At 40.1% G+C, this 268,425-nt stretch overlaps 2 protein-coding genes, 1 long non-coding RNA gene and 3 pseudogenes across 15 annotated transcripts; 3 read left to right on the forward strand and 3 right to left on the reverse strand.

Annotated features, from left to right (window-relative positions):
* Window positions 1-5,869: 5,869 nt before the first annotated feature.
* On the forward strand, window positions 5,870-138,084 carry KCNT2 (potassium sodium-activated channel subfamily T member 2). 7 transcript variants are annotated; one of them, XM_057429290.1, is made up of 31 exons: window positions 5,870-6,031; window positions 38,062-38,141; window positions 45,183-45,282; window positions 48,239-48,295; window positions 49,126-49,174; window positions 51,302-51,361; window positions 55,587-55,661; window positions 56,160-56,243; window positions 56,822-56,916; window positions 78,746-78,926; window positions 81,084-81,248; window positions 82,834-82,970; window positions 87,451-87,514; window positions 94,561-94,669; window positions 100,920-101,028; window positions 103,317-103,373; window positions 104,422-104,571; window positions 105,690-105,919; window positions 106,353-106,569; window positions 110,952-111,057; window positions 111,715-111,887; window positions 113,869-113,940; window positions 116,401-116,535; window positions 121,611-121,722; window positions 124,545-124,646; window positions 126,061-126,144; window positions 127,508-127,636; window positions 130,377-130,397; window positions 133,959-134,259; window positions 134,559-134,643; window positions 137,125-138,084. In XM_057429290.1, the coding sequence occupies exons 1-31, from the start codon at window positions 5,937-5,939 to the stop codon at window positions 137,234-137,236; spliced, it is 3,546 nt and encodes a 1,181-aa protein (XP_057285273.1). In that variant the 5' UTR covers window positions 5,870-5,936; the 3' UTR covers window positions 137,237-138,084. The 7 variants fall into 7 exon arrangements, with proteins under 7 accessions (XP_057285273.1, XP_057285275.1, XP_057285274.1 ...); XM_057429292.1 differs by lacking the exon at window positions 137,125-138,084 and adding an exon at window positions 135,851-136,208; XM_057429291.1 differs by lacking the exon at window positions 130,377-130,397.
* Window positions 66,290-71,946, reverse strand: LOC130609880 (uncharacterized). The gene is made up of 3 exons (XR_008974905.1): window positions 71,868-71,946; window positions 66,696-66,770; window positions 66,290-66,468 (listed from the first exon to the last, which is right to left on the reverse strand). It is a non-coding gene; the product is annotated as an uncharacterized LOC130609880 (long non-coding RNA).
* Window positions 138,085-164,149: 26,065 nt separating the features above from the next.
* On the forward strand, window positions 164,150-164,268 carry LOC130609893 (5S ribosomal RNA; annotated as a pseudogene).
* Window positions 164,269-174,531: 10,263 nt separating this feature from the next.
* LOC130609884 (G-protein coupled receptor 35-like) lies at window positions 174,532-175,473 on the reverse strand (annotated as a pseudogene).
* Window positions 175,474-181,739: 6,266 nt separating this feature from the next.
* LOC130609832 (G-protein coupled receptor 35-like) lies at window positions 181,740-182,748 on the reverse strand (annotated as a pseudogene).
* A 31,928-nt stretch (window positions 182,749-214,676) lies between these two features.
* LRRC8D (leucine rich repeat containing 8 VRAC subunit D) lies at window positions 214,677-262,406 on the forward strand. Of its 7 annotated transcripts, none has more exons than XM_057429299.1 (3): window positions 214,677-214,909; window positions 226,051-226,183; window positions 259,468-262,406. In XM_057429299.1, the coding sequence occupies exon 3, from the start codon at window positions 259,470-259,472 to the stop codon at window positions 262,038-262,040; it is 2,571 nt and encodes an 856-aa protein (XP_057285282.1). In that variant the 5' UTR covers window positions 214,677-214,909; window positions 226,051-226,183; window positions 259,468-259,469; the 3' UTR covers window positions 262,041-262,406. The 7 variants fall into 7 exon arrangements, 6 of the variants coding, with proteins under 6 accessions (XP_057285282.1, XP_057285283.1, XP_057285286.1 ...); XM_057429300.1 differs by having other exon boundaries at window positions 214,677-214,904; XM_057429301.1 differs by lacking the exon at window positions 214,677-214,909 and adding an exon at window positions 220,431-220,449.
* The last annotated feature ends 6,019 nt before the right edge of the window (window positions 262,407-268,425 follow it).

Below are 268,425 nucleotides of genomic sequence, written 5' to 3' on the forward strand. Positions count from 1 at the left end.
AGCCAAGTGGAGATATACTGAAAGGCAATTCAGAAGTTATCACCATTTCCTACCAGCTTGTTCTCCTCTGCTGCAGTGTTGCTATACCTCTTCTTCCTACAGTTTCTTTCCACATCACCACTGGTCCGAGGACTGTGGTGCACCATGACCTTGGGTAGCCCAGAAGTGGATGCTGTTCCTTTTTGGATCTATGCTACGATGGTTTAGCATATAAGAACAAAGATCAGGTCATATCGTATGCCCTGTGTCTGAAAGAGCCTTATAAGGATCATGCTTGCACTATAGAGTCATGCTCATGAGGCCATGGAAAACATGCCCTCTCCCTACCAAGATTTCAGTTTCATTAGATACAATACAAAAAAAAGCCCCCAAAATAACAAAAACCACCTCCATTTATGTCTTTATTTATTTATTTTTAATCCATTCAGAGAAATCATGAAATTGGAAATTCCTCACGTTTCTCCTTCTGCCTTAGCTTTGTAGCTTACAAGTGACCTTAAACCTCTGTTCTCACTTTGGGCTATTTCAGTCTGTTACTGTTTCTGAATCACTATCAAACCTTTCATGTCAGTGGAACAGTCTGCTGCTGCACAGCCATTTAAAAAATAGGCACCAAGTGGACAGATAAGAGGACTCCAAGGATATTTTTTCCCCTGAAGTTTAAGTAATTCCAAACATTGCAGCGCTGTACTCTGGAAGGTTTATCAGACAGTGAAATGAAGGGACATATAATGAAAATGCAAAATACGCAATAAAAAGTAAATAGGAGCATTAAAGACTTAAAGGTGTGTAAGAAGAGGAAGATTTGTTTAGAAATAAATGCTTCTTTTGAAAATAAAAATATGCATAGCCTTCTGGAGCTTGTGCTGCTGCTTGGAGAATATCGTGATTAACAAGTTTGTAAGAGTTTCATTATATATTAGTAGTATTCCTCCAGCAGCTGTGCTTTCTTAAAGGACAATTAAGATTATCATCAATTCTTCCTGTTACTAGTCCAGCAGACAACCTCAGAAAGAGGTGACATAAGGGTTTCTTTCTGCAGAAACACTGCAGGAACTTACTGGACAATGTAATTATTATTTATACTACAGTAGTACGCAGGTGCCACCCCCCAGACTGTACTGTAGGATTCAGAATGAACCAAAAATGGGACTCATCCCTAACAGCCAAGAATCTAGTAAGCTGCAACAAATGTAAACTAACAAATAAAGAGACAAACACGATACGCTCACGTTGACCTAACTCACTAGCAAGTTCTTTTTGAGAAAAGGATGTGAAAGAGTGGCATTACAGTGGCAATTCCTTTGCAGCGTGGGAGAAGTAAGAAAATGATGATGCTTTCAAATCATAATGTGTGGGAACATAGAGATTAGGGAAAGATGCAAGACAGAAATAATCATGTCAATAGGAAATGACACAGAAGAATAAGGCAAAGTCCAGGCAATCCTTGGAACTGAAATGAGTAGTCGATCTTTGATCTAGCAGATAGGGTGTTATGGTCACAAAAATGAGGAAAATACAAAAGGCTGCCCTTATTCAAGCAGGAACTGACACACAAAATGATGGGTCTAAGAAATGTACATTAGATTATATGAAATAAATGTGCAAGAACTAGATGTTATAGATGCAGCGATTTTAAATTACAATCTCAAAGTACTGTGAGCCCTATACATGTTGTACTGTTCAGTTCAGCAACATCCCTTTGCTCTCTATCAACCTCAAGAAGCACAAGTATTGTGCAAATGTTAAATGTAAAGCTATATGATTTAAAGCTAATTTTGCTCTCTTGCAACTCAATAGGAACCCACTTAGGCATCCTGGTGTGAGCTATATCCATTACTAAGTATTAGTATACAGTGGTGATATATATGCTTTTTAGACATACATTTTAAAAAGTCAAAATTGCAGTCAATGAGTTTAAATGCTTAAGTCCATTAAGGTAGCCTCTAGATAACCATTTCATACTGGTGCAGTTTATAGTCATATAATCCACATCACTAAATAACAGTTCTGTATCATGGTAGGCAAAGAGGAAGAGTCCTCAAAATACATTTGTATTGATCCTTGACATCCCTTCCAGCATGGTATTCTATGATTCTATAACCTCTGACCAGTTTTTGCTATTGGTTTCATTTAGTCTCTCAGATACATTCAGATTGCAGAATGCTGTGACTCTCAGTCCAGCACACCTAACTTTAGTCCTATAAGACATTTATGTCCTAGAGTTTGGATGCGAGATTGCTTTTGGAGTTGATGGTCTGAAAGCCAGGCAAAGAAAAAAAAAAAAGAAAAAGAAAAAGAAAAGAAGAAGAAAAAAACTCCACTAATAGATTTCTTAAAAAATAAACACTGTTGTTTTCTAATTGAGGACTATACCTTTTTCAATGTTGAGAATCTATTTTCTGAGGGAAACAATATCCATCGTCATGGACTCCTCATTTCAGAGTTTCCTCTAGACACATTTTAACAGATGTCTTTTTGCAGACTCCACCTTTGCAGATTCTTTTGGAAGTGAAACTGAAGCTAATGTGAATCAAATATTGTTTAAGTACAGTTTACTGTTCTAAAGCCCAAATCATTTTATTAACTGTGAATACGGAGTCCCTCAATATCCTACTTGGCTGGCAAATGCTAACACTAAAGAATGTCCCAGTGAATGTTGATAATTAAACTTTTTAATAATAAAGACAACCTTTTTTGGGAAAGTATAAAAAACTAACACAATAATCTGATTTACTTTATTACATTAGAATGCATAATTCAGATTTAGATAGACGGGCAGAACCTATGACCATAGAATTAGCTAGGTTGGAAAAGATTGTTAAGATCATCAGGTCCCCCAGGACTGCCAAGTCCACCATTAAATCATGTTACTAAGGGCCTCATCTGTACAGTTCTTGAACACTTCAGGAATGAGGACTCCAGCACTGCCCTGGGCAGCCTGTTCCAATGCCCGACAACCCTTTTGGTGAAGAAACTTTTCCTAATATCCAATCTAAAGTTCCCCTGGCACACCTTGAGGCCGTTACCTCTTTGTCCTATCACTTGTTACTTAGGAGAAGAGACCAGCCACCCCCTCAGCTGGTTGTAAAGTCTTGAATTAAGAACAGCATTAATAATCTATGTACACCACCATACACACTGCAACTATGCAGAAAGTCCAGAATCCATCTGCATTGTGCCGGACTGTTTTACCTATACATCACCAAAACCAAGTAATCTAAAAAGGAAACCTAAATATTTTCTTTTTCTTTCTGTAACTCAATATGATCCAAGCTTTATATCCAGTAATTAGCAGCAAACTCAGTAACACAGATAGTAAAAACACAGCTAGTTTTATACTTCAAGGAGTTTGTATTACTTAGGAGCGTAAAATTAAGCCTTTGTACAAATTGCATTACTACAGTCTCAGTTACAAGTTTGCTTTTCATTAGCTCTGCTCAACTATTCACCAGGTTGCTAGTTTGCATGTCAACTATTACTATTCTGAAATGCATTTCCATGGTAGAAAAAGCTCAAGTACGAAAACAAATGTTAAATTGCTCAGTGAATACGGAAAAGTTAATGAGGCTGTTGTTAGAAGGTACAACAGAAACACCATTAATTTCCCAACTGACCTACGGTTCATAGGCTTCAGAAAAGGACTATGGTTAGCCTAACCACTTTACTTTTATAACAAACCATTATAATATACAGGCTCCATCCCCCCTCAAGTTTGGCAAGATGAAAAGATACCCAGGTAGAGAGAGGAAACAATGTTTTCTTAGAAGAAATGGCCTGCTCAGCAGAAGAAGCAGCTGAGAGAAAAAAAACATAATACGGCTGAACATAAATATTCTAAAGAAGAAAAATCCTGGATTTTTATTTTTCCTTTCTTTTTAATTAGGCTTTTAGAGAGCTCTGACCTCAGAACACAGCATGGCAAAACTGGCAAGAATGTGACAGTAGGGTAATGCACTATTTTATCTATTTCCCATATCAGCCAAAGCAAAGAGTGAGCTACCTTTGAACTCTTGCTACATATGTGCATCTGTTTTCCTTCATCTAACAACCCTTTCTGAGAAGCGCATTGTAAATGCTGAATGCACCAAGCTGTGAAAAAGGGTAAGCATCATACCCCAGTGATCCCAGCACTTCACAGGACCTGGGATACAATACTGCAACTTGCTTAAGAAACAGCAATGAGAACCTATGCTTAAGAACTCTGTGCTAAAGAAGCAAGGAAAGATGCACTGTAACAACAGCAGAGATAATCCGTGTCCTGAATTGGACTACCTGTTGGTTATTTTGAGAAGTCTTTCCATCATAGCATGAAGCTCAGAGCTGGATTCTCAGCAGGGCACATTATTATATGATACACTCAAGCTGCTACTGTATGTGCCATATCAGCTTATAACCAGCTTACTTTCTACACAGAAATCCAACTAAATGTAAACCAGAAAGTTCACTCTTCAATATACAGTATGAATGCACGCACCTAATTACATATGTGGTATTTAAACCACATTTAGGAAATAACTTCTTATTTATCACTTAGCCCCTGGTCCACCAGAATCTAAATTTGATTCTAAACGAACTGTACCAGTGTTAAGCCTGTGCCTGACTTAATTTAGGAAAGGAATGCTACAACTGAATGGTTTAAGATGAAGACCTCATCTAGGGAGGCAAATGAAAGGCTGCCAAAATGTACTAATATTTAGGTTTACCAAAACTGGGGCATTAGATGCTAAGTGTGACAGTTAGTGTATGGTACAGTGGGCCTTTAAGAGCAAATCCAAACCACATTATTCACTATTTCAAGTTGGCGACAGTGGATTCCAGCAAACCATCAATCAGTAATACGTCCTTCATCAGTCACACAAGAAACTCAAATACTTCCTAGAGCGCCTCCTACTTTGCGGCATTGCCTACACATTTCAAGCACGGTAACAAGTCAAGTCCCCTGCATGTTTACAGGACACGTGTCACCGCTCCCGATATGTGCAGCAAACCCCTAGGTAATGGAAAGTGGAAACTGACCAATGACTTACCACGTTTGTACTTGTGACTTCTGAAGAGCTGGCACAAAACAGGGTCAGGCATATGTCACTAACGAGGTACGCCTGACTGATGACCTACCATCAGTACAATGTGTGTTGCACAGAGGCCACCTATAGCCCCTCGAGGTAAAACACCTCGCTTGTCAAACGCTGGAGCCTACATAAGAGTACTTCTGAGGACGTCGGGGGCGATACAAGAGGAGGCTGCTGGCTGCGGGAGGTAGCTTGTGGGGGAACCCCATGAGCGCCCACGGAAGAAAGGCTGGAGCCTGCAGAGCGCCTGCCCTGCCACGGTGAGCCGGGGAACCCGCGGTCTGCCGACACCCTGCAAAGCCGCCTCGACGGGACCCGCACCCAGCTGGCGAGGCTGGGCAGGACCCGCGGTGTCCTCCGGGCGCTCCCGGCACGTACCCGCGGCCGCCCCCAGCCTCACACCCGCCCCGACCAGCAAGGAGCCCCCCTACGCTGCTGCGCTCGTGAGGGGCTTCCATTGGCCGGCAGGCAGAGGTTCCCGCGCCGTCACTGGAGTATGCAAATGCCCGCCCACCCCATTGGCTCCCCCGCCCGCGGCGGCGCCAAACAACATTTGCATGGCTGCGGACAGCTCTTTTGTTGTCAACCGCGGCGGGCGGTGCGCGCGCGCTCGGGGCGGTGGGCGGGCGCGCGCGCGCGCCGCCGAGGCCGCCGCCCGCCGGCACCTGCTTTCCCTCGAGGCGGGTCGCGCGGGGCTCACCTCCCGTCCCCCCCGCCACGCGTAACTTTGAACGCGGGGGGACCGTTAAGCGCGAGCTGGCCCCGCAAGTCCCCTCAGACGCCGGCAGCTCCCCCCGGCTTCCCCTTCATCCCGCCGCTCTCCGGCGGGAGGCGGTGGGGCTGAGCGCCCCTCCTCCGGGCAGGATGGTGGACCTGGACAGCGAGGTGCCCCCGCTCCCGCCCCGGTACCGCTTTCGGGACTTGCTGCTGGGCGACCAGGGCTGGCAGAGCGACGATAGGTGAGTGTGTGCGCCGTCCGGCCGCGGGGGTAAGCCCGGGGGTGCCCGTCTGAGAGGGGTGGCTCGGCGGAGCGCGGCCCTGCTGCCGGTGGGTCAGCGCCCTGGGACGGCACGCACCGCCCGGCGGAGGCCAGCCCCGGTGGAAAACTTTCCCGGGAAAGGGATGCCAGGGCCGGCGGGGGGGCTGCGCTGCCCCGCCCCGCCGCCGCCCACCGAGGCGCTGGGCATCCCGTTGCCTTCGGGGCACCGCCGCCTCTGCAGAAGCACCTTTCTCTATACCCTGCGACAGCGGTAGGAGGAACAGTAGGACAGGTGCGGTACTGTTTCCCGATGCTAACGTGCACTGAGGGGAAGCCCCACGCAAAATACGCTTTTGCCGCTCGTCGGAAAGCCAGCTGCCGAGGGCTCTGGATGTTTTCCTGACCCGGTGTGCATTCTCCTTTACATGCAGTTTCTTTTCGTGTGAGGACCCTAGCCTGTGATGTAACTACCATTAGTTTATTCCTTTATGAATTATTTCAAGGACTGTCAGCATCTTTAATTACAAACAGATAGGAAAAGGTATTTGTCTCAAGTCAAGTAATGTTTCTAAAAGAGGAAAGAAAGCCCAAACAAAACCTTATATCAAAATAAACAAACGAACCAGGAATGCATGTTTAATTCAGAAAAGCTAAATGAATAGTATTCATGAGCACAGACATGATCACGCCGCTCTAACCATTCAGTTTGGTGTGTCTGTAGATTATTGCACGATCCCATCTTGCAAAATTATGTGTGAGATCCACTGTGTAGCAGTAATTTATTATGGTCAAATGACAGGTAAGCAAAATTGTCTGGTACTGTATGAGGGTGTATTGGATTGATTTTAATTCAGTGTCTTTACATTGTCAGAACGAGTCTTCAGCTCAGCAGTCAGAAACTTTGTTTTTAAAGCTGGACTACATAGTTTAGATTTTAGCTCCTTTCCTAAAGAAAGACGGATTCTCGGTGATGGTGCAATCACAAGATCATGCAGATATGTAACTAATTATTACCTTTTTTTTTAGGGTAATATGCTATACATTGAAGCAATTAAATGTTTATTCAGACAGTTATGACATGGTGAATGCCAAGACAGTCACAAAAAATGAATGCTGTTGGTTGGAAATGACAGCACTGTAACGACATAATGGAGACTTAAGATCTTAGAATCTCATTTCTCCTGCAATAGGTTAAAAAACGTGCAACCTTTCTTATTTTATCAACTTCATCTAGCTAGAGTTTTAATGGTTAAAATAAACAAAATATTCTCTGTATATCTCTTTGGACCACTCTGTGACTTAATGCTTTTTTCAGCTCTAGTTTAAATGTCTGTCAAGTGCTTCCCTGATACCAGCTGTGTGACTTGAACTTTATGGAGTTACCTTCTATGGAAAAAGTGTTATCTGGTCTCAAATAGGAAATAGTCTATAAGCAACTGCATAAACCATAACATCCATTTAGCTGTGCAATTGTCTATTTCATGTCTGTGTGCACTTAACAAAGTGAAAATAAATAATCTTTAAAAAAAACCCACCTTATAGCAGAATTCTAGCTAACAGTATTATAGAGCAGTTGTTGATTAAAATTGTAGCAAAGGACTGCTAGAAAATGAATAGTTACTTTTAATTATTTAATATTCATACAAGCATTGCAAGATCTCTGGCACATCTGAAATATAAAGTACTAACCTAGGACTGGAAATGGCTAGTGGAAATGGCTTTCAAGATCTTCAGGTATTGTCCCATGCTGCGGCTGCACAGCTGCACTGTAGCAGGAAGGCTGTGGGTTACTATCCCCACAATACCACTAGGATTGTGCTTTACATTAGGTTGTGACAGCAGCACTCTCTCCTCCAGCTCTGCAAGTTGCCATAGCAGTCTTGTTTGATACAAGCTTTCCAGTAACTGAACAAAGTCCATTTTTAAAAATCTTGAGTATTGTCTTTTTTTGTCCGCCTTACGATAAGGTTCTGTCCAGATTCTCGTTGTTCATTACTAGAGGATATCACTTTTATTACTGAAATACTAATCCAATCCCTTGTTGCTGGTATTTTGCTACTCTCTATTATAGAAAAAGGATACGTATTCTGCATAGAAATACTGTCAAATGGAATATTTAGAGTATTAGACATACATTCAGGAAATACTTAATGAGAAAGACTGCAGACCTGCGGGGACCCTGAGGTCAGTTGCTTATTAGTTATTAATGATTAGTATGACACAAGTATATCCTATTTTTAGTTGTTTACTTTTTTGTCTTTTCTTTGTCTCCTTTCATAAGTGGTTCAAGTTTGGTTTTGGTGAAGCGTATCTTTTGTACTCTATTCTAATTAGTTTGCAATGTAAATATTGCCAAAGGTGTTGCTTGTAACCCCTTCAGCTGAATGGACATTAACTATGAATGGAATATCTGAACACTAAAGTACAGTTAAGTAGCCTTATAGAATGGCTACAAAATGGCAAGTGATCAAGGCAGTTCATTTTAGGAAGTTATTGGCCCTGGCTGAGATACGGTGAGCTGGAAACAGCCAGACAGAGCCTTCAGCAATATGATCTAGCATGAGGCATCCCTGCCCATGGCAGGGGGTTGGAGCTAGGTGATCTTAAAGTCCTTTCCAACCCTACCATTCTATGATTCTAAGAAAATTATTTCCAGCAACTACGTAGTTCTATTTGCTTTCGACTCTGGAAGTCTGATCTGTATAAGGGGTTTTCCATCTCTGTGATCTGTGAATTTCAGGTCTGTTACCAGCTGAATGCTTTATCTTCTATCTTAGTCCTATTCCCTTTTTGATCTTCTCAGTCTGTTCATCCTTGAAGTCTCTCTTTTCTCCTTCCATTCTGCCCTTTCTGGAAAGATGCTCACTTTTTGCTGTCTGGGAGGCATATGTTCCATCTCTGTGTTTCAGATAATTGTTGATTCTTCAAAGTGGAGAGGAGATGGAATTATTCCTCTCTTCTTCTACAAACTACTCATGATTCTTTGTCACTAAATCACAGTTTTAATAGCATAGTTTGCCAGTACGTAATGTGATAGTATTTAATAACAAATATGATTGATATGATTGAAAGGATACAGACGTCTCTTCTTTTTTTCCTTTTCCTTATTTCTGACATAAGCATTGTACCCAATTTTGAAACCTGACTGGTTATGTTTCTTTAGGAGAAGAGTTTGATCAGCTATTTTTTTTAAATGATCCTGTCCATTTATAAAATGTAGACATGCTAAAATGCTTGCCTGAATGTAAGAGGACTAGGATTCAGAACTTTTGTTCTTAGATATAAATTGTTTGGAAATGGTTTCTAATCTTTTTTTTTATTTTCTCAAGGACTTCTGTGGTGGAGCATCACTTGGGCTTCTTTTGGGGTTTTTTGTATGTCTAACTCGCAGTCCATTTTTTACCTGTACTTCTTCAGGACAGTAACATCCATCTCGCTGCTTTTGCATTTCTCTCCCAGAAAAATAATTCTACTTGCATAGCTTAGATTCCTAACCACCCTTGCAGTTGGCTTCAGTAAGAGGTGGGTTCTGGGCTGTCATATTCCACAAACCACCAAATTGGATTGCATATTATTTTTCATAAAAGAAGTTGCTGTGGGCAGAAGAACATGGTGAATCTTTGGCAAATGCATTTGTTCGGTAAATACACTATTTTTAATAATTATCTGTCTTGAATTTGCTGAGTGCTTTTTTCCTGAAAAAAAAATGGATGTAAAAACCAGTTTTTTATTTTGAAGGGCTAGATTTTCAAAGGACATGGCCCCCTTGAAAACTATGCAGGTGAAGCTTGATGCTTCCAGTACACACATTTTATACTGAATATATATTTGAAAAGCTTCCTTAGGACAACATGTAAAAGATCTGCCCACAAGCTAGAGTGTATGCATGTCAAGTGGGTGAATTCTTTGGAAGGCAGGGTAATGTAAAAGGTTTCTTCTGGTGTGTAAATATTCCAGTCACTGGGCTAAGGGTTAAGAGAAGATTGAGTCATCTTCTTTTTCACTAAATTTGTAAATATCACTAATATCCTTTTGCGACTCTCACATTTTACTTTCATTATTGAAAGTATCTGAAATTGAAATAATCTGTTTTGATTTGCCAGATAGTCTGAGATGTTTCTTGACCATTATAATGCAATTTGTCTTTCAGTACTGAGGAAGGGAGCAGAAATAAAGGGAGAACTTGGTTAACACAACAAGTTACATGTTAATACAGTGAGGTTCACTGTATTGTATCAGTTATTGTAATAGTAATATACAATGGTAATCATTATTGTAAAAGTAAATTATGTAATAAAACATTTCATAAATCTACTGATCCTCAATCCATAGTCTTATCAGCTGTGTTGAAGAGCATAAGAAATAAAAGTAGAAAATATCCTACTTTGTGAAGACCTGATATGTTTAAACCTTGTAAATTTGCTTCGGAGGAGGGGTGAAAAGAGGATATTTCCCATGTAAGCTTTGGAAAGTTACAATGAAGAGGTTATTCACAAAAAATACTTTCCTGTGTATATATATATATAGTTACCATGTACTTCAAAATAACTAAACCACAAGACACTGGAGGTGTAAAGAAAAAAATCCGTTAAAAATAGAAAAGCATTTACGTGCTGTTGGTAGCACTGCTTTTTTAGTAAGGTCAGTCATATGAATTCAGTGACTGAGTATGTTGCAGATCACACTTTACCTCACATTCCTTAAACCATTTATATAAAGACATCTAGTTCATTCTTTAGAAGCTTAGGAAGATACAAGAGCTGTATTTGTTTTAGGAAATTCAAACAAGCCAGGAAAGTTTTCCACCACTGAAGCATGACCTCTTACACTAGTGAGCTCTTCAAATTTTCGTTTGCGTGCTTTGGCCATAGCTGGCTAGCCAAAACTATGTTGAACAGTGCAGTGCTGTTGTGGTTTAACCCTAACAAACACAGCTGCTCACTTACTCCCCCTTCAGTGGAACGGGGGAGAGACTCGTAAGGGAAAAGTGAGAAAACTCGTGGGTTGCGATAAAGACAGTTTAGTAGGTAAAGTAAAAGCCATGCACGCAAGCAAAGAAAAAGTAGTAATTCATTCACTACTTCCCATAAGCAGGCAGGTGTTCAACCATCTCCAGGAAAGCAGGGGTCCACCACACATAATGGTTACTCTGGAAGATAAACAACGTAACTCCAAACATCCCCTCCTTCCATCTCCGCCCAGCTTTATATGCTGAGTGTGCATATAAAGTGTGCATATATGTGTCCATATATGATATGGAATATGCCTTTGGTTAGTTGTCCCATCTGTGTCCCCTCCCAGCCTATAAAATGTCTTTAAAATGTGCACGTATGTCCACATATTTTGACTTCATTTAGTCCATGACTTTGGGCTCCGTATGTTACGGCAGTCACTCAGAACAGGAGAGGTTATGTGTTGCATGGAGTTACTGGGCACCAAAGCCAGTTCAGATCAGGTCACTGCTGTACTTGTACTGCTGCTTGTAAGGTTTGTTCTCCATTAGTTCACATGGTTCCTGCTATAGTAATTCCCATAACATGCAATTCAAATCTTGGGTTAGTACAATGTGAAGGTACCGCCGTTACAGTCTCCACCATGGGCCCTTTGGACTGGGTTTAACATTCTAATAAACACCTCCCCTTGCGCTTGTTCTAGGTTGGACTTACCCACACACTGCAGTCCTTTAGGGGTCTATCTGCTCCAAGTGGAATTTTATCCATGAGCCACAGTCTCTCCAGGGCTTTACCTGCTGCCACAGCCACAGTTGCTTTGAGGTGCACATGTTACAGTGTGGCCTTATGCATGGGCCACAATGCCTTCAGAGATATACCTGCTTCAGCATGGCCATACTCGTGCTTGCAGTTCCTCCAGAGCTGTACTTGCTCTGTCCTGGTCTTAACCATGGCCACACGCTTTGAGGTGCTCTCATGAGGCATGATCTCGTGTGCATCCACTAATGCTTCAGATTGTACCTGCTGCAGCATGGACTTACCTGCAGCCACAGATGATTCAAGGTGTGCCGTCTTCATTGTGGAGAAGGTACAGGTGGCACAGACATGACCATGGCCACAGACACTTTGAGATGTACCTGCTCTGGTGTGGACTTATCCAGAGCACAGATGCTTTGAGGTGTCCTGCTCTTTTGTGGACTCCTCCACAGGTCACAGTCCCTTTGACTGGAGTTCACACTGGAGTGCTGCACAGAAACAGCAGCGATGCCCTGGCCATCTGCCAGCCTAGTCGCATGGCCATTGCTGTTATCAAACTGTTCCCAGGCACAGCAGAGTAAGATGATAAGCAGTACAGCCAGCAGCAGAAGCAAAAAGGAGCCACTAATGAGCATAGACTGATACACAGTAAGGGAAGCAAGCACCATGGTAAGTACGGAAGCTGTCCGTTAATAGCTGAACAGCAATAGAACCTATAAATTTGATCTAGCACATTCCACTCATTATCTTGAACACTTCAACAAAAAGGACTTTTGTGGTTTAACCTCAATTGGCAACTAAGGACCACACAGCCCCTTGGTGGGATGAGGAAGAGAATCGAAGAGTGAGAAAATTTGCTGGTTGAGATAAAGAAAGACAGTTTAATAGGTAAAGCAAAAGCCATGCATGCAAGCAAAACAAAACAAGACATTCATTCACCACTTCCTATAGCCAGGTAGATGTTCAGCCATCTCCAGGAAAGCAGGGCTCTTTGATTACTCAGGTCTCATGGTTATTCTGGAAGACAAACATCGTAACTCTGTATGTACCCCTTCTCCTCCTCCTCCTCATTTCCCAGCTTTATATGCTGAGCGTGATGCCATATGGAATGGAATATCCATTTGGTCTGCTGTCCCAGCTGTGTCCCCTCCCAGCTTCTTGTGCACCCGCAGCCTACTTGCTGTTGGTGTGATGTGAGAAGTAGAAAAGGCCTTGACTCTGTGTAAGCACTGCTCTGAGGTAATGAAAATGTCTCTGTATTATCAATGGTGTTTTCAGTACAAATCCAAACCATATCCCTTTACCAGCTACTATGGAGAAAATTAACTATCCCAGCCAAAACCAGCACAAGTGCCACAAATGATTTGGCAGTTTGAACATCCAAAGAAACACTCGGAGCAGACAAATTGGAGGTAGGCACCCAATTAGGGAAGCTGAAACCATCTTCTGAAACTTACATAGACTATTTTGTGCCATTTAGTGTCACTGCCTGGGAATGTTCCTGAGCAAGTTAACTTAAGCATGTACCCAGAGGATCATTTTGTCATGAAGGTAACCTCTATACTTTAACACTACCTGCTGCTTCTCCTATTTGTTCCTCTCTTTCTAGTCTCCCATGTTTTCTGCACAGTCACACATTCAAATTATGCATATATGGTGGACTGTGTTGCAGAGAGATCCATTTGTAAAGTATAGGCTAGCTTATACATGGTACCTTCCATTCTGAAGTAAGGAGTATAGCCCTTATATGTAGGCAATAAGCGTGTTTTGTCCCAGAGTCCTTAAAAAGAGAAAACTCCAACAAAACAAAACCCCCCAAAAACCAACAACATAAAAAACCCTTTCTTCCCATATTTTAGAGAAAGAAAAAGAGAGAGAAACATATGGATGTTTTTTAAGATATGCAGAGTGAGATTCATTTTATTGACTTCATAAAAATGTATATAGTATTTTTTTGTTTTCTGTACCTTTACACTTTAAGTCCCTTTGGGTTTAGATAAGATTAAGCAGTATGTTCAACTTTCTTTGGACCTTACACACCAAGGTAAATTTTATCAATTATGAATATTTCTAGCAAAATTAATCAAGATACCAGCAAGTACACATTACAGCATTGAATTGATGAATTAATACAGTGTCATATGAATAAGTCATTTGACAATCAAAATATCTGTTTTATACTACTATTTCATTCTATTGCTTGTTGAAACTTTGTATACAGAGCTAATATGTTCTAGGAAGTATCACTATTACTGTGACACTTCAAAACACATGCAACAAACAGAATGGAAAGAACAAAAAATAAACAGAAACCCAATATATTTTTCAGCCCCCACCCTGAGAGCTGTGTATGTCATATCTTCTCTGTATGCTGTTGCATTAAATTACAAATAATTTTTGTAAACAAAAATTTACATTTTTCTAGTTCTGTATTGGTTTTCCTTTTCAGTATATATGTAACAAGACCCATTAACTGGTACTGGAAGTAAATTTCAAATCCTGCTCCTGTATTGAGATGAAAATTGTTATAGTATATAATTTCATAATAAAGCTATAGACCTAAATTTGATCTTTGTGCAAGAATTGTTCTTACATTGGATACTTAAAAGATAAAATTGGCTTTCCTTTTTGATGTGCTTACTGCATAAGTGAATATTACCACCTGTCTGAAAAGGAGAAAGATTCAGATAATACAGAACACCTCCACACATCACTTGGACAATTGTATACTGCTGACTGTCATGTTGACTAGTGACTTTCAAGGAACAGCTCCCTACTGTAAATCTTAGAAGGCACTTTAACAGTCATTTATCACAGTGTGAATTAGCAAGGAAAGTCCTCCCTTTGCCTTCCCTTTGGAAATCACCTGAGATTGTTAAACTAAAAGGAGATAAAAAGCCTACACATTTCTGAATCAACTGATTTAAAATATCTGAGTCTAGATTCAACTTGAACAAAAATTTTATGATGATTTTCTCAAAATTTGATTATGGCTTCTTCAAAATACTACTTCTCTTTCTTTCAAGAAATACTTAAGTCAATTTGTCCGCCTTTCAGAAAATATGCTAGCTGTTCTGAGTTCTTCCATTGAAGAGAGGCTACAAAATAAAAGGACTTAAGCAAATACTGACAAATTTATCTTGATTTATCCTTGTACATAATTTTTCAAAATAAAATTATTTAGAAGCCTAAATTCTGTTTTGAAAGCTTGATTTTGATTGAAACTGCTCAAGATTTTAACAGTCTAACAGTAACAAAGACGGCGTTTTCATATTTGCAGTGAGACTTTGCACAGTAGTTGAAAAGTTTGAGTTGCTCTAAACCCTGATAAAAATTGTTGCAAGTACAGGCCAAGCCCTTTCTCATTGTGCAAACCCAACTAAATTAAAAAAGGATTAAAGAAAAACATTAACATTTGTAAAACCACTGCACTGGCCACACCAAGAGGTCTGACTTTGCGCTTTAGTGGCTGGTGAGTTTAGGGGTACAGTCTCATATATGTTCATACACACCTTCCTTCTGAATTTATTTTAGGATTGAGTCCCTGATACAGTTAAAAGAAGGAATCATTTTTTGTGTGGAAGTAATACTCTCTAGAAGGCAATTCTGTCAGCCTCATGCTAATTTCTGTTCTAGCATCATTCTTGCAACAACAGTGGAATGTTTCTTATGTTCCACTTAAACTGGGACACACTGGAACCAGAGAAGGACAGGAAAAGAGAACAGGAACACTTCAGTGCTGTTACAGTTGTATCTGTCTGAGGAAGATGGTGGTCGTATGGCCCCAGCAAGTTTTCTTGTGCAGAAAAGGTTTAAGTGTCTTAGCATAAATACTCCCACAGATCAAGTAGCTTTCCTCCTCTGGGACAGCATGATGCAGAGTTTGTAAATGTGCTTGATACTTCAATCAGTACTTAATTATACACTTATTACTCTAAGGCTCTTATTTTTCCATCTAGAACTTGATTCATACTACTTTACATCTGGCAGACACCATAATACTCCATCGGGAACTGAAGCAGTGCTTTCCCAAATGGTTTCTGTCTTAATTTTATGGTTATTATTCTATCACAGCCAATGACTATGATTATTTATTTTATAACAGTAAACTTGCACTATGCATTACTGTCAGAAATGGTAACTTTGATTCATATTGGCTCTTTTATCTGGTAACAAAGAAGTAAATCATTTGGAGCACCAGAAAAATTTGAAGCTTCAAAACACCTTTATTGTAAAATGAATTTGCGAACCATTTCGGTGCTGCACATTCAGTTTTTAGACTTCAGTTAAAGGTGATCTTTTGTATTGAATTCTGATACATACAGTATGCTCAAGTACTTGTACTAAGCCACTAAATGCTTTGAAAGTGGATTCCTATATTTTTTCAAGAAAATGAGCAACTCAGGTCCTTCCTGGAGGCCTACACACCATCGTCCCACAACCTCTGTGTCACTGGAGAGAACGCCAATCCAAAGGTTCTGCAGCATAGATTTGATACAAAATGCCTTAAAACAGCTGTTAAAGATTTCAGCCTCCCCAGTGCAATCATCTGCTAATTATGTTAGCTGTCAAGTTCCTGGTGGGAAGTAGCAGTAAAACAGAAACAGTCATTAAGAAGCAAAACCCAGTGTTTATACTCACAGCTAAAAACAGTGATATTATCATTTACTCAGAAGTATCTCTTGAGGAACAAATCCTGCCTCCACTTACAGGGATATCTGTTCGGAAGGGCTGTAGCTGTGTGGTGGAAAGCAGGTTGCTAAGTCTGACATTGTGCTTGACTTGAGAGTATCAAACTATGGTAGATGGGGAAAGAAGGCATTAGGTTAAGATCAGTGCAAGTTATCTACCGAGTTAGCAAAAAGGAGAGAACTGTGCCTACTTCTCTGTGTCTTACAAGTCTCCTGCTAGTTTTAGCCATTAATAACTACATACCTAACAGCTAGCACAGTGATCATATGCCTAGCAGGGGCAGTTACATGATTTGAGCAACAGTCTTCACTGTGGATTAGCTCTGCCAGGAAAAGGCTGTCCTTGCCTCCTAGACTCTGTACCCTGAGTCAAACCACTTTGTCTTTTTGCAAAGAAAAGAATTTGCCCTTTAGCTGTTTATGATGTTAAAGTTAATAGCACTTAGCTTACTTCAAGTAGCTTTAAGTTAGAGCTACTTCAAAGTATAGTGATTGTTAAAATATTTAATGAGTAAACACTATAAAATAGCCTCACTCTTTTATTGTTCTAAATAGCCAAAAATGTTCTAGAGATTTTATGCTTTTTTCTCACTTCGTTTTCTCTTCCCCTTGTGACTAGAGAAAACTGCAACACAGATAAAAGCAGTATTACCAAACCAAATCTGAAACAAATACAGATGGGAAAAACCAAGAAGTTGACTTGCAAACTGAAAAATATGGTTATATTTATTCCTTATGTGACAGCACTTGTTAATACACAGTATTCCTTGACTCTGGGAGGTATTTTAGTTTCCTATCTTCACACCAAATTAGAAAGAAGCTGAGGGCACTGTTCACTTACCACTATCGCCCTGTAATTCTTGCCATCAAGCACACTCAGCTATAACACAGATGGTCTAAAAGCTAAGCTCTGTATGTAGCTGAATGTACCCTTTTGGAAAGTGAGCAAGGTACTTTTTTCACTGTGTACAATAATCTGTTGTTTGATCATGTGTTAAAATGGGTTTAACTGGTTAAACAAATCACTTTTAAAAAGGCATTTATATAGCTATTGTCCAGTTTTTAATTACTTCTTGATCTCTCAGTGGTCATTCAAAAAAAGATAATACAAACACAAAAAGTGGAACAAAATATTCTGTCATATGCAGATGTTGATTTGTCAACCAGGTTTTATAAAGACTACAAAAATGTAAGTAGATTTTTCACTCACCTGAGTATTATAAAAGTGAAGGTTGTCTCACAAGAGTAGTTCCAGACATCATGTATCTCACTGACACTGCGGAATTAAATTAAAAACTGTAATCAAAGTGACCCACATGATGATTTATTTTTATACTGAGACTGACCACAGATTGCAGGAAAATTACAATTTAGCTAAAATGATACAAACAATATCCAAAATGCACTGAATTAATTTTAAAGGCTTGATTAGTTTTTGCTTCCCATTTTTCCTCTTATTTGGCAGTTCACAGATTAGTCTGAGTCCATGAAGAAACCTACAAACTAAGTTAAATTTGTGCTGATATTATGAATCCATTTAATACAATTAATTGTGGCAGTTACTGTTTCTGACTAGCTCAACTGGTCAGCAGAATGTTGGGATTTTAATGTGATGTTGGCAGAGTATTGCATGTGGTGGGAAGAACAAGGCTAGCTACTGGAAATGTTTTGCGGTATAAAGGAAGTATCTCTATGGGAAGAGGGAACTTTCATGGAACAGGCAGCCTTCTGACATACACCATTGGCTAGTAAGAGACTGTTCTGGAGGACCTTAGGTTTTGCTCTTAATTTAAGACCAAAAAATAGCTGTTAGAAGATCACCGTTATCAAAATTATCAGGTGAAAGTTGTCTTCTAAGGCAGAGGTGACTGGGGATGTAGAGTTGTCTAGCAACCTGCTGCTACTTGACTTCAGGCTAAGGTGAACTGGGCATTTAGAAATTCCTGTCTTTTCTAAGATGGCAGCGTCACATTACAGTGAATAGAAATGATCAGTGATAGAAATGGTGATATGGAGAGAAGGAAGTACTACTGTGTAGTAGTACTCTTGTATTACCCTAGACATTTGATGGTTGATTGTCAGACATCCTAATAGCAATACAGCCAGTCCAGTCCAGCTCATAAACACAGACCTCTCCTCATTCTATCCATATATTCTGTCTAAACCTGATCAGTGTTAAGATCTATACAAGACTTCAAGATGACATAAAAAGGACATGGAACTGTTAGAACAAGTCCAGAGGAGGCCACGAGGATGATCAGGACACTGGAGCACCTCCCGTGTGAAGATAGGCTGAGAAAGTTGGGGCTGTTCAGCCTGGAGAAGAGAAGGCTGCATGGAGACCTCATAGCAGCCTTCCAGTATCTGAAGGGGGCCTATAGGGATGCTGGGGAGGGACTCTTCATTAGGGACTGTAGTGATAGGACAAGGGGTGAGGGGTTAAAACTTAAACAGGGGAAGTTTAGATTGGATATAAGGAGGAAATTTACTGTAAGGGTGGTGAGGGACTAGAATGGGTTGCCCAAGGAAGTTGAGAATGCTCCATCCCTGGCGGTGTTCAAGGCCAGGTTGGATGAGGCCTTAGGTGATGTGGTTTAGTGTGAGGTGTCCCTGCCCATGGCAGGGGGGTTGGAACTGTATCAGATATGTGAAATTTTAGAGATAATAATTACTTTTAAAATCCTTGTTCTATCATATGTTCTGAGTTCTTAAATCATTGCCACTCCTTAATGAAATATTTACAATTTGTATTAAAATGTTGTAATTTCTTAAAATGTAAACCAATAATCATATACTATGGTTGTACTGTGTAGCAAGCTGCATTTGAAAGAAAGCAATTCAAGACTACTGTTAGATATATTACAGTGTATACATATGTGAAGTTGAAAGCATTACTTCAGAAACCCTGTGTATTTTATTCTCCACCTGTATGACAACATTGAAGCCAAAGCACTTTCAGATACTAAAGAATGAAGACAGATACGTATCAGTTCTTTTAGAAAGTGTAATCAGCAGGAAATGCCATCAACATTCCTCTTTTTGATTTGGTAAGTGGAGTCTCCTGACAACCTTTCCTTCCTTTGTGGGAAACATGAGGGGAGACACCTACCATTGATACTGGACTTCAGTTTTACACCTTTTTCTGAGTCTTTGCCTGAATACTCCTCCTCCTTGTGATTATCTGTTAAATATTTGCCTTTGCCTGCCTGTTAAACACGTGATCATGGGAGACTGAAAGCATATACAGTTCCCATAAATTCCAGGAAATTGTCATAATCTCAGATTCAGCTCTGTATTTACTTCCCAGAGTTGTTAGCATTCTAATGGCTGCTTTTGGAGTATTGTATAATTGTTTCTGGATTGCAAGTCTACACTGATTGAATATGAAACTTTAAAAAAAAAAAAAAGAGACTCCTTTTTATAAAATTACCCTAGTCCTGGGCATGTGTAAAAAGCATGTGCAGTATCACTTTCCTTTTTAAATTTTTAACAATTCAGCTCCATATGGAATCTCAGATAGGTTCTTTCTAGGCTTGTTAAAGTATCTGTGGGAAGTTCCTGACAAATCTAATTTGACTTTTTACTACAATTTTTCCCTTCAGATCAGGTACAGTTCCTATAATCTCTTACCCTGTAATAAAAAAATATTGCTAATCTTAGCGAAGCTGTAGATAAGTAGGGAATCGAGCAGAGTACAGAATGAATGTACATGAAATGAATGAAACCTTTAAACTAATTTTATTTATTGCTTTGCATGTCATATTCTTGGATCCTACCTAATTTAGCATTACTTCTATCAGTAGAAGGAAAAATATAGCTTGCAGGGAAAATAAATGTTTGCACAAGAAAAATTTAGTTTAAACCATCTGATGTAAATGTTATTCCTTGCTTCAGTGTATTTTGTGACAATCAACAGTACATATTTTTGGAATACAGTCCAAAAGATAATAGTATAATATTTTTAGTTACTAAAAATTCTAAAAATAGTAAACTTAGGATCATTGTCTTTAAGAGTACTATTATTAACTACTGGTGTTTCTCCTTTGGGCATTGTGGTGGCTATTAGTAGAGTCAGGAAAGGGCTATAAGAACTAGACTTCTCTGTGTATTGGTGTGTGTGTATTTTTTTGTTTTCCTCGTAAATGGAGTTTATATGAAGGTAAAGAATGCTCAGAATTAGCTAAATATTTATTTTAGATGAGAAGGACTATGTATGTATTGACCGCACAATTCAGTCAGTAAATTTCCATAATGACTTTCAGAAACTCTGAAGTTTCTGAAAGCTATTTTAGTCCTTCCCTCAAAAGAAACTGAAGTAACGCTAAATTGTTATATTGAATGGGGACTAGGTGAGAAGTTGCAGAAGGCTTTATTTTAATTGGAAGTCTAATCTCTTCAGAGCTGAAAAATCTTTTTCAAGTACTTTTCTGCTTCACAGATCAAATAAAGATTCACACTCCAAAAAGTTATGTATCAATTTTCACTTTAGATCATACAGCAAAAAAGAGATTTCAGCATTTATTCCCTATTACAAAACCTAATGTAGATAACCTGTAAAAGGCATTGTTCCCTAGAAATTATACACAAATGAAAAACATACCAACACTATTCCTTATTTGCAATGTGCCACTCTTCTCCTAATCACTCCTTCACCTCCAACAGATTTAGAGTTGAGACTATATATTGTGGAAGCAAAACACCAACAATTTATCCATCAGATTTGCCATGCTACCTAAAGTGGATATGTACAAATTCCAGTCTGTGCAGCAAGACTGTAAAATACTACATCAATCTTGTATGATACTGTTTTGGTCAGAGTTTCATTCCCTGTGTATCATTAACTATTCATCAAAATACTGTAATAACACAAAATCTGCATGAAGAAAGTTAGCCACAACGTGTTCTGAGAGCTACGGAGAAATGCAACACATACATAACCTTCAGCTGCTTTGTAAAGTAACTTGCAGAGATTTTAATCTTTTTGCACTATCACCTACTACTACAAGTAGACCTGTTTATTTCAATGGGAATATTTGTGTCTTAGTCTGAGTAGAGAGGTTATTTTCCATTGAAGAGATAGCATATCAGGCAACACAGTGTTTTGCTTAGTCATTAGTGACAGCTTTAGTCATTTCACCTTGACCTGATGTAACTTATTAAGGCTCCAGATATAACTGCGTAGATTTTTGAATACATGGAAAACTCAAAGCTAGCTTCAGTTCCCCTTATCGCTAGAATGAATATGGGCATAATAGGTAAAAAACACATACAACTAATATAAATGAATGTCCTGTGAATTCATATGATTTTTTTCATTATAAAATGTAAAATAATAATTTATTATTCTATTTTAAGTCTCAGTTTGATAACTACATTTTCACACCCTACAAAATTGGGATGTATAAACAGCTAATAATTACTGGCCCCTTTCTGCGCTTCTCTATACTATATTGAGGTTCACGGAGCATTATGCCAGTGAACCCCTCTCTTTTATGTTATATATTTTAAATGGCAGTGCCACTAACATGTACTCTTAGGTCCTAAATAGAATATTTCAGGTGACATTTTAGTGACCAGTGTCTGACAATCTGAAAATATTCTAGAAGGTTGAGAAGCTCAGAGAGAAGTCTTGTGTACCGGTCAAAATATTGAAAATAATACATGAATTTGTTATTTGTTGAACACTTTTGAAAATATAGCTGTTCTACAAATCCAAATCTAAACAAGCAGATATGAAAATGGTAGCAGGCTATTGTTGCACTTACAAACCTTAGTAACAGGTCCCATTTCAAGCGCTCTGGCCCCTTGTCTAAGAGAATGTAAACTGGCTAATATGGCATATCAGAAGCCTGAGAATTTTAGTGATATTATGAAGCAAAGAATGTCCAGCATTTCTTTTAACTTCATTTATTTTAATTTGGAAACTACTTCAGGCTGAAGATTACAGTGTCAAATAACGAACTGAAAGTTTTTAACTTGCACTTCAGCTGTGTATTATTTTGCCAAAGCAATATAGATAAGAGAAAAATAAAAGGTAATCATTAGAAATTTTATTCTGCAGCTACATTATCTGAACACATAATACATGTACCTAGGAATACGCAGTGTTCTGACAGCCTGTTCCAGCTGTTTTCTTTTCCCCTTGCCAAAGTAGCTTATCCTGTATCTCAAGTATATGTCTGTCCTGTTTGATCACAAAGCTGTGTACCAGCTCTGTATGCAGAGGTCAGAGTCTGGTTATAAATGCCTGTGAACACAGATTTACGTAAATGAGCAATATATTCACACCACTGAATAAGACTTGAATATATACTTCAATAAGACTTGAAGTATATAGGTCTGTTGTTCCTTTGTGTTGCAACTGAATACATGTGTACAAGTTTCAAAATATTCATTGCTGTTACTTATTTTAGTATTCTTACTGTCTGGGTTCAAGGCCAATGAAGATAAATTTTGTCTTACTTGCTCTGCTTCTGATTTATAGGTACAACCAGCCTCTTTACTATGCCTATAAGAAGTTATCTGGCTTATTCTGTTAGGATTCTCTCTGTTCTATCTAAAGGAACATTGTATGTTCATTATGAAAGGGGATTTTGTACCATTTTATTTTTCAAGTTAAGTTACCTTCCTGTTCAGTCAGTTCTTATTCTTTTTAACTTTCAAACTAATTTATTAGATTAAAAACATTTAAAAAAAAAAAGAATTTCTGTAGCTGAAATAGCATTTTTACTGTTTCCAAATGAAAATGTCTTGTGTAAGGACAGGCACTCACTTTGTGTTATATCAACCCTGTTTGTTTACTTTTGGGGTTGTTTACTTCTTTTCCTTATTACAAGTATTTGATTTTCTACCTTCGGTATCAATCTCCAGAGAGCCTTTTCAAATGCTTTATAAAAGTTTAAGTACATGATGTTCACTTCAGACTTCCCCCTTATCTATCTCTTCCAATTATCTCATAATGGAGCAGAGTGCTACAGCTCATACTCTATTTATATCTGTCATTCGCTTCATTCTTAGTTTGTTCCCAGGCTAAATCAAACTTGTAGGTCTTGCATGGGTACCATTTACTCTTTTTCATGTCTCGTTGACATTCTAACCAATACTTATATTTTTATCATTCCTAATGTACATTATAAGACTGTTTAATTGCCTTTTTTCATGATTTTATTTAGCTGTGCTATTTTTAATTCTTTACTGTTATCACTAATACTGTGATTACGAAATATGTCAATTCAGTATCTGACATTGAAGCCTAGTCTGTGTGCCTGGAAACTCCTGACATTTTAGCAATGTTAGGAGTATGACAGCCAGAATATATAAAACTAAGAAGAATTACGATATGCATTGAATAACATTAACCATATACCTGAGAATACTATACATACTCATACTGTTCACACCCAATTAGGAATTGTGTGAACATATTTGTGCTAAGAACATGGCTTATGCAACTCCACAGAAATTGGAATCACACTGAGCATGATCTCTTTTCCATTTGAAATATTAAGGTGCTGTCCAACTTAAGTGGCTATAGAATTGGATCCTTGAGATTCTTACGTCTTAATTTTTTTTTAAAGCAAAGTATTCATAGGAGTTTGTAAAGAGAAAAATGGGAGGAATAAAAGAACATTGGAAGGAAAACATTGCGATATACAAAAATCTGATTCTGAACTTTATACATACTTGCCAAATATTTTTATTATTTGCATTTTGATACAATCCAGAGACCTTGAATCTAGGTAAGACCATTATAGAAGAGCACTAGAGAAACAGAGGAGCTTGTGATTCCCATTTCAAAAAGAATATGGCATAGGTCAAGCAATGTGCCTCAAGTAGATGGAGCACAGGACCAGGATGTATAGATCAAATATGAATCACACAATGAAGAATTCAGGGTACTGAACTACCACTCATCCAGAAGACATGCAAAAGACTGGTATTTGAGAAGCACTTTCAGAGAGAACATTTGAAGACAGCAAATATGAAAATGGAAGAATGCCGGAAAGAAAAATAGACAAGGTTACAGCAGTAAATGGAACACAGCCTTCCCCTAGACAGAACAGGAGCTTGATAAACTTCATGCGTCTATGTGTGTTTGTGCAGTAGACTAAGACAGGGGATTCAGCTCTTGACTGTGGGTAACTACTACTTCTCCAGAATCAGTTTAGCACAACAAAGAAGTGCTAAATCACATTAAAGCCTCTTTTTAGGTATACTGTGTTTATGCATCTTCTTCCTTGTACTTCTTTCAAACACAGCTCTAATTATGCCTATAAAGTATCAGTTTTGATTTTTGTGAGCAGTACAAATTGAAATAGGAAATGTACCATGCTTTATTTTAGTAAGCTAACAGTGTTTCAGTTGACTGTAAATTTATACAGCTGGAAGTTAAGATTCTTTTCTAATTCTCATTGTTAAAAGGGTGAAAGCTCTTACAATATTAATTTTTTGCCAGTCATATTTTCCTTTACTCAATTAGGTTTCTTTTAAAATTGAAGAGTGTCTGCACCAGGGCAGACTATTTAGTCTGTTATTTAGCAGATTGAACTGGTCTGTTTGTTTGGTTGTTTAGCAGGCAGTGAAATGGTAATGCAAAAGCAGAGCAAGTAACGCACTGTTGCTTATTTTAATACATCCTCATTCTGTTATACCCTCTTTACCAACTTTCCCTTCCATCGACGCTCAACCCATTCCCATGTCTATTCCCATATTCTGTTTTGTTCTTACCATCACTATAATTATTCTTGAAACAAATCAATCATCAACATTTTCCTAATGATACCAAAGTGCTCCCGTTACTGTGTTCTGAAGTGCTAAAATGTGTTCTGGAACTTACGTATTAGTTAACATTATGTAAATGTTATTAGACAGCCTGATACAGGCAGCGTGATTAAGGAAAGGTTGCAGAGAAACATCTGTACTATCTTAGAAGTAACTCATGTTTGTGAAATGGGCTCTAACTAGATGATTATTAGCATGATCATATAAACAGCTTCAAATACCCCTGTAGGAGTTATAACATCCAAATAGTGACAGATGTATGATTTTTTCATAATCCACTTGGAAATATTTCAGCACTTAAGAGAATTCGTTAGGGATTTGGCCTATGAAAATATTGTCTCCATTTAGAGAATTATGAAAATAAGATAATCACATTTGTCCAGATTTGAAGGAGACAAAAGTGAACCAACAGATTTATTTTTTTAAATGCTATTTATGAGTATATGAATTTGCCAGTTGCAAAAAAAAAAAAAAAAAAATCCGAATGAGTGTGCAATAGAACTATGACAGCTATCATTACTGTATCATGAATAACATAGATATTTTACAGAATCAGTGGAAGACCTATCCTAAAAGGCTCACTAGCTAAGGACCAGTGATGGAAGTAGGTATAGTCAGCAAAAGTCTGGTAATGAATACAGAACGGTTTATTATGCTAAACTGAAGTTTAGCTTTAAACATAGCTACAGATAATAGCAATTAAAAAAAAACCAAAACGCAATTGCAATATAAACCCAGATATCTGTAATTGCATTTATGAATGCAGTTCCGTAAGCATCACACTATACAGTTCTAGACTAGAGTGTTCGGTTGTCTTCTTCCCACCCACCCTTTCCTCCCATTATTTTCATTATCTGGGCAACTGAATAATTGGTCCATTAAGTTTGTGGCATCATATTATTTATGCTGCTTTTTCCAGCAATACAAAGAGAGATAGTTCATGATCACAGCCTTTTCCACTATCCCAGTGTGTTTGCTCTTGCTATGCTTTGGATTAGCTATGATACTGTCCTGGGTTCAGCAGTAGCAATCATTTTTCTCCTTCTTAGTAGCTGGTACAGTGCTGTGGTTTTGACTTTCAGGCTGAGAACAGTGCTGATAACACCAGTGTTTTTAGCTGTTGCTCAGTAATGTTTAGTCTGACCAAGGACTTTCTGAGTCTCATGCTCTGCCAGGGAGGAAGGGAAGCTGTGAGGAACCAGAAACAGGACACCTGACCCAAACTGACCAAGGAAGTATTCCATACCACAGCACGTCATGCCCACTATATAAACTGGGGGCAGTTAGCCGGAAGGGCTAGATCACTGCTCGGTTGGGCTGGGTATTGGTAGGTGGGTGGTGAGCGGTTGTATTCTCTTCCCTTGTTGTCATTACTGGGGGTAGCAGTAGTGGTTTGTTAATTTAGTTACTTAGTTTGTTAACTTAGTTTTTAGCCTTAGTTACTGGACTGTCCTTATCTCAACCCGTGAGAGTTACATTCTTTCCATTCTCCTCCCCATACCTCTGGAAGCAGGGGGAGGAAGAGCTGGGGGAGTGAGTGAGCAGCTGCATGGTTCTGAGTTGCCGGCTGGGCCTAAACCAGGACAGTTTATCACAATGATTAAGATGAGTCTGATCAACAAACCAATTCAACTGAAAACTCTCCAAATGAAAGAATAGAGTCTTCTATTAGAGCAAATTCCTAGTCAGACTCATCTGGAAATCAGCCCTTCGTAAGGGTGACGTGAGCAGAGATTCCCCCCTTGTGGAGATGGCAGCTTCTTACACTGGTCATAAAACATCCTGGCTTGACAATGTATCTACTGCTGTCTGCCAAGAGTCAGCACAAGCCTATTTTACATGGTTGACAGAAACGATTTTGTGTTTACATCTAAATTCACATACAAACCTGTACCACTAGTTTATCTGGTAATAAGCAAATAAAGTGTTCATTGGTCAGTATTGATTTAACAGTAGTTGGGAAGAAACGGCATTATTGAGAGCAGTAGAGAAAGCAGTAAACTGCATGTTGATAAATAAACAGCTGTCTAGTTCCAAACATAAATCGAACAGCTACTGCATCTGTAAACAAAAAACTGTATACACAATTTTCCTCAAAGCCAACAGTAAGCTGCTAAATACCAAGTAGATGGTTCAGTGAAGACATGCATCTGAATATTCCTTAATGATTTATTTGCTTCTGCAGAGATCCCCAGTCTACACTAGTAAAAGACTCCACAGTGAACACATATTTTACTTATTGCGTATACACGTGACTGCAAGTTTATCGTTCATACACCACGACATTGAAGAGTTCAGCTAGCTTAAACTGAAGCTTAATAGACCTGGAACTGCAGTCTAAGCTTAGCCTCATGTCTTAAACAGCTGTGCTGGCAGGCTTCTAGCAGGAGCTCTTTCTGTACTTCAAGTTATAGCAAGCTCAAATCAAATCCCAAGGCTTGGGCTTCTCCTGCTTTCAGGGCTGGTACTCCCTCCACTGCAGGTTGCAAAAGTAAGGAAATTAAGTGCTCTTCTGTTTCATCAGTCTGAACCCAACTGTGTAAAGTAGGTGCTGCCCACATTAAAATCCTGGGCAGCTGCTTTTATTTGTAATATTGTATGCTTCTTTGTGAGATTTTGCTACTGCTTCCTCCAGCTTTATGTTTTGTTTGTTGAGGGGTTTTTTGTTTGTTTGGGTTGTTTGGGTTTTGGGTGGGTTTTTTTTCCTTCTTTTTGGTGTTTGTGTTTGGTTGGTTTTTTTAAACACACAACTAGAGAAGTAACCAGATTTATCATTTGGCCTTATTTAGACTGTCAGACTTCTATTTAACCTCTTACTGCGCCTGTTGTATAAAGGTTTTGGGTCATTTCTCTGAATATATCTTAACTTGCCAGTCCTACCCAGATATTTATGTTTAGGTTGCTAGGTTGATTCATACATGGATTTACCTTCCATATAGCCTAAAACTAAAGCAGCCTGCTTCATGCTGTATAAGCTGTTGTGAGTGAGTCTGCTGCACAGGGCCCTGGAGAGCAGCTTTGGCACTTACTCCACACTCATCATATCCTTCTCTGAAGGGATTAGGAGGTGACAAAGCAAACTGTGGTGACAGCTGGGGGTGGCGAGAGGAAGTTGTGAGGACTAGGGATGGAAGGTAGGGAGTAAGTAGCAGGGGTGGTAACAAAAATTAAAATTGAGCACTTTTCCTTCACATCTCTTAAGCTGAAGAAACATTCTACAATTTTGCTGAAGGAAACAGGCAATAGGTCAGTCAAGGAATCAAAAGAGTGATGTATCACAGGTATAGAGGGATATATATATATATATATATATAGACTACAGGCAACCTCAGTGGAGACTAAAATTAGCAACAGCTTCATTCTAGGGAAGTAAAGGTCTAAGTATTTGAAGGTTATAGTGTCTCAAGAATTTAGCTGCTTACTTTCCCATGACTTGGCAGTAAAGTCAACTAATTTCTGAAAAAAACATAGTTCATACCTGGACTGCATTTGCAAAATAGGCAAATGTGAACTGTAGACTTGAGTGTCAAACTTTCATTGACTGGAGATGAGTTTTAACTGCAACGTTTTTTTTCTACAGCAGATAGAATAATTTGGAGGGAGTTCTGTGATTCAAGTTCTGAGCCATCATGTTGGTATCACAACACAGAAACTGCAGAAGGCATTTCACTGGCTTCATTTTGAAGCTGGATTTTTAGATCCAGCAACTGCAATACATCCAGAGGTTTATTTTCTCACAGTTAATAGTTACATACACTTCAGGTTTATAATTGCTTTAGAGAGATATGCTAAATTTTGGGTTTCATTTATCTTCCAAATATCCATAATACGGGCATTTTGTTTGTCTTTAAGGAAGCAGCTTTAGGAGGTCAAAATAAAAAAAAAGACAAAAAAACCCTAGGTCAGTCTGAATGGGGTCAGAGAGTTCAGATTACTTAGAGATACCTCTTTGGTGGCCAATTTAAAAAAGGAGGATCTTAAGTGTAAAAAGTACTCATTTTTAGCTTAACATTTGGGAAGGAAGTCTTCCATGTTTGAAGGACAAATGCAATGTTTTCTGAAAGTGCCCACTATTCTAGTTCATCTGATGCTTCTTACAAAACTTTTCTTAGTATTTTTATGGAGGATGGCCTTATTTTTGCCATTTGTACTGCTGAAATCTATGGGAACCTGTTAAATAGTTAAGAATCATTATCATCTCCATATAGTTATTCAGAAAGCAATCATGACAACTAAGTTAGGGCAGAGACATATGAGAAGAATACAGATCCCAAAAGGGAGGACACAGAATATAGATCAAATCCCATCAGGTCACTGTGATACAAAAAGCAGCGTAATGTCTTCCATAGTTGTACAGGAAATAAATTCAAGGCTACAAAAACTTAGGAAATTTCAGACATTCTGTATTAATTGGGTTAGAAAACCCAAACGATACCAAAATTAAAACAAAGCAAAACTATTCTTTAGGTTGATGAAGGTATTTTCTTTGGAAAAATTCAACTAATTTGCTACTTATAGTACAATAAAGGACAAGTATAATTACCTTCGATGAAACAATTTTCAGAGGGAGAACAGGAATCTGTGATTTTGACATGACATGTTGACATTTTTATCTTAGAACATTCCCTGTCCTCCGGAAATGTTAATGAGTAAGACTCCATACACAGATCTTGTAAATTTATGTGCTTACACCAAATGCTGTTGTTTAAGAGTTTTCATAAGCTTTTATTTCCTTTAGGGTAGGTGCAGCTAATACCTCCCTATAATTTACTGTGTCTTTGATAAAAATGTAGGTTAATTTACTGAATCCCAAAATTTCAATTTGGAAAATTACTGAAAACAAACACAAGCACTTCCAATTTGGTTTTCTGACTTCATATAATTATGCTGTGCATTCTTCCATGAAACACTAAATATATTGTTGGTTATAATTGACCAGTATAACCAGAGTAATTCAATAAAAAAAAAATCAAACAAAAAAAAAACAACAAAAGCAGAAAAGCCAGCAAACAGAGGTAATAATAAAGCAAGATGATAACAAAAAGCTGTGGAAATACATTAGAGAAGAATCAATATATATGCTTTTCTGAATCTTACACTGACCTGCCAGTTTTATGTAAAATACATTGTATAATTGAAATAGCAAGAAAATTGCTTTCATTTGGGGAGGAAAATAGTAATTACATACCTAAACCAATAGGGAAATACCTTGTTTGAATATTTTTACTATTTGATTACTTTACTCAACTCTGAGTAAATAGATTCTTTCCAATTGATATAAGTGGTCATTGGAACAGACCTGCTAGGAAGTTGGGTGTGTGATTCAGGTAACTTATTAATGAGTCATATTTAAAATTATAAAATTATATTTTATTCATGGTGATGTGATACTTAAAAAAATGACAGATTGGGATTCACCCACAAAGGGTTTTTGTTCCTTTTTTTTTTTCCTATCCATCTGCTCTTTTTTTCTTCTTCTCCCTTCTGCTGCATTTTCAGAAAACTAAATCTTAATTTCTTATTTTTTTAAGTAAAAATAAAACTGAGATAAGCAATCTGATCTGTGAGGATGCCATGTACTAACAGCTCTCAGCTTAGTTCTACTTGCTGCTTTTGAAAAGATGCAATCTTGAAAAATGCCGAGAAAGAAAAAGATAACTTGCAGAGGAGCAGTAGCTGACTACTGAGATACATTTGCCTTACAGATGAGAAGTAGAGTTTAAGTGAATAGTGATTTAGATTTCTCTGTGTCCTGGGTTAAGCAGTAGCAGTCATTTTTCATATATAAGAAAGATGTGTACCTGTAAACTGCCATATCTGAAGAGAGCAATTTGTCTTTGTATTTATTTACTATTCTAGAGATGACTGAAATCTGCTAGAACAGTTTAAGACTTTTATTTATCTGGACACCTGTTTATATCTTTATCTGGATAATCTCCATGACAATGTCCCTCATAGTGTTTAGCTGCTTGCTTTATAAGAGAAAATGGTTTAATGGGAAGCATGCAAACTTAATCCAAACTTATTAAAATAAAACCGGAAACAAAAATTAAATGTTTTTGAATGACAACAAGAAAATTGGTACAGAAGAATTTTAGGAAAGCAACAGAGAAATTGTCCTGGTGACGAGAGAACAAGATTTGAGTGGAAAAATGTAGAAATACATGGTAGATTTTAATGGGTTACTCCGTCGTTTGCTCCTTACAGTCTAAATAAAGAGTTGAATCCAAGCTGACAGTAACGGAAAGGTGTTATCACAGTATGCTTAGCATTCAACAAGTTTGTTTCAAGTCTCCTTTTGATGAGCAGTTACCAACATTATTATAAACCCCAACGAACATTCCTGCTACTCAGGTATGATTAATTAGCACAACTACATACAACTGAACAGCATCTGGAATCAAACCTCCTGAAGCATACCCCATTACTCAGAGTTTTCAGACTTACACAGTTAAAAGGCCTCACATAATGGATTTCCATTGCAGTAGCTCTGTGCTGTGTATATCCTATTCAGGAAGTATTTTCACCCAGAGGTTAAAAAAAGCTATTTTCACATGCAGTAAATTCACTTTAAAATATTTATGCTTCCTCCCCTTGTACCCTTACAGGGGGAGGAGGGGAGAAAGAGAAGTTTTACCAAACTTGTTAAGTATCTTCCTTCTGTGACTTTTCTCACAAAGTTTAGCTTAAAAGTCCACGATTTCTTAATGAATCATTTACATATGATTTATTGACTTTTGAACTTCAAGCAATAGATTTGCAATGGGAAAGTGGTATTTGCAGCAAAAAGTCAAGTGTTTGGTGTTTGCAGGGCTGCTAAAATGGAGGGGGATGCTCTGCAGTTTCAGTTCCCCAAAGTAAAGCAACATAAAAAGCAAGTAAAAAAAAAAAGTTTCTAATGATGAAGAATACATATTGCAAATTCATTTATTACCACACCATTACTGGAATGGTGAAGCTGTCACTCGTTTTCATGGGTCTTGGACTGAAGTGATCATTTCCTTTTTGAATTTGCAAGACTGATTGTGACTGAAGGATTTTTATTTTTTTTCAAGTACTATTATTTGATTAAAAAGCACGCATGCTACCCACTGCTGAGTCTCAGCTGCTTGCTATCAGTCTTCCCTTAAAAATCTTTCCTTCAAAAGAATGGAAAAAATGATGATGTTTTGCACAGAAGAGTTAAAAAAAAATGTAATTTCTTACTTCTGTTGTGGTAATATTAATTGCTGCCATGGATCTGTATAGATTTCATGAAGACAGTTTTATATAACTGGGGCCAACTGATTGTAAAAAGGAACACGAAGCTGGCTCACTATCAGATTTTAAGATATATTCTAGATACACATATTAAATTACAATGAAGAAAATTTTAATTAAGGGCTGCAATTTTTAGCATTTTCTCTTGAACAATTAAGAAAGCTTGCTTTTACCTAGAAAATATTTTCTTGTGGTTGCAGGTGCAAATTTTTACTTTGTGCAGCCTGAAAATTTCAGCTTGGCCTATTTTCTGATGCTGTCTTGGATTTCTTTCAATTGAGACAAGCAGCACTTACTGGAAAGATACAGTAAAAAAGGGTCTCAGCACACATACAGTTCTAAGCTACAAAGTTATTTATACATCATTGATCCTTTATCCTGTAACTTGTGAATAAACTCAACTCAGTTCATGCTATTTCTATCTTTATCAATACAGAGAATTTTTATGATGACACTGCTAACACCCGATCTCTACAAATCCATTAGTTATGGTAACATCCAGTTACATAATCAAGCTAAAAGGAGTTATGTCTGAAAAACCTTCATTAGGTATATTAACTCAGATTCACTGGTTTAGAAGGTAGCCTTTAACTAAATATATACATAGAAAGAGCAGAACAAAAGAAACACCCAGGAACATATGTCAGAGCATAGACTATAAGTATTAAGATGACCAAACAGGTCTGTCACATGGCAGTTGAAATTTGGACCAGACAGTTACACTGCATAAGTTGTTCTAGGGAAGTACTGCAAGAATTTTATTCGGAAAAATAAAGGGGTAATAGGTGTTATACTACAAGGCAACTGTTAGAAGGTGTAGAACCTGTGTTCTGTTATGTACGTTCACAACATTAGATATTATAAAGAATCTAGAAGACAGTTTTGCACAAGCACAGTTCTGCAGAGATCTTGAAAATATTAATTGGTTTATTTGTAACAAACAGATAAAATCCCCTATCAGAAAAAGCCCTTGTACCTGTCAGTTGTAATTGTTCTACACTTACTAGAATTCATCTTTAAAACAATGCAGTGTCATGTTGCAAATGTTAGATTTTATCAGCATAGTGCATGGCAAACAGCTTCAGTAGCAGTGTATCTTTTAAAGACTATGTCCTAAAGTACCCAGAAAACTGTTGAGATGCTGATCTCCACAACTCTCTCATATCCTGCTCTCACTGCAAGAGTAGAGTACCAAATTAGGAGGCTGCAAATGAAATAGCATCTTTTCTGTCCTTCCAGTCAATGGGAGGCAACACTGATTGGAAGCACCCTTCCTTTGCACAGGGAAGGATGAATCACCCTCCTTTCCACAATTACTACCATTTGTTTTGGGGTGCAGTCATTCGGCATGGAGACAAAGTAAAAAACTCAGAACTTCATCTGGTCAGTGTTCATCATGACCTGTGCAACTGATGACTGATTTCCTCCCAGAAACAAACAGAAGGCCTCCCCGAGTTAAGAGCCAATAATGGAAACGTAGTGTCTTAACATTCATTTCCTTCAGCAAGTGGTCTTGATCTGTCATTGATTCTGACAGAGCAAGCAGGCCTGGAAAATCAAGTGACCATTTTTCTGTGAAGCTCTAAATAAATCAGAGTTCTGAGTGCTTCAGAACATGCAAAACTTCGAGAGCTGCTATGCAAGACAGCCATCATTAAAATACGTTAATCTTATTAAAAGCTATCAGAAAAAAAAAAAGCCCATTTTCTTGTTTTTTAATATAAAATAAGCTCTAACAATAGCAGCTCACTTCAGCACTTCAAATGCTTAATTTCTAAGCACTGATCTACACACTACATAATAAACTTTCAGGTTTGTAATCTAACAGGATTTCACATATATTGAATTGGCAAATCACAATTTAAAAACCCATTTTTTTTATATATTACAAGGAGCTTTTTTGTAGGAAAAACATGAAATGTCCCTTCCCATAAAGATGGACTTAAATTGATGTAGTTTTCTGCAGATTGGCTCTATTTGTACAATTAACAACTTTTCTTGATTCTGATGTCAAGTAGTCAGTATAAATATTTACAGCTCTTTGCATGCATGTAGTGAGAAATCCAATTATACTTTCATTTTTGAAGGGATTAATTTAGCCAAATATACTATTTTCTAAACAAAAGGCAATTTGTAGATCTGAGAGTGCAAGGTAATATTGTTACTATAGGAAAACATGGCTATGGAGTTAGGATGACATTGTAAATAGCAATGGAAAAAATGCAGACAAAATTAGTTAAGTAACTGGAGTGCAGACAGATTGGTCCCAGTTATTTAAAGTCACGAGATGTGCTTTGCATTTAGTGTCCTTGGCATGAATTAGTATTTTCCTGCTATACTTTGTATTACATTAAAATGTACTACTCAAGTTACATCTTGACTGAATTAGAAGAGTGCAATGTATACTTGTACTTTGTGTACTTCAAGGTGCGTCTTGCAGTTTGCAAGATTCCATTGACATCACTGTTCTTTGGGTTTAAACTAGGGAAGACTACTATTAGTGGAATTTAATTTTAAGAAGGTTAAAAGAACCAAAAGCACGCTGTGCTTTCAAGAGAATCATAACTTCAGTTGTTTTTGCCACAGGTATGTTAGCCATATATTTGTGCATTTTCAGTAAGGATCAGAATTTCTGTTATGTTCCCAACATACTCCTCTTTTAGGTTACACTTTGTAGTGGGAAAAATACAGAAAAGAGCAAATAAAATAAGGAAAATTTTAATTATTAGAAGATTAAAGCAAATGTTCAAGTAGAATGAGTTTTCTCTGTAAAAATCAAAAGCGGAATACTGGAAAGGAATAGTATCTGGAGGTTTCTGTCCTTATCTCTGCCAGTGGCTCCTTCACCCATTCATTCCTAGCTTTACTTGGTAAATAGTAACCTTTAAGAAACAAAGTGAAATATTCTCTGTCTGTACATGGTTATACATACACAATAATGTATTTCCTGCAAATGTAGAAGCCCCACACAGTTTTTGCTGAAGTTTAAAAAAGTCAGGGGAAGGAGGAGTTGAGCCACAAAAGTGGTATTAGCAGCATTCGTAATCCATTTTGCCATGGTAACTGCTGCACTGTGGAATCCTAGTCTGCTGTGAGCACAGGTTGCTAAGAAAAGAGACGTAGACAGCTGTTAAAAGGCTATCAGAGCAATTCAGAATGGTAGTGATAGGAGGGTGATTAGCTCCCACATCCTCTTTCCTTATTATCATTAAATGATGGCTTACTGTTAACATGTTGTTCTTTCATAAGTGACTATTGTAATTTTCTGACTGAAAAATCTGAGAGACTAGTTTAAAATGTGTAAAAAAGATCACCGATACAGTGCACCTTTTAAATACATCCCTTACTTCAATAGCTTGTACCACTTCGTTTACCTACTAAAATGTGTCCTTGACGATTATGTATATACACTTAGCATGTGGCAGCTGCCAAATGATGGGGTAGATTTCTCACTAAAACTGTCACTGCATTGATAGTAAGTACCTTGGGGAATGCGCAGAAAAGAACTGAAGCAGAGCTCAGGGCCCCACAAACCTGCTCACCTACTGATTAACCTCTGGTTATGCTTCCTTAACTTCCCTTAAAGTTACCAGCTAAGCTGTGCTTCTTCTGTTATTTGGCAGTGACTCCCGCAGTCTTGAACAGCGCAACACTTAGTCTATATTTAAGCGCAATAAAAGCCCAGAAACAAGTTGCTCTTCATCTGATGGGCTTTTCCTCTAGTTTGATGGCAGTTTCTAGGACATTCCTCTGTGCCCAAGCTGTTTGAAAGACACAGTTGGAGCTACTCTCCATTTAAAGCAGAGGGCAGATGGGTTCCTCCTCTTTAATTCCAGCTGCTTAAAGATCTTATCACGGTGAGGTGAACCAAATAAGGCAGAAAAGATGATCTAGGGTAGGGGTTGCTCTAACCATGTCAAACATGTCATTGCACAGAAATGAATATATAGTTCTGTAAGCTTTAGAGCTTAGTTCCAATATAGATTCTTAAAAATAAGGTTACGTTTTTCCTTGGCCTGCAAAGAAAGCGGTGTAATTTTCCATTCTACAAGGAATACTACGATAAACCACACCAAAGCTAAATGACTAGCTAAAATTAACAGACCTCACTGAGTCATAGAAAGCCTTTTTTTATGACATGCTGACCCTATTCTACAAAGTGATATGCCTAAGCATCTGATAGTAAATAAGCAAAAATGTAAAAGTCACATTACCTGAGATGCCATCCATTCTTGCCCTGTAATTAAATAATCCTCCAGTTCTGTAAGTGTACAGACATATGTGGTATTAGACAAGTATTTGAGGGGAAGAGAGAGACTATAGATAACATATACAAAAATTGTTCCAGCAAAGGCTTCACATGCAAGAAGGGAAAAACTAAAGTTAGGATCCTGCTTTCAAAATACAATAGTACAGGTAAGAATAAATAACTGAAGTAGAGTCATTTGATGAAAGATTGCTGAAAAGAATTATGGAGATAAAGGCAAGTATGCCTACACACAGAAAAGGTATATGCAGTTTTGCAACACATGATGGTGTACAGAGAAAGCGAGACATAAGGGAGTAACTCACTTTTGTGGTATCGCTTTATTCTTCAGCAGCAGTAGAATAGTTCTCTAAGGACTGACTTCTCAGGAAGACACCAAAATTGTGCTGGGGTTAAAGTGATTCATTGCTGGAGGAGTGCTGGGACTGGTGAGGGAGAGCCAGTTGGGTAGAGCAGGGACTTCAGGGGAAATGGAACTAATGCTGTACTTATCCTATAGCAAGCAGTACAGCTCCAGAGCTCTGGAATGGCCTGTCTTTCTGTACAACTATTGCACATCATTTCCCCTTGCCAGCCTCTGCACCAGTTCTCTCTTCTAGTCTGTAGAACTATTGCATGAGCTATACTCAGACTGAATTGAGGGACAGAGACATGAAATACATTCTGGCAGATCTGGGGGGAAGGGAAGAGTAAAAATATTACTGTTGTTTTAATATGATAAGGGGATTATTTTCTGTATAATATTGTATGACTGCGACATAATTTTGTTTTCAAGCCTCAGTATTTCCTTGTGACAAAAGCAAAATTCAGCGAGGTGGTTTATTTGGGGCATGAGCATTTAATTAATGGTGGACACAAGCAAGTGAATGCTTAACAGAGATATGAACAAGACAGAAAAAAGAATCATCAAAATTCAGTTCTTTCAGGAAGGAAGTTAAAATGAGAGGTTTAACCTGAACATCAAGGAAATTTTCCTTACAAAGATGCAGACAGAACAGTCTTCCAACAAAAATACCAAAATGTAGATGCTTCTGATTTTGAAGTGTAGAGTGTCCAAGTAACAAGAAAATGATTCTGCATGTAAAGGGGATAAGGGGTTTTTTTTGCCTTTTTTTTTGGTTGGTTGGTTTTTGTTTGTTTGTTTTTTTAATCTTCCAACATCAGTCATTCAAATTCAGTGAGCTTTTGGCTGAATACTCTCTCTTTGTTCCTCCAGTTTTATATAAAGAACGAACAACTAGAGAAAATTTTTAAAATTACTTATCTTTAATATTCAATTCTAATACTTCCTTTTATATTTCAGGGTGCAAGTTGAATTCTATATGAATGAAAATACATTTAAAGAGAGACTAAAGCTCTTCTTCATCAAAAACCAAAGATCAAGTAAGCAGTTGGATTAATTTCTGTTAAGCGTAATTGTGATACTTTGAGTAGAATCCATTTCCACTGAAGGCAACAGCAAAGTTACCGTAGATTTTCTTCTGAGCTAAAATTTTATCCCATAGAGGAGTCAGTTTTACATAATAATCCAAAACAAATTCAGAAAGTATTAAACTTAAAACCAATGTATTTATTTTGTAGACTCAAATACTTAGTAACATGGTTTTATTTCTGTATTGTGATCAAGTTGACTAATTTTCATGGATGTGACATTAGAGTGCTTATTGACAAGTCATGACCTTATGTCTAGGAAATCAAATAGTCTCCAAGGTACTGGAGGGAAAAAAGCTGCAGAAGTACCTAGTGGTTTTGAAGTGTTCAGTTTCCTTAAGTATTCCTAAAGAAATTTTAAAATTGATCTCTACTAGAACACCCCCCACAGTTTGGAAAGGAAATTAATGGGAAGGACATACCTCCTTCTCCTGAACATGATACCATAGGTCATGATATAGGAAAGTAATACGGAGGGACTAAGATATTAATCTTTTTAAATACATCCATGCAGCTTGTCCAAGCAGATGGAAGCATGGTATATTATCAAATCTTGGTTAGACCAGTGGAGTTCATAGCTAGGGAAGAGCAGCAACTGACTTAAATTTTCCTTCATGTCCATGTAGCAGGATTGAATTTGCCTCCATTTGTCCTACACTTGTAAAGAACTCAAATTACAATGGTTTCATACATAAAGCTTTTGGAATAGAAAAAATACATTTTGGCCTCTGTAATACAGTTAAGACGGGTCCATGGCTCTGTGTTTGAGAAAGGACAGAAGGGAGAAAAGAACAAACTACTTTTATGGTGTCCCAGTCTAAAAAAATCCTCAGATAAACAAAATTTGGGAGAGTAGATAACCTAAAAGAAAAAAAAAAGACAGACCATAAGATCTCCTGTTTGTAAGAGATACTATTTCTTAAGATGTTTTTATTTGAAATAAGTTTTTTATTCTGTATTAGCACTCTTAAGACCTCTCTTACTGCATAAAGCCTCAGTATGCATAGAATAAAGAAAGGACATGCATGAAGAAAAATTTCATGCTCTGTGCTTACATAGAATAAATTTTTGTTCACACATTATTTATGTAGGTTGTGGAGTCTCCCTCCAAACAATTATTAAAAAACTGTCTAGACACCATCCTAGGCAACCAGCTGTGGGTTACCTTCTTCCAACCTCAACTATTCTGTGATTTATTAGAGATAAATGAGTTTAAGTAGATTTATATTTTAAATTTATTGCACTACAGCTTCTCAGGTGATTTTAATTCTCTTCTACTTTTTTCCCTGTGACTTTATACACCTTTTAAATGTTTTATATCTTTATAGCCTTTGACTTCTGACATCATTGATATAGTGTGTAATGGAGTAAGACAAAGAAGCATCCTAAATTAGAAAGGAGTATTAATCCCAGCTAGAAAAGCAGTCTGGAAAGCTGTAAATAATAGCCTTTTTGTTTCTGATGTAGTCCACAAAACGGGGCTTTGATAAAGTCTGTTTACTAGGAACATCTATGAAGTTATGACTTGACTCACTAATCTCTTTTCGCTGTAAGAAGGGAAGGTTCTGAATAGTACCTTCTTGCTTAAGTGAAAGATTTTTCTCCCTACTTAGATCTTAGCAGGATTAAAAAATATGTATACACAGATACATATTTTGATGGCAGAACTGCTGATCCTGTATGTATAAAAATAGTTAAATTTATGATCATCAGCACAAAAATTACCGGGGAGTTAATCAGTATGGCCATTCCTTTTCCAAGTATATACACTTCTGACTAAGTATATTAAGAGAACTGTAATAAGTTACTGTCCTGGGATGTCTCTATTAAGTTTTGATTGGGTAAGTGAGATATACGGGTCCAAAGGACCGGAATGATATGGAAGCTTATTTGAAATAAGAAAGAGAATGGGAAGCAGCTATTAATTCATCCTATTAGAGATGGGTTCATGCTATAGACAAGTAGCACAAGAATTTTCCCGTTTAGCTTGCTTGATGATTGCTGGAAAAATTCAGATTTTGATTAATTTTCTTACACAATGATGTCTTACAGAGTTGAGATAAATTTCATAGAAGCATGCTGTGGTTTTGATTTGCAAATAAAAACACATTATTGAGTTTTTCCTGTAGACAGCTAGTAGAGACACTCTCATTATGGGCACCTTCTTTTCCCAGCAGAAAAAAACCTCTAAGATAGGAGGCAGGTTTTGTCTACTATTGAATTATGGAGCCAGTCTGGAGAAAACAAATTGGAAATGAGTGTGCTTACTGTACTTCCAGCAGTGTATGGCATGGGCATGGCATTTCCCACTACAACCCCACAAGCACTGCTACTGGTTCTCTTGATACAAGAAGCTTAACCGACAATTAGACATTAAACAAAGCAATTTTCAGGAGAAAGAAACAAGAAATACAGCAATTATTGCTGTACTGAATGAAAATAATTAAAAATCCCCGAACCAAAGCATTCAGAATCAGCAAGTTCAGTCGAACAGATCTTGGTTCTTGTCCAAATACTCACAACCAGAATTCTCCAAAATACAATCTCTAAATACCCTCTGCCGAGATAGTAACCTGGCACTCATTCAGGTGTACTCATTCAATCCTCCACTGAAACTGGAGGATTCTGTTGCTTAGTGGCCTTGAGGAGTTGATAAATATATTACCCTTTAGATCTTAGCGTTCAGTGAGAGCACTGAAAACCTTCCTTCACATGCTAACAATATGATTGCTATCTCTGAGGGAATAATTGGCAATATATTAGCAAATTTTCTGATAGCATAACTAAAACTACACATGTTCACCAAGCAGTTTCTGCTAATCCTCAAGACTTCACAAGTGAATTTAACACATCAGAGTGCAATATCACACGGTTTTGTCAACCAGAGCAGTCATCTCTAGAGTTTATATGAATTTTCCAGAGAAATACTATTCTGATCTAAATCATATACACACCAGTAGCATGAAATATAAACCGGTTCATTCATTATTCGGCTTTTGGAAGTATTTGTATAAACTGATAAAACAAGCCTTCATCTATATCTAATATCAACCTAGCTTTCACTCAATCTTCTGCAAGGACATATCTAATTAATTTCAATGAGTGCCTGAAAAGCATTTTACAAAGGTATCAGCCAGCCACTTCCCCTCCCAAAACCACACCACACATACTTAAAAATATTCATATATATAAAGAGAGAGGAAAAAAAAAAAAACGAGAAATATTGGTATGATTTTCTGTTCTTGCCAAGATCACACATGGCTTTATCGCAGCCCACAATAAGTCTCAAAGGGAAAAAATAAATGAAGCTTCAATTCAGTGAAGAGGGAGTAAATGATAACCATCACCACAAAATAAGTCATTAACACTATATTTTGATTCAGCTCCTAAAGCCAGCTGCTACTTAGATGATTTTCATAAAAATCAAAAAAATGTTAGAAATTTATGAGAAAGAAACAGCAGAAGATAATCATAAAAACTTCAGCTGTTACCTCTGTCACCTTTGCTTTGATTTAGATCAGCTCTTCAAAACTGAGGATTAATCTCCTAAAATGCTTCTAAGAGAGTCATCAAGAATTTATAATAAAAGTGAAAGTCACAGTCAGTACTGGTGAAGTAAAATATATCACTCTGTACTTAAAAATGCCTGAAAAAAAGTCAAATACTTGTTCAAGCTGAGAAAGAAACATTAATGCTTGACATGGTTATATTTATTTCACAGAAAAAACAGATTTTGAACTGTTAGCAATTTCTTCTTCTTCTAAAGAAGGCAAAAGATGCAACACCATGGTTACATGACAATCTTATTGAACAATTCCTAACTGGATAACAGTCTATGGCTGTTGTAGCCGAATACAAGTTTCAGGCACCAGCATCAAAACATAGACATACTCTGTGCAAATGACCCTGCTACTTGAACAATCTGGCTGTGAATGGAAAAGAAAAAACAAAGTCAAGCAGACCATGTTGATCCACTAACAGCATGTAAAATAGAGAACAAAAATTGTCAACCAGCAAGCATAAACATGAAACACTTTCTTTGTAACCAAGTAATAAATGAAAACCTATTTTAAATACCTTGTGTCTGGTGACTGTACCCTCCTTGCCATATTTGGAATCCTTGATCTCTATGGCAGTGGAATAAATGCATTTCTTTCAACTCACACATGACATCCCAACTATGAGGCTACGGAAGATTTCAGCCAGAGGGAGCATTTAGTTGGTAGTTCTACATTACTTATTATAGGGGTGACTAAATACACTCCCTTTGACAGCACATCCTGTTTCCAAAGGCTGAAGCATACAGAACTAGGAGAGGTGACCTTCTGAAATAGGATTGACTTGAAGCCTTTCTTACATGTTTGCATCTTAATAACCAACCCAATCACATATGGTACAAAACCTAGCATATCACCTTACTTCATATATAACCCAATCCATGATATGCACTATGCATCTATGTTAAATACAACCCTTGGTTGAAAGCACATTTGTCGGGAAAACCCTGTCTTATATTCTGTGGGAAACAGCCATTCCTGTGGAGAAGCACTTTTAGGCATAGCTAAGAATAGATCTGTAGAGCTTATTTGAATACATAAGTAGTTCTATTTCAGATTGAAGATTTCAGAGTGATTTTATGGCAACAAGCAGGAGCATGGGTCCCTTAGTACTGATGTGGGTTTTAATCAGAAAATCACTATTTTCTTTTATCGTTTAAGCCAACAGATATTGCAAATGATGATTTTAAACCAGGCCATTATCAATGCAGAAGCATTTTACACAAAGCTTTACATTTACACAGCTAAAACCTAGAAGAAACAAATGCAGACTTTTGTACTTACCCAAGAAAAAGTTAGGCAACAGAAAACCAGTAAAGAAGAGAAATTATGATGGGCTTTTCTTGTTAGTTTAGTGTTAGGTGTTTTTTGGGGGCTGGGAGGTGTGCATTCATTTTGTTTTTAAACATTATCTGCTTTTCTTGTTGTTATGACAACCATTCATACTCCCGCAGACTTCCACAAAAGGGTTAGTACAGAAAAACAATGCATGTTTTATTCAGCAGCTGTTCAAAAAAGCTGGAAAAAGAAAAAACACCACAAAAACCAAAAAAACAACAACCCAAACCCCATAGCATTGCCCAAGAAAAGTACTGGGCTTCTTCCTAGTCAAATAGCATAACAGCACACTCACCTATCCCTTACAACCCCTGAACCCATTTACTACTTCAACCCCTTCAATCATGTTGGGTAATAAATAGTCTGTGGCTAATTACTCTTGATAGGAGAGCAGGAGTCACTAGGTTAATGTTCACAAACCTAATTGCCAGTAACAGCTGTGGGACTTCTCATGGTCAGGGCCACAAGATTTTAACCCCTAGTTCACAGATTTCAAGACTCTCTAAAAGCCCATCCAGTTCTCGTGTGATAACTGCAACTTCACAGTTAAAGGTAGTAAGCAGTGTTGTGAAATAAACCTTAAGATATCTTTCAGGAAGTGTATGGCAGAATATCTAGGCATCTATTTTCTATTTTTCAGTCTTTGCTGTATATTATGTTTTAATCGGAGGGGAATTAGTAGGTACAAAGGGTGATTTATCAGTTTTACCTGAAAAGCATTCATTTTGAAGTTAGGACTGAGTAAAGTAAAAAAGTATGTGATATTGCCGTAAGATAATTATGGTTTGTTCCTTAAAAGAGAATGAATGCACACAGCTTTGGGTATGCATAATGAAGATGTAGTTCTTGAAGCATAGAAATAATCATATTGTGCTCAGCAGACCTGATAACATACTTGCAACGCTGCAGTAAAAGATACTGTCTTTACAGTGACTAGGTGCTAATGAAGCCGCATCTGTGCAAGACTCAGTCAGTGATATTCTGCTTTGGACAGAAGGGTTGAGCCATGCAGAATTGGACTCACAGTTCACCAGAATGAAAAAATCGTTGCTTAGAGTGACCTCCCACCACTTGACCTTAGTCAGCTGACAGTTTTAACTTAATTAGTGAATGAAAACTTAAAACCAAGAGTTAGATGCAAATATTTACACTGGCAAAAAATATAAAACTATTGAATTAATAACAAAACCAAAAATTTAAACTCTAATCCTCTAATGACTGAAAAATCTGATTGAAATACAAAAGACCAACAGTACCACTGTAGTAGATTATAGCTCCAATTAGCACTGAAATAAATTGCCTATGTAATAGAAGCAAGTATCCCTGCGATGCCTTTGAAGGAATCCTTCAAATTTATGCCGTAGACCTATGTTTTTGGGAAGTGGTGTAGTATTTTGTGATAGCATTTATGATATATCCTTTCGGCTAGAACATTTCAATATTCACATAGTCTATAGAAGAAGTTGTTGATTCAGTTCAGTTGTGTATTCATGCACGTGTGCATTCATGCATGCCCTGATTCCTGGACTCGTAATTATGCAACTTCAACGTTAAATAACTACAGTTTCATATTTTGTAAGTTGGGATAATATGAACATATTCCGTATGAGGATCTATTGCATGAAGCCTTTCAGGTATTAATATTTAAATACTTGCCATGGTATATCCTCTGCCTGTGGTTGAAAGTGTATCTTTGCATTGCTGTATCTTGCATCTCAAATACCATATGTAATTCTGGTTCCCATTTTAAGAAAATGGACTTGTAAAACTACAGAAGATGCAAAGAATGACATCAGGAAAGGTGAATGGCATAGAATAGTTTTCAAATGACTGAGTAGCTCGTTACGTTAAAACTGACTGAGTCTTAACCCAGAGATTTCTGGAACCTGGAAATACATGTTATATGCGTATCTGACAGTCTTATTCTTTATGTTCTTCTGTATGGTACGCTCATCACCCGTATCAGGGACATGTTACTGGTTAGGTCAACCTTTGCTTTGTTGCAGCACAGCTATTCTAGTTCCTTTTAGATTTACTTTAAAAGTGGCTGAAACCGTAGAGAACCTGAATTTATTTCTGTATTTTCTTTTAAAAATAGGTCTGAGAATACGATTATTCAATTTTTCTCTCAAGCTACTAAGCTGTTTCTTATACATAATTCGTGTGCTTCTGGATGATCCAACACAAGGACTTGCATGGTAATGTTTGTGGATTTTTTATTTTTTATTTCTGCTCTCAAAGCATTGTTTAACTTATCAGAAATTAATATAATGAATAGTAGTCTCTCTACAGGGATTTGGTCTTTCAAATATTTTGAAAGAATTATAAAGCTAGTTTTACATTGTGAATGGAAATAAGAACTAAATAGGAACTAAAATAACTTTTTTCATTTTACTACTAAAATAATCTTGTCTTTTTCCTCAGATGCTGTGCATCAGATATAGTTGTGCAAACATACATTTTGGTAGTATTATTTCATAACATTCCAATGTATCATATTTCTGAAAATAAAATTGAAAATAATCTGGTTGCCTGCTTACGCAGCACTAGTTTTAAGATTCTACTTAAGTAATTTTACTGAAAACCCCAAACCCTGGAAACAGACAGACAAATACATGAAACTGAGCTTTCATGCAGATGACATTGATGATAATTTTCTAGCCCTCTGCTTTCTCTATACACGTAGAGGAGAGGGAGACCAAAAGTACATTCTACACTCGTGATGTCCTGTGGTCACAATGTGTGATTGTGCACACCTGCAAGTGTCAGGATTCTATATGGGTCAGGTATTCTATATAGGTCATTGGGTACTCTGTTTTTTTTTTTGTTCATGTCTAACACAATCAACCACCAATTGTAGAAGAAACCATATTTAAAATTTATCCAGTCCTGTACTTCAATTGTATTTTTACCCTGCATATACTGAATCTTCTCAATTTTAGATACTAATAAGCACCTCATTTTACTGTGCTTTCACTTGATTTGATTCCGTTTGCCTTAAGTATGGAAAGAAACAAAGCACAGATTAAATCATTAAGTAAGCTTGGGATGATAGATCTAGCACTCTTCACACAATGTTAGGCAAAGGACCAAGTATGACTTCTAATTTTAATATCTGGAAATCAGTTAAACCTGATAAGGGTAGTACTGTAACTAGTACACAGGAGAGTAATACTGTAACTAGTACACAGGAGAAATACTGTATTTTACAAGAATCAAATCAAAAGCAAAGTGGGTAATACCAGCTTTACTCAGCAGAGCATAAGAGAAGGATGTGTGAATGGGAGGTATAGAAGACGCATTTGAGAATTATTTTTTTTTTTTGTTAAAATTTATGGTGAGAAATTAGAACATCTGAAAAAGGGCCAAGAAAAAAAAAAATCACAGGAAAAGAACTTCAGAAAACCTATTTTTTTACTCACATGTGTCTTAGAATGATTCTTCAAGGAGAAAAAATGTGTAGGGAGGAAATGAGCAGTACAGATTTCATAAAACCTTTAGCAGTGATGGAGAAGAGAAAATCCATCCTTAGTGATTTAGGCATAGTAGCACAGCAACTCAAAGACTTGAAATTTTAGTTATAGGTATTTTCTGGCATGAAGAAGTTGCTGATATTTTTTGTTATGAGAAATCTAGTGAGCCCAAATAAGCATTTTATACTACAAGATTATGTTTGGGTACACAGAACAGATTAGAGCATCAGCATTTCTGCCACAGGTATGCTTCAGTGCTTTTGTATTCATATGCAAAGATTTTTCTGCATCTTGCAGACTACTTAATTGCCGAGACCTTTCCTGACATGTTCCTTCAATCTAAGGAAAAATGTTTGACAATTCACCAGTCAGAGACCATATTCGTATTTTCCCTATGTATTGATATTTTATGATGTGTTGACTAGTATGTTCTACCTCAGTATAACATTTTTCTGGCTGAGAAGTTTCAGATCAGTCACTTCTGCATGCTGAGACCCTAGGTTTCTAAACTTCTAAAAGCCGTCTATGCCAGAAAACCCATCCCTGTGCCCAAATGTTATCTCACTAATGTCACTGGTTTTATTCATAGAGATCCTGAGAGGTTGATACCTAAACTACTGCCATAAAGCATTCTTACAGATGCAGTGTTATGGAAAAAAAGATCTTTTCTAGATGCTCTGTCACACCCTTCTGAAAGAAACTATTCAGTGTACTAAGGGCATGGCCACAGAAAACATCATCACCTGGTTGTTTTTTAAAGTGACAGTCGTGGGAGGAATGCTTTCCATCACAGACTCCCCCTGCAGATTTATTTCCTGTTTTTCTGAAATGCTTGCAGAAGTTAATATCTTTTATTTACTCCTTCAGGCACAGCAGATGTACAGGGCAGAGCTTAAGACATAAAGCGTTCTTATTAAAGGATACTATTTAGTACCTGTCCCACTCATAGCCAGTAAAAAATACAGCATTTACTAATCTGTGGCCTGCAAATCCTTTTCTTTTCTGTTGACCTTGCTATCCCAGGGCAAACATGGATATTTTTCATCATTTACACAAATATATATTCCCACATCCTTATATGACTCTCTGAAGGGAGGATTTGTGCCAGCAGTTCCAGGCAAGATAACATCACGTATACATAGCTGTTTTTTTTCCATAGACATCACCAGTTTCTTACTTGAATTACTGCTACATAAATCTTCAGCCGTCCTCACATCCTCACAAGAGGATATAAACTGTAGATTGGTGCAGTCTTTCCTGTTGAGAGTGTGGTAGGCATATGTGCTCTTTCTATCCCAGCCTATTCATGTCATAGGATTTTAGTCTCCCTGGATCTCCATATTAACGTGCACTTAGTTCAGCTTTTGTAAGTGTAATTTCAGTTATTTTATTTTTAAATTGGAACACCTTTGAAAATAAATCTTAAAAGAATGTAGCCTGAAATGCTTCATAGTCCTTTATCTACAAATACAGAACACATACAGAACTACTTTCTAAAAGTTATTTCACTTTAAAACATGTCTATATCCATTACTTAGGGTTTCAAACTATTGCATGCATTTTATAGAACACTTAATTATGTGATTAATAACCTTTTGCTCCCATATGTTTTTATAATCATGTTCCCAAATACATTTGCTAATGAAAATGGACTTTGCATGAATGGGATGGCAACTATCAGTAAGGAATTAAACCGGAGATGTTCCAATCAAAACTACACACCTGGAGCGATTGATTGGTGAGTTCCCAATTTAAAAAGCAAACAAAAAATCCACCTAATGCTGGCAAGGGGAGGAAAACAGGAAGACAAATCCATTTCCATCTGGAATGGTGGAATTTTAACATGCAATAGTGATGTGTCCTCAAGCAATTAATTATGTGTTTCTAAATACTCAAAACTGCCTTTAATATTTTCATTGTTTCAGTGATTGGATGCTCTTGTAAAATCTGAATTCCCTCAGTGTTTGACCTTGTTGAAAAAGAAATGGATGCCCTTATTTAAAAAACAATTATGACTAGTGATAAATGATTACCAGTAAACTACTGTGTCAGATTCCAGTAGTACTTTATTAAGTACCTATTATCATTCAATTTAGTAAGCGCCAAGACAACATGAGATTTTTCCAAGATATGACAGCCCCTATAACATTTTTATTGCTGCAAAGCTAGCAGAAAGTTTACAAAAAAGAATTGTCAAGTTTATTTTTCCTACCACAAAGGATTATTCCCCTGCATCTCTAGAATCAAAAGCACAAACTGATTTATAATTTCTGGAATCATAGGGCATGCAGTAGCAACCAGTGATACCACTAAAAGATTCTGGTGTTGCTGGTTTTGGATTACTCCCATGGGAAATCAATGACTGGCTCTGGAGTAGAAATACAGGCAATGTCAATGCTCAGTAGAAAGCTACTAATTAAATATCTTTATTACTGAGGGGTTTTTTATTTGTTTAAATAAGGCTGCTCTAATTTCCATTCAAATGTACAGATTTCTTCCTTGATTTTGTTCCAAACATTTATCAGATTTTGAATAATTTCATATTTATTTTCTCATTGTAATAAACAGGTCTCCTATTATTTGGGTGAATCGAAGCTTGCCTTTATGGGGATTGCAGGTAATATTTAAACGGCCAATTTAACTCTTTCTGTTTAATAACTGTAGACAATATTGATTTATTGCATTTTAATTATGTTAAAGGATACTTGCAAAAGTTGATATTAACACAGAAATCTACTTGATGACCAAGTACAAGAAAAGCATAAAGTAAAGACAAGTTGAGCTAAGTGATTTAAATTTATATGGCTTTAGAATATGAAGGATTAATACTTAAAATACTGTGGAATTAGATAGCCTTCTGTCTTAGAATTATCAAGCTCTGTTGAGTCAAACAGTGAGTGTTTGCTTCAGTGATGAGTTTAAATTTCATAATTGTTTATGACATGCTTCATGAGCTTTCTTGTTAAATAAACTAGAAATATAAAGTTACTTTTGTAAAATAGAAGCCCATACGTTTAGAGGAGTATGTTCCCAAAGATACACTACATCAGTGCGTTGTGGATTGGATATCATTTGAAGTTTCTTCAGTCTTCAGTGTCCTGAAGCCTGCTCATTTTAAGAACACTTTTTTTTTTTTTTCTACTTGTGCACAGCATTGTGGGAATTCTCCCTGTGAAATGTGTTTTTTTACTAAGAGTTCCTTAAGCTTCCAGAATGGTTATACTATTACCTTTTGTCACCATGCATAGTGGAATTCCATTACAGCGGTTTGTACCTCTGTGTAATATACAGCTTTACTAAGGGACAAATCTCTTGATGAAAACATCTTTGAATTCCTTGCTTAGTGTATGCTCAGTTTGAATAAATTTTGACCTAGACATTCAGATTAATATATTCAATTTAATTTAAAAATACTGAGAGATTTATTTGCTTACGGTTCCAGTCTTATTAGAATAACTTTATTTGATAAAGGCCCTTTCCAGCCATAACTGTTCTATGATTCTATGATTCTATGTGTATGTGCACGCATGTATAATATACACATGCATTCACAGTAGGATACATACACTAGTCGCAACGAAAGATTTGTTTTTATTTGAGATACAGCCTGATTTTATATAAAACAGTAATACCTATTTGGAGAAACAGATATTCCAAATGGGTATTCTGTTTCCATGGCCAGGGGGGTTGTGAAGTCTGCCTCTCTGGAGACATTCAAAACCTGTTGCTGTGTAACCTGCTCTTAGGTGGCCTGTCTTGGCAGGGAGATTGGACAATCTACAATATGTCCAATCTTGGAGATGATCTCCAGAGGTCCCTTCCAACCCTAATGATTCTGTGATTTTGATTGCATGTTTTAATAATTTTCCAATTCAGAGTATCTTTTTTTAATTCTAGATGATACTGTAAGTGCAAATTATGGACTCTGCAAAGTTTTCAGCAGTAATGGCCATTAGTTTAAAGTCAGAAATGCTGAGCTTGTTTGACATCAGGCTCCAGCTGAATTTGTACATCTTCAGATGTAGAATATTCCCATGATATACATTAAAATACAAGTATTTGCTGTGCAAAGGACTTACTTAAATTTTGTGATTATTTTATTTGTATAAAGTTTTAAGTAATTTTTTTACTATTTTGGTCTTTGATTATTTAAATATTTTTAAAGTACACACTACATACACTAACTACTTATAATCTAAGTGGTAAGGTTATAATCCAAGGCTCAGAAGGTGATCTCAGTTGCATTTAAATATTAAAATCAATAATGATTAATTTGTATTATTTGTGCTGTTTTCAACTTTCCAAATTATACACGGTAAGAAAAGTGTTTGGTTTTCCACACATTCCTACCATCCTTATGGAAAAGTAAAGTGCTGACTAGCTTCCGTTATTTACAACTTCCTTCTCTCTGTTTCATGAAAAGATCTCAGTACCTTTTAGGAACAAACAGCTGAAACTTAAGAAACAATCTGGCAGAATGTGTATGGAGTTGTCTAAAACCATGAAAAAGCCACCCTGTAGGCTCTCTGGAGTGTTTTAAAAGAGCCATGAGACTGAAGTTAGAGTCTGTGCTTTAGTCAGAAAAATAACAATATTTAAGCTTCATGCTAAATGTTGCCAGTTGAGATGGTTTCAGAGGATGCATGGAAAAGCTGTTTTTTATGACCTTTTACTTTTCATTGTCATGTTTAATGCCATCTATTCTTTGGAAGCCAGTATTAATGCACATATTTTATCACTTAAGGTTTCTGTGGCTTTAATAAGTGTCTTTGAAACTCTGCTGCTGAGTTATCTAAGCTATAAGGTACGTACTTTCAGTTACTTTTAGGCATAATTCATCACAAAATGTAACTGAGTTAAATGTTTCAATATGAAATCCATGTGCCTGCATTTGTACCCACACGGAGGTACAAGCAGGAAGTTGAGAAAAAGACACATGTAGAGGACAGCATATTGGCACAGGCAGCCCTGTGCCTATTTCCCAAATTTATGAGCAAATGCTAATATCTAGAAAGTCAGAAATGAAATTTTCATTTTTTTCCTTTGTCCTCTAGCACAGTGTAATTTGAAAACACATTCTCAAAGTGACCTTCATTTTTGGATACTGATTTTAAAGTGCACAGTTTTATATGTCTATCCATAATGCAGTGGATACAATTCTCATTGATGTCAAACTGTATTTGTAACTCAAGTTTTAGGCATCTAAAACCACACACCAAAAACTTATGCCGAGGTAACACTTTCTTAAAAAAAAAAGTATAATAAAAAAATGGGAACCTGCATATTTGTATTACTCATCTCTCTGGTGCTATTGGAACATCCTTGTAAAATGCCTTGAAATCATCTGATGTGAATACAAATATTTTTGTATTTGTGTTCTCCTTAAAAAGTTATATTTTCCTAATATTTTATTCAGTTTTCTTCATTTTGTTCTGTGCTATCCTAGTGAGTTTTAAGTACTCTGCATTTTTAGTGTCTTCAGGGGAACAATATTAATATCACTTATTAAAGTAAATATGAAAAGACTTGGTTTCTAAAGCTAAAAATATCTTGGAGCATACATTCAGTAGCTATCAGAGCCACCACTGAAGTGAGAGTTGTGCTTATCAAATGATTATGGCATAAATGTTTTCCCTAGTGCCCAATATTGCTAAAAGGCTTAAGACTGCTGTCTAAAAATTATTCTTCTTAATCCTTTTAGTGTACACTATTTAGGTGTTGGGGCTTACAAATGCAAATCAATTATAGGCAGAAGCAATCAAAAATTAACACATCTAATCCAAAACAATAATGAGCAGTCACAATTTATGCTCTTCCTGAATTTATTGAGCAGCATTTTACCCCTGTCCATTCTGCCTGTGGTCTGCATCAATTTCAGTGAGTACAGAAGATGAGAAAAACATGGACAAGTCAGGCCCTAGAAGAAGTTACTCTTTAGTGTGCAATGGGTGTAAAGCACTACTACGCTGACTTGCTTCATATACCTGTCATTGAGGCAATTTTATGATTGCTCTATTTCCACACCCCATAAGGGAGTAAGAGTAATGTAAGGAAGAATAATAGTACTGAAATGCACTTTGGCAATCCACCTGATGCAAACACCTCCTTCCCTCTGGTCCTGTCCTCTTAGTTAGAATCTGGAAACGTTTCGATAGAGCCATTTACCCCAGTTTTACACAAGTCTCTGGAAGACAAAGCAGCTGATATTTCACCCACTGTAAGGCCTTTCTGTAAAGCCAAGATGACTGAAAGAGTGTTGGTTCATGTAAATCTGTGACAGATTACTTATTTCATGCCAACATTTCTAAAGCTTTTACAGTGTAGGCACAAGTCAGAACAAGCCAGAAAGAAAACAAGAAAAAGATGAATGTGTTTGCATCTGTATGCACATTGCTAAGATTTCAAAAACAACCTGTAAAATAAATATAGCAGTCATTTGAAAGAATACTCCAAGGAATTTACCTTTCTGATACCTGGTTGAGGACGCATGAGGAACGATTCAACATGCAGAAGAGTAAGAACGTAACAGTGTGTCAAGCTACTAGGATACAGTGAATTTGCATTTTTTTTATTGCTTTTATATGGGGAAGAATGCAAAAACTGTAGCACTGTATTACACTGCTGATTACTTGGATCCAAGAATAAAGGGTTTACAATCTGCATTCTCACAGTTTAACCCATATATGTGCGGGTTTGCCCTTGGCCAAAATTCTGGAAGATGTCTGCATTAGGAATTTCCATTGCCAAAATTTGTGACAGACATCTTGCAATCCTACTATATCTCTGATGCACAGGCAGTCTTAGCTGCTTTTATCAGTACCATACATTCTCATTGCAAAAGGCAGTTTTGCAGAAGACACAATGCATTTTTATGTGGAAGCCAGAATTTTACAGCTGGACAGATCACTAAGTACCTGGTGCACGTTCATGCAGGCATTTAGCCTGCACAAGTAAATTCTGTGACATTTCTATATTGCAGAAAAGTAAAAATGAAGAAATTAGTGAAAACACAGAATGGGGCAGTTGGGAAAATCACATTTTCTTTTGATTTTACTATTCCTACAAATAAAATCCCAGATTAGTTTCATAATTTCACTTCTTTTTACAGGGCTGCTTATCACATAAAATATTTAACATTAAGCAAATCAGTCTAACTCTCCCCAATTACAAATACATGGAAGACAGTAATCCTTGTTCCTTTGTAATTATAGTTACATCTTCCAGATGTAAAAAAGTAAAAATAGGAAAAGACTTTTGTATACTATGGAGATTGTGTTTAACTTTCAGTGGTTATATCAGATGGCTATTTTAACAGGAAAGATTAATATGTCATTGCAATGCTGTACTGCGAATTCTTGTATTATCCCCCTATATGCACTACATTGTTATTGCATTACCTATGATGGAGTTTTGATATACAGTTAGAAAAGCTATAAGTCACTGAATTTTAAATACCCGATTTTAAAAATGCAAGGATTTTCATCCCGATGTTTAATCATCCACAGTCACTGCTCAGGTGTGGAAAAGAAGTAGTATTATCTGCACCTTGTAACTAGCAGTAAGCAGATTAAAAGATCAGTACCACTTTCATTGAAATAAGTGGAAAAACATCTTAATTTCATGTAAGCAAGATCAAGTTCCAAAAAGCCCTGAAATGTACTGACATGTTTGTGGCAGAAATACAGAACTTTGTTCTGGTAGTCCTAACTGAAATATTAAACACTAGATTATCTTCCTTGCTTCTCTCTCCAAAACAGTTGGGAAAGAGAAAACACCAAGTAAAGATAAAAGAAGACAAATGCAGAGGAACGAAGGACTCACTGTAGCATAATGCTATCTTTCCTGACCTTAACTGCATTCCTCTTTTTAATACTTATTTCTTAATAAGCTAATATCTTAATAGCAGATTAGAATTAATAAAGAGAAATATCCAGACCTCTGTGACTAACATGCAGAGGCTAATGAAACAAGATTAAGAGAAAACAAGGTGTTTATTTTCCTTTGAAAATTACAAGGTATTTGCATTCTTCTTTTGCTTTATATTTTGCCACAAAGTTCCATCAGAATGTTGTACAGAGAGTGAGTCATCATTCTTATCAAATGTGAGTATGGACTACAGGGTAGTTGCCTGTGTGCAGAGGTAATCAAAACAATAGATTTGACGGGAAAATCTGAGCAGGGCATGTCCTTCTGATATACGTCTCTGCAGATCTTATGCTGTATTAGGGCTTTAGCTTTTAGACACTGTAAGACAATAAGCCTTAAGGTAAGGAAAACTTTGGCATGATCAAAAGCTAAAGCATTGCAAAGGAGGATTTTAAAGATTTAAAGGCTTCTAAGAAAAGAAGTAGAAATAGTTGTAGATGAGGACTACCCAGCAGGGTAGTCTGTTACTTCTATGAAGAGTCACTGAAAACTGAGAATTATAAAGAAGATAAATTCTTTAGGACACAAACCTCACCTCCTTATCTGTGTGTCAGTGTGCATGTAAAAATCAAAGTAAACTAACCTTTCAAGAACGAAAAAGTAGAAACAAAATGTGTATAATTCCAAGGTACCTAAAAATGCAATAGAAGAAAATATGAACATGTTATTCTCTGAAAAAAAAAAAAGAAAACTTAATTTAATGATGCTCTTCGTTAGCTGAGAGAATGAGTTGACTAGTTGCCGCAATTAGAATTCATCATTCGAGCTGTCTTACTAACTAGGTCCTAGCAAGGAAATACAAGGTCATATGGAAACAGAGAACTGCTCCAGTGAAAATATAGATTTAAAAGTACGTATTTTTGCCTGTGAGGTACATTATGATAAGCAGTAAGAAAAAATAGGCCAGAGTGGTTCTATATTCACATTTCACATATGTGTTTAAATCTGAGATGAATGATCTTCCTGAAATTCTAGTTAAAAAAAAAGCTAGTGGGAAAGACTCCATATGTGGCATTGGAATATTGCATATATTTCTCATCAGAACTGTATATAAGCCTACTGTGACATGGTGGTTATTTTTTTTTTTTTTCTTTTCTTTGAAGGGAAATATCTGGGAACAAATTCTGAGAATACCTTTTCTCCTGGAAATAATTAATGCTGTCCCTTTCATCATCACGGTAACCATATTTGAATGAATGCATTTTCTTACTGCACTGTTGTAGTTGCACAAATACCCTTAATTTTTATTGCAGTAAATTTGAAACTTACATGGATGACAAATTTGTGCCTGTGGGAACAGAAAGTTGTCAACAACAAGACAGTTTGCTTCTTGAATGAAGTAATAATACAAATCACTTGCCTCATCCTCCCCAGCAGGGAACAAACAAAATCAAAATGCTCCAACTCAAGCTATAGCACAATCAATAAGATAAACCAGATAGATGTAAAAATCTAAGAATCTCTGAAAACTGTCCTTATTTTATCAGTTTATCTTAAATACAGTTAGTCACAAAGGAAGAAAATATAGTATTTAAAACTGTATCTCACAGTAAAAACACATTAGTAGTAAGTATAAGTATTTCCCCAAGTGTTTCATTGTTTCATTGCTGCTTAAATAGAAAAGTACTATTCTTTAATAGAAGAGCTTTTAATGAATTTGTTAATTTTTCTTTCAGATTTTCTGGCCAGCACTAAGAAACCTGTTTATTCCTGTATTTTTAAATTGTTGGTTGGCAAAGCATGCTTTAGAGAATATGATTGTAAGTATGACAAAAGAGATGACTGGTTTAGAGTTTCCGTTTTCTTTTCTAGTATATTGTCTTTAGTGGCAGCGGAGTCCATTGTCCAACTTTAATAGGAAGCCAACCAGATCTGTATTTAGATTATACAACTGGGCAAGCATTGCTAAACTGCTTTCTGCATCAAAATTAAAAAAAGATAAGACATCAATTGAAATGTCAATTAGCAAAAATTGTTACTGTGCCAATAAGCGAAAGTTGGAATGGCTGGCTCTTTTGCTATCTTCCGTTCACACGCAATTGAAAGGAACTCAGTGCCTTAATTTGTCCTTGCAGCTTGTAATTTGTAAGCTAGACATGAGCAGACAGACCTTAAGGCACCTTAGAATAGTATCAGAATTGTGCCAGGATGAACAAAGAACTAGTTAAATGATCACAGAATCACAGCTGGCTCTTTTGCACCCTTCTGTATGATCAGCAAATTCCAAGTGCATTTGAATGACTGCATTTTATCAGGGCACTAGATAATTCTTCTATAGAATCAGCTCATGCCTTATTAATTAAAAACCCAAATTAACATCTGTTTCCCATTAATATAGAACGATCTTCACAGAGCCATCCAACGTACACAGTCTGCAATGTTTAACCAAGTCCTTATTTTAATATCTACCTTACTATGTCTTATCTTCACTTGGTAAGTGGCTAAAACCCCTTTGTTTTTATTATACATATTGGCTTTTCTTCTTTACTACATGATGATAAAACAGGCATTGTGGAAACCATGCAGTGAAATAAAGATGGTAATATACTTGCAGTGAAAGTGTCAGCTAGCACCTGGTACTATTGGGGTCCTGATACACTGGGTTTGGAAACAGAATGTGCATGAATGGGAAAGGGAATCATTCTCACTCTAAGGAAGGAAATAGAGGTTATACAAAAACACAGGAGAAAAGAAGAATTGGGGGAAATTTGCATATATACCAAGAGCACAATCTGAGCAGAAAAGTCACACAAATTTGAAGAGTACCACCAGAAGCACCCATACTAAGGTCACCTTCCTTTGATTGGTGTGACAGACAGAGAAAAACATGCCAGATCTCAGCCTTACCACTGATGACCAAGTCAGGTTCCCATAAAGAGTACAGATGACAGCTGCTAATAATCTAGATTTTAGACGGTAGTGGATGGTAGGTGCAAAAACCAAACTGTGTTACTCTGAAGAAATTTTTTAGGCAAGACCTTGAAAACTTAAATTTATAGGAGTTTGGGGAGTATGGAGAAAAATCTGTTGAGGGCATTAAATAGAAACATACTTGGTTAATGAAGAATGTGTTACAAGACAGTGCACAAGGGGGCAGTGAATAGAGATGATTCTGTGTGGGAAGGTTGTCACCTGTATTTATTTTGCCAGACAGGATGAATTTGGGTTAGGATACTGATGAAGTTTGGTCTGTCATTTTGGAAACAGTGATTTGATTTTCTCTGACTTTATTCCTCTAGCTTGTTTTCCTGATAGCCACTATTATGTGATGCCTAACCCTTCCAGTAATAACAGCGTAAAATAACACATGGCCGTTTCCATTCTTGTCCTTCTCTGTCCTTTGTTCAAGAAAAGGAGCTTGTTCTAGCCAGTGGTTAAACAAATGGTCCAATTTTACCCATTGTTTTATGGCAACACAGCTGCATAATGACAAATCCTCCCAGTTCTAAACAGTAACTGTTTTTTCTGAGATTACGTTTCCTATTGAACATTATATCCCTGTAAAAGGAAATTTTACATGAAATAGGACTAAAATACTTAAATCAGAATGCATAAAAATCTGTCACTCTAGCTCTTGAACATGTTTAACTGGTTATAATTTTTACTTTATATTTTTTTATAATACAAAGCACTCTTGAGTAAATATGCCTCCACATATTTTACTAACCTACCTCAGTATTTTGCTGAACTGCTGAACAAAATATGTATCCAGTTCACATTGCAGTAAGCTAGTTAACAAGAGCCTTTCCAAAGAACTCACTGTGATGATCCCTGGTTGAATAAAGTATGGAAACTGCAGCTGAACAGACCATCATGCTCACCACCAGGCGTTTTGATAACTGACAGTAAAACATGCAGAAAATGGCAAGCTTACCTACGGTAATTATGTCTGGTCTCAACAGCTGTGGATAGCAGCTCATTATAGATCATTATATACTGACCTAGTACTGACCCTGTTAGACCACAAAATAAGCTAAATAGGATGAAGACACCCAGTAATGCAATAACTAAGGAAATGAAGTACTTTTGGAATGACTAAGAATAGTTGTTCAAACATCTGTGGCTTGCCTAAGACTTGAGTTCTGTGTAGGCAACTATTGCTATTGCTTATATGAACACACCTAATGGCATTTTTACACTTTTTTACACATCAATATATGATTTTGTATTACAGAATATATGTTAAAAATATCTAAAAATTCTCTATAAATAGTGAAAATCAATTAGCTTAATGTCTTTGATTATGTTACATCTATGGTGAATATGAGACAGCGTTTCATTTTAAGAGACATTATTTAGAGCTTACATGTGTTTCTTCATGCTGAGAGAAGCAAGGTCCATTTCTGGATCTGTCCACTTAAGGGTGGCTTTCATCAGGCTGATCTTTCACATTTTCTGCAACAATGAGCAGTAACCATGTCTGTTCCCCCCAGACATATACGTGAGCCAGCCCTAGACTTATCCATATGTGCAATGGAGCACAAGACAAAATTTTGAGCTAGTATTGCTCTGTTTTCATAATCATGTTTTGGTTACATTTAGAGATACTGTCTTGGCCCATGAAGTACCATAGATTCAGTAATGCAAAATTAATAAGTCTAAATTAGTATCTTGAATAGAGGTGCCTACAGTTTCACATCACTTTCCCCTTAAGTTTGTTCAGTACCATGGGGACATGCTCATGGTGTGATTTTGGTACCACTGTCCTCACCATGCCTCCCTGCTGACCCGTGACTTTTGGGAACTGTATGGATTAAATTATAACACCACAGCCCTTCTTAGTTATGGGTTAGGCTTGGTTTTACCATCTGCTTCAACAGGAACACTGGCTTCTCAGCACTTCTAAAGTCAATATAACTTTACAACACAGGGTTCTGTTCAAAACCATGCTTTTTTATCAGACACATAGAAAGAGGTGGCACATAGCTTCGTACGGGGATCACACCATTTTATAAGAAGTTTAAGTGTGAAGCCCAGAACAACACCTACTTCCATTTTTCACCAGTTAAGTTAGACTGATGCACTGAGAAAGTGCAGCAAAATTGCTTTCTTACTGCTTCAAGTGAAACTGAAAACTTTTGTAAGTCTTAAGTCTTTTCATGGTCATTTCTGTGAGAGAACCAAATAAATGCTGAAACATAACTACTTTCCAGGGATTAGTTCATAGAATGATTTGGTTTGGAAGGGACCTTAAAGATCATCTAGTTCCCTGCTATGGGCAGGGACACCTTCCACTAGACGAGGTCGAGCCAAGCCATGTCCAGCCTGGCCTTGAACACTTCCAGGGATCCGCAGCTTCTCTGGGCATCCTGTTTCAGTGTGTCATCTCGATCACAGTAAAGAACTTCGTCATAATATATATATAATCCAAATACATAATCTCTTTAAAGCCATTACCCCTTGTTCTTTAATCAACTATTCAGAATTTTGGGTATATTTTTAACATATCTAGAAGCAGATTTTTGCTGAGGTGTGAAAGTGGTGTGTTCTTCCTTGTACAGTAACAGAAATCTGTAGTTCTGTAGAGTACAAAATAGCCAGATATGTACAAGGATACAGGAGATGACATGCCTACACTGATAATTCTAAAAGTACAATTTTGCTGCAGAATGTATATTATAGGATCTTTTCTGAAAGCTTTTGTGTTTACAGAGTAAAAGGGTATTTATATCATAAGATATTTATATCTGACTGTTGTATGGGTGCAAGTTCAGTGAGCAGGAACGTGCCTCAGCCATCTATCTGATTAGTCATAACTGTAGTTATGCTCTCCAAAAGTGGAGGAACTGTTCAGTCCAAGTCGCTTAGAATTGCCTCAGCGCAGCCAGGGTCCTGGGGAAGAACCTGGCTGGACCTCCTGGTGTCCTGATTATTTACAATGGAGGGAAAAAAATTGGTATGTCTGTGTTCAGTACATTCTTACTTGTTCCCCTAGTGTGTGGAAAACAGCATTGCATTTGTTACCATTTGGCTGTCATCTTTCAACAGAAATTTACTTTAAAGATCAGTTTGAGGGATCTATGCACAATAGCTACAAGAAAATGACGTATTAATAGAAAATAATTTTTTAAAGTGATAAATACATTAAAGGAGATCTCCCTCATCAACTTTGCTCCTGTCCATAAAGAAATATTTTCAAAATAACTTATACCATAGCTAGCAGAAAACCCACAGCAAGTTAATTCTGCCTTATGCATCATCAGCAAACCCATCAGTTACATGTCCACAACAGAATCTTGTAAATGATGGTTACATATGTAGATGCATTCCAACTTATAACTCAGCTTTCAGGTGAAAAGTTAAAAGAAAAAAAAATTAAATGTTTACAGCTAGTTGGCTAATCTCACAATTTTTAGATGTCATTGTTCAAGTTGTCCTTTGCACTCGGAATAGAATGGGGAAAAGGCTCCTTTTGTATTTTTGTATAGAGTTGTCAATTTTTTAACATTATTACAGAACAAACAGCAAGCAAAACCCAATTTTTTTTTCCTCTTTTCCACTCTTTCATTTTTGATGATAATTGTTTATGAATGTAGGGGTAGTACTCATTGCAGATCAACAAATTCATACAACCAACTCTATGTATCTGGAGCTTACAGATTGCATACAAGCATTTTTTTCCTCTTTTGATTTCAAAGACAGGTTAAGCTATCCAGTAATTTTTCTTTCTTTAAATACCTCAGTGGCCTCCTAACGAGAGCAATTACACAATACACTAGATGTGTACTCCTCTGACTGTTCAGCAGTTACCACTGATAGAGTTCTAGTGAAATTTGTAGACTCAGTCAAAGTATATGTTGTGTCATTTAGCTAATGGATGTTTTCACTTGTTTGTCAAGTGGAATACTAATTATTTCTGTAAACTGTGCAAGACTACGAGTAACAGTGAATGACTATTTCAGGCATTTTTCTGTGACACAGTGAATCATCTACTAAGAGTTATTTTGCTTTTGAAATCAGTATTAGTCATATATCACCAGTGTAGAATGATTAGCTTGTGAAAAAGGTGGCTACAAACTAAGATGGACATGTATTTTTTTTCCATACTGAAGACTAAGAAGCCTGCACAAATTTTGCTTATGTCTTCATCGAAAGCTCATTGAGGTCAATCTGAACATTCTTTTTACCCTTCAAGCTTCCTCAGAAAATTAGGATGTTTCCACATGCTAATTTACAGAAGAAACAAAGTATGCCAGTACTGTATGCTCAATGACAATTACTCAGACAAAATTCTTGTCTGGGGGAAACAGTATGAATAAGTTGTGTGTAAGGATGAAAACAAATCCAGACAATGATCTAGTCCAAAAAAGACACATCAAGACCTTCAGTTTTGGAACACTATGCTATAGAAAAATACCAACAGAACAAAAATGGGTTAATCCCATGTAATATTAAGTGTAAATAAGGCATTCTCAATGCTCTGTTTCCTTTCTTTATCAACAAGCAGAGACAGACACCCCAGAGCACAATTCAGATTCAAAGGGAACTAAATCACCACATGGAGGTCTGTGCTGCTTTGCCCTTCTGTGTTGATAATATCAGGAGCTTACAATGGCAGTTCTTCAAGAAAGATGTCTAGCATTAATTAAGATGAATTTGAAGAGTGTTGGTGGATTATGTAATGTAGAATAAAATGTGGGTTTTTTGGGTCTTCTCTCTATGATGTTGTGTTTTGTTGCACTCAGTGCTTAGGCCCAATCTTAGTTTATTTGGAGATATTTTGTGCATTCCAAAATAGCACAAAATTAAACTTTGATTCTGTCATTCAGCTTGATCAAATCCAAGATTCTAAAGTGGTAAAGCACTTGATGCCTCAGGATTTTACAGACTAAACAGGAGCTGCAGAATTTAAATCCCATAATATTATAGAACTTTAATTGAAAGTTATAAGTAACTGTAAATAATGCAAAATAAATTATTTAATTATGACAAGAATCCCTCAAAGTCTTGAAATAATAGCAGTTGTGCTTTTCTTTCTCTGAAATAAAGCAGATCTGTTAGGAGCTTGCTTGTTTCAAACACAGGATCTCTATTTTCCATTCTGAAATATTCCTATGCACTGCTCTCCACACATTAACAGATAGATCTAGAAGTAGGCCAGAGAGCACACGTAAGTACCTTGCACATGCATTCTACCAGCTTCCACCCTGCCCTTGTCCTGCTTCTCAATTGCTGGAATCACGGCAGTGTGTTTGGGTAGTTTTCCTCTGAGTGTATACTATTAGAATTGAGGTCTACTTCAGACACTACTTTAATGCTTCCTTAAGTGATGGAACAATGAAAAGGCTGTGCAGCCTCTGGAAGGTCAATTAGAGAATATTTTAAATATCCATTTATTATTTGCAAACAAATAATGTATAAATTCAATTAGAGTTTTTCTGACTGATTGCTTTCTGGGAAAAACTGTGTGCATGAACACAAAGACAATGTTTCCCTCAACTTTGGCAGGAGAAAATAATGTTGCATAGAGTTTTTTCTTTCCTTAGGTATAGAAATTTTTAAAGGTGGCTTTACTACAATCTGCTGTAAAAGAAGCATGCAAAAAGTCTTGCCAGAAATAGCTGTCAATACAGATTATTTAACTGAAACAAATATAGATAAAACTGTTTCTAGTAGAATATGGATTTATGGAATGCGCCACACCTTTTTCACCTTTGCTAGCACTGGGGATCATTTGCTTACATCCATATTATAAGTACTTAAGGGCCAAAGCCTTTGAGAAAACTTAATGAAAAGTTACAATGACAAGTAATAAAGACCCCAACTTGTTTCTTGTATTAATGCCTTTGCTTATCTTTACACGACTATTGTGTTGTGATAACACAGACATATTACCACATATGAATCTATTCTTTTTTCTGTATTTTTCTGTTGTTTGGTATCATGGTATTTGTTGTGGTTTTAAAAATATTTTTACATTTTTCAAGTTCAAGAGTTCTTAAAAAGCTTTGTGTAAGTGCTGCTTAAAGAGCATAGGATAAGGACTCATGCTACTGGAAAAATGGTTAGTTGTTTGTGAAAGGCAGAACAGAAATCATGTCTATTACAGGGAGAGCAGAAGTATTAAAGCCCAATCAGAAGTCTTTTTGGCAACCCATCAAACATGGTTTCTATGGAAACCTAGATAATTATACAGTGATTTTCATGCTATTTTAGTTATTAATTTGGTAGTGACATAATATTTCCTTTGTTAATCTTTTTAGATGTTTCTACATAGTTATTTCTAAAATAATTAGGTCAGCATCTTTCCCGTACTACATGCAGGGAAATCTTTGTGCAGCTGATGTAATAGAACATTTAAAACTAGACACAGACACCAATGAAATTAATAATCGTTTGAATAGCCTGTTTACTGTGGTCCACAGAACAAAATCATAAAGGTTAGAGAGTTCAATCTAAATTATCTTCTAAGTGTGAGATAGATACACATCTGTAGTCATCTTGTCATCTTCTAAAAATTAGAAATAATCAAAGACTAAATGTTAGCTCAGAAAGCTGCCCCTCACAGAGCCTCATTAAAATGGAGTGTCAGCAACAGATTATTTATAAGCAAATCCTCCTAGTTTTTTAATATGCATAGAAAAAAATAAATTAAGAAAATAAACAACATGATTGAGAGATTTCTGTTGTTTTACTGCACCTTGGAAGATGAGTCAGGGCTTCAGGTACTAGTGATCTTTTCAAGTTACAGTCAGACCTTTCCTGATTTTTGAGCACCGGTTGTGGGTCATTTATTAACCTGAAAATCAGTAGCTCAAAACTGAATTTAGATAAAGATTGGCAAAGTTAAATTTGAATAAATTAGAAAGACAAATAAACTTACCCACAGTTTTTGTTCTCTGTTGTACCACACAGTATTTTAATATTTCGTATGGTATGTAACTCTACATTCTAGGTCATTTTTTTCTGCAGTAGAAGGTACTGAAAATTCAGTAATCAGAATATGCATATGTAACTTAAGTGTATAAATAGATTAAAAACCAAACTCCTCCTCAAGAAGGAGACAGAATGTCTCTCAGGTTCTTTCCCAATGTTGTCCCCAGTAAGTATCTCTCAGATATCAAATGCTGCTAATATTCACAATAATCTTGACAACTTTTCATTAAGGATGCATTGAGAGCATTCAGGATACACAATATTTTGCAAAATATTATGTACTATAAAAATGCCTTTGGGAGAACAATTTTCAGCTTTTGTTATCATAACATCTTGTATTGCAGTAAAAATATTATTGAATACCATTACCAGCAAAGGGTGTTCTTGCAGCAAAGACAAATTACCAATACGAAAGGAGGAAAAAAAGTAAATAATTTTGAGTCCTATAACATTTGGATTGTTAGAAATACAATTCTAAAAGACTGCATCTCCATAGCATCTTTTCTTTAGCAATCATAGTTTGAATTTTGTAGGACATAAATAAAATCAAGCTATTGCTACACACGTAAAACAGCTCATAAAATTCCTCAAAATGAGTCTAAATTCCTCAAAGTTAATCCCATCCTTGTTTTTCAGGAACACAGCACAAGATAATAGAATTGGCTGTAAAGAATACGTAAATTCTTAGTAAATTAAGATCAAATTAGCAAAGCCTGCTTTAATTTTCTCTGTCCTGTTTCTGTACATAGGGACAGAATTGGGGCCATAACATATAATTCTGTAATTGTCTTGTGAACTCCATGGTATAATAAAGGGGGTTTTGTAAAAATCTCAAAATCTCTTATCTAAAGAGCAAGGACGTAAAGAATGTCAAAGAGAAATAGAATACCATATTCTGTTACACAAAAAAAAAACAACCTAAAACTTAACACATTTTAATATGTGCAACATGTATTTGAGATATGTATGTCTTCAAAAGCATCAGCACATGAAAGACATCTGCAGAAATAAAAGAAAAAGCTTTTGGGGATTGATACATAGGGAGCTATGGAGGTAAACTCAACAGGCATGCAAAGACATGCAAATTATTAGGATGTGGGCTCTCTAGTAAGCTTTCCATTGGTTTATAAACACACATGCACACATACATCTGCTGCTGAATCACAGGCTTTAAGTAGGTATCTTGTGTGAAAATGTAAATGTTACTTATGCAAATTATGCATGTTACCTTCACAACAGATCTGGAATACAACCAGTCTTCAGGTTGTGAAATACTGTATCATCATACTGGTAAAAGAAATCTTAGGTTTTGATTTGGTTTTGGGAGGACTTCAATAAAAGCAGGTGAAGTTCCTTTAAAGGGGCAATTTTATATATATAATAAGTGTTAAAAACCTCTGTTCTCCATCTCTTTCGTTACAGGAAGGCATTATGTTTCACGTTTTCTTTTACCTTTGCAGTAAAAAGAAAAACCTGCTACTCACATGTTGCCTTTGAGAATGTTATATCATTTTGGACAGTAACACAGTAGCAGATAGAATGCCATGTGTAACAACGGATGACTGATTATGTTGAGGATGTTTCTTCACCATTTAAAATTCAATGCCTGGCAGCAAACCATCATCACTCACAATTCCTGGCTCCAAAATGAAGTTGTCGTTAACATGCAGACTTTTAAAAGTCTTTCATTGACTCATTCATTAGGCTGACAAACTGTTTATTTTACTAAAATTTCGTGTTTATGGTAATTGCTGACACATTTAACTATATTATTAGATGGCATCAGTTATTCTGGTTCCCTAATGAACAGCAACTCATTATGCTGACTTGTGATCAACACAGCTCTTTAGTGATTTGTTCACTTTCATTGTTTGTTTCGTATTCCAACTGTATTTTAAGGGTGTGACGTTTAGCAAAGTTCATACCTGAAAACAGAAAGTGAAGAGTTACAAAAAGGTGTTGATACAGTTCTGACCATACCAGCAGAAATTAGCATCAGCCACCAGGAATTACTCACTCACACTCTGTTTGTATTAGGCATAACTTTACAGAATATTGAAAAGACATCTCAGAGGCTTTGGCAGAGTTAGGGATGTGATATGAGATGATCTGGAAAGAAGACAGATTTCAGTGCATTTACAATGGATTTTAAAAGAAAAAAATCTCATTTTTCTCTTCTGTACGTTTGCTATCCCACTGGAACTCACTGTAGTGTTTAGACAGGTGTTTTTCAAACAGGTGAAGATTAGGGGCTCAGTCATCCAAACACAGTATCACATTTGAGTGATAAACTAATACATGTAAAAGTTTAACGTCCATGGATTCCTCTAATTCACCTGTTTGTGATATTCTTTTTGTTAGCAATAGAGGCCCCGTGCCAGAGTTGTCACATGCCAAAATTACTTACTGAGCTTAAATAAAGAAAGTAGATAATTAAATGTATGGTTCATTATGAAAATGTTACCTGTAAACTCAATATCTGATAATTGCTTGTGGACTTCCACAAAGGTCTTTCCAAAACATACAGGTACAACTATTTAATAGTCACAACCATTAAATGTCAACTTGATGTCAAAGAGTGTTAAAGATTAATCTCTAAATGGTGTCTGAGCCTTAATAAATTTGTATTTCTGGCACAGTTAGCAAGTACTGCTTTCCATTCTCCCTCTCCCCTGAAAAGTAGAAATCTGTACATAAAGACCCTTCAGGGTATAATCCAAATAAGCAGCACTTCGATTAATAGGTTCTGTATTTCCACTGGCAATTAAAGCCTTCTTCTAAAATAGGTTAAAAATAGTAATTTATATTGGGTTTTTGTTATCTCTCAACCTCAGTGAAATATCTAGCCGTGTACTTATAACTCAAATTTAAGCTTAAAGTTGAATATATTCTCCTATTCTTTGAAAAAAAAAAAAAAAGCTGGGTATTTTTATGCTTATGTAAGCTCTAAATTTTGGCAATAAAAATGAGAAATTGCATATACTGTATATTACAGTGGAGTCACAGCAATAAGAAAAAAGAAATTAGTATTCATTTAGTAAGCATTTAAGTAGAAATCATGGGTGAGCTTTGCAGACTGAAAACTTAACAACAGGCTTGAAACCAAATTTTCAGTTCCTTTGGGCAAAAAATGCTGTCATAATTACATTCTACAGCAAAGTAGTGTGTTTACTAATATATTATAAAAGGAATATAATGAGGTTGAAAAGGGATGAGGCTATTTAAAGTTGTCCAATACAGAATGATCTCCTGTAATTGCAGGCATTTTTCTTCTTTGCTGAGCTCTATTGCAGTCCTTTGCATCTTGGACTACTCTTTTCAGCAAACTTCTGCTCATCATTAGCCTACAGATAGCATTCTAAACAGAGGCTGGACATCAGTGCTCATACAGCCAGTCATTTAACCAGCTTGACAGAAACTACCCTTGTAAAGCAGCAACAGAGTGTATGCTTACATTTTGCTCACTGGCTGTTTGGACAATCTTTCTCTTTCTTAAGAGAATACGGAATGTAGCAGCTGAACTGATGTACTAATAGAAATGCACACTTACAGGATTTACTTCTGCTGCCCAAATCCAGCAAACCCCACTGGCAACCTGCAGCAATATCTGTGTAATTACTGGTCAGAATTTTTCACCACTGTTGCTGAGACTGCCCTCATCCTCCCATTTAATAGTAAGTCCATCCCTTGTCACTATCCCTCACAATGTCAAGAGTACTCCATAAAAATAAGGAACATGATGACAGTACCCCAAGACTGAGAGGAATCAAAGAAATAAAATAGTTTCAGATGTTGCCAAGGATGTTACAGCTTTGACAGTAACTAGTGGCCTTCATTCTTTTCTGTATAGGTGATTGGCAGAGGTACCAACAATGACAACACCTGTGCAGCAAACGAAAAGTTTAAATGATGCTGTATTTGTGCACATAGCGGCAGCAATATTGAAGGGTAACACTCATAATAATAATAACAACAAACAGAGAAAAGACCACTGATGAACCAAAGATTTCACAGCGCAACTTGAAACGCAAGAAGTGTACACCACTGTCCCAAAGTGATCTGACTTTTACCTTACCTTAAACACTTTTTCTAAATTTAAGTTTTCCAGAAGGGAAAACAATAGGAAGTTTCCCCTTACCTAAACTTCCCACCCATAAAGGTGTTTTATCCAACATCCAGAGACTCAGAAACCAGATGTGTACATCTAGCTTGTGATTTAGAGAACAAACCTGTCTGCTTCATTTTATAAACAAAAGGGTGTTACAATATTTTGAAACAGCACAACTTTATCATTTCAATAATATGCAGTGTTATTTTCACTGATACTTTCAATATTATTAAAAATCCTAGAGAATATGCTTATATTCAGCATCTTGAACAGTTATATAAAATATCATCTTTAGTTCATAAAAAGACAAATATCTACTTAAGAAGTAAATAACAATGCAGTAATAAAATCCAAAAGGGAACAGATTACATACTCATTTAAGTTGTCAGAAAGCTTTTGCACTGATCTATAAATATTCATCTGCAGAATAAACTCCTTGCTGTAAGTGTAAACATTGTGCAATAGAAGGAGTAAAACAGATTTCTATCTCTGTGTTACTGCATAATTGTAGCATTGCACAGTGGTCTTCATTTGGGCTTCTCAAAATGTTCAAGTAAGTCCATCATGTTCCATCTGTCTCCTCTTCATAGCTGCAAACCTCTCTCCTTTGTTCTCAGAAAGATTATCTAAAGCACAACAAGCAGCTGCCATAAGAAACAGATAATTCTAATCAGTTTCTAGCCTACGTGTCTGTGTCTTCTATTTATTCACCCTTTAGTCTTTAAAATGCATATTCTATTGTTTTTCTCAAAAAGTGCTTTTTTTCCCTTTTGGGTGCCTAATAAAGAATCCATCAGCTCAGTCAACACATAAAAAGCTGTTCCTAGTAAACGATATGCTGTGACTAATTTTTCTTGCTTTGGTTATACATCACATATTCGTATATGGAATAATCCCTCTACAAGCTAGACTTACAGGACCTGGAATGAAAAGGGTAGAATTTGTGAGGTGGCCTCAGAGACACCTTCAAGGTGGCTTCAAGGGGATCTCAGAGCCTACGTTCTGGATCAGAAAAAGTCAGCTTTCTGATATCAGTCTTTGTTTTCCATGTCTTCTAATGATGAAGATTGTGATCATTATCATTATACTGTGGAGTCCTCTTAGATAATTGATGATGAAAACAAATGTGAATTAAAATTTCTGTGAAAAACATAAGCTTAATGCAGACAGTGAGGACTGGCTGTGAAAGCACATTAAAAGATTGCAAGTAAGATATAAATAAGGCAAGCAGAAATGAGTTTCTTCAGTGTCTGCAAATAAAATTCACTTCTGACAGGGCTTGGGTATAACTGCAACAGAACATACGTTTTATGGAAAATTAAACTGGAAATAAAAATTTTACCTGTGTGCTTTCCAAAGGGCAGTACCTTTCATGCCTATGGGGAACAAGCAGTAACTCCTATGAATCAAGTTTTAGATGACTCTAACCTGCGTTTACTATTGGTCTGAGTTTCACAGCAGGATAAGCCGTGCAGGAAAGACCATTCTTCCTGAATATTACTTACCTGTAAATTTCTGAGAAATTAGTTTTTGTTTAAAGTGCTATTAACCAGAAAATTTTGCAACTGGAGGAAGGTAATTTGGCTTGTTCTGAAGCAGTCGTTTTAAGAGCAGCAATAAAAGAGCAGCAAAATAGAGTTGCATTCAAGATGCAAACAAACGAGAGGCTGTCAAAGAGATGTAAAAGAGGATGGAAGTGTAAGGAAAATTCATGATGAATACCCTTGAGAATCAAATGAAAAAGTAAAATCTGATAAGGAGTGAGTTTTGACCACCAGAATTGAAGGAAAACTAGGAGGAAAATTCCAAAACGCTATTCCACAAAAAACCTGTCATAATAGGAAGGAACTAGAAAAAGGAAAGTTGTCAGGTTTTGAGAATAATATAAATCAAAATTAATATTAACAATAAAATAAAATCCATTTATCTTTAAAATGTGATATAACTTGAGTTAGATTGAAAACAAACAAAATCATTTTATCAGTAGCTTATATTACGCTGTAACACTGTAATGGTTGTAAAGTTATAAATCATCTAAGACTGACCCTGTCTTGAGCGTGTGTAAAACTGTACTGAATCAGCTCTTTTCCTAAACATTTATTTAATTCCATGGCCTACCTTATATGGGAATCAAAAATGTGGCAAACGAGATATGTTGCAAACTATCTGAATAGAATGAAGCTAAGCTTTTTTACCACCAAAGATGCACAAAAGAAGCTGCTCAAACCTAATAAGATGCCATAAGGGAATACAGACATTTAGGATTTTCCAGGTATTGAAAGATACTACACATTTCAGTGTGGTTTGGAAACACACTTACTGTAGGCAGCTTTGGTACAGAATACATGTAAACATTAGAGTACTTCAAGGACAGGAGCTGCAAGCTTGTTTACAACAAATAAATGCATGTAATGAGACTGAAGTGTGCCTAGGCTAGGATAGACATATTGCTGATTCATGCTCCTTCAGAGAAAATGTGTGCTCTTGGACCACAACTAACGTGTGCTTACTGGATTATTATTACAAGGTCTTTTAATGCAGGCAGAGTATTTCAGGGGAGAATCTTTCCATTCTGGTTTTGTTTATTCTTTCATTAAAAATCTATTACTTCTCTCAGTACAGCAGGACACTGAATTAGAGGAGCTTTTTCCCTAATCCAGTATGGATGTTGGCCATTTTTGGGTCCTTTTAGAAAATTTATCCATGCAATTTGAGATTTTTTGTTTGCTTGGTTGGTTCGTTGGTTTGGGGGGCTTTTTTTCTTTTACAAAGCTGATTATTAAAATTCAAGTTTAGCAAGTTTAAAATCTGTCAAGTAGATAACTGAACAACTCAGCGGTAGTGGTATAATACCAGGCTTTGGAAACTGAATAAAATTTTCCATGAGTGTCCTGGTTTTGGTTAGTTTGGTTTCAAGTTACCTCAAAACAAACTTAGGCTCAGACAGTCCTAGAGGCAGTTTGCATTTTTTAGGTTTTCTTCATTTTTAGTAAAAATTAATAAAAGTCCTTATATTTATGGTAACAGGGTAACTGTGGACTACATCCTGTCACTAGGAAATGAAATATATGTATACTTGGTTACAATCAATACCTATGTCTCCAATTCCTATCCTGATTCTACATGCTGGATGAGTTGCTTATACACATTTAACAAATATTCAGATAATGAATCTTTCAATCATTAATTCAACTTGATTGAGGGATTATGGGTGCTTTGCGTAACAACTGTTACAGCTTTAAGAGTGTTTCAGATTACTGCAAGAAACACAAAGCATGATGTTCCAAAACGTATCAGGTGTATTAAATTGGAAGCACGCATTTGAATTTTCCAGCACAACACATAAAACTATTAATAGCTTAATTATTCTTCCTGAGAAATTATAAATATGTAATATTACCTAATTCTGTAATGCCCAGTGTGTGAACAGTATCTGGTGGTATTTCCAGAATAGTTACTGACTTCTTGTGTGAGCAGTCTTAGCTGCAACAGTATTCATGCACTGAAGTTGGAAGGCCAAGATTTACTTTGTACACCAACAAAGATCTGGAGGCCACTGAAAGGAGACAAAAATACAGGTGGTTTTTTGGACATACAGATTGATGTGTGCAAGGACTTTTTTATGTAAATACATGAGCTGAATTCTCCCTACAGCAGGACTCTACTTGGGCAGTCTCAATGACTGGAGTTGTCTTATTGCAGCTCCACTTCTCACTTCACAAAGCGCAGCAGCAGGAGTAGAAAGGCTTTCACTCGGTTTCAACAAATATCTATATACAGTTGGTCATTTCACAATATCCTGTTCTGCTTAACAAGATGTTCTGCAGTTTCTGGAAGTCACATGGCTTACTAGTGGAAGTTTATTTTTATAAGTTGAGCTTTTGCAACCATTAGATACATATACTGATCTTTGAAAGAAGGAAAATACTTATTTAAACACTATGGGTAAGCAATAATGGTATCAACAAGGATAAAGATACAATTGGAATACAGGAAAAGGTGACATTTCCAGCTGAAGAGAAATTCAGAATTCATTTCTGACATTGTGGGATTGCTATGTAGTGAAAGAAAACTGTCTGAGCTGCTAAATTTTGTCCTCCTCATTCTTTTCACTGTCTTGTATGCAGGTAATTTCTATATCCTGGAATTCGGTTGTTCCCACAGCATTAAAGTCTTCTATAAGGAATGAAAGGTGCAAGTTGAAAGTTCTCATTGTAATTCTTAAATTTGATATATTATATATATCATATCTTTTGTCATTTTAACATTTTGGAAATTGCATGCCTACTTAAACTAGTAATTTTTTTTTTTTTAAATGCTATTTATGAAAAAGATGCTTTTCTGTTGAAAAATGTTCAGGAAAAAAAAAAAACCTAGGTTTCATGAAAGACCTGAGAAAGCATCGCAGAGCTGGGGAAAACAGAAGCATTTGTTTTTTAGCGACTTCAAACCTCAGTTTCAGGGTGTTTGGACAGGACAGACATTTTATTATTGGTCAGAGTATTTTCTAATTGTCCCTTCACTCCTTTACATGCTGCAGTTTCTTCGGATCCCTTGTTCTTTTTCTTTGCCTATTCTTTATTATTTACACAAGAATTAGAAGTTCTGTCAGAAAACATTAGGCTTTTAGGCACTGGGTAAGGCGGTTATCTACATCTTCACCTTTAGTAGAACCAGACTACATAGCTCAGTAGTGTGTCATAGGAAGAAGATGATGACAATTCAGAGGACATGTATTATCGTTTAAAAAACAACATACAATATTTCCATATGTATCTCATAAAGTGAATGAAAAAACATTTTTGTGTCACTTCAGTTATATCAGTGCAGAGTTTTGTGAAGTGTAAATTCAGCATTTAATGGTTCTGTTTACATTCTTTAGGCACTGAGAATTGCTTTTCAAATAATGTCTGATTTTAAAATATAGGACAAATCTGCACCTGACTACATTAGTGCCCTAAGGAAGGGAGAACATCCCACAGAGACAACTTCCAGTATGAAAAACTGTTTGCCTCTGTACAAAGCAGGGCATTCTCTAACATCACTTCGATTTCATTCTAACATCACTTTAATTTCAAGGATTTAAGACTGGCACCATCTTAATATTAACTTTTTTGGCAAGTAGTGAGCACCTTCTGCCAGTTTCAGGAAAAAAAGACCATGCATTTATCAGACTTCTAAAAAATATTATATGCCTCCCAATATGAAGAGTAGGAACTGTTCTATAGCCACATTTTATTTTGGTGTAAAGATTGAGAATTTTCTTTAAACATCTTGAGTGAACTCTTCCAAATCTTCATTTCCTTAAGGGGAGAGTTAAAGCCACTATAGTGGTATTGTATGTCTCACATCCCTGCTCGTGTACTTCCTGGAAAGTTAACATGGTTGTCTATTTGAGTTTTACCCGTAGGTATTTACTATAGTTGATGGACTATCCACAATTACAGTCGCATCAGAAAAGTTTAAAAACACAAACAGCAATTGGCAGTACAAAACCATCAAATCATAATTTAGTCTGTAATTTGTTCTAACATCACCATTCAGTGGTAGGATATGTGGAAACTAAAGAGTTTTGGGGTGAGAAACTACTGAGAACGCTTAATATATAGACTGACTATATAGATGCTCACTTCTGTAATAATACAAGTGCTAAGCTTATACCACAGAATCTCACTGATCCTGGTAAAATTAATCCCCATTGATTTCAACATATTCATTAGCTAGTTCCTGTAGCTAACTAGTTAATACACAAGAAAAGTAATTACACAAGTTGAAGCTCAATGTTGAAGTCCAAAGAAAACAATGCTGTTATGCTACCTAATCCTGAAGACACTAAGCAGCTCTACTTTTGGCTTCAGCCTCTGGTGCGTGATTGTAGACCTCCAGAGGCTGTACCTGTAAACAGCAGAAAATCTAGAATCTCTAGAATCTCTAGAAAATCTGAAAGTCAGACATAGTTGGCAAACACTTACAAATGAAAATACAAACAGGTATAAAATAGATTATAATAAATTGATTATTAAAAAGGATAGTTAATGTACAGTACTTGCAAACTGTTTTCCAAATGGTTCTTCTTCTGTCCATTTCTATGGCATGTTACACAGTATGGTAAAGGGGTTATTATACTCTACAGTACTTATTTCTGTACCACATGTGGAGGTAGGTTATGAACAGTAGTTAGTTTTGGCACATAAAATACTCAAGCAAACAAAGATTCCTGGAATTCAACTGAAAACTTCCAGTAAAACAAAGATTGCACTTGCAAAAGTTCAAATGATACCTAAAGTAAACATGACTAATCTCTAGATATTACATGCTGCTACCTTTACTTTTTGTTTTCCAAGTGCAGTGGTAGTAGAGGATTTAAAAAAAAAAAAATCACACTTCTGTTCTCTGTAAGTTTGTAATATATTTTCTGATAATACTTGTGTTTTAGGAGACCCATGGTTTGCATTTCTGTCTCGTTTTTTGGGGATACTAAAATCTCACCTCTGTTGAACCAATTTTGTTTTGTTGTAACTGCTCACTCACATCTACTATGAATAACCAACCTTACTGAATTTACAGGAAACCTAGAACTGGTATAGAAGGTGCTGAACTTGGCTCTGTGGTTTAATTAGGCTTTTTCTGTGTATTTATTGTTACAATGGTTTATTTTCTCCATAAAAACAAGTTGTTGTGAACATTGCCTTTGCTGAACAGTACTTTCCTGCTTGAAATTATTATGTTTGTCCAGGGATGACCAAGTAAATTATTGTTTCTTCATGGGATGAAAGAAAAGGAGGAAGCAAACAAGAACAAGGAGATAAAAATACCACCATATGATATTAAAACAGCCAAAAGAGGAAGTCCAAGTTAATGCGTATTTCGTTATGTCAGGAAATATGAGAAAGCAGACAAGAATATAATGCTATCTGGTTTGGTACATGCAGTGTTTATGCATCTTTTAAAAATAATGCATAACACTTAATTTGCAAGAGAAAAGAATCTGATACCACTATTTATATAAAGAATTATGTTGTATTAAAAGATGTCAGTAAGTTGTGGGGAATGGAGTAACTAATTCATGTAGTCTTGGCTTCATGCATGGCTGATAACTTTTCCATTGCATTCTCCATGCAATGTAATCAGTAGCCCAAATAGCTAGGAACATGGTATAGATGCTGAGTAATGATTATTTAGAGGCACTTGGGATGAGATTGAAGTGTAATATTCTTGCAGAAGGAGCTAAAGAGGTAATATTTCATTTGGTAATTAGACTCCTATAAAGTTGTCCTTTACAAGTCAGGGTTTTCTGCAGTTTTATGATCTCTGGCTGTATTAAAAACAAGAGGCAGAGCAGGAAAACACCCAATAAAATTAAGACCTGGTAACCATTCTTTTGTTTTCAGGGTTAGGGCTTCAAGTGCCATTTGGTTGACCTGCAAATGAGCTGCAAGTAATTTTTGAGGAAAGAAATTAATTTGTTCAACAAGTTGTTCAAGAGCTGAATTTCTGCTTCAGCAGTGAGGAAATAGCTCCCATATCTTACTGATTTAAAGACTGTTAAGAAGCTCTGGCTCATGCCCACTGAGTTCAATGAGAAACAGCTTGAATCCACAACAATTTGGATCAGGCACAAAATTATTTTGACAGCTTCAAGGAATAGGAATATATAGGACTATAAGGGAGTACAGTTGATGAAATCCTGGTCTCACTAAATTCGGTGGGAATTTTACTGTTCACTTAGAAAGGGCTGAAATGGTTCAGGATATATTAACTTATCTCAGTTAAGCTAAAGTATGATTGGGTGGGCTGGCTACAGAAAGCTCAGGAGGAAATTATCTCCTTCATCAAGGCTTGAGTTTTCCTACCAGCAAACTATTATTCTTTTCAAAAAGAGAAGAAATAATTCTCATTCCTTGAAAGTTTGAAAAAGCTCTATGCTATTAAATTTCTTTTACATTTTAATCCATCCTATCAAATACAAAGAATGGATTGCATGTACAAACACCCTTTTGCATGTACAAATACTAAGTAATTTCACAGGCATCACCCTCAGAAAAAATACATTCTTACTAATGATATGATCATGCATTATGCTTCAATACAACCCATCTGCAGATATTTAACACACTTAGCAGAATGGTGTAATAGTCCAGTGGTTCAGTGTAATTGCTACTTTCCTGCCCCTTGTGACCTTAATTTCTGAAGTCAAGGTTATGTGTTTTAGAGATGTACCCGACAAAAGACAACTAAAGAGAAGAAAATGAACTAAGGCCATCAGCAGTAATAACAATGAAGAATTAAAAATGTATCACCATTCTGCTTTTAAAATTACATATAACTTACATGCATAACAGTGTTAAGGTAGCTTCTTTTTCCATACTTGGATGCCTCCGCAGTATACTCCGTTATTTCAAATAAACACTGGAAAATCAGTTAGCTGGAAAACTTCCTTGTCTGAGACCAAAAGAAAGCTTAATTAGTATAAGTCCTGCGGTTAATATTTTCAGGGCCAAAAATGTAATTTTTGTAAAAAAAACAAAAAACAAGCCCACCAAAACAAAAAAAAAACCCACAACAGAATAAAAAAAAAAACAAAAACTAAACAAAACCAAGAAACAAAACGGAACAAAAAAAACCCCACCACAACCCTTTCCACCCCCAAGAAAACTCCAAAATCAAAATCCCAAAACCAAATAAAAAACAGAAAAAAAACCACAAAACACCCAAAACCCAATAACCCCATGTCCCCCCAAACTGGAAACGTAGTGAAATTATGGATGATCTAGATTACAACTCCAGTGAAAAATGTGGGACAAATTGGATAGGAATATAAAATTATCACTTCTTACTGAAGTATCTAACTTATGCAAACAACGGGGAAAAACTCCACCCTTTTTAGAACATTTTGAGATGTGTGAAAACTACAAATGCTAGAACTGTGAAAAGGAAACTGGGAATTTGATCCATATGTTCTGGAAATGCCACTGCCTACAGCTAAATTATTTTTGGAGAACAGAAGAGAGAACAGAAGAACAACTGCTCAAGCTGTTATAAACACAGGGTCTCCCTGGTGATGCAAAGATCTTACCATGTAGGTTATTAATGAGTGACTATTACCATCTGGGTACCATACATGGAGAAATAATTTTTTTGCATGTTCTAGAATAATTACTAAAAACCAAGATATTATATATCAATTATTTCTCTTCATTCTCTGTGAAGAAATCATTCCGCTACACTATTCAGGGTGGTTCACAAATCTATTTTCTTCATGTAAGTGAATATAATTTAAAAGCCTAACCTGATCCAAGTATTTCTGCTGCGTTAAGGATGGTCATATTTTAAGTTTGGGAAGCTCTTCATTGAAATATTATTATCCTATTTCTTGAAGTATTTTTAAAATCTACAACATATGAAATAGCAGTTAGACCTGTGAACAGATTCTGCTACTTCCCAAAACCAAAAGCACATCATGCAGATTACAAGAGAAATAATTAGCAATTAACCTGGGCTACTCGTTCACAGGAATGTGTGACTGGAAAAATTAACTCTGTGATCAAAGACAACCAAGCCTGACATTTTTATTCTGTACTTTTAGCAAGCAGAATCTTTGTACCCGTTGGCACCTTCCACTTTCTACTTGAAGGCTGACCCTGGATACTTATTCCTCTGACAATTCGATAGCCTGCGATGCTCACATTCACTTTATTTTAGACAGTCAGTACCTATTTATACCAACATTATCCTTCTAGTAGGCAACACATTCTCTCATAACTAGTTCATGCTAGTAACTCTTGCCACAGAAAGAGATAGAAACTAACAGAGAGGAACAGATTTAAAGAAAGCAGTGTGTATGTTTTCTTGGCCATACCAGCAAGCTCTCCCTAAAAAAAAGTTAGAAGATGTTTATAAAAAATCTCTGAATGGTGGCAACTATATACCATCTGTTTTGTTCTGGTTTAGAAAGGAATTGCATCAATTCATGGTGTTCTGTATACTGCCTTTCACTCACAACAGCCACTAAGCAAACCCTAGCAACAAAGTTGTAACTATGATATTGAAATCATTAAAAAATTGAATTGCTTTCTTTCATTACAGGTGACATTTGATAATTATATTAATAACACTTCCAGTCCGTTACTAATTTCTACTCTTCTTTGGAAAAAATGTCCTTGCTGAGCAATTCATGAGTTCTGAAAATAACTAGTGCTCTTAGTATATGATCAAAGTTGAACTGACCCTAAGTACAGCTGTTATTTTTCATGTCTTTATTCATTCTTTTCTACATAGTATTTGTGGAATTCAGCATCTGGAACGAGCAGGAAACAGGTTGACTCTCTTTGACTCCCTTTATTTCTGCATAGTGACATTTTCCACTGTGGGCTTTGGGGATGTTACACCCAAGATATGGCCTTCAAAGCTGCTTGTTGTCATTATGATCTGTGTTGCTCTTGTGGTGTTGCCCATACAGGTAAATGTGGATTTCTTTTTACTCTTTAGAATTGTTTTTAAACCAAAAGAATAATAACTGAAATAATTTATTGTTACTATTATTATTATTCTTGCACATATAATGTCAGAAAAAAATAACTATCTTCTGCACATCCTAGTCTATGTCTTTCTTTCCTTTTATCCTTTGCCTGTTCTCCTATAGTATACCTTTATGCTATAAAACAGCGCACTAATAACAATTTTCAAGTGTTGGTGAAACATTTCTGTCATGTACCACAGAGCCCTTCCTTCATCCTAAAATATGGGTTTGTTATTAATGAAGCAATTAAAAAAAAACCAAAACCCCAAAACAACAGTAGCCAGCACTTTCATTATGATCATAGCATTTCCTCTGCAGGCTCTCCCTGTTTCTAATCGTGGTTCTCTTCACTTCCTCTCTTACTCTTACAGCTCAGTGCTAACATGAAAAAAATCTCATTAAATGTGCAACTCAAGCAAATTGGGTTCACAGCTGTCTATGTCGGTACAACACACACACAGAGCCAACAGAACACATAGGAATTTTTCATGCCTACTTAAGTTTAGGGCTTCCAACGGTTCCAAGAGGAAAAGGCACATTTATGAAAATCCAAGTATTTCAAGGAGTCAACCAGTTTCATTAAATTCGTACCAGACATTTCCAAGCTCATTAGGTGAGGCTTGGTGACAGAAACCCTGAAATTACATGGGAAGCCGTGCCAAGTTGTTAAATGTTCCACACTTGGTCATCCTCCAGACCTCCTGCCACAAAAAAAGGGGACGGGGGAGACATTGTGCATACTTACCAAAGCTTATAGTGGACCTGCCAACCATGAAGCCCCAAAGTTTTCCTACACAGCCATGGTTTCCAAACTCTGCTTCTTTGACAGTGAACTAAAGCTCACTGTGAGCAGACAACACGGAAAGCCTGGGAGATTGGAAGCTCAAACTTTGTGCGTTAATTTTCTTGAAATTATTTGAACATTTTAATTATAACTAAATTTTTAATGTATGCATATGCAGACTAACGCAATTATATTCTCACTCAGTGGGAGTTTAGTAAAATATATATTCTATTGAAAACTAAAATAGCCTCTAAGAAATTGGGAATTTCCTAGGAAATAGAAATTTCATCTTTCAGGTAGTTCCAATATACACTTCAGACACAAAAGCTCTGCATTACCAGGTAAAAACTCTGGAATCTATTGCCCTTTCACATAAATTTACCTATTATTAGCTACTTTATTTTATAGCTTTGTTATGATAACGGGGCTTCCTATAGTTTGCCATGCACAGAATATGTGGGAGTCATTCTCTCTTGAGCTTTTGTCCTATGATATTAAATCATTATTCACGATTTAGTCTCCACATCAGTTAAATGTGGATGAGAAAAATCATCTGTCACACATACATAGTTAAATCGAGCTTAACATTAAATGCATTTACTTACAATACAATTTGAAATTGTGTTTGTATGTTTTATTACAGATTATTACAATGACACTGACAGAGTATTCCCTTTAAAGGATTCAGATTGGTAGAACACTATTTACTGTTGGCCTGTATCTGTTGTTCAGCTGGCAATGGCAATTTGCTGTATTAACAACTGCTGTGTATTTAAGTTGTATCTGGATTTCTAAAACAAATAAGAGAATATACAGAAGGTCACCTTAAGAACAATTTAAAGTTTCTGAAAAGAGTTAGTGGCCAAACTGAGTAAAACGGTGCTTCTATGTGAGTATCTGTACCCACAGTATACATTTAAGTGGGTGAAAATTTAACTTTTCTTTTGAGGGAAGAATTTATGCCACATGGTGTTGGAAAAAGAGAGTTCAGGGGTATAACCTACATAAAAGAATAAGGTACAGCCTTCATTCTTTTCTAAAATCTTGCGATCTACTGTAATTTCATGATATTTTAATGGATTTACCCCACTTTTGTGTGTGGTAGAGTGGTTCTTCTGCATGTTTTTTTTAATCACCCTATTATTCATCTCACCCACTTACTAGAGACCTTTTTACAAAGAAAAAGACATTGTAGGCTAAGAAGAGCTTTTCACAGAGGCATGAGATGATCAATGCAACATTGTTGAGTCATGATACAGTTGTACTGCACATCTGCTCGTCTGTATTGCGCTGACAATTGGCATCTCTTGCAGTTTGAACAGCTGGCATATTTGTGGATGGAGAGACAAAAGTCCGGTGGTAACTACAGTCGACACAGAGCTCAGACAGAAAAACATGTTGTGCTCTGTGTTAGCTCTCTGAAGATCGACTTACTTATGGATTTCTTAAATGAATTCTATGCTCACCCCAGATTGCAGGTACTTACAGTGAAAAAAATAAAAAAATGAAAAAAAGAGATTAACTCAAACCAGTGATTTTCAGGACAGCCTTCTGAAATAGTTTCTAATTTGTAAAACTGAATTTGGGAATAGCTGATTGAATTGGGAATCTATAATTGCAAAAAGAACCTGATACAAAGTATGGAGACATTAATTTTAGATTGAGGTAAATAGACTAAATAAATAGAATTACTGTCTTGTTGAATTATGCCAGTCCTTGTAGAAACAGATATTTCCATGCAAATTCCTTTTATTCTACCCCAAAATAGAAAATAAATGAAAACTACTCTAATTATTTTTTCCTGTTGTTTTGGGACTCGATCCAATACTCCTCACAAGTCAAAGCGTCTTTTAGTCTTTGCATTTTGCTTTGGTTTTTGCCAGAGGCAGGAAGATTAGATACTTTTGGAATTGTGGAAATTAAGAAATAAATAGGTGTATTTTAAAGGACAAAGGCCTTGAAAGACTACACACAAGAGATTTTCTTAGTGTACACATATTCCCTAGCTAATGCAAACCTGTCATATGACTTTTTTGGGTCATATAGCAGCTTATTTACATGAGATAGCAAATTGGATGCATTATCATTACCTTTGCTACAGACCATTTCTTTCCCTAAATCTTCTCTGTGTTTTTTATTAAGTTACCATGCTTCATTAAATAGTACAAGAAAATCACAAAAATACAATTCTCAAATTGCTCAGCAGCAATTTGACAAATCCCAAATCCAAAATATTCCCCAAAATAATTACCTAGTAAGAGGCATAAACAAATGCACAAAGAAATCCAGTTCTTTATAGATGCAAACACAAATTGAAATCCAAAACTTAGTTAACTATTCTGAAGAATGACTTCGTCTGTGTGGTACACTGGACACAAAGAAGAAAAGTCCTGATACTACTTACGTAGCATAAAAAAAATTACATACATTTTCTCCACAGCTGAAATGCGAAGATGAAGGACACAGATAATGCACAGGATCCCCTAAGCACTAAGCTTTCTGCAAGTCTGTGTGTGCTAAGGGAGGCTTCTATGACAAGCCTGTCCTAAGCTCTCTGTCTCTCCCCTCATGTTCCATTTATGCCTCCTTTTTCTATGTACACACATGTATACTTCAGAGCAACTGTGCTTTTCCTAACAAGGACTGTTTGTTGTACAGGAAACAGAGTTTGGATCTGCCCCTTAATGTAGAGGAAAAAATTTGGGGGAAGACAATTCCATTTTAATCATTGAAAACTTCCTACATTTTCCAGCTAGAATGACAGAAATATAAACTGTCTCTAAAAAGAAAACCAAATTATGCTCAAATGGAAACAAAAATGTTTCTAAATGTACTTCACTTAACTACTCTGGAGTCTTCTGTGAGCAGTTGACAGCTGTCCAGCCATTTTTATTAAAGAATTAAATATTTTAAACACATGTGTTCTAATAACTATTGTCAATTAAATTTAAGAATTATCAGAGACCCTTTTGACACCCTGGGTCTCTGTCAACTCATTCTCTAGCAACAATAAATAGTAACATAATAAAATAACATGACTATTCCCCCTTATGTTTTTGACAGGACTATTATGTCGTTATTTTGTGTCCTACTGAGATGGATGCTCAGGTCCGAAGGGTATTACAAATCCCAATGTGGTCCCAAAGAGTTATCTATCTGCAAGGCTCAGCACTAAAAGATCAAGACCTGTTGAGAGCTAAGTAGGCAAATATTGACCAATATTGTTTTTTACTTTTGTTTCACTCATACTGTTTGATAAATAATTTTGACAAAAAAAAAAACAAAAGCTGTGCTAGAAGAAAAGCATGTGTATGTAAAAAGCAAGGCTCTGATATAATTTGTTTTTCTTAATATCTGAAATTTTTCAAGGAACAAATATGTTTAAGCTCTTTAATTTGACAAAATTCTTCCTCACTTTTTTTTTGGTCTCAGTTTTTAAAGCAATTGAAACAGAGTGCCTGCGATTTCTTCTGAGAAAGCAGCTCAGAAAATTCCAAAACTGACAGTAATGATAGGATTTATTTCTTTTCCTTCAGCAAAAATAGTAAATGTGATGGTAGTTGTCCTGACCAGCTGAAGGGGGGAAAAAAGCAAACAAAAATAATTATCACACTTTGAACCCATTGCAGAGTTTTGTTTCCTTCCCACGTTCAGCCTGTTAGTGTAAGCAACTACTCTACTATACCTCCATATACTCTTCTTTCAGGGCCTTCCTCTTAACACATACTTCCACCACTTCTAAAAAATCCTCTCTGGCAGTTAACAGTGAATGACATTAATCAAAACACATCAGTCAAACACAGTTGCTCCCCCCCCACATTGCTCAATCACTTGAAGGTGTGAAGGAATTCACAGTGGAATTCATGTAGGTGGGTTGTCTCTTTAAACTCTCCAAAGAGAAAGGTGATTTTTAGCAGATAACTGATTTGACTTACATGCATTGCTCTTTATAAGAAGCAGCTAATATAGATACCTAAATTAAGGTTGACTATTTGTGTCATTCAGTCTTCTTTACCCCAGGGGAGTTATTTCAAGAATCTATCTGTGAGAAGTCTAGTGAGCAGTGTTATCTTCTCAGATATCTGCCACTGAAAAAAAAAAAAAATTAATTTAGCTTTTTTATAATAAAAAATTAGCTGCTTTTTTTATAATAAAAGCTTTTTTTTTTCAGAATTAGGGATTTTCATTTAGAGAGAGGTTCCTCTTTTTGCTTTCTTGCTGATTTCAAGAAGGAATCTATGTGGGGATGTAGCTGGCATTTGTTCTACACATTAGAAGCAGAACAATTAGGCTGTTCCATAAAGAATTTAACTTATACTAACCTGAAGGTAGTCAACTGTGGAGCTGTGCTTTTTGCTGCAGAACATGTAATTGAATGTACCTGTCATAGAATAATTTTCAACCTCTTCTGAGGGAAGAAGCATAGTGGGAATTTAATAGGAAATTTAATGTGAAATTCAACCCAGTACCTAAGATGTTTCCTGTATTTCTTTTTAATGAGAACATAATAACTGAGAAGATAACAAGGCACATGGTAAACTTCTTCTAATAACAGTTACTAAAAAGGAACCCCAAACCTAAGAACCGTCTCATTATCAAAATGTCATACATATAAGAGAAATACACTGTCAAAATAACATGATAAAAGTCACAACAAAAAGTAAAATACCAAAAGTTATCTGACTCCAATAAGTAGTAAATAGTTAACTAAGATTGTATTTTTCATTATATGCCCTAGTACACACTTTGAGTTTACAAAAGTGATATTCATTCTTACTTCCTACCTTTGAGGGTGTCATTTTGCAAATTCTTGGTGTTCTCTGAACTGTGTCCACGTGTCCAGCTTCAACAAAAAAACAGAATGAGTTCTGTCATGAGGTATCACTCTGAAACTTATATTGTTCATCAGCATGACTGGAAACATTATCACTACTTCAGCATTTGAAACAACATTGGAACTGATAAAAACAGCTCTCATTTTCCATGCAGATTAGCACTAGAAAGCAAGTTAACACTACCATGCTCGATTTCTTTCCCCAGCAGCTTTCTCCCATGATCTGTTATGACTTTAAATATTTTTTTCTCTTTCTACTTTTTTTTAGTGAACTATCCATAAATCTTCTTAATCCTTTTCTTGTCCACTCTTTGCCTTATGCTTTTTCCTTTCATAAATTTCTTTGCAATATATAAGGTCACTTTAATTTCTGCCATCCTCAAGCAGTGGAACTCTTGGGGGTTTTCGTCTCAGATTCAGTCTCCCAGCACATAAAAATGGTGTAATTGTAAAAGCTTTTTCAGTTGTTAGAACATAAATAATACTCCTCTCATAAGGATACTCTGGGTTGTCCTTAATTTTGTAATACAGATGTTAGTAGTGTTTCTGTTACCTAAATTCATGGCATACATAGATGTTAATCTTGGGTTATTATCCTTGTCATCTGTTCTGAAATGATTCAAAAAGTTACAAAAATAACAGTGGGGGAAAAGGTGAATATATTCACGTGAAATTTCATTTTCTTACAAAGTCATTTATATATAGTCACTCCAGTTACCTCTTCAGCTCTCATCAAAATCCCATCTAATTTCACTGAATTTTCTTTCCTACAAGTTTGTTAAAGTCCTTGTCTCCCCAGTTAGGCTCCCATGATTAGCTGAAACTGCTCCTACAGCTCCCATTATTTCTTCATAATCAGCACTCAGAAGTGCCCTGGCCCCACTTCTTCACATCAGCTGCATTTGACATTACTCTTTTGGATATATTTATTTGCCTTTATTACAATTATTTTTCCTTTTCAAGTACTTTAATGGTTTGAGGCTTCCACTGTTTTCTTACCTCTATGTGCCTATGTGGAATCTACAATGATCTGACTTTATCTCTTTTCTTTATATTTTCTCTGAATAATCTCTCACAAAACAAACAATTGTAATCACTGTTTCTACAGTCAAACCCTAAGAGGTTGGCCAAGCTATCTGACGTCTCATTCTGGATATATATTATCATCAACTTTGGTTTAGCTGCAGACAGATCTTAATTTTTGCTACCAAAATAAAACCAGTATCCTACTGTGGATCATAAGCTTGGAATAATATTGCAGAGCATCCTATGTAGACAGAGCCTTCATCTTGTGTTTTCCCACACAAGCTCTCATTTTTGCCCCACTTAAAATTATATTTATATTCTTGACATTTATAATCTCAGCTCCCCAAACCCTGTTTTTCATAAGGCTCTAGAAATACTATTTATGTAGTACATCACTTTCCCTCACTGCAGTCCTTCCCTGGCTTACCCTTCTTTATTGCATCAAGGAGTAGCTCTTTATTCTTAGCCTGCAACTCCCAGTTCTGAGAGGTAACTTAGTAAGTCTGTAATGTCACTCTCTTTCACACATACAACAGATTAACGTACAAGTCCCACTGTGATTTCAACCATGCTGTCCCTTCAATCTAAGATGAATTTCTCAGAAATACCTGTAAAGTAATTCCAGTGTTCTCCATTGCATTCTCTCTTCAGTTGATTCTCTACTCTGATATCTAGTGAGACCACTTTCTACTTTTCCAGTTTTTATATTCAGGCATTGTCATACCATATCTTCCTATTTCCCATGTTTACATATACTTTTGTTGTACTTTGTCATGCCACATAGATATTATATGGTAAGGACTTTTTGTTCTGTGTTTGTAAAATACTTTTTGTACTGTGTTTGTAAAATACCTTAAAAAAATGAACCTTCAGTCTAAGCCTAGGGTCCTGTTGGCCTAAACTGTTACTAACAACAACCACCAACTCCATTTTCTAGCAGCAAAGAAACCAAAGATAGAAGAGTCGCAGGTCCTATTCCAGACCCAAGAATGGATTTGGTGTAACTGGCAGTGAATTGCCTTTTCATTTTCCCCAGCTTCTGTCTCACTTTTTGCCTGCTCAGGAAACTCATTCCAATCATTGTTTCTCTTTGCCCAGAAAGTCCTGTCTTCCGAAGGAGGTCAACCAAGTAAGATTCAACCAAGGGAAGCAGGATTCACTGGAGGATATCAAGATCTGAGTTAAAAGAAATAAAACAAACTTTGATGAAACCTTCAGACAGTTTTTCTCCACACTTCTACTACTACTCTTTTTATTACATGGGCAGTTGTATTCACTAGGGAGCAATTAGGCATTAAAAGTTCTCAAAGAGACCATGAACTGAAAATAGCTAATTCATTTAATACATACACAGAGATGTTTGTTATTTACCCCAGATGCATTATTCTAATATATCTACCCATCTTTCTGCTATCACTAGGCAAGACAAGTCTGTATTATCTGCCTCCTGACATTCATTTTTATCGGTAGCTTGAACATATCATACCCTTACACACTACGCAGACCGGTGCTATTTATTCAGCTTTCATACTTATGACAGATAAATACTTATTTTGAAAATTAAGTGTATTTTATTATTTTGGCACAGCTTCTACTGGCACCAGGGAAAGTACGTCTCTTAGAACCTAGTCAAGAAGTACTGGTATACCATGAGTTAGTGTACAGGGTGTCTGCTACTCACATTTAGTGACAATGCGTGAGAAAGGATAGACTAAGCTTTATATTCTATTTATATAAGCATACAAGACTATAAACTGTAAAACACAAGATACACTTAAGTATTTTGTTGGTAAGTAACAGGCTTGTTTCCCCTCTTCTAGAATGGATGATGCAGAAGCGTGTTTCATTCTGAGTAGCCGCTGTGAGGTAGACCGGACAGCAGCTGTAAGTTTTGAAGAAATAATTAAGAATTAATGTGTGTGCTGTTTATACTGTTACTGCCTCTATTCCCTCTCAGGGACTGAGACTTGATTCTGTGAATGGAAGATTAAATTTACCTGATTTATGCAGAGGTTCTGCTTGTGGGATGAATGTCTTGTCTCAGTTAAGATAATGAAAAAGTTTCTGTTGGATTCCATAAGGCCAGGATTTCACTAATTTATGAAACATGGTCTAATGGCTTATTTCACAGAAGATATCTAATTTTGCTTTCTTAGCAAATAAATTCCATGACATACCTACCAAAGAAATTAGGATTTTACAGCATATTTTACTGGTTTTTTTGTGTTTTTTTTTTTAAAGAGAATTTATATATTCTCACAGAACTTAAAATAGAAAAAGCACTGTAAGAATACAGAACTTTAAAAAAAGCAATTCTCATGCAGAATACAGTTGTTCTTTCCCTTTTTATAGAACATTGGCAGAATATCAAACTAGCAGTATCGTGGTACCTTATAGATATATTGACACTTGGTCATCCATCGCTGAAAAGGGTAGTACTATGTCAAAAATGTTTTATACAAATTATCTGGACTAAACAAATTCAAAGAATTATATTTATTAAATCAGAAAATAGATATCTATCAGTGGACTGGCATTTCCTTTCACAACCGCTGAATATTGAAAATTTACTACTGAAAGTAAAGACTGAATAATAAATTAATTTGGGACTAATGCCGAATAACCAACATCATAGAATCACAGAATAATTTGGTTTGAAAGGGACCCTATCCAACCTGGCCCTGAACACTGCCAGGGATGAGGCAGCCACAACTTCTCTGGGCAACCTGTACCAGTGCATCACCACCTTCATGGTAAAGAACTTCTTCCTCATATCTAATCTAAACCCACCCTCTTTCAGTTTAAAGCCATTCCACCTTGTCCTGTTACTGAGAATATTTGAGTGTTTTTCATGTTGTCCAATTTTAAATAGGAAAAATCACAAGAGTCTATATAAGTTACTATGGTTTTGGCCCATGTTATTAGTTATCTAGTCAGGTAAGTTACTGTCCATGAAGGAAGACTGCTAAAACAAGCCTTTACTCAGCATATCTGTGATACAATAATAATTTTAATATGAACTAGAACTCTTCACATTAATAAAATTGCCTACTAATCGCAAATATCCAGGAAAAAGTCCACTGAGGAAGGATGCATGAACACAATTTCAACTTTTTCACCATGAGATGCATGCTAAATTATTGCACACTTGTCTGTTTAGTCTTGAACTCCAAAGGAAGATCAGAATAAATCTGAATATTCACAAAGTTAAATCAAGATGCTTACAAATTGCTTAACAGGATCTAAACAAGATCATCTGCACTTACTCAGGCAGGTCCACATCCTTCTTATGTTAACTTAATTTTTTGTAGACTATCAGCATGCTGTAAAAAATGTATTTTTTGCAAAGCTGAAGACCCAGTGCAGGATCTATAATTTGCAGAAAGCCACTGAACTCCCTGAGAAAGGAATCTTTGCTCCTACAATAATATTCAGACTTACTGAACTAATAGCTTTGAATTTGATTAATCGGCAACAGACTCCTGAAAAGACACTAGTAAAAGCCACTGAACTCGCCGCAAGTAGTCCGGAAGTAGTCAAGTAAGGCAAGCGTACTGTTTGGAAGTGTTAAGGGTATTTGAGTAGAACAGCAAGCAACAGTTCTTGCAAATACCTGGGAAAATACCAGTAACTTCTGAGAGTTTTCAGTCATGGCCAGTTACAACTCTCTCCGGGCAGTCTTTCTGCCGTCAGAGACGGTGTGCCCCAAGAAATATCTGCCACATTTCAGCTTCCAGTACAGACCATTATCCAATCTCATCTATCAGGGTATCTGGAGCATACAAACAGGCAAATCTTACCGAAGACACAATTCTGTTAGCTTCTTCAGGGACAGAATGCCCTGTTGGATGACTAGCTGGCTAGTCATGATGGCACAGTATCTCAACTGTAGCAGTGATACTCTGAGGATCAACCTTATAAGAAGTTTTTAAACAAGATGCCCCCTCTCTCCATTTTTTTATGATGTTGTTTAGATTTTTTTTTCTCAGGGAATGCAGTTATTTACACTGCAAGTAGAAAACAGGACAACTGTTTTGGTCTTTAAATTTTGATTTCACTGCCCCCTAGAGATTTCAAGTGAAATGGATTCAATTTCCTGTTCCAGCGTGAGTCACTACAAGAACTTCAGTAGTGTAGTACATAAGGTTACAGTTTGTGACTGCGCTAAGAGAAGTTCAGTTGTCATCCTGGTAGGAATCTTTGTGATCACACCTGATTTTTCACCCTGCTGTGCTTGACAAGCTGAAAAATCATTAGGAGTGCCTTGGACCCTCTCCTGTGCTTGACAGCTGTCAAAATAAGACTTAACAGATGCATTAAGGTGATTCCCGACCAGAACAGCTGTTATTACTCATGTGATTTTTCAAAGTCCATGAGGGTTTTCAATCTCCCCCGCTATACTGCTCAGCAGAGGATCTACTCATTTGCTATGGATATCACTGGCTGTTCATTGCTTGCTATTCTGTTAGTTAATAAGTTTTAGTGCCAAAGTCTGCGTTGCTTCCTATCCATGGATCTCAAGAAAAGTACAGTATCGGGTGACATGCAATTACTCCATAAAAATTGTCAGTTTCCTCTTTTTTTCACTTGGAGCAGTAGGAACTTCAGCAGTCAGACTAAGATTTTGTCAGCTTTCCAAAGTCTCCCACCAGAAACTTTCTCTTCTCTGGCAAGACAAGTCTCTGCCAAATTTTATTCTATCAAACACTATTTTGACATCTCAGACCAAGAAGTAAGCTGCTTATCTGCTACAGCAAGCAGGACAGACATCTGTTTCAATTCTGGCGAATGCAGCTCTTAAAGAGAGTTCAAATTGTGCTTAAGTCTGGGTGACTTTTTTGGTTTGGGTTTTGTTATTGTTCTGATTGATAGGTACAGAACAGCAGTCTGTACCACACCACAAAAATAGCCAGTGAATTCAAGACTTCAAAAGCCTACATCAGATTGCTCCACAAAACTAAGGTGCCTGAAAACAGTGCAGAAGGCGTGGGAAGAGAAGTGCCTTTTGAATTATCCTATAGAGAACTCATTAATAAGCTATATAAATATATGAAAGACCATTCCTATTGCTGACAGCTTTGTTCTGATGCTTTCTGAAAATTCAGAGATGGCTGAGTTCAAGCTTGCACCTTTTTGTTTCCACTTCCATTAATCAAATCGTGTGATACTGCTGTACTGGTAATCTAAGATACACTGCCTTAATAGCATGACAAGATGTATGCATTGGATAGGAAGATGTAACTAATTTATCAAGTTGTGTGTGGCAAGACAAAATTAACAGAACTATTTAAAAATACATATTAAATAAAGGTCATGCCTTGAGTTCTGATAATTTAAATTCCTGTTACACCCACTTTAAAACTTACATGTTTTGATACACAGACATAAATATCACCTCCATATTAATCAGCATCAGTATCAGTGGTAATTTATGATCACAGTGCAATTCATTGCATAGAAAGCATACAGAAAAGAATGTATTCTTTTCCCTCATCTCCCAAAGAAACATATTTCATAATGTGAATAGAAGCATAGTTTTGTTTCAGTTATCTCTGTTTATAGTATGTACATATATACCTCCTTTTTACTTGAGAGAGGTCTGAAGATTTTTTTAAGTCACTGCAATATAGTATAGAAATTGCTACATACATAAAGCAGAGTCACCTCTATTATATGAAAAGAATGAATTTGAGAAATCACTTAAAGTGCCTATCTGTATTTTCATTTCTCTCCCCTGGAGTTGTTCTCCAGTGCAGAATTTGGGAGAGTGAGTGAAAAAAACATGAAAGTCCAAATAAACATTTCCTGTACACAAATACATGTGTATACCAAAGAGATGAAAAGAGGGAAAATGAAACAATAATCCAAGGTTACTATCTTAAAAGTACATACACATTGAGTTTATCTTACAAAGCTGTATATGGCACTTAAGTATTCATTGTATATATATTATGTATTTGTAGGCTGCCTCTTCAAAAAAAGAGTTAGCAAATGGAAAGCAATACATATTTCAGTCTTCAAACTGCAAATGTGCCAAATAATCATCAAGATATTTCAATTTTAGGGAATCCTTCTTTTTTTAATACAATTAAAAATATTTGTGTTGAGATTTATATACTCACTCCTGTGAGTCTAGGTTTGCATTTTTTTTATAAAATGATGCTGTTTGAATCATTTCAATATCATTTTTCATTCTTATTGTAAACAATTCTTGCACCTTCTGACAAAAACAGGCTTTTTAGACAAAATAATTTTTAAAAAAAGGAGAAAATATTTAACATTGAGAAGAAAAGAGGAATAGTAGACTTAGTTGGAAATGTACCACGAAAGTGCATTTACTGGTGCAGTTTTGATTTAGCACAGTAAATTTAATCTGTAAATTTTATATGTAAATTACTACATATATGTAGTAAGAATGAAAAAAAAAATCACTGAAATTTCATTGAATAAAAGCTATATTTCTATGCATGTGGCATACAGTAAACAGACTTTTCTCGTTGCTTTTGCAAGCCACTGTGGTCTTTGACTGATTGCAATGGAAAGGAACGGAGGAAACTGATAAGGTTAAACCCTGTTCACTAAACACTATCATGGCAAGCGATTCTGAATGTGTTTCTCTAACGCCTTCTGCATAAAAGTTGAAGTAACTTCTTGAACAAGAGTTTTTTTCAAATCTTTCCCAAATCCATCCCAAACCCCTTACTCCTGCTGTAGTATATCTGTATAACCACCATCTATCCCATTAGAGAGTCATTTGCTGCTTCTACAGTGCTGGCATTTCATTCCCTCAATTGACATTAAAATATTATGGTTTGAAGATGTCAATTACGCCATATTCCAGGCAGAAATTTTCCCTTGTGTTCACGAGTCTGAAAGCTTTTCTTATTGCTGATGCTTCAAACATAATGAATCATTCCTTATACTTTATCTTGTAATACCACCAATTTCATGATTAGGCAAGGCATTTCAACCCGAGTATTGCTTCCTACATGCAGTCTCAAATATTCCTTTTTAGTTCTGAAATAAGTGAAACCTGATGGCTGATACACTGAGATTAGCCATATTTCATGACATTCACTATAGTAATGTATTATCACATACTTTGCTTTTATGGGATAGCAGTATTCATCCTGCAGTTACCTCACTCTTGACATGTGGTAACAAGTACAAAAAAATAACAGTCTGGAAAATCTCTTGGAATCTTTGGTCAGTAGCTGTCTAAATTCTGACATCAGTTATGCAAATGTCTTAACTGCTAAAAAAAAAGGAGCTCTGTTTTTAATTGAGCTGATATTTTTCAGAATGATCCAAAATTTTAAACTCTGAATTCCTGATAACATTTAATGTTATTTACATTCTGACTCTCTTCAGAAGGACATACCGAATACATCATTCTTAATTAGACATGACTCATACTACCATCTAAGTTTTCACATAGTTCTTCTACATCCAAATGCCACCCTTCCAAATTATGTGATCCCGAACACTTGTGGAAAGGTAGTAAGGTATTTTTCCTTCCAGTAGATTTCTAGACACAAACACTCTATTCTGCATTCCAACAGATAGAATATGTTATACTTGGATCACAGAATAATGGAGGTTTCAAGGATGGTCCCTAGTCTTAAAGGAGTCAGTCATGAACATTGACCTCATTGCTCAGGGCTTTATCAGGTTGATGTGAAAGTGCTAAGGGATGGAGACAGCATAATCCTTTCTGCACAGCCTGTTCCACTGCCTGACTGTCTTCACGGGGAAAAAGTTTCTCTGTATATCCTGCCTGAATCTTTTCAACTTACATTCATTGTCTCTTGTCTTCCAGCCATGCATCACTGTTCAGAGACTGGCTCCATTTTGGTCAGTTATGGGATGGTTATTGAACCCACGTTGAACCTGGGTTCAATAACAATCCCATATCTAGTGAGGGTTGCCATTAGCTCCCCATGAGGCCATCTCTTCTTGAGGCTGAACAAGCTCCCTCAGCCTTTCCTCACAGAGCCCGTGCTTCTGCCCCTGACCATCTTGGTGGCCCTCTGCTGAACTCAGTGCAATTTATATATATCTTTGCTGTATTGAGGGTCTGCAAACTGGATGCAGTGTCTAGATTTGGTCTAATTTGCACTGATTAGAGGGGGATTATTACTGCCCTCTTAACTACTCACTGTGCTCCTGTTAAAACAGCCCAGGAAGCTATCAGCCCATGCTCAGCTTGCTCTCTGCCAGGACTCCCAAGTCTTTTCCAGCAAAGCTACTGCCTAGCCAGTCAACCCCCACCCTGTACCAGTGCAGGTGGTTACTCAGTCCCAGACAGGACGCTGCTTGTGCCCTTGCTGAATTTCATGTGGTTCTTGTCAGCTCATTCCTCCCATCTTATTTTGGTCCATCTGAACATGCCCTCAAGTGTTTTGACTTTTCCTTGAAGCAAACCTGCTGAGTGTACACTCTTTCACCTCCTCCAAATCATGGATAAAGATGTTTAACAGAACAGGCTTCAGTGACACTCCACTTGCCCCAGGTCTCTGGATAGAGTACATGCCATTTACCACTGCCCTAGCACTCCAATCATCTAACCATCTCATCCCGTGGGCTCGTATGGCTTGAGTTCTCTGGAGCAATCCCTGTCTAAAATCATCCACTGCTGGTGACTCTCCTCCTGCTTAAAGCCTCAAAGCAGAGGTCTGAGACACTTTGTTGGTGAACAGTGAGAGTACCTCAGCCATGTCTGTGTCAGAAGAATTACTGGTTTGTCTGTGTATGTGCATATATATTTATGTAGTTAAATATGTCATATACATAACACCATCACACTTATATAACATGCACACCAGCTGGTGTTATATAGTCTTAAAGTGAGTTTTCTTCAATGAAGTCAGTCTGATAGGAGATATGGTTACTTCTATTTCATTGTCATCACCTCATACTCTTTATTCTAGGATCATCAAACCATTTTAAGAGCATGGGCAGTTAAAGACTTTGCTCCAAATTGTCCTTTGTATGTCCAAATACTGAAACCTGAGAATAAATTCCACATCAAGTTTGCAGGTAAGATTTTAGCCATTTGAAACACTTGTTAATATCTGTCAGTTTGTTTCATAAACCCACAAGGAAAGTGAGATTCACCTAGGGAAATCTACTGGTTGTAAGCAGCTTAAGAGCGCATATTGTAAAATAACTCATAGTCTGTATATACCCTATCAATAGTAAAATGTCATGTTTTACATTAAAGTCCTATTTATAAGCACTTTTAAGGATTATTGCTCTCATGTTACGTAGTATGCAAAGTAGAATTATTTGATATACAATTGTTACTTCTTAATTGTAAATTCAGGTAGGTTTCCAGCCATATCCGTGTCTTTAAATCACTCCTGTCTACTAAAACATACTGTTACTATGGGGTATATGAGAAGATCTCGGAAGTGGCCAAATTTTCCCCAACAAACAATTGGAAAAGAAAGTCTTCCCCTTGGACCGTTTTTCCCTAAGTGGGCTGAAAAAACATTATTTAATTACTTTCAAATATTTTGGAAAGAGATATATAATTTAATTCTATATACAGTAAAACATGTATCTTAGAAACTATTACATAAAATGCAAAATGATATCAAGAAAACCAAACAAATCAACTCATAAAAGATTAACAGCTTTAATTGACAAACTGTTTCTCTGTGCTATGTAGGTAGGTCTCTTTGTCTATATATAAATACACACACACATACATATTTACATACAGACGTATTATGCTTATGTGCAAAACCACACAAATACTTTTATGATGAACTCATTTTGCCTATCTTTGGAAAAATCTCTCTATAAAGTCGAAACAAAGCTTTCCTTTTCAACTGTAATTTTGAAAACTCTGTTTTCTTGAAGGATATTCTAAGGAACAAAAGATTGCTGATTCATGCAAAATTACAAAAAAAAACCAACCCCACTATGGAAAAATATTAAGTCTCCTCCATCATCCCAGAATGCGATGAAAAAGTAAATTCCAGTGCAGAGCAATTCCAGAGCAACAGTTAAAGCTATAATTCTAAAAGCTACTGAATTTACCACTAGGTTGGAAAGAAGGAAAAAAACATCACAGCAGTTCTGAAGTTATAAAAGTGTAATCTCAAACTGTGAGATTGCACAACAGGGAATAAGGCTCATGCTGTGACAAGAATGATGGTGCTTTTTCATCTCCCTCTTAAAACCACACAGCTGAAATGCAATCTCTTCTCCCTACCCATGGCAACTTTTCTTTATCGGTTACCGTGTTAATTTGTTGTTCCTAATTGTACTTTTAAGAGAGAGTTTCATTTTTCTTAATGGTTTGTCTCTGTAGGAGCTTGTGATACAACTAGACCTGAAAAACAGAGGTGATTTTCCATACCTGTTCTAAGTCTCAGATTGAGAATTTGGACCTTTTTGTAAAATAAAAAATGAAAATAAATAAATAAACAGCAAGATCAATTTCATGCTACTCACGTATAGCACAGGAACATTTTAATGTGGTTTTAAATTCAGCAAGTTTACAAACATGGTATAAAGCACCTCTGGATGATTACTTACCTAGCGCAAACTGTAAGGCCACTGGTAGTCAGGAGAACAATGTTAGTGCTCATGCATTTTCCTAAAAGGATTCTAGTTTGGTTATTAATCCCACCCAATTCTTCATTCTGAAATACATACCCGGGGGGCCTGCGGACTATATCCCTGTCCAGAGTGCTTATGAATAAAGTTTGTTATTACCATATGGAACATTTTTCTAAGTGCTTTTCCTATTATGATTCAGGACTGCTTTTATTACTGCCTTGATGCAAAAGCTTCTCTTAAATTTGATACTCCTTTAAGAAATGAATCCTTACTTCTGGCGGTTTCCCAGAATGATACTGTGCATTTTTATGAACGAGAAATATTCAGTAGTGGGACTTTTTTTTTCCTTTACACACAGGTTTATAGGCTATAACTGTCAAAAATAAAAGTTCCTAAATTTAGAAAAAATACAACCTAAGAGTCCAGAATGGCCTCCTAACAGAAGCCTAACTTTTAACTGCATTCAAAATTTATAAACTCTGGAAGCCCAGTTTCTCACAGTTTCTGTCGGGTTGACCAGTTATCCTAGATTGCATAATACAGTCCTGAAATTTAAATCCTGACTGCATTTACCTGTGGAAGAGCATCCTGGAGATTTTCTGCCTTAGGCTTCAGAAATAGGATATAGGTCAAGTACTTGTTTTACATTATTCCCATTATTCCCATTACAGCAAAATGGAGATGCTGCACAGGATAACACAGCCTGTCAGAAAGGCAGGTTTCCTGTCTTCACTTGATGGCAGACACACACCTTTCTATCTACTTTGCTTAAAATGAAAACTTCTGCTTCTATTAATAGTGGAAAAGTTTCTCTATGCTTGAATATGATTCTTCAATGGAATCTGAAAAGCACAGCGCATATTAAGTGTCACAGCAAACTTCTTTCAAGTTCAAGGTGTGAGCACTCTCTAATTACAGTTACTCAAACATGACAGTTACCAGATGGACAAGGAAACATCCGTCTTATGTCTTCAACTGAAACACTGATTTGTTATTTTGTAATTTCTAATATACCAATGCCTTGACATGCCCAGTTTTTCTTTCAGTAATACTGCACTTTACCTCACTGGCAGTTATATATGGTTTCCTAAATCTTCCTGCTTTTTCCTTCAAACACACAGGCCTACAAAAGGCCACGTACCCTTACGGCATGCATCTGGCCTTGCATTTCAGCACACACATGAAATAAAGTGAAGGTTGTCCACAGTGGAGCAAAATACTTAGGTAATTCAGAGACTAACTTGCCTGGGTTTTGACTTGAATTTATACATATGCTAGAAAATAAATTAATCACCTTTACTTTGAATATTCAGAAATTATGTATAATCACAATTCCAGGAACTAGGCGTATTTCTGACATTCTCTATTCAAAATGCACCAATGAATTAGCAGATTGGTGAAGTCTGACATTAAACCTTCAGTAGTTTATTCAAAAGGATCATAGTCCAGACTCACCAAAATGGATTTGGAATGCAGCTAGTTAATCTATCTAATTACAGATAAAAATAGTCTAGAGATAATGAATGGGCATTTTTCTACATCTGGTCTGGTTGTGCTCATGTTAACTTATGAAATCAACAAAAGTAAGGTTTCTCAGAATAATTGTGTCAGGTCTAGGAACATTATTCCTACATGGCTGATGCTTCAGTATGATGATCAGTATCGAGTACTGTTTTATCTTCAAGAACATTACAGAAGCCATAACTCACCGCAGTGCATTGCTACATCTATTTGAGGCAGACTTAGCAACAAATTTTCTGTCAAAATATATTTTCAACAGAAACTGCAGCTTCTGGAAATTCTAAATGGAGTATTTCTTTAGTATAAATGCAGTCAAAATACTTGTGTTTGGTAAACTGATTTGACATACTCTATACTCAGTTCAAGATAAACTGCAGGTTTCCTCTGCTGCTTCACTGTCACACTGAGTAACTTGCTGATTCTAGTACCTGCTGTCACAGGTCCTGACAAATGTCCCAGACCTGAGGAGTAGGAGAGCCGTAGCCTAGCTTCCTCTCTACTCACTTTACAAAGCATCAGGTAGAGTTCTGTATAATTCTCACCATGGCTCCACAATAGAAGTCCTGAAAGTAAATATCAAATATAGTAACATTATAGGCAAACTATAATCAGTCAAATGGAGAAATAAGCAAGTTATTTTTGACGTCATCTGTGTCTAATAACTCCAGACAAGAGGAGGAACCCATAGTACCTCTCCATGTTTGAAATGGCTACAATATTTCTAATCATGGTAACTAGATCACTGAAGAATCTTTAACAAAATATTCGCAAAATACGTCTGAGAATTCAAAAGCTTCAAAACACTTCTGAAGTAGGTCAGGCACTATCGTCATATACATTTTACAGATGCATAACAAGTCCTGGAGGCCATAAATAGCTCTCACAAGCTCAAAGACTACAGTAGAGGGGAAATAGTCCTACAAGTCCCAGCCCCACTGCTCCTGATGTAAAAACACAATGTGAACCTCTTACATGTAAGAGAGAAAGATGACAACTGTAGGACAGCAATCTGTTTGCTGTTTGCGATATGCTCTGTTAACATGGTATTTTACATCAAATCCATCCAAAAAGTCAACTATACATTACAGTATAGAACAGGTGGAGAATTTAAGTCAGATATACTTTTCATTTGCATTGTGCCATCCATGGTTTATTAATTTCATTTACATATATTTAGGTCAGGATGTACAATTTGGTTCAAGATCTGAAAGAGCAGATGATAAAATAACTTTCCTGTATATTTTTCCTTGCTTCCATTTTCAAAAGCATTAGCTATATAATGTAACAACATTCTAAACAGAAGGGGAAGCTGGCAAAATCTTACACAAATTAAAAAATACGGAGAATTCTCATTTGTTCAGGAAATCATTATTTACTTTCATAAATCTTTGCCATCTGATTAATGGCAGTAGAATGCAGATATTCTATCCAATGAGTAGATTATGTCTTACTCTCTCAAAACCTCTAGTATAAATTTCAGATAGATTTATTAACGGCACATGGTCAACTAAGCGAACATATTTTTGTCAGAAATATTTTCGCAGGAAATATTTAATTGCTATAACTGAAATATATTTAGGGGAGGAAAAACCTTATTTTATTCTATATTTGACAGTCTTCATATAACTAAATTAATTCCTCCTCTGTGACATTTAAATAAGACTTGATATTCAGAAAATGAATAAATTTCTCCTTTTGATGATTCTGTTACTGAAAAGCCTCTAGAAATTTCAAAAAAAAAGGATAGAGAAGGCATACAAGGTACACCCTCACTTTTATTATCATTAAATGGCATGCGTGTAGCTGTACTACAAAATCTGCATGGAAAGTAGCTTAGAGAGGCAAGGTGATTCTAAGGCTTTCAATGATACATTAGTGCAATTAGAAGTAGAGGTATGCAGCCACTCAGATTTCGCTGGGGGGATGATTTGCTTACTTTTACTCAGCAGTTTTCATATGGCTGATGTCTTGATCATCAGCTATACTAATTGTATTCTTTCTCATCAGAAGCAAGTTCTCTGTCATTGAAAGTAACATAGACAGAATGAAACACTAAATTGAGAAGAAAAAAAAAATTACTTGTCATGCAATAACTGCCTTCATGACCTTAGAAAATCCTCATGACTAAGTTTCTACACTGACAAGAAGTCAGTGAAGACTTTTCCCTTGTACCCATTTTTATACTGTTGCAGGTATACATGAATGGCATTAAAGAGTGCTTTCTATTTCCTTTTCATGCTGTCACCAGCACTGGAGAGCATTTAACTGTGACCTGAATTTTAAACACTAACAAGTTGAATAATAATTCATACAATACTGAAAGCATGTGCAGAAAATTTGGCAGCTTTAAATACAAGCCAATATAAAGAACTACATATAATGCTTCTATTGCTTTCTCTTCTTACTTCACCCCACTAAGTTCCATTAAAAGACAGAAAAAGATAGTATCTCTGTAGTACTATTCCTTCACAGCAAGTACTAATGTTGCAGACATACTTTCTTGTAAGGACTCTCAAGAACAAAGCACAGTGTTGTGATTACAAAAGCCAGACGAGGACTGGGGTGAAAAAAATGCAAAGTTGTAAAAGGAAAAACCACCATCCTACTTGCCTACTTTTCAAGGAGAGAGCAGCTGTCAGCAGTTCCTGGCAGGATATTAGTTGAATCTACATCACATACTGAAGTGCAATGCAAAATCCCAGAGCTGCTGACAAATACCAGTCTGCAAGTCAGTACAGCCTGATTGATCAGCAGTCCTGCACTGCAGTATAGTAGGTATGCTATTGTGTGAACACAAAATTATATCTGTACAATGCTGGATGTCTCTATACCAGATATGCAAGACTGCAGAAGTTGGAAAAGATAAAATATGGACTATGCTGCCTGGCTTTCACATATAGTGCAGCAAAATAGTGGGACTCACAGAGCCATTGCATCCTCTCCATTTGTAGCTGCATTACAGAAAGCATAAACTGGTTGCAAAATTAACTCTGCTCATGCAATCTCAGTGATAGCATAGATGGGGCAAATCATGCACAGCTGCTCTCCAGGTTCAAGTGGAAGATGAAGATATGGAGGCATACTTTGATTGTCCCCATTTTCACCATTTTCCTAGACAAGGAAAGGAAGTGATAATTATATTCAATGGGAAGTATTTTTTTAAAACAATTTATGTCTTTTCTTTTTTCTTCTATAGATCATGTTGTGTGTGAAGAGGAATTCAAATATGCTATGCTAGCTCTAAATTGTATATGCCCAGCTACCTCAACATTAATCACACTTCTGGTTCATACGTCTAGAGGACAGTAAGTATATACTACTATTAAGATACCAACCAACCAACCAAAAAACCCAAACCAAAAACTTGTAAAAGAATGAAATACATCCTTCATCTCTCTAGCTTTCATTCTCTGACAGAACACAGAGCCTTTTTTAGTTCTTTCATATTATATATACTTTGAAGAAGGGTAGTATTCTTAACAGCTAAAAATGTACATACTTAAAAAGGTATATAATATTGAAACTGATAGGATTTTTCTTCCCCTTTTATTCTGTATATCTTTTTAAAATAACTTGAAAATGCTGGAAGATGTTCTCAAAATCCTACCTGAACTGTGATTTTAATTTTTCACTAAGTTTTGTACAACTGCATAAATCTGTTCATTGTATGATAAATGTCACCAAGTCAAGCATTCAAAATTAGGAAATGAGGACAAAGCTGTTTTTTTTTCCTAGACTGCTCTGATCCTATTAAAAACACACTACTGTGGTACTGAAAACATTAACTAAAGTACTTGAGCTTACTTTTTACTTAGAACTGTTAGGTAGTCCATCTTTAATCTAGAAGTTTTATGTCTATGAAGACTTAAGTTTGGATGATCTGTAACACGTAGACATTCAACCATTGATTTTTAATGAGTATTTGGTTCTTGAATGTAATATTCTAAATGCAAAGGACAAAAAAAAAAATTAAAAAAAAAGTCACACAATTGAAAAATTGTAAAATATTTAAATATGTGAAAATAATTTCTTTCCAGAATTACCACTTCAATGTCCCAATTTTCTTACATTTATTTTACTTTTACTCATACTTTTTATGTGCAATACCATAATTGATTTAAACACTTGATAACTAAAATAAATTCATACCTAGATAAAGGTATATATCTGATATTCAGAAGTATTATACTTAAAATTATTTTCAAATCCAGAAATTTACTTTCAAACTTTCTGATTGAGTATACACTAATTTTTAGAGAAAAAAAAATTCTTTTAAACTGATTTTCTTCATAAGCATCTCCTGAGATTTGCACTGACTCTAGAGTGTTTGAACTGTGTTGGTAGAAAAAAAAATGGCTCAGCACTTCATTGTTTTCGGGGGGAAATTTGGTTTCAAAATAGGCATCTGTTCTGAGCATCTACAGGTTGTCACTGTACTGCAGCCATCAAACTGCTTTGGATTTGACTAATTTATAAATCGGGGGGCGGGGGGTTATAATTATTTTCTAGATAAATTCTAATGTTGAACAATAGGTAAATAACTGCTACTTGTTAAATTAGGTTAAATTACCTTTATGCATACAAATATGTCAGATGAACATTTGAGTTTGGCTAAGTATAAGAAAAAAGTGAAAATGGATTAACTAAGCTACAAATAAAAATTTTAACTATACATGCATTTATATCCAAACAAAATACTAAAATATGTCTAAATAATGGTGAAATTTGTTAAGTAGACTTCCAACGTTAACAGTGAACTGCTTTCCTTTACATATTTACCTATTTAATTATCCTTTATCCTGGTTATTACCAGCACCTATATTAAATTTTATGTAGGTATTGAGTTTTAAATCCCTGTCAGTATTTGACTTCCTTATATAAAAGGATAGACCTTGTGACATTCATTTTAATAGAATTAAAACCTTTATTGACAGTTCATTGGTAAATCATTGTCCCAGCTGTTTGTTGCACTTTTACAAATGAAGTGCCACCTACTCGGCAGGGAATCTATTTCCCGTATTTATTAAGAAACAGTCTTGACATTGTTAACAGTGCCAGCTCATTTCTGATATTCATGAAGATCAGTATGCTGGGAAATCACTGGACCTTGGAGGTAATACATAGCCGCAAAACACAGGGAAAAATATTATTCCCTATTATCCTAATTTGAATGGTAATACAACAAACAGTAAGTGAAAAGAAACATATGTACGTACATTAAAAAGCACTTATCTTCTAGCATCACTGTTGGAGAAACTGGACAAAAATGTTCATTTTCTAAGGAACTTCGGCCAGATCAACTTGCTATTAAAACTGGGGAAGTTTGCTGCTGTTTATATGAGGTGACTTTGGTCTTTAATGCTATTTTTCAGATTAAAGAAACTAGGTGTAAATAATCCCATTGTCTCCTCAGCTTTTCATCTGTAAGACACAAAAATTCTACCTTGAATCTTAATTATAATCTTATTTCTGATCTGTAAATGTTATCTAATTATCTAATCAAGTAATAGAACTTCCTTAGGGTTTGTATTGTGATACAAATTATTGGAAGAAAATAGCCTTTCTGACTTGAAACTTAATGTGGTCTTTACAGAACAGCTCCATGGGAAGCTTTTAGACAACTAACTGGAACCAAGCAGACTTTAAACAGGTGAACATTTTATTTTAGAGGGAAAAGTGAAATATGGAAAATTTTTCTCCTGTAATTACATTTCTAGCTCTCTTATTCTGCACCTAGAGCACTGTTTGTTAATACTGTTGCAATAAAATTGGTTTTCTTGGTTCAATCTTGAAACAAAATGTTTCTACATTGAGGGTTGAGAAGAATGGTAAACTGAAGAAAAACAGGAACTGTGCTAAGATATTAAAAAAGTATAAACGAGCACAAAGAAGCATGTTCCAATATCTTGAGACACTAGCTCCAAGTGGCAAAATGCAGCACATGTATGATTTTTATGTACTATCTGCATATATATATATATATATATGCATCCATTATATCCATTAAAACTCATGCAGCCAGAACCTTGTTTGCACATGAAAGTTAAGAATTCGTAGAAGCCTCAACTCTGCAACTCTTGCTGTTAGGTGAGGTTTGGAACATTAACGCTAACGGTCCATACAGTAAAGTATGATATGCTTAATATCATACAATAAAGGATGATATGCTTAATATGGTTAAAGTTATAATTTGTTTTCTTGCACTTGAGAAAAGAAGGTATTTATAACTTGCCATAACATATAAGGCACAGTAACTAAAAATGTCCATTGGGTAAATATTGAAGATTATCAAGAAACAAATGTAGAAAAAAAATATTTCTTGCAGATAAAGTGACTATAAGTCAAATGGGTCTTTCCTACTAAGCTATTTGTAATGATTCTTTACCTACTTCTGAAAAGAACTACACAATCTGCCATGAAACATCTGAAGCGATGGTATGAATTTTAAGGGATGTAGCCATAATTTTTTGTGATATTAAAGTGCATAATCTTATATGCCTATTAGAAAATGTCTAATTCCTTAAAATAATCTCTGTGCATGCATCATTACTAAGCTTTGATCTTAAATACTTTTCAGATTAGCCTATGGGATCCTTCTAATAAATATTTGTAGTTTCTATTGCCATAAATTACTGTTCTGATTGATAATAATTTTACATTAAGTTTTAAATTATTCTCTTTGTCTGTATATATTTCAGGGAGAGTCAGCAATCATCAGAACAATGGCAGAAAATGTATGGCAGATGTTCTGGTAATGAAGTGCATCATATTAACCTGGAAGAAAGTACATTTTTTGCTGAATATGAGGGGAAGAGCTTCACATATGCTTCTTTCCATGCTCATAAAAAGTATGTTTATTTTCCTATCAAGAATTAAAAGTCTAAACAAATGCTTATTTGTTTTGCCTGCATTATAGCTCCGTATTCAAAGATGCAGTATTACACACTACTCTGTTTCTAGGTTGAAGTATCTGGCCACTAATATATTTTGCTGATATTTTTCTGGAAGTTATAGCTGGTCAGGTAAAAGCTCATGCTGGTTTGGTATAGGCCAGCTCAGTCTGAGAAAAAAAATATAAAGGATATACAGGATAAGCTTGGCAACCAGGAAAAAGAAAATTCACACATTAGAAAGGTTATATGAGAACACCAGTCCCTTTTGATGTCCAAAACAATCTACAAAAGGGTGTGTGACTGTCAGCGTACTTAATGTATTCAGGAGTCAGCTGAAAATCCAACTTCCTTCTGGCACGTTCATCTTATGTGAAATGCTCATTTTAAAGGTGGTATGTGCTACATTCTGATAATTGTTCAAAGCAAAACCGTATTTTTTCTATTAGGTGCTAACATACCTTCTTTAGGTTCCAGATCATGCATCACTTATTCAGTGCTGTTCTGTGAGGTGGACATACAAACTGAACACAAGTTGTGTATATATTTGTATATATTTAACAAAATGGACATCGAGCAAATACTGAACACTGATTTTATTATCATACTCAAGTGAAAGTTTTTTTTCTGCTTTAGTACCTTATTTTCTATCACTAACCAAATACTTTCCTAGGAGTGAATTGCAAAAAGGGATTCCAAATATTGTTTCCATTACATATGAAAAACGGAAGCATTTAACGTGATGAATACTTTTTAATATTATATATCAATTCTTCTACTAATATTTTCCCAGAAGGGACTATTCATCTGATAGGTAAAAAAAAAAAAAAAAAAAAAATCAGCTGTCACAGCATTAAAAGTTCTGGATTCAAATGCATAGGGATTCGTGAGTTCATAAATACTGCTTGATCAGAAGTGGTCTGTTTGGGAGACAATATTTTTCAAACATTTGTCATCCAAAAATCTGCAAATGTTGATATTCTGCAAAAGTATACTGGGGGTTTATTTTTGACAGTGGAAATTCTGGTATATATGACCTATGCAAAATGAACCATGCCTTTCCTTTTCTAATTAAGGTTTGGAGTCTGTCTGATTGGGGTTAGAAAGGAAGATAACAAAAACATTTTGCTGAATCCAGGTCCTCGATATATCATGAGTTCTACAGATATATGCTTCTACATAAATATCACCAAAGAAGAGAATTCTGCTTTTAAGAAGCAAGAAAAACATAGAAAAAAACTTGAATCAAAATTGTCTTATCATGGAACTTCTAGATTACCTGTACACAGTATAATAGCCAGCATGGGTAAGTGAAAACAAAAAACCAAACCCACGACATATTCAATTAATAGTGCATTTTAAAGCTTTTAATAGTGTGTTCCCAAAATTTTAAGTAATTAAAATAGTGCGCAGAAAGAAAAAATATTAAACATTTGCCCTTGTACTTAAATTGATGATAATCAATTAAACTGAAATTAAACTGCTTAAGACTTGCATGAAAAAGTAATAATAATTACATGGGTAATTTGTTAGTCATTCACAACTGGTTGCTTGTAATAAATTTTCATAAGCTGCTTTAATTAAAAAAAATGCTTTTCTCAATAAATTCATACAGGTTGTTGATGCATATAAATATGGATTAGTTATATATGGTATGATTTTGAAAAGGTAGCTAACAAGAAAATATATACCAATGGTAGAAAAACCACATCGAGAAAATGCTTTCTATGCTACTACAGGGACAGTGGCTATTGATTTACAAGACACAGGATGCAGAACATCCAGTGGACCAACGCTAGCTCTTCCTTCTGAGGGAGGCAGAGAGGGCAGACGGCCCAGTATAGCACCTGTTTTGGAGGTTGCAGACTCATCCTCACTTCAGACATGTGACTTGCTAAGTGACCAGTCAGAAGATGAAACTACCCCATCAGATGAGGAAGTCTCTGCAGGCTTAGAGTACGTATACTGAATATAAATTAAACAATGCAATTTGAAAAGCCAATACTATGTAAATGGCATCGATTTTTTGACATGCAGATCAGTCCAGCTGTAGCAAGCAAGACCCATAAAGGCCAATTATGGAATTATTACCTTTTACAAAATGCTATTGCCTGTTAGCAGAATGCTGTTATGCCTATTTTGAAATTCAAAAACCCCCAAAACAGAATACCTCCTCAGTTTGGAGATATTCCATATTCAGTTATAAAGATCTAGTTGTGTATTGCAATTTTTAATAATTTTTATGACCATTTTTCTTACATGCTGTAGTTATAAAGCAGGATTCTACTAGCTCGTAAACAGGTAAGTACTTTTGTCCTGAGATTGCAGTGATCATTCAAAAGGCTTGTTGAATCCTCAGGCTAGGTGTCTGAGTTCAAAATGTAGGAATGACAAAAAACCCGAGTATGAGGCAAATTATTACATCTAATTTAAAGTGGTTGTTAACATGTTACTGAAAGTAATGATGCATTACTCAGATAAAAGTGGAAGAGTCAATCCTGTAACTGCCATGCAGATAAGTAATTGTTTATTGGGATTACTGACAGGGATGTTAAAACTGCAATGGATAATTAAACTAGTGGCTCACCTGGCACAGTTTCCCATCAGTGGCAAGCATGAGAATCCCCAGGGAAAATCGTAAAACTCCAGTGAAACATAATAGAACAGTAATCTTAAATCTGCCGTCAGAAATACTGGGGTTTAAAAGGCCAATTACAAATTTCATCTTATCAGCAACAGGATTTGTCATTTAAAATTCATTCCAACCATGTTGAAGGTATGTTTTTAAACAAGAAGGTAATGACTTCAGTCAATCTTGAAAAGTGTTTGAAAGAAAAATTGAGAAAGAAAAAGTACCAGAATTATTTCCATTTTCTTGCTTTGCTTTTTTAAATTCCTTCGAAGTTTCTGGTACTTCGAATCATTGAATTGTTTGGGTCAGAAGGGACCTTCAAGATCATAGAATCGAATCATAGAATCATACAATAATTAGGGTTGGAAAGGACCTTAAGATCATCTAGTTCCAACCCCCCCTGCCATGGGCAGGGACACCTTATGCTAAACCGTATCACCCAAGGCCACGTCCAGCCTGGTCTTGAACACTGCCAGGGATGGAGCATTCACAACCTCCCTGGGCAACCTATTCCAGTGCCTCACCAGCCTAACAGGAAAGAATTTCCTCCTTATATCCAATCTAAACTTCCCCTGTTTAAGTTTTAACCCGTTACCCCTTGTCCTATCAGTACAGTCCCTAATGAAGAGTCCCTCCCCAGCATCCCTATAGGCCCCCTTCAGATACTGGAAGGCTGCTATGAGGTCTCCACGCAGCCTTCTCTTCTCCAGGCTGAACAGCCCCAACTTTCTCAGCCTATCTTCATATGGGAGGTGCCCCAGTCCCCTGATCATCCTCGTGGCCCTTCTCTGGACTTGTTCCAACAGTTCCATGTCCTTTTTATGTTGCGGACACCAGAACTGCACACAATACTCCAGGTGAGGTCTCACAAGAGCAGAGTAGAGGGCCAGGATCACCTCCTTCGACCTGCTGGTCACGCTCCTTTTGATGCAGCCCAGGATACGCTTGGCTTTCTGGGCTGTGAGAGCTCACTGAAGCTGGCTCATGTTCATTTTCTCATCAGCCAACACCCCCAAGTCCTTCCCCACAGGGCTGCTCTGAATCTCTTCTCTGCCCAACCTGTAGCTGTGCCTGGGATTGCTCCGACCCAGGTGTAGGACCTTGCACTTGGCATGGTTAAACTTCATGAGGTTGGCATCAGCCCACCTCACAAGCGTGTCAAGGTCCCTCTGGATGGCATTCCTTCCCTCCAGCGTTATCAACCAAACCACACAGCTTGGTGTCATCGGCAAACTTGCTGAGGGTGCACTCAATCCCACTGTCCATGTCAGCAACAAAGATGTTAAACAAGACGGGTCCCAACACCGATCCCTGAGGGACACCACTCGTTACTGGTCTCCAGCTGGACATTGAACCATTGACCACAACTCTTTGTGTGCGGCCATCCAGCCAGTTCTTTATCCACCTAGTGGTCCATCCATCAAATTGATGTCTCTCCAATTTAGAGACAAGGATGTCATGTGGGACATTGTCGAAAGCTTTACACAAGTCCAGGTAGATGACATCAACTGCTCTACCACTGTCCATCAGTTCTGTAGCCCCATCATAGAAGGCCACCAGATTGGTCAGGCAGTATTTCCCCTTAGTGAAGCCATGCTGGCTGTCACCAAGCACCTTGTTTTTCATGTGCCTTAGCATGCCATCAAGGAGAATCTGCTCCAAGATTTTGCCAGGCACAGAGGTGAGACTGACTGGTCTGTAATTCCCTGGGTCATCCATTTTCCCCTTCTTGAAAATGGGGGTTATATTTCCCTTTTTCCAGTCATCGGGAACTTCACCTGACTGCCATGATTTCTCAAATATGATGGCCAGCAGCTTCGCAACTTCATTTGCCAGCTCCTTCAGGACCCGCGGATGTATCTCATCACTTCCCATGGACTTGTGCACATTCAGATTTTTAAGATGGTCTCAAACCAGTTCCTCTCCTACAGTGGGCCCAAGGCCTTCATTCTCACAGTCCCTGCATCTGCTTTCCAAGGCTTGGGTGGTTTGGTCAGAGCCTTTGCCAGTGAAGACCGAGGCAAAGAAGTCATTCAGAACCTCAGCCTTCTCCAAATCCTGTGTAGCCACTTCTCCTGAGAGCTTCCTGAGGGGGCCTACATTCTCCCTAGTCTGTTTTTATTTGCTACATACCTGTAGAATCCCTTCCTGTTATCTTTAACATCCCTAGCCAAGTTTAATTCTAACTGGGCCTTAGCTTTCCTAACCTGGTCCCTAGCTTCCCGGACAACATCCCTGTACTCTTCCCAGGCCGCCTGTGCTTGCTTCCACTTATTATAAGCCTCTTTTTTCATTTGAATTTTCCTCAGGAGCTCCTTATCCATCCAAGGAGGTCTCCTGGCCCTCCTGCTGCACTTCCTTCTGGTTGGGATGCAACACTCCTGAGCTTGCAGCAGGTGATCCTTGAATATCGACCAACAGTCTTGGGCCCCCCTGCCCTCTAGGGCTGTATCCCATGGAACCTTCCGAAGCAGGTTCCTGAAGAGGCCAAAGTCTGCTCTTTTGAAGTCCAGCTCAGTGAGCTTGCTGCACGCTCTTCTCACTGTCCTGAGGATCTCAAATTCGAGCACCTCATGATCGCTGCATCCAAGGCTGCCCTGGAGCGTCACATTTCCAACGAGCCCTTCCCTGTTGGTGAGCACAAGGTCAAGCACGGCACCTCTCCTTGTCGGCTCCTCTATTACTTGCAGAAGGAAGTTGTCTTCTCCACAATCGAGGAACCTCCTGGATTGCTTGTGCCGGGCCGTACCGTCCTTCCAACAGATGTCAGGGTGGTTGAAGTCACCCATGAGAACAAGGGCCTGTGAGCATGAGGCTTTTCCTATCTGTCTGTGGAGTGCTTCATCTCATTCCAACCTCCATGCCATGGAGCAGGGACACCTTCCACTAGACCAGGTTGCTCAAAGCCCCATCCAGCCTTGCCTTGAACACAGGGATGAGGGCAGCCACAACTTCTCTAGGCAACCTGTTCCAGTGTCTTACTACCCTTACTGTAAAGAAGCAAGATATCATATATATCATATTTTGTATATATATATCATATTTATGTTTATGTATCTATGTAGTATACATATCTACTCTTACCCTCTTTCAATTTAAAGGAACTACCCCTTGTCTCATCCCTACATGCCTTTGTAAAATGTCTTTCTCCAGATTTCTTGTAGGACCCCTTTAGGCCCTGGAAGCTGCTCTAAGGTCTCCCTGGAGTCTTCTCTTCTCCAGACTGAACAAGCCCAGCTCTCACAGCACGCCTTTATGGAGAGGTGCTCCAGCCCTCTGATTGTCTTTGTGGCTCTCCTTCTGGACTCACTCCAACACATCCATGTCTTTCTTATGATGGAAACCCCAGAGCTGAATGCATTACATACTCTCAAAACACTAGGACAGCACACTATATGTCAGTGAATTTCCAAAAATACCTATTAAAAAAAAACAAAAAAACAACAAATGAACAACCCAAGCAAAATTCCTTTAGTTCACAAAAATTGTGATAGCTTTCACTCAACATTATTGAATTGGTTGAAGCTACAAAACACATTCCTTTGATCCTTATTCAAGATAGTTCATGTACTTGGTTCTACAGATTGCAGAGTCTACAGATAACTGCAAAATTCAGGCATACATAAAACATTCCATGAAATAGGTGTATAGTAGATTGTGTTTTGGTGATTTGCTATACTGAAAAATGTTTGTTCTCTTCTCATAGGTATGCCAAAGGCTATCCTCCTTACTCTCCGTATATTGGAAGTTCTCCCACATTTTGTCATCTTCTGCATGAAAAAGTACCCTTCTGTTGTCTCAGACTAGATAAGGTAAAAGGAGTTTCTCTCATTGGATAAAACTGCATTCTCATTTTTATCTTTCATCTGAAGACTTAAATTCTGCTTTCTGCTTAGAGATGAGGTTTGTTCAGCATTTACTAAGCTATAATGTCTTATCCTTTTCATCGCTAATCATTTGTTTATGTCTGATCAGGCCCATATCAGGTCATCTGATAAAATTTTCTGTTTCTAATGGGAAAACCCTTTAGTGTTGCAGCTAAATCTCTTTATTCTCTTCAGCCTGGAGAAGAGAAGGAGAAGATAACTCATAGCTGCCTTCCAGTATCTGAGGGAGGCCTACAAGGATGCTAGAGAGGGACTCTTCATCATGGACTGTAGTGATAGGACAAGGGGCAATGGGTCTAAACTTAAACAGGGAAGTTTACATTAGATATAAGGAAGAAGTTCTTTAATGTGAAGGTGCTGAGGCATTGGAACAGGTTGCCCAAATAAGTAGTAAATGATCCATCCCTGGCAGTGTTCAAGGCCAGTTTGGACAGAGATTTGGACAACATGGTCTAGTGTGAGAAGTCCCTGCCCATGGCAGGGGGGGTTGGAACTAGATGATCTTAAGGTCCTTTCAAACCCAAACCATTCTATGATTCTGTGATTACTATCCACTGAACTTGTTTCTTATTTTGATTTTAGGGATGCCAGCATAACTACTACGAGGATGCCAAAGCCTATGGATTCAAAAATAAATTGATTATAGTTGCAGCAGAAACTGCTGGAAATGGTTTATATAACTTTATTGTTCCACTCAGAGCTTATTACCGACCAAAGAAGGAACTAAATCCCATAGTATTACTCCTGGATAACCCGTAAGTAGATTTTAATTATTTTTTTATTTTGTGGCACAATTTAAACTCATTTTACCATTACTTCAATAAAAAAAATCACTTTTAACATGACCAGCTTAAAATAAAAACATTAAGGCGTATTTATCTTTGAGAAAGACTTGTAACGAAAATAATACCCTACGTTTACTGCCATATACAAAATTGACTTCTTACTGACTGCACATGGCCTTTGTGAATTTATATGTCCTTATTCTATGGCCCATGTTTCAGCTAAGTATTTCTTAAAAATACTCCAAATGTGAATACTACTGCTAAACACTGTAAAATAAACAGTGTAAAAAGCAAGGTGTGTAACAGTTTCTCAAATACATCACAGCACTTCAGACAACACTAACCTGCTTAACAGAAAACAGTTAGTGTCCTGGACCACTTAGATATCTTTTTAATGATTTTAGACTGCAAGATAAACAGTTCTTTAATCCAGTAGGACACCCACTCGGTCTATGATTATATAGTCATGGAAGAAACCTGCAATATTGTCATTACTACTATATCTGTCTGGAGATCGCTGGAATTTTTAGCCTTTCTTGTATTAGCTGTTTAAAATTTCAGATAAATTCTTCCCTGGCAAGTCAAGACCAATTCATCTCTGATCTGACAATGAAGGAGACTTTTTTTGCATCACTTTGGTACTGCTCATGTACTTCAAAATCACGATTTGGAAGACATGAAAATAGAGGTTAGCCATATACAGGAAATTAGATCAAGCTATGACTCAAAGAAAGGACAACAGATAAATGACTTACAGGTTCTGGTTCCAAGCTGACACTTCCCTTTGCATATGTATGTTCTAGTTTAAGTGTTTTATTATACAAAAGCCTGCTGTGAAGAGTTCCGCTTTGGCCTGAAAAAGCTCATTAATGAAGCTTTATACACCTCTTTGCAAAACAGAAGCTTTCTTATGTACCTGTTATGGCATAAAGTGAATTTACACAAATTGGTAAAAGCCTAAACTAGGCTAAAGGAATTCTGATTCACAACTTTAAGATTGAAGATGTGAGTATACAGTGCCCTCTGGTGCTTATTGTGTTTTCCAGCATAGTGCCCGAGTTTACATCCTTCAGTGCTGTTGTGACATTTTATGGCTAAACCTACTTTTTATTAGCATAAAGTAAAAGCTATGGTTGCTGATTAAGCTAATATCCTTAGCATTTTATCTCTCTACACAGCATTTGCAGCAATTCCTCTGAAATTAATTAATGGGACTACAGACGCTATCTGAAAAGCCAGCATGCTTTTCATGCATGCATGAAGAAGATTCAGACCCCCATTCAAGACAATTAGAATTTTGTAATTTACTTAATTGGCCTTAGGAATTCAGCCACCTTCAACTAACATATCTTTGCCTTGTTGTTATATCCCTACTTTCTCAATATGTCAGGGCAATTTATTACAGTGTGTTTACTCTGATATCTACACATCGCGTGTTTTAAAATTTCTGATGTTTCTTGGTATGCAAGAAGAAAAACAGTAAAATTTATGATTCAAAAACCAATGCAATAAAATACAGTATCTTGGTTTTCACAGTCCATTTTAAAAATGTTTCATCTAAGATTGTCTCACTGGATTGAACGGAGTGGTTGGCACAAAATACACATGATGACTGGGTTTCTGCTTGACATTTTAACTGAAAATTCTCACTGCTTATTTTAAATACTCCTAAGTCATACATTGGAGTGTAACTTGATAGTGTGTCTTCGAAAACAGTCATTCATTCTTATTTTTAGAATTGTGCTGTGCCATAAAATTTCTGATTTAAAAGATGAATTTATTAATATAAGCATTCTATTTCCTATTTAAAGTGATATTATAATTGCAAAGTTTCAGGTTTGTTTTGAGTTTTTGTTATTTTTTAAAAAGCTACCCGTTTATTGAAATATTTTAGAAAAGATGCTGCAGTTGTGATACTGTCTTTCATTTTGTAATCCCATCTGCTGCTTAGGCCAGATATGCATTTTCTGGATGCAATCTGTTGGTTTCCAATGGTTTACTACATGGTGGGCTCTATCGACAAGTAGGTGAAATAACTGTTAGAAAACTTAACGTTGTAGTACTCGGTGGTTTGCTGTGTGTATCGTCATTGCATGTTTAAATGTCTGTTGTATTTGAAGATGATCTTTTTGCATGCATGGTTTGTGTCTGTGTGCTATAATTTGGGATTTCAAATTTCTGACTTGCAGATCATTAGTGGAAAGTGTGACAGGGAACGCAGGTTAATATTGTCATGGTTTAAACCCAGCTGGTAGCTAAGTACCAAACGGCTGTTTGCTCACCTCTCTCCTTTTCCTACAGATAGGGTGGGGAGAAGAGTCAAAAGAATGTAAAACCTTCAGGTTATGATAAGAACAGCTTAAAACTAAAATACAATATGCTACTAATAATAATAATAAAGGAAATAACAAGGGGAGAGAATATAAAGCTAAAAGGGGATAGAACAAAAACAATAAACACAAGTGATGCACAATACAGTTGCTCACCGCCCAATACCCAGCCTGACCTGAGCAGCGATGTGGCCCTTCCAGGCAACTCTCCCCAGTTTATATACTGGGTATGACATGCTGTGGTATGGAATACCCCTTTGCCTAGTTTGGGTCAGGTGTCCTATCTCTTTTTCCTCCTGGCTTCTTGTGCCCTTCCTCACTGGTAGGGCATGAGAGACTAAAAAAGGCCAATCAGGATAAGCAGTACTGAGCAACAACTGAAACATCAGTGTGTTGTCAGCATAGTTCTCAAGACTAAAGCCAAAACACCAGCTACTAGAAGAAAAAAAAAATAACTGTTACAGCTGAATCCAGGACAGTCTTTTTAAAAACGTAAGATTAAGACTTACTTAGGTGCATTAATAGGTTTCTGCAAATTGCCAGATTCTAGTGTCATTCTATACTTAGATACAATTTGTCTAGGTTTGCTGACTAGGGTTTTGTAAAGATAGCTACAAAATGTAGACAGTCTTCACTGTGTCTAATAGTCACCTTCTGCTACTTAAAATATCACCTACCCTTACATCTCTGTCTTCACCTTTGCTAATATGTACTTGCATATCTAGTTTTAGCAACATAGATTTAATGTAAAAATCAGGCCAAAACAAGGGAAGAGCAAGGACTCATGAGCATTTGAGTAAACTCCTGTATTGCCAAGTCCATTTAAAGAAGAAAATGGTTTGCTTCACTACATACCTAATATTAAATCAGGGCTACAAGCCCATAATAATCAATCCCCAGGTGGAAAAAAACCCTCACCTTATTTCTTACCCTAAATTAACAGAATCCAGTTTTTCTGGATTTTGAAGAGTCAATGTTTCTCCAACTCATATTGAACAAATTTCAGAATTGTATAGGAGTCTATTCGCTATTAAGAAACCTATACTTAAAGGTACTTTAAAACTAGAATAACAATACTTCTAAAGCAGCACTTTCTAAATTTTCCACAAATTAGCTAAATGTACCTGCTAAAATAAGAAAAAATTTTGAACACGTGAAACATTGAAATGCAAATAATCTGGGTATTTCAGAATACACTGTTATTTTCAGGGATCAGCTGATACTACAGATTGCCAAATGGGAAGGAACTGTAATGGCAGAACAGCTTTTCACCATGGATGTAAACAGAACACTGCAAAAACTTAGTTTTCCAATTCCCCCTTGGAAACCATGACATTCACCCTTTGTCATTCTCACTTGCTTAAAAATGGCTAGGCTCCTAGCAGTCGTCTTCGTCACAGAAAAGTCCTTTCTAATCTTTTCTAACATTGCTTTGTTTCTATGGAAAATATTATTGTTAAAACAACTGACGCATGCTTCATTTTGGAAACAAAGCTACAAGGCATGATGAGAACTCTAACTCAGTTGTTCGTGTTTCCTATTGTCAGGCTTTGTGGGAAACACCATCCAACAGCATGCAAGGCTTTACTGATGTACAACTGCTCTAAAAGCATCATGAGAACACTCCAACTCTTAGATTAACCTTAAAGAGGAATATGTGAGATGTCCTGACAGAACTTCTGTTAGCATTTTGAAAATGAAGTATTATAGAATATGAAGTATTAATGGAAAATGAAGCAATTGTGGGAAAGAGCAACCCATAGCATTTATCTGGGTCTGTTTATTGCCAAAATTAACTGCAATGAAGCAAGTTGTTGCAGCATGCAGGGACATACTTTTTTTTCCAAGTAATCATTAAAGGCTTATTTTAAGAAGTTGAAATAAATGTATCATTTTGGCAAAAGGAGAGGTACTATAACAACCTACTGAAGTGCATTGTGTATGACTTAAAGGAGAGTAATCATTCATATCCTATTTTATGAATTGAGATGATATTCTCAACATAGATTATATTGGAAATTGTGATATGCACATGGAGATGAAGGGAACCAGCAACTCACGCCTGTGATCTGCAAATTACAGCCATCCCTAGTCTTTTAAGTGTTCTATATTTAAGTTGCTTGTTTCTTTCTCCCTCTTTCTTTCCACAAAAGCCTAGATGACTTACTAAGATGTGGGGTCACATTTGCAGCTAATATGGTGGTAGTGGACAAAGAAAGTACAATGAGTGCTGAGGAAGACTACATGGCAGATGCTAAGACCATTGTAAATGTTCAAACACTCTTTAGGTAAGATATTTTTGCAATTTATCTGTACATCCTCATTAATTGTGAAATATCTAGTGCCTTTTGTACTCCTATTAGAAATGACTTTTTTTCCTCTTTTCTTCTATTTAATTTTTCCCATATATGAATTAGTGTCTTACATGGGCAAACTTTTTCCTAACCTGCTTAGCAGTATACTCAGAATCCTAAGGTATTCTCCTGAAATTCTATGCATCCCAAAACTCAATGATCATTTAAAAAGTCAACTGTCAGGTTTGCAGGAAGCAAAAGAAAGCTACTCTTGAAGACTTAGGACCCAAGATAGTTGAGAAAAGAAATTTTTCCTCAGTGCAACAGTCTTTCACAGTAATGCTAAAGCCAGTATGAAAAGCAGATCCTTCTAATGATAAAAGGTAAGCAATTCATCACTGTGAAGTTAATAGTAACTGGTCACATTTTAAATGTTTAGTTTTGAACAAAACTTAGGTTTTTAGGCACTTGTATGCAACATTATGTAAGACAACTATGTACTAAGGGTCATGAAGGAATAACTGATTCGAGTGAAAAAATTGCCAGTCTTGTGAAGAGGCTGAGAAGGCAGTGCTGTGAAGAACTACTAAACAAGCTCAGATTTCCCCTCCCCTGATTAAAGCCTCACTTTGTGTTAAATATCTTGATTTCACAAGTAGTAAAAGATATGTGTCCCTTCAAACTGTGAAAAAAAGTTCTTATTTGCTTAAAAAGAACCCCGACCAAACAGACAAAAAACCCACACACAAAACACATCACACAGTCAAGTATGAAATGCCTCCTTGATTTTGGGCTTAGGCCTAGGACTTCCTGTTGTTCACTCTAGTAAGACCTGGACAAAATTAAGTCCTTGCCTGGAGGATTCAGTATCATTCAATATTGCTCCCCTTTTCTATGTCAGGTCTTTCATATAAGGCTGGAGAGAAGTGCATAGTCCAAGTCTCTTGAATGTGTATTTCAGAAAATAAGCTCATTAAAAGACAAGTATTTCAATGAAGACTTTTTTAATGCAATCATGCAAGAATGCAGTTAACTGCTGTTAGCACTTCTGCATGTGCTCAGAAGCAGCAAAAACTTTGTTGCACAAGTTCTCTCTTTTTCAAACTTTCAGGTTTTGAATTTCTACCCGATACTAGCACCGTGTATTTCATAATCACACCTAAATTTAATTTAGAATCTATAATTGAATTTAATGTGTGCATCACTCAAGTCTACTCTTAGCCAGATTGTGCTAGGATATCTCACTGAGGTTTTGACATGTATCACTTAATTTTTTCAGAAATACATTTTACCCCCAAATATAAAAAATAACAAAAAATTGAGTTGAATGAAAAAAAAAAACAAAAACAAAACAAACCACTTTAGAAAGTGCCAGTTGGTTTTTCCCGTTATTGTGTTCTACTTTGCAAAATACTAAAAGATAGTAACACAAGTACACTACATACTATAGATATCCAACTAGAATTTACTAATAATTAAGTTGTCTTGCACAATGCTTACAACTAGATGGCAGAGTTAACTCATGTCCAAACTGTGTATCTGGTTCAGTATATTTTTAGTACTGCATGGTACTTTTCACCGATACCAGAGAAATCAGAATAAATATCTTAGTTTAAGACACAGCACTACTTTTCTCCCTAGCTTTTCTCCTTAGAACATGTATAATAATTTCACTACATTTTTATAGGGTGTAAAGTTGTAGGAATAAGTAAGCTTTGGGAGGAGGCCTAAGGTAATAGTGTTTACCTGCTCTACAAAATAAACTACATTCATTGCACCAAGGTAAATAGTTTCGCAACTTTAAAAATGTGTTTAAAGGTTTTTTCATTACTTAATAATACATAAAAATATCATAGACTAATGAAGAGGAGGCTGAACTGTAATTTTAAAGGATTTTAAACCACTGCTAATATATGCTGTTCTCAAAGTTAGTACATGAGTGAAGCAGGTTCCACTTAATGTCACTAAGTTAAATCAGAAGAGAGAAGCTATTCTAAGCCTCCCTAATTTGACTTGGATCAGCTGACCTCATTAGCGGCAGTAAATAGGCATGAAAAGGTGATTCAAGTGGGCTGAGGTACTGTTTGGCCTAGGTTCAGTTCCGTCCTCAGATACCTGTTCTGACATTATTCCCTTATTTGCAGAAATTAATAATCTTGCTTTGCCAGGAGAGTTTGTGTAACCCCACCTTAGAAGACAATGGATTGTTTATAACAACAGGGTTAGTAGCACTTTTACAGCTAGAAACTGTCCCATACCAATTAAAACTGTGACACAACACTAGCTTATCTGACTTAATTACACATAGGAGTAAAGAAGTGCGGCTCAAATGGTCACACTGACTAAGAGAAAATTTTAACTCTCTAGATGGGAAAGAACAATTTAGCATAGTTTAAAAGTACAAGGAGAAATTACTAGTTTTGGACTGTGTCCTAGAGATGCTTTTTGATTTTTTTATATGAAATACGAAGCCAATCATTGAGTCCCTATTGACAGCTGTAAATCCACTTCAGAAAAATAGTGGGTGCCCTCAGGCAGTAGGTCTATACTAGGGGTGTTTATATATTTACTCTTGCTTTCTGTTAATTAATAGGTTTAAATGTTAGTGTTCAGGAGGCTCTGTTTTTAATAGCTAACATCTTGAAGACTATGTTTCAAATACTTCAAGAAGCCTGTTGACAGCAGGACATGTATCGAGTCAATAGTCTGGCTGATACCTACCAGTCAGCACCATATTGTAGATAAAGCAAATGAGGTTTTATGATAGTATTAAATTGTTTTCTTGGTTTATCTTTTTGGTTCAGGAAAGAACTAAGTGTATCTCTTGCTAGTCTTATTCCCAAATACCAGATCAACAGCAATCCATGTCTTCATCAGGCTGATGAGGGCTTTCTCCACCCTTTTCACTAGAATGGGATAGAAAAGAGGAATAAAATGAGGGATCTTAGTCTGTTCCAGTGCTGAAAGCTTGTGGGCAGCATGCCTTACAGTCAGGGCAAGAGGCAATCTGGACTTCATTGCCTGGAAAGTCATTTTCCCCTGATTCTCCTAAAAAGCACTGATAAGTAAAATATGTATTTAACTAAGACCAGGTTTGAAACTGATTTCCTAACATAAATCAGTTTTTATATCTGGTAACAAAGTAAACCCATCTTTAACAAAAACCTGGTAATCTGCATTTTTTTCTGTAACTTTGGTATGTTTCGTTATTAGATCAGCTTTTAATTTCCTGTTGCTCTTAGTTCTGAATGTTGTATTACTAGTTTTCAAATATAAATGGTTTTCCTTCAGTACAGCAATACAAGAAAATTTCCAGCCAGCAAAAGCTCAAGTAATTCTATGCTGCATGATACAGAATTAACGAGGAAATTCATATTCTCCTTCCTCAGAACTTTAACACATTTGTTAAGCTACTTAATACATACAGGTTCATACCTTCAAGTGTAATATTACCAGGATTCCCCTCCCCCCTCCCCCCAGTTTTTATGAGCACTTCACAGGCTTTTACAAAACACATCACACAAGTGAAGATGTACCACAGTTGCATCTCAAGGGTGTGGTTATGTATTTAATCTGTGCACATAGACACCATTCCCTAAGTGCCTAATCTTTAGTAGGACATAAATAGACTTTGTGTAACAATACTGCACCACTCAAAGTTAGTATCAAAGTCTGAATGTACGAGTTAAAAAGGCACAGAAATTCCTGAGCATGCACAGTGCCTTTCAAACTGCAGCATACTCGAGTGGTTATTGTTAAGTGATCCACATGCTCTCCCAGTTCATCAGCTCCATTTGTCCTTGTATGTTCACACTTAATATTTGGTTATTCAGTGACATAACTGCTAACAAAAGGAGGGCTAGCATTTTTACCATCACATGTTCAGGACATGTTAGGAATCATGTGATCATTACCAGTCTACATTTTGGCATTGAGAGATTTAGGAAACTGTATTGCAATAATATGGTATTAACACATACTGGCAGATAGTTTTGACATACGTTTCCCCACATTTAGGCTCTGCTTGAATTGCCATTTCAGTGAAGGTCCTCCTTACAAAAATGAGGGGAAAAGACTAAAGACTTGCACAAAAGGTACACTGGATTCCATTTGACACTAACTTACTAAATTCAGCTTTCAAGAAAACCATGTAATTTTTTTAACTGATCGAAGCCACATTAATGATGTCATTAGTACTACGATTATCTATTGTCACATGTAAATAAGTACTTTCAGGATCAGCAAAACAGATTACAAATGGATATCTCATTTTCTGACACTAATCTGTAGAGGAAATTCTCAAATGATAATCCAAGTTTTATCCCAAGTGGCTTAGTATAGCATACCTTAAGACACACATTTATTTCTAGCTGTTAGAGCTCTGAGGGCTGAGGAAGGGGTCTTTAGTTTGCTATGTGAAAATCTGTGTAATTCAGCCAGATCAGAGTTAAATTTTGTTCACTGTCTTTTTTTTGTTACTGGAAGCCTGAATTAGTGTTAATTTATAAATATTTGGTATATTTAAGTATTTCAAAATGAGAACGTAAGTATACATAAGCATACTTTTTCTCAGCAACTCCCAAGAAGTGTCAGTTTTCATCTGTGTTGCTCAGTCTATGGACACAGAGCATAGAAACAAAGCTACAAAATAAAAAAATCAGATGTAACGACTACATAAGGCAGTTCAAATGGTAGTTCACATGCAACCAGATAATAGATGCAGGCCATAGAGTTTTGCATGTTTTTGTTATTTCCTACAGATTTGTGTCATTTTAGAAATTATTAAATAAAACCTCTGGTAATGAAATTAAGTGGTTCCTTACTGGCATTAAAATATGTTATAAGATCAGCATTTGAATCTATGTTTGCTTCTTTGTGAATTCTACAGGGAATGTTTTGTAGTTTCCTTTGCTATTTTGCCAGCATTCCATTGTGCCAAAAAACACCACAGGTTTCAGGGACCTGACTAAAAACATGGGCATGAGTAAAAGCTACAGCGTTATGCAGAGCCTTACATTTGTGAATTGTTATAATCAGAGATCTAACTGTTACATTCTTTTAAAATACAGGTTGTTCTCAAGCCTAAGCATTATCACAGAACTAACTCACCCAGCCAATATGAGATTCATGCAGTTCAGAGCCAAAGACTGCTATTCTCTTGCACTATCCAAATTAGAAAAGGTAAGGAGATTTGCCTCGCCTGCCTCCGGTTTGAATGTTACCATTTTAATAGGATGCCATGATCTTTTATTTATGTTCCTAGAAATTATCTATAATTATCTTTAAGCAGCTATATCCCCTTCCTCCTTAATTCCAAAAAGTGCTGGGACATTCTGGCACATTTCTATCTTCTATATCTGCATTATTTTCTGGGAAGCAAGTAATAAAACAGAGCTCAATGCAAAGTGCACGAGTAAAAACTATTTCTTGCAAATCTCCTTTAGGCAAGAATAAGCAAACCTGTAATAAGAGATAGAAGGAAACAATAAAAGAAAATTAAAACAAAGGGAAAGAATAAATTTCTAAGCTTCTATTTTAAATAAAACAAGTAGGAATGTCCTTGCATTTATTATCAGAATTTTGGATAAGAATCAGATAATTCCTCAAATATCTGTTGCTTTATCCCACACATTTCTTGGCAGAAAAGCAGAATCTGCTGCAAATTTCTTTAAACAGATGGAAGGATAAACATATACCTAAGTCATATAATAGGACTACAGTCATTTCACAGCCAATTCCCTCTATAAAATATTTTATGGCATGAATGTAAAGGGATTTAATGTAACGTGTTACAATATAAATGTAATTTTAATTTTGAAGACTTTGTTGTGAAACAAACCTTAGCATTTTTTCCATAACAGACAAGTTTTTATTCTCAATAGGATCTGAAGAAAAATGTCTTCCACTTTCTCTACTACACTAAAAACACTCAAATATATGAGAGTGAGCTACAAAAAAAAAAAAAAAAAAATAAAAAGCTTCTTGTTTCTGTGGTGTACACCTAAGCACAACAACATGCTTATCTAGGTGGAAGTGTTCTTTGTACAATTAGACTGCTTTCTTCAACTCTCAGAAGCACACAGTTTGCTAGAAACACCCCTTTGCTGCTCAGGCATCAAAGCACACATGCATGCATATATGTGCAAGAGCATGAGTGCGTGTGTATGTATGTATTTCTCATTGAGAAAAATCTCTAGTACAAGGCAGTAGTATTTGGTCAGAACAGATAGTGATTGTAATAAAAAAAAACTGAAATAATAATTATATTTTATTTCCTTAAAATTTTTGAAACCCCTTTAATGTCACCTCCACCAATTTCTTCACTTTTTTTTGAAGACAGAATAATGACATATTTTTAAGAGTTACTTGCTGTGTATTTTTGTCCGGAGAGTAAATTCTTTTTGTGCGACATCGTTTTCAACTCCCCTTACGTCAAGCCACAGAAGTCAACAGGTACAACCAGACTATCCAATGACAAATGCTTTAGAATACTGCTTTTCAACAAAACCATTAGCTAGAGCAGACTGCTCATTTGTATATCACAGTATCAGAGCATGGTTAGGGTTGGAAGGGACTACTGAATGACATCTTACCTAAGACCCCTTCTCAAGCAGGACCATCTAGAGGCAGTTGCCCAGAATGATGTCCAGAGGGCTTTTAACTGTCCCCAAAGAGGGAGAATCCTCAACCTCCCTGGGCAGCCTGTGCCAGTGCTCAGTCACTCTGACTGAGTAAAAATGGGTCTCCTGACATTCAGAAGAAACTGACTGTGTTTCAGCTGTTGCCCACTGCCACTTGTCCTGTCCCCTAGGCACCACTGAAAAGAGCCTAACTCTGTCTTCACTGCACCCCCTGTCCAGCTATTTTTACACATTGATGACATCCTCCCTAAGCCTACTCTTCTCTGGGCTAAACAATCCCGGCTCTCCCTCAGTCAAGATCCTACATTCCCTTGATCATCTTAGTGGTGCTTTTCTGGACTATCTCCAGTAGCTCCCCCTCTCCTTTTACTGGGGAGCCTAGAACTGGACACAGTACTCCAGGTGTGGCTTTAGTCTTACTGAGTTGTGCGGAAGGATCACCTTCCTGAACATACTCTCAACACTCCTCCTAACTCAGTCCAGGACACCATTCGCCATCTTTGCCAGAAACCCACATTGCTGGCACATGTTCAACTTTATGTTCACTAGGACCCCCAGCATCTTGTCTGATGAGCTACTTGCCAACCAGTCAGTCCCCAGCATGTACTACTGCAGATATGTGTTGGACATAAGTGTCTCAATTCAAGACATACAACATTTCTGCATTTTGAGAACACTTCTTCATAGCATCACTGAACTGCAAGCTTGGTATTCCCCTTCCTCTTAAACTTAACAAAATAACTTCCGACCTGTAGTTCTGCTCTCTGATAACTGAAGGAATAGGAAGCACATTGCAGTGGGATTTCTCTGCAAGTGAGTTGTGATAAGGCATAACTATAGTTATGTTTAGTTATGTATATCCTTTCCCCAGAAGAATCAGAGCAGTAAGTTTCTAGCCTAGCCCACATCCGATCTCATCTCGCATCCTCACATTCACCGAAATACCATTTCTTCCCTCTTGCATCAGATTCTGTTCATTTCTCGTGTTGCTAGTAAACTTTCTGACCTTAATGAGATGACACTGTCAGCACTAAGGAACCAGAGCAGGAATAACTAGAGCTTTGCTCTAAGCACCCTTGAAATTCATCCATCACTTTTAAAATTATTTGGTTGAATATGCCCATTCAATTTGAAATGTGATGATTGAAACAACATATGCATTAAACAAAATCTTTTAACCTGAAAAACTGTAAGTACTGAACAAAGATACTATATGTTTTCAAAAGAAACTATATTCAGAGTAAAGAGATTTTACACCTTTGACCTCTTTCAAGGTGATATCAATTTGATGGTTTTTATTATTATTGTCCTTCCAAAACCAGCACTAGAAGTGTTTTCTATTTGTTTTTAATTTCTTAACAGAAAGAACGTGAGAAGGGATCTAATCTGGCATTTATGTTTCGACTGCCCTTTGCTGCTGGCAGAGTTTTCAGCATCAGTATGTTGGATACACTGCTTTATCAGGTACTATGCACGATAATGGAACTTGCCTTAACACAAACATGCAGTGTTACCACCTATTCTATTACATTTAATTGTTGTATTACCTTGTTTTCCTACATGTAAGCCATTAACGTGCATGTCACTGCCAGGAATAATCAAAGGCAAAATACCATCAAGCATGTTCTAATGACAGTACTAGCCCAGTTATGAACCCCCAAACACAAAACCCTGTCCTTGTGCAAGTTCTGTTGCTAAACAGTGTAATACTGTTTGTGAACCTCTCCACAGTCAAACAAGTAGGATGGTTTTGACAAGGACTACATAGATTATACAGACTGATAGCTCCTGTAATCTGCAATAAAAAGGCAGTGCCCATTCTCACACAGTAGTGTCTCTAACCACAGAAATCAACAGCATCACTTTTATGAGTGGTTTATCAGTCATCTGCATCTGCACTGTGTCCTGCTGTCTCACTTGTGAGAACTAGATGAGTCCAGGTGTATCATCGATGAGTCCTGATGAGCCATTGTATCTTAAAGTGATACATTCTGGCCCTAACAAGAAATATATGCAGTGGTTACAAAGAGGCTCATGACAAATGAAGGTAGCAACTGGTTTCAGGGTGGAAAGAGAGGAGAATGTTGCCCTCACTCCTGAATAATGACTACCTTTCTGCACATCGGGATGCCTGAGCAGCAGCCGCCAGCTCTAGCCTTCAAGTATCAAGGTACGCAAAATAAGCAGCAACAGCAGCATGGCCCATGCAGCCTGCTCGACTAAGTGGCTAGCCACTTTGCCTATACCTAGAGGTAGCCTGTGGATGCTTCCATATTCAGGTGATAAACATAAGCATTTAGCTTAATGTCTATCTTTTAACCAATCAGCAAAACACTTCTGTTAGCAGAACAGGAAGCCTAAACTGAGATAAGGCAGATCAACCCTTAAAAAAAAAAAAGCAAAGGCAATTGACTTGTTTGAATTAAAATAGCAGCAGCCTCACCTTAGTATTACCCAATACTCAGTGCTACAGACCCATCTAACATGCAACAGCATCTCTTTTGCACAGAAGAGTTCATTATTACAATTTGGCACCTAATAAGGCTAACACCTTTCTTCCATTGACCTTACATCTACCTTTGCTTTCATGGTGCCTTATTATACATTAGTCTCTTTGAATCCTGTACATATATTGCACGCATATGCAGGACCAAATAAGAACACTTATTTTACGTAAGTATATTCAGCACAAAGTAAGGGATAACTATTTCTACAATACTTTGTACAAACTTAACGTCACTTTGTCTACTTAAAGTATAGAGTTTGATTGTAAACACAGATGCACAATTTCTGCAAATTCACACATGGTGCTAACAGTTCATCTTTTAATTAAAGCTTTTTTCTTTCTTTTCCATCTCTCCTGTTGAAACTCTTGCAGTCATTTGTGAAAGGTTATATGATTTCCATCACAAGACTACTTCTGGGACTTGATACCACACCAGGATCTGGGTTTCTTTGTTCAGTAAGTTGTTAGTAAAAATTACTACAGAGTACCAGAGAAGATTCTGTACTGTCTGTAAAATACCTGGGGATTTGTGTACAGCACTTGCTCTTGTGAAAGTCCAAGAAAGATCATGCGTTTCCTTTTTCAGTAGGGGAGAAGACATGAAAATGGCCACTTCCATAGCAAAAAACAACCCCCAAGCCCAAGAAAACACAATATATTCTGTAAGGCTCAAAGGAAAATAAGATAGACAGGAAAGTACAGGAAAAGTGCACTTTTTAATAACAGAGGAATGGCAGTTCAGCTAACAACTTTAAAAATTAAGTATATAAAATGCAGGAAGCATTACCTATCTTGTACAGCATGGCTAGCACTGACACACAGTGCCATTTCATGACACCCATTTCCATCATAGACAATAAAGGGCAGAACTGGAATTTACGTTAAAATAATATATACTAAATGGCTTTAGTGTCAAAGTTCGAAAGTCATTGTTGTGGCTTAAGCATTTATGTATGTCAATGCAGAGTTTATATCTAGTTTTCTGCACGTATATAGGCACAAACCATAAGAATTCATTTTTACTAAAAATAAACCCCACCTTTCTGGTTTCGCCTACACCCATCACACTCCAGATGTCAAACAGATCAACACAGGTTATGTATCCACTGCTTTCTGGGGAACTACAAAGAATTGCAGGATGTTGTTCTCCAAAAAGAAGTTATCAATGATGGTTTAAGAAAGTTGTTTAAATAAAAGCTAGTTATAGATATGTGGGTCAATCTTTAAGCTTTGCTACTGTGAATGCAAGACAGCTGAATCTCTGAAAAGGGGCTCATATACCCTGAAATAAAGCTATTGTAATAGCAATTAAATACTAAAGATTGATTTTAGACTTTCATATGTCATTTATGCTTAGTGTATTAATTTCCCTTCAACTCCGTTTTCTCCAGATATTCAGCCTGCAGTCTAGCGAACAGTTATCTGGCTGCATTCATAATACTTAAGTGGTCTTCAGTCTGTCCATCACATGTTTCTTACTGCTGTCAATATTTTAGCTCATTCTTTTAGAGTTTAGTCAGATGTGAACGCTGAATGAAGTTTGCCATAAAAGTTTTTAATTTTAAAACAAGAACAGAAGTAATTTCATAAGACTGAACCATTCGCACTGCAATGTCTCCCAAACAGGGAGAAAACAAAAAAAAAACAAACAAACAACCAGTGTCTACAGACTCGACAGAAGCTCCAGATTTGTTGTGGAGCAACAGTGCAATACAGTCATTATCAGCTCATGTTTAGTTGTGATTTTTTTTTTCCCCAAGAGCAGTATACAGAGTAAGTGATAAACCCTCAAAAGTCCTTCCTATCATTATTTGTTCAGATGAAGATCACAGAAGAGGATCTATGGATTAGGACATATGCCAGACTGTATCAGAAACTTTGTTCTTCTACAGGAGACATTCCAATTGGAGTCTATAGAACAGAATCCCAAAAGCTTACAACATCCGAGGTATGTCAGTTTACTATACTTTTCTTTGGATTTGATTACAGATTATACAACATTCTTTGGTCCTCATGAGAATGTAAACCATTTATTTAAAGAACATTGTGAATATCCTATCTGCAAATGCACAGAATTCTGATAACCCACTGAGGGTCTCCTGCTGCTGACATGTATATGGCTACATGAATTTAGGGCTCACATTTAGCCCCAAACTTCATGAATACCCAGAGCAGTCTAGAATCTACATACTGACTTTCATTCCTGTGCTCACTCATAGAGAACTGACTGATTGGAAACGAGGGGTAGCTCAGGTGCAGATAGGACAGGCTAGGATAGTTCTAGTTTGAACCTGCCTGCAGTGACTAACAGCAGTATCCACAGCAAGCTGTATGACCAGGTCCTGTATCAGGTTTCGCAGGACTATCAACACTTCTCTCAAAACAGCTGGCATTTCAGTGTTCACGTGAATTTCTAGTTAGAAATGAGCAACAAGAAAATTAGTGTTATTCAGTGTATTGTGGGATTTCCTAAATTTAGCTGTGAAACAGCAGTAATTTTTTATATATATGTATTTAAGCATCTGCCATCTAAACATATACATTTCTCCCTATACATAATGACAAAACCGCTTTTTACTATTTAGCATACTTTGTGTAGTTTTGATTTCTGTCATGTATAAACCACTTTTTTACATGATGATTAGTACTGCCATCTCATGAAACCGTTCTCAAACACAGCTCTAAAATGCAACTGTGAACAACAACTTTCCTCTTTCTTCTGCAATGCTCAGATATAGTTTACTGGTTTCCAACACAGACACCTTGCATTTTCTCTTCCATATTTCAGAAGAACATTGAGCCATGTAATGCCTAATGGCAAGATTTAACTTGAAGGAAGTACGCAGTTAAAATTCAGTTAAAGTTAATTTTTAAATGAGAGCTACAAAAAGCTGTGAAAGATTCAACCACATTCAGTAGCTACTCTCTCTCTGTGGACCACCGATACCTTTAGACCAGGCTTTTACAGCTTAGCCAGTGGGCTGTGCCACTGCAACAATGTCAGCTGATTTTACTTTTTTATCAGTATAGCAGCATTAACATCATTCATCAAAATCATTCCTTGGAGAAGAACATAGGCAACATACTCTCAGTATGGAAAAAAAAGGTCCGTCATAGCTTTCAACAAAAAAGAGGACATGCCAGATTTTAATAATTCATTAAATAAGGGTAAGCAAGGTAAAATTCATGGCGATGCTTTATCCCATTCACAGCTGGCTGTTTGACTTGAGGTCCAAAAAAAGAGAATCAAGAAATTTTAACTATGAGCATGTAATATATTGTGAAGAGCTCATTCAGGTGGCCTGTTTTTCTCCTTTCTGCTTGTCCACATGTTTCAAACATACAGACAGCAGCTGTGCAGGGAGGGGTAACTGTAAGAGTAATACCCATCAAAACACACTCCGGGTTTTTGGCAGAGGGCTGGCAGGTAAGCACACACACTCGGGTCTTCCGAAGCAAGATTAGCTAATAAATTAATGATATTTCAAATCTTTTTCTGAAAACAGGTTTGTGATCATTAGTCACTTAATACTAAACTCACAATTGTACCATAACACTAGAACCCCTGGAGCCTGTGCACATGCAGCTGCTCAGGTGCTTGATTACTGGATCAGACAGGGCCCAGATTTTGTTTAAGGTAGTTATTATCTTTTACAAAGTAGCAATTTCTTAGAACATTGAGGCTCTGAAACAAGCCTGGAAGCCACTGTCCAAAAGATAGAGGAGTTCTGTTACTTCCTATCAGCTTTCACAGGTACTCTCATGAAGAATTTGAGTTAAATCAGGTAGAGGAAGAAGGGGAAGGGGGACAGGGAAATCTAGTTATTAAACTGCTTAAAGTTTTTAAATTGTCACACCAGACTAGTGTAGATGAATGGCAATGTCTTTATTAAGTTAAGCAAAAGCATTTGTTACTCTCTATAAAAAGCTCTGAACGCAGACCCGCAATGGTATTGTCACACTTAAATACTTCAGCAGTCTGTTGTTCAGCGGGTGAACATTTTTTAAACCCTTCCCCCTTTAGAAAGGGGCAGGGGAAATCTTCCTTAACCTTTGATTTTTCCCAGAATACAGAAGAGCAACATTAAGCTCTGCTGCTGTTGTCTTTACAGGTACACAAATGCAGAGATAATGAAAGCTGTAACCCTTCTACAAAGTGTTTCTTATGAAGTTAAAGGATTTTTTGACTAATTTCTCTAAAAAACAAAAAAAAAATAAGCATGGGCGAGCACTTAGCTTTTTTGATATATTAAGCCAAAAACAACTTTAAAACATTGTTGGATTAGATCTTTAAAATGGAGGTTAGAGAAATGTAAATTGCTATATTAATTATGAACTTACAACCATAATTTGAAGGTTTCTAACTCAGAGGACCTCCAGTACACTTATCAATTTGAATTTAAAGAGACATACAAAACTTAGTTTGTATTGCTGACACATGGAAGTTATCAGTTAAGGGTTAATTCGGGTCACAAGAACAAGATTTGCCAATATTAATATTTCTACATATACGATTTCCTCCACTCCCTTTTTATACTGTGCAACAAGAAGCCCTCACTTGACTCTGACAGATTATTACCTGCGTAGCTAGTTTACTATGGTTCCTGTTAAACAGTCCATGTTTGTTTCTTTAGATTCACTTCTACTTAAATTGTCTTCTCTTTTCTTTCCCCCCCTTTCTTTGTCAGTCACGAGAAATGGCTTCACAAGTAAGTATTTTCTTATTGTCTGCCTGTTTCTGGGTGTTGTGGCTTAAGCCCAGTAGGCAGCAAGCATCACGCAGCTGCTTACTCATTCCCCCCACAGTAGGGTAAGGGAGAGAACAGAACTTTAAAAGTGAGACAACTTGGTGGTTGAAATAAAAGACAATTGAACCTGTAGAGAAAAAGCTGCCTGTACAAGGAAAGCAAAGTAAAGGATTCACTCATTCCCATCATCAGGCAGGTGTTCAGCCATCTTGGGGAAGGCAGAGCTCCACCACACCTACTGGGGAAAACAAATACCGTAACTCCTCAAGTCCCTCCATTTCTTCATCTCCCCTCAGCTTTTACTGCTGAACACAGTGCCATATGGTATAGAATATCCCTTTGGACAGTTGGGGTCAGCTGCCTTAGCCGTGTCTACTTTGCAGCTGCTTGTGTACCCCCAGCCTATTCAATTGGCAGGGCACTGTGAAAAGCAGAAAAGGCCTTGACACTGTGTAAGCACTGCTCAGCAATAACTGAAACGCCCCTGGTATCAACACCATGCTCATCACAAACCCAAAAGATAACGCCCATATAAGCAGAAGAGCATTCCTGGAACCCTAGTTGCAATCAAGGGCTATTGGTATATGGAGCAGTGAGGTTACTTCAACATACAACTTGCAGCTAAAAAAAAAAAAAAAAAAATGAAAAGACATTACTTCAGAACAGATTAGACAGATCTGCACATTAAAAGTGCTTCACATTTTACACACATAGCTCCCAGGAAGCAGCAAGGCAGGGGAACAAAGATCCAACAAACTGACCGATGTTTGCCACTGTAGTGCTGTTACCATCATACACCTTGGTATTTTTCAGAGAGTTCACCACGTTTCTGTTCTAAGGAATCACGAAAAATATAAGTACACTTCATAAAACAGAAGATGATCAATTACTACTGTGTAATAGTAATGACACTGGATCATTGATTATGCTTCTCATGCACAGGTTTACAAGCTATGCAAGAAAAATTTAAATGAAAAGAAATTCAACCAACCAAACCTCAAAACAAATTAACAGTAGTTACAGAAGTACTTTTAAAGAAAGTTTGAGACTGATTAAACCAGAGCGGGAAACAAAAGTGCTCTGCACTGGGTTTTTATCTTCTGTGTATTGAACAGCTGTCACTAGCAGCCCACGCTTTTGTGCTGCCTTTGAAAGAGGGTTTGGGTTTCTGTGGTTTTGCCTTGTCTTAAAGAGTTTATTTTTCTCCTGCGTACAGTGAAGAGCCATTCTGCACATCTTTCTCAAGAGGCACCATAAAAACTGAATTATCACCTAAGTAAATATTTATCACCTTAACTTATAGTTTTGACTCATCTGTCCCAGTGTTTCAAAAGTTCAAGCTAAGAATTTACACTCACAAAATCAAAATACTCATTCTTTTACTTGGCATCTCCTGATTAATTTCTGGCTCAGAAAAATGTAACTTACCCTCATGTAATAATTGGTTTGATTGGTCTCTGCCTCTCCAGAATTACTGGCAGCAAGCCCAGGTGGCTGTTTTATCAAGAGCTGGACAAGGAAAGCTACAATGCTTTCGGGAAGAAAGGCAAACAAGACCATCATTTATACTCAGTTTGTGTCAGATTTATTCATGCCAAACACACTATAATTGCACCTTATCACATGGAATGTACTTTGCCTACCTCAATCCTTACTATAAAATACATGCAAACCCAAAATTTCAATTTAAAATCACAAACAACAAAATCAAATAGCATTCCTGTACACAGGGGTTCAGCGTTCTCTCCTAAGCCCTCCCAATACAGTATCAGCTGAGTCAGTAACACAACTTCAAGTCTAGTAAAAAAAAACCAAAACAAATGACAAACCAACAAAAGAAACCCCCCCAAAACCCAATCAAATAAACAAAGGAAGCAACCGAGACCACAAAACACCCCAACATGAACAAATAACTAACCAACCAACCAAAAAAACCTGACAAAACCCAACACCAAACAAGCCTTTCTATTGCAGACTAAGCTGAAGAGCTCAGTAAATTAGCAGGTCTTTGCATAAGGTTTATTGCAAGATTCCATTTTAGGATATTCAAGATGTAGCTACAACATAAGTATCTTTAGTGTTTTTTTTAATTGTTGGTTTTGTTTGGTTTGTAGTTTGTTTGGGTTTCTTTTACACAGATAAAAGACTGTCTGTGCAAAGGGAAAAAATAGTATGTTTCTTACATTGTCAAACTTACTCATATCAAATACTATCTTATGGACTCCAGGAACTTTACAGATCCTGTGTGGGACAGGATGGTGAGCCTCTTAAAGAAAGGTTATATTCAACACAACATTGCTTTCAGATTTTGTGTTAATGGAAGAAGACCTTTAGAACCTCTAGCACTTCAGCTAGGTTTGCTTTATACTCATTACTTCCAGCTGAATGTGAACTCTTTTTCTTCTTGGGGATTTATACAAACTGAGCCAGTTCCACTTTAAGTCATCTCTGGTTTATATTTCATTTACTTATTTTAAGCACTCAGCATACTGAAATCAGTCCTCAGTAACCTGATAACACGGCTGTGCTGATACCAGTAAGGGCTTCACTCTTTCAATGTCAATAAAAGACGTGTTTCAAATATCAGAGCAATAACTCAGGATTCTAAGAAAGTAGTTTTGAAACTAGAAGCTAGAAGAATGAGTTAAATGTAAAATAGGCATTAAAAGAATTTTGAAGATAGCTTTTGACATGTTTGATTATATATATTCCCTATAATCATTTTGTATGTTAGATCTGCATATATAGCCTATCTACTGGAGATATTTCAGTACTGCTATATGTGTATACTACTGGCACTAATTGGATGGCATGAAGACAGCAACAGAGGGCTAGATTTTGGCTTTGAAATCTGCTGCTTTTTTGTTACTCTATGAGTGAAAAAAAGAAAACATAATTATGCTTTAAGTTAGGAATTAATTACCTCTTTTGCAAGAGGAATCCTGAGTCACACTGAACACTACTGCATACAGCCCTACTTTCTGACACAAAGGCCTTCTGAATATTACGTGCTGGAAGGTAGAAAATGCCTGGGAATTTGAGAAACAGCTAATAGGTATGTTCCACCTATGGTCTTAAAAGAATACTCAAAACAGCACAGCCACAATCAAACCATTACTTACTGAATCCACACCATAAATCCAAAAAGAAGTTACAGAACTTGAATTTCTAAAAATATGCAGACTTGGAAATAAGCACAGAATTAATTCAGAACATATTCCTAGATTCAGGAAAGGCAATATGAGAAGGCTAAAGTTGGTCTAGAGTCAAAATGGAATCAGGCATTAAGTAACAAGTATCTGCTTTCGCGCTTGAGAAGTGTGTTTGTATCATCAGTGGGCTTTGTACGTAAGTCAGAGTCTAGGGAAGGGTACCCAATTCAGGAACACTTTCTGAGTACAAACAGCTGAATCTCCTCAGCTCCACTGAAACCAAAACACATGTTCAGCTGCACTGTTGAAAAAAGAAGTGAACATCTTGATCCGTTTCTATTTTTCAAAGCCCTTAATCTCTCCTTTCAAGTCTCAAATCTCTATCAGCGTGGAAGAATGGGAAGACACTAAAGACACCAAAGAACAAATTAGTTATCGTAATAACCATCGTAACTCAACATCTAGTGATCAGTCTGATCACCCTTTGTTACGACGAAAAAGCATGCAGTGGGCCCGGCGACTGAGCAGAAGAGTACCAAGACACTCCGGTAAAACAGCTGAGAAGATAAACCAGCAGCGAATGAACCTTTACAGGAGATCAGAAAGACAGGAGCTTGCTGAACTAGTGAAAAACAGAATGAAGCATCTGGGCCTTTCCCCAGCAGGTTATGGTATGGTTACTATAATACTTTAAATCAATAACCTTAAAAAAAAAAAAAAAAAATCAGTATTTTGCAAGATGAGCTGATTTTTAAGAACTGAGGATGCCATAAACACAAATAGAAAAGTTTATGATAATGTTTTTATTGGTTGGACTTGAGGGGGGGAGAGGAAGTTGGGTTTTTTTTTTTTGCTTTGTTTTTTCCCTGGAGGAAACTTGAAGTATTTTAAACCAGTTCTATTTTCAGACAGAAAACTCTGAAAAGTTTGTTTTTAAATATAATTAATTTGGTCTTTTTTTTGCCTCTAGATGAAATGAATGATCATGAGAATACCCTCTCTTACATCCTGATCAATCCTTCTCCAGATACGAGATTAGAGCTGAATGATATAGTGTAAGTTAAAGCACAACAAAAGTCACAAGACCTGCAGAATTTGTCATTTGCACTTCCTGTCTGAATTCATTTCATTATCTTTCTGCTGGAAAAGAAGCCCAAACTTTCCTATACACCTGAAAAAAAAATAAAGATTAGTACTTGTCTATTTAAATAGACATGTCGCTATACACATGTGTATATTTAAAATACATATTTAATACATATATTAGTAATGCTCTTACCCACATATTCTGTCATCCTCATCTTACTCTGTGTATTTTCAAAAATAATCAAATTTGACAGTTGACATTTGGACTCAGCAGAGCGTGATGTTGTCTGTATCAGAGTTTAGTACTTGCAAATGGATCTTGCAGTAGTACTCCTTGTTCTCTTTCATTCCAGAATTAATACATTCCATTGGTAGCATTAGCACTCTCCTTTTTTAAAAGCAAAAAAAAAAAACCACAAAACCAAATCAAACCAAAATCAGGCACAACAAAAAATGCACTACAAGCTCTTTGTTCCTTTGACATTTTTTGTTTGGGTTTTTTTTTCCTGGAGATTAACATAATTGCTCTGCTGTTGGTGTGGTTGATGCCCTATAAAAACATCAAGTTCAGAGCTGCAGTTTCAGTTCCAAGATTTGCAATTAGGAGCTCCAGATTTCAGCTCTCTGCAGTAACACACAAAGACCACACATAGGAATTGCTTATGCAGTACCACCCTAGGCATGCCTAAGGGAGGAAGATGACCACTGAAATTTGGGATCTGTCATCAGGCCAGTTATAAACCCTCAACACACTAGCAGTTGTGTATAGTACATTTAGGCTTCTTACAGCTTTGTCAATGTTTATCACTATACAAATCTTGTTAACTTTTATTTTTACTTAAGGGAAACCTGAATTTTTCCCTCCAAATCTAAGAAAACCTATTCCTAAAAAAAACCAAACCAAAACCAAAAAAATCAAGCAAGATAAGCATGTGTTTAAACATACTTCACTTGTATTTAATGAACAGAATAGGGCAGACTCTTTCACTGCTCATCGGTTTCATTGCCTGGATCAGCAAAAAAAATATAAATTGTTCTGGAGTAAATATAAACATCAGATTGAATAGAGTTTTTTAATCCCCTATTTAGATCCACAGTTTTCTTACACAAATAAGTTCAGGCTACGTGTAGCAACAAATTCTGTAAGATAGAGAAAACACTGCTATGCTATTTTAGCCCTGACAGAAGGAAGAACATCAATAAAGTAACAGCAGCAGGTGGTGTTTCCAAATCCTGGAGATAAGGCGATTCTCCTGAGTATCCACCATAAAGGCAATGTGCCACAGACTCAGAAGCCCATGCTTTGAGGAGCCAGGAACAGTCTGTTACTAGGTGAGATGAAAACATACAGCAGTTCTGGAGAACGTATGGCAGTGATTGCTCATACACTTACAGAAAATGTTAGTTCAGTTAATCGGGATTTCCTATTTCACATTTTATTGAAGAATTTTTGGGGGCTTTTTATTAAGTCTGGGGCAAAACATATTCATTATACAGAATGGTAGATGTTCACAGCCTGTAGAACAAGAAACTTTCTTCAGAGCCACTGCAAAGTCACGCAGGAAATCTTTAGAAGCACCACACTGCATGCAAGCAGCCTCTCTTCGGAGAGCATTTCAAGCATTTTCATTTGGTTGACGAGGAGATGGACAGAAATGTGGCATGAAGTTATGAGAGAAAGGATTCTTTTATACTTGTTTTTTCTGCAATTTCATTTTGTGGGGGGAAAGTTACAAGATACGCAAGGATTAATAAAATGCTGGGATTAAACCACAAAGCTACTGCAGTGCTAACACCTAAAGCCATCTCAGATCAGATAGTTTATCACTTGAGATAGCTGTCAAAACAGTGACAAATTTACACTTATAAATTAATGGGAAGCTCTTAAATCCTTTACCCAAGAAAAGCAGTTCTTTTAAACATCTCAAACTTGTATTCAAACTCATGAGTAATTTTCCTCAAGTATTCAAATCTACTAGAAATTGTTATTCTGAAGAGTCTGTCTACAGACTGTCAGCTTTTACCAAGATTATCAACATCAGGCTCTTTATTTGTTGGGCAGGGTGACAAGAATTATCCATTGTTTTCTCACAAAATAATTTGAGAAATAGCTCTGTAGACTGCTTGTGCCTTCTTGAAGGAGTAAAGGAAATGCATAAAGAAATACAGAGTTACTGGCAAAGGAGCTGTCAGTCAAAATTAAGGTTTAGCTGTGCCTAGTACGTACATACGATGTCTAGGCAAGCAAAACATGAAAAGCTCTATTATTAGCCTCTAAAGCAGGCGGAGTTACCCAAGTGTCCAAGTTACCCAACAAGAACTAGACTAAGCACCTTCAAAGTAAGCCTTTATGTCTTCCTCAGATCTTTTCACCTTTACAACTGTATGCACTTAATATATTCTTGCTCACATCAATTCTTTTTAATAAAAATTGTAATTTCTTTCTATAGATACTTGATCCGACCTGATCCATTGGCTTATGTTCCAAATACCGCACCCAGCCGAAAAGACAGCTTCTGCAACACTGTGGGACAAGACACCAGGGAGGAGACACAACTTTGATATGTGACTCATCATAAAATTAAGAGATAATTTTATACACGTGCTGTTTCCACTCACCATTTTGAAAACTGAGTGATACATTTTATTCAGATTTTGGAAACAAAATAACAGTGTGTGACCAAATTTAGAAATACGTGGTCTAGAAACTCTGATTTAAAGGACTGTCAGGCTTGTGGCCTATTCAATATGGTGGTTGAACTTCGTCATCTTAACAGAATTATGACACCTGTTGCTATTTAACCAGTATGAACAAAGTATTTGAGAAGTGACAGATTCCATCATGTGTTTTGCTTAGATGCTTCTAAGCATATTTATCAGGGTGACAGCATGTCAGTGACTAAGCTTCTGACCTACATCAGTAAAGATTATCTGATGTCCATCAACCAAGCATAATCTGTAGCAGAAACTATGTTAATACCTAAAGCTGCCAATGAGGCTTTGTGTGTCAAGAATCCAGACTTTGAAATCAAATTTTCAGCCTCAGCCTGTCACCTGTTTATATCAGAACAGGCTAGTTTCAGTCGCATTTTAACTTCCAGGACTTCAGTGTTAGTTCTCTGGGTTTACACAGACCAGACTGAATAACACAGCCTAATCATACTCTAGAGGTTAATATCTAAGGCATACCCACTGGAAGATTAGCTCAGGAGCCCACCTGGAGAAATGTCCCTGTCATCTCACACAGGCAGCCCCCCCACATTTGTAACAACTGAGAAGGCACTGTCTGTGTGAAGAGGCAAACAAAGGTAACAGTGGTAACTCAGGTGAAATAGAATCCTTTTAACCTTAGTGAGTTTGTCAATAGAAACCCAAACAGACTATAATACAAAAGTGAAAACATCCCTGTAAGGAATTAATATGCCAGAACTGCAACTGTCCAAAGTATGCCCAGTTATTCAGATTACCCAAATGTGATACCTAATTTCATATGAAATACTTATCTCACTGCAAATCAAAGAAAATTATAACCCATTTCATAAAATGAATGGAATACCACATTATGTCAAAAGGTACCGTAAATTTGAAGACTCTCTATTTTGGCATTAAGACATAAGAAAGCATCTGCTATTGTATGAAACATACGGAGCTGCTACAGAATCTCCAGTCTACACATACAAGAATGACACAATTGATCAAGATTTCTACAGAATTAAGACTCTACATGGTTGTCCAAAATCACATTCTTGCTTTGGTGTCTGTCACAAATGGAGGAAGAGCATGCTTCAGGTAAAAACCCTACTGTTAGGATTATAGAACTGGTACAAGAGATTGGGCAGGTACAATGGAAAAATTGATTATTTGAATTACCTTGATGTCCTACATGTACAAAGATTCAGCAAAAATTCTTTATAACCTCTTTTATATTATTTGGTAGAACAACTACAATTTGTTTCTGAAAAATAAAATACCAAGTTGCCCAGTGGACAACTCCCAGATGTGCATACGCTTGTCAACATTGTAAGGATGTTGAAATTAATTCACATTCATGTGAGGAGTGACAGCAAATCTGCTATTATTCCCTCCCTTCCTTCCTTTTAATTCTTTGAAAACTTAACTAATCTGTCCCATATTGAGTTAGAAATTCTAAGGCCATTATTATAAAAATAAAACCAAACACAGATGTCTCAGAGTGGACTGAAGCCATCAGATCAGGAATACCAGTTTTAAAAGAATAACTGGGAAAGCAGGGTTTCTCAGCAATTTTTTTGTATTGATATATTAAAGTAGCATCAGGGTTCAGAAGGGGTTTAGCGATTATGCATGAAATGCATCATTTTTCAGTGTTTTCCCACACACACTAGTCATTTATGAAATTATTCACAGGTAAAGACAAAGTATTTCAGATGTTCCCTCTGGGCACTAGTTGATAAATTAACAACTGAAGCAGCTGCACAGACTGAAGTCTACAGTTTCTTAAAAACCAGTAGATGTTACAGGATCTTGTCAAGACCTCTCATAGGAGTTCACCAAAAACAGACTGCATGTTCAGTGTGAATAACTTTCTATTTTGAATGCCTTCAGTGATAAGACTGCCTTCCAGTTGAGTGTTTTCAAAATTATTCAAGTACCTTAAAAAGATTACTGCAAAATATTCGGAGGATCCTTTGTGCCATACTTAAGACCTTTCTAACAGAGTCTCAAGCAGGCAGACAGGATTCCAAAACATGCCTACCCTGCAGCTGGCAGGCAAGTTAGAGACTCTGCTTTCAGTGTGATTCATACACATTACAGGCCTTCCCTGGGCACTGCCTATCATACCCACCACGGGTTTAAAGTGTTTCTGCCACAAGGATATATAGCTAGGACTTGACGCCCTGCATTTACCAGCCTAAAAGCAGTAGAAACAAGCAGCCAGTTCCCATCCAACTCTGCAGAATTGCCAGAGTTGAATAATAGCATCTAATGTGACCTGGTATTTCTCCAGGCTTGATGAATTTCTAATTACTCATTAGCCCCAGAATATTTGTTAAAGCAAACACAGGGACAGCTGAAGACACATGCAGTCTCCAAAATGAATGAAAGGCAATCTTTCTGAACAGAACACTTGGCTCTACAATATCTGCTGAAGACAAGGTAATAAAAACTAACAAGAGTTTCTTGTGAAGTAGAAGTTCTAGTAACCCATGAATAATATACTGCGAAGTTCTGTTACTCAAAATATACTGCCTTTCATATTGAAAGCAGAATGGTTTTGCTTCCTCTGGAGTATCTTCACAGACAGACCCCATTCTAGTGGGATTAAGACCTTTCAAGAACCACCTGAAGAATCTCTACATCAACACTAAATGAGACAGTACACATATTTTCTCCTGACTCATTTCTACCAAGAACTCAAACATGCCCATCTTCCCCAACAATACCTTAACAGATACCAAGCAACTTGGTACCAAAGTCACAATCCCAGTGAAGAAAGTGACAGCAGATAATAACTACTTCATTCTCACAAGAGAATTCTCCAGCAAAGTGAGATCTACCTATGAAAACTTGTAACCTAGTCTTCAATAAAACGTCAAAGTGTTTCGGTGGGATGCAGTGTGTTTCCTTAATTTTCACTCCAGTTCCAGAACATGCAGTAATTCACATAAGAAGTAAAAATAAAACCACATTTTGTAAAACCTGCAGTAGGAGGAGTTAGTGAAGTTTTCATCACATTTCAACTTGGAAATTAAAAGAACAGTTACTTCCCAGCATACACATTTCCCCCTCCCCAAACAACTTGCTACTACAACTACTCTTTAACAACTTTAAAGTACACAAATATGTACTTGTATATTATTGAATAGTTCCTATAGATCTTTGTTTACCACTGCACCAATAAAACACTAAAGAAGAAATAGATCTCAGGATTCAGCAGTGGAGGAAAACTGAAATGGTGTCAAGTGCACCAGAGGTAACACACAATTCTGTAGATTCTAGGTAGCTAGGGCTGACAGCAGCCATTCTGTAATTTTGGAGCACTGATGCATGAGGTTTTGCTGCATTGAATTACAGTTGATATCTGAGGGGAAATCAGTCACTGCAACCTGGAAATGAATTAAGAAAAACAAGCAGCACTGTGTACTGACAGCAAGTTGTACAAGGATGTAAATTCTTCGTCTATGTCACTACCTTGAAAAAGTATTTTCTATAAAATAAAGCAACCTGCATAAAATATGGTTGCATATTCTTGATATTATATTAGAAAAAGCTCACCCCACTTTGAAACAGATATACATTGAATAAATAGTCTAAAGAGCTGCACTACTAATTTTCAGCCACTGTTCCTTTTGCTTGTTGCAGAGACAGGAAAAGAGTTATTAATTCATATTATGAGAGATTACCAAGACTTTGCTTATCTTCTGAAATTAATGCAAAATATTAATGATGATTGCTATGTACTTCATTATTGCCTATGCTATTAATGCAAGAATGCTGTCAGTAATGGTAATTCAACACAAGCATAAACTCCCACAGCCTCTCGAGAAGTTTAAAAAGGCAAATACTTCTGCTTCATAAAGTTAAAATGTAGCATTTGAAGTTTCTAGAGTTTTATTTCTTCTAAAATAATCCAGACTGCGTACCATTACAAAAATTTGCAAACGGCCCATGCCAACCAAGGCGAGAGGCTGGGATGTAAATACTTATTCATGTTGATGAGGTGTCCCAGGCAAATTGGGGCACCCCAAATGTGGTTTTACTCAGGGCTTTTCTACCTTTAATGCATTCCAGTACAATCTGACTTAACTAATCACTAACACCCACACTACCAATTGCTAATCATTATAAGACTTCTCTAGATCATTTCTCATTTCTTTTATCCTTTCACCACTACAGGCTGGCTGATGAGTGGTAGGTAACCGGTTTCTTTGGCATAGCTTTTGTATAGCTTTTAACAATACAGTATTTGCACCCACTACAAGTTATGAGCCCTCACTGCTTCCGTGGCTGTCCAGCGGTGTGGCAGACTGCAAATGCAAACAGAGAATTGGTGTTTTTATAATGTTACCTTTGGGCAGATGGCAAATCTTCATTTGTGTCACTGGCTCCTTGGATAGACAAGTTCTTTCACCCCTCTATACTCCCTGGTCTGCACACAGTAGAGACAATAATAACCTTGTGAACTGCCTTGAGGTTTATAAAGAACAAACTATGGCCAACAGATAATTAGTAATACCACATTTAATCACATCCTTCCAACTCTAGCTCTTCGCATAAGATCATTCTTTACAAAAAGTCACCTCAAACAACTGCTTTTTTCTTTTTTCCAAAAAGGCAATAGTTTCAAATGATTACATTTATAATTTTAATAGTGTAAGAGTTCTACAGTAAGATACCATGCAACCAAGAATTCATTACTTTTATTAACATCTGAAAGGAAAAGTACACTATGAGTTGTTTTAACTAAATGAAACTTGTCGAGATAATTTAGTACATTGTGATGCAGTATATTCTGGCTTTAATTGTGTTTGCTGCTTACTAAGTATAGCAATCCACTAAGTCCAGTAATACATTTTCCCAGCCATTAGAAACAAGAACCGTGGGAGTGTTGCAACATTTTCATTACTTAGAGATATTTTTTTTTTTACTTATTTTTTGATAAAAAGCTGAAGTTAGGTTATTATATTAAAAAAACAAAAAAATAGTGAAAATACTGAAAGGTTCAGGGGATTTCTCATATATCTCTTCTAAGTTAACTCTTGTCAGCAGTACGTGGGAATAATCACGGGGTGATGAGTTTTCAGGAGCTGCTGTGCAAAAATTATGAGATTTAATTTGGTACTAATATAAGTCTCATTATAAAGTAAAATTGGGGTCCCAGGAAAGTCAGTGAAAATTTTGCCTCTGATACAAGTGAAATAGAAGACTCAGCCATTGCCTAAACATAGCTGTTAGTGCCATGTGAGATGCCCTGGGGGATTCCACCTGGCTCCAACCGACAGTCTAGCAGTGCTTGAGTTTTCTGTAGGTCCTGCTATTGCACCTGCCAGCCTTATGGGTAATCCTTGCATGACTGGGACATCTCAAATAGCATTAAGCACTACTTTCAGATCACTGAGCTGAGCCCGTTATCTCCCACTGGACATCCCATTCTGATAGTGCCTTATACAGTTACTGTTGTACACATGTGCTGACAGGGGCAGCCTAACAGATACGATGGCATTCCTAACAGGAAAATATACATTAAGATATTTATATAACATGCATATTTTTATATAAAAATATTTTTAATAAAGATGCACATTTAAAAGGAATCATACTTTCCGTTCAGCTATGCTGTCAAGTCTCACAAAGACTACATATCAAAAAGCGCATCCCATATTGTACAGGTGAAAAATGTACAGACCTCTTTTCCAAAGCATTTTGTAGAGTACATTTCTTAAAGGATCAAGTTGCAGGGAGCAGGATTCTCTTTTGGAAGTTCTGTACCTTCCTAAGGACAATGTTTATTTCTAAAAAAAGTGATGAGCAGAAGCTTTTAAGAAGTCTTATTACACTGTTAGCTTGTGAAAAGGGAGATGTTCACTTTAACAAGAGTGGAATACTTTTCCAGATTTCTCTCATTTTAATACAATCTGTGAGTTTGTGAGACTAAGTCTCTTTTTCAGTTTGTGGTAGAAATGCTGGCTGTATTGAGTTTTCTGGGGAAATTAATCAAGAAAATAGTCTTGTTATCAGGGCAGAAGCCCAGTTTAGGAAGAACGATGGAACGGTTTTCCAGAGTCAACTAACGTTTACTGTCCAGGATGATGACATTTGAAACTGTAATGGTGCTAAAAGCTGGAATCAAAAAATTAAAGCAAGCTCAAGTTTGCTTGAAGGAATTAAAAATCAGATTTTTTCCCAAGGAGCTGACTAATGCTTATAGAACATAGATTATTTTAACACTACACTTAAAAACTACTTGTTGCAATAAGTCTATAAATAGACTAGTCATACATTACTTTCTAAATAGTTTGTAAGGCAATAACATGTCTACTTAGGGGTCATTCAGTTCAGCAAGACTGATTTAGATCTGAGTAAAAGTAGAAACTTCACCACTTTGGCAGAAAACCACAGCATTTAGGATTCTGAAGGCAATACACAAGTCTTTCTGCTGTTATGTGTATTTACAGATACTGAACCACATCCTCTGTTTACTACCGTCGTTTTCAGGTTGTACCATCTCTTCTCTCTTACCTGCAAACTGAAGAGGCCACTCCATCATTATTGAACATAACAGAGGGCACCATGTTCTCCTTCTGTCTCTGAGCAGCCGACAGCCTCAACCAAAGCAAATGTCATGTGCAGACCCAGTGTGCCTAAGCATCAGAGCTGAGTTACATGGTGGGTCAGGACTGTACAGAGCAACCTGACAGATACTGGAGGCTGCCCTCTGAAATGTAGGCCTTCCCATAGGGAGCCACTGACACTATTGTTATAGAGCCATTTGCTTCTATTCTTAACTTCCCATTGCTGTTGATTTTGTGTTTTTTTTTTATTCTTTCCAATTTCATGTATTCCTTGAAGGATTTCTCCTTCTCTCACCTGTCACAGCATTTGTGATGGCTGACAGAAAAGCAACTGACCGGCTACAGAGAGAACTTGATTTTCAACTTAGGGAAGAGATGGGCACCAAGGTAGGTATTTGCCTTGCATCCCAAGGAAAAGATAGATGTTGAGGTAAAAACTTGGTTTGCATCTCAAGGCATGAGGTAAACCCTAAAATTATACACACCAATCTCCAGGTGTAAGAGAGAGGTACAGGGGTTTTCATCAATAACGAGTATCTGTACAGCAACAAAGGAGGGAGGGATGTCACCACAGACGAATGGGGCATTTTATGCTGAATTAAAGGGTGACTGTAAGAAGTTCATAAGTCTATCTTTCAAGAAAGGGAAGGCAAAGCAAACAAAAGGGTGTGATTCAGAACAGATCAACCTTCTCCAGTATCTTGAGAATATATGACATGAGCGCTGAAGCAATTACATTTCCTTACATAAGATGCGAGAAAAATGTGGTTTAGGAAGGGCTGAATTGGCCTCCTTTTTCACTGAAAAAATATTTAACTTACATTATGATAACAATAATTCCCTTTATATAATGTGTTTATGGGGAATCCCCAAGTTCTGCTTCTGGATTGGGAAGCAGTAGCCCCAGAACTTGTTCATTTATGAGGAAATAAAGAGAATCCCATATCCAATTCATACTTCAGGAAGATTTGAAAGAAAATGAATGCATATTTGGAATTAGGCCAGGACACTGAGGCTACTGTGCCCTATTCAACAAAAAGAGCCATTGGACTGTTAATGACCATAAGCAATCAGACACTTGGTTTTATGTCTTATTAGCAAGACTACACCACATGCTCATTTAACTCATTCTTGCTTTTAAGTTCTCTCAGCTGCTGTGAGAACTGCTGGTGGGTTTAATTCTTTGTCTTGCCAATGAAGTGGGTACCTTTACCTTTCATTCATTGGAAATCTGTAACTGACTCATTTGCTGCTGCACTGACCAGATCATAAATGATGAAATCCTGCACTGACAGAAAAAAAAAAAAGATTAAGTAGCTTAATGGGTTCTTCAGATTTCTAATGTCTATGTACCATTCCTCATGCCACAGGCTTGAGACTTCTTTATCAGACCAGATCGCTCTGAAATTGTGAGATTCTTTAAAAATAAGGAAATTAATGGTGGTACACAGGAAAAATTTTAATATGTACTGATGAATAGGACAGAATACATATACAGTAAAAAAAGATTACTTCAGTGTCATGATAAGCTGTGACAAACTTTTCCAGTTTTTGAGTTGTTCAATCTTCTGTGTCCATTTTAAAATCACTAATAGACTTGGTATTAAATAACAGTAAAACTGATCTGAAGATACAGGGAAAGCTTGCATTTAATTAGTAAGAGCTCAGCAGAGAAAATACTCCTAAACTAAAAGCTAGGTGTAAGTATTTTTAACAGAAAATATGCTGGGAAGTAGCCTGGAGAAAGAAGCCCCGCTGTGTCTACCTTAAGCTTCAAAATTGCTTATTTCTTGTATATTTTACCAAGCAGTTGCATTAAAAATGCAAATCTTCAGAAGTGTCTGGAAATTAACTGTGAAGCTCAGCAGCCTTCCTATTTTGACTTTTCTTCAGCAGCACAACGAACATTACATTGTTCAACTCTAAGATTTTCCAAAGGGACACGAATAAGCTCTCTTGCCATGTATGTTTCAACTGTCTCTGAAGGAAAGTGTTCAGCTTGAATGACAACCTTCAGAGAGCATTCTACAAATGTTCTGAAAAGCTGTGTTTTTCAAGACAGCTCTAGTTAGAAAGTCTAAAACTTCTTGTGGGGTTTATTTACAAAGAGCATGTCGTGGTTACTGCAGTGTAGCGGACAGAAACACATGAAGCCACATAATTTGATCAAGGCACTAGGAAATCACAAGCTTGCTTTAAAACTGTTGGCATCAACCAGATGAGACTTATGGTCCTTAATGATACAATATTAAACACACACACAAAAAAACACCCCCAAAACAGTCAAATGAACAGCTACTCAGTTGAGAAAAAGAATGCTTACAATCCTGCATATTCCTTAGCTGGTGCATGTCTGCCCATCACACTTGGATAATACAGGAAGTTTCCAGACTATGCTACACTTTCCAAAGTTTAGTCTATCATCTTCTTTGTTAGCTTTGTAATAGGAATGAAGCATGAAGTAACCAATAAGACTAGATCACTGAATGATGCTACTTTAAAAGCTTTACCTATAGATAAAAGCTAGAAGGTAGAATTCAGGTTTCCCAATTAAAAATAAATAAATAAAAAAAAAAGAGATATGTTAAATTTCTAATTATATATAATATGTAAAGATAATATATATAAATATATATTTATATATAACATATAAATATATAATATATTATATATATTACATGCAGCTGAGTAATATCAGCAGTTACACGTCCATATGGTCCATAAAGCTTGTATCAAATCGTGGTGTTATAACAATGTTAGAGCAATATTCCAATACTGATTTTAGAGTAAAAGAACCCATCAGTAAGACCCTTCTGCAGGAGATAGGTCAAATTCACACAACTACTATTTCCTTCACTATTATGGGGTTTGTCTATATGGGACTCTCCAAGAAACCCATGATCCTGCAAAGCAAGCAGGATGAACAGTAGCAGAACAGATTAAGGACAACTGTCTCTTTTCCACTCATTAAAATTAAATGGGAAAGTCCATTTAAGGCAGCACATTACGTTAGCTTAGCAAATAACACTACTAAAAGGAGACTCAAAAGGAAAGTCAAAGCTAGGGAAATGTTGTCAGTGTAGCACAACTGAAAGTACAAGTCCTCAGGGAAAATAATGGTAGGAGGATCTCCTTATACATCTCACACAATTACTTTCCTCTTAGTATAAATTGTACTATGTTGAACACGTCAAGATTTTGCATGATCTGGAAAGTCAAACAACTCAAGGCAAATGCAGTACAGGATACAAACCACCTGGGAATGGTAGGTAATGGAAGTACAAACCTAGGTGCCACAGTTGAGCACTAAATCACTGAAACCGAGTATGCTGAAAGTATGTTGAAAGAGTCCCTTTGGTCATATCTATACTAGTTAATAGGACAGTAAGTCGAGACACTGTAGTGATAGAACAAGGGGTAACGGGTTAAAACTTAAACAGGGGAAGTTTAGATTGGGTATAAGGAGGAAATTCTTTCCTGTTAGGGTGGTGAGGCACTGGAATGGGTTGCCCAGGGAGGTTGTGAATGCTCCATCCCTGGCAGTGTTCAAGACCAGGTTGGACGAAGCCTTGGGTGATATGGTTTAGTGTGAGGTGTCCCTGCCCATGGCATTGGGGTTGGAACTTGATGATCTTAAGGTCCTTTCCAACCCTAACTATTCTATGATTCTATACTTTCTGCTTATGGTCTCTAGATTTGGAAGAAACTATGTAAACTAACATCACATTCTGAAGCTTTTCTTTACATCAGCAAGATTTCCAGACCATTTACAGAGGACAGGTATCTGCACAAGGATCTGATGCATTAAAGAAACTGAGCCCACATTGCAGGACATTCCTTGTTCATGCAAACACACAGTCTCTAGATTTCTATAGACACAGGTACTTCTAGCACATCCCAAGTAGAGGAAAGTAGCGGGTAGCCAAAGCAGCTTCACAGCTAACATATAATGTACTGTAACAAAAACTTTCTGATTGCATCTAAGAAGGCAAGCATTACAAATTATCTGCAGGAACAACTTCACTTTTGTTAGCAACATTCTGAGCTATTTATACTTGCACTGATTGTTATCCTCTACTCCTTGCCAAGAAACATTTTGAGAGCCCTTTAGCCACCATTCCTCATCTCCTCAAGAACTAGGTCTGATGCTGAATATATATAAACAACCCTTTTGTGCTTGAACTTGAAAGAGAAATCAGTCATCTGTATATGATCTGTGTTACAGCAAAATGTAATTTTTCCCTCTGACAGCCTGTTTATAGTTGTTAAGTTATCTTGATTGCCATATTTGTTTTCTGCAGAGGCTCCTATAGCTTAAAGTGTCACCTATTTTGTCCACCTCCCTCCTTTCTTCATTTTCAGTAGATTCACAAATTAAGTTGATCCTCTGCTAGGCTGAAAGAAATAAAAGAAAGATTCCTGAAAAGTAGAAGTCTGGCACAACCCTAAGAGTCAATTTATCTTGTCTTTTCTATAGAGATAGTTTGAAGATTTTGGCAAAGATCCCATTTCCAGTAATAAAAGTCCCCAAGGACTTCTGGTGCCTAAAACCTTCTCTTCCTGGATCCTGAGAACATTGCTGGGATTAAGCTGTCTGTTACAGAAAATATTGTTACTATTTGTGTTTATTATTTTAAGAGGAAAAGAGCACAAAAAATGTTTGCATATTAAACACTGGCTAATAATGCCACTGATGGGTCTGAAGTGACTCTGAAGAGAGAAGTGCCCATCTCTCTCTATGAAACACCCAATAAGTTAGCATATGTATGGGTTGCAGGAAGGGGACAGTCCCTGAGCTTATCTACTTAGCAAACAAGCCTTCTAATGCCAGGTTTCCATAGAAATGAAATAAATAATGAAATTAAATTAAATAAAATTTAAAATGAAAATTAAAATAAAATAAAATAGGAAGAAACGAACCTTCAAATTTCACAAATTTGCCCCATTAGCATGTGAGGTGAATTTAAAATGTAAAAGCTCTGGAGATTCTTTGACGTGGTCTACTGTCTGCTATACTGCCTCTGCTGATGGCACCACATTGCCTCATTGGTGTGTCAATACTTTGATTCAAAAGTTGCCACATAGAAAAAGAAGAATAAAAATGCAGAATAAAAAGAACAGAAATTCAGAATAATTCACTATAGATACCATGTGAATATATATAGATTTTAAAAGGTTCACTTATTTTCTTGTGGACATTCCACTGTATTGACTGTCCATTGGGTGCTGAAAATAAAACATAATCGTGTCTCTGTTGATCAGGATATTCTGCCATTTCTTGTACAACCAACACCTCCAGAAGCATGCTAGATGAGGAACTAAACAGCCATTGGTATCAGAGGACATCAGGGAGAAGAGCTTTCATCAGTCTCTGACCCTGCCTCACCACAGAACAGGTAATCCAAGGGCTTTTTTAACAGCCCATCGTTTACAACACACAAGCTCAACATACAGGCTAGGAATTAGTATGCTGTTTTTTTTTCAGATTAAAAAAATATAAAAAAAAAAGAAAAAGAAAAACCAAACAAACAAAAAAACAGCCCACTGAAAAAAACAATGGACAGGTCTCAGTTTTAAGGTTTGAAAGCACGTCATTGTAGTAAAGAGACAGGCCCATTCCTTGCCTGCAGCAGGATTGTTTGGGTAGTAAATCAGACTGGAATAAATCACCTGCATGTACAAAACTAACTTCACCACTGAAGCAGTGAAATTCTCATTTCTCTCCTGCCCAGATGAACATTTACACCCCCATGGCACTATGAGGTATTCCCTTTCAACAGCAGGGTATCTTTCATTTGTACTGCTGCAGCCACACACATGTATGTGTACATCTAAATATTTTGTTTTCTTCATTAGTGCTGCAGATAGAAATTGACATCCTCCTTTCCTCACAGAGCAGTGATATTAACAGGCAACATACATTTAAACCTCTCCAGTTATATACCCCTCCAGTTGAATGGCAATAAGGATATCCCACAACACCAGAGGAACGCCTGGACAATGGCAGAGGCTGGATTCATGTGCACCTCTGTTTCAGAGAGTAAGTTATAAAGCCATAGGTATGTGAGCTCTTAAGTTTAGAGCACATTACCCTTTCTTCCAGTTTAAACTACATTTAGATTAAAGCAATTTAGCTTGAGACAGGATTTCTTGCTAGGACAGGAGCAAGAATTAAATGTATCTATGCTCTGTTTCTTCTCTGTTACTTTCAGCATTTTTGCACTCCTGAAGAGAAATTACTGTCTCTATAGCACAGTTCTTCACATTCTCAGTTTAGTTGCACATGGCCATATAACAATCAAGTAAAACGAGTTATTTAAAATATTAAAGACTATATAAAGCAATATTCAAGGGTCTTAATACTTTTTAACACACACACACACACTCCCCCAAAGAATAACATTATTTAAAGTCCTGCACAAAGACAGGACTTGCACTGAAATCAGTTTGTTTGTTGGGTTTGGGGGGGGCTGGTGTTCTACCAGTATAACAGAGTTAGCTGCAAGGCCTGATATTTAAGGACATTTTAACATATATTTGCACAGAGACTGTACTTCCCAGCTCTCCTCACTGCAATTTGCTTTGTTAGTGTCATCAGCGGTTGTTGAAACTTGCATACAGGGTGAAAAAACTGTTTGCTTTAAAGGCAGTTCTCTAATGGAAGTGTAACTTTCTTGTTTGGGGGTTTCAGTATTCTATGCAATTCTCTGTTTAATAGTTTTGAACTTGCACATGCATGAGGAACACAAAATCAACATCATGGTTTTTACCTGGGAGACACAGGTGGGTTGCTTTCCTAAAGCAAGTACTATTTATTTCCCAATTCATTACTTCCCTGTAACTCTATAAATAACTAAGAGAATATACCTGTTTCATGGGAATGGTTGTTACCAAGTGCCAACTAGAAAGGCCTCCACAGCTTGCTGCATGCCAGTGTACTACAAACCATATTGCTTTGATTTTCTCTGTGTGTGCAGAAATGTTTGGCTCAGAAACATACAAACATTGAGTAGCATGTACCAAAACTGTATGTCTTCAGTACCTTCACTTGTAAACTAGTTTTACAGCTGTAAATTAAAGGGGTTCAAAGGCTTTTGTGCATTTGCTAATAAATTCCACTCACAAAATCATTTTTCCTCTGCCTTACAGAACTTTCCCATGTGCTTTCACATGATACACCTGTTCTCGTGTGGGCATATACCTTAGTCCTGTGATAAAGCATTCTTTCAGCACAGAATAATTGTCACATTTCTCTCATTCGTCTTGATTACTCAGTAAATCCCTCGTAGCAACAAATAGGTCTCACACAGCAAGGCACATTTCAATATTTTGAGCAATATCTGACCACAGCAAGTTGAGAAATTTCCATTCAGTATGAATGTACATAAGAACACTGTACTGTAAATAAAGAATACTGTTCCTAATTCTGTGTAACGCATGTGGTACATGATGTGCAATAAGAATAGTTAAAAGCACATACATGTGAAGCACAGAGTGCTGTTCACCATACTATTTGGAATGGTTACACTAACTTGTTTGTGACCCAGACACAACAAATGTGAAACAAAAATGAGAAGCCAGCAGCTGAAGATGTTGGTTTTCACTCAGTTGCATAAGACTAATATAGCAAGATGTAATCCTGTATGAATAAATAGCAAACACATGAAGGTGACCAACAGACTGAAGTTAACCCTTTGTTTTCTGAAACAATAGCTCCTCATTCTCTATTGCACTATTTCTCTTATGCACAGTTCAAGGCAGCAGTAAGCACCCTTCCTTCCCTTCAGAAAAAGATTATTCAGATTTTGAGATGATTTCTTAATCCACTAGTGCTATGGGTTTAACTGGGAAAATAATGACTGCAGTCTGGTCCATGGCTATGAGGCAAGGAGTGTACCATCGTGGCAGAGCTGTCCCACAGGAGTTCTGTGCTGTAAATATCCCCGCATATATCTTTGGTGGGATTTCATTAGACTATTTTAACACAGAGACTGAGGTCTGCGGTCTACTGTGGGTAGTTATAAGAAGGATAACCAGAAGTTCAGCCAACTTGACCCATGTGGAGCTTATACCAGCAGAACAAATCCCAGAAATAGGCAGATAAATACAGAGTGGACCATATTGATTAGCTTCACACATTTATACTACCTATACCGGGTCTGAATCACAGTCTCATTCACTGTGAGGAGTGTAGGGACATCAGCCAACCTGTATAATAGGCACTAACAAGATCAAGTATTCTGAACATACTGTTCTCCTCCCACATGAACCTGAACTCCATTCTTCTTCACTGTGTCTGGTTAGGATGCTGTGCTGAACACACATAGCATCAGTGTGCTGTATAAAAAAAACCTCAAAGTTATGGAAAGGAAATGAACCTTTAAGCAGCCTGGACAGTTTATAGGGCTCTTAGGTCACTCTATACATTAGAAATTTCTGCATCTCAATTGGTGAAGACATCTCTGCAGCCACTTAAGTTCCATAGGCTGCAAACTCATGCTCCATATTGGGGTCTAGGAATATGGGGTTTTTTCGTTACTGCTGTCCTCAACTTAGCCAAGCCAGCCACCTATGTTCCCTGCTGTAATCAGTGATTACCAAGGGTCCATGCAATATTTGCACAAAGGAAATAAGCAGACTGTCTCTGAAAATGCAACTTCTTAATGACAGGAGACAAAAGGACACATCATAAATATGGATATTGTTTTTTTGAAACAGATAGAGTAATGCATTCATACTTGAGCAAGCTCATGAAGGACACCAGCAGTGCACAGATACTGTCTGGGTCTTCTGTACAGAAATGAGTTTACCAAGATGAGAAAAATGCATTTCCATAAGCAGCTTTAATTTGGGGTGGTTTAATTGTTGGATGCACTATTTTAGAGGCAGAAGTACTGTTTCAGTTTCAGAAGCTCTAAGCACATAACACCCCCATGACCTCCCCACCCTCTGTAATCAGTGGAGTTACAATGGCGTAGGAGAGATCAGAAATACAGTCAGAACATATGTTTGTTTGAGTCTCATTGGGGACAAATTCTAAAGAAAAGGGATAACAGTGTCTTCCAAAAATACAAGAGAAAAGGGAAGAAATCAGTGCAGTGGAAATCATGCTTTTATAAATGCTAACATCTTAAACTTATCTTTATATCCAACTAAACATCATATGTTGCACAGCAATAAGACATATGTTTCGTGGAACAGGAAATCAGTAAAACAGTTTTCTATTGGACATTACATCTGCTAGTGCCTCAGGACATGCAGACTGCCCAGCGCCGGTAAGGCTGATATGTGACAATCATAGGCAAATTACATTTTTTCTGGTTGGTTTATTTGGTTTAAATTGTGTGAAGTGCATAAATAAATTGCTTAAATGCATTTTAACCAAACAGAGAAGTCCTACAAAAGCAGAAAGACTGATAGTCATGGAGTCCTCTAACTGGTGGGTTATCTCCATGGAAGCTTGCCAGTTAAGCCATTTTAATTGTCACCGAGTGGTACAATTATGTCACTTGGCTCTATATATTTATATACCTACCTCTGAAAACTACTGAGAAATTTGAGCAAACCTCCTTTAACTGAATGAACTGAAAACCCTAAGAAGAAATATAATTGCTTTGGGAAATTATTCCTAGCCCTTAAAAGTGCAACCATTCTCATTACTTTAATTTAGTGTCATTTGGGAAAGTATATGGCTCGAGAGAGCCATAATCAGCTATCAGTTTCCCTCTAGTCCCAGTTAAGGACCGAACAAATGGGATGCTGAATTATTGCCTCTCACTAAAATGGAATTCCCTAATTACATTTTTTTGGCCTAAAGTGCTTGGATTCTGAAAAAACCTTAGTGATACCAGCCCTCTAGTAAGCCTGAGTGAGAAATCAAGCAATTGCTCAACTCCTAGACCACCTTTAAGCTCAAATTAAGTATATGTCATCCCCTGTATGGTGGGAAGCAGAGACCACAAATATCTTTGCACCAATCCACAACCACTCTGGATCCACTGCTTGTCTTTTGAATGAAGACAATTTCAGCCCTCATGAAATAAATACAAAAAAGGCAGATAGATTTAGAGTCAAGCCTGCTGTTAGGTGGAAGCTTGACTTAGTTTCATTTGTCTTTTATTCATGTCATGAAATCAACAAACAATTGGGTGCAATTCACCCAAGTACTTACAATATTTTCACTTGACAAGTAATCTGTGCATTTCATATATACTAACCATAACCTCTTCTTCATCTGGAAGAGGTGGATGTTTTCATCCTTTGGCATACTGAAATGTAATGTTATTGTAGAGCTATTTGCCCATTCCCTGGTGATTGAACCTGCAGCATTCAGAATTTAACTATGGAAGTGGAATTCTTGCCTTTCAGGGTTTATTTACCGATTTTGTCAGGTGAATGTGTAACCTGTGAGCTATAATTAGGGATTCCTAGCAAGCCTGGAATGCACACCTTGCAAGCTTTGAGCACATTTAAAAATCACTACTGGCAATCCTAAAATATTTTTAAACTACCAGGGATGGAATAGCATAAGTTTAAAGTTGTATTAACCCTTTAGTCACTACAATTATAGCACACGTATATAGAATACACACACAGACCTCTGAGTCCCTGCGATTTATTTAAGCACAGACTAATTCAAATGCCACCAGCTCAATCCTGTATTTGCTTGGTTTGACCAGTAAGCAAAACTGGAAATCTCTGAGATTTTTTTTTTTTTTTTTTTTTTGAGTGACTGAAAATCATTATTTGGAGCTTGAGAGAGACTGCCTTGGTCTTTTATTAATGTATGTAACTAGAAGAACCACAGTGCATAGAAGAGGGCAGAATTATCTCAAATGCATTCTTCCATGTACTGCAATAATGATCTATTTTCTAAAAACCTTCAATTTAGAATGTTTACTCCATTTCCCATGGTAGCAATTACATGTGTTATTCTTAAACAGGTTTTATTCTAAATACAATTTAGACCTCTGAGGATTTTCCAAAAACCAAATCTGTATAGAATACCTGGACATTTAGCTTGTTTGAAGACAAATTTCCTCTAAATACAAGCAAACAGCACCCTCCACCCCCTCTGCACCCTTCCCCCACCACACACAAATTTCCAACTGGAAAAGACAATTCTGAATTATGAGGCTTTTTGAGAAGATTTTAGCATATGGAACATTGTTTTAATATTTTGGTTCATGACCAGCTCGAGCATTATTTGACATTAAACTCCTCAGTGATAACTTTACCACTCCCCACAGACAGAACTAGTGAACAACCTAGTTTTTACCATGCACAAAATTCCAGGTTCAGAGTGATACAAGTTCTACATTTCAGTATTAGTTAAATGAGGTTTGCATCTACAATTTCACAGAGACATCACACAAGCTTTAACCAACCAGCACACCTGTCTAAATGACCTCTTCAAGCTATGAAAAAGCTTAAAAGAATAAAGAGAAGAAAAATGCAAATAATTTCAGAATAAATGAGAAAAAAAACTAATCATTCTTGTTAAGAGGCAGGTCTGAATAGATCCCATCACATAAAACCATGATAGCTTGATGCAAAAATCCAGCCACAGTCCTGACTAACATATATCCTGAGACCATGCACATATGCTCCCAGTGCTGGCCACTTGAGTTTGAACCATTTAGCTTATTATTATTTCTCATCTGATTCCTTGTTAATATTACCAAAGAAACATAAAACACAAGCAATCAAGGCTCCTTTTAAAAACTACAGATGCGAGCAAGCATCTATTTTCTTTTTCTTTTTTCCTGAAGTCACTAAGTGTAGTAACTCAAGCTTTGGCTCTCTGCCAAAAACTACACCATCTTTAAGTTTTAATTCGATCTTTCATCTATAAAACTAATTGTGCCATTAGAAGTGATATAGGTACCAACTACTCTATAATTAGATACTGTTAGATGCTTTCTGTTATTGAAAAACATTCTTCGTATCATATACATTAAAATGGCCATTTGTTCTCATTGCTGATCCCAAGGAAAATTGTGAAAGACTGCAGAATTTCACCTAAATATCCTGGCTATGTTGCAATTTGGATAGCTACATCCTTGCTACCCTAAACACCTTCTATTGCTCTCCACTCTTTAATTTCACTTTAATAAATTAATCGTTTCCCAGTTATAAAACACTGCCTAGTACTGATGATAAAGAATGAGCATCGTACTCCTCTCTGAGGACAGCAGAACAAGCCTTACCTCCCCAGGGTCAGACTGGTTGCAATGAGAGCATCCTACTGACTTGAGCTGCTCCTCGACTAAAAGTGCTAAATAAACACAGGAGATGAGCCAAAGCTGGGAAGAGCAAATCTGAAACGGTACACTGCACCTCTCTAAATAGGAGGGTGTTCCAACATGGGAGGGGACAGCATTCACTGCCTTATAAAAACACACATTGCATTTGCAGTTGTGGAACCATAGTCTCATCAGACTCCAATTAAGCTTGGGGATGTGACAAGTTCTGTCTCAGCTTCAGCTGTGTCAACAGAAGAGCTCCCATCAGCCTATGTCCCGATCACAGCTTCCCTCAACCCTCTGGCTACTGCTCTCTCAGACCTCCTAGCTAAGTTACTTCTTTGAGTGCTTGTTTCAGCCAAAAGTAAATCTGATTAGCATAAACAGCTTAATAACAGGTCTTTGCTAACACTAATCCAGTCCATGTTGACTGTAACAGGGTTAAGGAAAATGTCACAGCAGCTCAGCCGCTACATATCATAGGGCAGAGTTTTCTTTCAGGAGAACAGAGACAGCCACCTGAAGGCCAGTCTCCCAGCTTACCTGCAGCCAGAAAAGGATCTACGTCTACAGTAATGGTTGGCTTCAGCAAAAACATATAAAGCAGGATTCACTTTAAACTGGAAACGGCAGGATAAACATTAAACAGGGTGGCATTAAACTGGAAAGATCCAACCTCTTGTCATAAGGCAGGGTTCATATGATAGAATTTATACAGAGATAACCTAGCCGCTCTTAAGGGCACAGAAATACTGAAACACAAGTCTATAAGATCAAAGTATTGTTCGAAGGGATCTGACTTGTATCAAACAGAGGCCTTTCCAAAACCTTCCATACCCCTACCATATTTTGTTGGTTGAAGTTTTCCACTGTTGCTAGATCCTACTAACATCAGTATAAATGTTAGTGAAGAGGGAAGGGGAAGTGATTGTCAAAGGTGAGCGACAATAAGAAAAAAACAGAAAAAGGAAAAAAAAATCCAAACCAGACATGCCAAGTCACAGAATCACAGAATTGTTAGGCTGTGAAGGGACCTCTCTGGAGATCATCCAGTCCAACGCCCCTGCTGAGGCAGGGTCACCCAGAGCAGGTGATACAGGAACACATCCAGGCAGGTCTTGAGTGTCTCGAGAGAGGGAGACTCCATGACCCTCCTGGGCAGCCTGTTCAGTGCTCTGCCACCCTCAACATGAAGTTCTTCCTCATGTTGAAGTGAAACTTCTTGCGTTTTAGTTTATGGCCATTGCTCCTCATCCTGTTGCTGAGCACCACTGAAGAGTCTGGCACTGTCATCATGGCACCCACCTTGGAGATACTTATATGTGTTAATGAGATCCCCTCCCAGTCTTCTCTTCTCTAGACTGAACAGGACCATGTGAGAGATGCTCCAGACCCCTAATTATCTCTGTGACCATCTGCTGGACCCTCCCCAGTACTCACTTCTCTTTCTTATACTGAGAAGCCCAGAACTGGACACAGCACTCCAGATGTGGCCTCACTAGGGTCAAATAGAGGGGAAGGATCACCTCCCTCTACCTGGTGGCCACACTCCTCACAGTGCCCCCCAATATAGTATTAGGCCTCCTGTCCACAAGGGCACACTGCTGGCTCATACCCAACACTAGCCCTTCATCCAGGTTGATGACAAAAGAGTTGAATAAAACTGGACCCAATATTGATCCCTGGGGAACACCACTGACAGGCCTTCAACTAGATTCTACTCCATTGATTACAACCCTCTGAACTCCATCATTCAATCCAACATATGGTAAGGATGCAGTGCAAGTAGTTACCCTGTTCTCTAACGTTTAATCCACACTTTCAAAAGCAAAGTGTACACCCAATTCCTGATCAGTTTTCTGGACTATACAAACCAAGTAACCCTGGCTGCAGGATCTTAGAAGAGACTGTACTGCTGAGTGGGTTTGAGAGGTACAAGTGTTAACGAGGTGTGACAAATCAGAGAGGAAAAGAGTTGTCACTTTGCTACCTTTCCTGGCTGGAGTAGGGCTGATCTTTCCCTGCCTCTACAGAACCTGGCATCCAACACTGAGCTTCACAGCAATTTGGAATAACACTTTCAGCTTGTCAAGTGGACAGTGTCTCAGATCACTCAAGTTTTCCAAAGGGTCACAACACCAACAATGTTATTACTCCAAGCAAGACAGCACCCTGGGTTTGTCAGCACTCCATTCATTTAAACATCAGTTTAAAGCTGGAAAGATTAGAAACTTATCCTAACAAAAAAAGTTGAATACTGAAGGTGGGTTGCAACGATGGAAACAAGATTACAAACTAAAATACCAAGTTGGGAATTTAAGAGGACTCACTCCCAAGTCCCTGTCCATTAAGCCTGCATTTTCCCTTTCTTTCTCCAAAACAAACTCCCAAACTACCTACAAATCTGTACTCAGCAATAGCTCTAATAATTCACATTTTCTTCCTGAGCCTGGTTTTTCTCTTCCTTCTTTCAGTACAGGTAAAATATTTGGTGACTGGTGCTGGAACCAATTCAAGGCAAATCAAACGTTTGGGGTATCTCGGGAAGGGAAGACAGATAAAGAGGTGAGAGGAGTTAACTTTCAAGACCATTGAAAAAACCTCTATGAATATACTATCACAGGAAATGTTCACTGGATGCACATCCTGTCTCTGTCTCTGTTTAAGCTCTCTACAGGGATCAAACACAGCACATTAATAATATAGATGAAAGAACTGGCATCTAGAGTCTTTGTCTGAATTATTCCCTACTCTCTTTTGTCAGCTTGGAGGCTTGAAACAAGTGGCTTGCTTCACCCATCACTCTCTTTTATACATCCACAAGGCTAGATCCAGCAAAAAAAAATCTTCTTCAGATATTTCTCTTAAGCATAAAGGTAGTATGACAGCTTAAATAAAGATGTTTCTAGTTTCCTTTTTCTGTTTCATAGACTTTTTCCTTGCAGCAAATTTCTATTGTTTCAGTCAGAAAGAAATGACATTGATTTTTTTCCTGATATCTCTGTATAGCTTTATCCAGGGCATGCAGTCTTTGATTTGCAGAGCCAGTGATCATGACTGAATGGATCATTAATCCAGATGGCAGTCCAGTTCCTTCACCCTCTCTTGCAGAAGATATTATCCATGCTATCAGAGAAAGAAAATTCTCCTATGAAACCATAAAAGACTGAAAGCTAACTTTCACCCTTCACTTTCCCAAGGAGCAGCTGAGAGGTTCTACCTTCCGAGCTATTAATTGTCTCTTACTATCAGAACAGCTGAGCATCCAGCAACCCTTAATTGCAGTTACCCTCACCACACTCCTGAGCTAAAGCAGTGGCATAATCTCAGCTGTACTAACAGGAGGCACAAAGAGTCTGTATAACTTGCTCAAAGTATCCACAAGGTCTGTGGTAGAGGCAAGATTTCAGTGCTCCCTTTGCAAGCCAGGGCTCTTGTCTCTTCCGAAACCAGACAGCACAGAAGCAGCAGAAATTTGCACCATTTCCCATCACCCTCCTGCTTTTCCACTTTTAATGGACAGGAGGGTAACGTATTGGGCACTTGTTTAGAAACCCCTTACGTTGTGAGCAGGAAGAATAAATGGTCTGCGTCACTGAAGTAGATGTTACTACCAGGTCAGCAGGTCTGTGAATACAAGAATTTCCTGCAAATGTGCATCCTGCAACCCAGCTGAAGGTTCCCAGAAAGCCTGTGAAGCCTTCATCCTCTCTGGACATCTCTCTTTGACATCAGTTTATCCTTTCACAAAGAACTAGATCAAACATGCAAAAACGTGGTTTTGTATAAAATCTGCCAGCCTCGATACTGACATAACAAGGAAAGTTATGGGTCTCTGGGCATTCTGTAGTTACGGCAACTTGACTTTAAACAGTAAGTGTCCTGTCACAAATGAGACCATTCACCATTGTACTGAAAAGTGTTCTGTTGTACACTTGGTTTGTAGAAGGCTAAGCACTACCATCAATGACCCCATAAGTAGGTTTCACACTTGTTCTATCCAATTTAGGGGGGAATATTGGTTTCATCACAATTATATACTGTAATCCTTGTTTTAATCCCTTCTTTCAGGTTTTACTGCAATTTATTGTATTCAAACTCTGCCTTTGCTGCTAAAGATGTTCTCTCCAGTAAGGACATTTGCAGTGCACTACTTTCTTCTTAGATCACACCAGACCCTTTCTAGGTCTAGGAAATTTTTCACACTTTTATAACAAATGAAAGTAAAAAAGCTAAGCCAATTGTCCTGTGGGTACCACAACTAAGAAAAACAAGTTTCCTACCTGTTTATGTCCTCCATTCTTAACAGCTCCTACTCTTCTCCACATCCTTTTCATATCACTCCTACCTTCTCTCTGAGTTCCCAGAGAACTTAGTTACATGTGTGATGGTTGTCCAGCTGGCTGCTGCTTTCTGGAATGACTAAGATGTCAGGTTATAATCATTGTGCTTCAGGGTGAGACGTGGACTCTAGGCTCTTCAAAGCTACCAATATGCACCTTTGGAGCACCTAACCTACACATGATACCTTTGAAATTAATATCCCTCTATCAAATTCTGCTGGAGATGTCCAGTGAGTTCCAAAGCTACTGAACTGAAAGACAGACAGATTGACAGCATGTTTACATGTATTTGTCTTGAAAGCAGATCACATCCCCCTATAACAATTCAGCCAATAGCTGTCTCTAGGTTCAAGACAATGAAACAGGTTTAATGACATTCCAATACAACCAAAAGACACAGATTTTAAAAGCATATGGTTGATCAACAGTGATTATCCAGACTACAGTGAAAGTCAGTGGATCCAGTTACTGCTCTTCTTGGGGGGTACCCCTCACTTCTGTTAAAAGCACAATGAACCAGTGCCATATGGAAGATTCACATTTAGCTTGTTTTGAAGTTTAGAAAACTGTCTCATTTCCCACCACACAGACAAGATTAGAGAGCTTTCCCACAAGCAAGTTAGCTTTTGCTACCCATCACTAACTATACTGACAAATACATTCCAGTTGTCATTCTAACCCTGCTAGAGGAAGGAGGTAGGGGGAACTTTTAAAGTAAATCCCTCGTTTCTTGAAAGGTTCAAAATCAGTTCTGAGTTAGCTTTTCATATCTCTCTCAATTTTTCTCATCTGTAAATAATTGCTTGTAATTAACAGAGAGAAGCAGGTGCTCCAAGGAAGGTAACTCTAGTTGTCTTCAGAACTAACTACTAGAAGCATTCCTAAAGCCCCAGTTATTTCTCACATAAATAATAACGAATATATCTCAACCTTATCAAATCAAGGTTACTGTGGTAATGATTCATTCACTCTATCCAGACCCTGACAACCTCTACAGTGAAGTCTAGGCTGTTAAAATAGGATTGTAATCCTGATTGTCATCCAAAGGAGGTACCTTCCACCCTTTTTACACATTTACTTTATCTCCTTTGCCAATACATTTTCCAATCACATGTATGTCAATGGTTTTTCAGGAGCTGTGGGGCAGGTACACAGAAAGCAGTGTAATCATAAATTCAGGATATATTTTGATTCAGTTCTCAGTTCTTTGTTACCACATCATAAGCCATGAGGGACAACACAATACTCAACTGTTGTGGTGTTTTTTCTTATAAGAGAACTTAGATACTTTTCTAAAAGCAGAGATTTTACAGCATCCGGATGATGGCCATAGGACAACTTCCACTACAAAAAAAGTAGCAGCCATAGTAAATAGGGCCACTTAATGCTGATAATACGATACTTTTCCACTGAGCTATGTGTTAACATAATTGGACTTTACCAGTTTCTGATTGTGCCAATACAAAGCTTAACCTCCTCCTGTGTACATCAAGCAAAGTGAATTTACCCTTTTAACAATTTATCAGAGCTCCATCAGAAACTCTGGGTATTGCGCTTGCAGCTAGGGGTCAGGTCTGAAGCAGAGAGAGCAGTGAGACAGCGAAGTGCAGAGCAGTTCTCAGGTAAAGCAGGACTGAGAGGCATCTTCTTGAATAAAAGGCAAACAAGACAGTATAAGAGTGGGAGGATGACAAAAATGAGCTTTTGAATTAATAATAATAATAATAATAATAATAAGCTTAGAACTGAAGAAACAAGAAATTTAGGATTCCGCGCACACACACACACACCCCCACACCCCTCCCGAAAGAAAGGTGGAAAATAGCAGAGAGCAGCCAGGGCACTAATGGGTCTGATGAAGTTTTCTGGCGTTTCCTTCTCTTCTAACTTCTGAACAATGCTTAGGAATATTTTGCATTTAAAACTTTTCCTTTGTAAAACTATGACAGAATGAGGCACCCCCAGACGAGCGGGGATGTAAACTTCTCTGAGGTAGCCAGGGTTCTGCTGAGGCTGCAATGCTGCCAATATGGAAGGCTTGAGAACGTGTAAGCTGTTTCTTTGTATACTCCCTTGTTAAGCAGAACCTTAACACCATTGCTACGCACAACCAGAAACAGGTACCTTTGTGCTTAATCTATTGTTTTTATTCTCCTAAAAGGGATTTTCTTCTCCTTGATAGAACACTGATCTTCCATAACCTTACAAGATCGGGTTACCTGTTTATGCCCAGAAACTGTCTCTATCTCTAAGCTTTCTTTCAGGTCTTCTTTTCTGAACACAGGCATTGTGTTTTGTGTCTGAGCAGGGGTCGTGGTAGTGACCCAAAGGCACATAGTACACCCTTCACTCAAAGTCTCAGCAACATTTAGCATCACTTGAAAAGGATGGAAATAAAATGTCACCCACAGCCAGAAAAAAAAAAAAACAAAACAATGAAATAAAAAGACAAACTCCAAATGAAATAAAGTTACAAAGAGACAGCAATCAGCCATCTCTGCACATTTACCTAGAGGGATTTAAAACTGCAGCTGGTTTTGGAGTGAGTGAAAGGAACAGAGCAGAAAACACAAAGAAAGAAAACTTCATTGTACTGTTAATTTCCCTGACTGCTTTGCATATGCTTTGAGGAAGATGCAAGGCAAAATCATTTCAAGATCCCAGCATTTCGAGGCAATAATGTAGCTCGTTTTGTCACCACTTATAGCTTTCTTTTCTTTCCTTCTTTCCTACTTTCCCTTTTTCCTTCTATTTCTCTCCTTTTTCTTAAGATTCTTTCCATTCTTTCCTTACTTTCTTTCATTCTTTCTCTCTTTCTTTCTCTTTCTTTCTTTCCCTACTTTCTTTATAAGGTTCTCTCCTTTCCTTCCTTTCTTTTCTTTCTTTCTCTCTTCCTTTCTTTTGCTTCCTTCCTTTTCCTACCTTCCTTTCTCTTCTTTCCTTTTCTTTCTTTCCTTTCCTTCCTTGTTTTCTTTCCTTTTTTCTTCTCTTTCATTCTTCTCCTTGCATGCTTTCTGCTTTTTCTTTTCTTTCTTAAGAAAGAAAGAAAAAAAACCCAAGGAAAGCGTGAAAGCAAAACAGAACGAAAGCAAGCTCAGAAGCGAGAATCAGTCTTCCCCTCTTCCCGGCCTGGCTTGCTCACTTGCATGCTTTTGAGCTTGCTTTTTTTCTTTTTTCTAGAAGAAACAAAAGGAAAAATCGCAACGATAAAGGACCCTGTAGGCAAAGCCAGCCCCGTTTTCCTTGCTGGGATGTTGAGGTGATGGAGGCTGCTGCCGGCCATGGCGGCCCCCTTTTTCTTGCTGGGATGTTGAAGCCATAGGGGCCCCTGGGGAAATTCGGGACCCCTTTTTCTGGGTGGGGTGCTGCAGAGGGGCAGGTCCACAGAGGTCCTCGTGCATTGTTGCTGGGGGGCGTCAGGGAAGGAGCGTGGCATTGCTTGTGCAGGTGTGTTTGTAGCGGGGCATTGGGGCCAGGGTTTGTGCGGGGCTCTGTGCTTGGGGGGGCTGAGGAGGGTGTGTTTCACAAGGGTGCCAGAGGCTTTGGGCGCTGGGGCTGAGCACAGGTCAGGAGTGTGTGCAGGTGGGCAAGTGCGGTGCTGGCAAGGCAGAGGCTGCCTACGGCCACACCACCCTGAAGACGCCTGGTCTCGTCTGATCTTGGAAGCTAAGCAGGGTTGGGCTCAGTTAGTACTTGGTTGAGAGACCACCTGGGAATCCCGGGTGCTGTAGGCTTTTGTCAGCTGACAGGGGACCCTGCGAGCAATGTCAGCCCCCTTTTTCTTGCTGGGGTCTTCCTATAAAGGAAGAGTGAATAAATAGTTTGCTATATCCAGTGCAGGTGGGACAAGAAATAATGGATTTAAACTAAATGACTTTTGAAGGTCCCTTCCAATCCATGCTGTTCTATCATTCTGTGATTTACACTGCAGCTGGAAGTGCTCTGTCTGGAGATTAAAATAAACCCTGCTAATGCTGAAGACAAATGAACCTAGAAATACCCCCTTGCTGAGAGTGGCTGTTAAAAGCAGACTAGACAGAATTCTACTAGCTGTGACATGGGAACACCTGAGCTTTCATTAGTTGGTCTCTTCCTGCCCCTTTTTATGCAAACTTTTGCTTTCACATACGAATTGAGGAGAATTAATGTGACAGCTACACATGTGTTAGCATTGCAGGGGCAGAGAAAAGCCAAACTGACTGCACACCCTGAGGACAAACCAATGTCATCCCAGAGTGGCACAAACTCTCACCTTGGTATGAGTCCTTGTGTCCTGCAAGTTGACAGGAGCCCTTTCAGCAGGTGGTGTCATCACCAGGTTTCTTTACTTCCTGCCTAATTTAGCCCAGATTCCCTGATCTCAGCAGTGGCTACAGCTGATTGAAAGTCAGGAGTTTTCCCATAAATCACTCCACTCTATAAAGAGAAACCCAGCAACAGAAAGTAACAAGAAAAGGGGGTTAGGAGAGGATGGGGATTTTCTTTCAGATGCCTTTTTTTTTTTTTTTGGTCATCTGTAAGCAAGAGTAAGCTTCCCTGAAGCAGTCCTTTCTGGGTTGTTGTCTGAAAATTGAGGGAAGAGAGGTTATATTTTATTTTATGTTAAATCTTTCAGGACCTGCCTAAAGCGTATGCTGAGTTTCAGTGCTAATTCTGCTATTACAAAGTGTCCATTATATCCAGAGCTTCATTTAGCAAATGAAAGTAGATTGTTGAACCTAATGTTGTCTCATTTGATTAAACAATGTCTAAACATTTTAAAATATATCCTTCTGCTGGCAAAATCACTATGCCTATGTAAACAAAAGGGTCGAGATATCATCTAACTGCAGCTGATGTGGGTGACAAACCTGGAGCTTACTCCTAGTTGTTGACTGTTCTTCCAGTTGTATGCAGTTTATTTTATCTAACATGCAAAATAATCTGGTAAACCCATGTAAGCACGATGCTTGCTTAACAGTAAAAGAAATACCATACTTTTACTGTTAAAGTATGTCATACTGTCACGTATGACAAACGCTGTGAGATTCTGCTCTGTCATACTGAAACTTACTGACGAGAACTCACCCCAGCGTGCTCAGTTGTGTATTGCAAGTAAATAAACAGTGGTCAGAGGACTTCTTGTAAGTGCTGCACTTTTATCTGGTGTTTCTAGTCCTTGAGCGGCATCTTCACTGCACCCTCAGACCCAGGCCACACGAGGGAGTGGTGAGAGGCGCAAGAGCTCTATGGCAAATGTGTATGGGAGCCAGGGTTATCGCTGGGGTGAGTGTCTGGGCAGAGAAAGGTGCAGCAGCAGAGGCTGTGTTGGTGCTGGCAGTGTGTGAATCCACACATTACCCCAGCTTGCTGCAGTGGTCTCAGCTGAGGAGAGCAGCCAGGTTACGAGGCTACCTTCAGAGTGGTTATCTCCAGTGAATCCAGTACTCCTGGTGTCTCTAATAGCCTGCACAGCCCATGAGACTGACAGTAACAGGAAGGTACTATTTCTGCGAGGCTCTTCTCAAGGTACAGCAGCTTGCCAGGCCTTCCCATAAGTGCTTGAGTGTCTTGTTTCTGTGTGCAGGATGTTTCTCATCACAGACCAAAGCTTCTCCAGAAGTCAAACGCATTGGTTTCCTTCTCTTCCCCCAACTGAAGGGAAGTGTGTGTGGTCAGCTGCAATGATAGCACATGGAGAGGTGTTGCCCTGAAACAGGATGAAATGACTGCGTCCTTCCAGGAAGCCATCTCCAAAAGGAGACTTGCCTGTGAGCTGGAGTGCTTCAAGGGGAGAGCTGTCCCTGCAGTGAGTGCTCATCCCCAGAGACGGATGGAGAGCTGGGGGCTTGGCACCTTCCTGCTTATCACCAGGGGTGAAAAATGCCATGATATGAAATGGTTTGGGTTGGAAGGGACCTTAAAGCTCACCCAGTTCCAACCGCTGCCACAGGCAGGGACACCCTCCACTAGAGCAGGCTGCTCCAAGCCCTGTCCAACCTGGCCTTGAACACTGACAGGGATGGGGCAGCCACAGCCTCTCTGGGCACCCTGTGCCAGTGCCTCAGCACCCTCACAGGGAAGAACTTCCTAATGTCTGATCTCGATCTCTCCCCTCTGTCAGGTTAAAGCCATTCCCCCTTGTCCTGTCCCTACAGGCCCTTGTCCAAAGCCCCTCTCCAGGTTTCCTGTAGCGCCTTTAGGCACTGGAGCTGCTCTAAGGTCTCCCCTTAAGGAGCCTTCTCTTTTCCAGGCTGAGCCAGCCTGGCTCCAGAGCAGAGCTGCTCCAGCCCTCGCAGTGTCTCCATGTCTGTGAGAATTCTTCTTAAGAGCCCTCTGTAGCTAAATGGGAATTCCACTGAAAAAATGATGTTTCTTGTTTAAATCAATCCCCCCTTCCCATCCCACCCCCATGGAAGTGGCCAGAGCTAGAACATGAGGGATACAATTATTTCAGTGGAGATGAATGCATTTCTAAAGTACCAGAACTGACTCTCGTGGATCACGTGCCTCACGCCTGTTTCTTTCCTCCCACCCTTTCATTTAACCCCAATTTAGGTTTCCTTCCTCCATGCCCGTTGTTTGGCTTCGAGATGAGCTGAGGTCCGGTTTCCCTCTAGTGGTTTCTATGCATCCCTGAAGCCCAGCAGAGCTTGGGCCTTTTGAAGTTCTAGAGCAACCTCAACGGCAGGGGAAACACTTGACCCTCTGTTTCAAGCCAGACTCAAGACAGGCAGCAGCAGGTAACCTGCAGCGAGGAGTTATGTGCACTGTTACAAGCAATGGATAATGGAAAAGGGATTCCTAAACCCAGCTCTTATCCCTTCCCTTTATTAGTGGTGCTCCAGAGAAGCCAGCCAGCATCCTCACAGCTCAAAATGCTTTTGGAGATGTGCATCAAAAGGACAGCTGTCCTCTTCTTCATTCCTGAGCTATCTCTGCATCATCTCTCATTAGTGATCAAAGCAATTATTAGTACATCTCTTACTAGTTTTAGCTACCATCGAATGCTGTACTTGGTTGTAGCACTTAGTTGTCTGCAGCAAGGGTCAGGGGTCTGCATGCAGCCTTTCAAGGGCAATGAAAGCTGGTTTGCATCGCGGAAGTGTTACAGCTTCTGCCACAGTTCCAAGGCAAAAAGGTTCGCCAATGCCATGGCAAGAAATGTGATCTGCAGCCATGTGAAATAAAGGGAGGATCTGTCTCTGGTCTAGTGGGTGATTCTATCACCTGGATCTAAGGTCAGTATTGCTGTTCACCCTCTTGTTTCAAAGGAGTTAATGCAGGAGTATATTCCTGGTGCAATTGTTCATGGACAGAAAAGACCTGGTAGTTCTGAGATGACTCTGGATTTTCCTTGCAAGCAGAGCATGGCTCCACAGGTGCAGGTTCGTGGGGCTCGAAAGCATCCCGAGCAAGCAAACCACAGGACAGTGCTGCAGCATCTCTGTACATCTGCAGGTCTTGGCTAGCTTTGAAAATGATGCTGCTGCAGGAATCATTCCAGGAGACCTCTTCAGAGGTGGGGGAATGTGCCATAGCAAATACCTGCAGCAGCTCTATGCCTTGGAAACAAGGAGAAAGTTATGAACCCAGAAGATACAAGAATCGACCATAACGGACATCAGGAAGACCTAGCAAAGGCTGAGACAAGCCTTAAGCATACAAACCATGTCTAATGTGGCCAATATCAAAATGAGCCTTTGAAAATACACCAGCTCCAGTCTTCTCTGTTTCTCCACCACCATTTTGGTGTCCCACCATGGCTGGGGAAAGGCAGTGCCTTGCAGAGCTCAAATAACCAGGTCAGCAAATATCCAAGAGGAGTTATCTCCTATCAATGCTCCTGGTACATGGGTGGTGAGGTGTCCTGCAATGTCCATTTGCTGGTGGTTGTGAGAGCAGTGATGCTGGTCGAGGAAGCACACTTGCCCATCCTTAATGCATTTCCCTAGGGCTGAGCTTCCTCTGCCACCAGTGGCACAGTCCATGCCACCCCCTTCTGACTGAGGAGCCTGCAATAGCAAGGTGAAATGCTCGCCTGCTGTGCAGCCCTGCAGCAAGTTCCTCTGGTGATGGAAAAGCTTTTCATTTCCAGTGCCTGATAACCTCACTGGGCAATGCCCACTGACCTTCCTTGCCCAATAGGCTGTGCTCCTTGCTTGGAGGGGACCTACTGGCCTGAAGCATCCTGAGGTCTTCTCTCTGCCTTCTAGACCGCTGCTTCTGCTGGAGCTGGCATGGGCCCCCAGTCCCATTCATAGAGAGGTGAGTGCTGTGTTTTCCAGACAGTTTTGTGATTGTTATAACTGGTTTTCAGTCTGAATCACAGTAATTCTCTCATGTTCTATAGTTCTGTTCCACCAGCAATGTTGAGAAGATGTGACACTGTGACCCTGTCATCTGCTGACTCTGTGACTGCTCTGTGGTTGAAGTACCCTGAATTGCTGTCTTGGGCAAGCTCATTTCCCCTTCCCACTTTCCATGATCCCATTAAAGCACCTTCAGGAGTATTTCTGCATTGTCTGTCTGTGCATTACAAACCAGCCTTTGAGATTAATTCTTTGGTATTAGCATATAGTTGGTATAGAGCTTGGTTTGAATACTTCTCCTGAGTTTCCAGGGACTGATTTTTGCCTTTCTTATGTCTGCTTTTTGGGAGATGTTTGTAAATTAGTCACTGACTTATTAGTATGCCCAGCTCATTAATCCCCAACCACCATCATTTTCATGTCATGGGCCTTGTTAGTACTTTAGTTTTCAGTCTCCAGCTCCAGCGTTGTGATAGTTTCACCACTGTACAAAAACCACTTCACTTTACATCATCCTCAAATGTTGTTCACATATTCCTATTGTCTGTATCAAGGCAATCACTACCAGTATTAACTATGAGCAGCCAAATCAAGCCTGAAGGGAGCTCAACTCGCAACATCTCTTTGGTATGATGCTTCCCATCCACAGCTTGGTGCTGTGGTCACCAGACAAGGGCAGCTATGTCTCCCATCAGCCTGGTGAGGCTTCAAGGGAGGGACAAATCATGTTACAAGCACAAAACAGCTGGCTGTGATCATCAGGCTCGCCAGGATATGTCTGAGTATCTCAACATGAGCTACCAGTAGGCAAAGCTATGATGAAGTTTTATCTGCAGAGACCTTGTGTGTCTCCAGATGTGGCTCTGGGGTCTCTGACTGATTCCTGGACACCACTGCGTCAGGATCCGCATGCTTCTCTCTGCCTCATCTCCTTACCAGCTACCCTCTAGGCTCTCACAGCTGCTTACGGCCCCTTTCTTCATCCAGTTACAGGTTTTATCACCTCTGCCTTGGACCAATGATGCTCACTCTGTGTTTTCCCTTGCCCCTGCAGTTCTCAGCCCTGTGAGTGCGGTCACTGTGTGGCACAGTGCAGGGGGCACTCGTGTTGTTTTCTCACATCCTTGCTGGCAGCTATCCATCAGGGTAGTCTGGGGGCACTACAGAGAACCAGTGCCTGTACGAAGTGCGTTACCGCTTGCAACATGCTCCAAAGGACCTTTTACTGACACCAGCACCTACCACACCTTGTCTGCAAAAGTGATTTTCTTAGTACAAGCAGCCAGTGAGGCCAAACACTGCTGTAAGGTAAAGCACCAGTTTTGCCTTTCTGTTTGTTCCCTCCCATTTGATGTTGTTCAGATGTGTTGTGAAACTGCACATTTTTCATATCTGAGCACAGGAGAGCTATGGTTACTGGCCAGACCTTTTCCTCTCTTCCCTCATCCTGGTGAAGGGGCTCTGTTTGGTCGTCTCTGCCTCCTGACTCTATTTTGTCTGACTTAACTAAAAGCCTTGTTGCTGGTGTGAGATTTCATGTGCCAATTCCTTTAAAATTCTGGAGTTTCTGGCTTCTTTGTCCTTACTGAAATCTGTGATTCAGTAACTGGGGAGTTTTCAGGACATACCTGGACAGTTTTGTTGGTTTTATCAGCAGCAACACTAGGTGATCTCCCTTCTATGCTTGTAATTCGTAGGCAACTTTTCAGGTCTAAGGGCAGAATCTGCTAAGACCTCAGCAACACACAGGAACTGAGCCACAGGTGATGAGCTTCCAGGATTCTCTGTACTACAGCCCTCTCCATACTCCCACAGCATCAACACAATGAAATACTGCATCATGTTAGGCCCTGCCTTCCCTGCTTAGAAGGGCCAGAACTGTTAGATCTTGATGGCTGCTCACACAGAAGCAAGAATCTGGATTACTCTGTAGGCTTTTCCTTGCATGTTATTTTTGCTTTTTGTTTATGTCCCCCCTGCTCCCCACAGCCTAAATTTTTACTGCAGCATCAATTTCCTCATTGAAAGTTTAACCCATTGACAGCATCTTTTCCTTTCAAGGGACAGAGAGATTATATCCTGCTGAGGCATCAGCAGAATGCAGTGGTCCAGCCCTGCTTGTTGGAGCTGCTGATGAGCTGTAGCTGCTGCTCCCTACTATTGTTAGCCAGGCTCCTGGGCAAGGAAATCAGAAAAACGTGTTGATAACAGTGTTGCTGTCCTCGTGGGCTGCTATTCTGGTGCTGTGCAATTGCTGCTAGCTTGCTGTGACCCAGGTTTCATGGTTTGTTGTGACCCAGGTGCTGTTCCATTTCCTGGGAGCACTCATGGAGCTGAGGTTTAGTTCTGACTGAAGAAAGGTGTTGAAAACCCACCATTAACATAATTATAACTTGACATGTAAAGCAGATAGTAATTTTTGTCCCTGGTATTATATGCATCTTCAGGTAATTAGAAATTGCTCATCTTTTGAGTTGCACTGTAAGTATTCTGTTGTAAGGCAGATCTCGCATCATGGCAGGTAAGTCTCTTCTCACAGTCTCTAGTACAAGTTTAGCATTAATAATAGAGGACTCTGTACAATGGTGATAAATGAATATTTATTTATAGATATATTACTATGAGATGGCTTTGGTGTCACTTGCTAAAGAATGCTTCCTTTTTTGTCTTCATGGTATTCAGTGCAAGCAACAAAAAATATTTAATGGTGATTGAGATTGTGAAGTCAACAATTTCTCTTTTACAATAAGAAAAAGAAGCAACGTTTTTAGCTTAGAACATGAACAGTGGGAGGCCTCAGTTTGCTCCCTACAAGAGAAAAACACTTGCTTCATACAGCTCTATATGCAGCAAGCCTGGCTATGAGTAGGAATGTCAACTATAAATTATTCAGCTCAGTTGTTGTACTGGTTTTTGCCAACGGGGAGTAAGCTGTGTGGTGCTTAGCTGCTGGCTGGGGTGCAACCATGGAAGCTGTTTAGTATATTTAATAGAGTGTCCTGTCTGTGATCCTTCCTGGATTTAAAAACTCTGCGCTTGGGGAAGAAGAATGTGTGCTGAAGTTCTTTGGTTATAAACCAGTAGCAAATGATACCTCAACACGGTTTTTATTTGCTATCCTATGAGGCCTATCCATGAGGCCATAGGCACAAAAGCATTACTGTTTTCTATTTCAGAGTAGACAACTTCTTGGGAGCCCACTGTAAATTGGACAAGGTGCCCCATGTTAACAGGCAAAAACCATGACTGTGATTTGGGTTTCAGGGCAAGCAAGTAGTTTGCTTTCTGGGTTAACAGTAGGATGACAGGTTGATATGGATCAATCTTCATCTCTTTTCAAAGTAATTAACATTTTCATAACAATCTGTTTGGAACAGGCATTCATTATAACCAAGGAGATGCAAAAGCTCAAAAAGGAATCCTACAGCAAAGAGCATTTTTGAAGGCTCTCTGAGCTATTTCTGAAAACAGAAGATGTCTTCCCCACTGAACACCTCTTGCCTGGACACATAAGTGATACCTGTCATGAACATTTACAGCACACCATAAAGGAGAATGGGCTAGCAGAGACCCTAAGCCTCTTGCTCTCCAAGGATAGTTATAGTTAATAGCAGTGTATTTGCTGACAGCTACAAGAGTGACAATACTCATACATCTCCTTAAGCAATGGATGCTTTTTAAGATCGGGCACAATTTGTCTCTTGTATCTTTTGCTGTCTTAGAAAAGAGACTTTAAAAGGCAGAATGAGGGCCAAGCAGTGTGTGCTGTGATTAAGTTGGCCACATGCACTCTGCTTGCAGTGAAAGACCAGTAATGCCAGATCATTAAATAGTACATCAAAGAAAACTGGAGCATAAATAATCAACTGAGTGACCTGAATGGTTTCATCCATTTTTATGCTGGGACCTCTGCCAAAGTATTGACACAAAGCAGTTAGATCTAACGTTTGGATGAGAAATGTTTTCTCTCATGGGAATAGTCATTTCATATGTTTTTTTGGACAGTGTCTGGACAGTGGTTTCAGTATGTGGCCTGCAGAAACTAGAAGGTGATAGGACCCTTTTAGGGAAGCTATTTGTAAATTGTCACCAAGAAAGTTAATTGTCTGTAAGTTTAACTGAGCAGAATATGGATTTGCATTCCCTGGAGGAATATTTTAGGTATTTACAAGCCAGAAGACACTCGGAGTCAAGGACCATGAAGCCAAACTGGATACAGCTATCACATGCATTTCAAAACCTCTAGAATGTTTCCCATGCTGACTCTATGGGTCATTTCCTTCTGGCGCCTCAAGATTTCTATTTGTGCCTTAACTGTTTTGAGCTGCTTTCTTGTCATTTCCCTGTGGGGCAGGAGGATATGGAGTGCATAGTCAGCAATCACAGGTATTACAGAGGACATTTGTAGTGGGAAAGCCAGATATTTACATTGATGCATCGTCAGGGATCCAGCTAGGAAAGCTTAACGTTCTCTCTATAATCATAGACTGGTTTGGGTTGGAAGGGATCTTAAAGATCATCTGTTTCCAACCTTCCTGCCATGAGCAGGGACACCTTCAGGGTCAAATGTCTCAAAATGAAGTGCAGGAAAGCTGTTGAGCCCCCACTGTGCATTGCCAAGCACCTGGAAGAGAAAAAGCGCCAAATCCAAAGCAATGCTTCATCCCACAGGGCAGTGCCAAGAAGCCCTCAGCTGGGGGTCTGCCGCATCTGTGCAGAAGGGCCTCACACACCTCACTCTCATTAAACCTCCCCTGAAAACTGCTCATGGATTGTAAGAGGGATTATGGCTGTGTCTGCTTCAGGTTGCTCACTGCTGTTTTCTGGGCATCAACACTTGCTCAGCATGAGGCTGTGACCACTTGAGCGGATGCAGTCACTTCTCACTGGGCAGGACACCCACTGAAGAGTTGATCCCACTGAAGTACAAACCTGTCACCAGGGCTTACAGCAGTTGCTTGGGTGAGATCAGATCTTCACAGATTTGTACCCGACAGACACAATGCTAAAGCTCTGTTCTGGGGCCTACAATGATTTGCGTGGCTCAGTTTTTCCATGCAGTAATGGCTTTATTTATACCCACAATGATTTTAGTCTCACAAATGCCAGGGTGTTGCCACAGGCTCAAACAAGTGTTACATGGCAAGAATGGGGCAATAGTCTCAGGCCACTGACTTTACTCCATGATCAGCAACAGCTGTGTCTTGGTGATAACTGCAAGATTTGAAGTTATATATGTTGGCAGGACACTACCAGTGTATGGTTTGATGTGAGCAGCACAGATGTATTAGGCTTGGCATGGTAGTACATGAGTTTTTTCTTGGTGTTAGGTGACCACATATATAGCAGTACCAGAAGTGGATTTGTGTACTGCTATATGGGTGCTCAGTTTCCTGTGTTTAGTTCCATGTGATGTACCACAAGATGCATGGTGGGAACAGTGGCCTTATCATCTATTCTCCATCCCATGTGGCTCTCCCTCTTGAAGCTGTGATACAATGGTCTAAGACTATGGTCAAGGCTGAAGTCAAGTCACTGAGGACAGAAGGACAAAATTCAAGTCAATATCAGACCCCTTGGAAGGGATTGCCCCTTTTTGCAGGTACACCTATAGCTACAATGATTGCAAATACTGTAGATGGTCCTATTCCTTCTGCCTCCAAACTTTAGCAGCATTGGTGGCTCTTAACCAGCACACGACAGCTGTTATGTCATGACTTGATATCTGGATGGCTGGGATTTTGGCTTTGGTTCATCTTGGACCTCATTGACATACAAGTGGGGAACAGAGATGGAAATTCTTGAAATTCCTTAGCTGCAAAGTAATAGCAAAATACATCCAAAACAGCAGTTAGAGTTTGCTCAGCATGCACAGATATGAAGACAGGTTCTAACTTCCAAGAGCAGAGAACAAGCTCCAGCAACATCCACTGCAAACCGTGAGAACAGGGCAATGTAGAAGGGTGCAAAACATACAGGGAACACGCACAGATTCACAGAAATAATGCGGATTGCTTTCTGGATTAATTTTGTCTCATGAGAGCTCGTGACCATCTTCTTCTTGAGACATCTGATGACTTGTACTGAACAAAAAGTCACAATCACTAAGGGAATAAAATAGCCAAAGGTAGTGAACACTAACAATAGATAATTAGGTTGAATGGATTGTTTCTGAAAGCAGAATTTTTCCTTTTTATCATAAAATTGTGGATGAAAGTAGGAATAAATCATTATTATTACCCAAAGAATCCCACAGATAGAAGCTGATCTCAGTGGGGATCGAAGAATCTTTGCTTTTAGAGGGAACTTGATTGCAATGTATCTGTCGGTCGCAATCAGGGTGATGATCAGGATGCTCATAGGCATGTTTGTAAAGCAGATATTCTGTATGGTAAAACACAAGTTGTCTATGGGATGCTTGTACCTGGTAAAATATATCAAGAAAGGCAGGGCAAAGAGCATGAAACTATCTGCAACTGTGAGGTTGATCATGTACACCCTGGTCTCGGTCCATCTCTTGAGTTTGCAGCAGAAAACCCAGAAGGCAATCATGTTCAGTGGGATCCCCAAAGAGAGCACTGGGATGTAGACTATAAGTTGGAATAGCGCAACACTATTCCGCATGTCGTCTTCAGTGCAGTTCTCCATGTTGGGTTGTCTCTGCAAGAGAAGGGGGAGGCATGAGACTAAGCTTGGGGACAAGTTGTCTGGGCTGGATCCTGCCACAGTGCCCTGCTCTCACGGCTCTGTGGCTCCTCATGCCCCTGTACTGCAGATGTAGGCTCATCAGCTGCGTCATGGTTCACAGTATCACAGTATGCTAGAGTTTGGAAGGGACCTCAAAAGATCATCTAGTCCAATCCCCCTGCCGGAGCAGGAACACCTAGGTAATGTTACACAGGAATGTGTCCAGGCGGGTTTTGAATGTCTCCAGGGAAGGAGACTCCACAACCTCCCTGGGCAGCCTGTTCCAGTGTTCCGTCACCCTCACTGAGAAGAAGTTTCTTCTCAAGTTTAAGTGGAACCTCTTGTGCTCCAGTCTGTACCCATTACCCCTTGTCCTATCATTGTTTGCCACTGAGTAGAGCCTGGCTCCATCCTCGTGACACTCCCCCTTTATATATTTATAGACACTAATAAGGTCAGCCCTCAGTCTTCTCTTCTCTAAACTATAGAGACCCAGCTCCCTCAGTCTTTCCTCGTAAGGGAGATGCTCCACTCCCTTAATCATCTTAGCTGCCCTGCACTGGACTCTCTCCAGCAGGTCCCTGTCCTTCTTGAACTGAGGGGCCCAGAACTGGACACAATATTCCAGATGGGGTCTCACCAGGGCAGAGTAGAGGGGAAGGAGGACCTCTCTCGACCTACTAACCACCGCCCTTCTAATACACCCCAGGATGCCATTGGCCTTCTTAGCCACAAGGGCACAGTGTTGGCTCATGGTCATCCTGTCGTCCACTAGGACGCCCAGGTCCCTCTCCCCTACACTGCTCTCTAACAGGTCGTTCCCCAACCTATACTGGAACCTGGGGTTGTTCCTGCCCAGATGCAGGACTCTACGCTTTCCCTTGTTATATTTCATCCAGTTATTCCTTGCCCAACTCTCCAGCCTGTCCAGGTCTCGCTGGATGGCAGCACAGCCTTCTGGCGTGTCAGCCACTCCTCCCAGCTTAGTGTCATCAGCAAACTTGCTGATAGTACACTCAATTCTCTCATCTAAACTGTTGATGAATATATTAAATAATACTGGTCCCAGTACTGACCCTTAAGGCACTCCACTAGTTACAGGTCTCCAACTAGACTCCGCCCCATAGACTACAACTCTCTGGCTTCTCTCCTTCAGCCAGTTCGCAGTCCACCTCACTACCTGATCATCCAGTCCACACTTCCTCATTTTAGCCGTGAGGATGCTGTGGGAGGCTGTGTCAAATGCTTTGCTGAAGTCAAGGTAGACCACATCCACTGCTCTGCCATCATCCATCCACCGTGTTATTTCCTCATAAAAGGCTAAGAGATTGGTCAAACATGATTTCCCCTTGGTGAAGCCATGTTGACTGCCCCTCATAACCCTCTTATCCTTGATATGCCTTAAGATGGCACCAAGGATAAGGTGTTCCATCGCTTTCTCAGGGATGGAGGTGAGGCTGACCGGTCTATAGTTACCCGGGTCCTCCTTCTTGCCCTTTTTGAAGACTGGAGTGACATTTGCTTTCCTCCGGTCCTCAGGCACCTCTCCCGTTTCCCAAGACTTGGTAAAGATGATGGAGAGTGGTCTAGCAATGACTTCCGCCAGTTCCCTCAGCACCCGCAGGTGCATCCCATCTGGACCCATGGATTTATGGATGTCCAGATTGCTCAACTGGTCTCTAACCCATTCCTCATCGACTAAGGCAAACCGCTCCGTCGACCTGACTTCATCTAAGGTCTCAGGGGTACAGGGCTCTTCAGGACTGCCTGCAGCAGAGTAGACAGAGACAAAGAAGGCATTCAGTAACTCTGCCATCTCTGTATCTTCTGTCACCAGGGCACCCATCTCGTTCATCAGTGGGCCTACATTGCCTCTGGTGTTAGTTTTGTCTGCCATGTATTTGAAAAAGCTCTTTTTGCTGTCCTTGACCCTTCTCACCAGGTTTAATTCTAAGGAGGCCTTAGTCCTCCTAGCTGCCTTCCTACATCCTCTAGCAGCAGCCTTATATTCCTCCCAAGTGGCCAGCCCCTCCTTCCATGACCTGTAAACTCTCCTCTTCCACTTGAGCATACCCAGCAATTCCCTATTTAGCCACGCAGGTCTCCTGGCCCTCTTCCTTGACTTCCTACGTGTCGGGATGCTCCAATCTTGAGCACGGAAAAAGCAGTCCTTGAATGTCAACCAACTATCTTGGGCCCCTTTCCCTTCAAACAGCCTTGCCCATAGGATTTCCCCTAGCAATTGCTTGAAAAGGCCAAAGTTTGCCCTGCTAAAGTCCAGGGTTGCAATTCTACTTGCTATTCTACTGGTCCTACCACACAAGACCCTGAGTTCCACCATCTCGTGGTTGCTGCAACTGAGGCAGCCCTCAACCCTTACTGCTTCGACCAGTGCTCCTTGTTAGTGAGGATGAGATCCAGCAGCGCTCCTCTCCTGGTTGGCTCATCCAGCATTTGCAGGAGGTTCACGGTGTGTGAACACTTGCAGGGATGGTGACTCCAGCACTGCCCTGGGCAGCCTGTTCCAATGCCTGAGCACCCTGTGGGGAAGGAATTGTTCCTTATCTCCGTCTAAACCTCCCCTCGTGCAGCTTGAGGCCTGTTTCTTCTTGTTCTATCACTTGTTATTTGGGAGCAGAGACCAGCCCCCTCCTGGCTCCATCCTCCTGTCAGGCAGTTGTAGGGAACCCTAAGGTCTCCCCTGAGCCTCTCTTCCCAGACTGAACCTCCCAGGTCCCTCAGCCATTCCCCATCACACTTGTGCTCCAGGCTCTGCACCAGCTCCATTGCCCTTCTCTGGACCCACTCCAGCACCTCAGTGTCTCTCTTGCAGTGAGGGGCCCAGAACTGAACATAGGATTTGAGGTGCCGCCTCAGCAGTGCAGGGGTTGATCACTGCCCTGGTTCTGCTGGACACACTATTGCCGATACAGGTCAGGATGCTGTTGCCCTTCTTGGCTGCCTGGGCACAAGCTGGCTCATATCATGCTGTCACAAACCCGCTCCTCTCTCTGCAGGATGCTGGGGAGAAATTGCTCAGCAAAAGTACCACCACCCCAGCAGATAACAGATCTCCAAAGAGAGAAGGGAATGTGTGCACGTGTCTGATCTCAACCTTCAAAGACAGGAAATCAAAACGTTCCTAGAGCAGAAAACACAAATCCAAGAACTTAAACTATCTCCTGGTATTCCTTTAGATATTCAGGGCATCCGCTATCATCAAGGAGGCTGTGGAAGATGAATTACATTTAGTCTGCAGTTTGTAAAGGAAGTGTTTACATCGAGGCAGGTAAACACCCAGATTCTTACAATCTCTTACAAATACATTGCCTTGTAAGCCAGCAGCTTGCAAGCATCAACTTAGTAGTTAAACTGTAGTGAAAATGCCCAATTGCATGAACTAAGTGAACTGGTTTTAGTGTTGGATGACGGGGAGATGGATCTGGTAACCACAGAGGAAAGCACAGCACCTGCCCTAGCACCAGAACTGATGTGTCATTACTGAACCACAGGGATATGGTCATTTTTAGGTTAGAATTTATTGAGGAACTAATATACAGCTGGTGTCCTGGCTCTTTGGGGCTTTCAGCCTCATAGTTCCTTGGCTGCATTGTGGTACCACCTACCTTGCAGCCGTTCCCTGCCAGCCTACTGTGGGTATCCCACAGTGAAAAAGCCACTTTCTGCATGCATAGCACTGCTTCAAGGAGCAGCTGAGCCCTATGTGGCTGGGGCTGGGCATTGCAACTCCATCAAACCCCCTGTGTAAGCACAGAGCCAGTGGTGGTTCCTAATGTTCTGTGCTGCAGTGTGCCCAGAGAGGAACTGGTGTGAAAGCAAAGCTAGGGATGAAGACCTCCCTGAATGACACAGGTGTCTGCAAAGCGGGAGGACACCAAAGCACCTGTGTGCAGGTGAGGATTGAATTAGAATGGTTTGGGTTGGGACCTTAAAGCTCATCCAGTTCCAACCCCTTGCTACAGGCAGGGACACCCTCCACTAGAGCAGGCCCCAACCTGGCCTTGAACACTGCCAGGGACGGGGCAGCCACAGCTTCTTTGGGCAACTTCTGCCAGGGCCTCACCACCCTCACAGGGAAGAACTTCTGCCTAAGATCTAATCTAAATCTCCCCTCTGTCAGCTTAAAGCCATTCCCCACTTGTCCAGTCACTACAGGCCCTTGTCAAAAGCCCCTCTCCCGATTTCTTGTAGGTACTGGAAAGCTGCTCTAAGGTTTCCCTGGAGCTTTCTCTTCTCCAGACTGATTCTCTCAGCCTGTCTTTATAGGAGAGGTTTGTTACAATAATCTTTGGTCTCATGCATGTATGTTAACAATCAGGCTAGCGCTTCAATTATGAGGTGAGAAAGCACACCCCAAAGTATGTATTGAGCAGAGCACACACCAGTGTGGGAAGAAATAAAAGCCATTACCCGCTGTTTGTGGGCCGTCAGGGTGGTTTGATCCTCTGGAAGGTTTCAGCGAGGATGCAGGCGTTGTGGCAGGAGAGAGGATGTGCCAGGGCCGTGGGTACCAGAGCAGTATGCTACTCCACGCAGGGCACGGCTACCTCAGAGCCTGCTGCCGGCAGCTGAAACACAGCAATGAGCTCTTGTTCCCCCAAAGTGCTTCATTTATCACCTTTTTCGGACAGTCAAGTCTCTGGTGCCCTCTGTTGTTCTGCTCGCATCAACTCAATGCTTCACCATTATCCTTACCCACCCAGACTGTGCTCCCCCACTCGCCTCACACAAACCCCAGCAATTAAAATCTAATGTTTTCAGTTCTGGAAAAACAAATAATTTCTGATCTAAAACCCATAATGGTTGTAAATTGCCCTTCTGGCAGCAAAAGGGGGCACAGCAGGCTGGGCAGCCTCCGGTGTGGTTGCAGAGTGTGTGCGGTGGGGGGGGCTGACAGCCTTTCTGAGGGGACACATCGGTGCTTGTGCACCCCCTGATAGTGAGCCCAGGATGAGAGGTCCCAGCGTGCTTCTCTTCAGTGTCCTTACAAGAAGGGTGACAGACAGTATGGGCTGGGTCATCCTCTGTGAAGCGGTCAGGTGTCTAACACTGCTCATCAGCATTACTGCAAAACCCAAGCTGGTAATAACAATCACTGGTCAGAGATGCTGATAAGGCAGTGAGAGTGCTATTGGGACCTTTAGAAACTTGTTTAAGAGCATGCCCCAGTGGGACTTGACAGTCATTTTGATGGGTTTTGTTGTCTGTTGGCTGCAGCAGTTGCAGTCCTATCTGTGAGAGCCAGGTTCTAGCTTCCTCAGGATTTGTGCCATTAGTTCATATCTTCTGAACTCACAGTTCCATAGGTGCCTACAGCAGATTGAGCAGCAGCCTTGGACTCCCTGAAGGCAGATGCAGGTCACATGCATGGGTGGCAAAGGTCTAGAGAGAGTTGAAAGGGCTTCCTCAGGGGTGGGAGCAGTAGCCCACTGGGGAGGTGTCTGTGCCAGGGCTCAGCCCTGATACCTCCTGGATTTTGTGCCTTTATGGCACTGGGTAAGTCCTGCTTTCATCCTTCACATCTATATGATGCATTGACTTGAAGACGAAGGGCAGTCACCAGAGTCTAGGCTGTTTTGTAGGGCCATGTACTTAATAATATGCTGTTACTGCCTGAACCCTCCCCACTGCCCTCCAAAGGAATATGAAAGAAATAAACTGTATTATTTTAATCATACAAACAACCTGAAACACACAATGAGGTATAACATGATATATTCTTTTGTATGTGTTGACAATAAGGATTAATAGACTTTAGCTGCAAAATGAAATAAAACAGGGAGACATACATGGGTCCCCTGTCTTCTTGTAAGAGTAACTAGAGGGTGGAATGGAGACATGTTAATGACCAGTGATTTCATACACCCTTTTACAGGTCTCTGTGAAACTAATAGAAGCATAGGGTATAAACTGCAATTAACTTAGTAATGCTAAACCTAACAAAGATCTTGCACCATCCCTGGAGACATTCAAGGCCAGGCTTCTGGGCCTTGAAATCTAGTTTAAGATTTCTCTGCCCATTGCAGGGGGGGTTGGACTGGATGAGCTTTGAAGGTCCTTTCCAACCGAAACCATTCTATGTCTCTACCATCTCTCCAGAAAGAGCAACAGTTATCCCAATAACACTGAAGATGTATCTTCTCTTGATGTTGTGGGGTGCTGTTTTTCGTCCCGCTTGCCTCCCTCCTTCCACATCCCTCTTTCCTTTAGTAAGTGTGTGTCTGAAAGGGGTGGGTTTGATATGTCTTTCCACTGCTGGTTTTGGGTGTAGAAGGGCTTCATGGAACTCCCTGGTCACAAAGTAGTAGCAGACACTATCCAGGCAGCAGTTAGATGTGTCAATGCAGCTTGTCGTGGAGGAGATGTTCTTCACAACCTGGAGCATAAAACAGGTAGCTCCAGAGCTATCCATTACGATCCTGGCAAGTAACCCAAAGAAGGCTGGCAGAAAACATACTAGAAACACAATCAGGTTTGCATATATAACGTGAACAGCTTTCTGGATTGATCTCTGGTGAGAGAATTGGTGTTCAGGCATCTGTTGAGGCTCCTGATCACTTCTGTGGAGCAAAAAGTCAAAATTGCCAATGGAAGAATAAAAACGAAGAACATGGAAAGCAGGCTCAGAGCAGCAGGCACGGTGGTATCCTTCTGGAAGCAGAGGGTGGATTGGCTCTGCCAAATCTGTACGGTGGCACCAGTTATAATGGAGACCCACAGAAGCCTATAGAGAAAGGCTGCCTTTGATGGAGACCTGAAGGTCCTGGCTTTCAGGAGGTGCTTTATGGCAATGTATTGATCAATGAAAGACAAATGAAATTATGTAGATACTAACATGTTGATAAAATAAATAGATTGTTTCTATAAACTGGCAGAGTTTGTCTCGGGTTGACTTATTCCAGAGCAAATAAGCCATGAAAGGCAAGGTGCAGATGACAAAGCAGTCTGCAAAGACTAAGTTGATTACATACACCCTTGTTTCTGTCCACTTCTTTGTCTTGCAGAAGAACATCCAGAGGGCAAGGGCATTAAGTAATGCTCCAAAAAAGAAAATGAAGTTATACAGAGCAAATTGAATGAGGCAGACAACGTGATAAAGTTCTAGACTTGTGATACTGCAATTGCTGGACACATTCACTGTCCTGTTGTGTAGCTGTTGTGTGATCTTCTGAGACCTGAAATAGAAAAATACATAGTACTTCTTAATAGATGCATGTCCTATTAAAAAAAAAGGGGAGGGTTAAATAAATATTTACTTTGCCCATCACAAATGTGAATTTGAGTCTACAAAGCCAGCCTTCTCAGCCAGCCTGTAACTGGGATGCATCCTTTGTCAAGCTTTGTTTGTGCTTACTCAGTTTAGGAGTAAATATCTCCAAGTACACTTCCAATAGGACATGGCAAACAGTCTTTATTAAATAGTGGTATCTTGAATGGAGGGGTGGAATAGCAGTGAGAAGAAACCCCATAGACAGTGAGGGCATCCTGTGACAATGTGATTCCTTAAGCCAGGCTGTGCAGATGAGGTAAGATTACCCTTAGCTTGCTTATGAGCTAGGCAGGGATTGCAGCAACCAAACATAAAGCCCAGCACAACCTGTGAGCAAAAGCTCTTATACCAGGTCTGCTGGCTTGGGAGACAGAAGAGTGGTGTGAAGGCCTGCAAGGGCATAGCAGATGTCACTCGGTGGGCATGTGCATGCCCTGGCTCTAATCGGGCAGGTTTCTGAGCCTTTGAGCCTTGCAAACCTGGAGCTCCTGCTCAAAGCTGAGGAAAAGAGCTGACTCTGAGTTCCTGCATCCCAAAGGCATGCTTGAAACCCTAAGTGAGTGAGTGAGGCATGGAGCTGTCCACTCCTTGGAAGGGGAATTTGGGGTGGAAGGATTAACCCGATTTTAAGCCTGTGCATTCAGGAAAGAGTACAATTCTGTGGATGTAAAGCAGACAGACACACCTGGAAGAGGAAACACCAGTGCAAAACAAGGGACTTGCCATTAAGGGCTGCATGAGATGGCTCCTGCTCAAGGCAGGCATCTGGCCACCCTGGGAAGTCCATGAGAGGTAAGTAGCAGTTACTGAGTCTGTGTAACACTGGCTGCAGGATGTTCTGCAAGAAAATTGGTTATGTGAAGAGTGTGAGTTCATGGACTGATAAAAGTCAGCTTTTATCAGCCCCCATCCTGTGCACAGTGGCTCTATGTGGCCTGCAGAAGGAACAGTTCTCTAACATGCTGATTCTGTGTGTATACATCACTGAATTTCTGCTTGCATCTAAATGCAATTTGGAAAGAAATTAACCTTTTAATTTGAAGCATATATTTTTCCATTCTAACAGGAGACTGAAGTAGTGAAACCCTACAGCTTTCAGAGATTTCGGAAGGGACGCCATGACTGAACATGCCTGGTTAAGCAGTTATTTGCCTCTGCAAGCAACTCAGACCTCCTTGTGGTCAGTTGGTGAGAGTACTGCCTGCAAAATCAGACTTCAGTGACTGATAAACACACAAATAACTCAATTGCTGGGGGGTATGTAAGCGTCTTGGACACTCACAGGCGCTAACATGACTCCTGCGCAGAGCTCTCCAGTTGTTGTGTGCTGAGGTCTGGGTTTCCCAACAGAGGTTTGCTGCTCACTGCCTGCACCCTGGAAGAAAGCTGTCACCTGAGGAAAACCTCTCTGAACTACAGTAAGTAGCAGTAGGGAAATACCTTACATCAGAGGCTGAAGGTGCCACTTTGTTATGCTCTCTAACTGCATGAGGCAGATGTCTTTGCTTGCATGGCTGATGCCCAGGTATCTTATATTCTCCTATGTTCTCTTAGAGTCTCTTCCCTTCTTTCTTACATTCTCTCCTCTTCTTTTATATTCTCCTACATTCTCTGATATTTTGAGTCTCTTACCTTTTCTTCCTTTATATTCCCTTCTCTTCTCTTACATTCTCTTCTTCTTTCTTACATTCTCTCCTCTTCTCTTACGTTCTCCTGCATTCTCTTTTAGTCTCTTAAAGTCTCTTTCCTTTTCTTTTATATTTCCTTCCCTTCTCTTACATTCTCTTCTCTTACATTCTCTTATATTTTCCTATATCCTCTTAGAGTCTCTTCTCTTAGTCTCTTTCCTTTTCTTCTCTTATATTCCCTTCCTTTCTATTGCATTCTCTTCTCTTACATTCTTTTCTCTTACATTCTCTTCTCTACTCTTATAATCACTTACATTCCCTTTGATTCTCTTCTCTTGTATTCTCTTACCTTCTCTTTCATTCACTTCTCTTAGATTCTCTTATAATCTCGTGTTCTCTTAAATGCTCTTCTCTTAGAATCTCTTAGAATGTCTTAGAATCTCTTCCCTTCTCTTGTATTCTCCTTCTCTCCTCTCCTTTCCTCTTTGATTCTCTTTGATTCTCTTCCTTTAGAATCTCTTAGACTCTTTTAGAATCTCTTCTCTTGTAATCTCTCTTCTCTTTTCTTTTCTTAGATTCTCTTCTCTTGTATTCTCTTACATTCTCTTATCTTAGATTCTCTTAAAATCTCTTAGAATCTCTTGGAATCTCTTGCAATCTCTTCTCTTATATTCTCTGGTGTGCTTCCACCCTGCCACAGCAAGGATGGTCTTCCAGATTTGTGGAGCAGTGCCAAGGCCCTGCAGATCCAACCCTTCCAGGGCTCAGATGCTGCAGACAGACAGCAGCAGGGCCTGGGGAAGCACTTGGGCTGTGCTGCCTTTCTGCTTCCTATTCAGTGTAACTACAGCTGGATAGAACCTGGTGGGGAGGTGACCTGCACTGACTTCCGTGCAGAACTCTCTTCCTCATGGCACGTGGGAGAGATAGAGAGGTTGTGCGCTTGCACTTTGTCTCTGGCTGCCTGCAAACAAGAGCTCTGTGCTGACAGGGGAGACCAGAGGCTCACAACAGTCGCTGACACAGAGCAGCAGAGTTAGAGCTGCGTCACAGGAAGCAGCTCTGGCTACCAGCGACTGAAGGCAGTTGTTTTCAGAGAGAACATGTTACAGGAATACAGCTCCTTCAGACACTTGAAAAGGCAGCTTAGCACAGAGGTTCATCACTGTACTGATGAGAGAGAAGAGAAACCAACCCAACCCTGATTCAAGTCTGGCAGTCCCATCTGGAGAGTATTGGCTGAACCTTCTGCTTCATGCAGAATACCTTAGAGTCAACAGCTCAAGAAAACTGAGGCTACAGTTGAACTGAGTTCTTGAGCTTGCTACAAAAGCATACTGCTGTTTTAAGAGTCTGACTTATAAAGGTGGGGAGACAGACTGAAATGAGAGTTTCCTCATTAATCCAGGATGTGCTACACTATCTGGTATGTGGGCTTGCCACAGGACCGAGTCAGCCTGATTTTCTGTGCTTGGCTATGTTCTGGAGAATATCCACGTGATTAATCAGAAACGGGTCAGGCAGGAAGGAATCAAAGTGAGCTTTTTTTAAAGGGGTTTGATTTAGTTCTCTTAAAGACCTAAAGCTGCTGGAGCTGTGACGAGAGCTACTCTTACTTGTGTCTGCAATGCACGTATTGTAACAGCGTGGCAGTATGTGTATTCCAAATGTATTTCACTTTGATGTAATGTGAGGAAGAGAAATGTTTCATTGCTTATGTTAACCTAATTATGTAAACCAAAGTGCTTGTCCCTGCTGAATGTGAACTGTTTAAAACGTCCAAGTAATTGGTGGAGCTGTATAGTTCTCTGCCTTACATTTGAAATATGGGATTACATTTAAAGGTTTTTTTTTAAGAAATCTTTCTATTCCTAGATGTAGCGTTTTAAACTCCTGATTTACTTTGTGTCTAATGTTGTTTCATGTGTAATTTGTGGTTTGTTTTCTGAATGGAAGTTATGCACACCTCAGAACTGAAGGTTGGAGTCCTGTTCTGTGCCATTTTTGTAAATACATCACTTACGAGATGCGGAGGGGTTTTGGCTGTTACTGATTATAGTCATACCAGAACAAACCCTCCTGTGGACACAGTTAGATGAGTATGAAGTGCCTTGTGCTGGCATATCTTTATTCACATTGATAGGAATAAACTATACTGGTCTAAGCACTTTCACAGGAATAACTATCTTCTCCAAGGGTTTGGTCTACTGAGACAGCTTGGTTGAACTAACAGCTCGCTGCCACCAAAAGGGGCAGTTTTTTGCTCCTCCCATGCTCCCTATTCCTACCAATATGTTCCAGCTGCTTCTCTTTTACCTTTACTGGTCTGGTGCTGGTCTGATCCCTTCACAAGATAAATAACTTGTGAAACCAGTGGAAAAACTAAGCCGGTTTAAGAAAAGGACTCATTTTCTGCTTGATCAGCTCTCCAGAGGACTGGATGGACATGAGGCTGGGAGAAGCAAAGAAACAGGACTCTGCAGCCAGGGTTTGGACAAGGAGAAGGTGGGACAAGTCACTTTGGAGGTGCTGAGCTGCAAGTTCAGCCCCATCATCTTGCCGAGCCGTGTGCTTGGAGATTTGTGCTGCTTTATCTTCTGCAGGGCTGGGCAGCACGGCTTCTGTGGACAGACAGCCCTCAGGCTTGGAATGATAGACTATCACATTGCTGTTAATTGCTTCAACTTAATGAAACCAACTCAGGTAGCTGCACTGCTGACTTTTCTAAGCTTCTTCCCGTCTGGTCTGTGGGGCGTATACTCCAAACCCATATTGCAGTGTTCTAGAGATGTGTCAGCTCAGAGATTGTTTCCTCACTCTGTATGACATCCAGAAAGTATGTACAAGTGCCATATTTACTCAGTGATTCATTTACTGCTCATATGTATATTCACATGCAATGCATACCAGACTTTGCTTTGGCCTACAGTATTTAACTTAGGGCATTTTGTGGATAATACTTTAGGCATGGTTTATATATAAACAGTTTATGTAACTACATATATTAAGCAGGTGCCTAACAAGTGCAATTCCAGGATATAAGCAAGCCATTTTACGTTATTGCTCAAAAATAACACAAATCTTCCTTGGTAATGGAAGCAGAGACAACAAAGAGTGCATCAAAAATGAGAAGACAACCTTAACAGTACATTAAGCCTGAAAAGCAAATCTACTTTGTGATCAAAATCTGGAGATAGGCATCTCTCCTTTTGTCAGAGTTAGGCGGGTATTTGTGCATCCAGCCAGCCCAACAGCTAATGGAAATTCTGATTGGAAAGTGCCCGCTCCAAGTCTCGTGTCACATTTCTAGCACTTCCAACAATTTATGTGCTTAAGTGGTGCTGAATCCTGTAAGAATGCCAAGGAAAACCTTTGGAATTTGACCAAGTGAACAAACTCCTTAATTCTATCACAAGACTCTTGATCTGACAGACCTGCATAGTGTTACACTGCAATATACTACACCCAGAAGAAATGGAAATAAAATGCTCTTTTGTAATAATGAACATTGTCAGGCTGCACTGTGATTATTTGTTTGGGGAGCGTTTTGTTTCTGGGTTACCTGAAGATCAGACATAACCATCTTTTGGGTTTGATCCCTTGGGAGGGAAGTCAAGAAAATGCTTGAAACAAGATCCTGAGACTCTACAGGATTTATAGCTACATAGTCCCGCTTCCTGTGCTCCAGTAGCCAGCAAAGAAGCTGTCCCAGTGGGATCAGCTCCCCTGCTCCAATCCCTGTGCTGTGCCAGGGCTCGTGGGGGATGCCTTACCCTGCACTGCTAAGCGAATTGATGCTGTTAGCCCTTGCATCTGACGTAACCCCCTATAAATCTCCTGACCAGAGGTGATGGGATTGTGCTGCCTGCATCTCACACAAGAATTGTTCCTTGTTTCTCTATATCTTTAAGTTGGAAGCTATCATATGTTTCAGTTTAGGGTTTTTATACCAAGACAACGCTGTCCTGATGAGATAGAGCACTGCTCTTCTCTGGTCACTGTTCGCAAGGGGAGGAGGGGAGCAATAAGCACAGCAGCCTGAGGCAGCTTTGCCTCTGGATGAGCCCTGGCGGGGAGCTGGCACCAGGGACACACTGCCTCTGGAGCACGGCTGGCTTCAGGGAGGAGCACAGGGAGCCGTGCTGACAGCGCCTGCTTTTAGCCTCCAGGCTGCTCCCCGCGAAGATGCAGAGGGCTGGGAAAGCTGGGCGACCCCTCGCAGCCCCGCTCCTTCCCACCCGTCCCGCAGGAGATACCACAGGGATGGAGGCGAAGACAACACTGCCGCGGGAATCCCTGGGGCAATGAGAACCCGGAGATGGAGCAGATGTGTCCTGTTTATGGAGTGGAAGGGATGCCAGAGAGGGGCTCTTCAATCAGGGACTGTAGAGATAGGACACGGGGTGATGGGTTCAAGCTGAAACAGGGGAAGTTCAGGTTAGACATAAGAAAGAAGTTCTTTACTGTGAAGGTGGTGAGGCCCTGGCACAGGCTGCCCAGAGAAGCTGTGGCTGCTCCATCCCTGGCAGTGTTCCAAGGCCAGGTTGGACAGAGCCTTGGGCAGCATCGTCTAGTGAGGGATGTCCCTGCCCACAGCAGGGGGTTGGAACTGGATGATCTTAAGGTCCTTTCCAAGCCAAACCATTCTATGATTCTATGAGTGCACTGCTGGCAGGAGGAGTTCATGGCCCCAGTAAGCTGAGCTCCAACAAACCTGTCAGATTCCCGAATATGTGTGCTGGGGAGCAGGAGTTGACTAAGCAGCCACCATATCCTGAGAAACCGCCACCCTGGGGGGCTCCGAGTTCCAGCAGCTACATCATCTGCTTGCCAGTAAGCCAGGGCTAGGGCCAATTTGTCCTTCAACTAGAAACTGGAAATTCCCAATGACTGTGATGGTTTGCTTGTATGACTTCATTTATTGCATTTGATAGTGTGGGCGATGGGAAGACAATTGCATGTCTGTCCTCCTTTGGAACAAGGACATGAAGCTCTAAAGATTCAGATGAAGAAGAAGCAGTTTCTGTTTCTCTTCTTTTTCATGCCAAGGGTGCAGGTCTTCCCCACTACTGCCTCTATCCCCATGAGCCACACGGGAGCAGTGGCCCACAAGCAAAGGCTTGTGCTGGCAGAGAAGCTGTGTTTTTATCGTTCTCTGGATATGAAATAAGCTGTGTTGTGACTGGACTGCAGCTGGTGGCTTTGGGTCAGGCAGGTAAATGTGGGCTGTCTGCAGGTGAACAGGCTGAAATGGGGCTGGTTTACAGAGCAGAGCTTCCTCCATGTGTCTCAGGCTGAGGAAGGACTGAGTGTGCCAGAGGCTGTGTTTCCAATGGGAAAATAAATACAAGGAGTGCAACCACCATGGCTAGTGGTGGCTTTTGGCCAGGGTCAGATTCCCAGCTCTGGCACGGTGTGGGATCCCAGGGCATGGAGTGAAACACCTACATTGCAGGCAAGCTCAAAACATCCTGTTATAAAGCACTATTTTATCAGCCTATCCTTTCCTCTGCTGCCAAGCCTTATGAAGTTGCACCTAAACTGGGGGGTCCAGGTAGCTCATCCAGCAGCATTTTTGATGTAGCAAGGTGGCAGTGGCATTGGGAATAGTAATGGCAAGATTGTGCTTCCTTCAAACCCAGTGTCGACAGGCCAAACAGGACAAGGGTGGCCATGTCCCTTTACAGTGTGGCAATTAGCTTATGCTAAAGGTGAACCCTAAGCTACTTCAGGCATCTGGAACCAGACAGAGCAGGCAAGGGAATGTAGGGCTGCCACATGCCCTGAGCTGACTTAGGACTGAGTTATCTGCTGTGCTTTTACATTGCTGGAGTAAGAGGGCTGCTGAGCTGTCTGTCAGAGGTATTTTGTCACATAAATTTTGTGGACTGTGGTAAATAAGTGCTGATATTTTGCTGAATTAAAATGGAGTTTAAGTGCCTTTTGCTAGTGGGATCATGTGGAGACTGCCTGCAGCTCTATTTATTTAGTAACGTATTTTGCAAAGCATCCTGTTTCTTCACTGTAAACAAAGGGAGTACTTAAAGAAGCACAGAACTTCAGTGTGAGGTTACCCTTAGGAGCAAGTGGTTTGCTACAGCTAGAACCTAAATGAGATTCTTACAAATCCAGAATAGGGCAAAGCAGTCCCCCCTTCAAAGGGTAACTTCAGGAAGCTGATGTACCAGGAGCAAATGCAGGCAGGATCAGTGCTGGTAGGATCTGCAATCTCATTTACTGCTGTTTGTCCCTCTCCTGGTGCTCTGCAGTGGAGGGTGGTGCTTCAGGCCTCCAGGGGCATCCCACGTTAAACCGTCTCTCATTGTATAAGGGATGTTCCCAATTTTAGGAGCCTTTGAAGTGAGTTCCATAGATGCTGTGCTGCTACTGGTCCCGTACCTCTCCCGCTGGGTTTTGATTCCATCTCTACATGTGCCTTGGATGCTTTGGTTGCCTTCCAACCACGGGGACTGGTCCCCTGGGGTTTAATAACATGGTGTCCCCCAGCACTTTGGTTTCAGGTCTGTGATGCATTACTTGCCACAGGTGCACAGATAACTCAATAGGTGCCAGATTTATTACACCTTGTGACTCTGCCATCTCTATCCCTGCTTTTGACATCGGGGGGCATTTAAAGGAGTTTATCAAGCTGACGTACAACACCCCGAGATCCTCAGGTGAAGCCCACTGCTGGAATAGCCTGTTCTAGCTCTGTGTCTCAGCAGAGGTCCCTGAAAATCCCTCTCTCGACTCTATGTGCAGTAACGCAGACAGCAATAACAGGCTCTTTCCACTTCCTACGTGTAACAGATTCTGATCTGATCCAAGTGGTAGTTGCATATACACCAGATAGTAACTAATCTGACATGTTGTGGTAGGAAATGCAGTTCCACCCCTGGCGTAAAGATGACCTCAGCTCCTTCTCTACTCTTTATACGTTAACAGCAGCACAGATGTGTTCACACTGTGGTGGCTTGTCTCAGTGATGGGAGACAGGCTCCCCTGGCTCCCCAGGCTGAGCAGGGCATTGAGTGGGTTCTAAAGCAGAAGATGTGCGGTTTCTGGTTGTCCCTGGCTATGGGGAGCACAACAATCCCAGTGCCGGAGTGTGCACTGGGGAGAGCTACAGGGACCCACTGTAAACACCAGTGATGACAGCCAGGGTGGAAGAGGAAGGGGGTTTTCCTGCTGTTCTCTGTTTCTGCTCTTTGTTCAGAGTTAAAATCTGACAGGTACCCGGGGAAGCTCTTATCCTTGCAATCGCTCCTCTTAAATCCTTCTCTTTCTTCCCTCCATTTGGATGGAAAGAGTTTTTTATTCCCTTGCCTGTTCCCCAAAGCTTCTCCCTTTCCTCATCCCCCTGTCATTGAGGGGAAAAAAGGATAATTCCCCAAGCCACAAACAGCAGCAATGAACTAAATAAATAACCCAGATGTACAGGAAAAGCTGGGCCAGTTTTGAACTTCCTCTTTCCAGCTTTATTTCTGGTTCCTTCAATGGCCACTGTCTTCTGCCATCCACCTCCAGGCTCAGGTGCATCCAGAGGCACATCTGGAGGGGTTAGGGTCAGGGTTAGAGATAGGGTTATTGAGCCAAGGGTACCAGGGCACCTTCGCCTTGCTGCCTCCTCCACTGGTCAAGCTGCTTCCCCCAGGAAATGGGAAAAGGGAAATTATTGCTGCTGTTACAAGGCAAAGACCAGTGAAACCTCATGCAAGCAGAGTACATGAGCAGGAGCACAAAGGAAAGCCTCATGCAAGCAGAGTATGTGAGAAGTACATGACCAGTAACCCAAACGCTCAGCAAATCAGAGCACCCAAAAACGATACCAAAAAAGCAGCCCTATATCACATCACCTTAATGGGTGTGCTGAATCCACAGGCTGATAAAAGTGAGCAGCTCTTGGGTCAGATGAGGAAGTGCTGTATTTCACTGGCTGCTCCTCGGTGCCGTTTCCTGCTTTCGGCTTCTTTTTCCTGCAAAACCAGTACTTTAGGCAGGATTATCATGGCTCACCCAGTGAATGCCTCACTCTGATTTGCTTCCTGCAGCTCTTCTGTGTTTGGGTCCACTGTTAATAAACAGTCATTTCCTTTTAGCTCCCTGAGGGACTATGAGAGAGCCTTGCAGGCAAAGGGGATTGATAGCATCATCTTCCCTCCACCACTGAGCTGGAAAGAAAAGCCTCCTACAAAGCCTATGGTACACAGTGCTTGTCGGAAACTCAGCTTGGATGAGGCTGAGGATAGCACAGGGGTGAAATGATGCACAGAGGGACCAGGCATGCAGGTGGCAGCCAAAGGAGGGTTTGGCCATGGGGACCAAGGGAAGCTGGGGACATCTCATGCAAGCCTCTCCCTTGGTGCACAGAGAACAAGACATCTGTCAGCTGCCAGAGTCACAGAGAAGGAAGAAGGGGAATCTAAATAGCAAACTACAAATCAGGACCAAAGGGTTGTGCCTTCCTCCCCTTTATTACTCAGGAAGAGCATCGGAAGTGAAAGGCAGCTTGGGTTTTTTTTGTGAAACAGTAACAGGAGGGCTCCAAGAGTCTGATCTATTTATAACACAACCAGTGGGAGGTTTCATTTGCTTATTTTCCTAACACTTAATAAAATACCTGGCAGACTGAAGTAATAAAACCACTTCAGTCAAAAAATGCATGTTTTCACTTCTTCAGCAAGACATAAACTGCAGGCTCTGCTCACCCTGGAGACCAGCAAGGGAGAGTTGAAAACACACAAACACAACCTCTGTGAATAAATCTTTTGTGCCTTATTTCCTATCATTAAACCACAGCCAAGGGTACCCAAGAGGTCCAGCCACGCTGGTGGTCTGGCAGTGCAAGGCACAAAGGGCAGGGGCTTGGTTTGCAGGCAGCAGGTCAGCAGTGGGGTGGCTGCCACCACTTAATTGTTCTTCATCGCCTCTGGGTTGCACAAAGGGACCTGTGCCCACTGGAGCGCCTGCTGCAGTGCACTCCTTAGGGAAAACCACCTGTGATAAAGACACGTATTTATTTATGTGCACATTTACATGTATTTATGGGCACATTCTGTGATTTACAATCACAGAATGGTTTGGGTAGGAAAGGACCTCAAGAACATCCAGTTCCAACCCCCTGCCATGGACAGGGACACCACACGCTAAACCATGTCACCCACATTCATCCAACCTGGCCTTGAACTGTATATTGAAAATGTACATTGAAATGTAATATTTGAAATGTAAGCAGGACTTCAAGCCTTAGAAACAAGGAAGAGGATGAGAAGGATTTGAAGAGCTATATGCTTCTACCACACACATGAGTTTAGCACACATTTTCCTTCTCATATACTCCACAATAAAGCTTATAAGGAATTTTGCACTAAAGGTGTTGGGGGCTGTGATGCTGCTTACAATGCACTAGAACTAGCTATAGGACCAGCTGTGTTGGTGCAGGTTCAATCAGAAAGCCAAAGGGGCAGGTGCAGGGCATGGCTTCAGACCAGTGCTGTGCTCAAATGGTTTCACTGCAGCTGGGTATCAAGCTCTCTGCCCTGCAGGCATGGTGCAGTCCATGCACATGGTCCCTTAGTGTCTGGTGAGTGTTTCTGTGGAGGTAGTTGTGCTCCCATGGTGAGCTTTAGGCCTCCATTCTCTTTGGGATCTCACATCCCTGCTGCTGGACACTTTCTTCCCCTATCTGTGGATCCTGCCTCTCATTCTCAGGCTCTTTCCTACAGCCTTTCATTGATTTCTGCAGCCCTTGAGTCCCTGCCACTGTCTGCATTGGGTATAAGGGCTTTGTCTTTGGTTTCTTATAGGGAGCCTGAGCAGAAAATGGAGGGAACAGTTAAAAGCTTGGGGTGTTGTTGATGGAGAAAGTTAATGTCTCCTGGGCACAGTGTGCTTTGTGTGTGTGTGCTGTGGTGTTGAGAGGCACTAATGGATGAAGGTGCATGTAGCCAAGATTGAGCAGCCTTGGAGATGGGCACAGTGTCTGACTGGAGGTGAAGGGAAACTGTGTCCACATGCATTCTTTGTTGTTGTTCATGTGTGTGCTCCCTTAGGATGGTCTTTGCTTTCTGTCTTCCTTCAACCATTGGTCCCCACACTATTGGATGCTTTCCTTCTCAATGTCTTCCTTGAGCTGCACAACACTGGGAAGCTCAGAGAAATGCGGATGCCCTGAGGGCAGGGTGTATCAAACCCAATGTGTAAGCAGCTGATGATCAAATCCTGGTGGTTGTTTGTCCACGTGCTGGCTTCTCTCATCCAGCTGATTTTACCCACACACTCTATTGGTGTTGCAGTGGCTGAAAGAGGCATCTGATCTGTGTCAGCTTTTATCTGCCTATTTTCTTCCTACTGTGCCTCATTACGTTTGCTCACTAATTAGATTCAGATAGGAAAGGAAATATATGAGAAATTAACTGGCAAGACATCAGCAGCTGCAGGAACTCCGTGGGAGAAGAAATCCATTTACTAATGGAGTTAGTGGCAATGCAAAACCTAGACATGACTGCGAATTACTTGGGCATATGTAAGTCTGGAAACAGGGAGAGGATCCAAGGAAATGGATATCTGACTGTTGAGTAGTGTTTTCCTTTCTCATCTTGAGGATGTAGGTAGGCTGAGAACAGTGGCTGCAATAGTAATGCAATGGCAAAGCATGTCAGAGTCACTCATGGTGCTTTGGGAGCTGCCACTAGGACCCATGCATGGTGCCAGCAGTGCCCCTAATCCCTGGGAGCACCCAGGGCTGTATCCTGGGTACCTGTGCTCCATCTGCCTGTGCTGTGGAGCAGGGATGTGGTTGTGAGAAGCCACATCGCTGCTCCTCCTGAAATGTCTGTGGGGCAGCTCTGATGCCTCCCACATGTAGATGTAAGAGTCCACATCTGGTTTTTAAGGCTAGACGTCTCTTTCCTAACTGCTTAGGGCCATTCCTAAGAGCACTATGCTTACACAGGCCTATGGTGCTGTCAGCTGTGACTTCCCAGCGGCCCTCAAGCCAGGGGATGGACTGAAGGCATCCCACAGAGGGATGCCAGGTACAGCCCAAGTGACAGCAGCCAGCGCACAGAAAGCATGTGGCTTTATCCGGCTGCTCGAGGTTCCAGCTGCTGTGCTGCAGCTCTGCACATAGTGAAGAGTGTTTCAGCAGGGAGAAAGGCTGCTCTCTTCTGACGAGGTTTGTGCTTGGCCAAAGTGATAAAAACAGGTACCTGCAGGCTAACAGGACACCATTTCACTGCCCAGAACCATCCTTCCAACTGCTGGCAGCGTGGGGGAAAGAGACTCCTCGAATAATGTGGCTGAAAAGCAGCCCTGGATGAGCAGTTCTCTGAGCAGCCCTGCTGTAAGAACAGTCCTACACATTGTTCTCTTTATCTTGATGATTATAAAAGCAACAGCCAAGTTTTCCTCAGTGCACTGCGTTTGGTTATATTCTTAGAAGAAAAAGGATGGAGTGGTGCTGTGCTCTGGAGATAATAGGATGTCCTTGGCTGCAGAATGAGATTCATTCTGTGCTCTTTCTGGCCCCTTTTCCAGGGCAATTGCCCAGCTCAGCCATTGAGGCTCAGTGTAATGGGCTCCAGTACTACTATGTATGAGAGGCCAGGAGGGGAGGTAGTGAGGGCTGGGCATGGGGAAACCTTCTACCTGAGCAGCTCTCCCTGGCTGGAACAGGAGTCCTAATGTGGCAGATATCATGGCACGAGGATTACAGCTCCTGGAAGCCTACAGCCCACAAGGCGCACCCATGGTGTAAGTATGGCTCAGAACAGTTCCCTCCCCTCTCTATGGATTCATAGCAAGTCCACTGGGACAATGGCAAGTGCAGATGCAGTCAGGGGCTGTGTTATTGACCCAAGTGTCCCAGGCAATCCCAGATCATGCCAGCTTCTTACACTAGGAACTGGAATACAGGAAGCTGCAGAGGTTTTTAGACCATCCTCAGCCTTCTCTCCACTTGTGTGCTGGATTTGCTCATGGTACAGCAAAGGGTGCCCAGGATTCCCCTTGCCTTGCCAGGCTATGTAGCATCAGGGTTGGCTTGGGGCATGCTCAGGGACAAAGTGTAACTCCAGAGCAACAGTTTTGGGATCTGGGAAAGACCCTTTGGAATGAGAAAGTTGTGGGACATCTTGGGTTTTGGGCATCCAGTGGGGAAGCAAAGATGGTCAGGAATGAGCTAGACTCCTGCAGGCAGGAGTGTAATAGATGAGGTGGTGGGAGCCAGATCAAGTGATCGGAGTTGCTGTGTTTACAGGTTTGTTTTGCTTCATGAAAGGCAAATATGGGTTCAGGTTTTTCCTTTGCCCTGTTGCTGTTGGACACTGGGAATGACTTTCTTCAGGCCTGTTGAGATGCCTGGCTGTAAGGACAGCAAGCAGAGAAAAGTTCTCCTGATGGAGTTTTCTGGAGCACTACAAGGGAAAAAGAGGCTAATGGGAATTGTCTGTAAATGGCAGGGAATGAGGTCTAGTGGACAGCTCTTTTTCAGGTGCATTACTGCAAGTCTTTATTAGAAAAAGCATATGGAAAAGGGGTAGTTAGGATGGCAGCACAGTGCAGTTACCTACATCTATAAAGATGGATCAAATGTCTTTAACGTGATTAAAGAACAGAGAGGTCAGACCTGGTTTACAGTGACTTTGGACTATGCAAAGAGAGACTTGGACTCCAGACATCAGTAAGGGGATACAGGTAATGCAGAAGGAGTGAAAGAAAGATGTCTTTAAAGAATAGAAGAAGGAAATTAAAACAGACTCCTTGGAATGTAACATGGAAAACAGGCAAGTAGGAAAAGGGAACAGCGATGCAAATATTATCAGGCTTCCAGTTCTTTAAGAGTGATGGTTCAGGTGTGTGATGAGCAGCTAGTTTCTCTGAAAAGCAGGGAAAGTACTAAATAAAACAAAAAGGAGGATGTGTGTACGCATGTATGCACTTTGAAAGCCTCCTGCTGTATTATAAATACCTTTGAATCATAAAACCCAGAGCCTGTCAGTAGCTCCTATCGAAGTCTGAACATGCATTTTCACTTGTTCACAGTACAGCCTGTGTGTGCCATCACATTAAAACCAGAGAGGAGGAGGAAAGACACAGAAACATCCTGTAGGTAAAACCAACACAACACAAACCTGATAGCCTGACAAATTATTAAAGGGGATCTTAGCATGGGTAGGCCTGTAGAGCAGACTCCTCAAGGAACTGGCTTTTATTACACAGCACTCAACAGATGAATTGCAAGAGGTAAGGTTCTTCCTGCCCTTGGAAATGTAGGGAGGTTGAAGATATAAAGGCTTATATAGAATGGGGTAGATTTAAGTGTGCAGCAGCTGTCCCAGTGCAGTATAGGTGCTGTGATAGGGCACTGGTGCTGTGCTGGCAGAAGGCAGTCCTATGGACATTACTGCTGGCAATGCTTGGGGGGGTGGGCACCTGACCCAGAGGAACAGTGCGTTAGGGGACTAGCAAAGCACCCAGAAGCTGTGTGTTTGGGGTAGATGGTGGGGCAGTGATGACTCTGAGTGCATCATCAACCTTGACACAAGCAGCAGGAGGGAGGGTGTAAAGAATCAGTCTGTTACGTGGAATGTGTGTGAATGGATGAGATGTGCTGCGTGGCTTTTCCCATCCACACATAGAACTTGCCAGCAACTGCCATTTAGGGACTCAGGAGGGATGTCAGTGCTGCTTTGCTGCCATGTTAGAGGAAGCAGGATGGGAAATGATCCCATCCATCCACAAAGCCTTTGCTTATGGTCACAGTGATTCCTGATGTCCTGGCCCAGCCCCAGAAAGGTGTCCGATGTCTCTTGGCCTGCCCAGCCCTGCTCCCTAGCTGGGGTGGTGGGACACATCCTGCTCGCTGGGTCCTGCCCTGCCACCCCAGGAAGCTCCCATGGCTCCAAGACCTGGAGGGCCAGGACACTGAGATGCTCTCCTGAACTGCAGGCAGCAAGGAAAAGCTTCTGGCAGGAACTGTGTGGCTGAACCTCGGGTCGTGGCTGTTGTCTGTAATGCAAGGAGGAAAACTGTGATAGGAGCTGAGACAGGGTGCATGGAGCAGGAGGGATGTACTGAGTCTTCAGCCTGAGGAGCACAGAGGAAGGAAGAAGAGCTGTGAGGTGAAGGTGGAGGAGGAAGCAGCTCTGACCAACACAGTGACCTGGGTTCTCAGATCACTGAATTGCAGGAAGACTTGGAGTGTGACTGAGCAGCCAGCAGAGAACAGTAGGAATTCTAATGTGAGCCTGATGGGAAACTGGAAGCGTTTCACCAGCGGCAAAGCTTTCTGGAAGGAGAAAAAGGATGGCACTGTCTGAGAAAACAACTTTGCTCTTGCCCAGCTTGACCTCAGAGGCCTTCCAAAGTACTGAGAGGAATCTGGTTGAACAAGAGCCAGCAGAAAGTCTCTCAGCTGGATAATGTACAGGAGCAGATCCAGAGGGCAAGCCTCAAGATGTGCCCAAGGCAGGCAGAGACAGTTAGACTGCCCTGGAAGCGCAAGGGAAAAAGCAGGTGTCCCCCTAACTCTGTGGATGCTCCTCCTATGTTACTAAGGCTGTTCAGCTTCAGTAAGTAGGAGCTGTGTCATTCCATAATTACATGTCATTATTACATACAATCATACGATATGGGCATCTTTTATTACATACAATTATATCATATGTGCATCTTCTATTGTTTTTCATTGCTGCTAAGAAGAAACTAGTGTGAGGTGAAACTGTTGATATGGCTTTCCAGCAGCAGTGCTTGGAAAACATATTAGAGCTCTACAAAGGAAAAACCTGCTTGTTCTGGAGAGTGTGTGTGTATGTTGGTGATGCCCATGAAGGCCTGGAGACAAAGCATCTGAATGACTGGAAGGCCCACAGGAGGCTGATGGTGCAGCACTCCTTCAGAGCTCTACAGTTTACTGGTGCAAACCCTCGCGTAGATGCACTTGCATCAGCTGCAGATTCCCATCTATTTAGCTTGTCTTCGTGGATGTAAGGAGCAAGTTAAACCCAGTTAATGTTACCTGGATTCAATACATTTCAGGTTCAGAGTTAGCTGGCTTAAAGCAGTACCTTGAGGCCAGATTTCTTGTGTCCCTTGCTAGCAGATTGTGGTGCTCAGGGCAAACGCCTTTGATGAAGCCATGTTGCCATCAGCCCCTTGCATGGGGAAGGGAGCTGACAAGCTGATGGGAATCTGGGGGGGATGTGGGGCTTGTTTCCCCAGGCTGGGTGCTGGGGAAAGTGAAGGGGCTCCTGGTTATGTGTGTCCAGTGGAGGCTGCTTCTGCTGCTCCCTTTACAGAGAGCACCTGATGATACTGATGCTGAGGCCTTATGCAACCCCAAGGAAGACATCCAGAAGTACAGGATGTACTGTCACTGATGGACAGAAGACATAGCTGAGGTGGGTGACAAGTCCAAGCATGGCAATGCCCTTGGGGAGACTGGGCCAGCAGCACAGAGTGTTGTTAATAAGACACCATGGTAAAAAGCTGTAGGCAGGTAGCGCTTCATCCCCAAATGTTCCTGCTAAGCAGGTGAATGCTGCCTCTTGGATCCTTCACACAGCACCAGAGCAGGTAACGCTGTTGAGTCACAGCAAACCTGCCTTTGATAGCACCCAGCTTTCACCTGGCACTTGGGAAGGCATCCGTATGGAGAGATGCTATAGAGAGAGAAGACTGGATCCAGGAGCTGTAGCTCACTGGGAGAGCACCGCAGCCCCAGCAGTGGCCGGTGTCGCAGTGTCACCTGCTGTCGGGGACCAGCAGTGCCACCGCTCTGCTCAGCGCCTCCTTTGTAAGCCCTTTGCACCGACAGGGACCGGTCTGGTTCTTTCCCCCCCTGCAGATGCTGTAGGTTTCAGGCTGGGTTGCCAACCGAATTCCTTGATTTCAGTGGGAGTTTTGCCTGCCTGAGGATCTGAGCCACTAACTGAAGGGTCAAATGGATGCAGAAACACCTTCTTTGCACACCCACTCAGTGAATGGCAGCAGATCATTGGGATGCTTTGCATGAAGCCCTGACCCACATCAGAGAACAGTTGTAGCTTGAGAAGAGTTTGCTTCCAAAGCATCTTTAAAGTATATCTGCAGTGATAATCAAAGTAAACATTTCCCCTTTGCAGTTTTTACTTCCACAACATCAGAAGGACATGGAGCAAGTCCAGAGGAGGCCATGAGATCATCAGGGGCTGGAGCACCTCCTGTATGAAGACAGGCTGAGAAAGCTGGGTCTGTTCAGCCTGGAGAAGAGAAGGCTGTGTGGAGACCTCATAGCAGCCTTCCAGTATCTGAAGGGGGCTACAAGGATGCTGGAGAGGGACTCTTAATCAGGGACTGTAGCAATAGGACAAGGGGTAATGGGTTCAAGCTTAAACAGGGTGATTTAGGTTGGATATGAAGAAGAAGTTCTTTACTGTGAGGGTGGTGAAGCACAGGAACAGGCTGCCCAAAGAAGTGGTAAATGCTCCATCTGTGGCAGTGTTCAAGGCTGGGTTGCATGGGGCTTGGAGCAACTCAGTCTAGCGTGAGGCATCCCTTGGCAGGAGGTTGGAACTGGATGACCTCAATGTCCTTTCCAACCCAAACCATTCTGTGATTCTATTTATTCCAATTCTGCTGGTAAAGTGGTCTTATGAAACAAGAAAGCTTTCTTAGGGCCAGGATAAAGCAGTGGTTTTATGACAACTATTGGAAGATACCAGTCAAAGGCTGCAGTTATCTCTGACCTGTTTCAGAGCACTGAACACCACTAGCACAGGTAATGGATGGGGAGAGGGTGCTGGGGAGCCTGGAATGTGCTGAGGGTGCCAGGCTGGGTGAGCGCGCTGCCTCTTGGGTGCTGTGAGGGAAGGTGGGATGCTGAGTAGGGAAAAAACATATTAGTGGGCATCTTCCAAAGACCAAGTTAATTTCCTTTAAGGATCTGGTCTCCCTTTTCTCCTAAGGCATATGGAAATTGACTGCACTGTGTCCTGCAGCCATGTGGATGCTGGTTTTGTTGATGTAACTAAGGATTTAATAGTGTGTAGCTTCCTGTAATGTGATCTGATAGGACATCTTCAATTTGCCAACGTGGACAAGTTTCTTTGATTGCTTTGTGCCTAGTGCAATTGGAAACATATTCCTAATGATTACTAGCGATCCCTACACAATGATGGGAAGAAAGGGAAACCTACATTTCCTTTTGGCGTTCCCCATGTGATCTATCTGGATTGTGTACCCATGCAGGTTTCCGTGGTTCTTTTGTATACAGCTACCCACTGAATGAAGTAAGAGTCTCTTGCTTTCTTGACATAAAAGGAGCTATTCTTTCAGAGCACCAGGTTTTACAGGTTAGTAATGAAAGTATTGTTGTGTTTTTAAAGGTAGAGCTTCTGCAAGTGCAGTTCATAAACATTGTCAAGGTCTGCTCCACTTCCACAGAGGTTGTGAAAGTCTTGCTGTTGACTTATATCTTGCTGTTGACAATATCCTGCTTCACCTCCCATTGCTATCCCAGCACTGAAGAGGTCTCTCACTGTCTTACGTCACATCTGCAGGCCCTTCTGGCTGTGGAACCCTGCCCTTTGTGAAGCTGTGCCAGGCACTATTTTATCAGAAAGGTGCAGTAAAATGCTGCATCTTACCTTAAAATTCTCAAAGACAGAAAGTTAATTCATAAGCTTTGGTCTGCAGGTGTCAGCGCGCAAATTTGCCTGCGTAGGTGAGAGAGCTCAGTACTCTCCATTGGCTGCATTCAGGGATTTCCAAGTCCTGCATCAGCATTTTTCCAAGCCTTCACACACTTGAATGTGAACAGGAAGAGAACATCCATCAAACTCGGATGAAGGGACTGGGGAAAATATCTTGGAAGAGCAAAGTGGAGATCCAGGAAATGTGTCTGATCCATTCTGGCTTTTCCATGCACTACCAACCATTCTGTCTTGGAGCAGTCCTAAAACTGCATCAAGCAAAGACACAGCTGTGGTGTCCAAACCAGGTGATACCTGGTGAGTTGGCATCCTGGAAGTCCACGTACTGCTACACACACTGCACTTCAGCAGCACAGCTTGGATTTCAGACAAACTATAATCCAGCCATGGGCCTGCTCCTGAGAACACAAAGAGCTTCTCTATGGGTATGGTTGTTTGTAGCAGTTTTCCAAATGGTCCAGCTCTGGGAAAGGAAAATGTAAGGGTCTTACAAAAATGTGAGCAGAGGAATTTGGGGATTTTGCTGTACTTAATGGTTCTGCTAATTGAATTGAGTGGAAAGACCATCACCCCTCTGCTTCCACTCTTCTTGTTCTCTCCAGGCCCAAAATGAGGAGGTGACAGCACAGCCCACCTCCTGTGTAAAAGGCAAGCGGAAAGGGGAGGAGAACACTCTCCTGCTTATGTCTCACACTGCCATGGCACCAGCAGCGTGAAGCTCACCCTGTCTTTCCCCCTCCACAAACCCAGCAAATAAGCCAGTATTTCTGATCCACTTTCTGCTCGTTCAGATTTAGGAACTCCATACAATAGATAATACAATAAGGGCAAAACGGGGTTGAACTTAAGGGTTCTTCAGCTTCCCCCACTCCCAGGTTGCTCAAGTTGGGACTTCATCCCAGATCATTCCATGCTTAGCCAGGCGGAGCAGAGATCAGCTCTTCCTTCCTGTTCAGGCAGCCCTGGGCAAACTGTTGTACTTTGGAAGAATAAACAGCAACTAGCATCACGCGCAGCTCGTTCCCACCATCATCACCCATCTCCATCTGCCAACTGCTTTTGCTGCCTCTTATGTGTTGGCAAAGACACTCAAGCCAAAGGTCCTTTGGGAGATGCAGAGACAACAGAAGGAAACACTTGCCTGATGTCTGATGTTACCGCAAAGGGCTGGCCAGTGTGCATAGAAATATTGGACTTAGGATGGAAAATGGAAGGGATTAGACCTGTGCTTTTAAGGACCTAACTGCTCCTTTGGTGCATGCTCCAGTTCTGTTTGGAATCAGCCTTTCTGAGCAAATTCCCACCCCTTAAGCTGAAGGGTTTTGGGGCTCAGGTAGGGCAGGGTACCAGTCACTGATTCAGGGTATGTGAAGGTTGCATCTCTGAAAAGTACTGTGATTAGCGCAGGAAGCCTACATAATGTTCCATGGTCAGTGGGTGTAAACTGGAAAAGTCAGCCTCGTTTTGGTGCATTTACTGTAGATTTAGTAATTGTTATTTTATATGTATTCAGAATTACCACTCAGTCATCCAAGCAAGGGGGTTTGCAATGGAATCAACTGCAGATGAGGAGTACAAGGTGTGAAAGAACCAGCCAGAGCTTACATCCCAGAAGCAGAAGCACAGGTTTACATGAGTTAGAAGTGTGGGTACATGTCTCTCACCCTCTGTTGCACTGACTTGAATTTGTTTTGCAGAAGAATGCATACAGGATAAGTCTGTGTGACTGTTTTTGAAGAGGAAAGACAGAAGAACTAGTTGATAGCATGATAACAAAGGCACAAACATGCTAGAATGGGAGTGCAAGGACAGATTAAAGATGGGTTCAACAACAGGTGTTCAGATGTGAAGAAGAAATTCTACAGTAAGCACAGCTGAGACAAGCTGTTCTATACAGGGGAGCTGAGAGTAAAAAAGGCAGCACAGAAAGAGGTATTTTTCCAGAGGTTTGGAACTAAAACAGAAATATTATACAGGGAAATCCGGGACTATAGTGCTGCCAGTCTCTTCCAGGCCAGTATCATCACATTTGGTGTTTGGAAACTAGACAGATACCAGTTGTATCCAGGATGCTGTTCAAATGGACAATGAGGATACACAGCTGGAAACTTGAGTTCACATACATGGATAACAGAACAACACAGTGTACAAAAAGCACCTAAAAGAACACTGCAAACAGGCTTAAGAAAGACTTGGTAATGTGCTGATCTTGGATCCAGAGGTGTCACTATGAAATAATGAAGTACTGTCTCACTTCTGCTGACTTGAGAACACACATGCAAATTACTCCAGGCTGTATTAACAACCACATGTGGACCTAAGATTCCAGCAATGCATAACACATGCCAAGCTAGCAGCCAAATGGGCTCAAGGGTGGCAGGGCTGGGGGAAGACTCCAGGCCACATTCAGCTGTGAGACCTTCTTGTTGTAAAACAAGATGAGCAAAATGGGGAAGCACAAGCAAAGTGTTAGTGTTTTGCTGAGTTCTCAGATCTCAGCCTGCTAAATTAATGTTTTAAGTAAAATAGCAAGATTTTATAATATGTTTCCAACTAGTCATTTGTCAGCTTTCCACAGATGGTCTGAAGAATGTATGAAAATAGAACACAAGCAGAAAATTCCTTGTCTAACTTGGAGCATCCTTATGTGCTCTCTCACATGCACACCTTCTGCACGTCCTGCAGCAAGTCTAAATGTAATGATTTCTTCACCAGGGGTGGTGACACAAGGCTGGAGAAGTGAAACCAAGCAAGAAAGAGTGGTGTTCCCAGTAAGAAAATGGAGTGTGGAAATGCAAGGGACTTGCAAGGAAAAGCGAGGGATCAGTGAAGGTGGTGGTAGCAGCACTCAGCATATCTAGGAAGGGGTAGAGGTTGGCTGAGGTGCAAGATGGGGAGACAGCCATTGGGAGTGGGGACCAGCACAGCTATAGATGGTAGGTGAAGCCCTCTAGGCAGATGAGATGGTCTCCAGAAGGAGACTCAGGAGACATCTGTGCCCTTCACATGGGACAAAGGAGAGGGCATGGGTGCTGGAGAATTCCAGGTTCACTGGGCAGGGCACAAAGAAATGTGCCTGGGCTGGGGATGGAGGGAAGACACTGGGGTCCTGATCCAGGCAGCTATGTGGAAAGGGAGAAGGTAGCAGAGAGGAAAAGCGACTCCTAGAGAGGGAATAGGATTTCAAAGGGAATTTGCAGTCAATGGTATCAAAATTGGGAAGACAGCCAGGGGAATGGGGATGGAGGAGTGAGAGGCTCTGAAACCTGATGGCATGAGCACTGGAGTAAAGATATAGCGCTAGGGTGAAGGTGGAGTTGGCTGTGGTGCTGACTAGAATTTCCCAATTAGAAAACAAGGAAGAAGAAAGGTGGGTCAGGGAGGGATTTGGGGACAATGAGAGATTATAATGTGCTTACCTTGGAGGGCTTAATGAAGGACCCCCAAAGAAAGTGAGGATTCTAAGAGGTACAGGGTGGAGTTAGGCTAGAGGTACAAGCTATTAGGAAGTGAGAGGAAATTCTGTTTCTGGGGTATTGGATAGACAAGAGCAGAGAATGAGAAATGCTGTTGACTGTATAAGAACCAGAGAGAGTGCAGGAGAGAAGCAAGCCTGGCTCAGACCTCAGAGAAGCTGGCATAGGGGTAGAAGAAAGAAGAGGACTGTGTGAAGGAGTAGCCTGATGTAGTGGGCAGCAGGTCTAAGGGGAAAGAAACTGGAGGAGAAGGACCAAGAGAGAGAGTGGAGCAAGAGGCACTGGTAAGAGCACAGGAGATGTGAGTAGCAGGGAAATGAAGAGGAAGGAAAGGGTACAGCAGTGCAAACAAGGCTTTGTGTGGCTGAGGAGTGCAAAAGAAATGGGGATGGGAGTCAGAGACCAGAACTAGTGTGAAGGTGGAAAAGGATGGAGACATGGAAATGTTCCAAGGTGGGAGGGAGGGGGAGAGACAAATGAATAGGCTAATTATAACTAATGCAATAATTGGCTGCTACAGCAGTAATCTGATTGTCACCCAAACTGAGAGGATGAGGCAGGGAGCTGGTGACTGAGGAGGCGTAAGCAGAGATGGGTGAGCATGCTGGGCACAGCGGATGCTGGGGCTGCAGTTCCTATGGCAACACGTACAGGTGAGTGTGAGCAACAAGTGTGCAAACGTGGTGGTGTGAGCAGGGCACAGCTTGGCATGTTCCCATGTTGTGCTCCTCTGGGTGGGAGCAGAGCCAGGCGCCATCCCTGGGTACCAGGATGCTGTCACTGTGCAAACCAGCACAGGATACAGGCATGTTTTGAAGCCAGTCCCCCTCGCTGATGAGAAATGGATTTCTTGTGTTCTTTCTCCTCAATCCTGGCATCCAGAAGCCCAGCACAGTGAGAGCTGCTGAGCATCTTGTCAACAGTGTGTGTGTGCTGTATGGCGAGGAGGCAGCTCTGCAGCTCAATACCCCTGGAGAGGGCAAGGGAACAGCGAGCATTCATCCCTCATGCCCGTGCACCATCTCCAGTGCCCAGCTGCAGTGGCACATACCTCCAGGCACCTACACTGTATAGCTGCCTTCCAGTGCAGTACCCTAGTGTGCTTACAGGAGGCAGCAATAGTACCCTGTTCCTGCCTGGGGCCTTATTCTTAACTCCTCAGCCATTTTTGCAGATTTTTCCCTACCTCTCCCACTGTATCCCCTGTAACCAACCAGCGCTTTAGGTGCGCAGCTACCCCTCAGCATTATGCTGATGTTCTACACTAAATAGCTGGAAGCAGAGCACAAAAGCCAGTTCTTCTGTGCAGAGAAGCAGTGTTTCCTAAAGCACCGACACTCCCAACAGAAAGGATATCCCTACAGGGTGCTGAGCAAGGATGGTGTTCTTTTTGCCTTCAGGAGGCACCTTGGCCTTGCTCAGGCACTCCAAAGCAGCCCTGCTCCTGCATGGGCTGCATCAGCTCTGCATCAAGCATCAATCACTCAATCATCAAGAGATGCTTGGAGACTCCGCTGATTCAGAGCAGCGTTTCCAAGCGAAGCTGCATCTAGCAGCAGAGGGAGCTCTGGGAGAGGAAGAGGAGCATAGGAAGCCCTGGGAACGGTGGAAGCAGGCAGGGGTTGGCCGGGCAACTGCAGACAGCTTTGCTGCCCCAGGTAGGGACCTTTTAAACAGTGTAAAGGAATCAGGAAAAAAAAAGGGGCCTGGGAGAGGGAGAAGTGGTTGGAAAGCAACGACCATGGAAACAAAATGCCAGAAGGACTTTAGGTATATAAAGACATGCAAGAGGCAAGCAAAAGAAGTGTCTGGGTGCTCTTTCTCTTGCAAGATTTAAGACTTCTGCTAACTTCAGGGTGTCTGGTGCTAAATAGCCATAAGGGGGAGGAGGGTATCTTGGTAACTCAGGGAATGTTTTCTCTGTATTTAAATGTTGGAAAGGTCTGGCTCCACTTACGTTTCTTTTCCTGATGAGGCTGCTCTGTGTTGAGCACTGTTCTCAGGTCACAGTAATTTCAGCAAGTTTCAGTTTTGAGAAGTTACAGTGCCATCGATTCACATCAGGATCAAAGCCCAGTGGTGAATATCCATTTGTGGCTATGTAAATGCAGCCATTAGAAGATGATGGCCATTTCTGCCACATGTGGGATGACAGCAATGCCAACCAGCCACATCACAGTGCCTACAAAGCCAGAGCTTGGCTATGACTCTCTAGCCACAGACATCTGAGCAGGAAAATAAAGATCCTGGCCTTCCAATCCCTCATTCCTCATGGTCCGAGGTGCAGCACAAGAGCAGGCATGATTCATTCTACAGTCTCTCTGCAAACCAAGGGGAAACCACCTGCTAATTTCAGTTCCTGATGTCAGAACGTATAATTAACCTGACAGAGCAAAATGTTATTTTGGGCTAAGGCATGATCAGACCTTCCTTCTCCTGCTACCTGTTTCCATGTGGCAATAAGTTGGAGGTGTTTGGGAGAGCTGGGGGAGGTATAGGTTTAGTTGTGTCTATACAGTTTTGGCAGTGAATTCACTGCTGTGTAATACATAAAAATAACTCCAGTGCTTTCTCCAGTTAATTTCCATTTGAGGTAAGCACAGAGAAAATGGAATGATTTGAAGATTATAGCAACCTGCTTCCCTGCTGCCACACACTTGTGCAATACTCCTCCCTTGCATATCTTTGGAGCAGGAGATGAAGCAGGTTTCAAGTAAGTATGCTGGCTGTGGATACGGATCACAGGGATACTTGGGATCTTTAAGGTGTGTCATGTTAAGCAGAGTGGGTGGTGTGATGATGGTAGATGTCTAACTGTAGAAGCTCAAGAGAATGGAATGCTTTGGTTTATTGTCATTGTATTTGAAAAAGCATTGTGATGAGGACCTCAGAGGTGGAGTTTTATCATGTTGTTGGTATGTTTTCCCTTGGGTAGAGTCTCTAGAATGGAGCAATTGATTTTGTTTCATCTATAATATGTGCGCTTAACAAAGGTGCTGCAGTTAAAGCGTAAAGATTAATCTAGCCACTTCAAGCAAAATCAAATCCCCTTAGTGCTGTGTGGGCAAGCCCAGATTCTGTAGGCCCCCAGGCACAAACACAGCAGCCCTGTTGGACCTCTGAGGTGGGAAAAGAGCTCCAAGTCTCTTATTAAGGATCCCCATTTTAAGACAAGCTTTCTCTACTCTCCTACAGAATGACCAGTGCTTTCTTTGTTCCATGGGAAAACAGGAAAGCAGAGAGAAGATGCAGCTTGTAAAAAATAAATGATATATTAGTCCCTTGCCCCCTTTTTCTGCTGTTTTTGCTGGTCTGACTCAATTTCATTTTATTTTTAATGGTCCAGCTGTGCGAGTCCTTAATCTTCAGCCAGTTGAATGACCGAGGATCAGTCATTTCCAGGCTCGGAGCATTCTGGTCCCGCATATGTTCTTTCTTTTTCCTTCTGCTGCTCAGAAAGCTCTGTCCAGCTGTGCACCTCATTATGCCCTTGTGGCTAGGCTATTTTAAGGGAACTTCTTCTAAAGGAGTAACAAAATCAGCAAGCTCTAACTTTTGTAACTGTGGGATTGGGGAAGTGAAGGTTGAGTGCTAGCACAGGTACAGCTAAGCACTCTCAAGAAAACTGGCTTGCCATTTCTTTAAAGACCACCATTTATAGGTTCAGGTAGAGCACTCAGAGCTTGTGTCATGCTCCAAGAGCCATTTCACTGAGAAGCCAGTCAAGACTTAAACAGGCAAGAAGGGCTTTCAGGCTTGATTTGAATAAGGAAATAACAGACTGAAATGTCCCAGGGGGAGGCAGAGAAATCATTCCAGGGAGCTGGGCTGGACAAGCCGTGATGGCCGAAAGCTTCTTTTTGTCTTACTCTGCTAATTCTGGTTATGACAGGTTTTTAATCTTTATTTCCTATTCAGCCTCCATGCTTAGCATGCTTAGTACTTGTGGAAAGCAGGGTAAGCATAAGAGGTGGAGATTACAGAAGTAGCAAAGTGCAAGAAAATGAGAAGAGCTAAGCAGATGAAATGGACTAACTCAGTCCCAGACTGCCCCCAGCCCTCTGGCTTTAAAGATCTGAAAGCGGTACCTGGTGTGCTGCTGAGCCGGGATCTGAGTATGAAGGTGCCATGTTACCAGGCTCTACATTGGACTGACACAGGCTCTATCTCAGGTTCACAAAGCAATGTGCACGCTTATCCCTGTTTCTGCCAAATTAAAGCCCCGGTCAGGCAATCAGCCAGGGTGAAGGGCAGATGATGATGTTTGCCTGCAGCACAGCTTCCTGCCTTTCTGCCAACCCTTCCACCTCAGATGATGCTGTGTACTTTGGGAATTTATAGTCCTTTATTGATAAGTACAGAATGAAACAGGTTGTCCATCTGCTGGTATATCCATTGGATGAAAAGTGATATCTCATGAAAACTAGACCTTCTATATAATCAGAAGCAGCCAGCAGGAGTTGTTCTGTCGTTCCTGCCATCACTTGAAAACTGTGCTGAGCTGCAGTGTGACAACACACGCTGCTTACCACACTCGCCATGGTGGCTGCTCCTCTTCTTGTTTCATAATGCAAAGGTACTTGCTAAGAATGTGGCCTCATCCCCCAAATCTCCATTCCAATTATAGATGGCTGCATTGCATGTTGAGTGATTGAATTTGCATTATAGCAAACAGAATAAAAAAATTGGTGAGCACATTGTGGGGCTCTGGATATAAATACAAGAGGGAAAGACCTGCTTTTTATCTACAACAGTCATTTTGACGTTGTAAGACAGAGACACTCCTCCTTTTTTTCAGCACGAAGACAAGATAAGGAGAGAGGGATTTTTTCCAACCAGGAAGTTCAGAGACTGGGAAAGAGTTGTGGCTCTGGAGCAGCATAGACTGACTCACAAGGCTTCCAAAGATCTTTTAACATAGAGGCTGCTGTGCCATGTGTTTGAAGACAAGAAGAATAGTGAAGTGTCTTCAGAAAAACATGGTAATGTGGGTCTGGATAATTATTTAAGATGGAGTTATAAAGCAGTAAAGAAAGTTGGTTGGCAGGAATTTAAATCAAAAAGGAATGATATATGAACCTAGCATGTTAGGGACAATGTTTTGCAATGCTTTTTACAGTGGGAAAACGTGCTGCTTTGGTTTTGTTGGGGTTGTCAGTAAGACTGTAGCTAATGAAGGATCATCTGACATAATCTAGTTAGACTTTCTGAAGGCTTTGCCATGGTGTTCTGGTCATGGGGCACACTGAGCTACAGCTCAGTGCAGAAGTGCAGCCCATGGGTGACAGGTTTCCCTCTCCTCTCTGAAGTCCATCACCCCTGGGCTGGCTCTCCAAGCAACAGCCTCTCCACAGCCAGCTGCAGGAACAAGCAAAAGTGGGCCCTTGCCAACATCATCTGATTGCAGGGCTATAGAAGAGCTGCCAGCACATTGCTTAATTCTGCCTGGAAAGCTGCTGTGGAAAGCATGGGGTAGAGGTGGTACTAATGGGTAGGTGACTGGCAAGTGGTGGATGAGGGCTGAGGAGGGTGACTGCATCCTCAACACCACCTTCCTGCCCACATGTCCCGTGTGAGCACCAGTGGCTGAACTGTTCAGCACATAGAAACCCAATTCTTGGGAAGAGGTGGCCAGTATCCAAGTGAAGTGACTCATATGGATCCTCATCCTTATTTAAATTGGAGTCTTCCCTTTCAAGCTTTGCCCATTCCATGGAGCCAAATTGCTGTGTTTCAGGAGAGGGGAAAGCCAATTCCCTGACTGTATCTCTCTTTGATGTTGCCATCTGTACTTCTTTCCAAGTAACTATCTCATCTACCTTTTAATATTCCCCTTCATCTTAAATTTGCTTGAGAGCAAAACCCGTCAGCTCACCCAAAGCCAGGACAGAAATACTTTCCAGTAGGCTTTTCTGAGGAACCACTGGTACTTGCTGGTTTTGGCACCAGCTCTTCCTTATGTTCACCTTCTGCTGGTGTCCTTCCTGCACCTGGTTTCCTTGGACTGAGCTTGGAGATCTGCTGGACAATGCCAGGCAGGCGTATTTGGGAATGCACAGGATGGCCATTTGAGTGAAAGAAAGAAAGAACTGGAAAACATCTTGGAATAAATTGTCAGCTTTTGAACCTGGCCAAAACCATAACTCTCTTGGAGGACAGGTATTTACTAGGAATTTGTAATGATATAAGGATGGGTTTGATATTAAGGTGGAAAAGTCTGACCTCTTTCGGTTGGTCAAGGCTAGGGAATTTGAAAGATGTAAGCTAAAAATCAGTCATAAAACCAAATAGGATGAATTCATCCTATGAGGCATATGGCTGCATTGCTATTGCTTGTCAATGTAATCACTAATGCAGGCCTCTAAGCCACAGTTTAAATTGACAATATTAATTTATTTTAATTGTAAAGGGCCACCACCAAAACAGTGCAAGTGGAAAGAAGCCATTTTTCCTCCGCTGTCCCAATTTTTCTGGCACCTCTTCTATCACATGGAGTAACTTGGGGCTGGCTGACTTGTGCTTCTGAAACAACCCTATAGCAGAACAACAGAACAGCTGGGAAGCATGTCTGTCCCAAACTGAGCTCTTTCAGATTTTTAGCTCTCCTCCTCTCTCTTTTATCTCACCTCAGCATCTCCTGGGTGGCCAGAGCCAGAAACAGTGATCTAGAAAGAGCTGCCAAGCACCAAGATGTGAACCCAGAGAAGACCAAGCCTGGAAAAGTAGCAGAGGTCTCTGCTAGAGAAGCTTTAAAGGAAGGAACGCAAAGGGTATTAAATTAAAACTATTTGAGTTACCTTTAAATATACATCACAAGGCAAAGGGAGTGGAAGGCAAACCAAGCAACCCAGCATACATTCTATAGGAAGTAAGTCTTTCACACTTGTGTTTGCCCAATCAGAAAGGGACTCTAACTGGATCTGGATCTAGCTGGTTCCAGGTGTCTTCTGCCTCGGGTCCTCCAGAGCTATTTGCTGGAGTGCCTCAGCTTGGCAAGGTGTCTTGATTGCCAAGTGAATGTGGATTCAGCTAGCTCTGACCAGCTCTGGCATCTGAAAAGATCTCTTTTCTTCCGCTTGACTCTCTCTGCCAGCTGCCTGTGAGTCAGGAGTTCCCAGCCAGCAGCTCTTGTTATTATCTGTTTTCAGTTGCCTTGATGTTTACCAGATTGGACTGCTTTTATCTCTATTAACCCTACATCACTGCCCCAGTGTTGCACACCCCTGTGTGGCTTGGCCACTGGGTCAGAGCACAAGTAAATAAACAGACAATAAATTCACCTTCTTGAGGAAAGACCGAGGTCTAAAACACTGGCCAAAAATAACACAAGTGTTGGTGATCTCAGGGAAGAAAATAACTAAAAGGCCAAATGAAGGTATTAAAAAATCAAAGCTTAAAATAACTGACAGCTCATTAGACTAAATCTGAACTCTGCTAAAATTCTCCACCAGATGAAAACTCCCGTATGAAAATAGTGCTGAACAGCTGAGAGCAGGACAAGCTGGCCTGATTTCCTTTGGTCTCAGAAGCTGAATTGCTGCTAAGTGCTTTCATTTGTAACCTTAGATACATCTTACAGTCATTTAGACCAGAAGGTCTGATTAAAAATGCATCTAAAAATACAAAGGGGAGATTCTCGAACTTTTAAAGGGCCATAAAGCTATTCTGAACAAGCACCACAGATCACTTCCCAAGTCCTACTGTTCCTAGAAATCATGGGACTGAAGCAAAATTAGGAGGATGAGCCACTTGCCAGGTCAGTGTTCAACAAGGACTTCGGGATATTGGTGCCTTTTCACTTACAGAAGGAAAACCCAATGTCCTGGTTCCCTCAAGGGCTCAGTACAGATACAATAAAACAATAAAACCAACTTTTTCCTTTCTTTTCTCAGATAACACTTGAATAATCAAAACAGTTTGAACTTGTTGCTGTTTTATTTACCTCATGTACTACAGTTCATTTACCCACACAAAGTGAACAAGCCATGGCTTTGCTACCAGATGTTTCCATATTAGGGCCAGTGCTGTTTAATATCTTTATGGATGATCTGGATGAGGGGATTGAGTGCACCCTCAGTAAACTTGTGGATGACACCATATGGGTGGGAATGTTGATCTGCTGAAGGACAGGGAGGTTCTGTAGAGGGATCTGGACATATCATAAGCCCTGGCCAATGGGATGAGGCTCAACAAGACAAAGTGTCAGGTCCTGCACCTGGGCCCCAATAACCCCATTGAATGCTCCAGGCTTAGGGAAGAGTGCCTGGAAAGCTGCTCATGGAAAAGGACCTGGGCATGCTGATTGATGGGGCTGAACATGAGCAGCTTGTGCCAGGGCAGCCAAGCAGCCACCAGCATCCTGCCCTGTATCAGCAATAGTGTGGCAGCAGGGCCAGGACAGCAATCATCCCCCCTGTACAGCAGGGCCAGGGCACCGGTGAGGCTGCACCTCGACTCCTGTGTTCAGTTCTGGGCCTCTCACTGTAAGGGAGACATTGAGGTGCTGGAGCAAGGCCAGAGCTGGTGCAGGGCCTGGAGCACAAGTGTGATGGGGAATGGCTGAGGGACCTGGGGGGTTCAGTCTGGAGAAGAGAAGGCTTAGGGGGGACCTTATCGCTCTCTACAGCTGTCTGACAGGAGGGTGGAGCCAGAAGGGTGCTGGTCTCTGTCCCCAAGGAACTAGTATAGGACAAGAGGAAACGGCCTCAAGCCACGCCAGGGGAGGTTTAGATGAAAATTAGGCACAATTCTTTCCTAATGTCTGCTCAGACATTGAAACAGGCTGCCCAGGGCAGTGCTGGAGTCTCCATCCATGGAAGTGTTCACACACCACGTAGATGAGGCCCTCAGCGACTACCGCTGGCCTTGGCACCGCAGCCCGGGGCCCCACACCACCCGAGGCCCAGCACCGTGCTGGCACCGACCCGCAGGACCACCCCCTCCCGGGGGCACCTGAGAGCGGCGGCTGCGCGGGGGGCGAGCGGGCGGGGCGGTGGGGCCAGGCCCGGCCCTCACATGCGCGGCGCCGCGGGACCCATTGGGCGCCGCCGGGCTGCGGGCGGTGCTGTGGGCCGCGGGGCCGGGCCTCGCCTCGCCGCCGGCAGCCGGTGCTGTCCGTGCGCCGAGCCATGCGGGTGTGCGCTGCAGGACGCTGCTAGGAGCCGAGCCCGCCCGGCCCGGTCTCCCCCTCCGCTGCCCTCCACGCCCGCATGGCAGTGCCGCGGCGGTGACCGTCTCGGAGAAGGTCCGCGTCCCTCGGACGGACGGCTCTCGGGGTCTCTCAGCCCACGGGGCCGTCCCTGAGGTGAGGTGAGGCGGGCGAGGGGCGGCATCGTCACCAGCACCGGCACCACCGCTTCTTCGTGCGCTTTACCTTTCTTTTACCCCCTTTCATGCTCTCAGAACGGTTGGTTCGCCGCGTTGCTGCAGCGCCGGTGTGCCCGGCGGAGCTGCAGACGGGCCCCGGGTAGCGATAGTAGCTGGCGGCGGTGTCTCCTCTTCGGGGTGTCCGAACGCGCTCGGTGTGCGGAGCGAGCGGCAAGCCACAACTGCGGGGCCGGGAGTGCGGCGTGCTACCGGGAAAGGCGAGCGCCGAGCCCCCCTTCCGAGGCCAGGGGTATTAAATGCATGTTGGGACCGCCGGCTGTGTGCCTTTTGTATGGGGTCAACTGCTCTGGCGCTGCACCACACGCAGATTGGAGGGGCCTGAAGCGGTCAATAAAGCACATCTTCAGGAAGAAAACAGCCCTTGTCACAGAGAATCATGTGTGGTTCAGCGAGGCACGTCTCCTCCCTTCCCCCTGCTCCCCAGGACGTGGCAACACTGACTCCTGCTCGTTGAGGATCCCTGAGCTTGGCACAGCAGCTCTTCTGTCTTGCAACCTCCATTTCCCCTATTACAAGTGCTGCCACTGCTGTTGAACACGATTTGAGGCACAGAAAGCTTCTGTCTTGCCCAGCATCCTTTAGGAAAGCTGGTCTGTGGTCAGTGGGGGGATGCAGGCTGTGCATTCGCAGCACACCGGCAGCCCGTGGCAGCTTCTCCTTTTGGGTGCTTCCAGTGTGTAAGAGCCATGAGGTAGGTTACTCAGACTTGAAAATGGAGGACGGTAGTGGTAACCAGCCTGTTGTTTGATGGAATAAGTCTCAGCAGTGCTTCCTGTAATGGTGGTTCTGAAAGTGATGTCTTACTTGGCTTAGCTGCTGGGGTGGAGAGTGAAACATCTTCAGTGCTGGCTTTGGGGTGCCTGCTGCTCATAAGCATTGTCAGTTTCAGCTTTAAGAAAGAAAAATAGTGTAGGGAAGTATTTGTTGGTTTTCTTTTTCAGCATGATGTTTGTTAGCCGTGATGGGAAAGAATCATCTTTTCTGCCTCTAAAAATGGAGATGGGGACTAGCCATGCCCCCTTGTCTGAGGGAGAGGGCTTTAGGATGTGAGAAATTTGCAGGAATAGTGCTGAGATTTCAATCCCACGGCTCTGAGCTATCAAAAAACCACTGTCATCACAGATGGGATAGCAAAGTACCTTTCTCTGTGTCTTTTTTTTCCTTCCTTTCATTTTTTCCCCTCCCCTTTTTGTGGTGGCAGAAGAAACCCCCTTTCTTCCAACTTAGGGCAAGCATTGGTAGTATAGAAGGTTAGTGTTATGTTATTTGCTCCTGATTGCCATCTTAAATTAATTCACCAAGCCTTGCTCAGAGGCCAGGATCCTGTTCATTCTTTGTGATTTACAGATCCCCTATAAACCCTATTATTGTTAGTTGAAACTGATTTATGAGGTCCTGATCTAGGAATATGCTACTGTGGCTGTTTTTTCGGTGCTCCACACCATCTTCTCCTGTGTTTCTGAGCAAGCATTACCTTTATAGTAAAACTCATAGGTGCTTTGCCTGTATCTTGCTTAATGTGAACAACAGTTGTCTGTTATGTTTGCTTTATCTGTTTTCTTGCACATATATAAGTAGGGAATATTTAAATAGGTACTGTTATTTGTAATCAAGATCACTTTGATAAAGATCCAGATTTTACAAAGGCTAAATGAGGTAATGTGGGAAGCGAGCAGCATTAAGCAGTAATGTAAGATGCAGATATGCACAATAGATATCCATACCGGTCCTGACATCCTTGGGGGAGACAGTAATCTGTCCAGCATGTTCGGACCTGGAGGAGGAATTCTAAAGCAGTAGCACCAGCAATGTAGAAAGTCTGCACACTGCCATCACAGGGAGGTAATTAATGGGAACAGACCTGTGTAATAACAATGCGAAGAGAATGATAGCACTTGGATGCTTGCTGTGGAAAGATCACCAAGTGTACATTGCACTAACACGCATAGCTGCGCACTTGGACGAGAGTTCTTGTATTCCAGTTCTTTCCTAGTCCTGTGTTCCTGTCACCTCTGACAAGCCGCTCTTCAGTAGAAGTGGGTAGCTGGTGGTATGGAGATTCCACAGTGTCCTGCATGTGGACAGCTTCCTTGATTGTATGTCTGAAGAGTGAGGAAAAAAAACTAATGCTGTTGGTGATATGCTTGCAATAGGTCCTGCCAACGACAGGAGGATAGGAAAATAAAGGGTGTGTACACCCCTGTAGTCAAAAGCGCTTGTGACCATGTGTGTTGTGGCTTGGTGCAGTTTTGTGCTGAAATATCCCATCTCGAAGTCAGCTCTTTTAATTTTTCCAGGTCTTCCTCTTCCTTCTGTGTATTAAGGTGCCATTCAGAGCCTGCTGCAGCCTGTATAGTAAGTGGATTTTGAATTGGGTCCTGTACCCCTGGCTGAGTTTCTTCCCCTCCTTGTGTTTTCTGATGGCATCGGCTGCTGTGTCAGTTCTCCCTTTTGCTGCTTGGGATGTTTTGCAGACAGAATGCTGACTCAGTGCCTCAGCCCACCGTCTCCCTTTGTCCCTTTGCTTTTTCCTGCGCCGCTAAGAGTCAGAGGGAAGTTTTGGTAGAGGTACGTGGGCACTGATCACTGGGGATGAATCAGTGACCTGAGGCTTTTAATCAGTGCGGGGCCAGTGATGGCAGTTTTACTGAGAAGTAGTTTCAGTTATAAATGTCATGTAGGGAACCCAGTAAACTAGTTTCTCAACTGGATGCAAGCAAAAGGGAGTTCCAGAGTTAGTATTTTACCAAATAATGAGCTCGGAAGGTTTTTCATTTGTTTTCAAAAAAAGCAATCTGTGTCTTCCAATTAATTCATAAAATTGCTGTAGATCCCTAAATATTCACAAAACACAGCTAGCAGTATTTACATGATAACTCAAATCTTCCTCTGTAAAGAGGAAAAAACAAAATGCATTGTTTCAGTTCCTGCTGTTTAGAATTCTCCATTTCTTGCTAGTTGAAATGGGACTACACAGTTGTTTTTGGTTCAGTTTGGTTTTTTCCTTTCTTACTATTTTATTTATTCATTTCTTGTCTCTTCGTGCTGGAAAGATTATATCCTAGGGAAAAAAAAAACAAACCAACAAAACCAAATCTCCCAAAAGCTGTTAAGAAAAATGGAGGTAATTTCCCTCAGAAATGTTATACTTTAAGACTTGTTTGTTCTATTACATAACTGACATTTTAAATGCTTTTTTATTATAAGCAGTGAAAAGCCTGTGGACTTCACTATGCGAAGACTTGTGTACATGACTGATTTTCCTCAGATGTGTAATCTCATGAGTATGCATGCGTGCATAAGGCTCTCTGGTGTCACAGTAAAGCTGCTTAGTCTTGAAAGGGTTTATTCTTGGCTGTGATGTTGAGGTGCTGTGGTGTGTATTTTGCCAAACAAGGACTGAAATATGGAGAAGGATGTTTGTGAAATGCAGTTTTCTGGCAGCTACCAGCATTACATTTGTAAAAGTGTGTAAATATCATCTGTGTAAGTGTGTAAAATTAGTGTTTCAAAGCTATTCTGTGCCTCTTACCTTGAGAACACTTTGAGCTGCTTTTTTTTTTTTCCTGAAGTTTGACTTGCTTGTACTGGGGATAGGTTTGGCTCAAAATCTCTTAGTCTAAGCAAATTGAGTGCAATTTTCTTTTAACTGTGTAACAAAGAATAGGTACTGATTGCTTGCCAAAGACTTTTTCCCCTCGGAGATTCCAAACAAATTTAAGAAAGAACAAAGCCAGTATTTCTAGTGCTTAACTTCTTGAGAATCGTATTGGGTTTTGGCATGTAAAAAAGGAGAGTGCATCACAAGTTGGCACTTCCTAGTACCATCAGTAATACTAATTTCCACATCATCAGTTTTAACTGACACTGTTTCAATCTTTGTCTCACCACAAATATCTGTAATTAAAAGAATTGAAGCTCTCTTCATTTACTTCTGTATTCCCTTCAGCTCTGTTCTTCCAGTCTTGCAAGAACAGGTTCCTGTCCCCCTTCAGGAAATGGATAGGAAGAGAAGCTCAAAGACCTTCATGTAGCAGCTGCCAGAATGTTCAGGGAGATATCCTTGGGAGGAGGAAGTTTGTGTTCTTGGGATCAAGCCAGCAAAATGCCACTTTTGCCCAACACTTGAAGGCAAGCAGTGGTGTGGGAGGAGAGTATGGCTGCACCAAGGACCTGTTTGTTGGCACTGTTTTAGAAGAAATACCTTCCCTTCTTTCTCCCCCTCAAGTATAAATCAGGATATGAAAACACGCTGTTCATGTAGTCTCAAAAATGTTGCTACCTATAATTTTCCTTCTTTCCACTTGAGCTCTTTCCTCAGAAGTGATTTGTTCTAAGACTGAAGGAGTTGCAATACTCAAGATTTCAGGAGCAGTGATGGTGTAAAATACAGCCACCGTTAGAGGAGGAGGAAAGTTATCTGTTGCTCAGATTTTTTGTTTCAGAGGTCCTTTTCTTGGTGAAGGTAACTGGTTAAGAAGCAGAAATAATAACCAGGCTGAAAGTGTGTGGCAGCCAGCAGCAGGCGAGAATAGCAATCACCTTCATTCACCATGGTCCTGCATTTTGTATTGTGTGATCAATAGAAAAGAAATTGCCTGGCTCTTGTGACCTGCCTTGCTACTTGTTAAGAGTTTTAAAATCCCTCTCTGTTCACTAGTGCAGTATTTGTCTGAGTCCCATCTCCTGATGATTTCCCCTGTATGTCGAGACCATATGTGAGGCTGCCTAAATGCAGGTGTCTGTTGCTCTTCTAGGTGTCTTATCTGACATGGAGCTAGTAAATAGGATGAGACCTACAGCAACAGGACCCCTTCCCTAGGTTCATTATATAAAGATATGCACAGGAGCAAAAAAAAAGCCAAGCACAAAGGCTTTTTATGGCCCTTGCGGTGAAGCAGTGAGGCAGGCTCCTACCACCTCCATGCAACCCAATGGCTTCAAAGCCACAGCCAAGGTGCAGGGTTGGGGTTTTTTTGTTTTTTTGTTTTTCTTTTTTTTGTTTGGGTTTCTTTCTCACTTGGACTTCATTCTTTACAAGTCAGCACTGAGATAAGTTTCTCTATAAGAGGTGTTCCTGATTGCCCTTGGGTTCTACAGAAGCCAGTGCTGCCGCACCTCTAGTGTTTTCAAGTCTGGCCAGTGCCACAGATACCAACATGCCCGCGAAAAGAAGCATTCTTTTTTCTGGTGGACTTTGTTTGAAGCACTTTACTCTTGCTGCAGTGATTTTCCAATTTGGATTATAGCTTTTAAGGAGAAAACAAGTGCATAGGATGTGTGTATGGCTATGAAGTCTGAATATCTGCCTGTTCTTTGGCTGTTGCAGGGTATGAAGGAGAGAAAACTTGCGCACTTTGAGCTGGTGTGAGAACTTGCATAAAGAACTACCTTAGTGCAGGCTTGCTGAAGCTGTGTGTGCTGGAGACGGAGGCAGTTCTATAACCTTGCAGTACGTTAAGGTCAAAAGAAAAGCTGGTAACCCTGGGGAGATCTTTGATATATCTTGATGAGCACACATGCGAAGTTGATTTTGTCCTATTATGTCAACAGAAAATATAGTCTGTTGCCTGTCTCAAATGCTCTGATTGAAACCCCACGCTTATACAGTGCTGATTTGTTAATGATTGAAAATAACCTGTCGGTGCAAAAGCTTCCTCTGTGAAGATGAATATTTTATACAGAAGTATTATGCAATAGGCATTTTGTCACCTTTGCAGTCCTGCACGGAGGTACATGGAGTTAAGCTGATGTCATTTGGAGAGTTCAGTATAACTTTGTCCACTAAACCAATGCAAATGTCAGCGAATGATTCAAAAATGTCTATCTTGCATATTTGTACATAGTGGCTTGTGTACGCTTTGTGGAGAGGGAGGATTGGAATTAGTTTGGTCTGGAAGCCTGTTCATTGAAACTTGTAGTGAGAAGTGTGAAAGGCAGTGCACTAGCTTGCTTTGTTGTTTAAGCACAGCTATGGTTACAAACACTTTCCACATGCATTAGCAATTGCCTTCATCATAGATGCACAGCGGAAACAGACTTCACGATTAATCTCACTGGTGCTTAAAAATACAAACTGAGAAGTCTCCATACAGGGTTCCTCTCAATGGCTGCCATCCAGAAACTTTCATGGACTTGCATTCTGTCTAATTAAATTAAGAAATAAAGCCTAAGCTACCTAGCTTAGAAGAGGAACTGACAAAAGGGAAATGAAACTTTTCATGCACTTGATTCTTTTAAAGTTTCATGTTTGCTGTTTCATAACCCATGCTAATTTCTTTGCTGTTTTTACCTCATTGGCATTATTACCAGGCAGAAAGGGAAGACTGGCTTGGTGATTTTGCTTCAGTCCGTATCGCTCTGACACCAAATCTGTTGGCTCTTGAAACAAGGAAGTGGAGGAATGCAAATACACAAATGCTCTTGTGTGCTGCAGAAATTGAGTTGGGTCTCTGCTAGTGCCCCCATGGAAAGTGGGTAGGAAAGAGTCTAACAGAAGAATAATGAGAGAAGAGTGGACTGAAAATGAGACAGAATTGTACTAATAATAAATCAGGAAAATGAATAATGCAATGGTTTGGACAAGACTATTTCTAGTGGTTAAAATTTGTGGTTACACTTTTGTTTATTTATCGTGTAATTTGATTTAAGATGTACCTAGATTGAAAGGTGAATTTAAGACTGTCCTTGTTAATGTCAATCAGAGTAGCCAGAGCTGACTTTAAAGAAAGGAGCTGCTGAGGCCAGAGCTGCATGAGAACAAAAATAGTAGAACATGTAGAAAAGCCAGAAAATAAAACCATGAGAGGCATGCAACAGTGCAAAAGAAGAGAGTAACAGTGTGGCAGAGGAAAGGAGGTAACAAGATGGAGATAAGTGTGAGTAAACATAAAAGAAAATCTTAAAGCATGAAGTTGTATGTACTGTCCTACATGTGGAAAGGGTATGAATTCTCTTTGTTTGACATCTCCAGAAGCAGGATTATAATGGTTATAGATGAATGGCCAGGTCTGCAGTCAGCTTGAATGCATGTTGCAAATATAGACCCCTGTGAACTTAGGTATGCATTGCAGGCACCTATAAACTTTACAGGTTGAACTGGTTCAAGTGTGGTTTTAGCCAAATGGTTTTGTACCTGGCTAATTTGTGTTGTAAAACCGTGGTCTGTCCACGTGCACAGCAGCCTGGTCACAACCAGTATTCGCCAGGCAGTGTGAGGAGCAGAACTGCTCCTCTGCTGTCTCTTGTGAATAGAGGGTGGTGGCCTTCAGTGCTCTGGTAACTGCTGACTTCTGTCACCTCCTCCATGTTAATGTCTGATTATTTACCTGCTTGCTGTCTGAACTTGTAAGATTTTACATTTTTGGCTGTCTGCTAAAGAATGCAATACCAATGCTACCAGCAGTTGTCCCCCCTCTTACTGCTTGTGGATCAAACAACAGGTTACCTATAGCACTGGGAAATTGTGCCTGCTTGCCCAGCAAGGTTCGAGTTGTTAATGTCTTGGTTAGATTCTTGCTGTCTGCAACAGAAGAGAGGAAGTGAAGAGAAGCTTGCACATAGCTCATGGAGAGGAGAGGAGAAGAGGAGGTGGCCACAAAGGGAAGGAAAGAATTACAGTGAGCCGCTGAAATAAAGGGCTTGTTGGGTGGCATGTGAAAAGCTGCAGTGAGGCTTTAGCATGGACAATGAGCTCTGCAGGGAGCACCAGTGGGATCCTGTGGGCTCCCATGGAGTAGGAGCAATGCCTAAGGTGCTTTCCAAAGGGACTGTGGTTTTAAGACCAGCTGGAGCAGATTTGAGCTCACCCTACTGATGAAAGGGGAAGTCCTGCCTCCCTGCCCACCCGCCTGTGCCTTTGTCTGGCAGGAGGCTTCTCCCCGGCACACACCAGGGGACAGAGTGGGAGTGTTAAGCAGCAGGGTGGCCACAAATCGGCTTAAGCTGATTGTGAAACCTCACTCAGATAACAGCAAAATCTGGTGTATATATGGTTATGTTACATTGCTGCTTCTGCAGTGGGTTTCTGGGCTGGTTTGGGGTTTTTCTTCTCTCTTGATGGCATGACATTTTTCCCATGTAGTGGTTTGTTGTTATGCAGCAAAAAGGGAGAAAGATGGCATTTAACCGAAGTGATTGTCAAAAGTCTCCTGTTGGCTGGGTACTTGGAGATACATGTAGAACTGAGTTGTGTTAAACCTCTAATGACTGGAACTGCCTTACTTATTTTATTACGTGAAGTTTTTTTCCAAGATCGCCACTTCTTCCCCAAAATACTGTGATTTCCCTCCTTTGTTCTTTATAACAATTTGCTCTGTTAGTGCATCATCTGATTTTTTTTTTCAGTCTGTGACCAATGATTGTTTCCATGTTAAATGCAGCCTCAGTTAAGCACAACAGAAATAGCGTTTTCCTTAATGGAAAAGATGTTTGGTCAAGTGACTGTACAAATGAGGGTGACCACATGTAGGCTACAGCACACAGGACGTGGCATTTGGAGGTTGCACGTGTTATGTGCTAAGTGCCTGGCTGTGGTTCACATAAAATTGGTTCTGGGTGATGCCAACACCCCAGTGTAAATGGGCTATAAATCCTTCCTATGCTGAAGGGGCCTCAAAAATAGAGGGTGAAAGGGAATGAGTGCCAGGAGGGACAAGGTTATAAGAGAAGAGGTACATGTGCTCCTTGTTTAATCTCCTTTGTACCCACTGTGCCCCATACTGGCTCTGTAACAGTGGGTGTGTATTCTTGTGTCAGAGCAGATGTTTCTGGAGAGTTGCTTTGTTTTAATAAATTGAGGTTGTCACTTCAGAAATGTAAGGGAGAGCTGAAGGATGAAGCATAAAGAGAATCCAAATGGGATTGGGAACATAATCCAGGAGCATTTCAGTGGCAAGTGCTGTGGGGAAGACTCCTTCACTGGTCTTGGCTCTACCCAAGCATACACTTATGCGCTATTATGTTTTATATGAGAATCTCTGCTTTAGGTAGGGTTTTTGTTTATTTGTTTGTGGGTTGGTTTGAACCAGTATCTTGCGAGTTTGTTTTGTTTCCCTCCGTCTCTCTTCCAGGTATTGGCCAACTCATGTGCTCAGTCTGTTCTGGAAAGGGGATGGGTGGTGGTGATGAACAGCATCAGTCCTTCAGACTGTGATACAACTCTTGGAAATAGGTTCTCATGTTCTTTCATGCCTTACCAGGCGTGGTGGTGGTGCTGTTTGGCATCTCCAGACACCTTTCCTTAAATGCTGATGCATTTTCAAAAGCACAGTCCTCCTCCTCTGGAGGTGGAAGCTGCCTTTGCCTTCTGCTTTTAAAAGCTGCTTGTTGCCTTTGGGGTGGCTGCCAAGGCAGAGTTGGAGGGCATGGTAACCTCTGCTTAAGCCCTTCTTACCTGGGTCTCTGACCTCATGGATAATGATTACAGAAACACCCAAGGTGAATGGCTCCGTGGCTGTTGAGAGTGTTTTCTGTCAGGGTCTGGAACATCCAAAGGTCTGTTAGAAACCTGCGTGCAGTAGACCTATGTAAAGTATCTAGGCAGAACGGTTTTTTTCCCACCTCCTTGTGTATTTAAAAGACAACAGACTGAAAACTACAGTTCTGGTGATACATGCTGCAAAAAAGGGGTTTAGTTTTCTTGAACACTTGACCACCCCAATCTGTTTAAAGGCGGAAATTCCTTAAGATGCATGTTTTATCTGTGTATTTGTCAGTGTCTTCCCTATCTTCCTTTTAGCAGTAGACACCCAGGATAAGAAACCTGGCACAGCAGGTTCCTGCTGACCTTTAAAGTGTTCTCAGTGGAAAGCATGACACAGGGCTTGCTTCTGTAGGCTTCTGAATGCCAGCGGGGGCCAGCCCTGAAAAAGCCTTGGGAAATAAATTAGGAGGCAATTGTCTATATGTGCTGGGTGGGGGGTCCATTTGCCTTTTATTGTGCAGTGCTTTGGGAGCAGCTCAGGTGGATGCTTGGCACTGAGCACAGACCATTATGTCAGAGTGGCTCACTGCTGGCGTGGAGGCAATGTGCTGGTGCTAAAGCAAGGGATGCAGCCCGTTGTCCCTGCTTTGAGCCTTGACTGTGGAGCATCTCCATGCTCAGCAGTGTGTCAGCAGGGGGTAGTGGTTGGTGGTGCTAGGAATGGCTTGGGGCGTAGCCAGGGCAGGAGAGGCACAGGAAGGGCAGAGAGGCAGTGCTGGCCAGCCTGCTGTGCACACAAGAGTCCTGTGGAATCATGCCTGTTGCTAGGGGACTCGTTTCAGCTATGAAGCAGCACTGGTCTACATAGAGGCTTTCTGGGTGTTTGTTGATTGGAGGCAATTACTGTGGAATACTTGATCTGTAAGGAGGCATACTTAATAAGCAGCAAACTAAAATAAATACTGGTGAATTACCTGCTGGAGTCTGGCTGTTCCTTTTGCTGAGTGGTTGCTTTGCATCTGTGAGCTCTGCTCTGCCCTGGAGCCTCTGAGTCACTGGAGGTGAAGGCAGCCACTCTGTGGTCTTGGCTGGTAGAAGTGGTGGGCTAAAGGAGGAGGGGAAGGAATCCCAGTTCTTCCCCATTTTGTCCATCCTGGGGGTAGAGGTATGTTCCAGAGGTTTTCCAGGCAGCTCAGTGAGTCAAAGTGGGCTGCTTGCCTGGCATACTGCTGTAATGCAGCAATTCAAATGTCGTCAAAGTGGTTATGTGGAGCACGCACAACGTGCAGCTACCACGTCACTGGGATCTGATCTAGCTTTCATGGTGATAACAGGGGAGCAGTAGCATAGAAATAGCAGCACCCTTGGTTAAGTTTGGATGAGCCGGTATATTTAAGAAAATATGTAGGAAATGGCAAATTGGTAGTTTGAGGAATCTGCTCTTCAAGAACAGGGCAGCTCATTTAGAGTCTTTCTGAAACTACTAAAATCAGGGTGTGCTCAGCACTCCTCAGAGATCAGTGGCGAAAAGAGGATTGACATTCTGCTTCTGTGTCTCAGAGTGGCATTTCTCTCACACCCCACTAGCGTCAACATTTTATTTGGCTGCTTTGACTCACAGCAGTTTGTTTTTATACAGGAAGAGTGCATGGTGCTTGTCAAAATGAGAAAGTGACCATCAGCGCCTGGCTTGGTGTTCCAGAGCCACCTGGAGCCAGTGCTCAGCCCAGCTGAAGCCGGAGAAGGAAGGAGGAGAAGCACAGCCTGATCAGGTACTGAGCCAGGAGTGGGAATTGTCTGACGCAGAGTTGATGGGAAGCTGTGAATTAGTTATAAAAATAGGGTTCTGTTCCTTGCAAAGTCTTTCTAATATGTGTGATAGGATGGTGGGCCAGTAATGACAACTGCATCGTCTGTAGCCTGGTGTGGGTGCATACCGTATGATTGAATTACATGACATATCTGAGGTAAACATAAATACAGTTCTGTGTTTTCTAGGGTATTTGATTTACACATGTAATGTGCAGTACAGCTCAGTCTGTGTTTGCTAATACCTGTATCCAGGCTCCATGTGAGTTAGCAAAAATGGACTAGGAGTACTCTTAACAAATGTTTCAATGTCAAAGAGCAATTTGATGTCTTGAGGAAAGAGTTCTTCGTCAGCTTTATTGTTCTTCTAGCAGGGAGATGTAAGTGCCAGCTTTTGAGGAGCACGTTGTTATGTGGCAACCGTAAGAGCACAGCGAAGTAACAGAATAATGGGTTTTAAGACAAAACCAGCTTTCAGCTTGGTAGCTGTGTTTTTATTTGCTGAGATTTCCATAAGCTGTCCCAGATACAGGTATTTATTCTTGCACTCGCATCTTCCAGGTTGTCATACTTAAGGAGACTTAGTTCATCTGGTTGTATGAAGACACTCAGACAAGTTTAAGGTTTTGCTTTATTGTACTCAAGTTATTGGGGTTTTTTCCTTACGTAACTATACTTTCCAGTTTATGTGGAACTCCTGCTTCAAGGACCATGTCTTGAGAAGACTTTTATGCACCTTGATACATTAATGAAAACAAGGCTACTGCTTACGCTGAGTGCTTATATAACACTTGGGTTGGTAGTGGCCCACAATTCATTTCTAGAGGGAAGCATTCCTTGAAGAGGCACAGTATCTTTCACCTCAAGTGATGCTTTCTCTCCAGAAGTACCAGCATCTGTCTGAATTTATTAGTCACATTTTTGTTATTTACTGACCTAGGTGGAAACAGTGGGGGTTTGTGCACATGATATGTTCAGAAAAATATTCCTTACATTCTAGGGTAATTTCCAGCTCTGGTATGATCTTTTCTTGTGTGGTTATAAAAGGGAAGTCTTTTTCTAGCTTGGTTTGAGAACCCTTCACTTCTTTGTCTTTAGAAATAAGAATTGGCATTTATTTGATTGAACAACTAGCTTCCTGCTTCCCAGGGAAGAGATAGTGGCTCTTTCACCTGCAAACATCCCTCCTGTGGAGAGTGTTTGCTGGGGAATTAAAGGAAAGCTAGCAGCTACTAGTAAAATACAGCACAGTAGGATGAAGAGGGATTATTGAAGCATTACTAGGAAATTCATGGCTGTGTGCAAGACCTTATGGACTCTGCAGACAAGCTGACCTAAATTCTGCAGCCAGACCTTACTGGTTTCTGCATTGATGTGATGTGGCAGGCTAGATAACCTGCAGCCAGATCTGTTTTGCTTTGTTGGGTGGGACAGAGAAGATTCGTATTTGAGTAGAAGCACAGACTGGGCGGTCTTTGTAACTGTACTGACTCTTTCTTAATCTATCTTTGTTATTTTCTAACCCACATTTTGCTATTCTTGTGTACTTTTCATGTAGTCAGGATGAGTATCCTTATAATGCAGACTCATCAAGAAGAGTGGACAGGTTGTTTACTTCTAGATGGGGAAATACATGAGTGGTTTTACTCAGAGAGGCTTTTACAGATGTTTTGTAGTTGAGAGAAAAGTTTCACCATTTCCTTGCTAAAACCTATCTTATCAGTAGTGAAACAGTTAACCTGGCTGACAGTCATCTCTTGTGGGGGGAATAGGATTAGTATCTAATTGATATAAATGGCACTGCTAGCACATAATGTTTTCAGGCAGTCTGTTTCTTAAGATTATACGTCACACACAAAACAATGTGTAAAAACTCAAACAGAAAGACGCTATGCCACATGTGTCCAACTAAAGCTGGTCAGTCCTACCACTGAATTCTACTGCTGTTACTTCTTGTAATAGGATTGTGACTTTGCAGTCTAGTTTCTGCTGGCACAAATCTGGTGTGATGGCAGTTACTGCTTCCTCCTTTTTGCTGTAGACGTAAGCTGGACTGATGCAATGCTGTGCTTAGACTGATGCAATGCTCTGCTTTGCCTTCACCCCTCCTGTATGCCCAGTTACCCAGTCTCACCACTTCCTCCTGGGGTGCCGCTACAACTACAGCAGGAATTTTTCTGCTGGTGCTGCTTAAACTGGGTCCTAAGAAAGAAATGTTTTATGCAGGCACAAAGCTTTAGCAGCCACTCAAAGGGCTTCTGCAGTGAGGTTTCTGCTGGTGTGGTTTGGAAGCAAGAGAAAACACTGATCTTGGCTGATGCAGCTTATATCAGCAAAATGTTAGTGTGGATAGGGGCTTTCCCAGGCAAGTGTTCCAGGCTGGTTACTGTGATGGAGTGAGTGTGTGTGTCTGTGTGTATATATGTGTATGTATGTATATAATATTTGCCTGGAAACCTTTTTCGTGGGAGCATAAGCTTTAAGCTCTTTTGATTTGTTTAGAGGAATTTCTGCAGCTGCAGAACCCTGAAGCGCCAGGGGAAATAGTGATATCCTCAAACAGAGCTGGTTTATTTTAGATCGTATTTCATTGATGTGCTTTTGGTTCGTTTTAAGAACGACTTGTCTGTATAAGCTATTTGCTTATTATGGGCAGATAATAGGCAGCAATGGGATGCCAGGTATGGCAGTGGGGTTGGAGAGCAAGGCCTGGCTCACCCCTGTGCATTCCAATGCCAGGCACAGTAATTAGAAGTGTATTAATTGACAATAAATTAGAATTCATTTCAATCCTCCCGAAACCAATAAACCAGTTTTTTGCTTGCAATAGTGTTATTGCCAAGGCTGCCTCAAGGCAGAAATAGGTTTTTGCTTAGATGCAGGCATAGATGGCATTTTGACTGCTCTTTTGCAACGAAAAGGACTTCTGTGTGCCTCGCTCCAGTGTTAACAGTTTTAATGTCAGCTTAGCTTCTCTTCCTTCCTGTCCTCCCAGCAGAATTTTCTGTGTGAACTTTAGATACAGAAGCTGGAAAATAGCCCTACTTTGGTATTATATTTCTCCACTGTTTCTGCTCCCATATCTCTTTGCCTGGACAGGAGACTTGTCCCAAAAGCCAATCCCCACAGCCACATGTCCATGAGTGTCGTTGCTTCCAGGCCACTTGACCTCCTGCAAGCCTGACCCCAGTCAAAATTCAGTGCTTTCTTTGAACTGTCAGTGGAGTAATGGCACAGGGCACGTTTCCATGTGTATAGACCTGTTTCCTGCTGGATGTGTGCCAAATTCAGTAGGCTGTGGTAATCTTAGCTATGTGTTTTGACACAATATGATGTTGTTTTGAAGTATTTACCTGTGCTCAGTTCTTGACTGAAATCTCAGAAAGTATGTTTTGGATAGATGGGAAGAGATTCTCAGTGTATGGTCACTCCCTCAAGCTTTGTACATTGTCTTCAGTAGGTGATGCTCTCTTGAATAACGTAGCACCATCACAAGTGTACGTGTTCTCTTAGAGCGTGGCTGTGAATGCTGGAGCACCAGATCAGCATAGTGAGGTTCAGCATTAAAGAGTAAGGTATGCCCATCCTTGACCATACCTGATTTGGTTTCACAGGGAGATGAAACACTTCCAGCAATTGAGAAACCACAGAAGGGATTGGGCTGGGATTGGGAAAAGTTCACCATTCCAAGACCTGGTTTTCCTTGTGCGGATGGGCCTAACATTGTTTAGTATTTGTACCGCAGTATGAAAAAAACATACCCTAAGAAGTTGGTGACATTATTGCCTGATGCCTCAGACAGTCAAGATGGGGGTGTGTGTGGAAGAGTGAGATTTGCAAGGAAAAAAAGAACAAATAGCTCTTTATTGCCCAATTATTTTAGTGCTGCTGTGGTTTAGCTGTAATATTGTGTTACTCTGTCCTCAGCTTTTTATGAGCCTCTCCTAGAAAAATTTGAATTTCAATAAATAATACATTTTTCTAGTTGTATTTATTATTTCAAGTGTTAGAGTTTGCTTGCAATTATAACATTCCGCTTCCTCTGGTGACTGAATATATAAAATCCTGGCCTTTGTTGCTGAGCAATAAACTCCCAAACTTTCCACTTACCTGACTTTGCATTTCATGAAGTAGCTCTTGCTCAGTGTATTACTGGAAACTTTGGAAAACTTTTCTGTGTGTAATTAGAATTGATTTGATCAATAAGGCATCAGTCTTATTCCCGTTCCCTTAACTCTTATGTTCTGCAGGATCTGGGAAAAAAAAGTTGATTGGTGATAACTTACAGTCAAGATCCATAGCAAGGCCAGTATTTCCTTTTCCAGCTGAGGGAATGGGATGGGAAGTTGCAGAGAAGCTCTGCAGGGTGTAGATGAGTGTTTGGGAAGGCAGAAGTGGGTGGTCATGAAGCAGAAAGATATTAGAAGGGACAGTAGTGTGGAGCAAGAAGCATGGTTAATGTGTTAATGTTATGGGAATGTATTGGTCCACTCCTGTATTGTGCTGTCTGGTATGTGTATTTAGGCTGAGACACTCTGGGCTAACTGGCTGTCAGCTTGGTAAAATGATCAGGTTGCCAAGAGCTCCATCATCTAAACATCATTTCAGATTTATGGCACGTTTGTCCACCTTTGATGTGGCTCATTTAAGGTATGCAAACATGCTTTTTAGTGCTCTGCCTGCAGTCTCTTTCCCTGCAGCTCATGTAAATGGGTTTGGTTTGGTTTTGCATTCCTGCTCTGTCTCAACCAGGCTTCAGTCTGAAGGCAACAACTGAGAAACATACTCTTTCACTGAAAGGTTATGTCTAGGTTGTAGGGGATGGGAAAATGAGAAGTGGAGCGCTCATCCATAACCACTCACTAAAGCTTATTTCAACAGTCACTTCTGTCTTTGTTATAATAGCTGGAGCTGTGCCAGACTGAAAAGCCCCAAACTTGCTTTGCTTTGACTTCAGCTAGATTTTACATGTAATATTTTAATGAGGTAGAGCTACTTCTGTTTTCCTTGTATCCAAGCACATCGGTGGTAGAACTCGGGTGGGATTTTTCTGCAGTGTCATTGAGTTTCTTTTGCTTGTGTGGGTTGCTCACATAGCTGTTTCAGTGGGAAGACAAACACTTGAAATAGAAAAATATGATGAGTCAAAGGCTGTCAAGTATTATGCATATATCCTCTACCTTGCATACTGAAGCCTTGACCTACTTGAGGCCTCTAGGTACTTCTGTAATGTAAGTGTTGACAATGATAAACTGCAGTATCTGGCAGAGGGATTCAGTGTGCAAGAACACCTGAAAATAGGAACTTCTAATCCTTTCCCTAAAACAAGCCAGTGTCAAGGTTTCTGTTCTTTTGGGAGGGGTTGGACATGGTGCTTCTGGTCAGTGCATGCTGGCATGCTAGTCAGTGGCCAGCAGTTTGTTTTAATACTCATCAGCAAAGAGATATTGATAGAGCTGACTTATTTGACCTGCTTTTCACTGTATGTGTGCTGCAGTAATTCTTTGAGTGTATTATTTATCCTTTTGTTTTCAGAAATAATATAGCAGGAAAAGCCCCACTCATCACTAACATCTGAAAACAACAAAAAAAGAGCAGAAGACCAGAAAGATAGTCTCTAAACAACAACAAAATGAGCTATATGGTGGTTGAGGAGAGAAATGCTTGCAGCCACTGGTGCTTGCTAAGGGGAAGAAGGGTTCTGAAAACCTGACAGTGATCTTTGATTTTTTTGAATGAGGACAAATAGTGTGTTCTCCAAGTAAATGCTGAGTGTAGTTACTTAGTATTCCTTATAATATTAAATGGCTGAGTTTCACAGCTTGTCACAAAAGGGCTTGGAGCTTATTCTTGGCTTTCTGGTTAGTCTGATGACAGATGATGGAACTAGGCAGGCTAAAGGGTCATGGCATTTTAGAAAGATTCTCTTAAAAATAACTCAATGACCTTTTAGTGTTGGAGGTACCCCCAAGATAAGCTGGTTCTGAGTGATCAGAGGCCAGAGATATGAGTGTTTCTTGCTTATTCTTGCACCAAACATTAGATAGATGTGGATTAGCACTGGTTGAGAATGTTCTCTGAAGTCTGAATGGGTTAAACTGATGTTTCTTGACACTTTCTTTTGGACTATCATCTCCCATATTAAAAGCATAGTTAGGAGATGGGCATGTTTTCTTTCTGAACAACCGGAGGGCACATGAGGAATGTGCATCTTGTTTTCAGAGCAATCACAGACCAGTCCTCAGGAGCTGACTCACTGCTATTTTGTAAGCTGGGTTTGCCTTCCTTTCATGCGGTTCTGCATTTTTCCGTTCCCTAATCCATGGTAATTTAGATCCCAAGTATGCTGGTGTCAGAAAGCCTGCTTCCTTGAGTAGTTCTTATTCCCATGTGTATGGTGCATAGTTGGCTTGATTTGACGGTAGCAAACATCATTTTTGATAGTTTCATTTTTTTCTAGTTGAGTTTTCATTGAATTATGGCACAAAGGCACTTTCTATACACCTGTGTAACATAAGCGTTAATAAATAGTTATTTGAGGTATTGTATTTAGTCTTGTTTTACTGTCTCACTTGTATGGCTTGTTTTCAGCTCTTTTCCTACACAGTATTTGAGACTTTCCTGAGTTTCAGATTAATTGACTTGTTCTGTTTGCATTTTAACTGAGCTTTGCTATTGGATTGCCATGGTAGGGTAGGACTGGGAAAAATGGCCTGCTGGAAAGGATCAGAGGGAAGGCCACAGCTCCATACAACTTGAGCATTCAACTTCCTAATATGTAGCACACCTTGAGTAATGACACTGTATTCCACAACTGACTTTCAGGATCACTTAAACTTACTCTCACACCTTGGTAACATTTTAGTTGTGGCAGGTCAGGTATTTCCCTGCGATTGAGAGTAACTTTTAATTACTTTCTTTGACTTGGATCCCTTTTTACTTAATGTTTTTCTAACTGGCAGCTTAGGAGGAGGTAAAGTGCCAGAAATCCAGCACTGTTGTCGTTCTTATTTTCTGAGTAAAAGCTTTGCTGAAAATAACTGTGCAACCAATGTGTAAATCGAACTCTTCTGAGAGGCTTACCTGGCATTTCTCTATAGCTCTGCCAGGTTAAAGTCAGAAGGTCTGGTTGTTTTAATTGATGCTTTTGCAACACTCGTGTGGCTGGAAAACTGACAAGAGTCATGTGAATTTCATGTTACTTCTGCATGATTAAAATCAAGGGCAGCAGCGTGGGCTGCCGCTAGAAATATTCCCATGAAAACCATATGGGAGAGACAACCCAGCAGAGACTGTTTTTCCCCCTGTTCTTCCTATTCCACTGTAGGTCTAAGGCTGAACATAGGGGAAAATGGACACCATTTTCAAGGGAAAAGGTGGAGTGATCTCACTTTTTGTGACAGTAGCCAGGAGCTTGTGGAGAGGGGAGAAACAATAGGAAGCTTTTTCCTAGGTTTCCTCGGTGGAGTTTCACATACGACACTGGTTAAGTAGGAGCCTGATAGGAAGGCATGGGGCTGGTAGGAAGGCAGCACCTTCCCTGGGAGCTGCTGGACTTCAGCCTGGGTGTTCCTGCAGGAAACTCCACCCTCTTGTTCTATCTCTGTCTGGTACGTGTTTTAAGCCTTGATGTCGTCCTCTTGTTACTGCTGGCAGAAATCTGCATGTGTGGGAGATATGTAAATGTGTTGTAATGTTCTGATATAATTTTAGCGCAGGAAAAGAGCAAGCTCTGTACATGGGTATTGCCAACCGAGCTCCAGTCTTGCAGCTTAGATGCTTTAATAGAGCTGTTAACTCTGGGAAGCGGTTTACAGGGATGTGGGGTATAGGATCAAGTTCTTAATTCTGTAAGCTTACAAAGCAAGCCATGCTTCCATAAAACTAAATTCCTTTACAAACAGTAGGAACTGTCGGTACTTTACAGACCATAGGAACTGTCTGTATCAGTATAACAGAATTTGACTGTTTGATGGCATGATTATTGAGGATTGATGATGTGAATTCTCTCCTTTGCTTGCAGTGTGTATGTCACTAGGAGAATCCTGGCTTTGCTAAGAGTAGCTGGGGTGGCCTTTACTTTTTTGTTTCTCTCAATGTAAAAATTGTAAATACTGTTTTGCCTTAAGTGGTGTTGGTTTTGTGATTTTTCTTTCAGGCTCAGTGAGACATGATCTTCTTGTGGGAGAGAGAAACAAACCCCTACTAAATCCTTTCCCATAGTCAGGGTTAAGTATTGCACTCAGGAGGGTGAAGTTCCAGTGGAATTGTAGTCTTCTCATAACAATTTAGACTTTAGTAAAGAAAGTGGATGAGTCATTGCAGGGGGTTGATGGCTGAAAAGGTAGATTAATAATTAATTTGAAAACAAGAAGGCCTTTCCTCTGTGCCCAGCTTTCAGCCATTCAAAAGATCATCAGATTCCCACATGTAGCATAGGGTTTGAGTACTATGGACATGTTTGTTTTGATGTCTTTCCCTGAACTGCAAATGTTGCCTTTTTTTTTCCCCCTTCTCTTTGCTTTTGCTTACACGTTATTTATAGAGATACAAATGTCAAATTTGGCTCAAGCGTTTTGATGAGGTTACAGCACTTGGAAAGAGCCAAATGTTCCCATTATTTTGGTGTGGGTGTTAGTGGTAATTATAATTGCTTCACAACCTTTTTTGAGTTGTACTGGTTTACTAGATGCTTCATGGGCAAAGGTATTCCAGTTTTCCAGTGTTTGTGTGCTTGTGCGTGCATGTTCATTTGATTTTCCTCAGGTGTTTGTCAGTCAAGGCCTTTTATTTCTACAGGTCTGTGTTTGAGCTGGGTGTCCAAAGGGAAACACGAGGTCCGTGGTACCTTTTTGCCTTTATGCTGGGGTAGTGTTGGAAGTGAAGAATGCTGCATACTGCAGTGTGGCTCTGAAAGGATGACTTAAAACTGGCCCTTTGAATTCAGTTAAATTAGCATAAATGATCTCTGTTTGAGGAGTTTTTCAACTGCAGTAGGCCCAAGACAGGAGATCAATCAAAACCAGCTCATGAAAGACATGGAAGCTTCAGCAACCTTTTGAAATCCTTTCATATGTAAATAGCTACCCTCTGAATGTTCCTCTCTGGGGCAGACCTTTGATACAAGGTAGGTCTTGTGGCTCTGATCTTGGAAGAGGTAATAAACTGTTTTGTCTTTTTGTTGTTTAAAACCATGCTATGTGCAGCCCTGTGCATTTTTTTTTGGTGCTGAATCTTGTCTGTTTAGTGCATTGTGAATATATGTCACAGTGTTTGTTTGCTGACAGTGTGCAAAAAGCCACTGTAACCTTTCTTTCATTCTTATTTATCCATAAGCATGAAGGGGGAATGAAAAAGTATAATTTTAACTTGAGCTGTCACTATCATTTATAATTTAAACCTGGAATGCATCATATTTTCAACCCCATGGTCATCTTAGTCATTAAATCCTGAATTATGGCTCGGCTATACGGTTCTGATCAGGCTTCTCTGAAAAGGAGATGACTGTCAGCTATTTGGCACTGAGCTGTAGCTACAACCTTCTGGTGTTGGTGTTTGTGACACTGTTTTGTTAGATGTGGAGGGTGCAGCAGCTGAACCTTGCACTTCTCAAGGCCTGAGCCTGTGAAGAGTTCTCTGACTTTCCCAGCTTGCAGATAGTGATACACTTTGGCCTACTTTAACTGTGATCTTTAATTTGCCTTACTCAGAAGTTAAGATTTAGTTGCACTAAAACTGCTGTATGAATTCTTTAACATTTACCATGTGGTGCAGACTTACCATGGGTACGGTTTTTAGAGTGGAAAAAGAGAGGACAGAACTGCTTCACAAGGATAGCATTGGAGTTAGACTCTAATTAGGTTTGTAAAAACAGATCGCTTGACCTTTGTCATAAAACAATCCTCTTGGCACAGAATATGGAAGGGGAATGCTTTTTCTCTTTAATTTGTGTTAAAAGGATTGAAAGCAGGCAGTGTGGGGATGATGAAAAAACTCATGCTGCAGGGAAGGATATGCAATGTTGTTTGTTAAACTAGACCTCCTTGAATGCTTGTCTTACTCCAGTCAGACCTCCTTGGGTAAATGTCATGTGCAGGACTGGGTGTTCACCTGCTGGGTGGTACAGAGAGGACAACAGGCAAGCTCTAGAGGGGTGCTGGGAAGAAGTGGATGATTTCATGGCTTCAAGTAGATGAAACTTGCTCTGGTGGCAGTATGGGCAGTGGAATCTGACAAGAAGTGGGAGGGGAGAAGGATTTGTGTGACTAAGGTGATTCTTCATATTGTGGAAGGAAGAAGCAGGGTCTGGAATTCGTAGTCCTGACATTTTTGGATGTGTGAAGTGAGCCAAAGGAAGCTGGTGGGTGTTGAGACATGATTGATTTGCTCCAGTTTGTAGAGAAGGTGTGGACAGAAAGACAGCAAGAAATCACTGGGCTCTGGTTTAACATGAGAGGAAAAAAATTGTGCAACTGTACTGGTCAGAGGGAAATGTCCCAAGGCACCCTGGCCTTACTCTGTGTCCTGGCAGTGTAACTGTATTCAGTTCACAGCTCCAGAACTGCTGCTCTGGATTCCTCCCGTTGGAAGGAAACCTCCCAACGTAGAGAAGGGCCTAAACAGAAATAGTTGCAGTTACATTTGTTTTTCCTGTGGGATCACTGCAGAAGCCATGGATGGGTGAGATAGGGGTCAGAGATGACCAGTTTCCTCCAGGACTTAGTTCTTCCTACTCACAGACTTGCCTGTAAAGGAAGACTTGTGCAGTGAGCATTGATGCCGTAAGGGGATTCTGTGGCAGAGCAGGTGGATCGTTGTTAAAACTTGTCCCAAGGAGCAAGGCTAACCTGCTATCCTTGGTCCAGAGCATGTAAAGCAAGAGCTAGCATACTCAAAGTACGTGGCTAGGCAATGCTTTTGTATTAAATTTTGTAAGAGTGTGTATCTGCTGCTTATGGCTTCACTGCTGAATAGGTGAGATGTGAGATTGTTTGGAGGTGTTTTTCCCTTTCTGTTAAGCTGAACTGGAAGTAATCCTTCTAGGTTTTCAGGCTTGGCCACAAGAACATTACTTGTCATGTGGTGTCACATCAGCTGAGGGCTCTTCAGTCAGTAAGCCTGCTTGACTTTTCTGACACTTGCCTTTCTCCTAGCCTTGTCACAACCCTTCCATCATTAGACTGACTTCTCTTGTACGTTTTGGTTATGGGGAGTAACAAAGCCTGTGAAACTTGACTATCCATGGAAAAGAATGCTCTGCAGTATTCTTCCAGCTTTTCTAATGGGGTCATTTTGCATGCGTACACTTGCGTTAATAGCAGTTGTCTTCTAGTTAATAAATACAGTGCCCTGTGAAAATAATGGGTTATTCGGATTGGATGGATTCTTACAGTGCCCTGAGTGCTGCAGCTTTCACTAGCTAGCTGTGCCTTTGCTTGTGTGCACAGCAGAGTTGTTTACATGTTAGGAATATGCTAGAGGCAAGGAGAAAGGAACAGCTTTAATGTGATGCAGCTTAGATGCTCTGTGGGGGAGGCCTTGAAATTGTTCATAACAGGATCAAATGTCAATCAATGTTTCAGGAAGAATAAAGTTACTGTTTATAAGAAAATTGGAGAATAGTAAATTAAATGCTTTCCAGCCATCTTAAAGCCATCTATTCCTGATCCTGTCTAGGAAAATGTCCCTCTCCTGTGGTTATTCTGAACCCTAGAGTATCAGTGGTGCCTAGTAGAAGCATCTATCCAGACCACTCCTGTTTGGCTCCAGCTGCTTCCCTGGGATACCTTTGGTAAAGAAACAAGATGGCAGCTCCTTTCAGTTCTTCCATGGAAAGCCTGGTGATCATATTGTTGAAGGGTGCTGCAGGAGCTTTGTGGCTCCTATTAAATTTGGGGATTGAGGGACTTAATGGCTCCACAGAATAAGAAAGTAGTTACTCCAACATCAAGCTATGCACATGAGAAAATGACATCTCTAATTGCAAGGTATAAAAGCTGGAAGGACAAAGACAGAGGAAACAGCTAGAGAGGACTGGAGAAGAAAACAGCTGAAAACCTCCTCCTCTCCCTCCAGAGCTATTTTTTATCAGTGACAGAGAACTGTGGGATGAGCAAAGCAGATCTGTATCTGCAGCAGACTGTGGCTCTGATATAAAAATGTATCCCCAGGAAAGAACAATGAGAGCCTAGCTCACCTACACTAAGGGCATCTGTCTGCTAGATCTGAACCTGCCATTCCTGTTCCAGGCTCCTTTATGTTGTATTCAGGTGATGCTTGAGCTCTTCCACCAAGGGACTTTCACGTTTTGTGTTAGACTGTGCCCCATGTCAGCAGGCTGGGGTTTGGGAAAGAGCTTGAGGAGAAATGGTAGGGACAGGGAGGGTGGGAATGGAGAGGGGTCTTGGAAAACTGTGTCAGAATAAGAGGCTTTTCAACCTAACGCTGAGATGCCTGTTGGAAATCCTTCTCTAAAACAAGCCTGGCAAATACACAATCCTGAATTTATTTACCAGCATTCAAGCTTTTCTGATTGTGTGGTTTCTTGCATTCTTCTTGGGATGGTTTGGTGCTGAACCAGCATCCTGATTTGTTGTGTTGTCTGGGCCTGTCTCCTGAGGGAGATATTTTGGACAGTTACTCCTGAGTAAATCCTGTGTGTGGTTCTGGAGTTAAGGGCTTGTCTTCACATGCCATTGAGAAATTATTTGAGTCAGCTGAAGGTATGGCTTTAAAGTGGATTGCTTCAATTGCCTTTTGTCTGTGAGGCAGAGTAATTGAGAGTCACTCTGGTTTTGGCAAAGAGTATCTGAAGAGGGTCTCAAGCAGTTTAATAAATTCTTTAATTTGTATGGGTTTTGTCTCTTAAAGAGCAATCCAAAGGGTCTTATGCAGACACAAGCCTCAAAGTGGATTACGTTATATAGGAAAGCTGTTCTTAAGGATTTGGGAGGGTTTATGTGGCTGCAGATATATTACTCGTCAGGAATAGCACTTGCATTTTAAAGTCACTCTGTACTTTCATCTGAATTTAATATTCAAACTCTGCTAACCTTAAGCAGAAGTTACGAGAGGAATGTGAACTGACTTTGGTCTTTGCAGTAGACCTTTGAAACACTGCTGTGGCATCTTAAAGCTGTCATTAACTGTGCGATGACTGAGAAACTTCTAGTTCACATATTTAATCTTTTGTAGTTGACGAAATGCACTTAGGTGGGTAAAACTGTGATTTCTTGTGACATACGTCTACGCTGATGGAGGGAAGGATCAAAGAAGTTAGAGGAGTACGAGCCCTCCCAGCAAATCTTGGACTTTCAGCCCAAACTGAGATTTTTTCCTATCCCATACAAAGCTTTGAGTGTATGTGTACGAAAGGTAGAATTTGGGTAAAATCTGGGTAGTAGAAAAAGGCAGAATGTTTTAGTACCTGAGGCTTTTGTCAGCCTGCATAGTTAATGTTTACCTCAAGCCTGAGAGGGGGGGACAGAGCAATCCAGCACAGGGAGTGTACACTTGAGGCCGAGCTGTTTGTGCAAACTGGTGGTTTTGAATATTTGCGGCCTAAATTAGGGGGAATTTGTAGAAGGTATGGGTAGGGCTCTGCATTTTGCTTCTTAATGTACTGCTTCAGTTCCCATTTTGCTGTTTAAAAAAGGAAGAATGACTGAACCACTGCATGTATTTTCCCTTAGTCATTTGTGGTTGTGCAAAATAAGTCGCAGTGGCTTAATGTACAGCAAGAATCTGGGTTATTTCCTTTTCGGCTACTGAATTTAGACTTAGTATAAGGAGTTTCTACTCTAACTGAATGCATGCAGGTATGTGCTTCAGGAGCCATGTGGGACTCCTGGTTATGTGGGAAAGTCCATGTGTGCTGAACTGCAGAATTGCATCCATAGACTGCTACCACCATGCTTCTAGGATGCTTAGAAGATCACTGTGTGTAAATAGTTAGCATCTTATTGAAGTTTCTGGAAGCTGAAAGTTTCTGGATGTTTTTCCACTGTTGTGGCAATTACCAAGACAAATGTGTTTTTCTTGCTGAATATGTAAGTTTTATTGCCTGTGAAAGACTCTGTCTCGGACTGATTCTGTACTAAAGTTTGATTGACTGCATGAGCAAATCCAGGTAGAGCATAGGTGCTTCCACCTTGGGCAGATAAGGAATGTTGTGTCTACGCTTGGAGTGCATGTGCCTTGTACTGCTGAGGAGCACTGCAGTTTCTGTAGTAGTGCCACACTGGCGTAGGACTGAGGTCAGTTTATTTTGCCTTGTTCATCAAACAAGCAGTAGGTGGCTTATATACCTGGGTGAGGTGCCTTACTTTTACTGTTAATAGGAGAAATTAATACAGATTTTTATTCAAATGCTTGTTGGAGATGTCCAGAATGGCTAATCAGCAAATATATGAGTCTGTTTCCCATTGTTTTGTTGCTTCTGAGGTGCCGAAGATGCTGTTGGCATCATTGGTAGGTTGTTAAAAATCTTGGAAATTCAGCCCATTGCAGGTCACCTCTTGTTTCAGCTCTTCAGCTGAGACAGATACTGTGGACTTTGGTATCAGACAACTGGAAGTTGCTGGTTGCCATGGGACTATTGATTGTGACCCAGTTACGTACAGGATGGGCAAACAGAACAGCCCCAAAGAAAATTATACTTGATGCTTCAAAAGAGCATGTTTGTTGTCACAAAGAGCTCAGTGTTACTATAGGAAGAAAAATGTGAATGGAAAATGGATATATTGAAGATGCCAAATAGCCCAAAAGCTGAAATTCTGGTTTCAAGAGACAGCAACTACACTAACAGCCCTTTGGCTTCAGGACACATGTAGACATTTGAAAGCAAAAAATAGTGATTAAGGGGACAGTGAATACCTGAGAATTAGAACACATGAAGTTAAGACATTAAGTTAGAAAATATGCAGTTAACTCTCTACAGCTGAAGTATGGTGGGAAACAAAGAGTTCCAGTTACTAGATAGAGATAATAAAGTAGCTCATGCAAGAAAAGTAGAAATAGTTGTTAATACCGTTCACTATTTGTGAAGGCGCAGAATGTGATACCATGAATGCCCTTCCAACAGAGAATTAAATCCTTCTTAATGAATAAAGGTTTATTACATTCTAGGGGTAGACCTGTGTAAATCAGCAGTGTTATGACTGGATTGTTTTAAAGAGCTTGCTGACAAGTCTGCAGGCTTGCAGGCAGTTGGTGTTCTTAAAGCTAACTGTGCCAGAGTAGACAAGGGAAGGATAACTGATTTAACCATATTCCAGCTAGCTTGACAATCCTCATCAAAATACTAGACAACTTAATGCGATGTTCAATTGATAAAGCATTAGACACTAATATTGGTCTGTATCACTTCAGGGGTGATGTGACATAGCAAACATAGTGATATGCTGAAAGTTTTACTTGAGCAAAGGACCTGCACGAAGTGTAGTAAAGCTGTGTCTTCAAATGGCATCTGGTGCAGGGGCAGGGAGACGGTTCAACCCTTGCAGACCCCTACTGCTGCCTGTCTCCTTCCACATATTGCCTGTAGTTCCCTTTGTTGGCATGAGTAGAGATAGTTAGGACTTTGACAATACCCCTTTGGGCCTCATGTACTGACATGTAAGTGCTATGTGGTATTGCAAAAGTAAATGCATTAAGAACTGACTAACTGATATTTAAGAGTTAGTCACTGATGGTGAATCATTATCAAATGGGAATGCTTCTAGAAATCTGTTTTAAGGATTGAGGTGAGGCTGGATTCCATTGGACCTTTTCATCAAGTACCTGGAGACAAGGACAGGATCTGTGCTGATACAATTAACAGGCTATATCATGCTAAGCAGCATGGTAAGCAAGGATAAGGCAGCTTGTGCAGGGAAATTTGAGTATCCTGGTGAGCTGGTATCAACCCAAAGTGCGTTTGCATCCAGGCTGGTGCAAGATCATTGTACCTGCAGGCATTGTACTTCAATGTAATTGACAGAATTAGGGAAAAGGCTGTTTTGGAGGTACATTGAGGAATCAATTGGACTCCTCTCCCACAGGACAGCAAAGGTGTGTAAGTCTGGGTGTGTAAGGAGGGGCAATAGGCAAAAGAAGGTGAATGGTGTATGATTGTGGGGTGTTGAACAGCCTGTCGAAAATGCGAGCCTCTCAAAAAAGAGAGGAGATAGTTGAAAGCAGGGTGGTGTTCAGGTAGCACAGGGAGAGCTTGAAAAGCTCATTCTGTTGCTGGATCTGTTGTTTCTTGATAGATAAACGGTGTGACTTGATAATTGGTGGGAAACACCTTCTGAGGGAGAAAATGCTGAGGCTATAAGGCTGACAGAAACAGGCGTAGCACAGCACTGATGGCTGGGAGCTGAAATCAGGCAATTGGAAATAAGACATTCATTTGTAACGGTGAGAAAGCATAAGTGCTGGAACAAATAAACGACAAAGGAAAGTGGTGGATTCCACACAGAATGTTCCCAGGGCTGAAAGCTGGTCTGAAAGTGTTACGTTAGGCAAACAAAGGTTTGGCTTAGAGTCTTATGTGATCCTCTGGGCTGAACACAGGAATAATTGAGTATAGTGGTCTGTGGCATCCCTCTGGCTTTGTACATGGGGCTGTATAAACCTGCAGAACAAAGTGTTCCTCAGGTGCTAAATGATTGAGCACTAACTAGCCTCTCTAATAGAAAGTATATATTGCATTTACGTATATACGTACATACGTGTGAGGCATATATATGGATGGTGCCTCCTGATGCGAGATATGTAGCTCCTCTCTTACGTATTTTGTGAGCAACAGAAGAAATTGGAGTCCACAAGTGGCTGCTGAGAGTTTCTTAAACATGCATGGTCTCAAACTGAAAAACATGGGTGCATTTCCACTCTCCTTATGCTAGGAAGTGATTCCTCCCTGCAGGGTGGATTAGCTTGTCTGAACTCTGCTCTCCTCTTTCTGGAACTGATCTTTCTTGCCTATAACCAGATTTGGAGTCCTTGTGCTGCTCTTCTCTGGCAAAGCTGAGATCTTTCTGTTCCTCATCTTGAAGGAGCATCTAAGGAAATGTCAAGGAAAAGCAGAGTGGAATGGACCAAGTGCAGCAGGAGGCTCACAAGCAATGAGCTTATAAGCATCACTTTGGGGGGGGGGGGGGGGGGTGTTTTTATGGTGGACAGTTAATCTCTGGAACTTGCTGCTGCATGATACCATTATGGGTAAGAATTAATGTGTTTCTAGGAAGTATTCGGCACCCAGGGAGTGAGAGTAGCTCCATATAAATCTATAAAACCTGTGGTTCTAAGATTTAAATACATTTTGTAGCAATGGGGTCTAACATGGTGGGCAGATCATTCTATAATTGTTTACTAGGAAACTTCTTTTGCTGTAACATCTGTTTCTAGCTACTTTCAACAACAGGAACTGGTGATTCAGAGATCTGTTTCTATATTTAATGTGAGAAGGAGCGTAGTGCCGGCAGAAGGAACACTGAGGGGGTGTGTACGAAAGGGAGGTGGCGATAAAGGGAGAACGCACCCTGCATGCTAAAATGTGCCATTGTGCCTCTGATTGCAGGGCATACGGGCTGATCTGCAAACAGAATAAACATGGATCAGTAACAAACTGGTTTTGAGCATTCAGTTTTTCAGTGTTCATACTTGAGTGGTTTCTCTCCTTGAATTGATCTGCAGAGAAAATGTATGGTCTTTATCTGAGGGTTGATGTCAGAAGTGGGGAGAGGAATGGAATGGAGCAAGGAGATGGAAGATGTGGGAGGAAGAAAGCCTAGCTGTGTTCTTTATCAAGCAAAAGTCTCAAATTTTCTTTATTAACTACCTCCTGACCCTCCTTTGGAGAAAGCTTCTCTCTGTTCTCAAATTGAGAGTTACAAATGTTTCAATCTCCACTGCTTTTTCTTTCCCTTTTTTTTTTTTCTCCCAAGGTTACATACGCAGGCACACAGCTTCTGTTTGTGTGTGTGTGTGTGTGTGTGTGTGTGACAATTGCACTGGATGGATGCTAATGGACAGAGAAAGAGGTGTAGGTACATGTATGACTGTGAGGGTTGTTTCACTACTGCTTCCCTTTCATTGTCTCCAAGCACTGGGATAGCTGCTAAGCTGTGCTGGCTGTATCTACTTGAGTATGCTCCTGAGATGTCACTTGAAGAGCAGAGCTTTTCTGTGTTTTTCACTGTTTGTGTCCACATAAAACCACGTGTATGTGCCCAAATAAACCAGTCAGCTCCTGGATGTGTTTTGTGACCCGTGTCTTTGCATTGCCCAAGAGTTTTGGTGGAAAGGCATCTGCAGAATTGTAAAAAGAGGGAGAGAGAAGTCTTAAAACAAGAGCATCACAATGTAATGCAATAAAAGTTATAAAACTTTAGCAAATGATCAAGCATTTTAGCATCTTTGTCTTTGTAGGTGGGAATGGTTATTTTGTGGTCAAGCCATTTGTGGCCCAATGATGGGACCAGTGAGTGGACTTCCTTTGGAGCTCTGAGCAAGGATAAAAGTAACAGCTAAGTTCTACCTCCTGGGCTGCCTGTCTGGCTTAATACAGCACTAATCTGGCAAAGCATCAAGTAGAGATACTGGATCTTTGAACAGAGGAAAACACATCATAGGTGCTATGAATTAGCTCTTAAGAAGGGCATCAAGAAGCAATGTTAAGTGTGATACTCTGTTGCTCTTGTGTGAATGCCATGTTTTCACCTGTATTCGGTCATTCCAACACAAGTAAATACTTTGTTGTAGAAGGAGCTAAGTATTTTGGACTGTTGAGTCTGAAACACAGATGATATATTGCAGCAAAAGACTCCTGTGGAATTTTTTGTGAGATGGATTTTATGTGCTTAGTGAATTTTCAGTAGTTCTTCAGTACATGCTGTTGTATTGCTTGTGTCACTGGTCTGATCTGGACTGTGATGACTGAGTAAATTGCATTTGCTAACTGTGGAAAGATGGGTTGATCTGTAAGACATGTTTGTGTTATGTGTGTTTTGTAATGTTAACTGTAAATCATAAATATGTTTAGTTAATGCCAGATACAAGCTCTTGGTGTTCTTGTCTGCCCTCAGGAGTTCTGAGAGTCAGAAGGAATCACGGAGGAAACTAAAGCTGCTTTTGTACTTTGTTTGAAGGGGGGAAGTAATGAAATAAGTTATGTAGTCTAAGATATCTTTAAAATGGAGACTTTTAAGTGGTCTTTGGGCTTCTACCAAGGAACATGCTGCCGGCATTTTGGTTTTGTGCATTAGAGGATAAAGAAAACATTAGAAAATCCCTTGGCTTGTGTCTATAGAGAAATAACTGTGCTTTGCCGCTATGTTTTGGCCATGTTTGGTTGTGGTAATTTATAGCTTCATATCCTGTGGGCTTTCAGTGACTTAAATTACTAAGAAGAAACAGTTTGTCCTGTGGTGGGTTGTTGAGATGGTGCTACAGTTGGCAGGGGGACCTTGTCTAGGAGAATCAGACCTGTAGTCTGTTGTGGCTTTAACAGTGACGGCTGCCTCAGAGGAGGACTGGAGAAGACTAATAGCTGGTGGCGACATAACCTGGTTGTTCTTGCTGACCTTTGCCTTGGACTATAGAGGTGTAGAGTTCCTAATTAAAAAGCTTAAATGTAAGTCTAACCTGGAAAGCTTGAATATTTCATGTTCATCTGCTTACGCTTTTGCTCATTGCTAGTAAACTTTTGAGTCCATGTCACAGTGAGGGAGTAGAAGAACCTTTATTCAGATCTCTGTTCAAATTGCAGCTACTTACAAACAGCAATTCAGAAAACAAGAAGTAATTTTACATAACAGGAAAACTTCAAGTGTGCCATCATCACACAATTGTGTTTTGTGTTTTATTACCTGAAGGCAGTAAAGATTCCCTAATAAATGAGTCACAATAGCATTATTGCTTGTATTTATACAACTTGAGATCTTGTTGTCTAAGCCTGTTGGCCTTTACCTCCTTGAGTGTTTTAATTCTTGATGGGGTTTTTGGTTTTGTTTTAAAGCCACTTAATGATTAGTCATTTTTTTTTTTTTCTTGTACGTATACAGCCAGTTGTATCTTCTCCCTTTAGGCGTGGAAGTAAAGTTTTATTACAGCTTGCTTCTCTTGACTTGACAGAGCAAGTATCAGTGAATATGTCCAGCTTCAGCAAGTAAGCCTATGCAGAGCATTAAGAAGTGTTATCTGCAGATTAACTCTATGTGGAAACCTCAGCTACGCTCCCTAAGGAAAAGTTCTAATATAAAGAGAGAAATCTTATTTGTGAATTGTGCACCCATATGAAAGTAGCAAAATTTCCTGCTAATTTATATCTTTCAATGATATCTTTGTTAAATCACTTTTCAGAATAGAGTCGCACATTAAGGAATAATTCCAACACACTACTAAAACTTGCAGACTTTTTTTAGGCTGCCTTTACTCTGTGACTTTTGCTGTGGTCGTAGTGTTGCTAATGTAGAAGATAGGAGATTTATTACTGTTTCTAGCCCATGGCATATACTTAAAGGTTCTTACTGGTATAACTGGTCAAGCTCAAATCTTTGCCTTCCTCAAACACTGCTATGTTATACGGTATGAAATCCTATGCAGTTCAGCCAATTTTTTGGGCTGTAATCTTTTTGAGACGGGATTACACAACGCATAATGCTGTAAAGCTTTGGTATAGAGTAGGAAATGGAACCTTTTATGCAATATAAATATTAATTGCTAGCAGAATCTAGCTTTTTGTCCAAAAATCACTTTCTTTGTTTGAATATGAAGGAACTCTGACCAAGACCCAGGAACTCAGCGCTATACAAGTAGCAGAGAGCATATAATTCAAGTATTGTGAAGAATAGTGGCATCTAATGCATGGCATGATGAGGCAGAGAAAGGATGAGTCAGGAGCAGGATTGCCACAATGGTCTGTCACATAAAGAATGTTTTAACCCAGGAGTTGCTCTGCCTCTCATGACAGAGAAAGCAGCGCAGTAAGCCTTTAGTACCATTATGTGACAAGGCTGCAACTTTCCATAGAGCCTAAAGAATGATGTCTGCCTGGCCCTTCCCTTCGAACCTCACATAACAGCTATCTTATGCCTGCTTATGTGTGATGAGGAAGGATCTGAAAGGATCCTTCAAGGAAAGCCCCTTGTGATCCAGGGCTGCTTCACTGTGGATGTGTCTGTGTCTGTCTATGGGCAAGAACTTAGAGCTTACAGCAGTAGCACGTCACCTGCTTCCTTAAAGTCACCATTTTGGGTCTGTCCTGCAAGGTCAGTTGGTCCCAAGCTTTGTGACAGGGGTAGAGAATGGTCTTTCCATTTGCTTTTCTAAAGCAAGTCTGTTCTGGGGAAACTGCAACCAGTGAAGGATTAAAGGAATAATTTAGTTAAGTTTTGTTTTTCCAAAGTTGCTTGGTGGGTTTATATCTAAGAGGAAGGGTTTTTACTGTTAGCCTTTGAGGAACTTGAAATGGAGATTAGAATTGCTGTTTAGCCTAAAGGGGAAGAACAAAAGCTATTATGGATTTTGGGGCTTTCATAACTTTTTAGTTTAGAAAATGTACTCGAGGCATAATTTGGCAAGCAGAATGCTTGGTCAAAGACAGGCTGTTACGAGTCTTTATAATGAATTAAATGGCTGGTTTTGTTTATGCTTTGGTCTGGCCATGACAAATCCTGAACTCTTAACTAATGGAATTTATGGGAATGTAGTCATATGTATATTATTGCTGTACACCCACATGCACAAGCAGTAGTCCCAAGTGTGCAGATGAGATAGCAGGAATATATAAATAAAGTGGTTGGCTAGTTGTCCTGAGGTTCTTGAGTAGATCCTTGTTAAAATAGTGCCAGTCAAACCTATGAATAGATCTGGTGTATCAGAGATTACTCGCATTCAGCTATGACGGGAAACAGGTCATTGCATGAGCAATTTGTGGCCGTCCTGTTGTTTTGTGTTGAGTCAACAGTTTGAAATGCAAACTGAGAGAGCTGAAGTAATCCCTGCTGTCCCCTGATAGCTGCAGGTTGCCTCCAGGCTACCCTGTTCCAGGAGAGGGGTGTTTGCAGACACATAGGACCTGACGCTCTGGAGCGTGATGAGGTCTCCACATGACTGTGAGAGAGGAATACTGTCTCCCACCACCACCACTGCAGTGGAATTGGTGTTTTCTGGTGCCGTTACAAGATAAAAGCAACATTTGCTCCCTTGTTCTGTTTCATTTTGTGTAAGCAATGCCCCGTCCATCACACCTGCCCATAGAAAGATGGCTGGAAATGAAGGTAAAGGACAGTCCTGCATCTTCACCTCCTTCTGCACAGGACACCAGGGCAGCAAGGGAGGCTGGACTGCACCTCTTAAAGCCTTACGTGATGGAGCCATGATGACAGCCAGGACTCAAATCAGTGCTTGCACAAGCTCACACTTTGTTTCCGCTGGGGTTTTTGGCATGCTGTTGGAAGGGATAGAAGATGGTTTATCAGGAAAGGACCCTTCTCTCAGATCAGTATGAACCTAGTGCTGCATCCTGAACTTTCCTTGCTCGTTACCTGTGCTTGCACAGAACCTCCTGGGGACCTGGCTGGTGCCTGCTGGAGGATGTGAACATTACCTGTATGAAGCAGTGGCAACAAGGAAACCTGACTGTTTTGTTTTCCTGCAGTTAGAGGGCAAATCTTATTTCTGTAGCAGCTGAGGAGTAGTGTTTGTGCTGCTGTAAGTGATGAGTAACTTGCCAAAGCAAGCTCAAATGGCAAGTGCCTGGGGCAAGGGGAGGCTGCCTGCTCAATAAGAAAAGCTGCCTCTGGCCCTATTTCCCCATTTGGCCATCCAAGCAGATAGCACATTGGCTGTAAAAGTCGGACAGTGACATAGTACATGACTGCATGTCTATGAATGTGGCTGCCAAAAGTGTTATTGCGAGTGCATGGGGAAGGCTGTAGTGATGGTGATGAGGTGGTAAGTGCTGGAGCAGGAGTGGCATCTTGTCCCTCGAGATAGAATAAGATGTCTCCTTACTATGTTTTTATTTCCTTTGGGTTGAAGTACATACTCAGAAGGTTTCATTGTCTATTTTAAAACATACCTGGCTGGAAAGGGAAGATTCATTGTGTGTTTCACTGGAAAGAAAGGCTTCAGGAGCTGTTAATATTTAGTGCCTTACTTTTGAGATATCATCATGCCCAAACCAGTGGGAAGGAGCATGGCTCAGTATATAGGAACGCTGTAACTGTAAATAGATTTATCTGGACATAATGTTAAGCCTTTTCAAAGATAGTGGTGCATCAACATGTTAAGTTTGACGATACTCTTAATCACACTGTGATCCCATTTTACTTCTGGAAGCCTGATGGAGTTTGGTGTTTTGCTTTGGATTTTATAGCCACAAATATGCTTGTCACTGTCTAACAAATAATCACTTTGAGATTGCAAGCCTTCAGGGGCAAGGGTTGTCTGGCTGGAGAGAGCCCTCAGTGCAGAGGTTACAATTCCAGCTGGAGCATTTGGGTCAAATCGTGATACAAATTTAGCAATAGTAAATATTTATAGTGGGGGCTGTATGGATCTGTTGGTGTTGGTGAGTGGCGGCAAACAACACAACTGAGCCTCTCCGAACCTTTTGGCAGAGTTGGAAGCTTGCTTGTTAGAGCAGGAATGCTGCGGTCTCACATCTTTTGGGATGTTATTCTTAAGGCAGGATTTTGAATTGGGTTTTGAGAAAATAAAGCATGAAAAGGAAGGAGGTGATGTGAAGCCATCAGCAGGATTTCAACACAGCAGCCTGCAAAACGTGCATTGTGGCATAATTCCTCTTTATGCTGAAGTACTGAGATTGAAGTACACACCCTGAACCAAACAATTGGGAGACTAGATGGACTAAGTAAATAGCTTACCTCTTACAGAAAGCGGCTTAAGTTTGGAAGAGGAAAAAGAAATACAGTTAAACTTCAATAAATCCCTTTCAGGATAAACACTTCAGCTGCAGGCATTTTTCCTGGCATGAGACCAGTGGAGATTCTGCTATTGGAAGCTTGGCAGGAATGCGGTAACATTAATAAGTCATACTTCATCTGTTGATCAGAGCTTTACCTGAGAAGTCCTCATTGTTACCCGTCCGGCAGGATGTCTGAAGCGTAGAAGATCTCTTTGCTTGCTAAAAAGCAGGTAAGGTAGCAGGTTGGGAGCAGGCTGTGTGTTGTACAGTGTCTACCCAGGGTGTGGGGACACAGGATGGTGACAGGGTTTTGGAAGCTGCTTAGCACTTACCTCAAGTGTTTTTTGTGACATGGCTTTTAGAGCTAATCCTTGGCTTGAGGAAGTGTCCTCCCTGGGGAGCAAAGAAGCTGGGTGACATTTAAGTAGGAGCATAGTTTGACTATCGTCTGTAAAAAGTTGGAGAGACCTTGTGTTTGAAAACTGAAGGTGCAGGCTATTTATTGGGCTGTAAACTTGCCCTTTTGTATTTACTTTATATTTTTTTCAAGGTAGCTCTGTTTTGGCATCATGGGCAAAAGGAAAGGTGGAATTAAAGTGTCCTTTTCCATATCCTGATTCTCAGCTGAGCTTGATGATCCTTCCTACTGCTCTTGCCACCAAAAAGGTCTTGGCAGAAATAGAGGAGCTGTGATGTGCGGGTGCTTACATGTGTTCATGTATTGCTGGCTGCTTTTTGTTGCATTTGTTATTTTAACTTTTTGATTTGTGTGACCTTTCCTAGATGGCTTTTAGCTAATGGATATAACGGAAATGTCACTGCAGGTACTTGGAAGTACAGCACCTTGTATGTGTGCAAATCATGTATAGGAAACTTCTGTATAACGTGTAACCCAGTGAGAGTCACTGTTTGCTCTTCTGTCTAAAGAAATGACCCAGCTCAGGTAGGGAACAATGGAGCCTGTTCTTTAGTTACAGGAATGTTGTCTGTTCTTGGCTCTACACCTCCATGAGGATGCTGTAAATGTTCCCATGCAAGGTTGCTGGCATATCCATTAAAAATACAAAGAGGGAAAGTATTCATTGAAAACAACTTACTTTAGTTACTCAGTAAACCTGCTCCCATTCTGATGAGGATACAGTTTAGAAATTAAGTAAACCTAGACTTTAGTACCATGAGTTACAGTGGAGAGGTCATTTTGCCCTTAAGAAAGGCTATATTAAAACCTACAATAATATGAACTTCAGCAACGTGTTTCTTTCTCTTTGGTAGACACTCCTTCCTATTCTTTAGGTGTGTTTAGGGTGTGTAGTTAAAAGTACTAATATATCCTCTAATAAGATTTCTATCTTTACATTCTGTGGCTTAAAATCACTCAACTGGCATCTCTTGCCAAGTTCAATTTCTTCCCGCTTTTGAAGTTGCCCCAGTTCCAAGTGAATCCAGAACAAGATGAGACAGAGACTGGCAGCATGTGTGGCTGTGGATCAGGAAGGAGGACTTGGAGGAATTGCATGAATCGCTGAGTGCCATCTCTACCCGAGATCAAGCTATTTCATATAACAAACTTTGTAGCCATGCAGACTTCATAGGTCTTTTCCAACCTGGTTGATTCTATGATTCTTTCTCATGTAGAAGCAAATTAAACACAACATCTCAAGCTCTAAACCATTTTTAACTGTTCTGTTTTTCAGATTTCTAAACTGAAAGGGAAATGTATTTTTTTCTTTCTCTTTCAGTCCTTTCAATTACTTTTTAATTTATATTGTATCACTGGGATATTTTTGTTAGTGATAAAAAGTAGCCTGTAGGGACTAGGGTTACCAGATGTGCTTTTATTTTGATGCAGCTTGCTTTTGCATCTCAATAAATTCCCAAAGTGCTGTGGTCAGTAGAAGCACCAGATGTTTACTGTGTGTTGTTGTACTTCTGATAGCGGTCATGAAAACACTGCAGAAACATCACTGGCTAAAGGATGGGGAACAGCAGATCTGGAAATGGCAAAGGGATTAAATGTTTAACACTTGAATGCAAGCAGCTGCTGAGAGTTACGCCATCCAATAAACTAATTGCATTGTACATCTCTGGCAGCACAGGTTAAAGCAATTGCAGTAACTCACTTGTGTTTGTACTTGGGTAAAAGTGCTTAGTGTTAAGCTGGGGGTCTTGCACACACAAGTTGGGCTGTCTGTTCAAGAGTGCTGGTGTGGGGATGTTTTGGGAGTTCTGTGACGTGAGATACCAAGTGTTTGCTCACTGGTTTTACTCTAGTCTGGCTAGGTAAACCAGAAAATGCTGTTGGAAATCTGATCGTTCAGCCTTAGAATCACCTGCTTTGATCACTGGTGATGTGCTGCCTTGGGTTAAAAAAGGTATTGTGTACATGGTGGTGGTGGTAACGGCAGTGTAAGGTTTGGAGCGCATGTGCCAGGGCAGACCAAGGCATGTTCTTTGCCTTCATCTGCAAGGTCCATGGTACTCTGCTGTAGGGCTTCTGTTCAGGCAGCTGTGCTGTGCAAGACTCATGTTCTTCACCAGAGAAATTGCCAGTCAAATGCCTGGGCATTCATGGACTCTTACAAACATAAGTTCGGTATTCTCCTGACTGGGTTTAAACCACGACATCTCCCCTGCTGAGATCTGGCCTCATTAGTCATCTCTCCTGCTTTCTTGCATGTTGCCTTGCTACATGGCATGTTTTATAACTATAAAATCACATGTGGTGAACTGTAACACACAGTTTTATAATACTGAGCTCTTCAGAGACCCACGCAGAGAGATGCTGAAGGACCACTCTCCACTCTTGTTTCCCTCTCCCATCTCTTCTCTCATGCTGTTTATAATCGCCAGTGCTACCAACTTGTGTGAAGTGAGCATGGAGCAGCACTGCTGAACATTCAGAGCAGGATCTCTTTGAGGTTTTCAAGGTCAAAGGCTGACAAGTTATATTCTGAAAGATGCTGAGTGCCTGGGAATAAATGTGAATAAAACCTGAAGCTTGTACTTTTGGTCGAAGCAGCCCTCTTGTAAGAGCCTGGCTCAGCAGTACTGCAGTTGCTCATTTTCTGTGCTCTGCAGGCTCAGAACTCTCATGCAGTGAACACTGAGTTAATGGTGGTGGTACTCTTTGAGTGCTTTGGGGAGCTGGTCAGTACAACATTGGGCTCCTGTTTTGAAAGTCATCTTTAATCAGACCACTCTGGTCACTTACAGCAGGGCAAGAATGAGATATAGTTTGGAGTTTATTGTTAGGGAAATTATAGTCACTAACGCTGCTTTTTACACATCACATCGATTACAAAACCATCTGTGTAGGAGTGGCAGATAGCACTAGACCTTCAAAGATACGGTAAACAAGGAAGAATCAGTGTAAATACTTAAATAGCAGCATCCCAAAGCAGGTTAGAGTGTTTGTTACACAACCTGGAAAAGCCCAGCTTGGAAGGGCAGGATTTTTGAAAACAAAATAATAATAATAATAAAAATAGATTGAATTTTTGTAACTGGATTCTAATCTGGCATTGATCATAGAAATCAAGATTCATGTTTTCTTCTCTAACTTACAGAAGCCTAATATTTCTGTATGCAGTCTGTGAGAAATCAGATCTTAATACTTTTTTGTTTACCTAATTACTGTCAGTCAGATTAATGTTGTTCATCCAGATGGTGATCCCTTAGTCGGGGAATTGATTTACAGTCTCTATCAGAGATTATATATTCCCTTTAAGGGGGGTCCAGAATTATAGCTGTGCATTTGGGCAGTGGGATGGATGAACTGGGGAGATGCGTTAGTTGTGGGGGTTCTAGTTTGGGGGGTTTTTGTTTTCGTTTGGTGTTTGGTTTTGTTTCCTGAATAATGAATATGTGAGTGGTGTTAAAGGACCCTCCTTAATCACTTAAGTGTGATATCAAATAATAGCTTCATAGTTTTCCATATACATTTATATAATGATATTTAGATAAAATGAAAAGCTATTGTGGAACTGTTGTTCCTCATTTGAAATGTTTTTCTCTATAGGAAATCTCCTTTCAGCGTGGCATTTGTTGCTTTCTCCTTGTTTAGTTTCACTTATCCATTACACTCTCTTACACCATCTCTAGAATACTCCCTTCAGGGTGACACACAATTAATTTTATGTCAAATCATGCAGATAAATATTCCATCCCATAGGAATTTGCTTAGCCTGGAATATCAAATAGGCTAAACAAATAACAATTTGGTCAGTCAAGGGGGAGCCAGGCAAAATCAGACCAACTCAGATCTTGCAGATTGGTCTAAGACTGGTAGATTTGGTCAGTCAGACGTTCAGGGAAGAAACAGTGAGTGGGAATTGTCATGCAGGTCCTTATGTTGAATATGGTTTGGATCTTCCTAGAAAAAAACCACTAATCAGGAAGTATCCGATACCGTAAGCCATACTTAGTACACATAGTCCTTGTGTTCTGGTGGTAGTTAATGTTCTGCAGTACCTTCTGGTGCTGAAGAAGCAGCAAAACATTTCATATAGTAGAGCAACACTATACCTATGTTGTGTGTAACTGTGGAATGTTTCCTCAGCTTTTCAGGCTCTTGGTGGTGCCTGAGCTGCTGCTACTTGACAACTATCCAGGGGCAGTGCCTCAGCCAACACAATAAGAGCTGCAAACTGGGCTAGGCATAATGGTAATGTTTCCAGCTATATTAGCAGGGACAATTTCCCTCTGTTACTAGATCCCGAAGCCTACTGGTATCCTGGTTAAGCCACCTTCAGTTTGTCTTAAACTTGATCTCAGAAACTGAATGACCAATGCAGGCAACGAATATGTCTGTGTGCTCAGAATGCATAAATCCATTCGGAGGCTCTTCTCTGAATGTCTTTATGCATTATTTCACAAGGGCTCTGGGGTTCCTTACATGTGGTTCTGTGGGGAAGAAAGAAAAAGGGATGGTGCCATCTCTTTGATCTTTGCAGATTGTCTGTGAACAATTGATGTTTGCAACATCCTGGCTAAGAGGAATCTCATAATCCATTCTTATCACATTAAGGTCTAATTGCCTGCCTTAATAGGGATGGTGCAGAAGTAGACAAACAAAGGAAGTAGAAATGGTTGGTGGAAAGGAGAGTAAACTGTACAGTGGAAATAAACCTATGGTCACTTGATCAAAAGCAAGTTAGCAAAGCCTTTTAGTTATGGGAAAACTTCTTTTCTCCTTACTTTCCTGTGGGAAGGGAGAAAACCGTTTTGTTCATGGCAACACTTTTTCAACTAGAAATGTTTTCTCTATTATTAGGAAATTCTTGACCAGTTGTGGTGACAGGGCTGATTCAAGAATCTTTTTGTTTCCTGAAACAAAGTGGGCTTGTTCCGAGTCTTGGGAACCTGCAAGTGAAATGAGAGGTTCATGTGCTACAGTTCCGGTTTTATTTGTTTGTTCTAACTTTGGATTTGCTTTAAGTTGAAATATGCTTTTAAAACAGGAGGGGCCAGTGAGCTACCCGGGCAGACATGTTTTATCAGTAAGTACAGGAAGAAGTGGGATGTAAATAAACATTAGTGACATACCAATCTGCTGCTTCCTTTTCCTCTAACTTCTGTATTTAAGATAGTTTCTTAGGAAATAACCCCAGTATGTCCACTCTGTATCTCAGCATTTGCAGCCTGAAATATGTCAGGAGAATACACTAGGTTAATCACATTCTGAGCTCTTGCTGTTATAGCTTTTCTTTTAGACTAATGAGAGGATTACATTTGGCTAAGTATGACTTCTGAAATTGGTTGTTAACCCTTGATGTTTTAATGTGGGGCTGTAACTTAGAACAGTTATATTGTCAATGTCAGTTCTTAGATTCTGTTTTCACTGTAACTTACACAAGTGCGAAATAAAGTGGTTTTAGTTCTTACAGCTCCATATCAAAAAGCAGTGAAAAGGGAGGTAGTAGTAGGCTGCTTTCAGAATGTCAAGTTTTTCTACTTAAAATCTAAGAAAGAAGCAGTTGTGCTTAGAGCAGTTTATTTGTCTAGGTTAAAGAATTATCTGCTTCTTTCCTCCAGAAGACAGACTGCACCCAGTAGACTGCTGGAAGTAATGGATGGAGCTGGGAGAGGCTAATGTTACCCTAGAGCATCATCCAAGTTACAGAACTGGAGACAAAGGGTTTTGGGGGGGAAAGCCCAAAAGATCATACTGCAATAGGCTTGAATTAAAATCTGTGCTTATTAAAACTAAACTAAAATATGCTGGTTTAGAAAGGACACTGTCCTGAAATTCCATATTGGGAATTAAAACTCACTTTTCTTCAAGAACCACAATTTGCTAGTTTAGATCTCAGTGTGTCAAAACCCCATGTTCTAGTGAGCCTCATCAAGGTCCTTTCAGTGCACTGTAAGCCCTGAAAAGGGCTGAAAATGTATGTTTTCACCAGAAGAAATAATTATTTTTATTTTGTCTATTTTTCTTTTTATTCCTTTTCCTTTAAATAGCTTAAATTTAACCTGGAATAAAGAAAACCCAAACCCACTACACTACTGTTGTTTGGAGTAATCCTTAATAGTTTGATTTCTAAGTGCTGGCAAAACCAAAGTAAGTTAACTTCTATGATTATTAATTTAGTAAAATCAAATGCCAGTACATGTAGTGATGGATTTAAGACACAAAATACCACATTTATTTGCAGCCTGTCACTCAGAATGTCTTATGTTGTGTGTAGGCTTACGTTCTTTCCCTCTGTTTCTTAAGACTCGGATCATTTAAATGTTTTAGGCACGTGAGGACAGAAACCTGTTTTCAGCTCCTGGAATTGATTTTCCCTAGCTAGAAAAAAGAGTCTGCCTCTGTTTTATGAGACGCAGTGTTAGTAATACCACAGAGGGGTTTTTGTGTTTTGTAACTGCTAATCTCTGCCAAAACAGCAGCTCTTCTGTGAGTATCAGTAACTTGAAAGAAAAGACATATTTAGAGCATTGAATGTGGTACTTCTCCGTGTAAAGCTCCTGTTACACCACCCTGCCTACAGCTCCCACAAAGAGGATTACATGGGCTCTGTTGTGCCTCCTAACCTCTTTGAAATCATTCTGTGTCTGTAAAAAACAAGAGGTCTCATAGAGGTGATTTTTAGCTTTAGATTTTCTATTGATATTTCTAAGTCTCTACCTGGAACCACTTTGTGCTCTCTCATTTCTTTTCCACTATTTCAGTCGCTTAGAATAGCCACATCTGCCACGCTTGGGTTTCGGTGCTTTATCCATGTGTTCTTGTGACAGAAGCTAAAAGGCACCATCATCTTCAGACTGTAAAGGAATTCTGCAGGTTGTGCCCCGAACCACGGTGAAGTAACTTCTCGTCTGATCAGCTAGTACAAAGTTGAGGAAAAGGCTGGCTGCAGAGGAACGAGCAGTAGCAGTTACCCATCTTTGTCACAGCAGTGATTTTATTCCTCCTTCCCATCCATGCAGGAAAAACTTCCACCTCTGCTGCTGTTATAGAATCATAGAATGGTTTGGGTTGGAAAGGACCTTAAGATCATCCGGTTGTGTGGTTCTCCTGCCCTGGGCTGGTGGCAGTTGTGCCTTAGGAGTAAGGAGGGATCTGTCTGTTCACATTAGTACAAATGACTAATGCTATTCTTCTTCACATGGATGTTATTTAAATGTTAATTCTAGGGCAAGCAGTCATGCTGTGACTCAGTCTAGGTAAGCACTGGGACACAGTAAAGAACATGGGAGTTTGTAGCTAACTTGGAGTAAAGCACTGTGTAGCTCTGGTAGCTGTGGGGTGTTACTGCTCTGTGTCCTTCAGCATCTCCTGAAGCCACTACAGCCCTGGGCTGGTGTGTGGGGAAAGGCTTGGAAACCATGCTGGTAGGAGGCTGCTCGTGTGGAGCTGGGAATGCTGTAAGACCCTGACAGCTTGTGTTACTGATGAGGGAGGAGAGGTTGACATTCCCTGGAAAACAGAGAAAGATGGAAGTTCCTTCTGCCCATTCTCTGAGGAACTGAGCCTGAACTTTCACATTTTGGCAACTCTGCCCAAAGTACCGGTTGGGATGAGTGCTGCAGTGAGGTAAACCCTCTGCCTCTGGTTGTCTTTCCCAAAGCCTGGACTAGGTATGCAGTATCCTCCCAGTGAAAGCTGCTGGGGGCATTTGGGAAGACAGGGCTGGATTCATCCCTGTGGTGGAGGAGATGCATTCATCCTGAACTCCATGCTAGGCTCTCCAGCAGTGACTGCTGGCCTTTCCTGCACACCAACACCATGGGAGCTGCTGCAGGGCAGGAGAGAGGCTGATGTGTGCCTTTGACCATAGAGGCAGTGGCTGATACTTGAGTTCTGCATGTAGAAATGTCTGATATCTTCAGAGAAAATAGGCTAGAAATAATCTATCATGTTGTGTGTTCCTTGCCTGCGACACTGTCCTTCGGGGTTTGTACCAGTTGCTGGTCTGTACCAGTTGGTATGCTGCATGGATCTGATGCATCTTTATACAGCCTGCTTTGATCTCCTTGTGCTCTGCTAAGCTGGCTTTCTCCCAGCCAAAGGGAGTCAGGCTTTGTGTGATCATGTACATCCTGTCTCCTCCCCTCTCTGTGTATACACACAAGCTGCACATTTTACTTTAGAAATGGCAAATTTGGGTCACAAGTTCAGCAGCTAAATGATGATTTTACCACATCCTGCTTGCACAGGAAGCTGCTTTTTTAAAACATTGATAAGTTGAATCCTCTAGATTTTGTCAAAACAAGAAGCAAATGAAGCTGTTTAAAACTGTGGAGAGGTCTGGATTGTCACATGATTGCTTTGCCACTTTGTCTCACAGTTCATGCTTAAAGTGAATTAACTTCAAGGGAATTATAGTGCATTAACTTAAAGTGAAACCCTTGCAGCCTGCTCCTGTGTTAACTGGACTAACCAGCTTCCTGTAATCACCAGGTAGTGATGGTAACCTGAAAAAAAAGAGTTCTTTTAGTAGTACTGTATCAGTTTTCCTCCATTATGTTACTAGAAAGTTGTGGGAGGTTTTCTTATTGGTTGGCTGGGATGGATTTTTCTAAGGAAGGATTATTTCTTAATTAAACAGGGAAAAATTGATACAGGCCCAATGAATTGATAACTGTTTCTCACTGTAAAACTTCCACATTAAAAGTTATGCCAAATATTCTTGGAGTAGCTGCAAGACTTGTGCAGTGGTACTGAAGGGAAAGGAGCTAATCAATCTGGTAAGCAATGTGGATGCTCAGTAGCAAGAAGTGGGAACCTTCTGAGGGTCTGTGTGTCATGGTGTGATTGTTATTCCATGGTGAAATAACCTGCTCACCAGTCAACCATCCTGATTTTTTGTCTCTGTTCTCTCGTAGGAATGTTCACCCTTGCGGAAGTTGCATCACTCAATGACATCCAGCCAACTTACCGGATCCTGAAACCATGGTGGGATGTATTTATGGATTATCTAGCTGTTGTCATGTTAATGGTTGCCATTTTTGCTGGAACCATGCAGCTGACCAAAGACCAGGTGGTCTGCTTGCCAGTTCTGCAGTCTACTGTAAATACAAAGCCACAACCCAGCACGTCAGGGAAGGCTGACTTCACCACTGTTGAAACAACCACTGGTCAAGGAGAAGTAACATCAATGGGAACGGTTTCTTTTGGAAGTGCCCCTACTGTAACACCTGATGTACTTCTGAGCAGAGCTACCTCTTCTCAGTATCAACCCACTGAATCAGGCCAGGAGCTGAAAAAGGAACAGAAAGATTCCTCAGGCCGTAAAACCAATTTGGATTTTCAGCAATATGTATTTATTAACCAGATGTGCTATCATTTGGCTCTTCCTTGGTATTCTAAGTATTTTCCCTATCTTGTTCTCATCCATACTATCATTTTAATAGTCAGTAGCAATTTTTGGTTCAAATATCCCAAGACTTGCTCAAAAATTGAGCATTTTGTGTCTATATTAGGGAAATGCTTTGAGTCCCCTTGGACTACCAAAGCCTTGTCTGAAACAGCATGTGAGGACTCGGAGGAGAACAAACAGCGGTTAACTGGTGCCCAATCCCTACCCAAGTATGTTTCCACTAGCAGTGATGAAGGAAGCCCAAGTGCCAGCACTCCCATGATAACTAAGTCTGGCTTCAAGTTTTCAGCTGACAAGCCAATGATTGAGGTTCCCAGTGTCACTATCTTAGATAAGAAAGACGGAGAGCAAGCCAAAGCACTGTTTGAAAAAGTGCGTAAGTTCCGAGCTCACGTGGAGGACAGTGATCTGATTTACAAGCTGTACGTTGGCCAGACTGTCATCAAGACTGTCAAGTTCATATTTATTCTCTGCTATACTGCAAACTTTGTCAACACCATCAGCTTTGAACACATCTGCAACCCAAAGGTGGAACACCTGATTGGTTACACCCAGTTTGAGTGTACACACAACATGGCTTACATGTTGAAGAAGCTGCTCATCAGCTATATTTCCCTCATTTGTGTCTATGGCTTTATCTGCCTCTACACCCTTTTCTGGCTGTTCCGAATACCTTTGAAAGAATATTCCTTTGAGAAGGTCAGAGAAGAGAGTAGCTTCAGTGACATTCCCGATGTCAAGAACGACTTTGCATTTCTCTTGCACATGGTAGATCAGTACGACCAGTTGTATTCCAAGCGCTTCGGTGTCTTTCTGTCAGAGGTAAGTGAAAACAAGCTACGGGAAATCAGTTTAAACCATGAGTGGACTTTTGAGAAGCTGCGGCAACATGTTTCCCGCAATGCCCAGGACAAGCAGGAGTTGCACCTCTTCATGCTGTCTGGGGTCCCCGATGCCGTGTTTGACCTGACAGATCTGGATGTATTGAAACTGGAGCTGATTCCTGAAGCTAAAATCCCAGCGAAAATCTCCCAGATGACAAATCTCCAGGAGCTTCACCTGTGCCACTGCCCTGCCAAGGTTGAGCAGACTGCATTCAGCTTCCTGCGGGACCACTTGAGATGCCTTCATGTGAAGTTCACAGATGTTGCAGAGATTCCTGCGTGGGTGTACCTGCTCAAAAACCTCCGGGAGTTGTACTTGATAGGCAACTTGAACTCTGAAAACAATAAAATGATAGGGCTCGAATCCCTCAGAGAGTTGAGGCACCTGAAGATTCTCCATGTGAAGAGCAATCTGACCAAAATCCCCCCCAACATCACAGATGTGGCCCCACATCTGACAAAGCTAGTCATTCATAATGACGGCACTAAGCTTGTGGTACTCAATAGCCTTAAGAAAATGACTAATGTCGCGGAGTTGGAACTGCAGAACTGTGAACTGGAGAGAATTCCCCACGCCATCTTCAGCCTCTCTAACTTACAGGAACTGGATTTAAAGTCAAACAGCATACGCACAATTGAAGAAATCATCAGTTTCCAGCACTTAAAAAGATTGACTTGCTTAAAGCTGTGGCACAACAAAATAGTCAACATTCCTTCCTCCATTACCCACATAAAGAATTTGGAGTCTCTTTATCTCTCCAATAACAAACTCGAATCCTTATCAGCTGCAGTGTTCAGTTTACAGAAACTAAGGTGTTTAGACGTGAGCTACAACTCCATCGCGTCAATTCCAGTGGAAATAGGGTTGCTTCAAAACCTGCAGCATTTCCACATCACGGGCAACAAAGTCGATGTTTTGCCAAAACAGTTGTTTAAATGTGTTAAGTTGAGGACTTTGAGTCTGGGACAGAACTGCATTACCTCAATCCCAGATAAAATAAGTCAACTGCTGCAGCTGACTCACCTGGAACTGAAGGGAAACTGCTTGGACCGCTTGCCAGCCACACTGGGGCAGTGTCAGCTTCTCAGGAAAAGCGGGCTCATGGTGGAGGATCACCTCTTTGATGCGCTGCCCTCAGAAGTTAAAGAGGTGTTGAACCAAGACACAAGCATTCCCTTTGCTAATGGGATCTAGGTGGAGGTGAAGTGCTCTCTGGTAGCTGACTTCTAAATGGCATATGCTAAACAGTATGGCGATTGCGAGACCATGCGGAGGCAGGACTGCTCTAGCAGGGTTAGAAGAGGTGTAACCAAGTGTTCAATGTTTGCAGTGTTTAGAAAGATTATTTCCAAGATTTTGGAGAGGATAATGAACCTGAATAATCTCAATTCCTTTTTTTTTTTTTCTCTCCCCTTAAATTGTTTGTAACATGGATGCTGCCGCTTTTGAATGTTTACAAATTTGCTTGCCTGCTTAAAGTAAATGATTAAATTGATGACCTTTTCTTACTATGCAAGTTGTTCCTTAAGGTCTGGATTTACTTTAGTGCATTATTGGGGGGGGGGGAAACACAATGATAAATGTATACAGTATGGTCCTAACAGCACTCAAAACACATGTTGATGTGTATTGTTAGTGTTTAGCCATCCTCCAGTGAAACCAGCTTGCCAGCTTGGCTGTGCTTTGAACTGCATCAGAACCACCATTTACCTGCATTAAGGTATGTGGCTTGCATCAGGCCAAGTGTGTTTGCCTTCTTCATCCTCAACACCTCATGTTATTGGGTAAGATTTCTGCTGTGGTCCAGTGTCTGGTACTTCACACTGGCAAAGACTGGTCACATTCCTGCCACTGGTCTCTCCCTCAGTTTCCATAAGGCTCCTCTGCCACACCATCAGTAGGTGGTAAAAGGGAGAAACACTGCCACTTGGCTTCCAAGTTGGGGGTAGTTTTCGTATTTGAACTGGTTTGCAAGGCGACTTGAAAGCCATCAGACACCACTTTACTGCTTATGGTTTGCTCCTCTTCTGAGTTTTCAACTCAGGGCATTTTATGAGTTGATGATTGTTGTTTCACAAGCCTTGCTTAGGAACTGGGATGTCTGCTGCATTTCCTAGACTGATGACAGAGGCATAAGAGTTGTGATTTACCCAAATGTGATTTAGCTTTACCACCTATTGTGGTTTGTCTCCCACACCTGAACTTCAACCATAGGACCACCGCCATAGGAACACCTTTCCCCCCACGCCATCCCAAGTAGTTTGATGGTTTTGAACACTCAAGTACTGTTAGAAAAGCCTAACTGTGTGCCACATAAGTCATCAAATAAAGGAAAAAGCAGACAGCAGTGAGCGTGGGATTTCTTTTTGGCTGTTTTCTTTGGTGGTGGTGTGTTTTTGGTTTGTAACTGAGTTTGCATTGCCAGAACCATTAAAGAAATATAATCCATTAAATCTGCAAAATCATCAGTTGTAAATCTTGCCCATTTACATTCCATGCGTGCAGAAAAGAAGTACTATGCTGGGAGATGATTACATGATTACTCATGGTTTAAACACAATTCCCTATTGTGGTGCGGTCAGGACTGAACTAGTCTGTAATTCAAGGGGCTGTTCTCACACAGAAATCCTCATGCACAGTGATTTCTACTGTACTAGTGCCAGAGCTGCCCTGACTTACACCGCTATTAATGAGGGGATAGTTTAGGCCTGGGGGCATTGAGCAGTCAGGAGCAGTTCAAATACTGCTCTTATGAGGCTTGTTGTTAATCATTTACTGTTAGTCATGCTGGGATGACTGTTCTAAGCTGTAGGTAGCAGTCTCTATGTATGAATGGATACATACCTGCACTGTATGTTTGTGTAGATCAGAAGACTCATTTATGAAGAGTGGTTTTCTCACTTCTTTTGGGGATACAGCCTGTTTTCCACTTGCCAGCAGGTAGTAAACCTGAGATGTTGACAGTCCTGTAATACCAAGTCATGGGTTTGGCAGCATACTTGAAGTTACTGATCCACTGGGAAATTCACTGCTAAGTGATCCTCAGAGTCTGTGTTTCAAGCAGAAGTTGAGGCTGCAGTGGACTCTTTTCTTTCCCTTTTATTAAGACCCTCTTTCATGTGTTTATTTTTTGCACATAGATCACTTTAAAATTGCTGGACTATTGACCCTTTAGAAAACCTGTGGAACATACTAGTGGTGTACGCTTTGTATTTGCTGTTGAGTGTCATTTCAGCTTCCAAGAATTGTGTGTAGAGGGAGGAAGAGTTGGAGAATGAGAAAGTAATTAAAATATTTACAAAAATAGTTTTATTTTTCATCCTTTTCCCGTTATTTTGATAGTGGAGTCTCACAGAATGTGGCTGTGCATTGATCCAGCTTTGGTGTTTTCACATTCTCCTACTGATGTTCAAACCTAAGCCCATCTCAACTTCATGGAAGTATGGTGCGCATGATTTACACTGCTGTTCCAACTAGTTATTAGCCAATTGTTCTTCTCTAGACAACTTCCTCCAAAAAAGTATGTGTTAAAGTTAATTCCAGGCTTGTGATGCTTCCTCAGCATAAACTCCATTCTTGTTTTCAGGAAAGCTTTCTCAGCATGGGGAGGAACTGCCCATCATCCCCATGCTGCCTCCCACTAGTCCTTCCTCCTTGTTGTGACTGTTCATAATGTTCCCATTTGCTGTGTGTCAACTGACACAGTCTTGCTTTAAAGTTTTGGAAGTTCATCTCCTTTCCATGTAAGGCATGTGAAATATATTTTGCATTTCTTATGTGATTTAATAAATAAGATGTTTATATCATCCTCTAATCTATTTTTTTAATGGGGAAAAAGCGTGTTTACGTAGTAAAATCTCTGATTTCAAGTATCTTATGCTAAGAACTATGATCTAAGAAGGAAGAGGTATGAGTTGCTGCTCATAGTAAATCCTGTAGGTGTGGTTTCTCATTGTAATACTTCAGGATAGGGTGTTTATTCTCTTCCATGTACGTAATCTAAATGACCTGACACTGTTTTAATTTGGCTAATGGAGTTTAGCAGAATATATGTATGGCCCTGGAAGAAAAATGTCTCTACTCATTCAAAATGAGAGGAAGTAGGAAATTGCCCATTCTGTTCGCTCCTGCCACTGCAACGCATTTCTGTGAAGATCCCTTAGTTTTCCAATAGATTGTCCTTTTGGAAGATGCTTCCTGTGGTGCTGTGCCTGTCCTGAGCAGGCATCAGGCCTCTTGGTGTGAGGGAGGATGCTGACACTCATGAAAGGCTCTCTGCTGCTAAATAAATAGCTTGGAAGCTCTGAGCTGCCCTCTCATAGCAAAGGGGGATGCCCAGACACTGGTGTATCTTGTCTGGTTACAGGGGATCTGCTTTGTGGCCTGTATTTTTAATCAAAAACTTACAGAAATAGCTGTTCTATATATTCTGCTTCCATGGATGTGCACAGAGATCAGTGGTGTACGGCCATGTGAAGGCAAGGGGCTGGACTGTGTTTCCTTTACTTCAGAGTTGTGTTAAGCAGATGAGGTGCTCCTGTAGCTGTGGTGTTGACCATCAATCTGATTTCTTGCAGGAGCAGACTTTGGTTTTCAGACTTCTCAGTTCTCCAGACAGGGAGTTGTGCAGGAAGTTGACAGTCCCGAGTGTAACCCTTCCACGTGAAAAATGAGGCCGCTGTCGGGTCTGTGGGATGTGAGGTGCTAAAGGTGAGAACAGGGGGAAAGGACATTTAAGATACACATTTCCTGTCTCTAAGCTGGGGATTCTTTATTGTGTGAATGACTGTGAAAAACACAAAGCCTGTAGAATTGAAGTGTCCTAGAAAAATCCAAGAGGCACAGAGGCAGTCTCATCATTAGCTGCATGGCAGAGCCCTATCAATGTGTGCAGCTGGAATCTTAGTCAAACAGCAGCTGCTGATGCTCTGTTTAGGCCAAGTCAAATGACTAGAAAGGTATTAATCTATTTGCTTGCAAAAGTACAGATGGAGACAGACTTCTGTGTGGATGCATTGTGTCCCAAGCAGCTTGGGCAGTCTCAGGTTTGGATTCCTTTGAAAAGAGCTCTAAGGGAGACCTAGCATCAGTTTGGTTACAGACAGGCAAAAAGCTGCATTATCTAGTGATGGCCGTTCACAACCATGGGGCTGCTCTGTCTCATCTTAGGCTGGTGGTTGACATCCTTGCCCTTGCAAAGCCTAGGTGGTCGGTGGGTTCAGGAAGCCATTTTGTGAAGGTATTTAAATGAAAGCTTTTCAAGCAAGTTAGCTGTAGGAACATGCAAGGTGATCCTAAAGGTTATCAGAACTGAAAGAATTGAGACATTCTCAGTGTCTTTAATCTTGGCATCAGCCCCTTGCCTCCAGCTGTGAACTGATGGAATTGTTGCATGAACTACTGCTGAATTGACAGGGTTCTCCTAATGACTGCCCATTTTAGCACTAGAGAAGAGTTCCCAGTTCAGGCGCTCCACTTGTGCTTGTACAATGTGTTCAGCACTTAAACCAAACGCATCCAACACTGATGTTGTAAAGCCCTGAGGGCTTATGCTGAGACCAGTTTCCCAGGTCAGCAAATCATTCCCTGTGCTGCTGAAGGGGGGGAAAGCTGCGTTGCTGAATGCAGTTGTTTCTGTAGCAAAGATGAAGCTTTAGAATTAAGCTCAGAAGCAGATTTTCCGAGCTGATTACAAACACGCAACCCATTCCACTATAAAAGTCATGAGAGATGGCATGTTTCTGGCAGAGATGCTGAAAACAGTGCCTGAAACTCAGCCACGCATGGGTGCAAAAGCGGCAGCTCTTCAGCACTGCACATCAACACAATACAACTTCAGTGAGGAGCTTTCAAACCACATGCACTGGAGTGTGGCCAGGCTGCATCTCTCTGCCTTCCCTGAAGAGAACAGCCCCTAAGCCCTTTTGCAATTACTACCACTAGGACCTTTGTTCTGTCTTGCCTCCAACAGCACGTTGCCCCTTGATGCTGGAGGTAATGTGGGGTTATTGGTTTAATAATGGCTGTTTGGGAAGAATGCCATCTTCTAAATTAACACCATCGTGGCTTGCAGGATGTCTTCCAGCACTGAGCAGGTCTGTTCCCATAAAATGAACACGCTGTGCCCATAAACAACACTGTCTTGAGTTGGGACTGGGTTGCCCAGACCATTAGGAGCAAATGCGTGAACGCGTTGCTGTTCTGCCAACAGGTTCTGGGTAGTTTTGGTGCTTCAGGTGGTTGTAAAAGCAGATTTTAAGACCTTTTCCCTAACACCATCCTACAGTGTTCCTGGTTTGCCCCAGAGAGCAGAGGTGGGGTGGGAGAAGGCCTGGCTCCTGCTCCCAGCACCCCATGGAGGCCCCCATCTGCTGGAGTGGCTGGATTTATCTTGCCCCTCCTGAGGCATTGCCTATGGGAGATGCCGCATAAGGTTACATAGCTACAAAATAAAGGGGGCATGGTTGAATGTGACCTATTGCCAAGCAGTATGTCTGAAAGATGGGGAGCATGATAATGGGAGTAAATGCAGAATATGGGGGGGGGGGGGGGGAAGGGAGGGTTGTAAGAGGAGGTGGAGCCCCCGTCCCCAGGTTGAAATGTCAGAAGTTATAGAAAGATGGCTTAGAATGTGGAGTGCGAGTTACAGCTGCTCCTGCCTAGAGCCAAGCTCAACCCCTTGGAGCACCCTGTGACTCTTACTTATTTTTATGCTGCTGTCCCCATCTCAGATAGGCCTCAGCGTGCCTGTGTGCCTGCTATGTATGTGCTCTCCTCCTGCTCCCATGCAAGTATCTGTGATAAGCTGGTCCCTGCAGAACCGTTACCCCTTATCCCAGCACGGACATACCCGGGGCTGCCCCTGTCCTGGCTGTGTGCTTGACAGAGCTCTGCAGGGAAACCCCAGGCACTATCAGGGTCAGAGTCTAATCTTGGGGCTGCAGCTTCCCCTTGTGATGGGATTCTCCCTTCTCTGGGCGGCAGGTGCTAGCCCAGTGGAGGCTGATGCTCCATCCTGGCTCTTGGCATCCCATCCCAGGGCAGCCACATGGAAGTGGTGCTGGGACTGGTTCACCTCCAGCTCTCAAAGCCTGGGGGAACTGCATGCTTCCTGCTGTCCTCTGAGGAGAGGGTTTCCACAGCATCCTTAAATTGCAGTTTCCAGTGTCTTTACAGCCTCCCCTATCTTTGGTGGGAATGGGGCTATGTGTTTCTTGCCCTGTTTGTAAAGGATGCAGAGGGCACCTGATGATTGTCACATTCCCCTCTGCAGTGAGTGCTTCTTCATGGCCCCTGTATTTTTTCTCTGCCCTAGGTTAAACCCCTTCTGTCAGCTTTTCATCGTGTGGTGTTTGGGTGTGTTTGGTTTGTAGCTCCTGTTGCTCTCAATCCTCTCAAGTTTGGTAGCATTAGTGGTGTCTGTAATGGCATGTGGGAGCCGGGCTCAGGGTGCCTCTGCTCTGAGTTGCAAGGGCAGGCGACTGCTGCCCTTGGTTGTGTTCAGCATCTCTGAGGTCCAGGGGATGTATCTGAAGGCAGTGGTTGGTCTCCAGCCCTCTGGGCTGTTATCATGAGAGTT

Source organism: Pezoporus wallicus, unplaced genomic scaffold (genome assembly GCF_028554395.1).
Source record: "Pezoporus wallicus isolate ANWC-B61680 ecotype Strahan unplaced genomic scaffold, APGP_CSIRO_Pwel_v1 contig_593, whole genome shotgun sequence".
Taxonomy (NCBI): Eukaryota; Metazoa; Chordata; class Aves; order Psittaciformes; family Psittacidae; genus Pezoporus; species Pezoporus wallicus.

Coding starts and splice junctions, on each gene's coding strand:
- KCNT2 (XM_057429290.1), top strand. CDS start 5,937: ATGGTGGACCTGGACAGCGAGGTGCCCCCGCTCCCGCCCCGGTACCGC. Junction 78,927..81,083: donor TTGTGGTGTTGCCCATACAG/GTAAATGTGGAT, acceptor CATCTCTTGCAG/TTTGAACAGCTGGCATATTT. Junction 82,971..87,450: donor CAAGACCTGTTGAGAGCTAA/GTAGGCAAATAT, acceptor CCCCTCTTCTAG/AATGGATGATGCAGAAGCGT.
- LRRC8D (XM_057429299.1), top strand. CDS start 259,470: ATGTTCACCCTTGCGGAAGTTGCATCACTCAATGACATCCAGCCAACT.